The sequence below is a fragment of the Mesoplodon mirus genome, assembly GCF_964341445.2.
Source record: "Mesoplodon mirus genome assembly, chromosome: 18".
Classification (NCBI taxonomy): Eukaryota; Metazoa; Chordata; class Mammalia; order Artiodactyla; family Ziphiidae; genus Mesoplodon; species Mesoplodon mirus.
In genome coordinates, this window is record NC_138994.1 from 17,180,920 (window position 1) to 17,462,160 (window position 281,241).

The 281,241-nt window shown below is 50.6% G+C and overlaps 9 protein-coding genes across 22 annotated transcripts in view; 5 read left to right on the forward strand and 4 right to left on the reverse strand.

The window, feature by feature from the left end:
• Nucleotides 1–18,229: 18,229 nt before the first annotated feature.
• On the forward strand, nt 18,230–45,631 carry RHBDF2 (rhomboid 5 homolog 2). 7 transcript variants are annotated; one of them, XM_082602923.1, is made up of 19 exons: nt 18,731–18,790; nt 30,546–30,721; nt 34,169–34,333; nt 35,123–35,250; nt 36,323–36,518; nt 36,603–36,806; nt 38,640–38,768; nt 39,141–39,259; nt 39,419–39,613; nt 40,664–40,775; nt 40,997–41,071; nt 41,254–41,415; nt 41,774–41,883; nt 42,033–42,096; nt 42,191–42,285; nt 42,515–42,590; nt 42,742–42,842; nt 43,021–43,174; nt 44,087–45,631. In XM_082602923.1, the coding sequence occupies exons 3-19, from the start codon at nt 34,190–34,192 to the stop codon at nt 44,504–44,506; spliced, it is 2,484 nt and encodes an 827-aa protein (XP_082459049.1). In that variant the 5' UTR covers nt 18,731–18,790; nt 30,546–30,721; nt 34,169–34,189; the 3' UTR covers nt 44,507–45,631. The 7 variants fall into 7 exon arrangements, with proteins under 7 accessions (XP_082459048.1, XP_082459050.1, XP_082459047.1 ...); XM_082602922.1 differs by lacking the exons at nt 18,731–18,790; nt 30,546–30,721 and adding an exon at nt 18,230–18,318; XM_082602924.1 differs by lacking the exons at nt 18,731–18,790; nt 30,546–30,721 and adding an exon at nt 18,511–18,685.
• A 710-nt stretch (nt 45,632–46,341) lies between these two features.
• AANAT (aralkylamine N-acetyltransferase) lies at nt 46,342–47,665 on the reverse strand (the record flags this gene model as incomplete). Its single annotated transcript, XM_082603838.1, is given in 4 exon segments — nt 46,342–46,398; nt 46,404–46,640; nt 47,034–47,202; nt 47,511–47,665. Coding segments are annotated over 4 exon segments (618 nt in total).
• Nucleotides 47,666–58,114: 10,449 nt separating this feature from the next.
• On the forward strand, nt 58,115–117,243 carry UBE2O (ubiquitin conjugating enzyme E2 O). Its single transcript, XM_082604707.1, has 18 exons — nt 58,115–58,607; nt 103,957–104,016; nt 104,144–104,254; nt 106,234–106,331; nt 106,851–106,914; nt 107,586–107,729; nt 108,061–108,170; nt 108,307–108,457; nt 108,663–109,135; nt 109,511–109,665; nt 109,907–110,019; nt 110,113–110,241; nt 110,858–110,947; nt 111,738–112,434; nt 112,673–112,809; nt 114,490–114,693; nt 114,791–114,848; nt 114,994–117,243. Exons 1-18 carry the CDS (start codon nt 58,191–58,193, stop codon nt 115,662–115,664), a joined length of 3,882 nt encoding a protein of 1,293 aa, XP_082460833.1. The 5' UTR covers nt 58,115–58,190; the 3' UTR covers nt 115,665–117,243.
• Nucleotides 117,244–118,158: 915 nt separating this feature from the next.
• SPHK1 (sphingosine kinase 1) lies at nt 118,159–122,322 on the reverse strand. 4 transcript variants are annotated; one of them, XM_082604724.1, is made up of 6 exons: nt 122,209–122,322; nt 120,400–120,603; nt 119,917–120,069; nt 119,716–119,810; nt 119,520–119,635; nt 118,159–119,220 (listed from the first exon to the last, which is right to left on the reverse strand). In XM_082604724.1, exons 2-6 carry the CDS (start codon nt 120,407–120,409, stop codon nt 118,419–118,421), a joined length of 1,176 nt encoding a protein of 391 aa, XP_082460850.1. In that variant the 5' UTR covers nt 120,410–120,603; nt 122,209–122,322; the 3' UTR covers nt 118,159–118,418. The 4 variants fall into 4 exon arrangements, with proteins under 4 accessions (XP_082460850.1, XP_082460849.1, XP_082460848.1 ...); XM_082604723.1 differs by having other exon boundaries at nt 122,164–122,301; XM_082604722.1 differs by lacking the exon at nt 122,209–122,322 and adding an exon at nt 121,275–122,030.
• Nucleotides 122,323–142,895: 20,573 nt separating this feature from the next.
• On the forward strand, nt 142,896–173,871 carry PRPSAP1 (phosphoribosyl pyrophosphate synthetase associated protein 1). Its single transcript, XM_082605518.1, has 10 exons — nt 142,896–143,578; nt 146,013–146,065; nt 148,593–148,659; nt 161,253–161,425; nt 162,768–162,883; nt 163,350–163,405; nt 164,124–164,269; nt 171,146–171,216; nt 172,005–172,151; nt 173,124–173,871. The coding sequence occupies exons 1-10, from the start codon at nt 143,409–143,411 to the stop codon at nt 173,280–173,282; spliced, it is 1,158 nt and encodes a 385-aa protein (XP_082461644.1). The 5' UTR covers nt 142,896–143,408; the 3' UTR covers nt 173,283–173,871.
• A 2,816-nt stretch (nt 173,872–176,687) lies between these two features.
• On the forward strand, nt 176,688–196,077 carry QRICH2 (glutamine rich 2; the record flags this gene model as incomplete). Its single annotated transcript, XM_082603839.1, has 22 exons — nt 176,688–177,155; nt 177,329–177,421; nt 179,123–179,233; nt 181,348–181,966; nt 182,219–182,302; nt 182,576–182,882; nt 183,096–183,241; nt 183,841–183,926; nt 184,598–184,695; nt 185,201–185,315; nt 188,837–189,097; nt 189,793–189,915; nt 190,004–190,078; nt 190,264–190,428; nt 190,543–190,664; nt 191,253–191,318; nt 191,588–191,689; nt 192,115–192,318; nt 192,895–193,042; nt 193,385–193,472; nt 194,244–194,369; nt 195,893–196,077. The coding sequence occupies 22 exons, from the start codon at nt 176,688–176,690 to the stop codon at nt 196,075–196,077; spliced, it is 3,792 nt and encodes a 1,263-aa protein (XP_082459965.1).
• Nucleotides 196,078–198,647: 2,570 nt separating this feature from the next.
• UBALD2 (UBA like domain containing 2) lies at nt 198,648–204,310 on the reverse strand. Of its 4 annotated transcripts, none has more exons than XM_082604884.1 (3): nt 203,931–204,310; nt 203,463–203,525; nt 198,648–199,804 (listed from the first exon to the last, which is right to left on the reverse strand). In XM_082604884.1, exons 1-3 carry the CDS (start codon nt 204,048–204,050, stop codon nt 199,484–199,486), a joined length of 504 nt encoding a protein of 167 aa, XP_082461010.1. In that variant the 5' UTR covers nt 204,051–204,310; the 3' UTR covers nt 198,648–199,483. The 4 variants fall into 4 exon arrangements, with proteins under 4 accessions (XP_082461010.1, XP_082461011.1, XP_082461008.1 ...); XM_082604885.1 differs by having other exon boundaries at nt 198,648–199,801; nt 203,931–204,303; XM_082604882.1 differs by lacking the exons at nt 203,463–203,525; nt 203,931–204,310 and adding an exon at nt 201,054–203,120.
• Nucleotides 204,311–218,992: 14,682 nt separating this feature from the next.
• The window catches only part of RNF157 (ring finger protein 157), an 84,742-nt gene continuing 22,493 nt past the window's right edge, over nt 218,993–281,241 (forward strand). The window contains exons 1-5 of one of the 2 annotated variants that reach the window (XM_082604712.1): nt 218,993–219,351; nt 241,729–241,847; nt 273,996–274,084; nt 279,841–279,987; nt 280,879–280,996. In XM_082604712.1, coding sequence (XP_082460838.1) covers nt 219,264–219,351; nt 241,729–241,847; nt 273,996–274,084; nt 279,841–279,987; nt 280,879–280,996 — 561 coding nt within the window. In that variant the 5' untranslated portion in view covers nt 218,993–219,263. The remainder of the gene's footprint in view (nt 219,352–241,728; nt 241,848–273,995; nt 274,085–279,840; nt 279,988–280,878; nt 280,997–281,241) is intronic. The other variant, XM_082604713.1, reaches the window with a different exon arrangement.
• On the reverse strand, nt 229,083–235,418 carry LOC309794211 (NHP2-like protein 1; the record flags this gene model as incomplete). Its single annotated transcript, XM_082605421.1, has 2 exons — nt 229,083–229,527; nt 235,412–235,418. 2 exons carry the CDS (start codon nt 235,416–235,418, stop codon nt 229,139–229,141), a joined length of 396 nt encoding a protein of 131 aa, XP_082461547.1. The 3' UTR covers nt 229,083–229,138.

The window sequence follows — 281,241 nt, forward strand, 5'->3', positions numbered from 1 at the left end:
GGGGAGAGAAGAGAGGGAGGCCTCAAGGGAGAGATGTTCAGAAAGAAGGGCCCTGCTGGTTTAGTGAGCCAAGCAAGCCAAGGATAGGACCTTGACCTGGACCTGAGCTGAGCATCCCACACCAAGAGCTGAGGCCCGGCCTGATGCTCAAGGTACGAGTGGTGGGGCAGCCCCTGGGCATTTGAGAAAGAGGAAGTCTGCCCTTACTAGCCTTAGGCCCCCAATACCTTCCCTGAGCTCTCTGCTTCCAGCCCCTTCTATCTCCCACCCCACAGCCTCGGGCCGGGCCTGCCCAGCCCTCACTCATGATGGAGGCAACGGTCAGCAGCATCCACTCCCCTCCCCGAGGAGGGACCAGGAGGTCACCACCCCCGGTGGGCTGCAGGAGAAGCAGGAAGCAGCCTCTGTCCCTTGGGAGGGCTCCCGGCTGCCTGGGAAGATTCAGCTGACACACAAGAAAGGTCTTGTCTCCCAGGCCGTGAACTTGTTGAATCCAGGCCTTCATCGCCTGGGCCTGGCACAGCAGAGGTGCTGGATAGCAATCCAGAGACTAAATATATACCACTCGTAGAAAGCCAAACCAGTACCTGGGGCCAAGAGTGAGCTGTGTGCAGTGACACGGGCGTGCAGAGTGGAGAGAACAGAGCGACGCAAGGCCTTTCCAGGGAGGCGGCGCTGCAAGAGGGAGCCCCGGGCTCTGGGCTGTCTCCCTATGCTGTGTGACCTTGGGCAAGTCACTCACACTTTCTGAGCCCGGTCACCTCTAATTTAAAACAGGAGTGAACGTGAGGCCTGTCTTGCGAGGCAGGTACCAGGAACAGGAAGGAGGATGCATGCCACCATGCTGGGGACATGGGAATGCTCAGGACAGAGTGACGGTCAGCCCACCGGAAGCAGCAAATGGAGGGCGGGGGGTGGGTTGCTGGCCAAGATGAGTGATGACTCTTGAAAGAGACTTCCAGTTCATGGCCCCTGGTGGGCTCAGGCTGAGCCGGAGCCAGAGGGGTGTGGGGACAGTGGGGCTGAGGGGACTAAGAGGAAAAGGGGCATCTGTGGTTGAAGGTGGGGGGTAGTCTTTAGGAAGAAAACCCCCTCCCCAGTTCACTTCGGTTTGCTTGAAATTGGTGAAGGGGCCTCAGAGCTGGAATCATTCTGGAATGTGGCCCTTGAGAATGGTTCTCTCCACTGCCCAACCCCCCAAAGAGAGGACACTGGCCATTAGTGATTCATCCTACACTTGAGCAAGGGATGCTGCTTGAGTAGGGGGGCAGGTAAGGTCCAAACAGAGGTGATGCTGGGCAGGGCCCCTGTGTCCTGGTGGGCTGCAGGCTGTGGGCAGGGGGCTACAGGGTACAAGAGCAGCGACTGGAGTTTTGTTTTGTGCTCTATGCTCAGGGATAACCTTGTCGCCGAAGAGCTGAGCAACTGGGTCAGTTCCCCTTGGCGTGCTCGGGAGGTGAGCGATGGGGTGTCAGGAACGGGGGTGCAGAGGCTGTGAGGCACCTTCCCGGCCAAGCCGTCCTGGCTGCGCAGCCCCACAGCGACCCCTGCTGGCCACGGCAGGAACATCACCCGGGAAGCCGCTGCCCGAGCGGCTGGCGAAGTTACCTTCCTAGTTTTCTTCCTCTGGGGCCCAACTTCCTCTCTCGCTTTAAAGGAGGTAGTGCCCTAACGGGGCCTGAGGCAAAAAGAAAAATATGTGCACCCCATGTATACTTATGAAAATATCCTCCCGTGTTTTGACTCAAGTGGAACAAGTTAACAAATGCTTCATTTTTAAAGACTTTACATAAAACCCCACATCTCCCAAGCCATTAGCTCACCTATGTCAACACTTATAAACCTAGCTGGGGACGCAAGAGCCACGTGGGGTCATTAAAACGAACAACGGCCTGTCTTTGTTTAAAAGTTTGAATTTTTTGTTCATCATGGATCTTTTTGTTTTAATAAAGATCTTTTTTTTTTTTTTTTAACAGTCAGGCTTTCTTTTGTTTTTTGGGCTTACAGGATTATTAGTTTCCCGACCAGGGATTGAACTCGTGTCCTGGGCAGTGCAAGCGCAGAGTCCTAACCACTGGACCACTAGGGAATTCCCAGTAAAGATTTTTTTTTTTTTTTTCCGCAGTATGCGGGCCTCTCACTGTGTGGCCTCTCCCGTTGGGGAGCACAGACTCCGGACGCGCAGGTACAGCGGCTATGGCTCACGGGCCCAGCCGCTCTGCGGCATGTGGGATCCTCCCAGACCGGGGCACGAACCCGTGTCCCCTGCATCAGCAGGCGGACTCTCAACCACTGCGACACCAGGGAAGCCCCCCAGTAAAGATTTTTTTTAATATTGTATTTAAATATTATTTCCTTTGTTTACTGCCCCCCCCCTTAAATTTTGTGCCCCAGGCAAGTGCCTCATTCATCTCACCCTATTCCCAGAGCTTTCCTAGAATATCCTTCCAAGGTAGCACAGCTGAAAAACACGTATCCTTGACCTCAAAAAGTCCCCCCTCCACACTTCCCAGGGAAGTAGGTTTCAGAGTGGCTCAGCTGATACCTTTGATTAAAGAACTGCCACACCAGGGTAAGAGTTTGGACTTTGGCAGTCCCTTAGGGTTGGAGACACTGGGTCAGAAGGTTTTTGTGGCAGGAAACAGAGGTCCACTCAGGCTCCCAATGTGAGAGGGGGCTGGGGAATTCCCGGGTGGTCTAGTGGTTAGGATTCCATGCTTTCACTGCCAAGGGCCTGGGTTCGATCCTTGGTTGGGGAACTAAGATCCCACAAGCTGTGCAGTGCCAGCCAAAAAAGAAAAAAAGGGAAATCAAAGTGAGGGGTGCTGTATGGTGAAGGACAGACATGCTGAAGGAAGGGAGTCAGGCCTCCGGGAGTCAGGAAAAAACACATGGCCCGGCCTCGCTAGAAGGAGGGACCCCAGCACAGCTGCCCAGGGGCCTGGGAACTGGGCGGTCGCCTGGGAGAGGACAGCTCCAGGCCCCATAATCTCCTGGCCCTCAGTGTGGGCCTGAGCATCCCCACCGCAGCGTGCACAGTCCCTGGGGCTCCAATCCTCTGGACCCAGCCTCTCAGACTTCCGTGGCTTCCCACTGAGGAACCAGCTCTCAGACTCCCCAGCAGAGAGATGCTGTTTGATCCTACTTTTCTGGGTGAGTGTTTGTGGACAAAGCTCTCATTTGAGGCCACTGTAGAAGTCACTGGCTGCCCTGGATGAGGTGTCCACCTGTGGTCCAATCGGCTATGGCCATGTGGTAGCTAAGTACTACTGCTACAGTACGAGCACCAAGGGCCAATTGCAGTTTCCTGGCAAAGGACAGAGAGCCTCCACCCCCAGATGACTCCCTGTCAGCTTCAGTTTCTCGGTCTTAGATTCTCTCTGTCGCACATGAAACCCCCAACCCAGAGCAATCAGCCGCCACCTCTGACTGTTGTGCTTTTCTTTTGTTGCCCTCTTGTTTCAGGCCGAACCCCCACTGTAGCCTCCCCGCCTTCTCCTGTCCATCCTCACACGGCCACTGCCTCAGTCTGCTGGGGACAAAAGGGGCCCTATTCCTCCTCAAGAGTGTCCAGTGGCTCCGACGACCTCACAAAGACGGTCCGAGCTCCTCAGCCATGACTTTCTCCTTTGCTCCCTTGGCCCCAGTCAGGAGCAGCCCTCTCTACCGCCAGCATCTCCCCCTATTGAAATGGCACCCTTCCTCAAGGCTGCTCCGTGCCTCTCCTTGCCAGCACCTGCCTGGATGAGCCCCCTCTGTGTGCTGAGACCACCTCCCACGTGAGCCCTGGGATGCCCACACAGTATATAACCTCGCTCTCCCCCCCACTAGAGGGTTGAGAGGTGACAGAACTTTTTTTTTTTTCTTTCTTTCTTTTAATTTGGCTGTGCCGGGTCTTCACTGCGGCATGTGTGCAGGATCTAGCTCCCCGACTAGGGATCGAACCTGGACACCCTGCATTGGGAGCGCAGAGCCTTACCCACTGGACCGCCAGGGAAGTCCCCAGAACATCTTTAAAGCCATGGCTTGGTGGCTGAGGGAAAAAGGGAGGGGGCGGAGGCTTAGACCAGGGGTTGCAGGGGAGGTGATGCCAGGAGGTACAGTCAGGGTTTATTTTTGTTTTGTTTTGTTTTAAATTTATTTATTTATTTTTGGCTGTGTTGGGTCCTCATTGCTGCACGCAGGCTTTCTCTAGTTGCGGCGAGCGGGGGCTACTCTTCGCTGCGGTGCGGTGGCTTCTCTTGTTGCGGAGCACGGGCTCTAGGCGTGCAGGCTTCAGTAGTTGTGGCTCGCAGGCTCAGTAGTTGTGGCTCGCGGGCTTCAGTAGTTGTGGCTCACCACTTCTAGAGCTCAGGCTCAGTAGTTGTGGTGCATGGGCTTAGTTGCTCCGTGGCATGTGGGATCTTCCCGGACCAGGGCTCGAACCTGTGTCGCCTGTATTGGCAGGCAGATTCTTAACCACTGCGCCACCAGGGAAACCCCAGGGTTTATTTTTGGAGTTGGTCCAACATGATTTATGGGTGGATTGGGTGTGAGGGGTGAAGAGAGGACAGTGAGGATGATTCCTAGGTTTCTGGTCTGCTTACCTTGGCAAGTGGAGTGGCCATTTTCTAAGGGGAAATGGCCAGGGAAGGACAGCATTTGGCCGGAGGAAAATCAACAGTTCTGTCTCCAGACTTCCCTGGTGGTCCAGTGGTTAAGACTCCATGCTTCCAATGCAGGGGCTGCGGGTTCGATTCCTGGTCGGGCAACCAAGATCCCACATGCTGCATGGCGCGGCCAAATTAAACAAACAAAAAACCAGTTCTGCCTCTTCCACATGTGGGGCGTCCAGGGGGCAGCTGGATGCTACAGCCTGAAGCACAGTGGTGTTGCCAGAGCTGGGACTTAAATTTGGGACTGGGTGAGCTCACTGGGGAGAGAGTGTGGGAAGAGAAGAGGGACCAGGCCAGAGCCTCCGGAGGCCAGGGGTAAAGGGAGGAGCCAGGAAGCAGAGGGCCGGGAGTGGGGGTGGTAGTCAGGGGGTGGGACAAAACCTAGAAGCTGCCCACAGAGTATTCCCAGGAGGCCTGGCCAGCTGGGTCAGTGCCCCTGCAGGGCCCAGAGCAGTGAGGACAGATGCAAGGTGGACACAGGGGAGCCTGATGGGGGGCGGGGTGGAGGAATGGAAGTGGGAGACAGGGGCCAGAGGTGGCAGGGGACCGGAGTCAGGAGAGAGAGGGGCAGGGCAGGGGCCAGGATGGCCGGAGGGAAGTGCTCCCGAGGGAGGGGATGGCTTTCAGAGGACCTGCCTCGGACGAGGGAGAGGCGGGCTGTGCTGCTGGCCAGAGAAAAGGTGAGGGAGACAAGACAAGGCATCCTGAGCTGACCGCTTCTCCATGAAGCATGTGTCAAGGTCGTTACCTAAGAAGCCAGTGTGTGTGAGGTGCTGAGGGGGGTTGAGGCGAGAAGGCAGGATGCGAAGAGCCTCAGAGCGGGGGGGAAAAGCGAATCTACTCCGGGTAGAACTAGGGGCTGGCATGTGATTACTGAGATGCGTGCTGCGGACTTGAAGGCAGAGCAGCGAGCGCCCTCCTGGGGTGACTTTTGCCAAAGAAACACCGAAGTCGAACTGTAGTTAGAATAGTCAAAACAGATTTTATTCACGACTATTGCAATCGAGCGAAAGAGAGCTCAGTTTAGAATCAGCTCAGCTCTGAACACCAGGTGGGGGAGTGGAAGTTTACAGCCAAGGAGCCGGGCTGGAGGGCGGTGGATGGAAAATTACTATGAGGCAACATCAGGGGTGGGGGCGGAGGGGAACATCTGGCTTGAGTGACCTAACAGGATTCCTGCTGAAGGCAGGCCAGGGGGCTCAGGCATCACCTGGGGGGAGCGGGTTGTGGAGGATGAGGATGTGGGGAATTCTAGTTAAACCAAACTGAGCAGGATGCTCGCTGAAATTGGACAATGCAGATGAACACAGAAGTCCAAAGGTCAGGCCTAGTGGGAAGATCAGGGAAGTCTGAGTAGAATTAGAGAGTCTTTGTCACTTTCTCCCTCGGGCCACAGGGGAATAGAAAGTTCCCTGAGAGCCAGGGGAGAGTCCTGAGTTCATACAGGGCAGAGGGCCAGGCCTAGCCCTGGGTCCTCCAAGTGGACGGGTCACATGGAAGGGGCAACACCCTCACTGCCCAGAGCATCCTCAGAGCCCACGCAGTCACATAGGGGCCTGAGGAGCCCATCCCTCAGTCCTGCCTCCTTCAGCCCTTTTCTGCAGCTGGGGCTGGGCCGTGTGCACGTGGGGAGAAGGCGGGGGGTGGGGGGGTCCTCCAGGGGCAGGTGGGGAAGCGAGCCCTTGACCTTGTCTAAGTCCAAAGACAGAACATGCAATACTGTTCGCTGTTAAAAACAACAAATTGTTATGCAAAAACAAAAAAATTTAAGGGCGCTTCCAAAAATTTAGAGCTCACCCGGAATCCATCACCCTCACCCAATCTTCCAGTTGTCTTTTGTATGCATTAAAAATTTATATATGCTGGCATACATCACACCTGGCATATACGTACTGCGTTTTTTATTAAGTTGGGATCATATGGCATGTGTTTGTTTCAGCAAGATCTCTTTGCTTACATGGAGCCTCCTGGAGCTTACCCAAGTAATGGTTTATGTCGGGGTCACACAGTGACAACAATGACAGCTGACTCCATGGTGGCACGCGTGCTAGACATGTTCCCAGGGCTTCTGGCTGGTCCCCTGTTGGAAATGACCCAGGGAAGGAGCCCACCATCTCCTCCCAGGCAAACGCAAGGCCTTCTCTTCAGCCTGCAGCTTCCACTCCTGCCCCCTGCATCCTCTTCTCCACTCAGCACCCAGAGGATGCTTTTACATGTGAATAAGATTGTGTCAGCCCTCTCCCGGCCCCATCAAAACCCTCCACAGTTTCCCACAGTCACACTCAAACAGAATGCAGAGTCCTGGCCTGGCCCACTGGGTGGCACGATTTAGCCCAGGGCCCATCTCTCCAGCCTCAGTTTCCTCTCTGTGCTCCAGCCGCACTTGCCTCCCTGCTGTTCCTGAGAGGCAAGTGCACATTCTTGCCCCAGGGCCTTTGCATCTGCTGTTCCCTGTGCCAGAATGCTTTTCCCCTGCATCATCCCATGGCTCTGTTCCTCCCTTCACTCAGGTCTGTGCTCAAACATCACCTCCTCAGAGGAGCCCTTCCCTGACCACCTCTCCAACACAACAGCCCTGTCTCATCCCTCTCTCTTTGTTCTGGTCTAGGTTTCCTATGGCTCTGACCATGACCTGATATTGCACTTTTGGATTGTCCACTTCCCTCATTAGCACAGCCTGCCATGAAGGCGTGGACCTCACCTGCCAGAGCTGGCCTAGGATGAGATGAGTGAGGCACTCACCTCAGGGGCAAAACTTACAGGGGCTCCCCAAACCCCCAAGAATCAAGAGAAATCATATTTTAATGCAATTTTTTTGTTTGTTTTTGGCCTCGCCCCCTCGGCTTGTGGGATCTTAGTTCCACGACTGGGGATTGAACCAGCGCCCTCAGCAGTGAAAGCACGAAGTTCACTGGACCGCCAGGGAAGTCCCCCCTTTTTTTCTTTTAATTTTTGGCTGCATCAGGTCTTCATTGTGGCTTGTGAGCTTAGTTGCTCCACGGCATGTGGGATCTTCCTGGACCAGGGATCGAACCCGTGTCCCCTGCATTGGCAGGCGGATTCTTAACCACTGCGCCACCAGGGAAGTCCCAATATTTTTTAAAATAGAAATTAATGCCCACAAAATCCATGATGAAACAATATCAACATTTTTAATGACGACAGGATCTGTTTTCCTTGCCCTTCTATCCTGTTTAGAGTTGTCCAGCCACAGCTGATGCTGGGAAACAGTCCCTGGATGAATTAGGAACAGCAGGGGAGAAAACAGAGCTGGGTGAAAGCAAAAGACCAGAAGCAGGTGGGCAGAGGGAGGAGGGACAGAGAGGAGGGGTCTCCCCCGAGAGGGGCCAGGCTGGGAGTCCTGAGGAGCCCCCTGCCTGGGGAAGCAGTGGGGGGAAGAGGTCAGGTGGGTCCCTGAGAACAGGGCAGGGATCAGAGACAGTGACTTTGTTACCTGAAAACTGGGTTCACCTCTTGGTGGGTGTTGAGTCAAAAGATACAACCAAGCCAAACAGCAGGAGAAGGAAGGATTTATTACTTTCAGCAAGTAAGGAGAACACCGGAGATCTTTCCTAAAACAGCAAAATTGGGGAAGTTTTATGCTAAGGGAACATGTATATTCATGAAGGGGGTTGGGTGGTGTATGCATATTCATGAAGGGGCTTGAGCGGAGAAGAATTAAAGCATCGAAAGGGGGCAAAGGTCAACAGAGTCCAAGCTTTAGTTGATTGAAGTCACCAGGGTCAGAAAAAGACACCAGCATCATTCTTTAGGTTCTGGTTGATGGGGTGGTTGAGCCCTCCAGGAGGTTTAAATTCTGCAAAACAGCTCAAGAAAGTGCTGCAGGCTAAACTTTACCATTGAAACAGAACCGGGAGTCTTTACAACTGATTTATTTTCTTTGTTATTGTTACTTCTCTTGCCTGATAATGTTTTCCTGCATTCTTTCGTTCCCTTAAAATCATTACTTACTGAGACCTGTTGAAGCGCAAGCATCGTGGCCGGGCTTAGATCACAAAATGGCTTAGGCCAAAAATGGCTTCTCTTCTGTCAAGAAAGCCATGCCTGGTTCTCTTTCTCCGGGGACCCCCTACCCTATCTGCTTATAAGTTGGGGTTCTTACAGGAGGGCATGGAGCTCTGGTGAGGAAGGTCAGAGCTAGAGTCGGGGGTGGTTGGGAAACTTGAATTACTCATCATGTTGGTCTCCTGTAGCAGCTGGAACAAATTACCACAAACTGGGTGGCTTAAAACAGCAGAAATGTCTTCTCTTGCAGTTCTGGAGGCCAGAAGTCCGAAAAAAAAGGTGTGGGCAGGGCCGCACTCCCTCTGATGGCTCTGGAGGAGAATCTGGATGTGGGGTTCCCCCCACCAAATCAGTATGTTGAAACCTAATCCCCAGGGTGGGGGGACTTGGAGGTGGGGCTTTTGGGAGGTGATTAGTCATGAGAGTGGAGCCCTCATGATGGGACTAGTGTCCTCATCAAAGGGACTCCAGGAGCTTGCTTGTGCCTTCTGCCCTGTCACCCGCTGCAGTCTGTCTCCGCCCAGCAGCCCAGCAACGATTTCTTAATCATGTGGCCGCAGCTCAGAACTGTCAATGGCCTCCGACAGTCCTAGATGGGTCCTGGGACCCCACAAAAGAAGGACCCCACTTGGGACTTCCCTGGCGGTTCAGTGGTTAAGACTCCGCATTTTTACGGCAGGGGGCGTGGGTTCGATCCCTGGTGGGGGAACTAAGAGCCCGCAAGCCACGGGGCGGGGCCAAAAAGGAAAAAGAAGGACCCCACAAAAGAAGCAGCTGATGGGGGAGGTTAAGGAAGTCGATTAGGGACCTGGGATCTGAGAGCGAGGGGAGCTGGAGGGAGAGCGCGAGTGTTTCTAGACTTCACGTGCGCAGCTTCTTAGTCCCGAACTGAGATCTGGGCCACGGTGGGGGGCCCAGGTGTTCACACATAGGAGAAGCAGTGGGTCCCACCTCGGCTTCACTTCTACAGGAGGAGAGGCCCAAGGCCACCCATTTCTGGGACCTGGAAAGGCCACTGGGAGCCTTGAGACAGTAAAGCTCTTAGGAACAGTCTGTTTCTCAGGGCCAGACGGTGGGTAGCACCATTTCAGACCAGCGTCAGGGGACGCAGGCTATTCCCATCTCCCCTGTGCAACCGCGAGCAGGTCTCACCCTCAGTTAAGCCTCAGTTACCACAGTCTAAAGTGAAGGGCCAGATGACCAATGGGGCCCTGCTGGCTCTTGAGTTGTTCCTTCTGCTGAACCCAGAGTCTGCTCTGGGAGTTACTTCAAGAGGCCCCAGGGGGGCGCAGTGGTTGAGAATCCGCCTGCCAATGCAGGGGACACGGGTTCAAGCCCTGGCCCAGGAAGATGCCACATGCCGCAGAGCAACTAAGCCCGTGCGCCACAACTACTGAGCCTGCGCTCTAGAGCCCGCAAGCCACAACTACTGAGCCCACGTGCTACAACTACTGAAGCCTGCGCACCTAGAGCCTGTGCTCTGCAATGAGAGAAGCCACCACAATGAGAAGCCCGTGCACCACAACGAAGAGTAGCCCCCGCTCGCCGCAACTAGAGAAAGCCCGCACGCAGCAATGAAGATCCAACGCAGCCAAAAATAACTTTATTTAAAAAAAAAAAAGAGGCCTCAGGGAGCTGAATGCCAGGTGGTGACCAGCCACCACCACCAGTTCCCTGCCCCCTATGCCCAGGTGCATAGGGGTCAGGGCTCTAGGCCATGGTAGAGGGTGAGGGAGGGGGTAGGGAGGACCAGGCCCAGGAGGAAGACACAGACCAGGGATTTCTCTTTTTTTTTTTTTCTCTCTCTCTCTCTCTTTTTTTTTTTTAAATATATATACTTATTTATTTGGTTGCACCGGGTCTTAGTTGTGGCATGCGAACTTTTAGTTGCAGCATGCGTGTGGGATCTAGTTCCCTGACCAGGGATCAAACCTGGGCTCTCTGCATTGGGAGCATGGAGTCTTAACCTCTGCACCTCGAGGGAAGTCCCTTTTCTCTTTCTTTACTGTTTTTTTTCCCCCCAATTACATATATTCTCATTGTAAAAGATCACAGAAAATCTGACATCTCTCTCCAGGGACTGCATAAGGCAGTGCCCAAGAGCACAGGCTCCACTTACCAGCTGCAAGGCCTTGAGCAGGTGACCTGAATTTTCTGTGCCTCAGTTACTCACTGTACAATGCGCTATTGGGAGGATTAAAAGAATGCGTCCATACAAAGAAGGCATCAGGGCAGTGTCTGGCACCAGGCATGTCCTTAACAGGGTTAGCTGTTCCTGCTCCTCACCAGCTCCCACTTTCTCTCCTTTCCCCAGAGGCAACCCCACAAATACAGACATGCCTGCCTTCCTAATCCTTTTCCTACGCAGTTGTGTTTATGTGTGTATATACACACACATGCACACACAAACACATACCTTAGGTAAATGGAATCATACTTGAGGCATTATTCTGCAGCTTGCTTTTTCACTTCAAATATGTTAATATGTATTGGAGATTGTCTTAGTCCATTCCAGCTGCTATAACAAAATGCCATAGACTGGGTGGCTTAAAAAGAGCAGAATAGGGCTTCTCTGGTGGCACAGTGGTTGAGAGTCCGCCTGCCGATGCAGGGGACACGAGTTCTTGCCCCTGTCCGGGAAGATCCCAATGCCGCGGAGTGGCTGGGCCCGTGAGCCATGGCCGCTGAGCCTGCACGTCCGGAGCCTGTGCTCCGCAACGGGAGAGGCCACAACAGTGAGAGGCCCACGTACCGCAAAAAAAAAAAAAAAAAAGCAGAATATATTGCTCACAGTTCTAGAGGCTAGAGGTCCAAGATCAGGTGTCAGCATGGTCACGTTCTGGAAAGAGCCCTCTTCTGGGTTGAGAAGTTGGCAAACTTCTCATTGTATCCTCATGTGACAGAAGGGGCAAGGGAGCTCCCGGGGGCCTCTTAATACAAGAGCCCTAATCCCACGCAGGAGGGCTGTGCCCTCATAACCTAATCACCTTTAAAAAACCTCACCTCCAAATATTGTCACCTTAGGAGTTAGGTTTCAACATACAAAGAGGGGGGCGGCGCAAACATTGCCTATAGCAGAGATCTTTCCACCTCAGTGGGTGGAGTTCTACCACATTCTTTATAACTGCTACTTGGTACTTTACTTCATTGTGTGGATGTGTTTTAGGAAAAACTCACTGTTTCCTTCTAACTCACACTTGCCGCACTTCTGACACCAGATATGTGGGTTTTCACACCAAGCAATTCGGACACTAACTGCCTGGGTGAGCACAGACCCCACGGGTCAAGGGCTCAGTCCCACAAGACTGCCTTCACATCAGACACCAGTTTCAAGCCACGGGTCCTTAGGTCACCTACAATTTCTGTCTGACTTGGCTACAAATCGGAGGTTCCTAGGACCCCTTCTTTGGGTTTGAAAATTTGCTGGAGGCTCATAGAAAACAGGAAAACAGTTTACTTACTGTTGCCGATGTATTACAAAAGATTTTTTTTTTTTTTTTTGGTGGTACGCGGGCCTCTCACTGTTGTGGCCTCTCCCGTTGTGGAGCACAGGCTCCAGACGCACAGGCTCAGCGGCCATGGCTCACGGGCCCAGCCGCTCCGCGGCATGTGGGATCTTCCTGGACGGGAGCACGAACCCGTGTCCCCTGCATCGGCAGGCGGACTCTCAACCACTGCGCCACCAGGGAAGCCCTGTACTGCCAGTTTTTAAATGTTACTGGAAGAGCACGAAACTCATGCAGAATCATCAAACTTACACAATTGGTAGCTCATGGTTTGTACATGCATATGACTGTGTGTCATTCTTACTAGAATGAATGGTGAAACACTGCACAGAACTATTTTATTTCACGTTATTTTGTTTTTTGTTTTGTTTGACCACTCGGCATGTGGGATCTTAGTTTCCCCATCAGGGATCGAACCCGTGCCCCCTGCATTGGAAGAGCAGAGTCTTAACCCACTGGACTGCCAGGGAAGTCCCTATTTCGCATCTTGATTCTACCAAGACTCCGTATGGAAGCCGCCGGCTCCCTCAACACACCTTGTACTCATCAAGACATTGGTTTAGTAAATGCCTCAATGGGGTCCCAAGACTTTCTCTGGATTTCTACTGTTGGAGTTCCTTAGGAGCACATGGCTTTTCATCAGCCTGATGTATTTCGATTGCCAACAATCATTTTTCTTTTTGAGCCTCAAATTGTTACAATTTGGCCAGTGGGACTCCCTTCCAGCTGGTTCCCATGTCCTTCTGACATGACCCCATTAATCCTTGAAAGCTGCCTTGCTTTCTGCCCCAAACAAGATGTCCCAGGCTCCCCATGCACTTTCCCTGCCCCAGGCCTGGAGCAGCCATTTCTCCAGGGAGCCCTGGTTCCAACAGTGGTGCCTTCCTTCTAGACTCTGAGAGCTGGATGCTAGGACTCATCGTAGTTTTAATTGGTGTTTCCCTAATTACCGGTAAGGTTGAGCCTCTTCTACATTCACTGACCATTTTTACTGATTCTTCTATGAATTATCTGTTCCTAGGCTTTATGCACATTTCTCTTAGATTATTTTGAAATTTTAAGATTGACTTGCTGACCCATTTTTTTCATTTCTAGATATTGGTCCCTTATCAGTTCCATTCAGTGGAAATATTTTCTCCCATATGCTTGGCTTTTAACTTTGTCTAGGGCGCCTTTTATGGCACAGAAGTTTGCAGTTTTTATGTCACCAGATCTGTCCATCTTTTCATTTATGGCTCCTGGGTGGAGCTTCTGGGCAGGGTGTCTTCCTAGGGAGGCCTCGTTGCCTCAAGTTTAGGTAAACTGCCTAATGGCACAAGTCAAACAGCTAGTTAGTGGTGAGTTGGGTATACCTGACTATTTCCACCAAAGCCAGTGTCCTTTCATCAGCCCACAGGGCCCTCCCAGGGGGGAGGGGGAGGGAAGATGCAGTAGCGATCCAAGGTCTGCAGATTGAGCCCCGCTGGGATGTGGGATGTAACATGGGCTCTGGGGTAACATTCAAAGTCCATTCCCAAAGGTCAGTTGGAATGACCAAATCCTGGCTGAAACAAGGATGACCCAGAGGGTGACCCTGATAAGAGGTGAGAACAGCATGTGCGTGGAGCAGGCTGCTGGGAGGGAGGTGGGGATTTCAAGGCTGCCATGGGGGAGGAGACAGCTGAAAAGTATCCCTGGGGCCCCAAGGTCTGACCACATTAGACCCTGGGACACTGGATGCCCCGGCGCTTCTTTTGGGTGGCAGGCAGCTCTCAGGGTGCCTGGGGTCTTGCAGCACATGAGCGCCCCTATAGAGGGTCACATGATGACCTGAAAGGCAGGCAGGATGGCGGGGAGAAGAGTTACAGAGGCTGGAGCATCTTACTAAGATTCACAAGCCCTCTCAAGAGTGAGCCCGAGGACTTCTGCCTGTAACCTTTAGACGGGACTGCCAAGTTTTCTGCGGAGAAGTCAGGTAGAGGGATGAAGAGGAAAAGTGGCTCCTCTGAGCTCTGCGATCACAGGTGGCGTTCCTTGGTGCAGTACCCCTTATCGACACTAGGTGGCGACTCTGCACCATCAACGCCAGCTGCAGGTGAGCGGGAGATACCGGTTCCCTCCTCAGGAAAACCCCTCAGCTTCACCCCACCCAAGTCCATTCTTTCCTGACTTTGTCCCGTGGAGCCCGTGGGTGAGAGGAGGTAAACCTAGAGCATAAATGGAAAGGAAATCTGGGGTCTTGTGTCCACCAAATTCTGGAGAGAGGGGATGCCTTTCTCAACAGTCCCCACCATTTGGCTCTCCTGGCCCCCTCCTCCTGGCTGGGTCTCTGAACCCTTAGTAGCCTCTTCACTGGCCTCCCCATCTTCGTCCAAACCAGTCTGATATTGTGTATGGTCCATGATGGCTGGAAAGAGGGTTGGCCTCGGGTCCAGCACCCGCCTCTGGGCTCCACCAGCTGTGAGGCCTCAGGCATAGCCCTAAACCTCTCTAAACCTTGACAAGAAAGTCAGCACCCCTTCATTCAATAGAACTTCACTGTGTTCTAAAAATTTTTTAATCTCAGCTAACAAAGAGACCCCTAATATTTTACTCCCCAGGACAAAAACAGGGACATCCTTAAAAGGTATGTCATCAGAGCCTTTTTGAGTTTGTGAACGTATGATTTCAGGGTCCTTTGCCCTTTTCTCTTGAGGGTCATGATATCTCATCTTCTTGATCTGAATGTCACGAGGGGTCCTCGAGATTGCTCAGATATGAAAGGAAGCCTGTCATTCTGCTGAGTTGGGGAACTGGCCGGTGGCTGCTCCTCTCTGCTGCCTTCCTGCAAAGCAGTGCATACAAAGGACAAAGCTTCTCATTTTAAAGCTGAGTGTGTGGCCTTTAGTCACAAAGCCTGTTTCCTCATTGTAAAACTCTCCCTACCTACCTAGCAGGATTGCTGTCAAGATTAAAAAATGCAATCATGTCTGACAAAGCACTTTTCACAGAGGGCTACGTGAGTGTAAAATACTAGGATGCAATGTCCCAGTTTTAAAAAACCCTCCATTGGGACTTCCCTGGCAGTCCAGTGGTTAGGACTCCACACTTCCAATACATGGGGTGTGGGTTTGATCCCTGGTTGGAGAACAAAGATCCCACATGCCACGCAGCCAAAAAACAAAAACAAAAAACAAACAAAAAACCTTCCATTACTTACAAGATAAAATAAAAACACCTTCCCCTGATCCATCAGAGCCTCCAGCACGTGCCCACCTGCCTTCCAAGGCTTGTCGCCACCCGTCATCCTCCCAACACATCCTGTGATGCAGCCAAACCGAGGGACCAGAAGTTTCCCTGCCATAACCAGGGATTCCTCACTCCTGTGCCTTCCTTCTCGTTCTTTCCACCTGAAACTCCCTTTCCTCTTTCCTATCTGTCAAGATCCTCCCTACAACTTCAGGCCTATTAAAAGAAAATTTTAGACTGTGTTTTTCAGTCCGTTATAAAAGTAACATGTGCACACGGTATGAAATAAAAAGCAAGTCTCTGTTTTTGTCTTCATCCCCCTCCTCCAAATGCGAGGTCATTCCACATACATACTTCCAGAAAGTTTTTGTGGCTCTACCAGCATATACACGTCTATTCTCTTTAAATGTAGGTCAATGGAATTATACAGCACATGCACCTTGCTCTTTCCCACTTAACGTATCTTGGACGTATTCCAAATGAGCACAGAGAGAGTGGGCTCCCTGCTTTTAACAGCTGGGTGACATTAGTACAAATTATCCCCCTGCTCTATTTAACACCCTTCCCTCGGGCTGGACAGGTGCTGTTGCAGCCAAGGCTGTGATAAGCATCCCTGCACCCATGTGGCAGGGCTGTGTGCCATGTTCCTATGGGAAAAATCCATGACATCACCCCCCACAGGAACCCCTCCCCTCCTGGGGTTCCTACAGAGCTTTCCTTGGAGTTCCAGGGGTGAGCACAGAGCTCAGGTGTGTGGGACATTTGCCAGAGTCTACAATCAGATGGCGACTAGGTTTAAATCCCAGCTGCTCTACCTACATCTCTCTTTGTCTCAGTTTTCTCAGCCCTACAGTGGAGATGATCATATTGGTATCACTTCTGGAGTTGTCTCAAGGATAACATGCAATAACCTATCACAGCACCTGGATCACGGAAAGGACTCGGGATGGCTAGCTGCCTTAATCTTCCTGTCATAGCGCCTCCTGTAGTCCATCTACCCTACAGAGGGCCAGCTCTTTGCATGTGGGCCCTGGCCTTGTCCTCTCTGCACCCCACAGCTTCCCGGGATGCGGATGCGGTGGGTGCACAATAAATGGTCCTTGCACGTGCTACGGAGGAGCAATCCTCCAGCTTTGCCCCCCACTCGGCAAGGCCTTGGGAAGGGGGAGGAGGAGAGATGCCTTTCTCTGGATGATCCACAGCACTCCGGAGGCCCTCCCCCTCTTTCCGTTTCCTTACCTCCCACCCCCATCCAGCTCAGTGATAAACACCCCGAGGGTGGGGTGGGGGGGGTCTGGAGCCCGGTAAAGGGCCAGGGTCTTGACGCACCCTGAGACCAACACCACTTCCTGATTCTGGTCCCAACAGGTCCAGACCCTGTCCCCCTCCTGCCAGGTCTGAGTCTCACTTCAAACTCTGCTTCTCCGGGCCAGCCAGGCCTCCCCAAGGCTAGGGCGGCGGGGCAGGGTTGGGGGGGGGAGATAAGAGCCTGCCCAGGGCTAAGAAAGGGGCATCTGGACCTTGGAGCTCATCCCAGGTCTCACCCCCCCTGGCCCCCGCAATGGTTTTGTTCATCTAATCTGAAGCAGGAGGCTAGGCCGGGTCTTCAGCATCTGGAGGAGGGAGAAGGGGCCACCTGGGCAACCAGACCCCAACCGAGTGGTGGGAAGGACAGAAGGACGGAGTGATTGGGCACCGGCAGGGGTCAGCCAGGGCCCCACCCACCCAGCAGGTCCCAGTTAGGTGGGTCCTGTGGATAATGCCTCTGGGAGCAGGAAGGTGCAGGAATTTTGGCCCTGGCTGCTGGGCAGATGCTTGAGGGACACTACAGTGGGGGGGGGGCGCCTGGGGCCGAGGGGACTATACCTCTTCCCACCCCAGGGGAGCAGCAGGGCTAGGGGAGAGGCTGCAGCAGAGGAGGGAGATCAGGAATCAAAGCTGAGCTTCTCTGGGCTGAGAGCAAGTAGAGAGACTGGCTCAAAGTTGAGGAGACATCAGGGTCCTCCTGTGATAATAGTAATTACAGAAGTAGTTAACAATAGCAGCTGCTAACAGTTATGAGCCCGTGCCACGTGCCCTTCAAGGGGCTTCTTACAAGAGACAGGGCCTATTTCCCCCCCACCCCATTTTATTTATTTATTTGGTTTTGGCCGCTCTGTGCGGCATGCAGGATCTTAGTTCCCCGACCAGGGATCGAACCCAGGCCCCCAGCAGTGGGAGCGCGGAGTCCTAACCACTGGACCGCCAGGGAATTCCCTTTACCCCCATTTTAAAGAGGAGGAAGGCTGAGGCCCAGGGAGGTTGAAGGATTTGTCCAAGGCCACACAGGTATTGATAGTAAGTGTCAGAGTCAGGACCTGAACTCGGCTCCTCTGGCTGTAGAGACCCCACCGCCCGTGATTTCACAGGTGAGAAGGCCGGATCTGGGTCAGTACGTTGTTGAGAACTGCCTCAGACGGGCTAGGGCCCGAGCCAGGCGACCCCGTCCTGGAGGCTGACCCCGCATCTCCAGATCTTGAGCTCTTTCCTCTGCGTCCGCTGCAGGCACCCGTGTGAACCAAGGTTCCGCCCCATCAGGAAGGTCTGTGTCGTGGGGACAGAGGCATCGCGGGTTTTTACCGGGTCTGCCCTAAAGGAGACTCCTGTAACTCCTCCAGAGTCCCCGCCGCCCACACAGGCACTCAGTGGGGCTTCTCCTAGTAGCAAAGCCTAGGCACCTTTTTGTCATCTGCGCCAGCTCTGGATTTAGTGCCGAGGGCGGGTGGGGGCGGGGGAAGTTGAGCAAGATCTGGTCTCAGCTTCGGAAGGAGCCTCCGCCTCGGGAGGATGCGGAGGAGGGCACGTTCGCTGTATAGGAGAAGCGAGGGCAGTGGGGGAGATCAGAGAAGGCGTCCCGGAGGCGGGAGCTGCAGCAGGACTTGTAGGTGAGACCCTCCAAACGTGTTTCAGGGAAAGGATGAGGGCTAAAAGTTTCCAGGGAACAGGCCCGATTGGCCTAAGGATGAAGGCTCTGGAGGGAGGGGTATGGAAGGTGGCTGTTATTTATTGGAGTGGTTTTTCTTGGGGGTTGACCTGATGATAGCACTTCAGACCTAGATTATACGCTTTGTCGGGGAAGGAGAGGACGGCGCCCGGAAGAGACCAGCTCCGGCGGAAAATAGGGCTCTGCCCAGGCGGGGACACCACTAGGCCGACCGCGGAAGGGCAGCGCGAGCCGGGAGCAGCAGAGCAAGACCCTTGCGTCTGGGACCGAGCGTGGCCCCGGGGGCCCCGCCCCCCGCCCGCGCGCAGGTAGGGAAGAGGCGGAGCGCTGGGGCCCCGCCTCCAGGAGCCACCGCCCAGGCTCTGGCCGGCGCCGCTAGGAGCTGAGTCCCGGGAACTTGGGGCCGCAGGGAGGTGAGCGCGGGGCGACGGGCGGGGCCGGGTTCGCGGCAGCCGGGCTCCGGGCCCCGGAGGGGCCGTGGGGTCGCGCCCGAGCATGCTCTGGGGCGGCGGTGCGCGGCCGGCGAAGGGGCCGGCGCTGCGGAGCACTCGGGCCCCACGTGGGCCGAGCCCGAGGCCAGAGGCCGGGGCTCGACTCGAACGGGACCGCTGGACCGGGTCTGCCGGCCCCTGGGATTCAGCTCGGACAAGACGCCTAAGGGGTCCCTGGGCCACGGGTCACCAGAGGTGGGGGCATGCTGATTGGGCAGAAGTTTAAAGTCCCGGGAGGAAGAGAGGGGACAGCCCCAGGGCAGGACCGCCCAGTCCTGCCTTCCTCCCAGAAGCGCCTGGAATTCATACCTTCCCCTCCCCTCCCCTTTCTCCTGGGTGAGCTGCCGCGGTCGGGGCGGAGTTTGTCCATTCAGTCTAGCAGAGGTGGAAACAGGTGCGGGAGGGTGGGCTCACAGCCAGGCTGGACCAGAGCTCAGAAATTGGACCCAGGACTCCTGACTTCTGGACAGAGGGGCTTGGAAAGGCTGCCCCTTCTCCGTTCCCCCAGGGCACTGTGTTGGGTTAGAGAGGAGTATGTCCCTAGGGTATAAACCCACCACCCCAGGGCAGAGGGGAGCCCAGGTCTCAGCCTAACTGGGTGAAAGGCCAAGGGGGAAGGCCTAGAATTGGAGCCCCCGAGAGGGAGTGTCTAAGGAGGGGAGGGCTTGCGGGTTTGACCCCACACGTGGACTGGCTTCTTCTTCCCAATGGCTATAGATTTAGGACCCTGTGTGGGTGGCGTAATGAGTCTGTGTTATGTTACTGTCACTTGCTGTAGGTAAAGCAGAGCACAGAGTGGAAAGTGAAGCTTCTTTTAAAGCAGTGGTCCTCAGCAGTGGGTGATTTTTACCTGCCAGGGGACATTTGGCAGAGTGTCTGGAGACATTTTGGTTGTCACAACTCCGGGGCGGGGGACTAGGGTGTAGAGGCCAGGGATGCTGCTAAACATCCTGCAGTGCACGGGGAAGCTCCCACCACAAAGAATTACTCAGCCCAGAGAGTCAGTAGTGCTGTGCCGAGGTTGAGCAACCCTGGCGCAGTACCCCGTCCACCAAGTTACTTCTCTTTGACTGCCCCTCCCTGCCTTAGTTTCCCCAGGGGTTAGAGGAGGAACTTGGAATAAGCCTAAATGAGATAAGCAGTAAGGAGGTGTGAGGGCAGTTATGCCCTAGCAGCAGGCCTCCCTTGGTGCCACAAGCCTGCCTCTTCCCTGCTTAAACCATGAGCCCTGCAGGAAGCAGTTCTGGGTGCTCCGGGGGAGGCGCTGGGAACAGGGGCCCTCTCACAGCTCTGTCCTGGAGTGTTTCACCCCTAGGGCACCTCCCACGCAGGGTGAGCCAGGGCCACCCTGGAGGTCAAATACCCCTATGGGGGGGCGGGGCGCGAGCTCTGTTCTCATAGATTTTCCCAACGCTGGACTGCTAGGTGGGCCTGGACGCCTGACGCCACGTGACCAGCTGTAATTTTCCCTTCTGAACCCACACCTAACTCCTCAGTCACTTACACCAGGAAAATAACATCCGAGGATTAACAGGGTGCCTAATTCCTTGCGGCTCCCCAGTCTGCTTCCCTCCTGCAGTAGAAAGTTCCACCGTGGCTGTGGGAACCCTGGGTGAGACAAGAGGCCAAGGGTGGGCCCAGCTGCTGGTGGAGTGATGTGCCCCCTGCTCGTGGTGTTAGCTGAGCACCAGTGAGAGATGGAGGACAGCAGAGCCACAGGCCTGGGGTTCCCCCGGTAGGCATGACTTTGAATTATTTCGGTTGGACTCAAGGAGTATGCTCCCGCTTTGCAGGGCATTGGGGCAGGGGGCTGTCACAGAGGGGCAGGATGGGATGAAGCAACCATTCATGCCCAGGAGCCCAGGCCACCTCACTGCCCTCCCTTCCCACTTCCTGACAATATCCATCCCTCCCTCCCCCCACCATCCTGTTCACTTCTGGACCCTGGCCTCCTGACCTGGGAACCCTGGTGGGGTCAGAGGGCAGGTGGCAGTTTCTGGTTTGACTTTTGCTTTGGGGGGCTTCTTTTGGCCTTTTAAATTTAAAAGGCTGGAGTGAGACTTTCATCTGTTCAGCTGAAAAACAAACAAACAAACCCATAATAGTGACCCCCATCTGTTGTGTGCCTCTCAAGGCACAAAGCAGCATTCAGACTTGGACAAAGCTGTTCAGGAAGTAATTGTCAGGGCCTGACATTGAACCTGGGCTGTCTGTTCCCAGGCCCAGCCCTAGAACCTTCTGCCACCTGCCAGCAAAAGAGTACCAGGTGACACCTACCTGATTTGCTCATTTCTGAGCTGCAGCCATACCTGGTGTAACACACACGCACATATGCACACAGGCACACGCTCATTGCCTAGGAGGGGACTCCTGGCCCTCGAAGAGGAGGAATACATCACACCAGAAATGCACTGTGGGAGCCACTGGGGTCCGAGCCCAGCTCTGGGTCAGTGGTGGTGTTTTCACTGTGGCCAGAGCTCTTCACAGGGTTCCTGTTGATTTGCTGTGTACACTTGTCCCCGGGTGAGACCCCAGATGAGAGCAGGGAGTCAGGGGTGTATGTTTGTGCATGTGACTTGGATGAGCCACCTGGCGCTTCCCTTTGGGTCGCGATGAGCGGTTGTGGGGTTGGGGTGGCTCCGGCCCCCTGCCTGCCACCTGGTGCAGCATCAGCGGAGATGTACTCTCCAGGTTGCAGTTCCCCTTGGGTCTCTGAGACACCCACTTTGGAGCAGGCCTCAGTTTTGCCCTGGCCACTGTGGGGATTTCCAGAGTGAGCTCATGCCTCTGCTCCCAGTTTCCCATCCGGCTGGGCCAGGCGGGGGGAGGAGTGGCAGGGACGTCAGTGCGGGCTGACCTAGCACGTGGTGACCCCGGCAGGGAGGCTGCCAGGCAAGGGCAGCTCTCAGGACTGGCATAAAGGAAACAGTTTCTTCTCAACTTCAGGGAAGTACAGACAGCCACTGTGTCCACATTCCCTCATGCAGTAAGTTTATCCAGGGACCCAGATGCAAGACTTGAGGTTTCAAAGCTACAGGAAGGCACATTCCAAGCCCCTCTAGGAAAGGGGTTGGAGCTAAATGGGCAGGGCAGACGAGGTGGGCCATCAGGGACGCTGGTCTGGAGGGTGAGGGGTAGCAGTGGGAGGGGGTGATTCCCAGCTTGGGGAGCCAAGAAGCCAGGCCCAAAGGCTGGCAGGCACCTGGGCTATGAGAGTGTGGTCAGAGGGGGGGTCACTTAAGTAGTCCGTGCCTCAGTTTCCCCAGTGGGCTCACAGTAGTCTGCTTGGGAGGGCTGCTGTGAGGATTCCAGTGGCGATTCATGTAAAGCCTGGGCGGGTGCCCGGCTGCACTAGGAGTGTGGTGAGGGAGCTGTCACGGTAACAGGCACGTGTCTGCGTGCCCTTGGCACAGAGTCATGGTGATGCCAGAGGTCTTACCCCATCTTATGGGCTGCTGGGGGGATGAGGTGAGAACATGGTGCAGAATGGCAGCACTGCTGTTATCCTGCAGAAGTGGCTGTGTCTGGGGGGCAGGGGAGCCTCAGCACCATGGAGGCCATGGGAACAGTGGGTGGCTTTCCATCTGGGAGTGGAGGATCAGGCTGTGAACTGCTGGCCCCCGCCCTCCAGCATGTGCGTCATGATGGGGGGGGGGGGTTGGTCGTTGAGGCCGTGTCCTTCAGCCCTTGCTCCCTCTGGCCGAGCTCCTTGGAGCTGGGAGCGGGGTAAGCTTGGTTTCCTCTGCCTCCCACGTGTGGCCCCGGAGCTTGTGGCGAGAGGGTCCTCAGGTGGTCCTGCCCGGCTGCCAGCAAGAAGCACCTTTTCCCTCTCCTGGTGGCTCTCCCCAGGTCATGCCTCTAGTGTGGGCCCCAAAGGCCTGGAAGAGAAGGTGGGAGAGCTGCCGTGGGACCGGGCAGAGGCAGGACTTGGAACTGCAGTCTGGCCTGAGCCCTGGCTGTTAAGCTCATGGCTTTATCAGCCGATGATAATCGTGAGATAAGGACATGGGTGAGGGAATGTTTGTGAAAGCCCTTAGATAAGCTGGGAAGTGCCATCAAACCTTAGGTGATGTCATTTCTGCTTGGCGGGCTGGGAGGGACTCATGAGTCAAAGGCCTGTGCACCTAAAACTCAGCAGCACCTGAGTCACCACCTCCCTGCCCGTTCTTTTGCCACTTTGCTTGACCAGTTCCAAGGTGGCAGGAGGCCACAGCCCCACCACATAACTATGTAACCTTGGGCAGGTGACTTCACCTCTTTGAGCCTCAGTCTCCCCACCTGTCAAACAGAGATCTGTCACCTCTGGAACTCTTGGCTCAGATGTAGAAACCAAGTGAGCGATGGTGGCAGAGGTCAGCTGGGAATAATAGAAGCTACCAGTTACCAGCCACCAGTTGTGTCCCAGGCACTGTGCACTCATGATCTCGTGTCATCCCTGGGGATGGGGGCTGCATCATATCATTTTGCAGCAGAGGAAACTGAGGCTCAGAAGTGATACTTGCCCACTCTCCCAGCGGGTAGGTGGCCAAGCCAGGGTTTAAGCCCTGTCTCCAGCTCCCCAGCCCTCATTTCTCAACAAGAGAACCCATACAGCTCCAAAGCAAGATGGGGGGATGGGGTTGGTGATGTGTGTGGAGAGCTCCCCTGGTCTGAGTGGCCTGGATGGCCCATGTCCATGTGCCCCGAAGCCCTCGCAGCAGCCTTTGGGGCTGGAGCCAGCCTCTTCCAGGGAAGGAGCAATCCCCAGGGCAGGATTCTGGGAAGTCTGGTTTATTAGCTCCTTAATGACTGTTTACAAGCTGAAAAGTGTTTGCTTGGCATGTTCCCTCCCTGCTGACAGCGGACCTGGGCCTCTAGAAGTGAGGGGCACCCAGCGCCCTGTCCTGAGTGTGTTGAGGTGAGGGACCCAGGGCAGCCCAGGGCCTGACTTCCGGCTGAGTGACGTTGGGTGAGGTGCTTACCTCTCTGTGAGATATGGTCAGACTTTGTCCCTCAGCTGCCTGTGCTCCCAGGGCGACCCCTAGCTAATGGTGACAAAGCCACCTAGATTTTAGACCCCCGGGAGGCTCCTTAGCATCTTATGCATAAACATACTAAGGCTCAGAGATGCCAAGTGGCTTGCCCAAGATCACACCGTGGTTAGGGCTGGGACTCTGACCCTGTGTCCCCCAGTTGGACAGTGTTTTCATTGTCTGGAGTCAGGCCACGAGGAGTGGGTGGAAGTTGGGTGGACTCCACCCTCGCAAGCACGAGGCAGAGGCCTGCTCTGTGTGCCGAGGTTAGTCGTGTCTGGAAACAGCCTGGTCACACCTCAGGGTGTGGGAGCCCCAGCAGGAGTGAAGTGGGCCTCTCCTGCTCCCCCACCCATGCTGCACCCCATTCTCCCCCACCACTGAGCATGTGCTAAGCCTCTGCCTGTTCCAAGGTCCAGTGGAAACCCAACTCCCACGACCTCAAGATCCCAAGAGAGGCAAATCCTCACGAGTGTTTGGAGCAAAGCCTGGTTCACATCAAACCTGGGACAGCGTGGTGCCCAGAGGTTCCTGATCCCTCTCCAGGATCCCTGCTGTGCCCTGGTGTCTGGCCTGGAAGGACCAGAGCCTTCTGGACCCCCTAGGGGCCACTTCTGACTCCTCTCCTTCACAGCAATGCTCAGGGAACAGCAGGGTTGGGACAGAACAGGCCACCTTCCCAAAGGAGGCCAGGCTGCTGGGTGGAGCATCCTAGGACCCGGCCACTCTGCACCCTTCCCGCTGTTGTCCTTAAGCTGCCGTCGGCCCCCAGGCTCTGGAAGCCGCTACTGCCTGGGGTCTGGAAGGTCCCTGCTCAACTGCTCTCCCCTGATCTGCTTCCATCAGCAGCTTCTGGAGTCCAGAGATTCCCAGAGGGGCCTCTGGGAGGGCACCACGGTGGGCAGGGCCCAGCATTGTGGTCAGTTGGGGAGATCTGGTGGCACTTCCACTTCCAGTAATGCCTGTCCCTGTATGTTGCCAGCAGCTGCCACACCTTAGGACGTGGGGACATGGGGCTCGGGCACTCCCAGCTGGCTTTCTGGAATTGGGGTCCCCACAGAAGATGGGGGTATTCACATCTCTGCCAGCCCTGCTGGCGTGTGGTCCTGAGAAAGCCTCCGGGCGGGACCGAGTGGGGTTGGGAACATGGCAACCCGTCCTCGCACTCACACGCCCTTGGCGGGCACTGGGTTCCAGGCTGCCACCAAGAGCATGTGCCCAGCGCCCACTTCCCGTGTCTGTGGTCAGCCGTGATGCCCAAGCCACTCTGACTGGGTCACGGAGAGCCCAGAGCCTGGGGTCTGATGGGGAAGGTCATCGGGTCCCTGAACCTGTCCCCAGGTTCTTTATCTTCTAGAGTTTGAGCAAAGCCGTTAAAGGTGGAGGAGAGGGCCTCCGTGGTGGCGCAGTGGTTGAGAGTCCGCCTGCCGATGCAGGGGATACGGGTTCGTGCCCCGGTCTGGGAGGATCCCATATGCCGCGGAGCGGCTGGGCCCGTGAGCCATGGCCGCTGGGCCTGCGCATCCGGAGCCTGTGCTCCGCAACGGGAGAGGCCACAACAGTGAGAGGCCCGCATACCGCAAAAAGGAAAAAAAAAAAAAAAAAAAAAAAAGGTGGAGGAGAAATCGGGGCCTCCCCAGGCTGGGGCCCTCTGTGAGTGGCGCCTCTCCCTGTGGCCGGAGCACAAACCCACAGGTGGTTTCATTTTTCCTCTCCATCGGGGGCAGCTGGGCTGAAGGGTGAGCGTGCGCTGGGGCCGCCTGTGAAGTGTGTCTGCCGACTGGCACCTCTAGAGAAGTGGCTGCTTGCCAGGAGGGAGGGGGGCCACAGGGAGGGCTCCTGCTGGCTTCTGGAGATAGATCGCCGTCCCCTCCCCCCCTGCCTTCTCTAGCTCTGATGATTGGGTCTTCAGCCTCCAACCGGGACACTTTGCTTCCCTCCCTCTTGGTGTGTCCATCTTTTGTCTTCCTAATCCCGTGTGACTCCCAGCTGGCTGCCTTTGCTTCCTCCTGCCCGGAGCTCCTGTCCCCACTGGCTCTTGCCAGGGCAGGGAGGCATCCGGGGTGAGTCACCGGCCGTGCGGGCCAGTGGGTAGGGAGCCCGGGCGAGGTTGCAGTCTTTACATAAACTGCTCCTGCCGGGCCTGTGGCAGCCGGAATGGCTCCGAGATCGGCAGAACCAGGGGTTTCACTGGGGATTGCACCCTGGGCGAGGGCCAGCTTCCTCCTTGCTGCTTTCTAAAAATGACCCAGTTCCCAGAAGGGCTGTGGCGAGGGAAACATCGGGTTTCGGTTTCTGTGACAGGGAAGTCGGGGAGAGAGGCCACTTCCTTGCCCCCCGCCCTCACCCCGACATCCTGTGATTCAGCAGGGGACAGGCAGGTCCCAGCGGCCCTGGCCGCCTCCCTTCCCTGCAGACCTCCTGCCCACCGCCAGCTGGGAGGAACTTCTGGGCCAGGTGGTGGTTTCTTCCCTTCCTCTGTTCAGGGAGCCTGAGGCCCTCCCCGTGGGGGTCCCGTAAACTTCCTGACCATGTCTCGTGGTTCAGAAAGCGGGGCTGCTCGCCCCTCCTCCAAGGGCCCCTCCCTTCTCTCTGTCCCCATTTCTGACCACACGCAGGCTGAGTCCTCATGTCAGTCGCCTGCTTCCGGCTCATGAGGTCCTCCCAGCCGGGGGTATGGAGAATGCATCCACCGTTAGCAAGACCAAGGGAGCCTTCAGAAACCTGCTAGTGTGTCCGTGGCGGGCAGGTGGAGAGGGGAGGCAGGCGCCAGAGCCAGACTCCTCAGGACAGTGGAAGCACACGTGGGGGCAGGTGGGGAGGGGACGGTGGGCCCATGCAGCCTGGGGAGGGGGCACCCTGCCTGCATGTGCCCTGGTAGTGCTCTGGCGGGGGACCCACCGGGCAGGCCCAGCTCACCCTGGCTGTGGCTGCCAGGACCGGACTCAGCTGGCTGTGCCCAGCTCCACCCTTTGTGGGGAAACCGGCTTCCCCGGCGGCACCAGCTTGTAGTTTCTGAGTCTGTGTTTCTGCCATATGTGCCTGATCTGGCTGCTGCTAAAGGGGTTATGCTACTGGGTGTGGGCATAGTGGTGGTTCAGACCCTGGGTTGGTCAACCCATGGGTGCCTCTGGGTGATGTGAACTCGGTACTGCACTGCTTCTTTGGATATGCACCCCTGCTACCCCATTCTGGACCCCCTCTCCCTACCCAGGGCCCTTTGGGATCTCCTAGGTATCCTGGGGCTGAAGGCTCTTTTCTGGGGAAGGCCCCACCGAAGCCAAAATTGTTGCGGGCAAGTGACAGTGGCCCAGCCGGGTGGGCCAGGCCTTCAGACCTCCCCCCGCCCCCCGCTCACGGTCTGGGCACTGCCGCAAGCCTGGGGGTCTCAGAGAGCAGCGGATGCGACTGGGCCAGGAGGAAGCCTGGTCCCAGGATGTCACAGCTTCCTCTGCAGTGAGCAAGCACTTTCAGGGCGCGGGAGGTAAGGGTTGGGCGGGGCGGGTGCTCCCAGTGTTCCAGCACTTTTTCTGTCTGGTCTCTGCCATCTGGGCTGCTCCACGCCCTGGACTTGGGTTACGCAGGTGCCCAGAGTGGGTCCGACGACCCCTGCATCTGCCCCGAACACCTGCCGCCCCCTCCCCCTCCCTCCCTGAGCCCCGAGGCAGGGGCTGGGCTTCTGGTGCACCTGCCTACCATCTCTGCACAAGTTGGGGGCACAGGGTCTTAGGAGCAGGCCCTCCCATCTGCGGTGGAGAGCGGCTGGGGCAAAGTGGTGTGTTTTTGTGTTTTTGTTTTTCGGCCGCGCCCTGCAGCATGCGGGATCTTAGTTCTCCAACCAGGGATGGAACTCTTCCCCCCTGCAATGGAAGCGTGGAGGCTTAACCACTGGACCACCAGGGAAGTCCCCAAAGTGGTGTTTTTATGCCAAATGTGTGGGCCTCACGTGTGTCAAAGCTGGGCCATCACCTTGTCCAATCCCTTCGCTTAACAGAGAAGGAAACTGAGGCTGTGCCGGTCAAGCTGCTTACAGGCCAGGGCTCTCAGCACCACCCTGTGAAGATGGTTAAATGGCTCCCCGGGAAAATGTGCCCCAGCCCTGCCTCTGCTCTCCAGAGCCGCGCCACTTCTCTTTGGGACCCCTGGGATTTCCCTGGGGTTGGTCCGGTCTCCCCAGTCCTTTGGCCTTGGATTGAGTCTGCTCTTCTTCCTGTCAGAAGATTGGGACAGTTGCCAGCAGCACAGCAAGTCCTGGGCTAGGGGTCCCAGCCAGGGGTGGTACGGCCTTGGGATGGGAGGGGTAGTTGGGGAATCTGGGCTGTGCTGGAGAAAGGGGAAAACAGGAGGTCCTCTGGGGACTCATCCTGGGACAGCATCCTCCATCCTTGGCCGGGCAGTGGTCACAGAGCAGGGGTGGGGCAAGCAGCACTCGGTAGAGCCTTCCAGAATGAGCCACTTCCTGGGCTGGCTGCAGGACTGTGGAAGACAGTTTCTGTTCAGGGTCCGTGCGGACTGACCATCTGCAGCTGTGCGTGCGCCCACCCTCTCCCCCGCCTTCCATCCAGTTAGCCATTAACGGGGCTAACTGGGTTGTGGACCCTGTGCTGCCCAGGGGTGGGTGGGAGATACCTACATGTAAGCAAATCTCTGTAGGATGCTATGAGAAAGTGGTTGATTTTGGCTGGTGGTAACGCGACAGGCTTCCTGGAGGAGATGACACTTTACCCTCCTTAAAGCAGCTGGTAGGTGTTGGCCAGCCAGATGGGGTGGAGCCTGGTGGGCCAGGTGCAGGGCCTCAGATGAGAGGAAGTAGGAGCTTGGGGAGCTGCGGGGGACGTGGTGTGTCCAGGGGGGTGTGGGGCAGGTTTTGAAGGGCGCTGGTGTTGACTGTGGGGAGATGTAATCAGCTGTGAGTTCCAGAAGGATCCTACCTGCTTGTGACCTTACCCAAGCTCAAACCTGGCAGCCTCACGCTTACCACCAGCCTTCCTCCACTGCATCCCTCCCTCCTTGGTGCCAGTTTCCAAGGGCAGTGCCCGCCTGGTGCCCTCTCACTATACCCTGGTCCCAGAGGAGGCCAAGCTGGAGAACTTTCTGTGCAGGCGTCCCGGGTGAGGCTGTTGTCTTGGAGCTGTCCCCAGAGTGGTGCAGAGTGGCGTCCGAGGCGCCAGCCAGGCCAGCACCACGTGCCGTCTGTCTGTGATCTCCGAGTGGCCTCATCATCCTGGCCTGTCTGCCCTGGGATGCAGGGTCAGAACTCCCTGCACTTAGGGGTAGAAGGGTGATGTCCAAGTCTTGCTCAGGCCTTAAGCAGGGAGCGTCCTGGGCCTCCAGCTCAGCCTCAGATCCCTCTCTGGCACCCCCTCCGCACCCAGAGTTCCTCTCACCTGTAGTTGGACGACTTCAGCAACCAAGTGAAAGACCCCTCTCTAATATGTAAAGCCAGAGGGGTGCTGCCCCATGGAATCAGAGGGGAGCCCAGACCCTCCCCCGGCCTCCAGTTCACCCCATGGCAGCCCCTTGGGCACCTGTGGGTAACCCCAGCCCTCTGAGAAACACAGTTTGCAAAGTGCTGAGATGCTCGACCAAGTTCCCCTCCAGGCTGGACTCTCTACTCTGTCTCCCTGATAGGAGGCTGTCCAGCCCGGAGTGCACCCCAGCTTTAAGGAGAAGGGGCGCCTGTTTCCCGAGGAGACTTCAGGCCCTATAGCCAGAGCAGTTTGAGTCCCAGCTGCTCCCCTTCCTGGCTGTGTGAGCTTGGGCAAGTTACTCAACCCCTCTGAGCCTCCATTCTTATCCACAAAATGGAAGCGATGATAATGTCTGCCTCGAAGGGTGTTCTGAGGACAAAGTGGGATAATGCACGCGAAGGGCCGAGCAAGGCCTGGCCCACTTGGGGCCCTGACCCTGTCCTGCCCCCGACAGCCCTCGGGGTTCTATCAAGCCGGGCCTGCCGCATGCTCTGCTACATGGCAATGTCCCCTATGTGGGACTTCTCAAAAACAAAGGCTTGCCCTGGAGTTGTTCCCTTTTTTTGCACCAAGCTGCATATGTGGCATCTTAGTTCCCCGCCTAGGGATAGAACCCGTGCCCCCTGCCGTGGAAGCACAGTCTCTTAATCCCTGGACCATGAGGGAAGTCCACAAGTTGTTCACTTTTTAATCCTTACTTTTATGTTGTGTGGATTTTACCTTAAAAAAATATTAATTTAAAGAACCAAAACAACAGCAAAACACTTCCGAATCATTTGAACACTGCCTTGAATACCTGGCTTATTTTAACTGAAAACAGCTCTTAATCAGAAGATAGCCAATAATGCCTGCGTTTTTTAAAGTTAAATGTTTCTAGTAAAGTTCTGTAGAAACAGGAAAAGAAAGTAGGGACCATCTTGATTATGGTTCCCAGCCCAGAGCCCAGGTCTTCAGGTGGTTTTATTAGGTAAATGCCCAGAGGCTGCTGGCCTCCAGGCACTCTGAAGCATCCAGCTCATCACCACAAGGGCCTTTACTCCAGGGGGAGGAGGAGGAGAATATATCTCTTAATCCCTCACCTATGAAGCTGGTGGAATTATTCCCATTTTATAGATGAGGAGACTGAGGTCAAGAAAATTAAAAGGTTCAGTAGTCCTGACATGCACCCTTGAGCCTGCCCTCCCTTCCTTATAGGCTGTGAGCACCAAGGGAGCTGCCCTGCTTGACCTGGAGCCATCTGTCCATCTTTCCTTCTGTCTCTGCATCCATCCACCTCTCCGCAGAGCTGAGGCTTCACCCCAGAGCATCTGTGCAGAGTGAGGAAAGGACTAGAACATGCTCTAAAGTCCTTTGCAACAAGACCCAGGAAGGTGTGAGCTCAACCCAAACCCTGAGGGTAGGAAGCTGGGTAGCGAGTGGGCTGGACCCCAGGTACCAGCTGCTTTGCTTGCTTGTTTATCTGATTTTCAACAAATACTTACTAATGCTGCATGTGGACCAGCACACTTCTGGCAGTGGAGATGCAGCTGCGAATAAGAAAGAGGGCAGAGAGGGAGGTGAGCAGGGTGAAGTGATGGAGAGACACGTTGGGTAGAGGGGGAGCTGCCTCAGGCAGCCAGGGAGGGCTCCTTGGAGGAGGTGGCGCTCAAGCTGGGACCAGAATGATGAGAAGGAGCTACCTGCTCTGCTGTGTGAGGATCTTATCTGGGGAGGAAGGGACCAGTAGGGGCAGAGGCCCAACATTTACGGAGCACCTGCTGGAGACTTTTTTTTGTTTTTTTAGGCACACGGGCCTCTCACTGCTGTGGCCTCTCCCGTTGCGGAGCACAGGCTCCGGACGCACAGGCCCAGCGGCCATGGCTCACGGGCCCAGCCGCTCCGTGGCACGTGGGATCCTCCCAGACTGGAGCACGAACCCGTGTCCCCTGCACCAGCAGGCAGACCCCCACCCACTGCGCCACCAGGGAAGCCCTGGAGACTTTTTTTTAACCAGCTTTACTGAGATATAGTTCACATTTAATTTATGTAATTCACATAAAACACATCCATTTAAAGTGTACAGTTGAGTGGTTTTTAGTATATTCACAGGTGTATGTAACCATCACCACTGTCAACTGTAGAGCATTTTCATCATCTCAGAGTGAAACCCACGCCCCTTAGCTGTCATCCTCCAGCGCCCTCCCCAGCCCTAAGCCACGACTCATCCTTCTGTCTCTATAGATTTGCCTCTTCTGGACTTGTATTTGGACCCCTGGAGTAAGTGGTCTCTTTGTGTCTGGCTTCTTTCACCTAGCATAACGTCCCCCAGGTTCATCCATATTATAGCCTGTCTCAGCATAGCATTCCTGTTCGTGGCTGAGTAATAGTCCAGTGTGTGGTTTTAGCACATTTTCTTTATCCATTTGTATGTTTTTTTCCCACAGATTATAGTACACTTTTAAAAAAAAATCTTTATTTTATATTATAGTTGATTTACAATGTGTTAGTGTCAGGTGTACCGCAAAATGATTCATTTATACGTGTACATTTATCTCTTCTTTTTAAGATTCTTTTCCTATATAGGTTATTACAGAATATTGAATAGAGTTCCCTGTGCTATACAGGAGGTCCTTGTTGATTATTTTATGTATAGTGGTGTGTGTATGTTAATCCCAACCTCCTAATTTATCCCTCCCCCCGTCCATTTGTATGTCGGTGAGCATTTGGGTTGTTTCCACCTTTGGGCCACAATGAACATGCCGCTGTGAACATTCCTGAACAAGTTTCTGTGGCCATGCTGCCTGAGTGTGTGTCATGCGTGCAATTGTTTGATGCCCAGGACACCTCTCTGGCGGAGTGGGTTATTCCTCCCTTGTAAGGTGAGGACTTGGGTGACCCATGGTCAAGTGCAGGTCAAGCCCAGGCCACCCGGCTCCAGTCTGTGCTTTTGACCACAACCCCTCAGCACCTCCTCACAGAGGCTTGGCAGGTGCGGGGCGGTGAGGGGCCCAGGGTGGCCTGATGGGGTGGGGAAGGAGCAAGGAGGAGACAGAGCCACAAGGGGTCCAGAGGCCCCAGTGAGAAGTTTGGACTTTGCTTTAAGTGAGAGCTGGAGATCCTGGCCTAGCGTTGAGGTGGATTCTGCCGCCGTGTGGAAACTGGTCCCAGGGTGGGAGCTCGGGGGGCAGCAGGTAGAGGAGTCTGGAGGCTGTGGTCCTTCAGATGAGAGGCAACGGTGGCTCTTCTAGGAGCTGGACAGGGAGTGGGGAGCAGACAGACTCGCAACAGAGGTGGCTGCTGCGTTGCCCTGCCGTCCCGCACCTCGGCCGCCCGTCCCATGGCTGGAGGGCTCCTGTGTGACTCTCCCCTGAGTCGGCAGATGGATGTGAGGTCCCTGACCTTGTGTGAGGGGAGAAGAAATCAAACCTGCCCTAGCAGCCTTGGGACGTGGGGAGAGGAAATAGAGAAGGATTTTAGCAAGAAAAAGGTCACAGGCAGAGTGAGAGATGAAACGGAGAGAATAGATGAGGTGGAGGTGTTAGTTCTGGTGGGTCAAAGCGCGTGTGGGTGTCAGTGGCACCATCGATCGCTATGGAAAAGCCCCAGGTGGAGGTAAACTACTACTTCCTCCTGGCTGGGTCATTTGGCAAGATCCGTTGAAATTCAAGATGCAATTACTCTTCAATCCAGCAACGCCACTTCTAGAAGTTCGTCTTGCGATAATACTGGGACAAGTACACACGGTATAGGCAAGGGTGTCCGTTAACACTGGACGTGAATGTAAACAACCATCAGTCTGGAATTAAGTAAATCTTGGTACATTCCACTCAGTGAAACCTTCCCAGTCATCAAGAAAGATCAGGTAAAGCTAACTGTCTGCATTGACAGGGAAGGATGTCCATGCTATAGAAGAAAAGGTAGGAGTGCATGTAAAATGTTAAGTACACGTGTCCTTTTCCAAGTGCAGAGAGGCACCTGGAGTGGTGTGCGCACCGAGCTCTGTCCTGGAACGTGGGGTGACAGATGGGCCGGGAGTTCACTTTTCTGCTTTACAGTCTTCTGAGTCTTTTTTTTTTTTTGCAAGGTTCATATATCATCTTTATCATTAAGATATAATATTCTTCCTTTGTGAAAAGAAAAAAGTACCAGACAGGTGGCAGTTTCACTTAACCTTTGAAAGAGGAACCTGCCAACCCTGGGGGACAGGGACCAGTACGGTGGCTTTCTCATCTACCTGGGGATTAGGCTGAGCTGCTACTTCCTTGCTCAAAACCCAGGGATCTCTCCTCTGAGAACCACCTGCTCCCTGCACAGCTGTGGGCCCCTTGTCTGTGGGTTGCCTGGAGCCTTTCCCCTTGTCCTCCCCCAAGCCCTGCCCCCAGGACGAAGGCAGGGTTCTTTGTCCAAGGAAGCTGCCTCTGGCCCCCTGGCCTGCTCTGGCCCCCTGGCCTGCTCTGGCCAGGCTGATGAGGTGGCCAAGATCACGGCAGCTCTGCATCCCTGGCCCTCAACGTTCCTTTCTGGGTGAGGTCCTTGCCTGAAGCAGAGAGACTGGAAGTGGAACGAGGTGGTAAGCTGGGGACCTCCCTGACCCCTGCTGCCCTGGAATGCAAATGAAGAATGAAAATACACCTTCTCACCATACCCCACCCAGCCCAGAGTCGGTCTCTGCTTCATGGTTTAGTGCCTAGAGTTAGGTTTGAGCCAACTTTCTACAGGTTGTTCTCAGTCTGGGCTGCCTGCCCAGGTACCACCCTGACACCCTGGACTGTCCCCGTGTCCCCTCCTGTCCTGCTGCCTCTTGACACACCTGTGCTCCCTCCCTGCTTCCATTCCAGCTGCCCCATCCCTCGCCCACCATGGCCTCCGCTGACAAGAATGGCGAGAGTGTCTCCTCGGTGTCCAGTAGCCGCCTGCAGAGCCGGAAGCCACCCAACCTATCCATCACCATCCCTCCGCCCGAGGCCCCGGCCCCCAGCGAGCAGGCCAGCATGCTGCCCCAGGTAAGGGAGCAGCTGGGCGCTCGGCGCCCTGCCACCAGCCACCGCTGTGCCCCCATGACACCTTTCGGGCAGTTTCACTTCCCGGAGGAGGGCCTTCTGGAGCCACAGCTGCCCTGTGGCCCTGCTGTAGGCTGCACCCCGTCCTTCCTGGCCCCAGACTTCACAGGGGGTGGGCCCTGAACTCAGTCTCCGTCTCACGGTGGCCAGGGAACATAAGAAACGCTTGCCAGTTCCGCCTGGGAATTGGCTGTTTCCATTCCCTTGCCCGAGCCCTGGCCCTTCTGTGGGCAGTGGGCTGTCTGTGACTTGGGGGAAGGGGCACAACACGCCTGCAGCACCAGCAGCTTGATCCCAGCTCCCGGCTCCTGCGGGGGGATGGGGATGAATCAACGTTACCGGCAGTCCGGACCAGCGCTCCATAAAGAGCTCATTGAGAACTAGCTGCGAAGAGCATGGGCTCCCCGCACAGCCTGGGCCACCGGGGAGGCTGTCTCATGCCGCCCACTCATGCCAAGGGCTCTTTCAAACATGTAAAGCCAGGCGAGGCCAAGGCTTAGCCACGGCTAAGGCCTAAGGCAGGAGCGCTGGATAGGGAGCTAGGGAAGCATGTGCTGGGATCGCCGAAGACACTAGAAAATGGCGGTTTGACCTTTGGAATGAAAGCAGCTTGGGGTAGACTGGGGTCGAGGTTTGTTCTGTCTGGGTCTTCACATTGGGAGCCAGAGCAGAGCCAGCCTGGGATCTGGACTGCATGCAGTCACAGCCCATGCTTCTGCCTGCTGTCCACAGAGGCCCAGGAACCCAGCCTTCCTGAAGAGCATCAGCCTCCAGGAGCCGAGGGTACGATGGCAGGAGGGCGGCTCGGAGAAGCGCCCCGGCTTCCGCCGACAGGCCTCCCTGTCCCAGAGCATCCGCAAGTGAGCACGCCCGCTGCATCCCCACCTCCTCCCCACCCCACCCTCGGCCAGTCAACTCTTGGGACCTGGGTCTTGGGCCCTTCCCGGGAGGCACGGGCAGGCAGCCCATGTTCCAGGCGGGGAAACTGAGGCCCAGGCTGCTCTGTGCCTGGTAGGAAGCCACAGTGAGGAGGCTGAGGGGAGTCAAGGAGCTGGGGGTGGACCACTGCCCTTCAGAGCAGCTCCTGGGGCCTTCCCAGCTCAGCCCTCAGGCTCTTGACTTGATTCCCCCTCTGCCTATCTGGTTCCTGGGCACCGAACCAGGGGTCAAGGGGAAGCTGATCTGCCCCTCCCACTGCATACACACACACACGTGCCCTGTCACCTCCCCTGCACACACACAGTGCCTTTGTCATCTCCCACTGCACACACACACGTGCCCCGTCACCTCCCACTGCACACACGCACGTGCCCCGTCACCTCTCTGCACACGCACACATGCCCCGTCACCTCCCACGGCACACACACACATGCCCCGTCACCTCCCCTGCACACACACACGTGCCCCGTCACCTCCCACGGCACACACGCACGTGCCCCGTCACCTCCCCTGCACACACGCGCGTGCCCCGTCACCTCCCACGGCACACACACACGTGCCCCGTCACCTCCCCTGCACACACACGCGTGCCCCGTCACCTCCCCTGCACACACACGCGTGCCCCGTCACCTCCCCTGCACACACGCGCGTGCCCCGTCACCTCCCACGGCACACACACACGTGCCCCGTCACCTCCCCTGCACACACGCGCGTGCCCCGTCACCTCCCCTGCACACACACACACGTGCCCCGTCACCTCCCCTGCACACACGCGTGCCCCGTCACCTCCCCTGCACACACGCGTGCCCCGTCACCTCCCCTGCACACACACACGCGTGCCCCGTCACCTCCCCTGCACACACACACACGTGCCCCGTCACCTCCCCTGCACACACGCGTGCCCCGTCACCCCCCCTGCACACATGGCCTTTCTCTCATTGCGGTTGCTGCCGTGTCACGCCCACCTGCTCCCCATCCCACGTGCTCCCGCAGGGGCGCAGCCCACTGGTTTGGGGTCCGCGGCGACTGGGAGCTGAAGCAGCAGCACTGGCAGCGCAGGAGCCGGCACCACTGCAGCGTCCGCTACGGCCGGCTCAAGGCCTCGTGCCAGAGGGACCTGGAGCTCAGCAGCCAGGAGGTGCCCTCCTTCCAGGGCACCGAGTCTCCAAGACCCCGCAAGATGCCCAAGGTGGTCTCCAGCTGGGCGTGCGGGGCGGCAGTTGACTTGGCCCAGGGCCCAGTTGACTCTGCTCACCACCTCTTTCCCGTCCAGATTGTGGATCCCCTGGCCCGAGGACGGGCGTTCCGCCACCCGGACGAGGTGGACCGGCCCCACGCCCCGCACCCACCCCTGACTCCTGGGGTCCTGTCCCTCAGCTCCTTCACCAGCGTCCGCTCCGGCTATTCCCACCTGCCCTACCGCAAGAGGATCTCTGTGGCCCACATGAGCTTTCAAGCTGCCACAGCCTTACTCAAGGTAAAGACACCTCTGCCCAGCCTGCTCCCTCTCTCTCCCCAGAGCATCTCTCTCCCCAGGCATCTCTCTCCCCAGAGCATCTCTCTCCCCAGGCATCTCTCTCCCCAGAGAATCTCTCTCCCCAGAGCATCTCTCTCCCCAGGCATCTCTCTCCCCAGAGCATCTCTCTCCCCAGGCATCTCTCTCCCCAGAGAATCTCTCTCCCCAGAGCATCTCTCTCCCCAGAGCATCTCTCTCCCCAGAGCATCTCTCTCCCCAGGCATCTCTCTCCCCAGGCATCTCTCTCCCCAGAGCATCTCTCTCCCCAGGCATCTCTCTCCCCAGAGAATCTCTCTCCCCAGAGCATCTCTCTCCCCAGGCATCTCTCTCCTCAGAGCATCTCTCTCCCCAGGCATCTCTCTCCTCAGAGCATCTCTCTCCCCAGGCATCTCTCTCCTCAGAGCATCTCTCTCCCCAGGCATCTCTCTCCCCAGAGCATCTCTCTCCCCAGAGCATCTCTCTCCCCAGGCATCTCTCTCCCCAGGCATCTCTCTCCCCAGGCATCTCTCTCCCCAGAGCATCTCTCTCCCCAGGCATCTCTCTCCCCAGAGAATCTCTCTCCCCAGAGCATCTCTCTCCCCAGGCATCTCTCTCCCCAGGCATCTCTCTCCCCAGGCATCTCTCTCCCCAGAGAATCTCTCTCCCCAGAGCATCTCTCTCCCCAGGCATCTCTCTCCTCAGAGCATCTCTCTCCCCAGGCATCTCTCTCCTCAGAGCATCTCTCTCCCCAGGCATCTCTCTCCTCAGAGCATCTCTCTCCCCAGGCGTCTCTCTCCTCAGAGCATCTCTCTCCCCAGGCGTCTCTCTCCTCAGAGCATCTCTCTCCCCAGGCGTCTCTCTCCCCAGAGCATCTCTCTCCCCAGAGCCATCTCTCTCCCCAGGCATCTCTCTCCCCAGGCATCTCTCTCCTCAGAGCATCTCTCTCCCCAGAGCATCTCTCTCTCCAGAGCATCTCTGTCCCCAGGCATCTTCCTCTGTGCCAAGGGTAGTGGTTGCTCCGGGATCCCTGGGCGGGGTGGGGAGTGGGGCGGTGGCAGCTCAAGCAGCCAGACCCACATCCTTCTATTGGTCCCACTCCACTTCTAGTTGTCCCTAGTGTGGACAGCTGGTTTCTGCACTGACATATAAGGTGGAAAGTAGGAAGTGAAACGTGCAGGCACCACTCACTGACCTGTGTTTACTGAACCCCCTTATGTGCTGGGCACGGGCTACAGAGTGAGTTGAGCCAGTGTCACTGCCCTAGAGGAGCCCTCAGCTCGGGTGAGGGCAGGTGTCACCATTCAGTGTGATAAGTGCTGGGGCCCACCCAGAGGAGGGGCTGGTGTCAGGGAAGGCACTTGAGAAATACAAGGAAAGGTTTGCCAGGAAGGGAACAGCATTGTCAGCAGAGGGAACAGCCTATGCAAAGGCCTGGAGGTAGGAGGGAGTAGCAGGTGGTCTTAGTGAAGGGTGGTTACAAGAGGAATGGCAGGAGATGGGATCAAAAGGTCAGCAGGGGCCTGGTGTGCCATGCCAAGAAGCCCGTGGGAATAAGGGCGCAGGATGAGTGGTAGGGTGTCAGGTGCCCAAGCCAGAGGGCCGGAGGTCACCAGGGAGAAGTTAAGAGCCAACCATGTAGAGATTGCTGCAATCAGGCTACGCAGGAGCTGGAGCCCAGTCCTGGCCTCTCTCGCAGATGCTCATGCTCTGGACAGGGTCGCACATCCCCAGACAGATGGGCTTGACAGACTCCTTTGGTGTCAGGGGCAGGGGTACCTGACCTGGGATTGATGCCCATGCTTCTGTCTGGCACAGGGGCGCTCGGTACTGGATGCCACAGGACAGCGGTGCCGGGTGGTCAAGCGCAGCTTTGCCTACCCCAGCTTCCTGGAGGAGGATGTGGTCGATGGAGCAGAGACATTCTACTACTCATTTTTTAGTAAGGCAAGCATGGGGTGTGTGGGCCCTCGGGGTCGGGGGGCCGGGGTGGGCGGGAGCCAGGAGACGTCACCCGGCCTCAGTCATGCTCTGCTGGGAGCCCCTGAGATGTCCAAAGGCCCGTCGGTGGGATGGGGGTGCGCCTCTCGGAGCTCCTGGGCCTCCGTCTTTCTGTCGGCAGGGCAAGGACCTGAGGTGAGGAAGGGTGCCAGCCGGGAAAGTCACCATCAGGGCCCACAGACACCTGCCTTCTACCTCCCTTCCAAAGAACCTGTCTGGCTTTGTCCTGCCCTTTAATTGAGCTACTGGGGGCAGTGCTGGAGACAGTGACTCCTCACACTGTCTCTTTTTGTGTCCCCGACTCCACACCCACTCCAGGAAGAAATGAGCTCCGTGCCTGATGATGTGTTTGAGTCGCCTCCACTCTCTGCCAGCTACTTCCGGGGCATCCCACGCTCGGCCTCCCCGGTATACCCCGAAGAGGTGCAGATCCCTCCGTGAGTTCTGGGCAGTCCTCCAGGTGGAGGGAGGCGGCACCGTGGAGAAAGAGCCCAACGACCCTCCCAGGGGGCTTCCCTAGACCACAGGTCCCTCCTGACCCCCCTCATGGGATGTGGGAGGGGAGGACACGAGGCTGAGACCACCGTCCTCACCAGGAAGGAGTCTGACCGAGCCCTGGTGCCCACGGCCAAACGTGGCAAGCGTATCGCATCCAAGGTGAAGCACTTTGCCTTCGACCGGAAGAAGCGGCACTACGGCCTGGGCGTTGTGGGCAACTGGCTGAACCGCAGCTACCGCCGCAGCATCAGCAGCACCGTGCAGCGCCAGCTGGAGAGCTTCGACAGCCACCGGTGAGCCACGCCAGCCCGGGGCCCCACCCACTCCGTGACAGTGGTGGGTGGTCACCGCTCTGGAGAGCCACTCTCAGGCGTAGGCCCAGGGGAGAAGGGCTGAGAGCCATCCAGGAGGGCCTGGGAGCTTCCAGGTTCCCCTGGGGCCCCTCCCGAAGCTCCCCTTATTGTTCATCGAGCCTTTGGTGAGCACCTCCTGTGGGTCGGGAGCAGGGACAGTCCCTAGGGTCACCCTACAAGCATGCACGTCACCTGGGAAGGGTTGTCGGGTGTTGCTGCCTCTTCACCCTCCCCGCTTTCCAGGGCTGCTTCCTCTGCTGGGCTCCCAGACGGTAGCCCAGGAACAAGTGTTCACTGAGCACCGCCACACAGGCCCTGGAACAGCGGAGCAGGGTGGGTGGGGTAGGTCAGAGGGGCAGTTAGAAGCTGTGACCACAAGTGAAGGGACTGTGAAGAGGCCTGCACAGAGACCTTGGGGGAAGCCAGAGGATTGGGAAGAGGCCATTCTCAAAAAATGTACAATGAGCAGCAACCTGATAGACATTGGACCCTAAGTTAAAAAAAATTAAGTGATAGCAGGTGTGGTGAGTGTCCTGGAGAAGGAGGACAGAGAGTGGGAGTGAGCAGCTGGTGGGGAGGAGTGTAGTCAGGAGGAGCAGCAGTTAGCTGGGTGAAGAGAGATGGCAAGAGCATCCCAGGCAAAGGAAGCATCATGTGCAAAGGCCCTGGGGCTGCAGGGATTGGGGTTTGTTCCAGGAACTGCAGGAGAAGGAGAGGAAGGAGGCCAGGGAGATGGGCAGACGTAGCAAGACCTTGCAACCAGTGGGGAAGGAGCTATGTTAGACTTTATCCCCAGGGCAGCGAGAAGCCATGGAAAGGATTTAAGCTGGGAGAGACGCATGGAGGTGCATTTTAAGGGTTGCTGTGGAGAAGGATGAGTTGGAGTAGTGGAGGGTAGGGAGCAGGTGCGAGTTGTTGGCGGCTGGGTGCCGCAGGGCTGAGGGTCGGGATGTGAGTTTGGCTCCGCTGACCCGAGGCCTCTGCCCGCAGGCCCTACTTCACCTACTGGCTGACCTTCGTCCACATCATCATCACACTGCTGGTGATTTGCACGTACGGCATCGCACCTGTGGGCTTCGCCCAGCACGTCACCACCCAGCTGGTGAGTGGGGCTAGGGAAGGGGGGCTCCGCCCTGGGGATCCTAGCCTCCCTCAAGAGGCGCCAGCATCTTGGGCCACCCAGTCCTTCCCACGGCAACAACCTGGCCCAAGCAGGAGGGTGCTCTGGGCTCACCACTGCTTTGCTTCTCAGCCCCTTCCCTGGAGGCCCTTCCCTGGGACAGAGAAACCCCTGACCCCCCCATCCTTCCACCTCTGCACCAGGTACTCAGGAACAGAGGTGTGTATGAGAGCATGAAGTACATCCAGCAGGAGAACTTCTGGATTGGCCCCAGCTCGGTAAGGGGCCCAGGCAGGGACAGCATCTCAGCAGGGAGCCTCTGGCCTCTGCCACCCCCAGCTGGGCAGGAAAGGGGTTGGCTTGCCTGGAAGCCCCCCCATCAGGGGCCCCTGGGGCGAGACTCTCAACAGAGCAGCCAGGTCTGGACCCGAGCTCACTCCCCCCCGCCCTCCGCCCCCAGATTGACTTGATCCACTTGGGAGCCAAGTTCTCGCCCTGCATCCGGAAGGACCAACAGATCGAGCAGCTAGTGCTGCGGGAGCGAGACCTGGAGCGGGACTCGGGCTGCTGTGTCCAGAATGACCACTCGGGCTGCATCCAGACGCTGCAGCAGGACTGCTCGGTGGGGGCGGAGGCCCTCCAACCCCTGCGAGCCCCACCCTGGTCCCCTGCACCATCTCCACTTGCCCCAGCCTGGGGGAGGGGCCCTTCAAGGGCAGTGTCTACATTGCCTCTGTCCTTCCTCTGCCCTCCCTGGCATCACACACCCCTGCACGCAGCTCAGCACAGGGAGGGTGCCAACCTCCCCAGCCCCAGAGCAGTGAAAGCTGGGTCTTGGGAGTGTCAGTGGGGGTGGGGGTCTGGGAGATGAGCCTGAGCCCTGGACAGCAGGGCAAGAGCCCCTGCCCTGGAGGGGCCCTTGCCCACTCTGATGGTGGTGACCTTGTTCTAGCCATGACCAGCCTGCCTCCATCCTCCAGGAGACTTTGGCCACTTTTGTCAAGTGGCAGGACGATACGGGGCCCCCCATGGACAAGTCTGCGCTGGGCCAAAAGCGGACATCGGGGGCTGTGTGCAACCAGGACCCCAGGTACAGTCCTGGGAGACCCACAGCGGAGCTGAGGACATGGGGCTGAGTATCATGTGGTCTGTGCCACCCATGGGGATGTTGGCCAGTGGGCGTGGCAGGCTGGGGATGCCGTGGCCCCTCATTTTGCCCCCTCCGACCTCTGCTTCCAGAACCTGCGAGGAGCCAGCCTCCAGTGGTGCCCACATCTGGCCCGATGACATCACCAAGTGGCCGGTGAGTGTCCAGGGAGGACAGTGGTCTGGGAAGGGTGGGGAGGGCCTGCGTGCCGCTGCACAGCCCCAGCCGCTGTCTGTGCCCCTCCTGACAGATCTGCACAGACCAGGCCAGGAGTAACCGCTCGGGCTTCCCGCACATGGACTGCCAGATCCGGGGCCGCCCCTGCTGCATCGGCACCAAGGGCAGGTGAGCCGGCCTGGGCCCACTGCCCGGAGCCCCTGTGCTCCCCCTCTGTCAACCACCACCCAGCTGGCGTCCTCCCTCCCCACTCGGGGGCCGTCTGTGGTGTGGGCAGGTTCCTGCAGAGGGGCACCGCGTCCTGCCAGTGATGCCTGCTGCGGCCGGGCACTGGGCACGAGGCGGGGGCGGGCAGGACTCAGGCCCCTGATGTTCGCCTTGCCTCTCTGTCCCCCAGCTGTGAGATCACCACTCGGGAGTACTGTGAGTTCATGCACGGCTATTTCCATGAAGAAGCCACACTCTGCTCCCAGGTAAGGTGGGGTCTGGAGGGGCCCTGGGCACGAGCAGCCAGGTGCAGCAGCCCGCACGCTCTCCTGCAGCGGGTATCTGGTCCTGCCCCCTCCATCAGGGCCTCGGACCCAGCCGGATCCTAGGCACTGACTGCCGTGCTCTCACCCCCAGGTGCACTGCTTGGACAAGGTGTGTGGGCTGCTGCCCTTCCTCAACCCTGAGGTCCCAGATCAGTTCTACAGGCTCTGGCTGTCTCTGTTCCTCCACGCTGGGTAAGAGGTGCCTCGCTGCCCACCCCTCAGACCCCTGTGGTGCCCACCCACCTGGACTCCCGGAGGAGGGGTCCCTGGGCCAGGGCGCAGCCGGCACAACCTGCCAGACCCCGCTGCTCCCGAAGTAGCTGGCTGGCAGACGGGGCAGGGGGCTGATGCCCGGTGTGTCCCCGCCCAGCGTGGTGCACTGCCTCGTGTCTGTGATCTTCCAAATGACCATCCTACGGGACCTGGAGAAGCTGGCCGGCTGGCACCGCATTGCCGTCATCTTCATTCTCAGCGGCATCACCGGCAACCTCGCCAGTGCCATCTTCCTCCCATACCGCGCGGAGGTAGGGACTCAGGATGTGGCAGGGAGGGCTAGCTCTACTGCTTCCACGCCTCCCGCCTGGCTTGGCCTGAGGGACACACAGCCCCTGCCATGTCAGGCTCAACAGCGGATGGACAGCTAAGCTGGGGCCTTCCCGGCCAATTCCTTAGTCCATTCCAAGGCGCGAGGGAGCAGTGATGCCCCTGGGTCACGTGTACAGGTCACCTCCAGAAAGACCTTCTGGACCCCCTCCCTCACTCTGCCTCTTCTCTGCTTCATTTCTCTCCTTTTTTTTTTTTTTTTTTTTTTTGCGGTACGTGGGCCTCTCACTGTTGTGGCCTCTCCCCTTGCGGAGCACAGGCTCTGGACGCACAGGCTCAGCAGCCATGGCTCACGGGCCCAGCTGCTCCGTGGCATGTGGGATCTTCCCGGACCGGGGCATGAACCCGTGTCCCCTGCATCGGCAGGCGGGCTCTCAACCACTGCGCCACCAGGGAAGCCCTCATTTCTCTCCTTGACCATGACCACCGCCTGCCAGCGCGTCCCACAGCTATGAGTTGGGCTATGTGAAGTTGCCCTCGTGCAACCGTTCTTGACCCAAAGAAACGGCAGTTTTTTGATCAGTTCAGCCTCACGCTGTGGGCTTGTTCAGTGTCCGTCCCTCCCCACGTGCGCTGCCTCGAGCAGTCTGTCCTGCTTATTGCACTGGGCGTGCGCGTAGTAGGTGCTCAGTGTTGCAGAAAGGGTGGGTGGAACGACTTCAGCTTTGTTCCAGCAGCTCCAGCTGCACCTCTCCTGCCCCCTGGCCGTCATGTTCGGGGTCCCCACCCTGGGAGGGGCTCACGGAGAGGATGACCCAGGTCCTGGGGCTCCCCACAGGCTCCCCCCTGGCACCTGGAAGTGACCCTGTCCCCTCCCCATCCACCCACCCCAGGTGGGCCCAGCAGGGTCGCAGTTCGGCCTCCTGGCCTGCCTCTTCGTGGAGCTCTTCCAGAGCTGGCAGCTGCTGGAGCGGCCCTGGAAGGCCTTCCTGAACCTGTCGGCCATCGTGCTCTTCCTGTTCATCTGCGGCCTCCTGCCCTGGATCGACAACATTGCCCACATCTTTGGCTTCCTCAGCGGCCTGCTGCTGGCCTTCGCCTTCCTGCCCTACATCACCTTTGGCACGAGTGACAAGTACCGCAAGCGCGCCCTCATCCTCGTGTCGCTGCTGGTCTTTGCCGGCCTCTTCGCCTCGCTGGTCATCTGGCTCTATGTCTACCCCATCCACTGGCCCTGGATCGAGTACCTCACCTGCTTCCCCTTCACCAGCCACTTCTGCGAGAAGTACGAGCTGGACCAGGTGCTGCACTGACCACCTGCCTGGCGGGGCCGGCGCGGCTGCTCCCACGCAGCGCTGAGGACACGGGGACTGTGCCCGGGCCAGGCTGCCTGCCTGCACAGCGCCCACCCCGGCTCCAGAGACCCTGTGGGGCCGGCCCTGCTCCCAGGAGCTCTGCCCCCGGGAGAGGCTGAGTCTGTAGGAGATGGTCATCAAGGGCGGCTCCTTGGGGGACTGAGGCCCCCCTTCCCCAGGTCCGGGCTGGGCGACACTCCGAACATGTGTTTCTCTGCAGCTCAGGGCCCAGGCCCTGACGTCACCCTGCTCCCCTGCTGTCAGGACCACTTCCTGGGGAGTGGGCTCCTTTCTTCCCAAGGTCCTGGGCTGCTGCCCATCTCCACCTCTGGCTCTGCTGGTACGTTCCCCCTCCCCGTTGCTGTGAGCCTGCCCTTCCTGGGGACCTGGCTGGGGCTCCCACCAGCTTCCCAGCCCTGCCTGGCCACGGCCCCTTCCTGTTTCACCTCCCATCTCTGCCCTGTGAATCCACGCCCTGCCTGGTGAGCCTGCCCATAACGCCCCGGGTCCAAACCTTCTGGGACAGGGCTTGGCAGTGGTCTGGGGCAGAGAAGGAGCAAAGAGACACAGCTAGACTGGGAATCCGAGAGCCTCCGCTGTTCTCAGCAAACAGAGGCCGAACCCGCTCCGCACCCAGGCCCCCCAGCCCCTCCCAGCCCAGTCCCTTCCTCCAAGTCAGTGTTCTGCCTCCTGGGGCTGGACTGACACCAGCCAGCCCGCCATCCTCTGCCTCACTCCTGCCCAGGCGAGGGCAGGGCCACCCCAAGGACCTGTGTCCAGGGGTTGCCCAAGGTCAATCAGGCCTTTTTTTTTTTTTTTTTTTACCAGTTTATATTATGGTCCTAATTTTTTTTAAGTAACGCTAACTTTGTATGGACGATGTCTGAAATGTATTAAATGATATTCTTTAAGAAAGTATCGTCTTTTGACCTCCAGCCTCGCATAGAATAAAAGCTGGAACTTTATTTTGGGAGTGGGGGGTGGCAGGGTCAGCCCTGAGGAGCTAGGGGGCAGGGGCCCAAAGGGACAGTGGATGCCTGTGGGACTTGTGGGAGATTTGGTTGGAGAAGAAGCCAGGTTGGGGTCGCATGGAGGGGCTCAAGGGGGCCCTTGAGAAGGTGGTGTCAAATCTTCAGATCCCTGAGTTCCCCAAGCCCCAGTCAGGGGTCTGGCTGGGTGGAGGGGAGGGCCGTCCTGGCAGAAGCAGTGCGGAGGGAGGAGTGCAGCACTGGTCCATTCCCTGTGCCCCCCAGCCCTTCACCCCACACCCCATGGGACAGAAGACCCACAGTAACCGTGGGTGCCCAGGGTGATGGGGGGAGCTGGGAAGTGGCCCCTGTGAAGGGCACCCTGCCTCCATTCCAGGGATGAGGATGGGAAGGCGCAGCCCTGGGCCTGGGGGAATAAGGGCCCGCTGGGCACCCGGCTCCTTTGGTGAAGACGCTGAAGCAGGGCTGCAGGCTGCCTCCCACTGTCCCCAATTCACCCACCCAGCCACGTGTGGGCACAGTTTGGATGCAGGGGGTCCAGAGGGCCTTGTGTGGACAGACTGGAGGATACAGCACTCGTGCCCCAGCAGGGCAGCCTGGGCTGGGAGCAGCCGCCCCGCCCTCTCTTTATTTCACCCCCCATCCCCCACCCCAGGACCCTCTGGGAATCACTGTCTCCCTTCAGGCTGAGCTGAGCTGAGTGACAGCAGGGCAGAGAAGGGGACAGCGGGACAGGGTAGGAGCCCCCAGCCTGCCTCCCCACACCCCTGGCACCTGGCCGTGGGCTCCCCGGGGGCGGCCAGTTCAGCAGTCAGTGCTCCTGCGCGGGGAGGCGTGGCCCCGCAGGAAGCACTGCATCTCCTGAAGGCGAGTGAGCCCACGGCACACGGGCCCACAGGGTGGAAGCCAAACCTCTGGTAGAAGGGCACCAGCCTGTCCTCGTGCATGAGCACGGCCAGGTGCACGCCCGGATGGCCGCCCAGGTGGTGCAGGTAGCGCCAGAGCAGGATGGAGCCCTTGCCCTGCTGCCGGAAGGGGTGGTGCATGGTCAGCACGTGCAGGTGGGCCGCGCGGCCCCCGGGCCTGTGCAGCGTCAGCGACTCCTGGGGGCGAGAGACGGACACGAATCCAGGTCACCTCTGTGGACACCTGCACCCGCAAACCACCCCCACCTGGGCCAAGGGCAGGTGCCCCTGAGTGCCTCTAATCAGGGCCCCCCTCCTATCCAAGGAGACCCCAAATTGGGACCTACATTCCCAGCCCTATGGCAGTCCCTTCTTGAGGGCCTTGAGACCGCAAAGGACTGGTCTTGCCCTGGAGAGGACCCACGTCTGTGCTCATCTCTTGGCTCGGAGGAAGAAATCCCAGCCTCCAGGCTCCTCCCCCCACCTGGCTGGCCTCTGTGAGCGCAGGAGGAGCTGGGGCCATCGGGCAGCGGCCTCTCCCCCAGACGCCTTCCTGGGTCTGGTCATCTCTGCCCCCAGCCCCTTCCTCACCTGAGTGAGGCTCTCCTCAGCCCACAGGGAGCCGACGATGAACGCCATGAGGCGGCCCTCCACGAACCAGTCCAGGGACAGCTCAGGACACAGGGCCAGGAAGTGCCGGACCTGGTCCAGGTTCAGGGGGCAGATGCCCAAGACAGAGATAAAGGCTGTGGAGCAGGCCCTGGTGGTGACTCCATGGTCACCGTGCCACATACCCACTGTCCACTGAGCATCTGCTCGGATGCTGGGGGTGGGCTCCCTCAGCCCCCAGCCCTCCCCCACAGGAAAGCAGAGGATTCAGGGCTGCTCTTCCCCCCCACTTTGCTGCACACGCATGTGCTCTTGCACACACACGGAAACACCCAGAGTCAGATACTCTGTGGTCCCAACTGCCAAGGGCAGGAGACTCGAGGGTCTTCTCCCCAAGGGCAACAGTGGCAGAGTTCAGCAGCGTCCTGGACCCTGTCGGCGGGCTACCCACCCTCTCACTCAACCTCAGACACACCAGGAGCATCCTCTGGGGTGAGGCAATGAAACTCGTTGGTGGGGAGTGTGTGGCGCCGCTGGTGGCTTGGGGACTCTGGGATCCCAGGTGGCAGGTGCAGAGCCACAGGCTTCAGGTAGTGGATGCTCTGAGTGGACATCCTGGCCACCGCTGCTACCTTGGGGGGCCCCAGCTTCAGAAGTGGCCTCTGTGATGAGGAGGACCCCTCTGCACCTGTTGCAGAGAAGTGATGGTCAGGGGTCTGTTCCTCATCTCCCAGGGGGCCATCCGGGGTGATGGTGCATCTTGCCTCTTTTGTAGGGGACCTGGAGTGGGGAGTCTGGGGGCCGGGGTGGAGCGGGCAAGCAGGGCGTAGACACTTCCTGCCCTGTCCCTGCTCACTGGGTCCCCAGGTCACTGTTTGTCTCTTTCCCTGACCGTCTGCAGATGTGCACTTCTTAGAGGTGGCCGTCCCTCCCTTACAAAGCCCCACGTCCTGCACATTGCCCTGCCCTCCCTCCTCCACCTTCTCTCCCCACATCTCCAAGCCCCAAGCAGGGGACTCCTGTTCTTGAATTCTGGGAGCCCGGGGGCAGGGGTCCCACTTATCAGGACTGTGGGGCAGGGGCTCCAATGTTCCCCCCACAGAGCCAATCACCCCAGGGGCCGTCCACAGGCTCAGGACCAGAAAAATCCAGACTCCTGGGTACACGGCTGTTGTAGCAAGTGTGGCCGGGCAGCATGTGATGTTGATCGCAGAGATTTCTAATCCCCCACCCTCCCCACCTCCATTTTACAGGAAGGACAAAGTCAGCAGGGCTCTGGCCACCCTGTGCCCTGTCCCTGCGTGCTGAGGGTGAAACCTCAGATGGCACACAGATGCAGAGGATTACAGTGGCTGGCTGAGGCCCCAGAGTTTTGGGGGAAGAGCACGGGGCTAAGCCTCATGGGTCCACTCTAATCCCTGCGTTGGCGCCAACTGGCTGGCACAGGCATTCACCCTCTGTCCCCTGGAAGCCTGGGCAAGCCTACCTCTGAGGGTCCTTCCAGCTCTGGCAGCCTGAGTGTGCCATCATTTAGAGCACTTGCCTGGTGGCCAATTAGAACTGCAGAACCAGAGGTGAGGGGACAGTCTGGGTACTGGATGTAAAGTCAACGTCATCAAATGTCCCGGTGTGGGGACACTGGCTCAGGGGCTTCTCTTCAGACCCCTGTTTTTTTTGTTTGTTTGTTTTTTTGGGGTTTTTTGCGGTACGCGGGCCTCTCACTGCTGTGGCCTCTCCCGTTGCAGAGCACAGGCTCCGGACGCTCAGGCCCTGCGGCCATGGCTCACGGGCCCAGCCACTCCGCAGCATGTGGGATCCTCCCGGACCGGGGCATGAACCCGTGTCCCCTGCATTGGCAGGCGGACTCTCGACCACTGCGCCACCAGGGAAGCCCAAGACCCCTGTTGATAGGGTTTTGCTCTTTGTACCACAGTCTCCCTCCAGCACCAGCTCCCTTGAGAGGGTCCTGCGACCACGGCTCCCCCAGCTCTGACTCTGCTCACCCTGCCCCCACTCTGCACTTCTTCTCCTATGATGGCTCCCCTTTAGGGGTCCCACCATCACCCCCTCCAGCCTGGTCTCCTGTGGGGCCTCCTAGCCCGCCAGACAGAGATACACACATCTGGGCATCAGCTGTGGCTGGCTGCCAGGTCTCTCCTACAGGCTCTGTGGTCCCAGGCAAATTCTGGGCTATGGCTGGGCTCCTGCTCCAGGGCTCCAGAACTTTCTATGACAATTGGAGGCAGGTTGTCCAGGGCACATGGTGAACCCCAGAGGGTCATGGGACCTGACTGCCCACCTGCCCCAGCAGAGCCTGGCCTCTGATCTGGCTGAGACCCCATCCCACTAATGCTCCATAGCGGTGGGATGATGGGTACAGACTTGGCTGTCCTCACGACGGAGTGGACATTTGAGTCACAGTATGGGAAGAACATTCTGAGGGGCCGCGTGTCCCCACAGGGAAGCTGCGGCCCAAGCTTGGGGATGTTCTCTCTGGGTTGGAGGGGGGAACCATTTACAGGAAGAAAGATGAGGAGATGAGCAGACCCAGGATCAGGACACATCCCAAAACCCAAGGAGGGGGTGGCCAGCAGCATCTCAGGCAGCCCAGAGTGGAGAAAAGATCTCAGATTCCCCTAACAAGGAGGCCCCTGATAGCTGTTAAGAGTCCTTCCAGGAGAGAGCGGTGGGGTGGGTGGGGACCAGATGCAGTGTTTTGGGGGTCCCGAAACACTCTGATGATGCCTCTGAGACCCCAGTTTTCCCAGCAGAGCAACTAAAAGGCCTGGACAGGCAGGGAAGGCAGCCCTCAGTTCAGGCACTTGGGCAACTAGGTGCGTTTTCTGGTGGTTTTGAGGGTGGCCTCCTTTTCTCATTCCTCCCCTGCACTTAAGATAGGCTCTGTACACCTGGCACGGAGCACATTTTGCCTAATCATATTTACCTTTCCAACCATAATCTGTCACTAGCAGGTTCCCCAGGGGACAGAGGCTGAGATGGAGAATTGTGTGCAGGAGTTTCACCGGGCGAGCTCCCGGGAGCTTATAAACTTCTGGAAAACAGAAATTGTATTGAACGTGTGACAATGTGCTAGATACAGAGACTAGGAGTCTATCAACTAGGTGGCGATTCTGTTGAGGAGGATGACTCTTAGCTCATTGATTTGCTGTGGATTTATTTTGAAGCCTCCTTTGCATAGGTAGGCTGACATCACTGCAGGGCTGAATGTGGCCCCGTCCTTATTTAGGGTTCAAAATCTGCCATATTACACAGGCAGTTTCCTCAGGAACTTTCCAGACCTTTCTGCAACGGAGGTGTCAAAAGCAGGAAGAGATCGCCACCTCCTGGAGAAAGAAGGGACCTATGGCTTCCTGAGCATCTGGAGCCTGGCTCTCCAACAGAAAGATCCCGTGAGCCGCATATGTGATTTTCAATTTTCTAGTAGCCACACGAGAAAAAGCCAAAAGAAACAGGTTAGCTTGGTTTTAATAAAATATTGTATTTAACCCAATATATATAAAGTTATTGTCATTTCAACAAGTAATCAATATAAAAATTATTAGACATATTTCATAGGTTTTTTTTTTCTTTTATACACTGAGTCTTCAAAATCCAGTGTCAATTCAGACCAGCCACATCTCAAGTGCTCAAGACCCACAGGTGGTTAAGGGCCACTGCACTGGGCAGTCCAGATCTAGAAACTGAAGCTTAAGGAGAGAGCAATGGTGGGGGGAGGCACATGTGTATATGTGTGCACGCGTGTGTATACATGTGTATATGTACGCATGTGCACGTGGGGTGAATGTGCCTGTGTGGGGTGTGTGTCTAGGGCAAATGGAGAACTTGGGACTTGAGCAAAGACAGAGGTGTCCCAGGGACCTGTTGGCACCATCGGGACCTTTGAGAGAAGTTGGTTTGTTTTGTTCAATCATTTAACAAAAATTTTTTTTAATTGACATATAGTTGATTTACAATGTTGTGTTAACTTCTGCTGTATAGCAAAGTGATTCAGTTATACATATATATACAGTCTTTTTCATATTTTTTCCGTTATGGTTTATCACAGGATATTGAATATAGTTCCCTGGGCTATGCAGTAGGACCTTGTTGTTTATCCATTCTATATATAATAGTTTGCATCTGCTAACCCCAAACTCCTAATCCATCCCTCCCCCACCCCCTTCCCCTCTGACAACCACAAGTCTGTTCTCTATGTCTGTGAGTCTTTTTCTCAACAAAAATCTTTTGAGTACCTACTATGAATCAGAGCTATGCTGGATGCTGGAATACAAAGGTACAAAGAAGATACGGTCCCACAGGAGAGATAGGCATGCAAACAAATGGTTGTAATAGAGGGAAATAAATGCAATCAGGCAGGTATGACCAGGTGAGTGGGGGATTAAGTGGGGAAAATGGGGCTCTTGGAAGACTTCATAGATAAGAAGCCCCAAGCTGGGGATTCCCTGGTGGCGCAGTGGTTAAGAATACGCCTGCCAATGCAGGGGACACGGGTTCAAGCCCTGGTCCGGGAAGATCCCACATGCTGCGGAGCAACAAAGCCCATGCGCCACAACTGCTGAGCCTGCGCTTTAGAGCCCGCAAGCCACAAGTACTGGAGCCCATGCTCTGCATCAAGAGAAGCCACTGCAATGAGAAGGCTGCACACCGCAACGAAGAGTACCCCCTGCTCTCCGCAACTAGAGAAGGCCCGCGCGCAGCAACAAAGACCCAACTCAGCCATAAATAAATAAATAGATAGATAGATAGACAGGATAAAAAGAAGCCCCAAGCTGAGTATTGTAAGATGAAAAGGAGTTCTTTAGGTAAAACCATGGGTTGAAGTAGAGGAATAAAAAATTACAAGCAGATGGTGAAGCAAGTGCAAAGGCATGGCGGCACCAAAAAGTCGGGATCCTGGCGTGAGCAACTGAGGCCAGAGCGTGGACTGTGTGCACTGGGTGCAGAGGTGGAAGGCGGGGTGGGAGGTAGGTGGAAGGAACCAATTCATGAAGGGGCCCTTGTGCCATTCTCTGGTGGACCATGGAAAGCCACGGAAAGACGCTAAGCTAAGAAGTCGGATGATCATGTTTATATTTTCAATCTCCCGGGAACAAGGTGGTGAGGTGACTACAGCAATGGCGTAGGCAAGAGATGGAGATGAACTAATAGCAGCAGGTAACGTTGATCAAGCTCCTACATTGTGCAGGCAGGTGCAAAGCACCTCCCATTCATCATGTCAGTTAAATTCTCAGTAGCCCTATCTAGTAGGTACTGTTATTATTCCCATTTTACAGAAAGGAAACCAAGGCTCAGAGAAGTAAAATAAGTTGCCCAAGGTCACATAGTGAGTCAGCGGCAGCACAAGCTTCAAACCCACGTTCATCTAACGGCAGAACCTCAGCCTTAGCCACTGTACCATCCCATCACCACTCCTGCACCAGCCCCCGTGGAGCTGCCCTCCTCGGAGCAGCTCTGGATTTGGGGTTGTGAAAAGCGGGTAGAGGGACCATGACCTGGGCTTTGATGACTTACAGAGCTCAATATCGAGGGCTGACCCTCAGGTGGCCAACTTGGTAGCCAGGTAAGTGACCCTGCCATCAACCTGGATGAGGACTCTGGGAAAAGGAAGGGGTTTGGGAAGATGCCACTTGGCACCCGTGGCTGGTCATCCAGGAAACACCCATGTGTTGGTGCTGGGGTGGTGAAGAGCATGGCATGATTAAGCCACTGCAGCCCTGTTGTTCTGCAGGCTGGTCTGGTGGGTTTGCTGTCTTTGGCCCCTGTATCCTCAAGAAGGAGGGAAGCAGGATGAGCCTGCCAAGCCTGGGCTCTCACTAGGGCTCAGCCTTCCCGCTGTTGCCCTCAGCACAAAGTGTTTCACCCAGTGGATTGCAACCCATCCTCAGAGTCAGGAGTGAGAATGGCCAAAGGCCAGCTGGCCTGGGTCCTGATTCTGACTGTACTGCAGGGTGACCTTGGGCAGACCCCACACTTGGTTCTCCCAGGGCATCATTGCAAGGAGAGGTGAGGCTCCAGGGACAAGAAGAGCCCTTTTAACTCCCAGAGCCCGTGATTCTAGAGCAACACACAGCTGGATCTCAGAGGCATTTCTCCAGCCAGCCACTGAGGTGTGGGAGGACTCTCCAGGGCAGCTCCCCTCCTGCCCCACTTTCTGAACTAAAGCTCCCAGTGCTGAAGCCAGCCTAGAGCCTCCAAACACTCACTGCAGGGTAGAAGGACCTCTCTGCGCCCGTCTGAATTTGCTCCTACACGGAGGTTTGGAGAGGCCGGGCAGGGTAAGGCTCCCCCAGGGGGCGGTGTGGGGCCCATGCACACTTCATGCATGGGTCTGGAGAGGCAGCCAGTGGCCGGTTACGATAGGGACAAGACACGGCCTGCTTCCCCGAGATCAGCTCATTTTGCTGACAGCTCTGCTGCCTCCTGCACCTGGCCAGCTCCTTAGCAAGGGGAGTGGCCAGGCTAGCTCAGTTTCTGGCAGGCACATTTGTAAATAAGCAAAATTCTCCCAAGAAGCATCTCTATTCGCCAAGAAGGGCTAGGTGTTGGGGCCATGAGAGAAGGGGGTTTCTCCATTGGGGAATAAAGGTTTTTTTTCATTCATCAATTATGAAAATAAAAATCAGGCAGTCGCTTCCATCCAGGCTCACCCCACTCGCCACCCTGGATGTGAAGAGACACTGTCTGGGGGTTTGGGGTTTGAGAAGGAGTCAAGCCTCAAACCTTGTCCAGGGCATCTCAGGTCTGAGTGAGGACACTGAAGGTCACCACGAGGTGGGGAGGAATGTACTGAGCCTCTCTCTGTAAAAGGGCTCAGATGAAGCTCAAACTGGGGGTGATAGAAAGGGCTTTGAGGGACTTCCCTGGTGGTCCAGTGGCTAAGACTCTGCCCTCCCAATGCAGGGGGCCCGGGTTTGATCCTTGGTTGGGGAACTAGATCCCACATGCTGCAACTAAGAGTTCGCATGCCACAACTAAAAGATCCTGCATGCCGCAACAAAGATCGCGCACGTGGCAACAAAGATCCTGCATGTCACAACACAGACCCGGCGCAGCCAAATAAATAAATAAATAAATAAAATATGAAAAAACGAGAAGAAAGGGCTTTGAGATAGCATGGGCAGGAGAGGGCTAGAGAGCGCCACTCTCCCCCACCCCAGCTTCAACTCCTCAGGTATACAGAGGAGAGGATGGGAAACTGGTCAAATGGAAGTACAGAAACCTCAGACAGTACCCACCAAGATGGTACATTATTGCGTGCCAATGCTGTGCCAGGCACTTACTAGGCACCAGGGTTACACATATAAATACAAGAGGATCCACGTGCTCAAAACAGGTTTAGCAAGGGAGGGGTCAGCATTTGAAATCAAGGTCTCTTGCCTACAACCTAGAACGTTCTTGGTAGTGGTGCGGCAGTGGGGCACAGCACAGTCTGGCACAGTGCTTCACAAAGTAGGGGCTCATACTTCCTCCCTCACAGGCGGATAATCTATGTAAAGGTGGGTAATCTATGTAAAGCACTTATCATAGTACCTGGCATTAAGTTACAGCTCAATAAATGGTTGCTATTATTAGCTGTTATTATAAGAAGCCGCAGAATAAACACAGCACATCTTCCTGGAGTGCTAATTTTACTCAACGATTAGGGAAAAAAGGACATTCTTTTTATATTAAAACAAACACTGGCATAAGCTGGAGTAGAACGCAAAGCTCACTTGGATTTTTGACATCAAACAAAGATTTTGGGTCTGCATTGCCCTGCCCCTCCTAACGACTTGCTCACCCCCCATCCCTTGATGGACACAGGACTAGAAAAGCCCCTGCAGGGACTTCCCTGGCGGTCCAGTGGTTAGGACTCCGTGCTCTCACTGCCGAGGGCCCGGGGTTGGGTTCAATCCCTGGTTGGGGAACTAACATCCCACAAGCCACGCGGCATGGCCAAAAAAAAAAAAAAAGACCCTGCACTTGAGTCAGGAAACTTGGGTTCCAACCTGGCTCTGCCAGTTACTACCTTGTGACCTTAGGCGCTGAATTCCTTGGGTTCTGTTTCCTCACTGGTACAAGAGGGTTAATTATAGCTATATTCCAGATTGTGATAACAAACAAGATAATGTATGTGAATGTGCCTGGCAAAGTGCCTGGTCAATAATAGGTGATCAATAAATGTTAGGTGGATGATCAATAAATGTTAGGTGATTGGGGCCAAGGAGACAGAGCTAAAGGGACATGGTAGATGGAATAGAAGTTACTATGTCACTGCTACTAAGCCTCCCAGGTCTTTATGGGGAAGGGAGTGGGGAACTGTGTCCTTACAGCAATGATTCCAGATGGCCATTCTGCACTGTGGTCTGTGATGCGAAGCCGATGATTTGGGAACCCAGCAGTGGCCCTGAATCATATACTAATTCCTCTTAAGCTCTTTTTCTTTTTTTTTTTTTTTTTTTTTTTTTTCTTTTTGCGGTATGCGGGCCTCTCACTGTTGTGGCCTCTCCCGTTGCGGAGCACAGGCTCCGGATGCGCAGGCCCAGCGGCCATGGCTCACGGGCCCAGCCGCTCCGCGGCATATGGGATCCTCCCAGACCGGGGCACGAACCCGTATCCCCTGCATCGGCAGGCGGACTCTCAACCACTGCGCCACCAGGGAGGCCCTTAAGCTCTTTTTCTATATCTTAGTATGTGAGTTTTCTAAGATACAGGTCCATTGACGGCCCCCCACCCCAAGCCCAATATTACATCAATACTCAATAAGTACTTGGCTCAGGGCATCTCATGTACTCAGGTTGCCATCTGTGCTTCATGCATGTTCTTTTTTTTTCTATTTTTTTAAAATGTTTTTTCTTTCATGAGTGTTCTTATAATTTTTCCATGAGTGTAGTCTGTATCCTCGGCAGCCTATAAACTACCCAATGACTTTTTTGAAGAACCTAAATACTGTAATATTGAATCATCTTACTAATCTGCCATTGATGGTCTTGCAGAAAATTGTGGAAAAAGAAAAAAAGATTTTAACTGAGAAAGGTGAGGGCTATATCTTGATTATTCCTAATTTCCTTTCAACAACCCATTATGAATCTGTCCACTGAGAATACATCTAAATCTTTTGGAACTTACTTAGGAGACACATTAGTATAATTACTTTATATATATATATATATATATATATTTTTTTTTTTTTTTTTTTTTTTTTTGAGGTACGTGGGCCTCTCACTGTTGTGGCCTCTCCCGTTGCGGAGCACAGGCTCCGGACGCGCAGGCTCAGCGGCCATGGCTCACGGGCCCAGCCACTCCGCGACATGTGGGATCTTCCCCAGACCGGGGCACGAACCCGGTCCCCTGCATCGGCAGGCAGACTCTCAACCACTGCGCCACCAGGGAAGCCCCTATATTTTAAAATGGCAATTTGGAACAGATCATAGGTCTAAGAGCTCTGCCAATCTAGAATTTTAGTCTAGGCAGGGGGCTTGAAATATTATAATAATGTAGTATTATAAAAAAGTTCCTTTATTGAGGGAACTATATGTCAGACACTGGTCTATTTCACTTAATCCTCTCAAATGCCAGATGAGACAGGTACTGCTATCACCTCCCCAATTTTACAGATGAGAAAATTAAGGTGAAAACAAGTTTATCAGCTTGCCAACTTTATAAGACTAGTAAGTGGCAGTGTCGAAAATTGGAATCAAACTCTTATTGTTCGTTATGCGGGTTTTCTCTAGTTGCGGTGAGCAGGGGCTAGTCTTCCTTGTGGCGCGCAGGCTTCTCATTGCGGTAGTTTCTCTTGTTGCGGAGCACGGGTTCTAGGTGCGCGGGCTCAGTACCTCCACAGCATGTGGGATCTTCCCGGGCCTGGGATTGGACCCATGTACCCTGCATTGGCAGGCGGATTCTCACACTGCGCCACCGGGGAATCCCCTATGGCTTCTACTCTTAACTACCTCACTATCCTACCTCTTGCCATGCATAAGCCTCAAGGAGCTTTGAACTCATTTAGATGTATTTAAAGCCAAACCACAGGGGCCACTAACACTTGCTTACCTTTCTTATTTATTTATTTATTTATTTATATTTTTGGCTGCGTTGGGTCTTCGTTGTTGCGCGCGGGCTTTCTCTAGTTGCGGCGAGCGGGGGCTACTCTTCGTTGTGGTGCACGGGCTTCTCATTGCGGTGGCTTCTCTTATTGTGGAGCACGGCCTCTAGGCACTCAAGCTTCAGTAGATTCGGTGCGCGGGCTCAGTAGTTGTGGCTCTCGGGCTCTAGAGCGCAGTCTCAACAGTTGTGGTGCACGGGCTTAGTTGCTCTGCGGCATGTGGGATCTTCCTGGACCAGGGCTCGAACCCATGTCCCCTGCATTGGCAGGCGGATTCTAAACCACTGTGCCACCAGGGAAGCCCAACTTGCTTACCTTTCTGATCTTTCTCTGGGACTCCTTCACCAACCCCTTGACCAATCCCTGAGGGGTCATAACCTTCCAGGCTGTACACGGAATTCCCTAACGCAATACACTCTAGATACACTCTCTATGTGGCCTTGCTTACAAGCTGCCTTGGAGCTGCTTTTAAGCTGTTTAATGTGTACAGTACGTGTTTTGCCTCCCCAACTAGATTGTAAACACCTAGAGGACAGAAACTGTATCTTGTTCTTTCTGTATCCCTCTCAGTGCCTATGACTAGACTGGAGACGCCAGGGGAGCTCATTAAGTGTTGTTGACACTCTTCGGACCATCCTCCGTCCCACCTCGGCCACTCCCCTTTTCCTCGCTGACCACTCTACTTCCTCCTTCTGGGTCCCCACCCCTGCCCGCTCCCTCTACTTTTATCCCCTCCGGCCCCGCCCGCCCTCGTGGAGTTCATCTTTTCCCACCTCGCCCCCCGCCCCAGGCAGAATCTCCAGCGTCCCCTAGCGACAAGGCGGTAGCCCCTAGCAACCGCATCTTGGTTTTCTGACGACGACGGCACGTAAGGTCACGTCAGCGCGCCGTGGTTCCGCCCCCGGCGCCGGCTGGCCCCGCCTGCCCGCGCCTCTTTCGCCGCCACCGCCGCCGCCGCTGCTGCCGCTTCTGCTGCCGCCGCCGCCGCCGCCGCCGCCGCCGCAGCCGCCGCCCGAGACTCGTACAGAGCAGTTATGGCGGATCGCGCAGCACCCGCGCCCGCAGTCCCGGCTCCCGCCCAGGTCCCGGACACGGCCCCGGACGAGACCTTGGCCCCGGACGCAGCCCCCGCCCCGGCGCCGGCGCCCGCCCCGGACTCGGCCTCCGGGCCGTCCTCGGACTCCGGTCCCGAAGCCGGCTCGCAGCGGCTGCTGTTCTCTCACGACCTGGTGTCGGGCCGTTACCGCGGCTCGGTGCACTTCGGGCTGGTGCGCCTCATCCACGGCGAGGACTCGGACTCGGAGGGCGAGGAGGAGGGCCGCGGGAGCTCGGGCTGCTCCGAGGCGGGGGGCGCGGGCCACGAGGAGGGCCGGGCCAGCCCGCTGCGCCGCGGCTACGTGCGCGTCCAGTGGTACCCGGAGGGCGTCAAGCAGCACGTGAAGGAGACCAAGGTGCGGCTGGGCGGCGGGCCGGCGGGCGGGGGCCGGGGCCGGGGGCCGATGGAGGACCGAGTTGGCTGCTAGAGCCCTAGGGTAGGAGGGGAGACCTGCGGGTCGCTGCCCGGAATGGTGCAACTGCAGTGGGCCGAGGTGGGAAGACAAGCCTCAGCGGAGGGGACGCTCCGGTGCAAAGTCATTGCACCAGCCCCTGGGCCACCGGGCCCTGGGCTTCCGCACACGGAGGACTTCCAAGCCGTACTAGGCTGCGGTGTCGGCCTCAAGATTGTGTATGTGGACCCACTCTAGTGGGGGGAGCTCCTGGGGCTCTCGGGCACGCTCGGCTTTACACCGGTGCGGCGTTTTGCTGACCCCCAAGGAGCTGCATGCTGCATTGTGCATCCAGAAAGGAAGGCCGTGCCGGTCTGGTCCGTGCAGGGAGGGGTTGTGGCATTCCAAAATAAAGATAGAGGTGAAAATCGCGGCCGACATAAAACCCCAAGAAGTTCACTAGATTACAGAATGCGTTATTATGGGTGAAGAAAACCAACTCCTTTGTGTTTTACCTTGTTGCCTCGTTTTAATTGCTGCAGGGAACTTTGAGTAAATCATTAACAATCAGAGCTGTGATATTAATAGTACTGGGGGAGCAGGGAGGGATGTGACAGCTGCTGACTGGGATTGATGACTCTTAAGTACAGTTGGACTTCTTGAAAAAAAAATACTATTTTTTTACCTGAGGCCATTAAGGAAACGTCAGACTCCATTATGATGTTGGTGAATATTGCAGTTTTACAAAACTGCAAACAGCATTCATCATCATAAACCTGAACCAAGGTTGGTTTGGTGGTTTTCATGACTTGTTTTCTTGAGTGTGAATTCTTATCAGTGATTCAGACAGACACACACGCCCCCTGTATTTTTCACCCCTTCTTTATCTCCTCCTCCTTCTCTCCTTCAAGAAAACATTTCGAATGCTTCTTAAAAATTACCACCAGTATTGCCATGTTGGGAAGCAGGAATCAGGCCTGGGCTGGTTTAGCTGCCTGGGATGTTGAGTGGTGTGATTGATTTCAGGGGAGGGCACTTTAGAAGTTAATCTGGGTTTCTCACACCCTGGGAGACAAAGGTGACCTGCACAAGGGGTCTGAGATGACAGCTCAGGCGGGGAAAAAGGCCCCACTCCCAGGAAGAGCCTATGATCCATTTCCTAGTGGTAGCAGTGACTGCTGATACCAGCAAGATCTTTTTCCTGGCCAGTGAGTGCATGGGCATCCACAGACATAGAAATCTGCGCACAGGACCCCTGGCTTCCCCTCAGAGAAATACAAATCAGGCGGTAGCTTCTCTGACTCAGAGAGAAAATGATAAGTTCATGCAAAAGTATGTGGAAAGGATTACTTTTTGCAGCAGAATGCTTCTTAAAAATTACCACCAGTATTGCCGTGTTGGGAAGAGAAGATTTTTGCTCTTTACACTGTGTTTGTGCATTGTCACACTAGCAAATGGTTGCTAGCGTTTTCCCATGGGTTCTTAAAAAATGTTTTTCCCTAACCATCTTCTCGAAAGGTTTGTGACTTTGGAACGGAACTCGTTTTACTCTGTCATGGCCTCCTGCCCTGGGACTCAGGGAGGCAGGCCTAGCTCACTGCCGGGAGCTGCCATGTTTATCAGTTGTTGTTCCTGTTCATCTTGACACTGGTGGTTAACTTTGTTTACAGTTATGTTCAGTCTGTCTCCCCCCACCATGTGTAATTATACGAAGTTTGGCTTAAAATACCTATTTTGGAATTTAGTAGAAAATAGCTTTAAGGCACCAGCTCGGATAGATTTTGAAGCTGCCCTCTTGACTTGCTTTGAATTTGTTGAAATCCATCGTGGCTCCAGTGGTGATGTTTTCTTTGCCATTGTAGTTTCTGCAGCTTCTGAGCTTGGCAGAGGCTAAGGGATATAAGAATTCTAGGAAGTGGTGACATGTAGTGTCTATTCATGGATGGCAGGACCCACTGCTGCTTTTAGGATTTGAGAGTAGGCTTATTGGGGAGGGAGAGGCGAGTTTATACCTGATAGGTACCTCTCCGCTACCCTGAGCCGTAGGCACAGATGACCCTGGTCAGCTGAATGTCTCTCTTGCTTTGCTCCTGACTGCCCACTAGGGTGATGGGGTGGGTCCTGGGACCTTGAAGCATTGTGGTTTAGGAAGATTTTCCTTCTCACCTCCCACTCTTTATAAATCCATTGAGGTGACGGTGTGCTGTAAAGGAAAGACCATTAGACCGAGACTGAGCATTTAGGTTCTGATTCCTAGTCCACTACTAATCTGGTTATGAGATTTGAGAACACGATTATTGATAGAATAAAATAGTGACAGTCTTGGGAAACATTTCTTTTTAAAGCTGCCAACTATTGGCATTTTTTAAATTGTGTCCTGTTTGTGTGGATTGTTTAGTAGGCTGTGGAGTGTTTTTGTAGTTTTCATGTTAGTATGGTGGACAATGAGTAACCTTAGTCTCTTAATTTCTTTTAAGTTTTTAATGAACAAATTCAGGAAATTCAGAGAGAGAGATGAAGAGGCTGGCCAACAAGTCCTACCCCCTCCTGGCCACTACCATGAACGTTATCAACAGAAATAAAATAAGTAGTTCTTCCTAGAAACTGGAATTTATGGTCCAGCTCCTGAGGCTTCAAGCAGCCAAAGTTAAGCTTCTTTAGGACTTAAAAGAAGCACGCAGTTTGTGCTCCTTCCTTTCCTTGAGCTCCTGACCCCTTCAGTATGGTAGCTGATTTATCTACTTGAAACTTTTCCCATTTGGCCATGGATCTCCTATGCGGAGATTTGCCCCATCCTCATCAGTGGTCATCCTTTGAGTAAATTTTTGGAATAAAGCCAAATGCCGATAGCCTCCTCCCCTTCTTGAGCATTGGCTAGACATGGTGGGTCTTTCTGGTCTCCACATGACATGGTTGGACAGAGTGGCCCCTATAAGGAAGAGAGCTAACTGCTGTCTGTCTGTCCAGGTTTAGGGCCTTCCTGTTTACACTGCTTTAGCTTTCCTTTGCTTGCCCATCTCTTGTGCATTGTCTTTTGCTCTCAGTTGCCACAACTTTCAGGGTCTTACCTGGTTTGAAATTTCATGTCTAAATTAAAGCTGTCTGTTCATGATCATCCTGCTTTTGTGAGATGTTTTGTGTGTGTGTGTGTGTGTGTGTGTAGCATCCCTGATGTCAGGAATTGGCTTTTCAGTCTATTTTTGGCTCCTACTCAGGCCATCATTTCCATGGGGAAAGCTATTTAAGTGTAGCGTCACAGCATGAGAAGTTTGCTTCCTTTGCTTGTCCAGGTGCTGGGCCCATTAAAGACAGTTGTTCTTAGTGATGTAAGGTTAACCAAGATGCACGACTAAGTGCATCTAATTGCATTTTATTCAGGTAGGATCACAGCGCTTGTGGCATCTCACTGTTCTGTGATTTTAGTCTTCGCCCCTTGGCTTCTGGTTTCTAACTCCTAGGCCTCAGTGCCTTCGTGGTGCCTCTGTCTGGCTCGCCACCTGACTCAAGGGCACTTTCACCAGATGAAGGGCGTGTGTTTGTGTCCTGTGATTGGAAGTCAAAACCCTTGGGTGCTCTTCCTGTCTGTCACGTACTCTGAATGACCTTGGCCTTGTCACTGCCTCATTTTGTCTCTCTGCAATAAAATACGAGGTCTGTCTTTCTAGCCCCTGAAATGAGCCTGCACAGGTGGAATAACCAGAAGTGTAGCCAGGTGGTGCCCGTAGCAGCCACTTGGCTATTAGCAGACACCATCCTGATGTCCATCAGACAGAGCCAGCCCTGTCCCTTCAGGAGATCACATCCATGTGTCATAGGGTGATGCCACTCGAAAGAGAAGCAAAAGGTGCACCACAGGGGTTTGTTTCAGGGGTGTAGGAATTCCTATTTGATGATGTTGTTGCTTGTGACCTGGTGGATTATAGATTTGATTTCTTTACTAAGCCTCTTCTATAAACACTCATGATCTTCACTCCTCTATTACTTTATAAGAAATTCAGTAGTGCACGTTTAAAGTAACGTCTGCCAAAGTTCACCAACCTCCAGGAGGGGGAGGGAATGAATATGTATGTATGTATGTATGTATGTATGCATGTATGTATGTTATATATATCTTCCAGAATCCAGGAGGCATCTTTTGAAATTCCCAAAAGTCAGGTAATGAGATTACGAATTATAGGGATGACAGAGTATTGCTTTTGTACTTAAAGATTACATAATGTTTGTCCTTCTCGTTATTGGGGTACTGTGTGCTGGGCACTCCATAAGTGCTTTATGTGTGTTGCTCACTTAATGCTTACAGTACCCCTTGTGAATTAGGTACTATCACTATCCCTGTATTTCAGAGGAGGAAACTGAGGAACAAGGAGTTGAGTAACTTGTCCAATGCCACACTGCTAATAAGTGGAGGAACCCAAATACAAATGGAAGTGACTACAGTTTGCTGTCACCTGAGGAGTCACAGATCGTTACTGTATCGAGCTCCCTCATCAAACATGGGTCACAAACCCTGTGATTGGCATTAATCATCCAGTCTTTGCACACTTAGAAGTCATAGTGGAGCAGGAGGGAAGCGCAGGTGAGGAGAAAGGGCAGGGCATTGGGATGGGTGGGAGGTGGACCAGTGGCCGCGAGGGAGGCGATCGTGGCTGGGAACAGGAGTGTGGGGGAAACACCACGTTGGCGCTGCAGGGCGCTTCTCTTCTAGAGTTGTCATTCCCTGGCCCCTCGGTCGTTATCAAAGTAATGATCAGAAGACACATTTTATTTCCGGAGAACTTGTGAACACCCCTAGATGTTGAGTGTAAGGAACCTTTGTAAGTCTGATTCCCCGCCTGCATCTCCTGCAGCAGAGCAAGTCTGAGTAACTGGTCTTTCTGTGTTGTCTTAGAAAAGGTTGGTGTTAGGAAATCCAGCTTGACCTCGTGCCCCCTCTCCTGCTGCTGTTGGCACCCTCTGGCTGGGAATGCTGAGTCACGAGTCAGGTCCAGGTTCGGAAGGACTCCTCAGAGAGAGGCTGAGTTCCGCTCAGTTCCAGTCCCTTCTCCTGTCAGTTTCCCGGCGGACCCTGCTCCCCACCTGCTTTTGCTTTAGGACGTTGAAGGTCTTTTAGTGCTTTCCCCATCCCCACATCACTGGTATTCCTACTTTTTTCTTTGTCATTTTCCTGTTCCATTGAAAGGAACTTTTTCTCTTTTTTACTCTTTTCCCCGGGGGCCTCATGGACTCCAGTGGAACATCTATGGGGCCAGTACTTTGCAAGAGGGGTGTAGGTATAGTGTGTGACGTGAATTGCCATCACAACAATGCTGGACCCATGATCAGTGTTAGCTGACCCTGCGGTCCCCTCAGAGTTGAATTTAGGGCGATTTCGGTGATGAGTGGGTTCTCTTTTAAAGAGCCTTAACCCTTGGAAGACATAATCTGTGCTTCTATTCTGATTGAAAGAACTTTCGGAGTTTGCTCCCCAGAGCTTAGGCTGCTTCTGGATCAGGGTGGGAGGGTGCTCAAAAGGGGGAAATGGCCCTCAGGACCGTTTACAAAGTGCTTTTTCAGTTTACAAGGTGCTGTCACTTGTATTAACTAGCAGTTTGGTGTTTTTAACTGTAGCTCCTCCCTGAGGCTTCACTGGCCTGGCGGCTCAATGCTAAGCCCTGAGAAAGTCGAGGTTTTCATGCTGCTGCATCCACGGTGGCAGCTCTTACTGAGCAAGGACACACGTTCAGAATTTCTTCTCTTGCTGACATTTCCGCCAGCCTCGGGGGGCTTTATTAGGAACCACCTGACGTGTGGTTACAGACAGGGAAGACCAAAACGCTTACTGGAATTTTTTGTAGTTCAGAATGGAACTGAATCATGTTAATGGGGAACCCTCTGCATTTATCTACTCCAAGCTTATTTGCCCTTGTTTTGCTCTTCAGCTGCACTCTGCGGTTGAGGATTTCGTGTCCTTCAGTGCAGGCTGACTGTGTTGAATGGATCTTTTGGTCAGTTTTGTCCACAGGTATACTGTGTTCTTCTGAAGCAGGATTGTGAAAAAGTTTTTATGATTTAAACATTGAGGCAAATGATACACTGTTCAGAAGTATTCAGCTAGGCGGTAAGTGCTGGAATGCATGTCCTTTTTGGGTTAAATCCAGTTGACTGGTTGAGGGGTTTTTGGTTTGCATATTTTGAGAGACGGAAACATTTTATTTTCTGCAGCGAGGTCAAAGGAATAAGACACTTACCAGGTCACTTCTGGTTTAAATTGATAGCATAACTATATCTGGTAAAAATTCATTCTAGCTATGTCTAACTATGACAGTCTGAGCAGTTAAAAAAAATTAACTGAGTACTGCTTTAAAAAAAAAAAAAAGAAAAGAAAAAGCAGTCAATCCTATTCAACAATAAAATGAAACCCCCCAGCTCCTGGAGAGATTTCCTGCAGTCTTAAGAGTGTTCTTCATTTGCATCCTGCAAGCGAGAGCTGGTCTTTCACACTCCGCAGCTCTGATGAGGTTCTTCCTCCTTGTTTTAATTTTGATCCTTTTTGTGGGAGATGCTGCTGTGATGAGGGCTAGTGAAGCTGTCTTGACAGGCATATCTACAGGACTGTCCTTGCTGGCCCCCCGTAAGTACAGGTGGGAAGGAATACAGACACACACATATCTGTGTCTCTTGTGTGGCTTCTGGCAGCATCAGGACGTGACATACTCCGTGTTGAAAGCATCCTCATATTTGTCTGCTCTGTTTAATTACTTAAAAGAGTTCGAGGCCCCTGAAGGCTGATGATATCACCTTCAAGATGAGGAAGAAAGAGCATCTCGCCCACCCCAGTGTGCTTTGGGGGGCACCCCAGCACCCCGTGGTGAGAAAGGGTGTGTGCCTCCATTTCCTTGTGACTGGCACACCCCAAGCCTTTCTCCTTCTGGCTTCACACCACTGGGTGTGAACAGCTCTTCTGAAGGTCACAAAGGACTAGTGAATTCCTGGTCACTGCACTCACTGATTTTTTCTCAGTTCCTGTCCTTTTGACCTGCCAGCCTTGTTAATATGGTCCATCACCCTCCTAGTGGAACCTTTCTTCCATTGGGTTCCACTATACTGGCTGTAGTGAATTTTTCTCTCTTTTACCTTTTTCCTCTTACCTCTCTCAGAGATTCTCCTCTCCTCCTATCTTTTCTTCAGTGCTGTCATCTGCTCCGACAGTGCAGCTGGTACCTGCATTTACACACGACTTCCACGTCCATAGCGCGTTCCCAACTGCTTACTTGCTAGCCCTGTCCTGTCATCTAGAGCCTCAGACTTATCACGTGTAACTGCCCTCCCCACCCCAAATCTATGGAATTTTAAAAATTCCTTTTCCCAACTTTTTATTATGAAAAAATTTCAGACATACAGAAGAGTTGGATGACTAGTCCAGTGATTACTAATTACCAACCATCATGAGTCAGCAGTTAACCTTCTGCCAAGTTTGCTTTATCTGTGTGTGTGAGTATGCAAATATGTTTCCTGCTGAGCCATTGGTAAGTTAGTAGCAGACATGGTGACAGTCACCTCTAAATACTCAAGTGTACATCTTCTAAAAATCAGAACATTTGGGATCGTTTTAAATTTACCTTTCTGGGCTCCCATCCTAACTTTTTTTTCCCTATTATGAATAATGCTGCTATGAAAATGGGTGTACAAATATTTCTTTGAGATCCTGTTTTCAGTTCTTTTGGGATATACCCAGAAGTGGAATTGCTGGATCATATAGTAATTCCATTTTTACTTTTTTGAGCAACTGCCAAACTGTTTTTCCATAGCAGTAATACCATTTTACATTCCCACCAACAGGGCACAAGGGTCCTAATTTCTCCATATCCTAGTTTGTTATTTTTATTTATTTTTTGATAATAGCCATCCTGCTGGGTGTGAGGTGATATCTCATTGTAGTTTTGATTTGCATTTCCCAAATGATTAGTGATGTTGGGCATCTTTTCATGTGCTTATTGGTCACTTGTATATCTTCTTTGAAGAAACATTTATTCCAAGTCATTTGCCCACATTTGAATTGGGTTGTTTGTTTTTTGTTGTTGTTGAGTTTTAGGAGTTCTCTCTGTATTCGGGATATTAATCCTTTATCAGATATGTGATTTGCAAATATTTTCTCCCATTCTCTGGGTTGCCTTTTTACTCTGTTGGTAATGTCTTGATGCATACAGTTTTAAAATTTTCATGAGGCCCAAATTTGTCTGTTTTTTCTTTTGTTGTCTGTACCTTTGGTGTCAGGCCCCCATTCTAACTTGTCATTAAATCTTTGCTCGAAATGCCTCTTGGATCCTCTGCATGTCCCTTCTCCTGCACTGGTTCGCTCTCTGGTTGCCTCGTGACCAGACTCCTCTCCTGGTCTCCCTGCCTCTAGACCCAGGACCCCAGGCTGACACCCCGCCCCCCACCCCCGTGATCCCCCAGCCGCTTGTCATGCCTTAGCTTGTCTTCAAGCCTCCTCACCTATGTTTCACATAGCCTCCAGCCTCTTCAGGTGACTCCAGCTAATCTGTTTCCCCAAATCAGTTGCGCTGTTCCCTGCGTCTCAAGCCCCGTGGCACTTAGACGACACACTCGGTTCTCTCCCTGGGTTGGACGCTTCTTGAGAAAGAGAGCTTTCTGTGAAAGCTTATATTCTGAGTGACTCACGTGTAGGAGTGAGTAACTCCTTCAATTAAAAATGGATCTAACCATCCCTGTTTATCAGTGGTGGGCGAGTGGGGAAAGCGTGGGTAAATGATACCTGATCGGCACTTGTAAAGGCTGATTGCATGGAATCACCTGGCTCTTGTTAATGCAGATTCTTCTGAAACAGTCAGACTGGGGTGGGTGGGCCTGAGGACCTGCACGTCTAATATGCTCCCTGTGGTGCAGATTCTGCTTGTTGGGACTAACTACCCTTTGAATTGGACTGATATGTAGGTCCTTAAAAACCCTGTTGATGTCAGTGGGTTCAGTTTTTAATCCACCCCCCATCCCAAGTTTTAAGTATATACAACTGGTTTGAGGTTTTTGTCTCCCTTCTGCTTAGTCTTCTAGTAGCAGTGTTAATGCCAGAAATTGTCAAAAGATGGGGCGACAGGAGGGTAGGGAAATGACGTTGCCCTTAAAAACCAGGCAGTGCTTTCAGGTCATAGTGGGAGAAAGACCTGTTTTCTTCCCCACTACCCTTTTGCCTCCTGACCAATATTAATACACAGCTGTCGTTAAGACGTTTCATTGGACTTAATTTCTTTTTAGGGTGAAAATATATGACAGTTGTTATGAGTATAATGCAACCCTCTAACCCCTTAGAGTGCTTTATTTTCAGTCCAAGAGAAAAATGATTGAAATTGCTATCCTTTATCCAGCCAGTACCAGCGGGTCGCCTGCTGTGTGCCAGGCAGTGTAATGCTTGCTCTGCGTGTGTCATCTTTCTGTTTCCCTGAAGTGGCCAGTGTCCCCATTTTAGAGAGGAAGAGACTAAAACCAAGAGGATGCCTGTAACTCGCTCAAGGCCACACAATTAGTGAGGGGCGGGCCTGGGATGTTTGTGTTGCCAAAGCTCGGGCTCTGTTCTCTTCCTTCCTTCCTTTCTAACTTCCTTCCTTCCTTCCTTCCTTCCTTCCTTCCTCCCTCCCTCCCTTCCTCCCTCCCTCCCTTCCTGTATTTATTTATTTATTTATTTATTGTTGGCTGTGTCAGGTCTTGCTCGCGGCATGTGGGATCTTTCGTGGCTCTTTCCTCGTTGTGCGTGGGCTTAGTTGCCCCAAGGCATGTGGGATCTTTAGTTCCCCTTGAACTGAGTCCCCTGCATTGGAAGTGGATTCTTTTTTTTTTTTTTTTTTTTTTTTTTTTTGTGGTACGTGGACCTCTCACTGCTGTGGCCTCTCCCGTTGCAGAGCACAGGCTCCGGATGCGCAGGCTCAGCCGCCATGGCTCACAGGGGCACGAACCTGCGTCCCCTGCATCGGCAGGCGGACTCTCAACCACTGCGCCACCAGGGAAGCCCGGAAGTGGATTCTTAACCATTGGCCACCAGGGAAATCCCTTGGGCTCTTTGCACTGGGTACACAGCTGCCCCTGCAACTGCTGGGTGCTGTGGAAGGTGGAGACTGCCCCCCCCTCCCCCCGCGCCAGACCCTGCCCTCTAGATCAGGGGCCAGCAGACTTCCATAAAGGGCCAGGTAGAAATACTTTAGGCTTAGCAGGCTGTACTGTCTCCTTCACATCTACTCCCCTTTGCTGTGGCAGTGTGAAAACATTCAGAGACAATAAGCAAACAAATGGGCGTGGACTGTGTTCCAATAAGATTTTACTTTAAAAAAGAGGGAGCAGGCTGGATTTGGCCTGTAAGCCACAGTTGGCCAACCTGTGCTCTGGAAGGGTCCTGAGCAATGGACATAATGATGTAAGCCCCGTCTTGTAATTTTAACCTTTATAAGGAGCCACATTTGAAAAGAAAATAGAAAACAGGTGAAATTAACTGTAATGTATTTTAGTCCAGTGTATCAAAAATATCATGCCAATGTGTAATCAGTATAAAAATTATTATTGAAATATTTTACATTCTCCTTTCTCTAACGGCTACTGTATTGGATAGCACTGCTCAAGAAGCTTAGTCTGATAGGCGAGAACAACATCCCTCTAACCCCTTAGAGTGCTTTATTTTCTTCACAGCACCTAGCAGTCTCTGAGATTTTATGACTTCATTTCCTTCTTTGCTGTCTCCCCCACCAGAAAGTAAGGGGTCAGAAACGTCTCTGTTCTCAGTGCCTGGAACAGGACTGGCCCAAAGCAGCACTGATGTTTGTTTCATGAGTGAATGAAGGAGTGCACATAAGGTTCCATCTGAAGGTGCAGTGAACACTCGGGAGTTTGGTGGGAGAGCATTAGGAAAAGCTTTCGTGGAGGCAGGTTTGGGGCTAGCTCTTGAAAGGTAAGAATTTGGAATCACTGTGCTGGGAGGGAAGGGTGTCCTAAGTGGGAAGACCAATGTGAACAAAGACAAGAGAGGCCGGAAGTTTGGGCAACATTCCGGAGCGGTAGTTCACTTGGCCTTAGAGCTCCTTCAGACTTAAAAATTATTGAGGCCCCCAGTGAGCTTTCATTTATATGGGTTGTATCGATATTTACCATATAAGAAATTTAAACAAAATTTAAAACTCAGGAATACCCAGGCACACATTCTGTTAGCCATCAGAACAGTGACGTCATCACATCATGTCGCCTCTGGAAAATTCCACCATAGACTTGTGAGAGGACGAGAGTGAACAGAGCAAGTAACACCTTAATAGTATTTTGAGGAAGTTTTGACTTTGGACCTTAAAGGGCCTCAGGGATCCCTAGGCCACATTTTGAGAACTGCTGAGCTAGAGGTGGGGGTGAGGAGAAGGCAGGTGAGAGAGAGAGTGCCAGCAAATGTGCTTGGATCTGATTGCAAATAATAACGGTCAACGTTTATCGTGCACCTGCTAAGTTCTAGGCACTGTTGTAAGCACTTTACATGTGTTAGCTCATGTGGGAAAACCCTGTGAAACAGGTGTTATTATTTAACAGATGAGGGCAGGTCTGAGGCTGCCCAAGGTCATGTAGTAAGTGGAAGAGCTTGGGTTAAACCAGGCAGTTGCCCCTCAAAGACTGCATCACACTTGCTCTGTGTTTATAAAGGTCTTTGAATGACAGACTCAGGAGTTTGGTTTTTTTGTTTCCGGTTTTGTTTTGTGTGGTTTTTTTTTTTTTTTTTTTTTTACATAATGAGGAGCCACTTCAAAGTTTGCAGTGAATGAGTGAATGATCTGGCAGCAGCTCACAAGATGGATTAGGTAGGGGAGCTGGGGATCCTGGAGACCAGTTAGGAGGCTTTGACACACAGGGCAAGTGAGTTGTGTCTTCTGTACGTTTAATTTGCGCATCACGTATATATATGCATGGCTCACGCAGAGTGTTGAAAGTACTGATTTTTCAAACAAAATGGCCCCTAAGTGTAACCCAAGGACTTCAGAGGGAAAGCTGGTGCGCTGAACTTAGTGATGGCGTTAGGGATTTTTCAAGGATAATTTTGATGATGCTCCGTTTGACCTGGGGACCTAACTCCCAAGTGACATTAGGACTCGGTTGAATCTGAGACCGCAGTCGTAACGCTTTGAGTTAGGGTCACGGGGCTAGAGAGGGGGCTGGGTGTCGGGGAAGGTTTGCTCAGCGGGGCACAAAGGCAGGAAAGCCTTCTGGGGAGTCAGAAGCAAAGCACGTGTAGCACTGACAGGGCTGCAGCAGTGGGCGTCGGCAGCCCAGGTGCCGGGATGATCTGGAGGGAGTCGAGGAGCCGCTCCGTTCCTTGTTTTTTCTTGTGGCAAAATATGCATAACATACCATGTATCATTTTTAAGTGTACGGTTCAGTGGCTTTAAGTATAGTCACGTCTTTGTGCGACCTTCTCCACCATCCATCATCTCCAGGACTTTTTCATCTCCCCAAACTGAAGCTCTGTCCTCATTAAAGAGTAACCATTTGCAAGAGTAATAGCCATTCACTGCAGACATGTGGTCCCCCGGCGTTCAGGGAGTGAGGGGACATGTGGCAGAGACCCGGGCTTCCCAAGGGCACGACCAGGTGATGTCCCTCCAGTAATAGCAATGGGGACAGAGGATGAGGACTCTGTTTTGGATGTGCTGTGTCTTAGGTGCCCGGAAACATTAACATGAAGAGAGATACCTGCCTTGGAAATATGTATTTAGTCTGTCCCCCATCTTTCTTTTATTCTTATTGTTGTCCTATTTCATGCCCTCATAATTGCATTTTAAAAATAAACACTGGGCTTCCCTGGTGGCACAGGGGTTGAGAGTCCGCCTGCCGATGCAGGGGACGCGGGTTCGTGCCCCGGTCCGGGAAGATCCCACATGCCGTGGAGCGGCTGGGCCCGTGAGCCATGGCCGCTGAGCCTGTGCGTCCGGAGCCTGTGCTCCGCAACGGGAGAGGCCGCAACAGTGAGAGGCCCGCGTACCGCAAAAAAAAAAAAAAAAAAAGACACTATTTAGATTTACAGAAAAGTTGCAAAGATCCTGGTATACCCTTCACCCAGCTTCCCCCCAATGTTAACGTCTTATGTAACACGGTATATTTGTCAAAAGCAAGAAGCTAACATTGGTTCCACACAGTTAGCTAAACTACACACTTCTACTTGGGTTAGTTTTACACTAATGTCTTTTTTCTGTTCCAGGATCCAAATCTATGATACAACATTGCATTTAGCATAATTGCCTTTCGAATGTTGGAAAAACCATTCTAATTGATCTTTCTTTACCTAATCCACTCTTCCCTAAGAGTTATCTTACTGAAGAACTTTGTTCAACAGCTTTTGATGCCAGAGAGAAGGGGTCAAGCAAGATGCTCTCTGAGAGAAGGCAGTCGTAACCGTAGAGAGCACTTGTGGAGGGTAGAGGGCAGCGGCTGGCAGAAAGAGCGGCAGCAGGTAGACAGGTGAATGCGGAGGGTGTGGGAGTGTAGGCACCCGGGGTCAGGGACGTAGGGAAAGTGCAGACTTAATGTCCTGTTGTTCAGTCTCTGTGATCCAACACTGAAGAAAAATTGGTGGGATTATTCTCTTATTTGTCTTAGATTGATAGCTTTTTTTTTTTTCTGATTGCAAGTTACTTATTAAGTTACAAAATTGCAAGAACATACAAAAAATAGGTTAAAAAAAGTCTCTGGGCTTCCCTGGTGGCGCAGTGGTTGAGAGTCCGCCTGCAGATGCAGGAGACATGGGTTCGTGCCCCGGTCCGGGAAGATCCCACATGTCGTGGAGCAGCTGGGCCCCTGAGCCTGCGCGTCCGGAGTCTGTGCTCCGCAACGGGAGAGGCCACAGCAGTGAGAGGCCCGCGTACCGCAAAAAAAAAAAAAAAAGTCTCCTATGATTCCACCACTCAAGTATAACTGCTTTTTATCATTTCAGTGGATGGTTATTCTAGTCTTTTATGAACATATAAATATTTGTTTTCGCAAATACATGCTGTGCTTAATCCCTCCCCCTGTCCCACACCACTTAACAGACGTAACCTGGACCGTTTGCAAGTGTCCAGGAGGAGTTCAAGTTTGCAGTACCCATGTGTATTTCCACAGAATAATGGAAGCTTTAAACCCAGACAGTCTTCTTCCCTTTACTGGTCAGTGTTCTAAAATGCACCTTTCCCACAACAGTGTCATCTGCGTTGGACCTGTCAGATTTGTTGCTGTGCAGGCGACTCTTCATGCTTTGATGCACACTGATTCTCTTGGGCTCGAATCTAAAGACTTATTCCCAGATTGTCTTTCAGAAACAAAGAACACCAATAACAAAAACCTTTGCCACTTTTACCCTGCCTCGTCTTTAGGGTCTCAGGTCCAAGCCTTCTGCTGAACCCACAGCAGACATTGGCTGAGGAGATGCCCGGGTCTTGGGTCTTTGCACCCATCCGTCCCTCTTCCTCACAAAGGCCAGCACTGTGGGCACCTCACAGGGGTTTGCTCAGCCCTTCAGGATCATTTCCTCTGTTGATCAGCTCATCCCATAAACTACTCTTCAGGTACGATTCATCATGCTCCTTCTGCGTTCTCTTTACTGGAATTGTCATCTGTAACCTTGGGGGCCTGCGTATTCAAGTTCTTTTAACAGCAGCTGTGGTGCCCACTGCCTTTGCTCTTTTCAGATGCGATGGGATTAACGCTTGTGGAACACACGCAGACTCACTGCAGGCACAGTTGGAAAGGCCGAGTAGGACTGCCTTCTTTCTGGAATGTGGCTTTGGGCCTGTGTACAGTGTTCCGAAGTTGGGTGTTCAGAGGTGGAGGTGTTTCTGTTTCGTAACATTTTCTCCCCATTTCAAAAAAAATGTCTGATAGGAACTTCCCTGGTGGCGCAGTGGTTAAAACTCCGAGCTCCCAATGCAGGGGCCCGGAATCGATCCCTAGTCAGGGATCTAGAGCCCACACGCATGCCACAACTAAGACCCGGTGCAGCCAAATAAATAAATAAATAAATACTAAAACCAAAATTTTTTTGACAGTGTGATTTTTAATGAATGCCCGTAATTCCATCAGATGGATGAAACCATTTCTGTAACCTGTCTCTTTTGACAAGCTAGTTTGTTGCCTGTTTTTCACAGTTTTAAATGACGGGACTAATATCTTATACTACTTTTTTTTTCTATCTTTGTTAAGTTTCTTAGGATAAATTCCTAAATGAAATTACTGGTCAAGGGATAGGAGTACTTTTTAAAAATATTTATTTATCTATTTACTTATTTATATATTTATTTATTTAGGCTGCACCGGGTCTTCTTTGCAGCAACATGGGAACTTCGTTTCAGCACGCAGTGTTGCGGCATGCGGACTCTTAGTCGCGGCATGCATGTGGGATCTAGTTCCCTGATCAGGGGTCGATTCTGGGCCCACTGCATTGGGAGCACAGAGTCTTAACCACTGGACCACCAGGGAAGTCCCAGAATTTTTTTTTTTTATATTTTTTGCTGTACGTGGGCCTCTCACTGTTGTGGCCTCTCCCGTTGCAGAGCACAGGCTCCGGACGCGCAAGCCCAGCGGCCATGGCTCACGGGCCCAGCCACTCCACGGCATGTAGGATCTTCCCGGACCGGGGCACGAACCCGTGTCCCCTGCATCGGCAGGCAGACTCTCAACCGCTGCGCCACCAGGGAAGCCCCCCAGAATGTTTTTTTTTTTTTTTTTTTTTTTTTGGTGATACACGGGCCTCTCACTGTCGTGGCCCCTCCCATTGCAGAGCACAGGCTCCGGACGCGCAGGCCCAGTGGCCATGGCTCACGGGCCCAGCCGCTCCGTGGCATGTGGGACCCTCCTGGACCGGGGCACGAACCCGCGTCCCCTGCATCGGCAGGCGGACTCCCAACCACTGCGCCACCAGGGAAGCCCCAGGATGTATTTTTAAGACTTGATTCATTTTGCTAAAGTGTCACCCCCCAAAGTGGTACCCACTTCCACTTCCATCTTAGAACGCCTATTTCCTAGCACAATGGTGAGGCTTTTTGTGACTTATGCAGGAGTACCCAGCTAGTTGGCAGCATCTCGAGGACTAGAGCTCAGGTTAACTGACTGGGCCTTTTTGTGGCCGCGCCCCTGTTGCCAAGAAATAAGCCCTTCTTGTGCCAGGGGGTTTCCCTGAGCCCTGCAGGATGGGCAGGCCGGTCTGTTATGCCTTCAGCTCAGGGCGTGCATTCCCCAGGCAGAGGGCTGGACGAGGAGGCAGTGAGTAAGCTGGGGTGGGAAGGCGGAGGGACAGGAGGTGTTCAGACACAGGGCTTGGCGTCGGCATGTAGACCTGCAATTGCTGTGTCCACAGCCAGACCCGTAGACAGAATCTTGTACAGTTGCTGGTAATTGGATGAGATCACCCTGAGCACCGCTTAGCATAGCGCTGGCCAGCAGTTACTGCTAACGGGGGAATCATTTAGCTGTGCTTCAGTTTCTTCGTCATGTTTGGGAGCCCGCACAGTACGTATGACTGCAGGTTTAGGGGGAATATTGCTAATTAGCTTGTCTGCCCTGTAAGACTGACTTTAAATTGAAATCTTAATGCTTGTGTGTGTGTGTGTGTGTGCACGTATGTGTGTGTGTGTGTTTAAATAGATAATATATGCAGATGGAACAACATTCAAGAGGTTTTAAAGAGTATGTAATGAAATGTTTGTTTCCTTCCTACCGTTTCCACCACTCTGACCAGATACAGTCTATTCTGTGTGTGTGTATATATATATGTACATATATATAATTTTTTTTTTACGAGACTAGGCATATTTTAACACGCTGTTTAGAATTTCTCTGTGATGGTTCTGCAGTGAGACTGAATTAATTAGATTTTTTTAAACTATTAACATAGAAAAATGATATTGAAAATTTGCCTCTGCTTTCCCCCCCAGTTTTATTGAGATATAATTGACATACAGCGCTGTATAAATTAAAGGTGTGCAGCACAATGATTTGACTTAAATATATCATGAAATGATGACCACAGTAGGTTTAGTGAACATCCATAATCTCATAGATACAAAATAAAAGAAAAAAATATTTTTTCGTTGTGATGAGAACTCTTAGGATGCACTCTCAACTTTCATATATAACACACAGCAGTGTTAATTATATTCATCATGTTGTACGTTACATCCTTAGTGCTTGTTTACCTTATAACTGAAAGTTTATACCTTTGACCACCTTCCTCCAGTTCCCCCTCCCCCCCACCGGCTGCCTCTGGTAACCACAAATCTGACCTCTTTTTCTGTGAGTTTTTTTTTTGTGTGTGTGTGGTACGCGGGCCTCTCACTGTTGTGGCCTCTCCCGTTGCAGAGCACAGGCTCCGGACGCGCAGGCTCAGCGGCCATGGCTCACGGGCCTAGCCGCTCTGCGGCACGTGGGATCTTCCCGGACCGGGGCACGAACCCGTGTCCCCTGCATCGGCAGGTGGACTCTCAACCACTGTGCCACCAGGGAAGCCCTTTTTTTTTAAAATAAATTTATTTTATTTATTTATTTTTGGCTGCATTGGGTCTTTGTTGCTGCGCGCGGGCTTTCTCTAGTTGCGGCAAGTGGGGGCTACTCTTCGTTGCGGTGTGCAGGCTTCTCATCACAGTGGCTTCTCGTTGTGGAGCACGGACTCTAGGCTCGTGGGCTTCATTTGTGGCATGTGGGCTCAGTAGTTGTGGCTCACGGGTTTAGTTGCTCCGTGGCATGTGGGATCTTCCACAGGGCTCTAACCTGTATTCCCTGCCTTGACAGGGAGATGCTTAACCACTGCGCCACCAGGGAAGCCCTGTGAGTTTGTTTTTGAAGTATAATTGACCTACAATACTATGTCAGTTACTGGTGTACAGCATAGTGCTTCAATATTTCTATACATTTCAAAATGATCACAGCTATTCTATGTGTATTCTGACCTGCATGTACATATTCTCCTCCCCTTCCTCCCCCTTCTCCCTTAATTTAAACACGGTAGCTTTCTGGACAACTGTCTGCACTTGCCAGGTCACAGCTTTGGATGCAGGCCACAGGGCGGGGTTCACCCTTCCCCTTTATTAACTTCGTGGTGTTGAGTGGTGGACCTAGTGTGTCCTGTCCTTGGCCTGTTCTTCCCTCCTTTCTCCTCTTGGAAGTGTTGCCCTCTGCCGTGTAGAGTTGGGTTCATTGTGGTGCCACGTGGGGAGAGGCCCGCTCTGCTGCAGGGGGCAGCAGGGCCAGCATTTACTGTTCCTTGGTGTCTGCTTCCAGTCCCTCTGTTCCAGGGTCTTCTCAGTAGCCAGAGGTGCCACTGTTAGGGGTGGGCGCTCACGGAGGTATTTGAATCAAAAGACCCTTTGTGGTGGGGAGGGGGAATGACAGTTTTTTTTTTTTAAGTTTAAGTGAAAAAGCCCTCCCAGAAACATCCTTGTGCCTTTCATCTCCACTCCTGGCATTTTGCTCATGGGATGTGATGGTTTGGGCCGGGGCCGCCCCTGGAATTCCTTCCAGAAGCCGAGGCTGAACTGTGAAAGGACCCTGCACAACCCCAAAGCAGACCGTGGCCACGTGAGGCGGGCTCTGTTTCCTTTCTCCAGGGGGAGGCGTTATCCTAATCAGCGTTCCGCATCCTTGTCTCTTTCACATGGCTCCAGTGAGACATTTCTCAGATGGCACAGCTCCTAGTGGGACTGGGACTGTGTCTTTGGCGGTGGTTCCCAAGGTCAGCGTGTGTGTCCTACCTAGTGGGGCTTCCAGCTTCTCCGCCTCCCGTGGACCCTCACACCTTAAGTTCCCCCCTTCTGTGCTGGTATTGCTGGAGTACGAGGGCATGTTCGGTGCAGGTGACGTATTACGCCGAGGCCCTGAGATGATTGATATTTGCTACATACCAGGTTTTAGTGTGTCTGGGCCCGTATTGGCGGGGGTGGGGGGGGACTGGAAAGGGTGATTCGGTCTCACCCCCTTATTTTGTAGCCGAGGAACTAAGGCCCTGAGGGGCTGACTGGTTGAGATTAAGGTTGATGGAAGCCACAAATGGACAAAGACGCTAAGACTTAGGACAGTCCCCAGGACACCCATCCACGTTCTGAGCAGAAGTAGAGGTTGTTACTGGTGCTGAGTTTAGTTTTCTGGGATTTAGGTGTAGCAGAGACAGGTTTTGGTATTTGACTTGGAAGACAAAATCTAAAATGCAGAGGATTGAGGGGATTTACACCACGACTCAGGAGACATTTTCCAAGAAAACTTCCTACGCAAGACCGTAAAACCAGGCAGCTTAACCTGGCTTGCTTAAAAAAAAACAACCACCACGTTTATTGAGATATAACTTACATCCCATAAAATTCACTCTTTTAAAGAACACAATTCAAATGGTTTTTAGTATATTCAGAGCTTTGTGTTCCCATCATTACAGTCTAAATTTAGAACATTTTCATCATCCCAAAAAGGAACCCTATGCCCATCAGCAGTCACACCGCATTCCCCGCTCCTCTCAACCCCTGGTAACCACTTTGTGTCTCGGTGGGTTTGCTTATTCTGGATATTGCATATAAATGGTAACATATAACATGTGGCCTTTTGTGTCTGGCTTCTTTCATTTAGTGTGTTTTCAAGTTTCCTTCATGCTGTAGCACACGTCAATACTTCATTCCTATTTATGGCCAGGTAATAGTCCATTGTATAGATAGGCCACATTTTGTTTATCCATCAATCAGTTAATGGACGCTTGTTATTTCCACTTTTTGGCTATTTTGAATAGTGCGCCTATGAGCATTTGTGTGCTGTACAAGTTTTTCTGTGGACATATATATTTCAGTTCTCTTGGATACTATACCCAGGAGTAGGATTGCTGGGTTGTGTTTATTCTTTTGAGCACCTGCCAAACTGTTTTCCGGAGTGGCTGCAGCATTTTGCATTTCCACGAACAGTGTTTGAGGGTTCCAGGTTTTCCACATCCTCACCAACACTTGTTATTATCAGTCTTTTGATTATAGCCGTCCTAGTGCAGTGGTATCACATTTTGATGCGATGTGCATTATGACTAATGATGTTGAGTGTCTTTTCATGTGCTTGTTAGCCATGTGTATATTTTCTTTGGAGAAATGTCTATTCACATAAATCCTATGTCTATTTTTTTAATTGGGTTATGTGTCGGCTTGCCTCTGAGACCCTGCATTTGGGTGTTCTTTAGACTCTAGCAGGTCTGTGGTAGGTGCCCTGTCCGTATCATAGGGGTCTGTGCCCGGTGTCTTGCATTACACTGGGATTTAACCTCCTTTCCTACTTAAATATGCTCTAGAGGATTTGAGACCCTTATAAACTGAAAGGTCTTTAAGTTCTAAATCTTTCTAAGAACTGAGTTCTGATTGTTTTACATCTGTTGCTCCACAATCACTCTAGAATAAGAAAGGGGCTGTTGAATAGGGCTTCTTGGACAGTGGGGCAGCATTTCACATACGTACCAGTCACATGAACTATGCATAGTACGCCATTTACAGTTGAAGTTTTTCAAAGGCAGAGACTATGCCATCTTTTTTTTTTTTTCTTGGCTCGCCCTCGTAGTACGGATTATAATATTTCTTATTCAGTAGGTGATGAAATGCTTGTTGCTTGACATGAATGTACTTTGGTAACTGAGTCGTTTCTGTAGCCCTTCGGCAAGGTGAAGGCATGGTTGTGCTGAAACAGTGAGAGGATGCCTGTGTGTGACAAACGGCGCTTGGTTCACAGAGGCCCTTGGCTTTCCCAGTGTGTCTTGGCCGCCGCTGCTTCACAGATCCTCCCTCCTTAAGCAGCATGACTGTCTGCCGAGGGGCACATGTACTGCTATTTATGTCCTGTGACTTTCTCAGTGATTGTTTTTAGGTTAGCATTTAAGAGTCTAATTTCGTTTTGTAAGTGTGTAAAGTGTTGCTTACTCGTGCTTGTTGCTCTACACTGACCCTGAGTCTCTCCCACCTGGAGCCCAGCTTTGTCCTGGATCAGTTCTAACTGTCATGGTTGAATCACAGCGATCTATGGAATTTAAAGTTTCTCCAACATTTGAAACAGAAAGCTATTTGTAGGAGCAGACAGGTGGCCTCTTCAGATGATTGGGGCACTTTCTAATGGAGTTGTGCTTTCTTTTCCCTTCCCACCATTTCGAATCTTGGAGCAGCAGTACTGAAAGAGCCCTTCAAAGATACACTGGTGTCTAGTAGGTAGTGTGCAAATACTTGTAAGTGATTGTCGAAACTGAGGATTTCTAATTTTTGAATTTGTGATTTCTTGTTTTTGTTGACATATTACCGTCTCTCCGTCTTCAAATGTGTCCCATGGTTGTGTGTAAGTACTTTGGAAAATTAAGGTTAAAGAGCTCTGGTTGGCATGGTATATTTAGGTAAACAGGGACAATTGAACACATTTATTTCCACTTCCTCCAGAAGCCCTTCTAAAATGACAGTAAAAGGATTTTTTAGGGCTTCCCTGGTGGTGCAGTGGTTAAGAATCCGCCTGCCAATGCAAGGGACATGGGTTCGAGCCCTGGCCCAGGAAGACCCCACGTGCTGTGGAGCAACTAAGCCCGTGCGCCACAACTACTGAGCCTGCGCTCTAGAGCCTGCGAGCCACAACTACTGAGGCCGTGTGCCACAATTACTGAAGCCCGTGCGCCTTAGAGCCCGTGCTCCGCAATAAGAGAAGCCACCGCAATGAGAAGCCGGCGCACCGCAACGAAGAGTAGCCCCTGCTCACCGCAACCAGAGAAAGCCCACGCGCAGCAACGAAGACCCAATGCAGGGCCTCCCTGGTGGCGCAGTGGTTGAGAGTCCGCCTGCCGATGCAGGGGATACGGGTTCGTGCCCCGGTCTGGGAGGATCCCATATGCCGCGGAGCGGCTGGGCCCGTGAGCCATGGCCGCTGGGCCTGCGCATCCGGAGCCTGTGCTCCGCAACGGGAGAGGCCGCAACAGTGAGAGGCCCGCATACCGCAAAAAAAAAAAAAAAAGACCCAATGCAGCCAAAAATAAAAATAAATAAAATAAATAAATTTATTTTTTTTAAAAAAGAATTTTTAAAATGTCTAAACCCACGAGGAGAAAGAATGCGAGAGAAGACAATTGACAGTAGGTTTCAAGTTGTGGATGATGGAAGGTGACTGCAGTAGCAGAGCAGGAGCTGAAATGTTTGGTGCCTCAGAGACACGACCCAGGGAGGAGCAGTGTGGGAAGCCTGGTGTCCTCAAAGCGGGAGTGCGGTCTGGGCCTAAAGACAGAGGGATTAAGTGAGAGTCTGTATTGGGAGAAATTCAATTCTCCAAGTTACCTGTCCACTTGTACAAACCAGAGAGTACTTATCCCCTCTGCCCACGTGAGCGCAGAGGTTGATGCTCCGGAGAAATCAAACCGGAGACTCTAGATGAGGAACCTCAGGTGGAGCGAAGGGGGCAGTGTAACCCAGGCTGAAAGGGGGATTCATGGACGTCTGTATGCTCAAGGGGAAATCCCATAGCCTGAGATCAGGCCAGGCGCACGGTTGGAGGACTTCCCTCTGGGAGAAGGAACAGTGTTGGAGACAGGCCCGCAGTTGCTAGCGTTTGGCAGTCCCTCAAAGCAAAAGCTAGATGCTACCCCAGCTAATAAGATCAGTACTAGTCCAGAGGCTTGCTTGTGTCCACAAAGCTTCCATCATCTTTTTATTGCCTCAACTTTTATATTTTTTATTTTGAAATAATTATAGATTCATAAGAAGTTGCAAAAATGATACAGAGAGGTCCCCTGCACCTTTCATCCAGTTTCCCCCAATGGTTACATCGTACATAACCACAGACAATAGCAAAACCAGGAAATTGACATGTACACAATGTGTGTACAGTTCTATGCCATTTTATCACATGCAGCTTCATGTAACCACCTCAGCAGTCGAGGTACATGACTGTTCCATCACCACAAAGATTTCCCTGATGACTCATTTTAAAATAGGAATGGACAGCCAAGGATCACAGCATATTCAGAAAGCTCCCAACATGAAGGGTAGAGGCTAGAACAAGCAAGAGAAAGATGTGTCAGAGGAAGCAGTTGATACTGCGAACAGAAGAAACCCTCAGAACACATAGTGAATAGCCTGAAATAAGAGTCAGTATTTTGTCAAATAAAACAGGATGCTATAAAAATCAGAACAAGAAATAATTTTTGGAAATTAAAAACATATTAGAAGAAAAGAGTTGACAAAGACTCCCAGGAAATACAATAAAATATCTGACATCTAGGAGATCTATAAAGAGAGAAAGGGAAGATGAAGGGCAGAAATGTATCAAGGAAATCGGAAATGTTTCCAGAATTGAAGATCACAAGGTTCCAGGATGGTGAATGGAAAAAGTCCTAACTGGCACATCGTGTAATTCCAGAACACTGGGGATAAAGCTTCCAAAGAGAGAAAACAGTGGCATAAAAAAGATTGGGAATGAAGATGCATCGGATTTTCAACCTCCTGGGAAGCCGGAGCAATGGAGTAGGTTTCCAATCTGACATGGTAGATTGAGCTAACATAGAACCACTCTTACTACAGTCACTTAGAAGTGCTATGTAAAATACAACAAACATTTAAAATGTAGCTAAGCATATAAGAAAGAAAAGGGATAACAGGACACCAGAATCAAAGAGGGACCCTAAAACCAGAGCAGAATAGGCTGCTGATGTCGTAGCAGCCCTGGGGGGTGTTTATTGGGCCCTGAAACAGGCCCTAACAATAATAGAAGTCTGGATTTTAATGAAAATGTATAGAATTGAAATAGAAATCCCCTCAAAGGGCTATTCCCTGGTAAAAGGGGGAAAAAAAAAAAGATGTGACAAAATCTCCCCCATGAAGCCAGAGAAATGGCGAGGAAGTTTATCACTGCCCCACACCATGAGGTGTTAGGGGAAGTCTCCCATGAGCGATTGAAACATCTGAGTTTGAGATCTGTAATTATAATACCCACTTTCAGGAATCCCGAAGCCAGCACCAGGCTGGTGATACTCCTGGAGGTCCTTGCAGAAAGAAAAGCAAAACTTTTGTAGAATGACCCTTCCACAACGCAGGCCACTTAGAATCCTATGATTTCCACAAATGATGAGCTCGTGCTGAGAAATTACTAAACATACAGAAAAATCATAAGGAAGAGTCAGCTGTCACAACAACAGGAGGATTTCCAACATTTTAAAACTTCAGATAATGAGATTAAATATAACGTTTAAAGTGATTGAAGGGCTTAAAGAAAGAATAGAAATCAAGGAAAGAATAAGATACAGTACGTTTTAGAGACTTTTTTAGAAGAGCCAAATAAAATCTCTACAATGAAAACTCTAATGATTGCATAAAAATCCCAGTGGAAATGTTAAATAGCAGAATAGACACACCACAAGAGAGAATTATATGAACTGGAAAATAGATCTGAAGAAGTTAAGTAGAATTAGCACAGAGATCCAGAGAGATGGTATAGATGGTATTGAGGGAAGGGAAGTACCAAGCTCAGAGGATGGGAGGAGGGGCCCAGGCAGAGTCGGATGGAGTTCCCAGAGGGATCAAGAGCATCTTAAAAGCAGCTTGAGAGGAAAAGACAGATTACTTCCAAGGTTCAGCAGTGATACTCAGCAAATGTCTAAGTTGTAATAGTGAGGCCAGACCACGATGGGATAAAATCTTCAGTGTGCTGAGGAAAATAAGCTTAGTTTTCAGTGACCAGCTTATCATTCTATAGTGAGAACAAAATACAGGCATTTTTCACCAAAAGAAAAACTAAGTTCATTCACTCACAGACCTTCATTGTACTTCAGGAAGAAGGAAACTAAACCCAGGAGAGAGAGACAAAAAGAAATGGCGTACAGATACGGCAGAAATGTGTGGTAGAGCTAAATCATCATTAACTTATAAAACGGTGATCATTACTGACTTGAGGAGAGTTAAAAACTGAAATCCTGACAAACAAACAGTGGAAATGAGAGAGCGGATTATCTGAATTAACACATTCTAAGATCTTTGAACTGTTTGGGAAGAGTGGGAGGGATATTGATTTGCTTTAGATTTTCTGAGTCAAGTAGACATATTAAAATGTTAAGGATAGGGCTTCCCTGGTGGCGCAGTGGTTGAGAGTCCACCTGCCGATGCAGGGGACGCGGGTTCGGGCCCCGGTCCGGGAAGATCCCACATGCCTGCAGAGCAGGCTGGGCCTGTGAGCCATGGCCGCTGAGCCTGCGCGTCCGGAGCCTGTGCTCTGCAACGGGAGAGGCCACAACAGTGAGAGGTCCGCGTACTGCAAAAAAAAAGAAAAAAGTTAAGGATAGAGATAGGATTGGAAGCCTTCAAACCAATAGAGGGGAAATATCCAGAATTATAAAAACGAGGTCGTTTCACTAGAAAAAAGAACAGAGAAAAAATGTGGTAGGCAGAAAGCCCTAAAGGTAACAGAACTAAATCCACACGGATCACAATGAATATAAACAGAGCAAAAGTGCCAGTTAACGACAGGCCTCCGGTTGGAAGACAAGAGCGAAGCCCTCGATGTTCTGTGGGAGTTTCACATCCAGCCAATTACCTGACGAGTTCTTCTCAGGCCTGCAAGGACTGGAAAAACGTGCCTCCTGTGGACCTTTCTCCAGAAGCTGGTGGGAGGTGTGCTTCACCAAGACAAGGGAGTTTTCTGGGATCCAGGAAACGAGATTCCCCCACAGGCAGGCTGTGGGAGAGCCAGGCTGGAATTCCGCAGGAGAGAGATCTCCAAGGAAGAAAGACAGAGCCCAGAGTCACCCGATGGATTGTTTGAGCGTGTTTGGAAAAGTTAGGGATAGCTATGTGATAGAATTCTCAATCTGTACACGGGTTGTGTGTATCCACAGAGCACACTCGGTCCAGCTGCGGGCCACATTTACTCCATTCCAGCACATTAAGGTTGTTTCCGTCAAAGCTGCAGAACTGTCGGAAGGATGGACTCAAGGTAGGGGTTGTCAGGGGACGGGTAAGAAACAGGAGGTCAGTAGGTAATGTCCACAATTAATAACTTAGGAATTAGAGGTGCAAGCATATTGTTTATGTATATGGGTAAATACTCAAACTGCTAAGAAACTAGAAAGTGGTTTTCTCAAGGGAGTGCTGTTGGGACAGTAAGACAGGGCACTGCTGTTTTGTGTTGTTAAGCCCTTTGGAACGCTTCGATTTTTTTTTTTTTTTTAAAGAATTTACTGGTTTAAACCAACACTGTTCAATAGAAAGTGGCCTCACTTTCTATTGAAAGTTTTTTTTTTCTCATGGCCTCAGTTTTTTTAAATGTAAAAAGGAGCAGGTGAAATTAATTTTAATATATTTTATTTAAGCCAGTATAGAGCCAAGACATTGTTTGAACATATAACAGATGTAAAAGACATTAATGAGGTAGTTTGCATTCTTCGTAGTAAGGCTTTGTAATCCTCTCTGTGTTCCAGCACATCCTGATTCAGACGTCACATTTCAAGTGCTCAGTTGCCAGATGTGGCTGGTGGCTGCCCTGCTGGGCAGGGCGGGTCTGACCCAGGAAGGATGGAGGGTTTCTGCTCCGTGAGGGTCTTTAACGATATGCAGATCGACATTCAAGAAGCCCGTTCTGGAGAGTAATTTCTGACCCTGGTTTCTTCCTTTAGCCCAGACACCCCTACTTTAAATTCTCCACTGACATTTAGAACTGTTCCATATTCCCAGGAAAGTCATAGACTTGACGGCAGAAATTAGTCCTAAGCTTCTCTCCTGGAAGTTGTTTCCCTCTTTCCTCATAGATACTGTTTCTAGCACTGCTCTGAACCTTCTCAGATTTCTCCACATTCTCTTAGTGTAGTGATCAAAACTGGACTTAATATTGTCGAAAGGCTGACTGACTCAAAACAGAACAGCAGGACAGATGGCCTCACCTTTCCAGATAGCACTTGCTTGTTCTTGCTTGTTCTCCGAAATAGTGTCGTTTTCGCTTGTCAGGTCACTGTCCTCTGTGGAGCAGCTCTTTTTCTGAAATGCTTCTTTCTCTTGGCTTTGTGAGCATCAGGAACTTGGGGTGTTAAGATTGAAGGTTGAAGTATTACTGTTTTAAAGTCTGTTTCTTAAGTGGTTATTCTACCTGGATTTCTGGAACTCAACCCTCAGATTTCAGTCAGTGGAAAGCTGTGAAGGGTTTTTTTGTCATTGTTGTTTTTTATTTTTGACTGCGTTGGGTCTTCGTCCTGTGGGCGGGTTTTTTCTGGTTGTGGCTAGCAGGGGCTACTCTTCGTTGCGGTGCGCAGGCTTCTCACTGCAGTGGCTTTTCTTTTTTTTTTTTTTTAAGAAGATGTTGGGGGTAGGAGTTTATTAATTAATTTATTTATTGTTGCTGTGTTGGGTCTTCGTTTCTGTGCGAGGGCTTTCTCTAGTTGTGGCAAGCGGGGGCCCCTCTTCATCGCGGTGCGTGGGCCTTTCACTATCGCGGCCTCTCCCGCTGCAGAGCACAGGCTCCAGACGTGCAGGCTCAGTAGCCGTGGCTCACGGGCCCAGTTGCTCCACGGCATGTGGGATCCTCCCAGACTAGGGCCCAAACCCGTGTCCCCTGCATTAGCAGGCAGACTCTCAACCACTGCGCCACCAGGGAAGCCCACAGTGGCTTTTCTTGTTGTGGAGCATGGGCTCTAGGCGCACGGGCTTCAGTAGTTGTAGCACGTGGGCTCAGTAGTTGTGGCTTGCGGGCTCTAGAGTGCAGGCTCAGTAGTTGTGGCGCACGGGCTTAATTGCTCTGCGGCATGTGGGATCTTCCCGGACCAGGGCTCGAACCCGTGTCCCTGCCAATCCCCTGCATTGGCAGGCGATTCTTAACCACTACGCCACCAGGGAAGCCCGAAGGTTTTTTTTTAAGGGTGCTAGGATTGATTTGTGTTTTGAAGCTATTGATAATCCCCTCCCTCCCATTTCTTTCATTATCCTATTTTTTTATATAACTCTCCTGAGAATCAGGAAAGGTCTGTAGAATCAATGGGTTTTTCCACTCCACACACACACACACGCACGCGCGCGCCCCCTTGCCCTTTTCCTTGCTTCTCTTCCCACTTCCCACCCCTTCCAAAGAAGACTCAGTTTTCATAAAAGCCACCGTTGTGTAAGCCTAGTCTTAAAGCTCTGTTAAAGCTTGAAGTGAAGGAAGCACATCAGGGTGATAACAAGTAGGGCAGGGCAGGTGTCTCCCCATCCTCCAGCCTGCTGCTGGGTCTCCATCCCACTCCTCCAAGACCCTGGAAAAGGCACCGGCCTGCGGGCCCTGAGCTCCACCACTCGCGGTGTCTGCGCCTGTGGACCTCGGTCACCCCCGGAACTGTCATTTTAGACGGGGGGCCGCCGGGGGTGGGGAGGGGAGGGGAGCTGAGCCTCTGGGCCAGGCCGATGACTGCAGTCCGTGTGCGCAGACTTGTGTGTGATGGGACCCTGCCCTTGAGCCGTGGGTGGTCTGCTTGGGGGAGCAGCTCACATATGCAGAGGTGGCTGCCAGACGAGGGTCTCTTGCTGGGAACTGGCTGCTCATGACTTTTGGGGCTGAAGGGAAGCGGGCGCAGCGGGAGCGGAAGCCGGGCCCTGCGGCCTGCCTGCGCCCGGAGAGGGCGGCGGGGGTGGCCTGGCGGCCAGACTCCAGGGTGCCCGTGGGACACCAGCCTCGTGGAGCTGCCAGGCTCTGGCTCTCGCATGGCCGGGCTGGAGGCACCTCCCTGGGTACCTCGCAGCCTGGACTCTCCAGACTGCCCCTCAGCAGCTGCCGCCACACCTAACTTTAAAGTCTCAAAAAGAGGCCCTTGCCCATCCCGCGTCCCCTCCACCTGCCTCTTCCTTTCTACTCCCACCAGCCTCTCTGGTCCCTGCTTCCTGGGTGGCCAGTTGTCCTCCAGCGTGGGCGTTGCTGACCACTGCTTTCGGCCACCTGTCCCTGTTCCCGCGGGTCCCCCTGCAGCCTCCGCCCTGGGGGACGCGTTTGAGTGCTGTCTGTTTCCCGGGCGCTGTGCTGGGGCCGCCCCGTGCCAGGCAGGGCTGGTGAGCAGGGAGCAGCAGCGCTGGACAGGCGGTCAGAGAAGGGCTTCCTGAGGGGGTGACATCTGGACAGAGGCTTGAGTCAGCTGTCTGGGCAAACGTAAAGGCCGTGATTGTCGCCGTGGCAGCCCCTTGTGTGTAGCTGCTTGTTGCACTTCCGCCCCCCTCTTCTCTTGGCTCCTCATGGCCTGGTGTTTTGCTAGCACCAGGCACAGCGTTTGGCGTCCTGGTAGGTATGCAGATTGTTGAATGAGTGGGTGGATGGATGGATGATCCACTGTCGATGGAGTGAGCAGCACATGACAGGTGTCAAAGGAAGCAAACCCAGACTTCCTACAGGGCGGGCTCTGCCCCTGCCGAGCCCCTGAGAGAGGAGAGGCAGGTCTGAAGCCCAGGCCTGAGGAAAGCCAGGTTCACGTTAAACACCTTCTGTCATGCCCTCTCCCTGTGTGGTTCATTTCACAGCTTCGTATATTACCTGCCATTTCAGGGTAGTTCAAACTACTGATGGGTGAAGTGAACTCTGAAATTGCTGGGAGAGCATAAGCGGGGTGGGCATGGGAGGGCAAGAGAACTACCATTTCCATTACTTACCACATGCCACGTACGTCCTGGGGCCTAGATCTCAACCCATCTCCACAGGCCTGCTGTCCCCTTTGTGTGGCTTGGTTGGACCTTGAAGGATGGACCGTAGCAGAGTCCTTGAGGGCGTCTGGATACACCTGCGGGAGGTGGGAAGGATTCTTCAGATATGCCAGTCTGGGGTTGTCTTCTGGTTCTTCTTTAGATTTCTGGTCCAGCAGCCTGTTGGCCAGCTCTGAGGCCCCAGGGATTAGAGAAATAGGGACAGCCCAGGTAGGAGAGATAGGAAGGCTGAGATGTTTATAGTAAAAGGTGTACCGCGGGCTTCCCTGGTGAAGCAGTGGTTAAGAATCCGCCTGCCAATGCAGGGGACACGGGTTCAAGACCTGGTCTGGGAAGATCCCACATGGCGCGGAGCAACTAAGCCTGTGGGCCACAACTACTGAGCCTGTGCTCTAGAGCCCGCGAGCACAACTACTGAGCCCACGCACCTATAGCCTGTGTCTTGCAACAAGAGAAGCCACCGCAATGAGAAGCCTGTGCACCGCAACGAAGAGTAGCCCCCGCTCGCGGCAACAGGAGAAAGCCCATGCGCAGCAACGAAGACCCAACACAGCCAAAGATAAATTTTAAAAAGAAAAAAGAAAAGGTGTACTGCGTACCCCTGGCAAGTCTCCAGCCCTTCTCAAGCAGGTGTGCTGACACCCTAGTGCGTCCATTGTAATGCGTTAGTGTATCTCAGTGGTGCTGATCACTACCATCCTTAGGAGAGCAGAAAATGGTCACCTTCCACGCTCTGGTGGCTTAGATGACGATGACGCTGGCGTTTCAGTCTTTGGAGGGGTTGTGACCGTGCAGGCCCGAGCTGAGTCTACAGTGCCAGTAGGTGTTTCCTCCTCACCTCTCTCCAGTGGGTGGTGGTGAGTCCTTTCCACTTTCCCAGCCATGCCAGTTACCACAACTCAGCCCAGAAGCGGACTGCTAAGTATTTGTGCTTCATTTTGTTAGAAATCTTTGCTCAGAAAGCTGGCTACCTGATCCTTCCCTGACCTAATTCTAGTGACATGGGGTGACTGAGAAAAGGAAGGCGTGACTGTCAAGGTTGGCACTGGGGAGTGGCGGGGCCAGCCTGTCTGTGTGGCTCTCAGTGGCTGTGGCATCGACAGTGGGGACCAGGCAGATCCAGAAGGCTGTCAGCGATTTGGGACCAGCTGGCTGTTAAGACCGTCATTCAGTGATGCGAGACCCTGGCTCGCTTTCCATCCTAGGGGTCTCATGTCTCTTCCTCCTTGGCTTCCTGTGCCTTCATCAAGCTCCTGCTTCTGGGGTAGGGGGCGGGCAGGGGATGTTTGCAGCACCCACCCCAGTTTGTCTTGGAAAGATGTAGTTTTGGAATTGAGGAAAATAGAGGACCAGCATTGTTCTGACACAGTCATTCTGGGGAGGGTCATGAAAGCTCCTGCCCCTCTGCTGTGGATCCCCCTTACCTGCCTGGGCGTGGCTCAGGGAATGGGTGGGGTGGGGGCTCTGAGCCCACAGGTATGATGAAAACAAAACTGCATAGGGAGATGAGCCACCCTGCTCCCACACCCCACCTCAGTGAGAGCCTGACCCCTGAGGAAGGACTCGGCCTTGGACCAGGGGTCTGGTGTGTTATTTTTACTGTCTTTTCCTCCCATATTTGCATTTTTAAAAATAGCAGTGCTGAGTGAATCCCTTTCAGTCTGAGTCTGTTTCGGAAGGTAGGGTGTATTTTGCAGAGAGCGTGGCTATTGGTTAGCAGCTGATTCTCAGTTTGGGAGCATGGACCGCGGGAGCCGCAGACATTCTGGGTGGAGATGAGGCTCGGTGTCATGAGCCACTGCGGGGATGAGTCCCCAGCTCTGCTGACTAGAGGTGACATCGTTTTGAAGATGATGTCATTTTTCTGTGGGTTTGAAGAGGGGAAGGTGAAGAAAAGGGAGCGGGAGCGTCTGTGAGCCGAGGTCCTTGCAGTCATCTTGGAGGATTTGGATCAAGCAGTGACTCGCCTTCCTGCCAGGGCAGTTCTTTCTCAGACTCAGAGTTCTTACAGGAGAGAAGAGCCACATCTGATGCACCAGCTCCATCCCATCCAGTATCCCAGCTCTAAAAATCACGTTCTTGTGGCCGCAGCATGGGCCTAGGAGCTGCCTTCCTGCCTGGAAGTCTTTATGGTGGGAAAACCATGTCCCCCAGGTGTCCAGGATATGTACTGGCAGGTTCTGCTCTTTGCCACCTAGGCAGCAGCTGGCCTGGGTCAGGTCACAGGGCTCTTGGTCAGCAGGGTCTGGGGCTTTGTCCTTGGTGTCTGTCTGGAAGCTGATCTAGACCAGGGTCTGGACCACCTGAGCAGAGGTCAGAGTTGGGGCCACATCGTTTAGGGGACCTGGTGCCTGTGTGTGTGTTCAAGGGCTGAACCGCAGGAGGAGTGTGTCAGGGATACTGAGGGCCGGGTATGAGCTGAACCTCACTTTGTTCATTATTTTAATCCACCTTGCTTTTGCATCTTGATCCCCAGATTTTTTTTTTTTTTTTTTTTTTTCCGTACGCGGGCCTCTCACTGTTGTGGCCTCTCCCGTTGCGGAGCACAGGCTCCGGACGCGCAGGCTCAGCGGCCATGGCTCACGGGCCCAGCCGCTCCGCGGCACATGGGATCCTCCCAGACCGGGGCACGAACCCGTATCCCCTGCATCGGCAGGCGGACTCTCAACCACTGCGCCACCAGGGAGGCCCGATCCCCAGATTTTTATCTTTAAATTTTAAAAAAATTAAAAACCAATGTCCCGAGGCTTCCCTTGTGGCGCAGTGGTTAAGAATCTGCCTGCCAATGCAGGGGACACGGGTTTGAGCCCGGGTCCGGGAAGATCCCACATGCCACGGAGCAACTAAGCCCGTGCGCCACAACTACTGAGCCTGCACTCTAGAGCCCACATGCCACAACTACTGAAGCCCGCGCACCTAGAGCCTGTGCTCCGCAACAAGCGAGGCCACTGCAATGAGAAGCCCGCGCACCGCAACGAAGAGCAGCCCCCGCTCACCGCAACTAGAGAAAGCCCGCGCGCAGCAGTGAAGACCCAATGCAGCCAAAAATGAATAAATAAAATTAAAAAAACCCAAAAAACCACAAATGTCTCTAGTAGTCCTATTTTGTTTTAGAAGAAAGGGACGCATACTGGTTGAAGTAGAGCTGTTTTTACCAGGCTGGTTATCTGACTTGCCCAGCGAACGTTAAGAAATAGATTCCTGGCTTCACCCAGAGATTCATTCAGTAGGTTTGGGGTTAAAAAAAAATCAGCAATGTGTATTTTTGAAAGAGTTCTGAGGGTTCTGATAGTTGCCTTAAAACCTAGTCCTCCTCCCAAGGGGCCTGTCAAGGCTGCCTCCGTTCTTCTTCATAATCCTTTGCTATTTCAACACTGATGAGTTACATATCTGGACTTCTCCACTCTGGTTTTATGGGGCCGTGGGGTGGTTTCCATCAGTTTCCCTTCCAGACCAAACATAGCGGTGTGTGTCGGCCAGAACGCTACCTTGCAGTCGCTGATTTTAGGGCTTGATGTCTAGAGGTGGGCATCCAATAGTTCAAATACATTTTATCTTTCACCTTCAGGAAATGTGTCCTCCTTCAGATTTGTGATAATATGAATTCTGGCTGAGAAGTCCTTCTACGTCGGACCTAGAGGAGCTCGGAGGAAGGAAGGAAGGAAGGAATGAAGTTTCGTGCTTAATCATACAAAAAAGAGAATCAGGCCAGGGTCTTGCGTGCTGGTGTCTGTTCACTGGTCACCCCCTCTCCCCAGACGGCTCAGGGGCGCCGTGGGGCAGTGAGGCTGGCCTGGTGCCAGGAGGCGGACTGGGGAGAGGCTCACTTGGTGCGTGCCAGCCCTGTGCCCACCCCTGGCACATTGTTTCCAGGACCCTCCTCCTGAGGGGGCTGTGAGGCCTGGATGAGGTCTGTGAGGCACTTGGACGCTCCTTACCCTTCCCTCCCTCCCTCCCTCCCTCCACACTCACCCGGGCCTGAGAGCACCTCCTGCTGGCCCCCTGGCCCATGCGGTGCCACCTCCTCTGATCGCACCTCCTCCAGGCAGGCACCTTAGTGCCACCCCGCCATCCAGCTGAGCGCACCCTCTCCCACTCACTCTGGTTCTCTCTTAGCTGTATCTGCTCATCGCTGAGGTGGGTGTGTCTGCAGTCATTAAGAGGGGAGGAGGGCTTCCCTGGTGGCGCAGTGGTTGAGAGTCCGCCTGCCAATGCAGGGGATACGGGTTCGTGCCCCGGTCTGGGAAGATCCCACATGCCACGGAGCGGCTGGGCCCGTGAGCCATGGCTGCTGAGCCTGCGCATCCAGAGCCTGTGCTCCGCAACGGGAGAGGCCACAACAGTGAGAGGCCCGCGTACCGCGAGGAAAAAAAAAAAAAAAAAAAAAAAAAGGGAGGAGAATTTTGACCCTATAAACAAGAAGGTGGTAATTTGCATACTCTAAGATTTCCTGTGGGTTTTCTTGAAATAGCTCCCCGATTCTAAAATCCTTTCAATTTGTAAAAGACTTTTTTAGTAATGATATCTAACTCAAGAGACACCTGTACGTTAATTTTTTTAAAATAAATTTATTTATTTATTTGTTTTTATTTTTGGCTGCGTTGGGTCTTCGTTGCTGTGCGCAGGCTTTCTCTGGTTGCGGCGAGCAGGGCCTACTCTTCGTTGCGGTGTGCGGGCTTCTCATTGCAGTGGCTTCTCTTGTTGCAGAGCACGGGCTCTAGGCGCGCAGGCTTCAGTAGTTGTGGCACGTGGGCTCAGTAGTTGTGGCTCACTGGCTCTAGAGTGCAGGCTCAGTGGTTGTGGCACACGGGCTTAGTTGCTCCGCAGCATGTGGAATCTTCCTGGGCCAGGGCTCGAACCCATGTCCCTTGCATTGGCAGGCAGATTCTTAACCACTGCGCCACCAGGGAAGCCCTGTACATTAATTTTTGTATCTTGTTTCTGTCTTTGTAGATGTTATTTTGTGTACTTGTTTTCTCCAGCTGAGCTCTAAGTTCCTGGGGAGAGAAACTGTCAGGGGCCTGGTCCAGGCTTTGCCCTGGTGCTCCTGTCCCAGGGCCTTCTCAGGCCGTGTGCACCAGCGCCATCTTTTCCTTTCAGCCACCCCCCTTGGGGGTCTCTGGAGATTCACTTTGCAAATGGAATACCCATGTGGCCCCTCGGCAGGGACAGGTGCTGGGCAGGTAGATTCCAGGGCTTCTGGAGACGTTGCAGGGGATGAGCTCTGGAGCTGGAAGGGCCCAGAGCTTGTCCAGCCCAGGGCTGCCCATGCCAGGTGATGCCCAGGGAGGTGACAGGACTTAGCGCATGCAGCTGGGGAGTGGCAACACCGTGGCCTCTGCAGGACCTGGCTCTTGGGCCGTATGGCCAGCCGCAGCCTCGTCTCACTGTGCCTGCAGGGCTGGAGGGATGCTTCCTCCCAGCCTCAGGGATTCTGCTTTTTCATGGTCAGTCAGGTTTTTAGGACTTAACGGTCAAACCAAGAGGTAATAGCGGCCCCCAGGAGCCATTTGGTCTGTGCCAGAGTTGCCAGGCCAGTTGGTGCTTGAGTGATACCCTGTACCCAGGATGGGTATCCATTTCATGCCTTGAAATAGTAACCACAGGTGTTTGAGAAACAAGCAGAGGTTGGTGTGGGTTCAGGGAGGCTGTGTTTCTTCCTCATGGGGTCCCTTATAGTTGAGAGTGGGCTTGACCTGCCCCACTGGACTCAGATATAGTCCCTTTTAGCTATTTCTCCTCCCTTACTGCCTTTAAAATGCCAGTCAGAATAACCAGGATTTGGAGATAAGTATCAAAATCACTTTAGGAACTTTTTCAGAATGCCTGTTTTCAGAATACCATCCTGGGGACTGTGGGCAGTGAGCCTGGGATGGGGCCCTCCTTCCATCTTGATGCCCCTCTGTTAAGAGCCACTGTTACGTGAGGACAAGGTGATGTGCACGTGGGTCACCTGGAGACCTTGTTAACCTGTGGATTCTAAGGCAGCTGGGCTGGGGCCTGGGAGTCTGCATTTTCAACGAGATCCAGGACGATGCCCCGGGGTAGAAAGGGCTGTGCAGAGGGCCACGCACGCCAAATGAGGAAGGACACTAGCAGATCCAGGGCTCTGGAATCCTGGCGCCAGGTGGCCTCGGACAGGTCACTTACCTCTCTGAGCCTCCAGCCTCCTCTGTGGAATGAGAGCTACCACAGCAGTACCTCCACGTGGGGCTTTCCCCTGCACAGCATGGGCTCCATGAAGGTCTATTCGTGGGATTACCAGCCTGGGTCATCGTTCTGTGAACTCACCTGACATCAGACACGTGGGGGTTATGGTGGGGGTCTGGAAGGCAGTGTTGGGCTCTGTCTGCACCTGGACCATGGGCTTGCTCTCTGCTTACTCCTGGGGATGGATGCCCAGCAGCCCGGCCATGAGAACAGACAGGAAGTCATGCTGTTTACTCTTCTACCTTTTAGTCATACCTCTTGAGTAGGGAGGCCTTCTCAGTCTAACGCTGCCTGTCTGTACCCTCCTTTCTAATCCGGGAGTCCTAGGCTGTTTTGTCCTTTTTAGAGCCAGGTTGATAAGCCCGGGGCCAAGACACTGGGTGTAGTGCTGGGTTCTTTCTCCATGCCAGCTCTTGCTACTGGAACGCATATTGCTGCACCCCAAACACTGCAGCATCTGCAGAGACCCAGCTCTGCTGCCTGGGCTCCAGCTGGCCTGGTGCCAGGCACAGCTCCCCGGTCCTTCCCCCTCACTGAGCAGGCAGTTGGACTCAGTCCCCTTGGGCAGGCTGTGCCTCTGGACCATTTCAGCAAGCTGGCAAGCCGCAGCTGCAGTTTCCAAGCAGTGATGCAGTCATGCTGCATTGCTGGCCCTGATTACAGGCTTCAGGACTGTGGTGTGCCATCAGAGAGAGGGGTCCCTGGGGACAGGGCTACCCCTGGGGGTTGAGAGTACAGAGGCCTGGCCAGTTTTCATCTGCAGGGGTCAGGGGGTGGCATCCCTTGCCTGCATCTCTGATGCACATTTCCTTTGCAGCCTGGCCCTTCCCGCCTTCCCCCACCTGCCATTTGGAAACAGGAATCTTTGTCTCTCTACCCAGCTCGGCAGTGTATTTACTTGTGTAAATGTTTTGAGGTATTTTCATTTTGTCTCCCCCATCTAAATGTAAGTTCTGTAAAGCCAGGACACGTACCTATGTGTTTGTATTCTTGTCTCATTCTGAATCTATGGAAAACACTAAAAAACTATTGAATTGATTGACCCCAGTCTTTGGTTTTAGCAGAGCTTCTGTTGAATGGTTTCTGTAGCGCGTGATTGACAGAATTTTCCAGTTAGGGGCACCAGCGTTTGTCTTTTCTTCCACTGCCCAGGCATTTCCAGCTCTCCTCCTCCCCCTGGCATGTGAGGCCCTCTGGCCATTTGTGTTTGCTGGTAAAACCTTCGATCCTCAGGTGGGCAGCTTGCTGATGGCTGGATTTTTAGGGACTCAGTCACATGATGGTCAACTGCTCTGAGAAAGTCATTACACTGGCATTCGCTAGACTCACTGGCCAGTCATATCCCCAAATCCATTCAGAACTGGAAGTTGGAAGAGGAGCCCAGCTCCAACCCACAGTTAGTACCATTTCCTGCCACTCCCAGGTTCACTCTTCTGAAGGCCAACTTACTGACATTTTAAGTAATGTCAGAAAGAGTTAAAAGTTCCCCACTCCCACAGTATCTGTGTGTGAACGTTTAGATCCTAGGGTTTTTGATTGTTTGCTTGTTTGGGGCTCTAGACCAGCTTCTGACGAGAAGAGATGTCTCGCTTTGCTTGTAACTGGCTGAAGCCCTAGCTAGAGGGAGCCAGCAGAGCAGATAGGCAGGGGTGGGGCCCTCAAACTTCTTGAAAGTGACCCGCCATAGAACATACTATACATCGTGACCCAGGACACATGTATGTTATATATGCGCCTGGAAAAGTGTTCTCAGAACAGTACCTCAGGGCTTCACTGCTGGCGCAGTGGTTGGGAACCCGCCTGCCAATGCAGAGGACACGGGTTCGAGCCCTGGTCTCGAAGATCCCACATGCTGCAGAGCAACTAAGCCCGTGCACCACGACTACTGAATCTGCACTCTAGATCCTGCGAGCCACAACTACTGAAGTCCACGTGCCACAACTACTGAAGCCTGTGCACCTAGAGCCCGAGCTCTGCAACAAGAGAAGCCACCGCAATAAGAAGCCCACGCGCCGCAACGAAGAGTAGCCTGCCGCAACGGGAGAAAGCCTGCGTGCAGCAACGAAGACCCAACAATGAAGACCCAATGCAGCCAAAAGTAAAATAAATAAAACCAAACCAAACAAAACAAAACAGTACCTAGCCTTCCTGTATGTGATACACCCAGTGTTGGCCATGACCCACTAAATTGATCTCATAACCCACTAATGGGTCACAGCCCTCAGTTTGAAAAACACTGCTTGGGAATTCCGTGATGGTCCAGTGGTTAGGACTCTGCACTTTCACTGCCGAGGGCCTGGGTTCAATCCCTGGTCGGGGAACTGGGATCCCTCTGGCCAACTGGCACGGCAAAAAGAAAAAAAAAAGAAAGAAGGAAAAACTGCTCTAGGGAGCATTCCATTCTAGGATTTCCAAGGCTTTTTCAGAATTCTGCACTGTGGGATAAACTTCCCAATCTGGCATCTTAGCTTCTCTGGCCTCCAAATTGTATTTGCGTTGGAGGGAGGGAGTTAATATCCCTGGGCCTGCCCCTCCCCTTTCCCCACCCATCTCTATGCCAGATCCTTCTAAATTCCTTAAAGACTGTGTGCATTCCTTATTTTACATTTGTATTCTTCTCTAGCCTTGAATCTATAGGAAGCACTGAAAAAATTTTCGATGACCTCAGTCCAAGGATTAGCAAAGTTCTATTGAATAGCTTCCTCTATTCTCACCCCCTAGACTGAGCTGGGCTTCTCAGCCAGTGACTAGCATGTCCCCCATTCCATCTTGGCTTGGAGTGCAGCTGGGTGGCCACCGCAGTGAGCTGGGGTGCTTGCAGCCAAGTAGACCCAGGGGCAGCGGGACTGGGGCCTTCTTCAGCATCTGCGACCTCGGCTGAGGGAGTGAGAGGGGGTGGTTAGGAGGCCCTGAAGTTTCCCCACCCCACGCCCCATTGACCACTGTCCCAGCTCTAGCTGTATGAGAGGTGGGAGGGATGGTGTTTCTCAGATTCTTTTTACCCCTTGGGAAGTAGCAAGCCTTTAGAAATTTCCAGCACTGGTCTCACCTCATTATATTCCTTTCAGGAATCTGTTCTTTGAGTCCTGGCCTAGGTAAACAGCCTCATCTCCCGTGTGTCTGCTGGCCCTGCCACTCCTCTCTCCTCTCCCTCCCCAGGAAGGGCCTGGCTCAGGCCACTGAACACAGCCCAAACCGGGGGCCACAGCAAGCCGTCCCCCATCTCCCACTCACTTGCCAGGGGCACGGTGTGGGACTGGCAGACAGCTCGTCCTTGCGACCCGAGACTGTGGGTGCTGGTACTCCCATTGTCAGTTGAGGATCTGGTACAGCTCATGTCACTCACCCCCAGGGAAGACTGCGTGGCTTTCTTGCTGTGGGTCCAAAGGACACCCGCCTCTCCTCCCCTGTGTTTTGGCCTTGCCGGAGTTTGACAGGAGATGGCAGTGGTGGGCGGGTGGCTTCCAGCCTTGCCGCAGATGCTCAGGCCCCTTTAATGGCCCTCCTTTGCCCGTTGTTGGACTTCCTGCCTCTTCTCCTCTCACACTGGGAGCCCTGTTGGTGGACACTGATCTTAGTGACCAGGCATGAAGCCTGCTTTTTTTCCTAAGGTGGGTGCTCAGCCCCCACTGAGCAGGCCAGCCCTTAGGGCCACCCAATCCTACAGGATGTAATGTTCAAATCCACTTTAAAGTAACTTCTTGTTTCAGCTTCCTTGTATTTTCAACCAATTGATCAGCCTCAGTTTGCCTTTTTCTGTCCTTGGAACATTTTTATATGGTGCATTAGGTTCAGTCGAGAGCCGTGTTAGGAATGAGGGTCGGGACCAGCTCGTCGTTCCTGCTGTGCCGTCAGTGCCAGGAGTCAGAGCTGCAGCTCAGGGAAGCAGTGTGCGCCTCGGGCAGCCCGGGGGGCAAGGGGCAGAGAGTGGGCCTCCTGGCCAGGGCAGAGCTCCTTGGAGCTCAAATGGGGGTGGGACGGAAGTGCTCAGGCCCCCTGCCATGTTGCCTTCCCCCGGCGGTGTCCCCCCTCCTCCCTTTGCCCCTGAATTGCTTTCAGACTTGGAGCACCTCTTTAACTCACATTTCAGAAAGGATCTGGAGGGTGATCCTTTCACCCTCCTCTGGTCTCAGCACCACCAGACTCTCCTGGGAACAGCCTCAGGGCTCCTCAGCCTCAGCACTGCTGACGCTTTGGGCCGAATCAGTCTCTGCTGTGGGGGGCCGTCCTGAGCATTGTTGGATGTTTAACAGCGTCCCTGGCCTCTCACCACCAGGAGCCCCTCCCCCAGCTGTGACAGCCAAGCGTGTCTCCAGACATTACAGATGTCCTCTGTGGGGCAGAGTTGCCCCCAGTTGAGAACCCCTGGGCTACCTGGTCACCCTACCCTGCCCACAGCCAGATGACGCTTTTTTCTTTTTTTTTTTTTTTGCGGTACGCGGGCCTCTCACTGTTGTGGCCTCTCCCGTTGCGGAGCACAGGCTCCGGACGCGCAGGCTCAGCGGCCATGGCTCACGGGCCCAGCCGCTCCACGGCATGTGGGATCTTCCCGGACCGGGGCACGAACCCACATGCCCTGCATCGGCAGGCGGACCCTCAACCACTGCGCCACTAGGGAAGCCCCAGATGACGCTTTTAATGTGACCCCTGCTCAGAGACCTGCAAGCGCTCCCGTCACTCAGGACGGACTCTCAGGTCCTTCCCTGGTGCTTTTTCTCTGAGGCCCGAGATGCTTGGCCTCGCCTCCTGCTCCCTGCTGCTCTGTCGCAGCCCTGCTGGCCTCCGCTGGGCGTCATCCAGGCGCACTCTGCCAGGGTCGTCAGGACGGCTCTTCTGTCTGCTTGGAAAGCTCACTCCCTTAATACACTCAGACCTCTGGTCACATGTCACCTTGGAGCAGCCTTTCCTGGTCACCCTCTCAAAATAAATAACTTGCTCTTGCTCCCCTCCCGTTTCCAGCCTCTCCCCCACACACCCTGGGTAGTGCCTTGGTTTTCTGTATGGCACATAGCACCACCTGACCTGTGTGTGTGTGTGTGTGTGCGTGCGCACGCGCGTGTGCCTGTCTGTTTCTCTGCTGCACTAGAATGGAGGCTGAGTCAGAGCGGGGCTTATATCACCAGTGCTTGTCCTCCCTGAAGCCTGGCTCTCTTCCTCCAGAGCAGGTGCAGGAATCCTCGCCATGCGGGCAGGTGTGTTGTTTGCTACTCCTGTTTCCAGAGGAGGCAGTGGAAGCAAAGGATGTGGGTTCTCGGATTCCACCAGGCACGTCCCGCAGACATGTCACAAAAGTGTCCAAGCACAGGGAGTTATACCCAATCTCTTGTAATAACCTGTAACGGAATGTAATCTGCAAAGGACCCACAAAAACAAATCGCTGTGCTGTACACTTGAAACTAACACAGTATTGTAAATCAACTATATGTCAATTTAAAAACATTTTAAAAGTCTCCAAAGTAATGCATGTTCGTTTTTAAAACCACCTGTAGCCCCTCTTCACTCAGACACTTTAACATTTTGGTGTGTTATCTTTCTTGTCTTGCTTTTTTTTGTTATTCAGAAACCTCTGATAGCTACAGCTCTCCCTCAAGAAATGTTAAACAATAGTTCACCACCTCAGAGGTTGTTCAGAATTCTAGAGCCAATACTGACAGTTAAACTCTATCCACCTTCCACCTCAGATCCCACGCTGGTGACACTTTTTAAAAAACTGCGTCCAGGGTGCACCTAACCAAAAACGTGGCTCTGTTTCATGGCTTAGTTTCACTTTTCAATCTGGCGTTTTCTTAGAGCAGGCACAGCGCCCTCTGGTGTTAGCCTCCAGTGTCTGGTGCCTGTGATCTGGGTGCCTGATCTCTCAAGGGGGGAGGAGCAGAGGAAGGCAAACTGCTGAGACCCGGTGGTGTCTCCCACCTGGCGGCCTCGGCGGGCGCTCAGGGCCCTGATGACGTCCGCAGGCAGAGGCCACCACAGCCTCCTGCCATGTGCCCCAAAAATGAATAGAGCAGTTGTTGCTTTTATAACCAGGGGAAGAATTACTGTCTTTCAGAGGGTGTGGACCTGCCTGAAGTGTGTTTTGCTCTATCCCTAAATCTCTCCTTCGCTGGGGAGGGAGGAGGTTTTTCTGTGGTTAAGCGCATGGACTTGAGCTAGACTGCCTGAGTTGAAGTCCCAGCGGCACCACTTAGGAGCCGTGTGACCATGAACACGTGACTTCTTTTCTCTTTGTCTCAGTTTACTTATCTGTAAAGACAGTGACAGTCTGCTTATTTCGTGGAGTTGTGGAGGATTTCTCAGGTTAAAACACGTGAAGTGCTAGAAAACTGCATGGAGTGTAATACACACCAGCTGTGCTGTCGCTGTGAGGAGAGGCTTCCAGAGCAGAGGTTCCTTCCAGAGCAGGGGTTCTGAAAGCCTTCGAGATGCAGGGAGCACGTGCCCGGAACAGGGAGAGGTGAGGAGGACGTGGGTAAGCGCTGTTCCAGGGGAGATGCCCGGCTGGAGCGGCTGGCGGATGTGGAAAGAGCAGTGCCCGGTGTGGTGGGACGTGGGCACCTGGGAGGGAAACTGGTGAAAGAGCATGGAGAGGCTTGCAAGTCATCCTCGCCCTCCCAGGCGTCCTGTTCTCATTTTCTGGAATTCCCAAGGAAAAGAAATGTAGCCAGAGGGACTTCCCTGGTGGCGCAGTGGTTAAGAATCTGCCTGCCAATGAAGGGGACACGGGTTCTATCCCTATCCGGGAAAATCCCACATGCTGCGGAGCAACTAAGCCCCTGCGCCACAACTACTGAGCCTGCGCTCTAGAGCCCATGAGCCACAACTACCGAGCCCACGTGCTACAACTACTGAAGCCCGCGCGCCTGGAGCCCGTGCTCCGCAACGAGAGAAGCCACTGCAGTGAGAAACCCATGAACCGCAATGAAGAGTAGCCCCCGCTCGCTGTGAGTAGAGAAAGCCCGCGCGCAGCGACGAAGACCCAACGCAGCCAAAATAAATAAATCAATTAATTAAAAGAAGAAAAAGAAATGCGGCCAGAATAGTGGCCCCTGCACCCCTCTGTCCTGCCTGCCACTCCGCTCTACACTGTCATTGTCGTTGTCGTGCAAGATCAGAAGAGCCTGGAGACCCAGCTTCACGTGGAAGGAGTCAGACTCGGGCAAGAGGCCAAGCGCGGGTCAGGAGAGCCACATCCGGGGACACGCTGGCTCACCAGGCCCCCTCCTTGGAACTCGGGGACCTGCCTGCCCCACAGCCTCGCAGAGGTTCTACAGAGGGAGGAAGGAGAAAACCCATCCCTGTCCTTGCCGTGATGCCAGCTTTCACTGGCTGTGTAGTTCCTGCTTCGGCCTCAGAGCAGGAGCCTCAGTTTCCCGTACCCCCTCGGAGGTAGTGAGGCTGGGCCGTGTCCCATCAAAGACTGTGCTGATTTAGGGTCTGCGCTTGGGCCACTCCCTTCCTTTCCTGGCAGCTGTCTCGGGGACTGGCACAGACGCTGAGGTTGGGATGATGTGCAGACTCAACTTGGGTCTCTCCTCAAGGTCCCTGAGCCCGCGAGGCAGCCTGTGCCCGCAGCCACAGCTGCTCCAAGCATGGTGTCACCTCCTGCCCCATGCAGCACTGTCCCTCTCCCAGTGGATTTCCCCTCACTGCAACTTCTGGTTTCTGTGGCAACTTGGAAAGATCTGCAGTTGTGGCTTTTTGAAGTCTAAAATGGGAGCAGAGGTTTGAGACAGGGTGGGACAGCACTGAAAATACCATGTCCCACCCAGGGATTTGGGCCCAGAAGGTTACAGGATAGGAGGTTCTTTGAATTAGAAAAATGGCACTGTCATCCCAGCACACCGTTAGCAGAGTTCCACGTGGCCCCTTGCAGCCTCCTGGGATCTTGGATCCTGAGCTCAGGGTCTTCAGCCTGTGCCTAGGGGGCAACGGAGGCCGGTGGAGTAGTCATAGCACTTAGCGTTGGCTGAGCCCTTACTGTGGGCCTGGCGCCTGGTGGCTGTCTGTGCTTTCACTGCCTCGTTAATCCTCTGAGCCACTCACCCCACCTTTTACACGAGCGCTTCGCGAGGCTGCTTTGCAAGGCTGCAGCGCCAGCGCAGGTAAGTGTCCGGTGTGCTTAACACCGGGGCTCCCTCTCATCTGGAACACAGGCTTGTGTCCCTGTAGGAGCATCTCTGTCACCTGTTGATGGCGGGCCCATTGCTTCCCGTTTACTTTTTTTTAAAGTCACATCCCACTAATAGCAGGGTTTGCTTTAGTCGTTGCCAGGATTTCGGTGCCCTTAAGCGCTTGTCTCCCTTCTCAGTTAGTTCTCCTCTCATGAGGTCACCGTTCCAGGCCCCACGTTCTGCGGTGGAGTGATCTTGAGTGTTCAGTTGGGTGTTTGAGGGAACAGCTCTTCCATCCCCCTAGTTTGGGGTCTTGGAGGTGCCTGAGCCAGGGAGATGGGCAGTCACAGAGATGCACCGGTTCCCAGGACTCAGTGAAGAACCACAGAGGAGCAGCCCCAGGTTTGGGGAGCCAACAAGGAAGATGCACTGGCCCAGTGGAGAAACGTCTCCCGCCTGGGCTGCTGTGGGGCGTCCGGTGCCCGGCAGGGGGAGGGGCTTTGTCGTGGAGGGATGGCTCAATGCTTGCCGCGCAGTTGGCCAGGCTCCAGAAGCCGGCATCCTGAGAGTCGGTTACTCAGCAGCTCGCAGTCCTCTGCGGGGCAGTTGATAAGGAGCAGGCTGTGACTGGCCGGGCAGGGTGGCCCAGATTAGAAGGTGGTGAGGCTGATAGCGGCTTCAGGGTGACCCTCGGCCCAGTGTCACGCTCCTCCTCCAGCCCACCCTGCTCAGCACTCGGCAGCAGGGGTGCAGGGCAGGCAGAAGCTGGAAAAAGGATTCCACTCACAGCAAAATGTTTTGCTCTCTGCAGAATGGGCTGTTAAATCTTTATTTTATTTTATTCTATTTTTTCGGCACGCGGGCCTCTCACTGCTGTGGCCTCTCCCGTTGCGGAGCACAGGCTCCGGAAGCGCAGGCTCAGCGGCCATGGCTCATGGGCCCAGCCGCTCCGTGGCATGTGGGATCTTCCCGGACCGGGGCACGAACCCGTGTCCCCTGCATCGGCAGGCGGACTCTCAACCACTGCGCCACCAGGGAAGCCCCTAAATCTTTAATTTAAATGAGGCCTTACGTGATCTGTCACGTAGCCACACTTTTCAGCGTGATCAGTTACCGCTGGTGAGCACGGTGTTTGCCTTTGGTGCGGGAGGTCGCACCTGGCGTGCTGTCTCCTGATCTGGGTGCTGTTGGAGGGGCGTGTGGGATTTGGCAAAGCCGAGCTCTGGGCTTATGGTTTGTGTGCTTAGCTATACGTATGCTACGCTTCACTAAGAGGTAGGGAGAAGACTGTATCCTGTAGTGATCTGGGGGGCCGTGCTCTGACACCTGTGCTCTCTGTTCCAGTTGAAACTAGAGGACCGCTCCGTGGTGCCCCGGGATGTGGTCCGGCACATGCGCTCCACTGTGAGTCCCGCGTCCCACTCGGTGGGGCAGGGTTGGGGGCGGGGGTGGCCTGGGGCAGGTCCTGGCCGGGTCTGCTGGGTGGCCCCACGGGGCGCCTGCCGGGACCTGGATGCCTTCTCCCCCGCAGGACAGCCAGTGTGGCACGGTGATAGACGTGAACATCGACTGCGCCGTGAAGCTCATTGGCACCAACTGCATCGTCTACCCCGTCAACAGCAAGGACCTGCAGCACATCTGGGTGAGCCCACCCCGCCTGCCACCCCCGCTGACCCCCCCTCTCGGGGCTCTGGTTCTCTCCGCGGCTCCTTCCCAGGCCGGGTGGCCAAGCCCAGCAGTCAGCTCGCTCTCTGCAGCCTCACCATGCTTCTTGTGAGTCAGCCATGCAGACGCGAGGTCAGGACACGGCTTTACGTCTCCAGCAGAGACTGCTGGTTTCCCTTCTCCTCTAATGCTTTTTTTGGAACAAATTTCTTTTCAGTTTACTTTCTTAATGATTTCAAACTTACTGAAAAGTTGTAGGTACCTTTATCCCCTGCAACATCCAGGTTCCTCAGCTGGTGACATTTCGCTGCATCAGCTCCAGCGCCTTTCCTCCCTCCTTCCCCACCTCTCTGTACTCCTCTGTCGCTCTCTCTTTCTCACTCCCCCTGCCGCCTTCTCTCCCTCTCTCTTTCTCCCCTCCCCTTTTCTGAAACATTTGAAAGCAAACTACAGGTATGATGCTATATGACCCCTAAATACTACAATGTGTATTTCCCCAAAACAGGAACACTCTGCTGTTTAACCACCATTCAAAGCCCAAAACGAGGACTTTGACCCATTACTGTCCAATCCACAGACCTCATTCAGTTGTCCCAGCGATCTCCTTTTTCCCCTCTGACCCAGGATTCCATCAGGAACACACACAAGAATTGTCAGCTCTTTGATCTCCCCAAGTCTGGAGAGGTTCCCCAGTCTTGCTTTGTCTTCCTTATCCCGGTGACCCTGAGCGTGGGGCCATCTGACGGTGCCCATGACCAGCCTGGGGCCCTGCGTTCTTGGCAGAACTGCCCCAGAAGTGCTGCTGAGCTCTTCACTGGCCCGGAACGTCCCATGGCCGCAGGGTGGGGGCATTCCGTTTGCTCCCCAGTCGTCTGGGGCTCTGCCATGTCTCCCCACCGTAAAGTCAGCATTCACCCTGTTGGAAGCGATTCTATCAGTTTTGTGGGGAGATATTCCGGGATTGTGTCAATAACCCGGTACTTCTCAAACCCCCATACATCAGCCTTAGCTTCCATTAACAATTCCCACCTGAACCAGCCAGCACTCTGGTGGCTGCTAAATGGGGATTTTATGACTCCATCGTTGCCTACTTCTTTTTATTAGTTTGGCATTCTACTGTATGGAAGAGCTGTACTTTCTGTCCCATTTATTTATTCACTTTATATCAGTATGGATGCAGAGATTCCTGTTTTATTCAGTTGGTTATAACCCATTACTGTCATTATTTGTTTTGTTGCTTGAATGATCCCACATTTGGCCAGTAGGATCCCCTTCAAGCTGACATCTGTGTCCTTTTGACATATCCCCACCATTTTTTTTTAAACACTTTCTTTCCATCTTATATTTTTTCTCATCCAGCCTAGAATCAGCTGTTTTTTCAAGGAGCCCTGGTTCCTTTCAGAAAATGGAATTTCAAAAGCCAAGATCTGGATGCACACTGGGTGTGCTAATTGCTGCTTGGCCCTATTCAGGGCAACACTGGGGAATACATGTATGTCTACATACGTAGACACACACACACGTCTAGATATGTCCGTGCCTGTTCTGTGTGTATAAGATGTATGGGTTCGTCTTGATCCTTCCAGCCCCAGTCCAGCTCCGCAGGCTCCTCCTCTCTTCCCCTTCCTGTTCCTGTATTAGTGAGTGCCGTCCCCAATAGTGAGAGACATGGCTCTTGATATCCTCAGTTTAGTTATTTATTTGCTTAAATCACTTTACTTATTCATCTGTATAACCACCCTCCCCAGCCCGCTCCCACTTATGTGTCCTGTGTCCTTGGGACGCCGTGGGAGGGGAGCTGGGGTGCAGCTGGACTCTCGGGGGAAAGCCTGCTGCAGCAGCTATTAGGTCGGACCTATCTAGAGCCTTCCTCCCGTCTGTACGGCCAAGAGGAATTGGTGCCCTGGACACCAGTGTCATCGGCCACCTCTCACACCCCTCTCGCCTGATCTGCAGCCCTTCATGTATGGAGACTACATTGCCTATGACTGCTGGCTGGGGAAGGTCTACGACTTGAAGAACCAGATCATCCTCAAGCTGTCTAACGGTGCCAGGTGCGGATTTCACCATGGAGGAGCCATCGTTTGGCAGGGGCAGCCCGTGAAGGAGGGCAGGGGGTGTTTTCTCGGTTCCTCGAGGGCTGTACTAGGGGCTGCAGGCTTTCGGGGCTTCAAGTCTCAGGACCTGACCCTGGGCTGGTCTCCTTGTCAGCCTGGCCTGATCCTCTGGCTCAGTTTCTGGTCTAGGCTCTACCCTGGTTTCGGGAGAGCTGCATTATCATTTAGGACACGTGAGAGGGGCTGATGCTTTATTTTAGGCACTTTAATGGTGGTGAACACTCAGATCCGGGTGTAGAGTCTTGTTTGTTTTAGGAGAGTTCCTTGTACCAGTGCAGGGGCTGAGGTGTGGGCGGAGGATGAACTGCCTATTTAGGGGGGGGGGTGGACGTATTGACACCTCTGCACAAGTCCTTTAGATCCTGACCAGCACCACAAGGGGTCCTGGCTGCCTCGCCTCCCCTAAGACCCAGGCAGTGTGTCAGGTGCCAACCAAGCCCCTGTGCCCTGTTGCAGGTGCTCCATGAACACAGAGGATGGTGCCAAGCTCTACGATGTCTGCCCACATGTCAGCGACTCTGTACGTTGGCTCCACCCAAGGAGACTGGGGGCGGGGCGGGGGGCCTCTCATCTCATGTTCCTCAGCCCTTGGGCTGTGCAGGAGGGACTTCTCAGCAGAGAGCTTGGAGCTGACCCAGGCTAACCACTGCTTCTACGCCATTGCTTTCCTAGAAAAGGGGCGGTGTGTATCCAAAGGTATAAAAGTTTGGGTGTGGGCAGAAAGCAGTAGAACCTTTCTTTGCATTTTGTTGACTTTGTATCTCATTCTTTTTAAATCTCCTGTTTTCTTAGAGCGTATGCAGTATTTTACTACAATTGACATTTTAGAACAGTAGTACATGACACAGTTTGTAAATAAGAATACTAGGGGAGTGTGTGTGATTAAGCAGGTTTGGGGACCCCTGTCCTCTGGAGCTTTAGTCCTTCAAGTGCCTCCCCTGGACCAGCAGCATTGTTGTGGCCTGAGAGCTTGGAAGCAGAATGGGCCAGACGTGCATTTCAGTAAGATCCCTGGTGATTTGTATGCACCTGAGGTCTGGGAGGTGCTACTCTGGAGCCTTAGGGGCTGTGGAGCGTGGAGGTTGGGGCCAGCAGGAGCCAGGCACAGAGCAGGGGGTGCGGGTGTGGAGAGCGCCCTCCCCTGAGGAGGCAGTGCTCACGGGGACTTTTCTCTGGCCCCAAATCCTGCAGGGTCTCTTCTTTGATGATTCCTACGGCTTCTACCCAGGCCAGGTGCTCATTGGCCCTGCCAAGATCTTCTCCAGTGTCCAGTGGCTGTCAGGGGTCAAGCCCGTGCTCAGCACCAAGAGCAAGTTCCGCGTGTTGGTCGAAGAGGTAGGGGTGGGGGCAGGACAGGGGGGTGAGGCCCTGGATCTCCCGCCCACCCTGCCTCACCTGGGGTGGGGTTGCTCTTAGAACCAAGGGAACCCGGGCCGAGCAAGGTGGGAGGGTGGTGAGTGGCAGGTCCTCTGGGCCCTGACTGGAGGTGAGGAGGCCGCAGTGAGTGGCCCCTGGGGTGGGCCTGTTCTGGGGGTGTCCAAACTTGGTGCTACACTGTGATGAGGACCTGCTTCCTGCTCTGGGGGCAGGTGGGCTCCGGACAGCTGCTTAAAGAGAGGGCGTTAGAGCCTGCTGACTGTGGCCCTGTCCTGCCCGCCACCCCCAGGTGCAGGTTGTGGAGCTGAAGGTCACGTGGATTACCAAGAGCTTCTGTCCAGGGGGCACAGACAGCGTCAGCCCCCCGCCCTCTGTCATCACCCAGGAAAACCTAGGCAGGTGAGCGGCTCCAGCGCGCCACCCGCTCCAGCGCCCCCAGGGGCGGTCCCCAAGCAAGTCTCTGGGCCGCGGGCACAGGTGCGTGGGGCTGAGAACCCCCTGGCCCAGCCCCTGCCTCTCCTCCCTCCCCTCCCAGGGTGAAGCGTCTCGGATGCTTTGACCATGCTCAGCGGCAGCTCGGGGAGCGCTGTCTGTATGTCTTCCCAGCCAAGGTAGAGCCGGCCAAGATTGCCTGTGAATGTCCAGAAAAACACTGCGCCCAGGGGGAGGGCTCTATGGCCAAGAAGGTATGTCCTCGGGGCTGGGGCTTGGCGGGCGTTTGAGGAACTGGCCTTGAGCCATTTCCACAGCAGGAAGGTCTGTGCTTTAGGCCTTGGGGGGCAGCCCTGATGACCCTTGCAGGCCAGCTAGGTGTGTACAGCTGTCACCCCTCAGACCGAGCTGCCTGGGGCCCGGCCGCGTCAGCCGGCTCTCCCTATTCTGTCCCTGCAGGTGAAGCGCCTCCTCAGGAACCAGGTTGTGAGGATCATGTCCTGGTCCCCCGACTCCCAGTGCTCCAGGGACCACTCCGTGGAGGACACAGGCAAGAAGGGGGCGGCCAAAGCCAAGGGCGCAGCAGGGTCCGCCAGCCCCGAGGAGACGCCTGATGGGTCTGCCAGCCCCGTGGAGATGCAGGACGAGGGCCCCGAGGAGGCCCACGAGGGGGGCGAGCAGCTGCCCCCCTTCCTGCTGAAGGAGGGCGGGGATGACCGGCTGCACTCGGCCGAGCAGGACGCCGATGACGAGGCCGCCGACGACACGGACGACAGCAGCTCGGTGACCTCCTCCGCCAGCTCCACCACCTCCTCCCAGAGCGGCAGCGGCGCAGGTCGCAAGAAGAGCATCCCCTTGTCCATCAAGAACTTAAAGCGGAAACACAAGAGGAAGAAGAATAAGATCACTCGTGACTTCAAGCCGGGGGACAGGTAAACTCAGGGGCACCCTCCCTTTCCCGGCCGGGTGCCCAGCCTGAGACCCTCCCCTCCTGCCCCCGCCCCGCTCCCACACGCATGCACACCCAGGCTCACGTGCACATGGGCGCGCTCGCGGTCTGCAGGCCCCGTGAAGGCTCAGAGGTGCCCAGCCAAGATGACGTAGGTGCCTGGGGTTGGCCGGGTGGGAAGGAGGGATCTGGGAGTGGGAGAGGGCGGGACAGGGGCCCCTTCCCGGAGGAGATGCCTAGCGGGGAGACTGTTTCTTCCCTGCTGCCTGATGCTCAGGGTTTCAGTTTACAAAGCCCGTGGGGTGGGGCGGTGGGTAGAGAGCGTAGCTGCCCTTTCCTCACTGGTCCTGCCCTGCAGGGTGGCGGTGGAGGTGGTGACCACGATGACCTCAGCAGACGTGATGTGGCAGGACGGCTCCGTGGAGTGCAACGTCCGCTCCAACGACCTCTTCCCTGTGCACCACCTGGACAACAACGAGTTCTGCCCTGGAGACTTCGTGGTGGACAAGCGAGGTAGCGCCGGGTGGGGCTTGGGAAGAAGGGGCGAGGGGTCTGGGCATCAAGGACACTCCCCTTGGTGGTCACTCTTCTGAAGACTCGGGGAGCCTTTCTGGCCTGCACTGACCGAGCCAGGGAAGCAGTGGGTTCTGGGCCCCGTTGTGGTTGACGTGCAGTGGGTGGGTGGGTGGCAGGTGGCACCACCAGGGCGCCTTAGCTAGTCATGCCCCCCTCCCCCCCACCGCTGGGTCCCTAGTCCAGAGCTGTCCGGACCCCGCTGTCTACGGCGTGGTGCAGTCTGGGGACCACGTGGGCCGCACCTGCATGGTGAAGTGGTTCAAGCTGCGGCCGAGTGGGGACGACGTGGAGGTGAGCGGGTGCTGCCCCCACGTCTCCTTCAGGGTGGGCTCTGGTGGGCTGGATGTAGGGCCCCTGGGCTCACGACCACCCATCCCTCCCCAGCTGATTGGAGAGGAGGAAGATGTGAGCGTCTACGACATTGCCGATCACCCTGACTTTCGGTTCCGCACGACCGATATCGTTATCCGAATCGGCAACACTGAGGATGGAGGGCCTCACAGGGAGGATGAGGTACGTGCACCCTGGCCTGTGTGGCAGCTGCAGTACCTGATGGTGCCACCAGGTGGCACCAGGAGCCGAGACCTGCAAGTCCTTTGGGCTGCGTGTCCGCCCCAAGCGCCTTCCCCAGGAGAGCAGCTGCCGGCAGCGGGGCCGCTCAGTCCGAGCACCTGCACGAGGACTCACCTACCTGCCGGGCTCAGGCCTCGTTCACACAGCTGCTCCCTGGGCCTATTAGAGAAGCCCATTCGTGTCCTCCGCGCCACGAGCGTGGTGTCAGGTGCTACAGGAGCACAGGAGAGGCCTGGGGAGGTGGCGTCTGAGCTGGGCCCTGGAGCACAAGTGGGGACACAGGGTGGGGTTGGGCAGATTCCAGGCAGAGGAAGAGTGGGGACGAGAGTCCCGAGGCTGGAAGCCCGGAGAGACCAGGATGCTGCGAGCAGGAAGGGAGTGAGTGGGGGGCTCAGTGGATGGCGAGCATTGGGGGTGTTTCAACCAAAGGGTCCCGTGCTCGAGTTACTCACGGTGGTCTCTGGCTGGTGCCCACATCCCTTCTGTTCTCATGGCCTTGCCCCTGCCCTCACCCTTGGGGAGCTGCACCTTTGACCCTGTCCCATTTGCCCTGCAGCCGTCGGTCGGCCAGGTGGCCCGCGTGGACATCAGCAGCAAGGTGGAGGTGGTGTGGGCTGATAACTCCAAGACCATCATCCTGCCCCAGGTGAGCCCCTGCAGAGTCCACCTCGCAGCTCCAGACCGTGGCAGCCAGGCCGGGAGCTCAGATCTTCCTGGCCAGGGAGTCTGCTTTGGGGGAGTAAGGTCTCAGGGAAAGGAAAGGCAGTATTACACCCAGAGCCCCGGGGCGAGAGAGTCGGGAAAGCAGAGAGGCAGCCTACAGCTGGATTGCCAGTCTACAGCTGGATTGCCAGTCATGTGTAGATTTTCACAGACCTCCCAGATCTGCCTGGATCCCCATTCACTGTGCTAAGAAAACACAGGTTGCTTCCTTTAAGAAATTAGAGCCTTCGCACCAACACTTCTAGGACAACTTTCACAGATCAGGGAGAGAAAGCAGATGGGTTCTGAGTGGCAGGGCTGTTTTTGATGCTGTTTCTTTGCTCCCTTGTTTGAGCTGATGCTCACACCCCAGCTCCCCTCTCCTGGCACCAACATGGGGTGGGGGAGGGGCTCACCTCTCGTCCAGGAGGCCATTCCGGCGGGGGAACAGGGTGTGACACGGCCTTGCTGACCAAGTGCACTCAGCGGCAAGGAGGCTGGAACAGGCCTTGGCTGGGCCTTGGGCCCATGGGTGGGGCTGGGGCAGCGGAGGTGCCTCTCAGGGGCCTAGGAACCAAGAAGCACAGAGGCCCAACTGCGGAGGCCAGAGCAGGAAAGGGGGGAAGGGTGGCGTGGCTGCCGAGGCCTCAGGGCGCCCAGTCACTATCAGCTCTGAGGGTTGGGGTCCTGGCAGAGCGCCCCTGAATGGCCCGCGCCCCGTCTCCCCCCACCAGCACCTGTACAACATCGAGTCTGAGATCGAGGAGTCAGACTATGACTCGGTAGAAGGCAGCACCAGTGGGGCGTCCTCGGATGAGTGGGAGGACGACAGTGACAGCTGGGAGACGGACAATGGGCTGGTGGAGGACGAGCACCCCAAGATAGAGGAGCCCCCCATCGCAGCCACCGAGCAGCCAGTGGCCCCCGAGGAGGACAAGGGAGTGGTGATCAGCGAGGAGGCCGCCACGGCCGCCATCCAGGGAGCCGTGGCCATGGCCACCCCTGTGGCTGGGCTGATGGAGAAGGCTGGCAAGGATGGGCCCCCGAAGAGCTTCCGGGAGTTGAAAGAGGCCATCAAGATCCTGGAGAGCCTCAAGAACATGACCGTGGAGCAGCTTCTGACGGGCTCGCCCACCTCCCCCACGGCGGAGCCGGAGAAGCCGACGCGGGAGAAGAAGTTTCTGGACGACATCAAGAAGCTGCAGGAAAACCTCAAGAAGACCCTGGACAACGTGGCCATCGCAGAGGAGGAGAAGATGGAGGCTGTGCCAGACACGGAGCGCAAGGAGGACAAGCCCGAGGGGCAGTCACCTGTGAAGGCCGAGTGGCCCAGCGAGACCCCGGTGCTCTGCCAGCAGTGCGGCGGCAAGCCCGGGGTCACCTTCACCAGCGCCAAGGGCGAGGTCTTCTCGGTGCTGGAGTTCGCGCCCTGTGAGTTGGCCCCGTGTGTGTTCCAGATCTGGAGGCCAGGTGGCTGGCCCCTGGCTGCCGCCCAGGGCTGGGGAGCCATTTCCCTGGCCTGGGCACCAGTCCCCATGCCAGGAGAGGAGGGCAGGGAGCATGTGGGTTCATCCACCTGTCGGGGGAGCGCTCCCAGCGGCCGCCGCACCTCCAGGTGGAGTTCCCAGGCCTCGCCCTGAGGAACTGACCACTCTCTTTCCCCCTCTAGCAAATCACTCTTTTAAGAAAATTGAGTTCCAGCCTCCAGAAGCCAAGAAGTTCTTCAGCACGGTGCGGAAGGAGATGGCCCTGCTGGCTACCTCGCTGCCCGACGGCATCATGGTCAAGACCTTCGAGGACAGAATGGCAAGTAGCCTGGTGCGGGCCAGGCCTGGGGACTACCGGGTGCGGCTGTGCTGTGTGGGCGCCTGGTGCCCGAGAGGCTGCAGCCTCGGCCCCTGGGCCTGCAGGCCTGAGGGACTCCTTACCAGGCAGGACAGGCTCCACCAGGGGAGCCACACGGCTGGCAGGAGTCCCACGCATGTGTCTAGACCAGGTGGTCATCCTTTTAAAAGTTAGTTTAAGATTGTAATGATCACCTGACTCTTCTCTCGTTTTTTGAAAAATTAGAACATTTTAGAAAAAGTCATAGTTGTCTTTGACCAATCCTCACCCTGCCCCCAGGGGCCATGACTTCAGCAGTTTCATGGGTCTCCTTCCAGGTGATCTTCTTCTGTGTTTACATGTTCGTGCATCGCCATAAACCAGACTATCTTGTAGGATTTGTTCTACACGATTAGCACATCATCATACACATCATCTATAACTTGTTTTTTTTCAGCCAACGGTAATTTTTCAGACGTACCCACGTTGATTCACACTGATGTAGTCATTGCTTTTTAGCTACAGGACAGTATAGCCTCCCGTGGCCACGTCACACTCCATTTGCCACTTCTCTGTTTGTGACCTGGGCCCCGTGTTTTGAGTCATGCTGGTGGAGGCGTGTGAGCGCCTCCTTGTTTGTTCCAGGAATGAGCGAGCGTGGTCCATATGCCACCTTATTTGTTCAGCAGACCTTCACTGGGCCTTGCTGTGTGCCAGGCACCATGCAAGACACTGAATTTGGGTCCAAGTGAGGCCTCAGCTCCAGCCCAGGCCTGGAGGAAGGGGCCAGAGGAAAGGGACCACAAAGAGAGGCACTGTTGAGATGGGCCTGCAGGCGGCCAGAAACCCCAGGGCAGGGCCAGGAGCGCGTGCGTGGTCAGGGCTGCTCGAGGTTCTTGATGATGCTTTTAGTTTTCCTTGGGTTTTAGTGAAATTCCTTTTGAAAATTCCAGCCCATCTCAGCTCTGCTGACGGAAGAACTCTTTTGTTTGCTTTCTACCCAAATCTTACTCAGAGGGAAAGGGAAATCGTGTGTTATCTTGAGGCCCACAGAGTGGCTCCAGTCCCAAGTACACGAGAGGATTCCGTCACTCCAGCTAGTCCTTGGCCCTAGCCGGCTCTCAGCTCATTGCTCACCCGGCACGTTGCCCTGGCGATGGTCCCCCCCAACCCCGACAGTGTGGATCTCTGGTGTCTGTGGAGAGTCTCCTTGGTGACTTATAGCCTGAGTTTCTAGTGGTCTCCCAGCGTTTTCCCCGACTTCAGTTCCTCTCATCCTTCTAGTTCCCTAAAAGCAAGTGCAGCCTTGCCATCCTGGAATGTTCTTTCATCTTCTGATGGGTTGTAATTGTTGCTTGCTTCACTGGGGGTGGGGGGCTGTTTTGAGGAATGCAACTTACAAGTAATGATTTATAAGGAAAAAACCTGGTAGGATACAAACCGGCTTCGAAAATTCTTTTTGTGTCAGGAGTTAAAAGATGCCAGGCAGGTCTGCACAGAGGTGTTTGCGTTTAGCTTCTCTGTTGCTGGCAGTGTCTGGAGTCCCAGGGGGCTGCTCCTGCTGGAGCCGCACAGAGCCCTGGAAGAGATCACATCCAGGTGCCCCGTGTGGAAGCCCGCCGCCAACCTCAGCCTTCCCTCCCTCCCTCCCTCCTCCTCTAGGACCTCTTCTCGGCCCTAATCAAGGGCCCCACTCGCACCCCCTACGAGGACGGCCTCTACCTGTTTGACATCCAGCTCCCCAACATCTACCCAGCCGTGCCCCCCCACTTCTGCTACCTCTCCCAGTGCAGTGGCCGTCTGAACCCCAACCTGTATGACAATGGGAAGGTGTGCGTCAGCCTACTGGGCACCTGGATTGGAAAGGTGGGTACGGTGCCGGCACCTGGTCAGGACTGGGGGAGGCCAGTCTGGACAGGTGTCTGGGACAGAGTTAATCGATCGCACTGTGTGTGTGTTTTAGGGGACAGAGAGGTGGACAAGCAAATCCAGCCTTCTCCAGGTGCTCATCTCCATCCAAGGTACGGTGGGTGGGGCCGGGGGGGTGACAGGGCTGCCGGAGGGCACAGTGACTCTGGCTTTTGCATCCCCCACCTCCTGTCTGTAGCTCTGGCCTCCTCTCGGGGGTTGAGATCGGGCGGGCCTGATGGGCTTCTCCTCCGGCAGGTCTAATCCTGGTGAATGAACCGTACTACAATGAAGCCGGCTTTGACAGCGACCGCGGCCTACAGGAGGGCTATGAGAACAGTCGCTGCTACAACGAGATGGCGCTCATCCGCGTGGTGCAGTCCATGACCCAGCTGGTGCGGCGGCCGCCCGAGGTCTTCGAGCAGGAGATCCGGCAGCACTTCAGTACTGGCGGCTGGCGGCTGGTGAACCGCATTGAGTCCTGGCTGGAAACCCACGCCCTGCTGGAGAGGGCCCAAGCGCTGCCCAACGGGCTTCCCAAGGACAGTAGCTCGCCAGAGCCGCCAGCTGTGGCCGAGCTCTCAGACTACAGCCGAGAAGAACCTGAGGACGGAGGGCTGGCCCCTGGAGAGGCCTCCCAGGGCTCAGACTCGGAGGGCGGCGCGCAGGGCCCGGCCTCAGCCAGCAGGGACCGCACAGACCAGACTTCGGAGGCAGCGCCTGACGCCTCAGTGCCACCCAGTGTCAAACCAAAGAAGCGGAGAAAGAGCTACCGGAGCTTCTTGCCTGAGAAGAGTGGCTACCCTGACATCGGCTTCCCCCTCTTCCCGCTTTCTAAGGGTTTCATCAAGAGCATCCGGGGGGTCCTGACTCAGTTCCGGGCCGCTCTGATGGAGGCGGGCATGCCCGAGAGCGTGGAGGACAAGTAGTCAGCCAGCCCTGGAGGAAGGAGTGTCGCTGCGGGGAGAGGCCAGCTGCTGCCTGCTCACTCCCTCCCCTGGAACCTCCCCTCTTCCCTTTCCTCCTCTGTCCCCAGTGCAAGCCCCGCCCATTGCCCTCTTCTCCCCAATATGAGTGATGCTGAAGTGCAGGAAGTTTCTTGAGATGCTGCCATTTCTATTCCCAAGCAATCTTCCAGCAAGCGGGGTCCCTGTGGCAAAGAAAATCTGAACCCTGTTGCTGATTTTCCACTTGTCACCCCAGGCAGGGTGTCCCAGCACTTCCTCCCTCGCCATCTCCGCCTCAGGTCGGAGGTGGGCCTTTCGTGGGGGCTGACGCGGGAGAACTCGGGGCCCAGGTGTGTGCGGACCCGCGGGACCGGACCCGTGGGATGAGTGGACGTGCCTTGCATGAAGTGTGGGTTGCTCCAGCGGTTCCCCGGTCCCCTTTGTCCTCTTCATCCCACTGTAGCTTCCTAGTGTCCCAGGCCCTCCTGCTGCCACCACCAACCGCCTCCTCCCTCGTCTCCCAGCACCAACACTCTCCCTTGGGAGTTGTAGCTGCCGTCACAGACTCCTGGCTCTGCTCTGGCCCATTTACACAGGAGAGCCTTCGGGCCTGTTGAAGTCGCTCTCTAAGAGAGGTTGGGACCAGGCTGGGTTCAGGGTGACCCCCAGGAGAGGTGGTGGCCTCACACGCTGCCATGGAGTGAGGACCAGGGGGCTGCTGGGAAAGAAACAGCTGTAGGTGCCTTGCTCTTCCTGTGCCAGGGGGCCGGGGGGATGGCAGCTCTGGCCTCAAGGCCTTGCGCTCAGCCCCGTCCCGGGGCCCCGGGAGGCCGCAGCACGGACAAGGCCGGGGCAAGTGCGAGGGCCTCTGCTGTGGACTGTGCCCCTCCCACTGTCAAACGCTAACGCTGGGGGGCGGCATGTAGCTCCCTGAACACAGCGAGCCAGCCCTCTCTCCCGGAGGATGAGAGCGAGGCCTGTCAGCCCTTCACTTATGAGCTGCAGGCTCAATGCGGGAGAGAGGCGGCCGGCAGGCTTCTCCCTCGCAGAGACGGGCCCAGAGGTTTACAGATTTTTCTAAGCGTTTGATAATGTGAAGCTCCAGTTGAATAGGATGCTGTTGAGCACATTGCAGCTATGTAATTTTGGTGTATGTATGTACTATTTAAGATTGAAAGAAAATAAATCTCAAAAGCAAAGATATTAACTCTTACTAGAAAAAAAAAAAAGACAAAATAAGAAGCCAAAGCATGATGCGTCTTGTCCGCCTTACGCTGGCTCCACACCTGAGCTGCCGCAACCGTGTGGGCGTCGGCAGCAGCGCGGGGAAGGGCGGGGCCGGAGCCGGTGTCTTGTTTGAGGATCACCCAGAGTGACTGCCCGGGCTGCGCTTCCTGGGGCGTCGTTCATGTGGAGATGTGAATGCCTACTGCTTAAGATACCTGTATAAAGTGCTGTGTGATTAAACTTTTTTTTTACTTGCATTTTTTTTTTTTTGTTTGGCTCATTACAATGTACAAAAAAGACAAGGTGGCACCATTAAACCTGCCTCTGCCATCCATCTGGCTCTGTCGCCTTTCTTCCCCTCGGGGGCACCTCACACACCCTCCCCAGGGGAAGGAAAGATCCCTATTGCTGGGGAGGCTCGAGGCAGCGGCACTTTCCCCTCCCAGCCTGCTTCTGCGCCTCCGTGTTTCCTGTCAGGGGACTCACGGGGGCCGGGAGATGAGGGTCTAGAAGTTCAGTGGGTCGGTGCTCTCGCCTCCGAGCAGGGCCCGTGTCCTTTTCCTCAAGAGCCACCTTTCAGCAGTGCGTCAGCAGTAGCCGTGGTCCCCAGGGGCCCGTGACTGACCAGTTGCACCGGTTCAGCTCCTTCCAGATGCTGGGGGAGCTGACTTGGCAGCACCTGGCCTGGGCTTGAAGCCAAAAGGGTTCCCCACTTTGAGCGGGTAGCATCTGCCCCTCCCTGCTGCTTCCTTTTAACCCCTGCCCACCACTCCCCAAAAAGGATGGGCTGGAGGAGGGCAGGGGAGGCTGAGGGAGCCCTGGATTCCTCCCTGGAGGGGTGACGGACTCCTTGTAAAAAGGGGACAGCTGCCTGCCGTTTTGACTTGTGTTGCTCCTTGCCAGTTTTCCCCAGTGCGCCTAACTCGGAGACATTTTCTCTTTTCGCTGAGACTCGCTGGCCGTGTGGCCCTAGGTAAGACATACTCGCTCTGAGCCTCAGTCTTCCGCTTGTGAGAAGAGGCAGTTGGCTCCAGGCCAGATGTGGCATAATCATCACTGGGGCAGGGCCCCACCCCTACAAAAGCAGCTGGGACCAGCTCTGATCCAGTGCCCACCACCAAAATGACTTCCCAGGGGCCAGTACCATGCATTGCCCCATCCAGGAGGGACCATTGGGCATCATGTTAAATTCTAGAGCCCTGGAAGAAGCAAGACCCCACTCTCCCCAACCCCTAGGATAAGACCAGTAGGCTGGGAATGTCGCTTTATTTGGATTTGATTCAGGGGGTGGGGCTCCCTAAACAAAACACGGTGGCCTCCACGCTCCTAGCCCAGCACCTCATCCTGGCCTTTGGTGGGCAGAGCCACCCTTCCCAGCCTTCTCCAGGAGTTTTCCTCCTCCTCCCGACCCGCCAAGTGAGCTGTGGACAGTCCCTCCAGTCCCTGGGGAGGGGCCTAAGCTCAGAGTAAACCAAGTAGACAGACTAAGGCACGGCAAGGCCTGCGGAGTCATAGGTGCTCCTCTGGAGGTGGCCTCCGGCTGGGTGAGGCCTGTGGCTCCAGAGAGGGTGGGGACTCCCTGCAGCCACTGACCATCCAGAAGTAGTTTGGGTGCACCTGGCCCTGCACAGCCTCGCTGATCATCAGTTCCCCGTCCACAGCAAACACACCCTTCCTGTCCTTGGGTTCCAGGCGGAAAGCAACCACGGGCACATACACCAAGTGGGGACAGTCACACTCCATGTGCCTGCCTTTCTCCATGGCCAGGAAGAGGCGCAGCAGTGTGGCTCGAGACACACCTGCCCGCACATAGAACAAATGCATAGCGCCGGCCGCACAGCGGCCCATGGGTGCGGCAAACATCTCACTGCCCAGGTGTGAGTGCAGCAGTGCCAGCACCAGCACGAAGTCCTGCTCCGGCACCACTGTCCAGTGAGAGGGCACTGCCTCCTGCAGGGGCACCAGGTGGGCGTCCACAGGGCCCTGCTGGGCCTGCTGGGCCCGAGCGGGGCAGGGGGGCATCTTGGAGACCACCGTTTCTACAGGGAGGTAGGCCAGGGAGCCCTGGTAGGTGCGCAGGGCCGCCAGGCGCAGGAAGGTGCCCAGAGTGAAGCGCATCTCACCCAGGCGCCGAAACTTCTCACTCTCCAGATCCACGTCAGCGATGAAACCCCAAGCCAGGCTGAGCACGGAGAAGAGGCGCTGCCCGGAGGCTGTCTGCAGGGACAGCAGATCCATGGGCGCCAGCAGCCGGCGGCACAGCAGCCGTGTGCAGTTGGTCAGGAGGTCTTCATTAGTCACCTGCTCGTAGCTGCAGAGGGAGAAGTCAGATGGGGAGGGCAGGAGCCCTCACATGTCCTCCCCTTCCTCCTCCTGGGGAGTTGGGGCGGGCGAAGTGACACTGAGTCCCTAGGGAGTTGGCAGGAGTGACAGATGGAGCAGGTGGAGGCAGCAGCTGGAGTCACGGAGAGGGCCCCAGAACGGAGGGGCCGAGGCTCCAGAGAAGAGGGCATGGAAGTTACCCCTGCGCATGGTAACTTACAAAAGAAAGCCTGGCAGTAGGGCGGCACTGAGGGGAAACTGAGCCCCACTCTGGCCCTGGGCTCTCACCCGGCATAATGGTTCACAGAAGCGGCCAGTGCATTGCCAGAGCCGGCTGGGAGGCTACACAGGGGCTTCTGGATGGCGGTCTCCCAGTCAGGCCGCTCCATGAGCCCGTTCACCACCTGTTGGAGCACAGGTGGCCTCAGCCTGGGAAGCACCCCACCCCCACGACCCAGGCCCAGCCTCCCGGTGCGGGCCTCACCTCATGCATCAACCCGTCTCCAGACATGACCACCAGTGCGTCCCAACGTCTCAGGTCCTCCGCCCGCACCAGCTCCCGGGCGTGGTTCCGCCGCTCTGCGGAGAGACCAGCGCGGTTATCACGGCGGGGGCTGGGGTGGGTGGTGGGTGGGGGGGTCCCTGGCTGGGGATGCTCCCTGCACCCCCGCGGGGAGACACTCACCAGTGAGCGTCAGCGTGAAGGAGACATCGGCCTGGGCCAGCAGGGGCTGCACGTGGCTCCGGAAGAGCTGCAGGGCTTTGCCCTTGCCCCCGCGCGGATTTAACAGCACCAGCACTCGGCAGGGCCTTGGGAGCGGGTTCCGGGAGCCGCCCGCTGTAAAGACAAACCCGAACCGGCCACTAGGGGGCTGACGATCACAGCAGGGGCACTGGGGTGGAAACGCTGTGCCTGAAACCCACGGGTAACTGATCCAACAGTCTGACCAGAGGCAGCGGCCTCCAGTGGGGAGCTCCAGCGGCAGCCCCGCGCTCCTCACCCGGCCAGCTTGGCTTGGCTCAGGCTCGGCCCGCTTCTGGTCTCGTCGGGAAAAGTGCTTCTCTCGGGCGTCCCCAGCCTCTTTTGTTCAGCTGACTCGGGCCAACCTTCCTCTCGAGGGAGAGAATGGATCCCCCTACAGGCCTTCCCCGCCAGGACCCCACAAACCTGCATCCATAACCTCGACCCGTGGCCCCCGCTGCCAGGGGGTCCCCGGCGCTGTCGGGGCGCTGTCCGCGGCGGCGGCTCCTGCCTTCAGCTCCTTATCGGTGCTGCCCAGGCGGGCGTCTTGGTGCCGGCTGTGGGGCTCGCCCTCCCCGCCCGGAGCCGGGGCTGTAGGGGCACCCGCGTCATTCCCTGCGGTTGCCGGATCTGAGGGAGAGGAGACAGCGCTGGTGGAGTCCGCAGCGACCCCCTGAGGTGGGGGGCGCCCTGCTAGGTCCTGGGACCACGCGCGGGGAGCCGCGCCTCCGGCATCGCCTAGTTTTCCGAGAGGTCCAGATAGCCGAGGTCCAGTGCCACCAAGGGCGCTCCCGTCCTAGAACTGAGCTCCCACCCCCAGAGGCAAAGGGTCTCTTCCTGAGGGGCTTTCTTTCATGGGGCCTCGGGTTCCGGCCCGAACGATGGGTCAGAGCCCCGTGGCTCTCTCCGGGGGATCAGGTCCTCACCCCCTGGGCGCTGCCAGGGGGAGGGGAGTCCAGTTGCGTGAAAATCCCAGAACGTGAGTGGACATCGCAGGGCGCGAAGTTCGGGGAGAGCGATCCCCGCCCCGAAACAGCCGGGTCGCCTTGTCCTCTACCCTGAGCTCCGGAGCGGCCGGAGTCGCCGCGCGCGCCTCTAAGGACCAGGCTCTGCGGCGCCGCGCGCAGCGCTCGTGGGAGCAGCGCCGGAGTCGCGCAAGAGCTGAGCCGGAGCCCGGCCGCCAGCCGCCGCCTCCCTCGGCCGGAGCCGAGTGGGCGCGGAGGCCATGCGGTGCACGGCAGTTCCCCCGACCGCCCAGGAGCCACGCACGGCGAGAGGACAGGGCGGGCGGCCAGCCCTACCCAGTCGGTCCGCTTTGCTGGGGAAGCGCCACCTCCGTTCCCCACAGTGGCCTAGGGCTGAACGCAGCTCGTCCCGGGCTCAGCCTCGCATCTGAGGGGCAACTGGAGCGCCGGGCAAATGCTGACTGCACGGCCTCGCTGTCTCCAGCCTCAAACTTTTGTCTCAACTTCGGGGAGGGACCTGTGCCTCGCCCCCGGGCCTGGCCACGCCCCGCGCTCCCGGCGTTTGCGGGGGAGGACCCCGCGCCCGGCACAGCTGGAGCCCTCCTGTCCCCGGCCTCACCGCGCCGCCCCCCGCACGGTCAGCGCCCAGGGCTCGGCCACACGCAGCCCTTTGGCTGGGTCCCGGGACGCTGGTAGTAGGCGACCGGCGGAAGGCGGCGCCGCGGCCCGGCAGGAGAGGTGGAGGCCGTTGGCGAGGCGCGGAGCCCCAGGCCCGGCCACGAGCGGCGCGCCGCGAGCGCAGCGTCCCGGGCGCGCGAGGGTGAACGCGCAGCGCAGGCCGCGGCGCGGGCCCCACGCGATCTCGCCTCGGCGCCCAAAGTCGGAGCGGCCCCCGGGTGGGACTCTGGGCACGCGTGGCTCAGGGCTCCGGGCAGACCTCGGCTGTCCCTGGACGCTGCGACCTTCCGCCCCGGAGTCTCCTGGCAGAACTGGCCCCGCTGCCGGCTCCGGACAAGCAGCGCCCGCTTCGCGCGCCCCGCCCCATCCCACCCGGATTTCGAGGCCCAGGCCCCACCGGGTGCCCCCCGCTCCGTGCCGGGGCGTCTCTCCAGCCGCTCCAGTTCTCCCCCAGAGAGTTATTTTTAGCCTCCCGACCAAGCAGCTCTGCAGCGCAGCCACCGAGCCTGAGGCAGCCAGGCGAGCGGTCCCGGGGAGGGCGGGCGACCTGCGCGGGGAGATGCGGTCCAGAGGAGGGATCCTTGTCAAGAACCTCAAAAGTTGGATCCTTTTCGCAGAGGACAACATCGAGGCTCGCCTGGGCCAGAGAAGCTGCTCCGCGGCGGGCGATCCAGGCCCACGCACCCGAGAGGAGCTTGGCGGTGTAAACAGGCCTAGGGGTCCCCATCCGCACTGGGCAGCCAAGCATCGGGGGCGTGTCCTCCGCCGCCCCCACTGGCTCAGTGGGAAGAGGCAAACGGGCCCGGGACTCGTGTATCGGTGCTTGTGTGATAAACATATCACCGGCAAGTAAGTGTCTGAGCTGAACTTGTCCGCAACCAACTCGAGTAAACTCCCTGGGGGGTTGTTGACGGCGACCCAGAGGAGGAAGTTACCAAGGCGGACTTGGCGACCTGACCAGGTAGGGCCAAAGTTAGGAAAAACCAAACCGCTGTAGGAGGCTGAGGTGGTACAGGCCCAGGCTGCAAAGTGCTCACGCGCCCACACCTGCCCCCACCGACACTCGCTCACAACTCTCTTCCCATCGCCTCAAGTCGAGAAGAGGCAGGTCTCTGCGGCCCCGGTAACTCGGGCGCGCCTCCGCCGCATCTCCTCTTACAGAGGACCCAGGCGGCCCGGCCCCGTTTCCCAACACCTGGGGGTGGGGGGAGGAGGGCGGGGCCCAAGCGTCCCCACGTAGAGGGGAGGCACGGGCTGGTGGGACGCGTTGGCCTGGCACGCGTCCGGGTGGTGGCCACCTCCGTCCTGCGTGGCCCCCGGGCAGCCCTGGCTGGGTCCTGAGCGTCCCGAGCGTGTTCCGGGAAGGTGACTCAGCGACGCTTTCACGGGTCGAGACTCTATGCGAAACTAGGAACCGGGAGAGGAAGCGGGGGCGGGGTGGCATCGCCCTCTCGCAGGGCCGCGGCGGGTGTCCGCCGAGGTCTGATGTTGAACCTACAGGCCCCCACCCGCAGCCCCCAGGAATCCGACGCCAGGAGGGGAGCGCGGCGCTGCAGCCGCAGTGCCGCGGTCACGCGACGCGGGGACTCAAGCGCCTGCGGGAGGAGGGGGCTCCTTGCGGGAGCCGGGGCTCGATCCCTCTCCTCCCCCTTCGCCTGCCTTCTCCTCCTGCCAGGACTCCGGTCAAAGTCGGGGCTTTGGCGCCTGGAAGACGCGGGACGCGGGACGCGGGCGGGGTGCTCCCCGAGATCTCAGTCTTGGAGGGAGGGTGCTGCGGAGATCGCCAGGGCAGCCTCCCCTTTCTCCCCCGCTCGGGAGGGCGCTTCCATCAGTCCTGAAAAGCCGCTGCCTTAAACCTTGGAGTCTGGTGGGAAACTGAGGCCCTCGGGAAAGGAAGACCTGGCTGTGCACGAGTCCGCAGGGAGAAAGCCCACCTGCCACTGGGTCCCTCCGCCTCCCAGCGCCCCGGGCTGGAGCCCCTGGGGTCGTGGGGCCGGACGGGGGCGGGGTTGACTGGAAACCGAGCGACGAGGGAGGCGGAGCAGCCTGCTGGGTTCATTATCCGGCCTCCGGGGGCCCAGTGGGAGGGAGGTGAAGGGCCGAGCCCTCTGGCCCCGGTTCCAGTCTGCACAATGGCTCCTCTATCCTCCCAGCGGCCTCGCCCCCGCCCCCACCCTCACGGTCCCTGCTCTGCCCTCCTCATTCTTGTCCGTCACCTCCCCCCTCCAGGCTGCCTCCCTCCGGGCCCACACCGCCCTCCAGCCCCCCTCTAAAGAGCTTTATTTCATCTCCAGAAACACTCATCAGCATCCCTGGCCCAAGAGACAAGATTGAGCAAGAGTAAGATGCTGTGCCCCTTTTGATAACGGGGAACTGAAACCCTGAGAGTTGAAGGGTCTAGCCTAAGCCACTGAACCAGTTCCCGGCAGAGCTGAGAAGCAAACACAGGTCCCAACCCCCAGGCTGAGAGGCCCAGCTGACCCCAGGCTTCTAGCTGATATCTGAGTACCTGTCGGCCGGGTGGGTTGCTTGCCACAGCTGCCCCAGTAACCCAGCTGCTCGGTCTCCCTGGGAAAGAGGAAGCAACCCGAAGCCCTCTCCAGGCTTCATCATCCAGGTTCTGATTAAGCAACTAGCTGCTGTGGCCAAGGGCCTCTGGAGTCAGGCTTGATCTGTGCTGATCGCCAACCTGCAGGTAACACCTGTCTCCCAGGTGAAAGAGACTGCCTTTCCATCTCCCCCAGCCACCCTCCTTCCTCCTTGAGGGCAGCCTTCCCAGGTGGACACACCTGAGAACCCCCCCTTTTTTTTTCTTCTTCAAAGAAAGAAAGCAGGCATTCACTGGGCCTGGCCCGGCTCTCTGGAAACTTGGAGCCAAGGCCTCCAGATGGCAAATGACTTGCTTTTATTAGGAGAGGCTTCCTGCCATCTCACCCATTCCTGAGGTTTTCAGCTCCCAAGTTGAACTGGAGGACCTCGAGGCCTCCCTTGACCTCAAGTCCTTTCTGCCTGGGAGGCTGCAAGGGCAGGGGAAGGGAGGTATCCAGCCCTGCAAACTGTGTTGTTGTTGGTTTTTTAATGTATTTTTTTTGTTTGGTTGGTTTTGGTGGTTGTTTTAGCTGCGCCGCGCGGCATGTGGGATCTTAGTCCCCCCCACCAGGGATCGAACCCCTGTCCCCTGCATTGGAAGCGTGGAGTCTTAACCACCGGACCGCAGTTTGCAGGGATGTCCTGCAAACTGTTTTTAAGACTTGTGTTCTGGGACAGCCCCAGATGTGGTTTTCCATTCTGAGATCCTGGTGACCGTGCCAGGCATTGAGGGTGGCTGGCTGGGCGTGGAGGAGTGTGCCACACATGGACATCCAGGAGAGCAGACTGGTCACACAAGATTCTTGGCTGCTTGCAGGGAATGTTCCGAGTTTCTGTCTCTGCAGCGGTTCAGCCACTCTGGGTGTGGTGGAGTGAGCTTAACTCTACCTCTTGCGTGGCCTACTTCTCCTCACGGGTGTCCTCGCCAGCGCTGGGAACCAAAGTCTCTTCTGGGCCTCTGGGCTCTGCCTGCCACCCCCCTTCACCTGCAGGCCTGCTGAGAGGGACACATCCCTTTCAGGGAAATTCGCGGGCACAGCCCTCCCCGTGGAAGCCTGCGAGCCTCACCCACTTCACTCATTTCAGCTGCTTGCCCGGCATCTGAAGGCATTTGTATTAGTTTCCTGGGATCATTGCAACAAAGGTACCGCAAACTGGGTGGCTTAACAGAAGTTTACTGCGTCACTGTTCTCAAGAAATCCAAGATTAAGATGTTGGTAGGGTCGGTTCCTTTTGAGGGCTGTGAGGGGGAGCCTGTTCCAGACTGCTCTCCTAGCTTCTGGTGGTTGGCTGGCAAACTTTGGTGTTCCTTGACCTGTACATGCATCACCCAGATTCTGCCTCCATCGTCACATGGCCCTCCTCCCTTGTGAAAGATCTGGCTGAGATTTGTTCTCTTAGGGTCTGCATTCTCTTCTGTTGGGCATGTTCTTTTTCGAAAGCAAATTACTCTGGGAGGGAAAACCAGTAAGTTATTAGGACTCTCGTGTGAATGGAGGTATCCATTTTAAACTAAAAAATCTAACAATACTAGGTGTCCCCAAAGAGGACAACAGTGCACGCTTGTGTGGATGTCTCAGGAAAGGTGTCTGGGAGCTGGACCTGCCCGTCTCCGCTGTTGGGAGGAATTGTTTATATCTGCGCTGGCTGCCGGGTGGCTTTGCCCAGGCTTGCACACTGCCCCGGCTACCTTGACTTTCAGATCTTACCTCACACCTTGGCTTATGGCATCTCTGGCATCCTGAGCAGATGCGTTTATTCCCCAGTCCTCGGAAGAACAAAGCTAAGTTTTGTGTGAGTGTACTGGATTCCTATGGCTGCACCAATTTATTATCCTGCAGTATGAAGGTCAGAAGTTTAAAATGGATTGACAGGGCTGTGCTGTCTTCCTGTTCTAGCTTCTAGAGACCTGCATTCCTTGGTTCAGGACCCCTTCCTTCACCTCCAAAGGTGGCAGTATAGCATCTTCAGGTCTCTGTCTGACTTTTGCTTCTGTTGTCACATCTCTGACTTTGACCTGTCTCCCTCCCTCTTACAGGGTCTCCTGTCTGTGATGACATTGGCCCCACCTGACTAACCCAGGATAATCTCCCCATTCAAGAGCCGTAACTTAATAGCATCTGCAAAATCCCTTTTGCCATATAAGGTAACATACTCATGGCTCCCAAGGATTATGACGCAGCCGTCTTTGGGGGGCTGTTATTTTGCTAACCACAGTTGGGTAGGAAAAGACTGGGAACCGTGTCCTTACTTGGCTACAGAACCTTCGTTCTAGCATTCCTCACCTCCCCAGTGCTACCAACTGAACACATACCAGGAACTTAGTTTCCCCCAAATAAGCATTTGTCGTGGTGGGACCGAAAACACTCTTGCTGAGGTCATCGACACCTGATTCTGTAGACTTTTTGGTCTTTGACTCATCCGGCAGAGGCCCCTGCAAAGAAAGCGGGTTTCCATTTTTTAAAATTACCCAAAAGAGAGAAATTGACATCTTCACTAAATACAGTAATTATAGGTTTGCAAACGACTTTTCACCTGAGGAAGGGGTGGGGAGGAGAGCAGCCCATCCATTTCCAGCCTGGCAGGAAGGGCTGACCCCAGGGTGTGCGGTCCGCTCAGCTCCTGTCACGTGACCCGACAGTCCAGCTACTTCTGTCCTCTGTGGTAAGGCTGGACCAGGCCAGCCACATGGAGAACCGTGGCTTAGGAACCTTCCACAGGCTCCCGCTGACATCAGCTCTGGTTTGGGCCCAGCATGGGCTCTGACCTGGTCTCTAGCGCCCAATCCCCCATCCTGGATACTTGTGAGGGGAGAGATGATCCCCTTCTGAGGCTGCAGCCAGTCCCCACCCCACCCAACTGTGCTTTGTAATCACTTACTCATTTATACTGGCTTATACTGGTTCGGAGACACTGTGTAACTGGTGAAAGTTCTCATGCAAGGGAAGAGAAGCCATCAGCCATGTGTCAAACTGCTTTGGGTGCTTTGGGTGATTCCCAAAAGGAGAACTTCTGGGAAGCAGGAAGAGGGGCCTGGCCCCTCTACTGGGTCGGTCGAGCAGCAGGAGAGCTGAGCCGATTTTATCTGGTAGTAGCCTGGCGTCCAGGCCGAGGGGATGGGTGTGTCACAGTTTTCCGGGGGCTTTTTGTTGTGCAATGTTTTCCACTTTCACATCTCTCTGAAGCTAAGCGATGTCCTTGGGTTGTTCCCAAAGCAAACAGACAGCGGGCTGGACACAGTGCATTTGCGCTAATGGTCTAGGGTGGTTTCCTGGTACCTGCGATGGATCCCTTCCTCCGAGCAAAGGTGAAGTCCTAGCTCACCCCCTCCGGAGATGCTCACTCTGCCTTGGGAACGCCCTTTCAAGGCGCCCTGCTGGCCCCTGCTGGCCACCTGGGGATGCGTCCCTCTCTCGTCTTTTATCCAAACGGTGCAGCCACTCAGGCCTCCTCCGCAGAAGCCAATTTGCTGGAGGCAGAAGAAGGGCCCGTGCGCTTCTTTGCCGAACTGCAAAGAGAGGGAGCCTGGAGTGGGCTTGCCTGCCCAATGCTCATTAACCACATCCTGAGGATAGAAATTCCCCTTTCCTGGAGGCTGACCTCCTGAAGGTCAAAGGCTTCGCTTCTTTTCAGACACAGCCTTGGTAGTTTAAGTAATGAGTATACAGGATGGGTTGGACAGGGGTCGAGGAGAGGGGCCCGGGGCAAGGGACACCGTAACCTCATTCCACACGTGTGCCCCCAAGGCTTTGTGCAGCCAAGGGAGTGATGCTGTGCTGATCCGACAGGAGAACCATTTCCAAAAGCGGCTCGTTGTTCTTTTTGCTCATTGCCCGAAAGCACTGACCACAGCAACGTGACCGGCACCTTGAAAATGAGTTGAGATGTCATTTCTCCTTCAAGGCACCATCAGATGATCCTAGCAGCCTCCTCTGAAACTCCCCGTTTCAAAACAGAATGGGGAACCTAGTGATTACCTGTCAAAGCTTACAGACTAAGGAGTGAAATTATTTTTAAAAAACAAACAAAAGATGCAATGGGCTTGGAGAACGCTCCTGAGCGGTGAGGAGCTTATAGGCAGGGACTGAAGAGCATATCCTTTCTTTGCTCTTGCTCTCTCCTTCCTAGAGCTGCAGTCGGTGCGGTTCTGTACACAGAAGTCCTCGAGAGAAATGCTTGTGGGCTGCTCTTCCAACCACATCCCTCTGGCGGATCCAGGGGAGGGAGCCCCATCGGGGTGCCAGGTGGCTGCTGCAGTGATGCAGAGCCCAGGAAGGGCACAGTCCAACAGTCCACCTCCTCCTGGCTCCACGCAGCAGGCTGATGGGTCCCGGGAGGGAGGGACAGACAGACGGCTCTGATGCAGAGTTAGAAGGACACATCCATCTTCTTGACTCGGCATGACCTAGAAAAAGCCATAGCATCAGAACTTGGTATTTGCAAACAAGCACAAGGATCCTGCCATTTTAAGCTGAGGTTCCAGTTGCCATGTGACAAGTATCTGTGACCCCTTGGTCCTCAGACTGAGAACTTTGAGCACTTAAGGAGGGAAGACAGTCTAACTGCAAAATATGATTAGCATGGAATCGAATCTGCCGCCTTCATCTCTTGGCAGGGGTAAGTGTTATCCTAAGGGGAGAGGTGTGTTGAGTCCTCGGGGGGTGGATCTGTTACCCCGATTTGCAGCCATTAGTGGTGCAGGAGCCACACAGGCTGGGGAGAGGCTGAGTGGCAGCCCGGAGACAAGCAAACCCCAGGACACTGAAGGCCAGGTCTCTGAGGTCTCAGGCATTTCTGAAATGCTGAGCACCCTGAGTGGAATAGCAGAAGCCTAATTCTAATTCTAAACCAAGACTTGGATATTGTGTGTACTTAACAAAGACTAGCAGGTCGCCCATGAAGAAATGGTCCTAAGAGATGTGGAAAACAAATCTGGAGTACCCACCAGCCCTTGAGAAAAATATCTTAAAACATTTTTTTTATTGAAGTATAGTTGATTTACAATGTTGTATTAGTTTCAGGTGTATAGCAAAGTGATTCCGTTATACATATACCTATATTCTTTTTCAGATTCTTTTCCATTATAGGTTATTACAAGATATTGAATATAGTTCCCTGTGCTATACAGTAGGTCTTTGTTTTTCTATTTTATATATAGTGGTGTGTATCTGTTAATTCCAAATTCCTAACTGAACCTCCTCCCTACCCCCAAGAAAAATATCTTGTTTTTTTCTCCTTGGCTGAGCCACACGGCCTGTGGGATCCCGAGCCCTCGGCAGTGAAAGCATGGAGTCCTAAGCACTGAGTCGTCAGGGAATTCCTGAAAAATATCTTTTAGAAAGGAGAGCCTTGCGACTTCCCTGGCAATCCAGTGGTTAAGACTCGGAGCTTCCACTGCAGGGGGTGCGGGGTCTATCCCTGGTTGGGGAACTAAGATCCCGCATGCCACGTGGCAGGGCCCCCCCACCAAAAAAAGGAGAGACACAAGGTTCCTCAAAAAGTTAAACATAGAGTTACCGCATGACCCAGCAATTTCACTCCTGGGTACTTACCCAAGAGAACTGAGAACACGTGTCCACACAAAAACTTGTACACGGATGTTCATAGCAGCTCTATCCACAATAACCGAAAGGTAGAGACAACCCAAGTGTCCATCAACAGAGGAATGGGTAAAAGAAATGTGGCCTATCCATACTCAGGAATACTATCTGGCCGTAAAAAGGAATGAAGTCCTGACCTATGCTACTGTGTGGATGAACCACACGAACATTATGTGAAAGAAGTGACAGAGCCATATACAAAAGGCCACATATTGTGTGATTCCGTTTAAATGAAACATCCAAAATAGGTAAATCCATAAAGACAGAAAGCAGACTGGTGGTTGCCCGGGGTATGGGGAGACACTGCTTAATGGATATGGGTTGTACTTTGGGTGATTTTATTTTACGGTGATAGTTTTATTATGGGTTTTGTTTTGGAACTAGTTAGAAGTCATGGTTGCACAACACTGTGAATGTGCTAAATGCTACTGACTTGTTTATTTTATGTTATGTGCATTCATCTGAATTTTTTTTTAATGTTCGTTTACTTTATTTATTTATTCCTTTTTTTTTTTTTTTTTTTTTGGCCACGCCTTGGCTTGTGGGATCTTAATTCCCTGACCAGGAATTGAACCTGCGCCCTTGGCAATAAAAGTGCAGAGTCCTAACCATTGGACCTCCAGGGAATTCCCAAATTTTATTTTATTTTTTTTTAAATGAGGGACTTGAACCAGCCATGACCCTTTCAGGATCATTCTTTTGTGATGCACAAAACGTCCATTTCTAAGGATGCAGTTGAAATTCTGATTTGGGTGGTGTTAGATATTTATTCCAGGCATTTGTTAAAGAAGGGTAAGGATAGGCTTTCTTCAGGACCATCTTGATGGGGGCAGGGACCACTACCTGGGGGTCTTGCAGTGGTGGGGGAGGGAGTAGAGATTGGGCTCAACTGTGAATATAAGGAAAGGTGGGAATGTATAGCCAGGGAGCAGATTGGGGTCAGTGGATGGAAGATTCCTAAGAGGAAACATCAGGGGAAGGGGGAGATTTTTGCTAAACCGACCTACCTGAACTTACTGAAGGCAGGCCAGGGGGCTCAGACATCACCCCAGGGTGGTGGAGGATGGGGAACCTCAACAGGTATTGAAGGTGACCAGATATGGAGGATGGGGGATTCTGGCTAAACTGACTTAGCAGGATTCTTGCTAGAACTGGACTCTGCAAAGCAGGACACAGAAGCCCAGGGTTTGAGACCTAGTCAGAAGAGGGCTCAGATGAGCCCGATTAGATCAAAGAGAGAATCTTTCTCCTTGTCACTAAATTATTCGGAGTCCAGTAAGGTCAGCCTCATGGAACCATTCAGAGGCTCCTTCCCTCTTCTTTCAGGGGTGAGGGGTGGTCTCCAGTGCTTTGGTGGCATTATTTGGAGGACTTATCTTGTCTCAAAAGTAGTGTCACCTTGTGAGGGCCCTAAATGCCGATCTTTGGTCACTGTTATTTTCTTTTCATTTCTCTGTATTTCCCCCCATAGTTATGCAATATGTGTGAGGTTTGTTTATTTTTAAGAATGTATATGTGTGTGTGTGTGTGTGTGTGTGTGTGTGTGTGTATAACTGAAGCACTTTGCTGAGTGGAGTTTTTATTGAAGTATAAATATATACAGGAAAGCACACAGATCATAAACTATGAATTTATGCACCAACACACCTGCATTAATAAAAGAGCACATCCTAGAAACCCCTGGTGCTCCCTCCCAGCCACTCGCTGCCCCGCACAAGATAACCACTCATGCAGTGTATTTTTATATTTGGGAAAAAATACTTAAAATTTAAACAAAGTGAAAATACATTAGAGATGGAAAAATTTTAAATCCAGCCTTTTTTATTTGTGAAGGCTCTTCCAAATGGCTCAGACGTGATAAGGGCTGAGGGCTGTAAGTGGGTTTGGCCTCGGGATATTCCTAAAGGAAAGCAGGAGGCAGCTGGCCATAGCCATGGGATCAGCTGATGGACCCATCTCCCTTCTGGGTCATTTGGCACCTCGGCTCCCAAACTAGCCAGCACATTGGAACCCCCTGGTGGAACTTCAGTACTACAGATACCTGGGTCCCACCCCCAGAGATTGTGATTTAACTGGTCTGGAGTGTGGCCCAAGTGTCAGAGTTTTTCAAAGCTCTGAAGTGATTCTAGTATGCAGACAGGGCTTCCCTGGCAGTCCAGCAGTTAAGACTCTGTGCTTCCAATGCAGGGAACGCAGGTTTGATCCCTGGTCGGGGAACTAGGATCCCACATGCTGTGCAGGGAGGCCAAAAAATTTAAAACTTAAAAATAGATAAATAAATAAATATGCAGACAAATGTGGGAACTACTGACTTAGCATAACAGGAAGATCTGAAGCCTGTTTTCCAAGCAGGCAGGCAAACTCAGAGGCCTCCCAGAGATTCTGTAACTGCCACAAAAATCTTTCCTATTCAGGAGCATCATGAATTGTCATGGTCCCACTGACTATTTCACATCTGGAAATGAGTCAGGCATAGTACAGAAATGACACATACTATTACAGCCTCTCCCCACATCCTCCCAGACACTGGCTTGGGAATGTGGGAATAGTGACAAAGCTGGCTACCACCCAGGCTCCAGGAAAATGGGGGGAGGGGAGGCTCTGCAGTTATTACAGTCACTCCCACTAGGTGTGTCAAAGCAGATGCTCTTATGAATTAAAAAAAACTCAATTAAATCTTATTTCCCTGTTGAACAGTAATACAATTTTGAAAATGCTCTTTCTTAATATCGAATTGGTATTTAATTACCAGGGGGATTCTACTTTCCCTGAAAGGAAGATGAAGATACCTTCCCACCATGAGGACTCTCGCTCTGGGGGTCAGCCTTGGAAGTTCCTGCCCCCTCCACCTTATCACACTGTACCTTCATGATATAGGTCAGATTTCTAAGACCTGACTGTGTTTCTATGGTGGTTGTTTGGAATAGTGGTTTAAAATTTATGGAAGAATGGGAAAGGAGTGACAGGAGGAAGAAATGGGCAGGTGGGGGAGGACGGGGGTGGGTGCGGGGGCGGAGCTGGAATGCTTTCATGTCAAGGGTTACCCAGCTTGTGAGTTGGTACTGTGCCTAGGCTAGAACTTGGGCTTGGAATGGCATTTGACCTGTATCTTTCCACCAGCCCAGATAACCCACTTGTGCAAACCGTTCTTGGACAATCACTAGAAAGACAATTAATTTTTCATCCAAGAAAGCACCATATGTTTCTTCAGAAACCTTTCAAGTACTTGACTCCCTAGGGAAGTGTTCCAATTATCTGTTTCCGAGTGAGAAATCACCCTAAGATGTAGTGGCTTGAAGCAATAATTTATTGGGTCCATTGTGGGTTGATTGGGCTCAGCCGGGTGGTTCTCACTTGGGGACTCATGTGATTACAATGTCAATGGGCTGAACATCTGAGATGGGTGCCTCCCGTGGGACCACTGAGGCAGGCTGTCAGCTGGTTCAGCTGGGGCTGTCAGCCAGAGCGCCTGTGTGGACTCTCCATGTGACATGGCAGCTAGGTTCCCAGAGGGAATGTCTCAAGAGCATCATTCCAAGACACCCAGCGGAAGCTGTGTGACTTCTCATGCCCTGGTTTTGGAAGTCCCAGGCCATCACTTGTGCCACATTCTACAGCTCAAGCAAGTCACTGAGGCCAGCCCAGATTCCAGGGAATGGAACCAGGGTCCTTTCCCCTTGGTTGGGAAGGAGAGATTGATGGAGGCCATATTTAGGGGCTCTCAGTTACTTACCTTAGGAATTGAGAATTGCGATAAATTTAGGGAACTGCTTCACCCTTAAGGAAACTAGCATGTAGCTTAAGAACAAGATTCCCGGGCTTCCCTGGTGGCGCAGTGGTTGGGAGTCCGCCTGCCGATGCAGGGGACGCGGGTTTGTGCCCCGGTCCGGGAGGATCCCGTGTGCCGCGGAGCGGCTGGGCCCGTGAGCCATGGCCGCTGAGCCTGCACGTCCGGAGCCTGTGCTCCGCGGCGGGAGAGGCCACAGCAGTGAGAGGCCCGCGTACAGCAAAAAAAAAAAAGAACAAGATTCCTTCAAATATATTTTCAGGAACCCCAGCGCCGTGTTGATCAACGCCCCAGCTTCCTTGGGTGTCCTTGCTTTAACTGAAACCAGCTACCCTGCCTGACAGGCGTTCATCCTTAAGCCTTCTCTCTACCCCCGGAAGCTGCTGATTTTCCACTTCCTTCTTAATACAAGTGCTAACATTCATCACGCTCTTATTTTGTGCCAGACACTGTGCTGAGCAATGCATGTACTTAGCCCGTTTCATTAGGAAGACTTGTCTTGTTGAAGTGCCCATTAAGAAAAGGTTGATTGTTCATTTGTTTCCAGTAACTACCGCCAGCTGTGCTCTGTCCAAACTCCCTTTGTTACTGGGTGAAAGACTCCCCATTAAGGCACCTCAATCTGATTCCACTGTTCCAGTCACTTTTTTTTTTGTTATTAAGGCAGCCCCACTTAAGACTTATCCATTTAGGAACTCAAACTTGGGAATTCCCTGGTGGTCCAGGGGTTAGCACCCAGCACTTTCACTACAGGGGCCCCGGGTTTGATTACCTGGTCCCGCAAGCCGTGGGCATGGCCAAAAAAAAAAAGAAAAGAAAGAAAGAAAGTCAAACTTATCTCAAGCACAGACTCCAGCACTGAAGCAGGGACGAGGCCTATCTCTCACAAGCTGCCCACTCCTCTGTGCTTACTTTGTGAGGTTGAGGCAGAGGGGAGAGAAATAGAAAACAGATGTGTTTCCTGTGGGCTGCCAATTCTCTAGTTGGGGGCTGCGATGTGGCTGTCCTGTGCCCTGGGTCTTTACTGCTGACCCGACTCATTCTCTAGAGCAGGGTTTCTCATCCTCAGCACTATTGACATTGGGGACTGGATTATCCTCTGTTGTGGTGACCTGTCCTGGGCATTGTGTAGCAATAGCCCTGGCCTCCCCCCACTAGATGCCAGTAGTACTTCCCAAGTTGTGCAACCAAAAATGTCTCCAGTCATTGCCAGTGTCCCCTGGGAGCAACCTTGCCCTGGTCGAGAACCAGTGCTCCCTAGACTTGGTGTGGACAAGTGGGCACCCCCCAGGCCTGCCAGCAGAGACTCTCCCCCAAGGGGCTCCCCTGGTTACACATTCTTGCTGACCTTTGGAGGTGGCCTCATGCCATATTTATTGCTCTGAGGAGGTTCCCCAATCCCCAATCCCAGAATCTGCAATTCCATCCACACTCTGGATCCGACTCTGGGGCCGTGGGGTTACATCCATCTTCTGAGGGGATGGGTGGATCCAGTCCTTTGCCTCCTGGCTGACTGCCCACCATGCCAGCTCCTCTGGGCACTGTCCAAACTTCAGGAGCCCCAGGGCAGATCCACCAGCCCATGGCCAAGTGGACAGCCAAGTGGGAGACAAGATGTTCCTCTCTACTGTCCCACACACTTTACAGTGACTCCACTGTGTCCCCAACCCCCCTCACCCCCACCTGGTTTCAAGAAAAGCCAGTCAAGGCTTCATGAAGAAGCAGCCTCTCACCCTTCCTCTCTCCCTTTTTCTTGAGGCAGGATGCCATGACACCAACTACCCATAGTTGGACCAAACTTCACAGGTTAAGACCACCATCCTCCACAAGACTGTCCTCCCTCAGACACCAGCAGCAAGTTTGGGGGTCCCCTGGCCACACTCACTTTTGACCAGCTGGCTACAAATTCGGTAGGGTTCCCACTACCCCCTCAGGTTCAGTAATTTACTAGAATGACTCACAGAACTCAGGAAAGCGCTGTACTTGCTATTACAGTTTAATGATAACAAAAGGATGCAAATCTGAACCAGCCACAGGGAGAGACACCTAGGGTGAGGTGTGTGTGTGGGGGGGGCGGTACCAAACTTGAAGCTTCTGGCGTCCTCAGGGACACGTTACCCTGTTGGCAGAGCACTGCCAACCAAGGAATCTCACCGAGCTGGGTGTCTAGAGTTTTTATTGGGGTTTCATTATGTAGGCACAATTGATTAAGTCATTGACCATTGATTGAGCTCAACCTCTAGCTCTCCTTCCTTCCCCAGAGGTTGAGCTAATATCACGTGGTTTATCCTAAACTATCAGATAGAATTGGAGGGGCCCACCATGAATAACTGACATTCCTGTCACTCAGGAAATTCCAAGGATTTAGAGGTGACCTCCCAGGAACCAGACAAAGGCCAGCCAATGCTGGATTACACACAGGATTTAAAGAGTCAGTGCTGCATGGCATCTCCCAGCCAGTTCCCGGCTGGTCGTTCTCTGAACATAGAATGTGGGGTGCATTTTAATTCTTGGCAGTAGGCTCTGGCAATTCTTGGAAAGCAGGAAAGATCCTGCCAGGCACCTCCCTCCACCTTGTCACACATGCATCATCTCATTTAGTCCTCACCATCACCCCCAGGCGGGTATTATTGTGATCACCGTTCTGCAGATGAAGAAACGCAGGTACAGGTTGACGGACTACCCCAGGTGAACCAGCAGAACAGGACTGAGTCCAGGGCTGTCTGACTCCAGAGCTGCCCCCTCATAGGCGACGGAGCCCTGCCTCCTGCCCCCGCACCTGGTGTAGTCCTACCAGCTCTTCAGGCGGCCTCCAGAACACCTCTCTTCCTCCTGCAAAGCCCTCCCTGCTCTGACCCTCTGCTACCGGGCTCACCACCCGGAACACCCCCTCTGCTGTTGCCCACTCCTGATGTCTCTGTTCCCCGCTCACCATCTTCTTGGCTCCAAATTCTAAGAACGCGTAAACATTAGGTTCTGGGAGTTGGACGCCTGCCATAATCTCTCTCCGACCTCGAATGATTTTCATCCGCGTCTGACCTCAGCCCTGGCTCTCGTGGTCGCGGCCGGACCACCACCCCTTCTCCAATGCTAAAACCCACATGCCAGCCTGCCCTGCTTTCTCCCTCTTGCGGCCACACTGTCATTCAAGCTTGCCTCTAAACCTCTTGCCTTGAGCACCCCACCCTCTTCCTCCTCCAATCCGCTGTCCTGGGGAAGGAGAGGAGGGGCAGTGCTTCGAGTGGGGACCACACGCACCTCCGTGATGCTGCTGGGACTGCGAACCCCGTTTCTCCTCTGCGGCCGCTCCCTTCCAGCCTCTGCCGCCAGGGGCGCTAGTGGGGCCCGCACGGCTGGAAGGGGAGAAAGGGCCGCTGCCTCCTGTCTGCTCTCCTTGGTCACCCGAGCATCACCCTGGCAATGGTGACATCTGGTTCCAGGCTCCAGTGTCCCTGCGCTCCCAGAACCAGCCTCTGTGCCTCTCAGAGGTACCGCACCAGCTGGGCAGTGCCTCCTCGCCCGAGATCCGAGTCCCAGCTCCGTGGGACCCTCCTCCAGGCTTCTAGAATCCCATAATCCCAACCTGTCCTCTTGGTCCCCCATTCATGGGGGTGGGGTAGCTGCTTCCTGTGGTCTCCCAGTGTCGGCTTTCTGCCGCTTCTATCTTGCAATACCCATTTAACCAATTCTCTATATTAAATTCTTTGTTAAAATAATGAATGTGTTAGGAATTCCCTGGCAGTCCATTGGTTAGGCCTCTGCACTTTCGCTGCCGAGGGCGAGGGTTCAATACCTGGTCAGGGAACTAAGATCCCACAAGCTGCTAGGCGCGGCCAAAAAAAAAAAAAAAAAAAGAAAGAAAGAACGTGGTTTGTTTTCCTGGTTGCCTCTGACCTAATAAACATGTATACACATTTCCCATCTCCCTTCACCTAATAGCTCATACGTGCCAGACCTTGTTCTGTTTGACATGTATTAACTCACTAATTATTATTATCCCCACTTTACAGGGGAGAAAACTGAGGCAAAGGGAGACATAATTGTTTGCTCAGGATCACACAGCTGTTAAGAGTGGGCTCCAAGATCCTGGCTCCCAAGATAACACTCGTCTACACACGCTGCAGCGTCTCACTGCTGACAGTGAGCTGGTGTAGCTGGGGCATTAAGTGACCACATAATGTCCCCGTTTATGGATGGATGAGAGCTATTTTTGGATATTTGTATCATGTGGGGGTTTTAGCTATTAGAGAGCCTGGAGCCCCTTGAACCTGACACACTTAGGTCACTTGAGCCAGGAACCTTACAACTTTCTGAATTATTTTGGTCCATGATTTGTTGTAACCTGTCTCCTTAATGTTTAACCTTCTATCTTCTCAGCCCCGACTCCCCATGGCCTTTTTCCTCCTTCCATGTCTTTCCCTATGAGCCCACCTTGCCAGTGCTGCTGTAAATCTGGAGATACGGGCGAGGAGACGTCTCCTGTTTGGCAGACTCTAGAAGGTACCAGGAGGCACTGTGGTCTCACCTTGAATCAGAGTCTTCAACGAGGTATGGGTATTGGTGATACCCTGAAATGCCTCCAAAGGCCTCCACCAAGAGTTCCTGAAAACCCCATGACAGAAGAGGTTCTGTCCTACTGAGACTCTATGCTGGATTCCATTTCAGAATTTCCAGCGGCCGGCAGGGCAGCTGCTCTCTACCACTGCCCTTGCTGAAGCTGGGAAGGGTCACTCCCAGCGCGCTCAGCTCTGTCTGCCCAGTATTTTGCCCTCGCCCCCAGCATGGTTTCTGGTGTCCTATGGAGAGAATCAGCTTAGAGATCCAAGTCGGTATTATTTTTAGAACTAAAGATCATTCAGTCTCAGCTTGCTTGGGCCCGTTCAGGCAACGAGAACAAGGAAAAGTCTCATATTTTTCCAAAGTTCCTGTCGGAGTAGTGCAACATGGAAGCAACACTTCTGAATCATGGCCTCAAACGTTCTCCTTTGTTGCAAAGACTGACCTTGTCTTCCAAGTAATTCATTCCCTGGGGATAAGGCTGAGCCATTCTAAACACACGCCTCTTTGTCTTCTCTGCTCATTCTCCGACAATTCTTCGTGCCAAATCTGAACCTGGGCTTTCTCTTCTGGTTTTTAGAAGACAGGAGATTATATTTCCGTAATTCATGCTGAACCTGCAGCCCAGTTAGCAACAGGATTTTTTTTTTTTATAACTTGAAAACTGAAATTGGGTTGAATATGGAAATGTCAACTTGCACTGAGCAGAGCTGTCTTTGTTTTTGCAGGAAATGTCCAGCAGGTTTGGAGCCTCAAGGATCAGCCTGTTTTATAGAGAAACATTAAAACAAAACAAAAAAAACTGGAACTGAGCAAGAGAAGTTTCACTTCAAACTGTTCAAACTGCAAAAAACACATTCTTTGCAAAATGAGCAGAAGTGTTTTTCTGCTCAGTCCAGACCCTGTACTGGTCAGAGTTCTCCAGAGAAGAAACAGAACCAACATGATATCTATCTATTTAGAAAGCAAATGTTGAAGAGCTAAAAGGAAAAATAAAAAACTCCACAATCAGAGAACAAGCAGATGAAAAATAATTAAGGTAATAGAGAATCTGACTACAACTAACAAACGATCTAACCAACAGATGTAAAACACGCACCCCCAAACTGTAGGACACATATTCTTTTCAGGTGCATATAGGGCATTTACCTACATAGATCACATGCCGGGCCACCAAGTGTGTCTCAACACATAGCAGAGGATTGAATTCACTTAGGGTGTGTTCTCTCACAAAGTGGAATTAAATCAGAAATCAATAATAGATCTCTAGAAATTTCCCAAAGTTTAGAAACCATGCAGCACACTTCTAACAATTCACAGGACGAAGAAGAAATCAGTGAAAATTACAAAGATTCTCAGACATAAAAAACCATGTCGGGACTTCCCTGGTGGTTGGGTGGTTAAGACTCTGCACTTCCACTACAGGGGCATGGTTTTAATCCCTGGTGGAGGAACTAAGATGCCGCATGGCGCGGCCAAAAAAACAAAACAAAACAAAACAAAGCCATGTCATTTTCAGCAAATGGCAAACAGCTCAGAAAGCCACAGACCTAGGGCGTGGCCTGGAGAAAGCAGGGAGATGGAGAGGGAGACTCAGGCCATATCAGGCTAAGGAGTTTGGGCTTATAAACCGTGGAAAGCCCTGGAGGCATTTAACCAGGGGATCTGCTGTGTGGATGTAGAGGGTGGACTAGAGATACTGGAGGGAAGGAAAGACGGAATGTGAAAGAATGAGGTCAGTTGGGAGGCCTCTGCTTGAGATACGAGATCAATAGCTGTTCTCTGGGTCTTCCCTGGTGGCGCAGTGGTTAAGAATCTGCTTGCCAATGCAGGGGACACGGGTTCGAGCCCTTGTCGGGAAGATCCCACATGCCGCGGAGCCACTAAGCTCGTGCACCGCAACGACTGAGCCTGCGCTCTAGAGCCCGTGAGCCACAGCTACTGAACCCACAAGCCGCAACTACTGAAGCCTGTGTGCCTAGAGCCCGTGCTCCGCAACAAGAGAAGCCACTGCAATGAGAAGCCCACGCACCACAACGAAGAGTAGCCCCCGCTCTCTGCAACTAGAGAAAGCCCGCACTCAGCAACAAAGACCCAACGCAGGCAAAAATAAATAAATAAATAAAATAATAAATTATTTTAAAAAATAGCTGTTCTCTGTATCACTCATTGGGTCCACAGATACAAGTAGAGCCCCTACCACGTGCCAGGCAGCAGGAGGTCACTGGGGGTTCCTTTTCCCAGATACATTTTGTGAGCCATCCCAGTGCCACACAGATTGTTATACATAGGTCCTAAAGTGGGAAAACTTCCAACAGTGTAATCTAAATGTTCATTTTTTATGAAGCTTCATGTTAAAACAGAGCCTGGTTCTGTAGTTCTTGATGCCAGGCTGAGACTAAATGCCTAGCCTGAGGGTGCTTCCCATGATGTTCTGTGCCTAAATCCCAGCCTCTTCCCTCCAGGCCTGAGCCAATCTGTGAGGGCAGCTGTTTCTCATAAGTAGCTCCCAAATGGTTAGCCCAAATTCATCTTTTATGACCCTTCTTCCTTATCTTATCAGTGGAGAAATAAGGTAAGTTTGTAGGAACTTAGACATTGAGGCTTGGTGAAGGTGAGTACTTCCGATCTTAAATTTTGTGATTTTTCATCAGAGTAATTGATTATTAATCCTAGTGAGAGACCCACAGCAGGGTGAAGAAGGTGGGAGGACTTATTATTAAAAACCACAAAAGTTTTTTTTTAAATAAATTTATTTATTTAATTTTGGCTGTGTTGGGTCTTCGTTTCTGTGCGAGGGCTTTCCCTAGTTGCGGCGAACGGGGTCCACTCTTCATGGCGGTGCGCAGGCCTCTCACCGTCGTGGCCTCTCGTTGCGGAGCACAGGCTCCAGATGCGCAGGCTCAGTAGCTGTGGCTCATGGGCCCAGTTGCTCCACGGCATGTGGGATACTCCCAGACCAGGGCTCGAACCCGTGTCCCCTGCATTGGCAGGCAGATTCTCAACCACTGTGCCACCAGGGAAGCCCCCACAAAAGTTTTGAATAGGAGGGAGGCAAGGGTGTCAGAGTGGGTAAAGATATGTGAATGGAAGCAAAGATCAGAGAGAGAGAGATTTGAGGACGCTAGGCTGCTGGTTTTGAAGATGGAGGATGGGGACCACTAGCCAAGGAGAGCAGTGGCCTCTAGAGAGTGGAAAAGGCAAGGAAATGGATTCTCTTCCAGAACATTCAGAGGGAAATCAGCCTGCCAACACCTTGATTTTAGGACTTTTGACCTCCAGAACTAAGATTGTGTAAGTTTGTGTTGTTTTAAGCCACTTGGTGGTAATTTGTTACCACAGCAATAGGAAACAAATACAACTTCTAACACATTACATAATTTACTCAATTATTATGTTTATTTAAAAATTACTCTCCCCCTGCTAGGTGTACCTCTCCAGGGTAGGAATTTTTGTCTTTTTTTTTTTCCTCTAAAGTATCCCAAACAACTAAAACAGGCCTGGCAAACCGTAGGTGCTCAGTAAATGTTAATAGATGGATAAATGGATAGATGTAGAAAGCGAGAGAAAGGAAAGAGTCAAGGATTCTCCTGAGACTTACTGACTGGGAACCTCACGTTATGTTTACTCACAGAGGGAATAGAGGAGCCGGTGCAGTTTGGAGAGACCTGAGAAAATGAAGATGGATTTAGTTTGGGGTATATTAAGGTTTGATGGGTTCTGTGGGATATATCTATGGAAAAAATATACCTCTATGGAAAATGTGAAGGGAAGTGGTTTCCTTTAGTTTTAGAAGGTAAGATGGCTTATGGCTGGGTCCATCGGCTGAACTTGTGTACAGGTAAACAATTTGGTCTAAGCTATTTACCCCATAGCCCATTTGCTTTTTTCCTTTCCTTCTTTCTTTTCTTTCTTTCTTTTTCTTTTTCACCTGCTCTAGGAGAGAGGGGGTGGGTGCATCAGTAATTCTGGAGAGCCAGCTGGAATGTGGGTCAGGCTGCTACAGGCCCTGGGGCAGTTCAATTTCCAAATCCTGAAGCTTCAGGCTTGTGAGGCTTCACGACACAAGAATCACAATCAGTTGCTCCCTCAGGCCCAATGTCACAACAGGCAGAGTCCTCAGAAGATGGAGAAGCAGGAGATCAGCTTCCCTCCCCAATCCTGAGGCAACTGATAACTAGTGACTCAAATGCTTCCCTGCCCTTTACTTTCTTCTTGGACCTCATTCAACAGGTATTGATTGCGTGCCTCTGGAACCCATAACACTGCCCTGGACACTGGGAAATACAAAGAACTAAGTGACATACGATCTTGCCCTAGGAGGACTTACATCCTAGTCGGGAAGACAGATGTTCACAAAGCTAAGAAAAATAGAAGCAACTATACATGGTGTCATGCACGGTACCGCCCAGCGGGCGAGGGCGGCTTACTGTGGTTGAAGTATCTAGAAAGACTCAGTGGAGCAGATGTCACGTGAGTGGGTCTTTAGGGGACTGGAGCACATGGAAGGGGAGGAATAAAGGCTTTTCTGATTGAGAGCAAAGACTGGCAGGAGTGCCTTGACTCGTTCAGAGAGACTTGCCTTACGTGCAGTTGCAAGTTTGGAGTTTGGGGAATAAAGATCAGGCTCAGGAGTACACCACCTTTTGGGCATTTTAGTATCCCAGGCAACCACCCGGAAATAACCCCGCCCTCCACTTTTCAAAGCAAGCCCAGCCTAGCGCGGCGCATGCGCCTCGCAGGGCTCTCGCGCTCTGTTATCATGGAGGCGCAGAGCTAGATCGTCAGCCACCTCGGAGGCTGACATTTTGGATCCTGGCGGAAAAGTTGGAAAGGCTGGCACCACTACCAAGTCAGGCTGCACCATCCAAGAAGATGAGAGCAAAAGAACTCCCGTGGAGCGACAAGATCAGGCGGCGGAGTGAATCCGTGATGCTTCCCTCGGAAAAAAAGCTTGTAGATAGTTGCGCACAGCCCTGCCCTCATCTGAGATGGTGACTGTGTGGGCGCTCTAGCCGCGCCTTTTCGATTCCCGGAGGGGGCGGTGCCGTCGTCACTGGCTTTGAGGTGGCTGCGGCACAGGTCGCAGCGAGCTCTGGTTGCGCCAGAGCCCTTAGTACCCTTTTGTACGAGGAGGGTGGGGGTCTCTGACCTCTTCCCTCCTGTGCCGGGTTTCTCGGTTCCTTCCCTACGCGGGCCTACTGCTCCCCCGTGCAGCCCCGCCGCGGGCCGGCTATAACTGCGCCCCCGGGCCGGACGATGCCCAAGAAGCTGCTGCTGCTGCCTCCGCTCTCCGTGTCCTCCGCTTTCCGCGCCCCGCGAGCCTGCCCCGCCGCCCGCCCGGCCATGAACGCCGCCCGTACCGGCTACCGAGTCTTCTCGGCCAACTCCACGGCTGCCTGCACCGAGCTGGCCAAGCGCATCACCGAGTAAGGGGCGGGAGCCGGGGATGTCCCAAGGGGCCCCTCCCTTGCTCCTCTTCGTCTCCACGTCCCCCGACCCGGGCGAGGGGTAATTTGGCCCCATCGTCCTGCCCCTGGGGGAGGGAGTCCCAGAATCCTGCCGTTTCAGGTCTGGACAAACCCTTGGAGGTGACAGAGGATCCCCCCACCCCACCCCAGTTCTGCAGCTGAAAAGCGTTCGTCTGACTCTTGCTGGCTTCTCCCCACCTCCGGGTCCTTGGACCCCTCGCCCTGCTTTCGGCTCCCCACTCCCACCTCCCAGGCGGTGGTGAGGATTCTGTAACCGCTGGATTAGCGCCTTGGAGAGAGGGGCTCTGGGTTTGGCTCCCTTTCCCACGGTTGGGGTTGACCTCTGAAGCTGGTCATTGCCATTCCCAAGTCCCCCCGAGGAGACGGAGGCCCGCACGTAGTTACAACACTGGGGACGGACGGGGCGGGTGCAGTAGGTGGGGGCGGCCGGAGGGCCTTGCAGGTGGAAGACCCGCGAGGCGCAAGGTGCACCGACAGAAGTAGAGGTGTAGGGGAGGGCAGGGAGAACAGGGCAACCCTAGGGGAGCCGATTTGTCGGAGTTGGTGATAGAAACCATGGTCTAACCGTATTTTGTAAGTCCGTTAGATTCGATCAGTCTAAGTCTTTGCCTTTCCTTGTCTTTTTCACCTAAGGAAGCCTCTGGCCTCAAGTGGCCTTTGGGGTCTGAAGGCCTTGTCAGTCTTACCCTGGGCAAGAGACTTGATTTTCCTGAACTTCATTGGTAAAATAGGGATAATTCCATCTGTTGGACCCAGAACATTGTGAGCACGAACAAAATAAAGTAGATCAAGCATCTAGCAGAGCAGAGGCTCATAGTGGCCCTCTGAATAATACATGTTTACTAAATGGCCTCTTTTCTAGTTGGCTCTTGTGAAGAATCCCAGAACCCTAGTGTAAAGGAGGAGCCTTTTGAGCCCTTTGCAAATAAACTTGTTATAAAATAAATAAGCTTGTCTTTTAACTTTTAAAGTCATTTTCACATTTTAAACAACTTACACTAGAGTTCTGTGGGTTTTTCAGAGTTGATAATTAATGGCATGAAGATATTTTAAAATTCTAGATGAAAATGTAGAAGAAAGGGGAAACTTTAGTCACGTTTTCTCAGTAATGCCTATGTTCTTTTCAGTTAGAGTTTTGAATGAGATTAGAAGAGTGTAAAAAAAAAACCAAACAATCCTTTTGCAATCTACTACCTAGTTTCTATTTCTAGCCTCTGATTATTTGTCTTTCTTTTTGAGGCCAACTAAAATACTAATTTTAAATATAAAGCTTGTGTTTGTTTACCTTGGGTCAGATTTACCACAGTGACCTTGCTAAGAGAAAGCAGAGGGAGGAGGGCAGATTTAAATAGTCAATGGTTTCGCTTTTTTGTTTTTATATTTGGTTCTTGAAAAGTTCCAGAAAAGTTTTAAGTTTTAACCACTTTTAAGTGTGCAATTCACTGACATTAAGTACATTCACAGTGTTGTGTGATTATCACCACTATTCATTTCCGGATCTTTTAATCGTTTCAAACAGAAACTCTGTACCCTTTAAGCACTAACTCTCCATTCCCCCTACTCCCAAGACCCTGGTAACCTCTGTTCTACTTTGTGTGACTGTGAATGTGCCTATTCTAGGTACTTCCTATAAATGGAATCATGCAGTATTTGTATTTTTGTGCCTGACTTATTTTACTTAGAATCATTTTTTCAAGGTTCATCCGTATTGTAGCATGTACCAGAATTTCATTCCTTTTTAAGGCTGAATAATATTCTGTTGTACACTTGGTTGGAGTGTTTTTAAACAGATTCCACCCTTATATCATTTCACTCATAAAAATGGTAATGCTAACTGATAAGAACTGAAAACAAACAAAAACCTACCATTAATTCCTTAATATCTAGTATCTAGTCCTTGTTCATATTTCCTAGGTTGTCCCCAAAATGGGTTTTTACACTTGGTTTGTTCTAATCAGGATCCAGACAAGATTCACACTGCAATGGCACTGAAGTCTGTAATGCTTTTGACAATTGAGGCATTTACCTTGGGCTTGTGTGTTTTGGAATTATTGCTAGCAACCACATATTTGTTGGGTATTGATGTTCCAAGACAATTATTATTCAAAAAAACAATGGAACTAGACACTAAACTTTGATTGTGGGCTCTTCCCAGTAAAGCAGTGTGTTACAGATTGGTGAGCGCTGGAAGCTGCTTGTGGAGTGACAGCAGGTTTTAACTCTTAATGAATTAAATTTTCTAAATTTTTTTTTTTTTTTTGGTAAAAGAATGCTGGTGTAGTTATTGTAGTCTTTTTGTTAAACACATGCCTGTGAACTGGAGTTTTTAAAAAAGAGCGTTCTTAATTGCCTCCCCCTCCCCCTCCTTTAGGCGTCTTGGTGCTGAATTGGGGAAGTCTGTGGTTTATCAAGAGACCAATGGAGGTAAGTTAAACTTATTTCTTAAACATCCTTTGTTCTCTAAACTCTGTTTAATCGGCTGGCATGTTTTTAAAAGGCGAATGTTAATCATGTTTAACACAGAAATGAGGTTTTTTTTTTGTTTTTTTTTTTTGTTTTTTTGCGGTACGCGGGCCTCTCACTGCTGTGGCCTCTCCCGCTGCGGGGCTCAGGCTCCGGACACGCAGGCTCAGCGGCCATGGCTCTTGGGCCCAGCCGCTCCGCGGCATGTGGGATCTTCCCGGACCGGGGCACGAGCCCACGTCCCCTGCATCGGCAGGTGGACCCTCAACCAGTGTGCCGCCAGGGAAGCCCCGTGTTTCTGTTTTAACAGTTGGGGCAGAGGGCATTCCGTTCGTCCCTCTAAATCTTGACTTCTTTGCTCCTCCTTAAAAGTCTCCTTTCCTCCTGTTCCAAGATAATGCAAACATCCTATCGTTTTAGAATGAGATAAAGGAGCGATGTAGAGAGTAAGTTTTTTCTTCCATATTGTGCTGTATTTGATAAGTACTTTTTACATTTATCTGTTTCATTAGGCCATCAAATGACATTAAGTACAATCGGTACTAGATAGTAATGACTTATTTTAAAAACTTCCTTGAGTTAGTTTTATGTCTCATTTTTTTCTCTCAAGTCTTGTTGACCCTCACTGTGGGTTGGTCACCCATTTTTGCCGACGCCTGGGTTTCTGGGGAGAGCTGGAACATTAAATGATATTGCTTGAAGGCACTTGTTGATAGCCAATGTCCCAGGAATGCAGCAGCATCATAACCCCACCCCCCACCACAGTGGGTTCCAGAGTATAATGTCATCACTCATTGCGAAGACAAGTTCGTATAAAAACAATTTGGAATTATTTTTGCAGAGTTGAAGGCCTTGGATTCATGTTTTTGTACTTGCTTTTCTCTTTGCAAGGTGTAACTGTCTATGGTATCACTAGCTTAACAGGAGATAATTAAAACAAAATTGATGTTTGGGGAGCTAATAAAGCAAAGTATTGGAAGAGGGAAAGATAGTTTAATGGGTAGTAATGGAAAGCACACGTTCCCGGGGTGTGTGTAAGTTACACGTGTGTTGTAATTAACCCCCAGAAACCCTTCATCCAGCTTCCACACTCACAACTTTTAACTTGGTGACTTGAGAAATTTTCCTGCCAGGACAAGTCAGGAGATGCTGGTATTTAAAAACCTGAAGATGAGTGCAGATAGGTGAGATAGCCTATTTAACAGTAATGAATTTCCTTCATTGTGATGGCATTTGGGTTTCTCATAAATGAAGTGCTGGAGGAAAAGAGGGTGGTTTAGGGAAGACTTTTTTCTCCATCCTCCCATCCCTGTTCCAGGCCTCCTAGCTCTCTCTCATGCTGTCAAAGTAGCTTCTTAACGGGTCTTCTTACCTCCATTTTCAGCCTCTCTAGTCTGTTCTACCCACTTCCATCAGGATATTTCCAAAATGCAAACATTTTTACTTACTACTGTTTAAAACTGTATAGGCCATGGTCCAGTCTCCTTAGCAATCACGTGGGGCCCTTTGGGTTCTGAGTTCTGCCCATCTCACCTGCTTCGTCCTTCATCACGTTCATCAGCACGTCTTGTGTGCTCTGATTCAAGAATCCATCTGAAGCCTGCCTGCCTCTCACTACCTCCACTGCAGCTGCTCTGGTCCAGCCCGCCATCTGTCGCTTGCCTGGACTCCTTCAGAAGCACCTGGAGTGGCTCCCCCAAGCAGCCCTTCTTGCTTTGCCACCGTTGTCCTCACACAGTAGCCAGTGATCACACGAGTCCTCCAGTGGCTCTGCTGTCACCCCTTGGAATAAAATCCAGACTCCTGCGTGGTGTGGTCCTGGTCAGCTCCCTGACCTCCTCTCTGTCTCTCTCTCTCCTCTCTCGCTGTGTTTCCGTGCACACAGTGGCAGCCCCACTCTGCCCCACGTCTTTGCATGTTGCGTGCTCCTTGCCTCACTGTATGTTCCAGTCTACAGCGAGGCCGTCGTTTCCAGGCCTCTTTCTCTTTTATCATGGCTGGTCTTTCTCCTGCACATCGGCCTGGAGAGTTTGCCAGCCTTTGGCATTGCATTGTCTCTCCTGAGTCAGTCTTTGTCCCCTTGGTCCAGGTCCCCCACTTTGGGACCCCAACTCGGGGCCTGGAACAGAGGAGGCATTGGCCTTTGTTGAAAGAATAATAAGGATATTAACTTTTGGCCTCTTTATTCGCTGTATACTTTTCCCTAAGCATCTTGTGTTTATTTAGTGACGGATATTCTTTTCTGGACCCTGAGATTTTACGTACACTTGTTTGTTGCTTTTGCCTTCTAGTCTATTTTTGGCTTTTTCTCCCCTTAGCTTGACTGTTGTTTACATAAGTACAGGCCATTCCGAGATCTCTTAAGAATTTATTTTGGTGCGCTAAGCAAAGCATTGGTTTAGACTCACCTTTACTTCCTCCAACTGCTGCCTAATTATTGTACCGTGAAGAGCTTTTCTTCAAACTGCAGAACGTTTTTATTTTTCAGAAACAAGAGTTGAAATAAAAGAATCTGTTCGTGGCCAAGATATTTTCATTATACAGACAATACCCAGGTAAGAGCACTACTTTATTTATCTCTCTTCCTCAAAAAATCTTAGTGATGTAACTTATTATCTTTTTATATGAACAACAATTCCATTTTCTTTAAATTATAAATGTGTTTGCACATTAAATGCTTTCCAGAATACTATATGTGTACACATATATGTGTGTGGGTCTATATATGTGTGTGTGTGTGTCTCTCTCTCTATAAATGTATGTATATATATAGTCTTTTGGAATTCCTGCCATGCTTGTCACACTATACTTAACTGTTATTGTTTACTTTAAAATTTTTTTAAAATTTTATTTATTTATTTATTGGCTGTGTTGCTGCATGCGGGCTTTCTGTACTTATGGTCAGTGGGGGCTACTCTTTGTTGCGGTGTGCGGGCTTCTCATTGTGGTGGCTTCTCTTGTGGAGCACAGGCTCTAGGTGCGTGGGCTTCAGTAGTTGTGGCATGTGGGCTCAGTAGTTGTGGCTCATGGGCTCTAGAGCGCAGGCTCAGTAGTTGTGGCGCACGGGCTTAGTTGCTCCACGGCATGTGGGATCTTCCTGGACCAGGGCTCGAACCCGTGTCCCCTGCATTGGCAGGCAGATTCTTAACCACTGCGCCAGCAGGGAAGCCCCCGTTATTGTTTACTTGATCATCTTCTCCAAGCTTTAAACTCCTCAAGGACAAAAATATTCTACCTCCATTTACAGGAACCTAGGCCAGTGTCTGTCCGCTCAGCTCTCCTGGAAAGCCTTTGTTGTTGTTAAATGGTGGGTTTTATTTTGCACAGTGACCTGTCTCTAGCCTGTCTGTCACAGATACTATCTACCACTCCTTCCCTCAGGGTGGGAGGACTGGCCCTGGGGGAATCCTGGCATACCTGAGCATGAACTTCCCTGTGGGGTTATCTCCTCTCAGCCCCTCACTGGGAATGGGGTCGATAGATCACGAGTGTCTTTGAAAAATCCAGACCTTCACATCTTGATCGGTTTAGATTCCTGAGGCTGTGTTAGTAATAAACACGGCACTGGTTGCCAGCAGGGTGCGGATGCTTTACACGGATCATTTTTAATCCTTATGTGTCAGTCCTACATGGCAGCTCTTGTTGGCCTCTGTGATACTGTGATTTATGATAAGAAATATGTATCTGGTCTTCCTTTCCTGGCACAGAGCTCCTAAAACCCTTGGAATATCCTAAGTGATAAGAGCAGTAAAGGTATCTTTCGTTATTCAGAACAAGCCCCTTTCAGTTACACCTGAGTTATGTGAGTGAGGTGATTTTTGGAAAGCCCCTGGATAAACACAGGATGGGGGCTGGTTGCCAGGGTAACCAACCTTGTGGTTAGAGGGTTGGTACTTTCAGCCCAGCCCCCCTGACCTCCGGAGAGGGGAGAAGGGCTGGAAGTTGAATCAGTCGCCAGTGGCCAATGATTTGATCATTTGTGCCTGTATAATGAAGCCTCCATAAAAAACTGAAAGGACTGGGTTCGGAGAGCTTCTGGGTTGGTGAAGATGTGGAGGTGCTAGGGTGTGGTACACCCAGAAAGGGCGTGGAAGCTCTGCACCCCTTGCCCTATACCTCGCCCTGTGCACCTCCCCCATCTGGCTGTTCCTGAGTTACATCCTTGATAGTAACCTGGTAATCTAGTGAGAAAACTGTTTTTCTGAGTTTTATTTATTTATTTATTGGCTATGCCACGAGGCATGCGGGATCTTAGTTCCCCACCTGGGGATAGAACCTGTGCCCTCTGCAGTGGAAGCACGGAGTCTTAACCACTGGACTGCCAGGGAAGTCCCTGAGGTATTTTTTGCCTTTTTCTTTTTTTTTTTTTTTTACTTTGCTCTAGCAAATTAATCGGAGCTGAGGAGGGGGTCATGGGAACCTCTGATTTACAGCGGGTTGGTCAGAAGCATAGGTGACAGCCTGGGCTTGCCCATGTCTGAAGTGAGGAAGGGGGCAGTCTTACTGGGCCCTTACCCTGTGGGATCTGATGCTTTGTCCAGGCAGAGAGTGTCAGAATTGAGTTGAATTGTAGGATACCCAGCTGGTGTCCCGAGATTCCGAGAATTACCTACGTGTGGGAAAATCCCCACACATTTGGTGACCAGAAGTATTCAGTGTTGTAAATGTACAGAGAAGGGAAAAAATTTTTCCTTACAGCCTCCTGTGAAGGGATTGAGAAAACGGGGTCTGAAGGAAACTGAGGACCACGGGGTCATGGAGTGAGTAATCTGAACCCTGGTATAACAGAGTTCCCTGTACACTGGTAACTGCTAGATACTAAGTATTTTAATACTTTTTTCTGATCATGAAGAATAATGTTCATCTCTGCAAACACAGGCAGTATAGAAATGTGTATCAGAAAATAAAAATTCCCCAGCCCTCTGAGATAACTAAATACCTGGTTGTTCCTCTTTATTTGATAATGTGCATACAAATTTAGGCTCCATAATTCAGGTGAGCCTCAAAACCAAAATAAAAGTAATTTTAATTTATCTGCATGGTTCAAGTTTCAAAAGGGTGTATGATGAGCCCTGCCTCTGCCATCAGCCACCCTGCTTCCCTCCCTGGATATGGCAAGTGTTATCAGGTTCTTAAGCATTCTTTTCAGAGACTCTGTGTGCTCAAGCAGTTGCTTATATGTTTTTCTTCATTTTTACATAGAAAGAGTCTAATAGGGAATTCCCTGGCGGCCCAGTGATGAGGACTCTGTGCCTCCAGTGCAGGGTTCTGTCCCTGGTCAGGGAACTGAGATCCCACAGGCCCAGCGGTGCTGCCAAAAAAAAAAAAAAGGAACCTAGAAAAATGGTACAGATGAACCGGTTTGCAGGGCAGAAACTGAGACACAGATGTAGAGAACAAATGTATGGACACCAAGCGGGGAAAGTGGCGGGCGGGGGGGTGGGTGGGATGACTTGGGAGATTGGGATTGACACGTATACACTAATACGTATAAAATGCATACTTAATAACCTACTGTATAAAAAAAAATAAAACTCAGAAATTCAAAAACAAAAAAAAGCATGTAAGTTACCTCTAAATTGATAAGTTAGCAATGATTCTAATATCTACCTAAAGTTTACTCAGAAATTATTCTTCTTCCCAAAAGAAAAAGACAGTTATAAAATAACCATACCTGTAGCCACATCAATTATGTTAACGTTTTATAAATACGAATTTTGTAGATTTGACTACATCATAATCACTGAAAAAATATAATTATTTAAAAATATTTCACTTAGTCAAAAAATTTTCCTACATTGAGGTCTTCTTTGCCTAGATGTACTTAATTCTGAAATGCTTCATCCACTTGTAAATATTTTCTTTTAGATCAGTTAATCAATATACTTAACATGCAGTAAAAAAAAAATGTCTAATACGCTTTGCTGAACTTAAAGCATTGTACTCTATCAATACAGAAAGAGCTACCTTATCTTTAAAAGATTCTAATTTTGAAACAATCACAAACTTCCAGAAAACTAGCCTGTGCTGTGCAGCCACTTTAGACAGAGTTGCTAGCCTGGTGCCTCACCACCCCAAACACTTCAGCGTGTAGTTCCTACAAACAAGGGCTTTCTCTTATACAGCCACAGTGCCACCGTCAGAATCAGGATACTGAGACCTCTGTGTTGTCACCACCTAAGCCTCAGACCCCATCCCCGTGTCATCTGCTGTCCCCCAGGCCTCTTCCTGGCACAATGAGCCAGTTGAGGCTCAGGTAGCACTTAGTTGTCTGTGTCGTGTCTTCTGGACAGTCTGGAACCATCCCTCCGTCTTTCCTTGACTTTCAAAACTTTGTCACTTTTGAAGACGACACTTTGGCCAGTTTCTTTTGTCGAATGACCCTCAGTTTAGGTTTGCCATATTTCATTATGGTGGGATTCAGTGGAGCTGTGTTCCCATCTTGTCTTCTGCGGCTTCATACTGTGTTCTGTGGACCCACCGAAGCTTATTCCTCCTGTCGCATATGCTGTGTCTCTAGTCTTGTGCTTGCCAACTGCGGGACATCCTGTATGTGCGTCACATTGCCCGTGTTTAAGGTGTGTCTCTACGAAGATTCCAAGAAATGCGATTGCTGGGTGTGAGGATCCATGCATTTGTAGTATTGATAGATGTGGCTGCATCGATAGACACTTGAAATATTTGTGGTATCGATAGATAATTGCATATTGCCCTCCATGGAGGATCTACTAATTTATGTTTCCTCCAGCAATTTTGGTTTTGTTCTGTTTGTCTCCTGGTGACGGGAATCTTTTTGCCCCACGCTTTTGTTTGACACCTGCACCTTAGGAATGAGGGGAAAGCCTGAGGGGCTTGCGTAGCCCTAGAACATGTGTAGTCAGAGAGCTTTGACACTCCCCTTGGCTGCTCCCTGGACTTCTGTGCTTATCCTGGTTTTTGTTGGTGGTGAATGGTAAGGTTGCATTGTCACCACTTCTTTTTTTTTTTTAACCTCTGAATTCTTGAGTTCCTTAGGGTATAGGACAGAGCTGCAGGTGACCCTAGATCCTTGGCTTGGCCTCCTTAGACTACTGAGAGCCTTTTACTAGTTTATTGAGGGAGAGAGAACAGAACCTCGACCTTTGTAGCCATAGACGGGCCACCTTTGTCACTCATCCTCCAGGAAATTTGGGGGTCTGACTCCAAAGGCAGTGGTGGTCAGTGAAGTCTCTTTACTCTACCCTAACTGAATTTATGGCAGCAAAAGGACATGTGTCCTGTCAGGAACTGTTTATCTTTAAGGAATCTTAGCCATAATTCACAGGTCTGCACCTCAGCCTGGAATTTGAGCTCTGACTTTGAACTCATCTCTAGGACAAGAGTTAACTTGGTCGTGGTCAGTTGTGTGCCAGCACATGAACAGCTGTGCTCTTGGTAGCTTTGTTCTGTTCCGTGCAATCAGGAATCATCCCTGAGTTAGGGGAGGAACTAAGAGGTTATGACCTTGTCATGTCAGAGACCCCATTGTGTCAGATAGTCCTGGATGCCGTTAGTGACCGGGGACTTGATGAGCTGCCTTCCTGCTGTGTGTGTAGACAGCTGACGTCCAGCTGTTGGAGAGCCAGGGTGTTGACCAGTCTTCATTTTCATGATGAGCTGGGATGGTCGAGGCTTTGATGCCTTTGTGAAAGTATAATCTTTTCCAATCAATTTCTTAATCATAGGATTGACTTAGCAAGACCGAATTTAAAAAATTTTTTTATATTGGAGGGTAGTTGATTTACAATGTTGTGTTAGTTTTTGCTGTATAGCAAAGTGAGTCAGTTTTACATACACATATATCCACTTTTTTTTAGATTCTATTCCCATATAGGTCATTATAGAGTATTGAGTAGGTCCCTGTGCTATTCAGTAGGTTCTTATTAATTATCTATTCTATACGTAGTAGTGTGTATATGTCAAGGACCAAATGTTTTTATAGTACCTCTCTGAGGCTATCGAGTATTCTAATTTCTTTACTTTTATTATGAATTCAGGAAGTAGGGAAGAGATATAATAATAATAGTAATAGCAGACTTTGCCCTGGCTGGTGTGTGAAGTTGGTGACATGTGTGAGGCTGAAGGGCTTCAGGTGGATCATCCCCTCCACCAGTCACCACCCTCTGAGGCAGGTGTCATCATCACCCCCTTTTATGTCCTCTAACCACAGATTTCCACACTGGGGTATCATTGTGCACTTGCTAATGCATGTAGGGTAGAGGGACAGCTATATCCATAATTTCCTTTTTGTTACAATACATCTCCCTCCCTAGTTTTAGTTCAGACTTCTTTAACACGTCATAAACAGTATAAGTTCACAGTCTATTGGCACAACAAAATAACGCTCACTATTTTTTTTTTTTTTTTAAACGCTCACTATTAACAGCCCTGTCCTGGGATCTTGAGACAGCTTGTGGTTAGTCTTCTTTGTGACAAGAAGTTGTGCTTTATCTAATTCTTGGTTTCCATATCTCATGGTAACCAAGAATGCAGTAGAAATATTTAGTACATGCAGTTTAGAGTGATCCTGGGGCAGTAACACATACGGAACTTTACACTGTGCAGGTGTTTTCCAGGGAAAGGACAAATTAATGTGGAAAAATGAGTTGGTTAATGGCTAATTGGGAAACATTTGTAGTTTTTTCTTCCCATTTGTGCTTAGGATACTCGAAAATTTGAACAAAGGAAGAGGTAGGGAGCAGTCCATGGAGTTGCAGCAGAGAAAGTGAATCTTGTAGAATAACCTTGACAGCAATTTTACACACTTACTGGAAAGGTTTCCTTTTGAAGGAGCAGCACAGATATACATGGTGCTTTTGGAAACCAGAGCCCTGTCCTGAAGATGGTGCAATTCCCTTGTGTGTACTTGTTTTGAGATTATTGAGAAGCTATAATTGTCTTCCTTGTGAAACCATGCACCTCAGATTGGGACTTGAACCCACGTGCCGGGACTCGAACCCAGCCAAAACCCATGGTCTTCCAACTGAGATCACACATCTGGTTTTAGGACTTAATGAAGTTCAGGTTCCTTCCTTCCTTCCTTCCTTCCTTCCTTCCTTCCTTCGGTCTTCGTTTCTGTGCGAGGGCTTTCTCTAGTTGCGGCAAGTGGGGGCCACTCTTCATCACGGTGCGCGGGCCTCTCACTATCGCGGCCTCTCTTGTTGCAGAGCACAGGCTCCAGGTGCACAGGCTCAGTTATTGTGGCTCACAGGCCCAGTTGCTCCGCAGCATGTGGGATCTTCCCAGACCAGGGCTTGAACCCATGTCCCCTGCACTGGCAGGCAGACTCTCAACCACTGCGCCACCAGGGAAGCCCCCGAAGTTCAGGTTCTTGATGTCTCGTTGCAGAAAGAATTCAGTGAGAGACAAAGTGATAGGTAAGATGTAGATTTATTTAGAGAGAAACACACTCCACAGACAGAGTGTGGACCATCTCAGAAGGTGAGAAAGGCACCAGGGTCTGGGCTTGTCAGTTTTTATAGGGGTGGGTAATTTCATAGGCTAATGAGTGGGAGGAGTATTCCAGCTATTTCAGGAAGGGGCGGGGACTTCCAGGAATAGGGCCACTGCCCACTTTTTGATCCTTTTGGTCAGTCTTGGAATTGTCATGGCGCCTGTGGGTGTGTCATTTAGCTTGCTGATGTGTTACAGTGAGCGTATACTGAGGCTCAAGGTCTAGTGGAAGTTGACTTGCCCGCCATCTTGGACCCATTTGGTTCTAATCAGTTTCTGTCATATCCTCAGGCTATGTCATGCTTTCAACGGTTATGCCCTGCCCCCTTCCCTCCTGTTTCACCTGTGGTTCAGTTTGGTGGTATCAAAGCAAAAACATCCTCACCTTGTGGTTCCTGTATCTCTTAGGATGACGGGGATTGGAGAGGAAAAATTTGGAGAAAGGACAAAGAATGTCTGTGTGTGTGTATCCCATAAAAAGGATTATTGGGTTTGTCACAATAAACTATTTTATTGCTGACTACAGAATATTTTAGTGACAACTAAATTTCGTTAATTTAGCAGGGAATTTAGTTTTTTAGTACTCTCTGCTATAAATGGTTATATAGATTATTAGTAAAGCAAAGCACACAACCTAAAAGTTGCAGGTTAAGTTTTATTTGGGGACCTTACTGAGGACTGTAGCCCGGAGCCAGTCACTCAGATGGCTCTGAGAAACTGCTCCAAAGAGGTAAGGGAGGAGCCAGGATGTATATGAGGTTTTTGCTGGAAAAAAACCATGTACTGGAACATCACAAGATTACCGCTGATCACAAAGAACAGACATCTCAAGTTAATGATTTTAGATGCAAGGATCTGGGGTCACTGAAATTATTCCTTAGATAGGCATCTTTCTATCTAGGGCAGGTATCCAAAGCACACAATGCTGCTTATTCTCCTCCATCCCGAATTCCCCTCGGGGCTTGCCTTCAGTGGACAACTGCAGTGGCAAGTGGCTTGATCCTGGTTGAATTGGGATGGCAGGCAGCATCCTTTGTTTACTGGAATGGCAGGGAACATCCCTGTGCACAAGGCGAAGGAGTGTATCTTACAGATTTTTCTATTGAGGAGGAGAGGATGTTACCTAAAGTACTAAGGCTGATTTTAGACAAACAGAACAAAGCTTAGACATTGAAATGAGTTCAGTCGCCTTTAGAGCCGATGTCCTGAGATATAATATAGACCTTTTTCTGGTGCTGCCGTTGTTCAGAATTTCTTCGGCATTCACCTTCTGGTTGTATCTCAGGAAGGACCGAATGCAGGCGATGTGTAGGGCAAGGTATGCAGGAAGGGATGGAGCTCTCACGCCACTCTCCCCAGTCTCTACACGGTCTCCAACCTGGAAGCTCTCTGAACCCCCCCCCACCCCCATTTGGCTTTTTACTGAGGCTTCATTACATAGGTATGATTGATGATATCGTTAGCCTTAGGCGATTGTTTCAACCTCCAGAGGTCATGGGGATGGGACTGAAAGTTCAACCCCTCTAATCACGTGGTTTGTCTCCCTGGCAACCAGTCCCCTCCTTTAGGTGCAGTCCCAAAGTCTCCCCCTTCACATAACTAAAGACACCTTTATTCCTCTCGAGGCTTAGGAAATTCCAAAGGTTTTAGAAGGGAGCTTGGTGCCCGAAATGGGAACCAAATACATATTTCTTATTATAAATCACAATATCACAGGGTGGTACTCAAGGAGTTTCAAAATGTACTGAGCATTGGAACTAAGTAAAATAGATATGAAGCTTACAAAGTGTTTTTTTGGAGGACAATTTTCATGTTTATGTTACAAGTTCTAGTATGGTGATGTAACATAAGAAGAGGCATTAAAAGAACATTACAGCTTATTTGCTGCAGGGGATTCATTGTTGGAGGTGGGGACGGGGTAAATCGTACTCCATGACCTGTTCTCAGTACTTGCATCTGTGGTGTTGGTCTGTCTTTGCAATTTTAATTGATAGGTATAGACCATGTCTGTTTCTTTAACTCTCATTTTTGTCTATCGAAAATGAGAGAGCAGTCAGGGCTGAGTTTAATATAAGATGTGATAGTCTTAGGGCAGAGAAAAATAGTTGGTAAACAGTTAAGATTGTCCTACTTAGATACAAAGACTACAGGCACTAGCCAGGATGTACTTGGAACAGTCTTAGGGAACAGATAAACAAAGCAGAGGCCGCCAGCCAATTTCTCTTCGCCCTGCTAGCCCACAAAATAACTGCTTGGTATCCAATTTGTCCAGTGTCCCTCAGTGAATGGGTAAAGCCGTTGTGACAAAGGCCCTTTTGTTGCCTTCCCTTCCTGACCAATAAGGGGTGGGGCGGGGGAGGCTTTCCTTAGCCTCGGGCTAGAGAATGTTGACTCCCTTGGCACAGGGCATTAGGAAGAGGAAAAAGTAAAAAATAAAAACCTCAGGAGAAAAATTAGTAATTAGCGGAAAGAAAGTTACTCTGAAATCAAGGCTCCTCCAAAACTGTTCCTGTTGTTACATTAATGTCTTACCATCTGGCCTTCCCTTGTGTGCTATCCAAACCTCGTGTTGTGTGGTTGTGTCTTATAAATGCTATCACAAAGCCAGCTAGAAACCCATGACCCAGATAGATACTCTTCCAGGATCTGTTTAATTAACTTCAACAGTTATTGTTGGCATTGGGATCTGGTGTAAGAAACCACCAGGTCCAGTGGAGCTTTTATAATGCCACACATTGCATCACACAAGTGGAAGGTTAAGAAAGCTCTAATTTTATTTCTAACGTTGACAAGCAGTCTATATATGGAAGAGGCCTTTGCTACGGTGTATATGATGCCTGTTGTTTAGATATGGACTCCTGAGTTACCTATATTCTGTCCTCTGAGTACTGTGCAGGCTTCCAGCTCAACCAGCAGAGCCCACAAGGCATCAGTGTAGATGATCCGTGTGGGAAGGGAAGCTCTCCCCTCTGGAATGAAGGATAAGTGTTTGGGAAGGGGAACATTCTTAGGTGAGTTAGCTGTGCTCCTTGGGACAGATGATTACAAGGGTGATCCCGGGGCGGGTTTCTGGCCTTCCCCCACATGAGGTCAGCCTTGCTTACCCTGTTATCTCCCCACCTGACACACCTAACACAGTGCCTGGTGCAAGGTGCTCAATAAATATTTGTTGAATTGATGACCCAGGATGAAAACTGTTGAAAAGTGCTGAAAATCGACCAAATATTATGAATTCCTAAGTACCTTGGAGGTGTTTGATAAGTGTTTTATTTATTTATTTTTTAAAATTTATTTTATTTATTTTTATTTTTGGCTGTGTTGGGTTTTCGTCACTGCGCACACGCTTTCTCTAGATACAGCAAGCAGGGGCTACTCTAGGTTGTGGTGCGTGGGCTTCTCATTGCAGTGGCTTCTCTTGTTGCAGGGCACGGGCTCTAGGCTCGCGGACTCAGTAGCTGTGGCTCGCGGGCTCTAGAGTACAGGCTCAGTAGTTGTGGCTCACTGGCTTAGTTGCTCCGCGGCATGTGGGATCTTCCTGGACCAGGGCTCGAACCCGTGTCCCCTGCAATGGCAGGTGGATTCTTAACCACTGTGCCACCAGGGAAGCCCTTGATAAGTGTTTTGTCCTGATTATACCAAAAGGTCGTGTGTCCTCTGACCTTTTGATGGCAGACTTGGGGCATTATTAATTTGGGAGCACGAGGGAGAAGAATGTACCACTTTATTTCAGAGGAAGGAAATGGCAGCTGGAAAGTAACGTCACCTGTCAGCAATGCAAAAGGCATGTCTAGGTTGACAACTGCATCTTGAAGTTGAGCCCAGAATCAACTCTGCCTACCCCGTGGGAGAAACAAACATAGAAACTTTTGACAGAATCTTGAAATAGTTGTGAAAAATCGAAACTACAAAGGAGAGGTTGGAAGTTCCACCAGTTGAACGTGGGTGTGGAAAACATTGTCAGAGTGAAAGGATGTCTTTGCATCGCTCACTCCAGGGGCACAGGTGTAAACATAAACTGGAAGAGACTGGGAGAAAATGGCCTGACTGTCCTTCGAGCTAAAAAGCATTTCATGATGAGTATTTCATTCCACCACTTATTCAACAAGCATTTATTAAGTCTCTGCTATGTTGATGGCAGGCTTTCCATTTTGCTGCAGATCAGATAATTCAGAAACTGTATAATCTGAAGAGCCTATTCCTCACTTGGGTGGGGACTAGGACGTGACAAATGATCTTCTTTATCTGGGGAAGGCAAGGGAGATACACTCCTGATGCAAAAGAGAGGCTGTTTGAAGACACTTGGATAATCCAAAGAGGAGTAGGAGGAGGCTAGAGAGAGAGGGTAGAGCTTTGGAAGGTCATCCGGAAGGATTTCAAGGCCCTTAACTTTAAGGGCAGAGGCCACCTTATGCTTTTTTTTTTTTTTTTTTAGTAAATTTATTTATTTTATTTTTGGCTGCATTGGGTCTTCATTGCTGCGCGCGGGCTTTCTCTAGTTGCGGTGAGCGGGGGCTACTCTTCATTGCAGTGCACGGGCTTCTCATTGCAGTGGCTTCTCTGTTGCGGAGCATGGGATCTAGGCGCACGGGCTTCAGTAGTTGTGGCACTCAGGCTTCATAGTTGTGGCTCACGGGCTGTAGAGCACAGGCTCAGTAGTGGTAGCACATGGGCTTAGTTGTTCCACGGCATGTGGGATCTTCACGGACCAGGGCTCGAACCCGTGCCCCCTGCATTGGCAGGCGGATTCTCAACCACTGCACCACCAAGCAAGTCCCCACCTTTTGCTTGATCAGCCTTGGCAAAGGGTTAGCAGTCAGCATTCGTTAAAATTTGGAAATAGCCTTACCTTTGAATACCTTTCAGATTCATATTTTCTTGTCTATCTGGGTAATCTTTGTTAGGAATCTGTGTATCTCAAGGAAAGAAGGGATGGGGGAGGTATTTGGAAATTAAGTTCCAAAATCTCCCCACCCCTCCCCCTTCTCCCCACTCCCAAAAGAAAAAAAAAGAGACCAAATTCTTTATGGTTACTGCAGCTAAATACAAGGGCGGGTGGGTTTCCCTTGGTGTTCCCAGGAAAACAAGGTGCTAGCACTCTGGCCCGAGTTCAGGTCCCGGGGATGGTGCCAGCAGGTGTGGGTTCACTCTGGTCGTCAGCAGTCACTGCCTGCTTCACCTGCCGCTCTGGTGACCGTGTCACTGACAGAAGATCCAGGCAAAGGTGAAAGTGGATGACCTTGTGTGAATTTAAATAACCTCACATGAAAACTGGAACTCAGACAGCTATAAAGAGGAGTTAATAAGCTTTCTCCTCTATTCAGGAAGTGCCGTCATAAGCTAGCGTGATGATCCACGTAACGTCATTCTTGGCAGCCCAGGTCAGATTGCTGAGGTTGAGATCTTTTTTTTTTTTTTGCGGTACGCGAGCCTCTCACTGTTGTGGCCTCTCCCGTTGCGGAGCACAGGCTCCGGATGCGCAGGCTCAGAGGCCATGGCTCACGGGCCCAGCCGCTCCGCGGCATGTGGGATCCTCCCGGACCGGGGCACAAACCCGTGTCCCCTGCATCGGCAGGCGGACTCTCAACCACTGCGCCACCAGGGAAGCCCTGAGGTTGAGATCTTTGCCAGGAGTTAATAAATGAAATTAATCCAAAAGTGCAAATCTCTTCTGTTTCAGAGACGTGAATACAGCCGTGATGGAGTTACTGATCATGGCTTATGCACTGAAGACCGCGTGTGCCAGGAATATTATCGGCGTCATCCCCTACTTCCCCTACAGCAAGCAGAGCAAGATGAGGAAGAGGGGCTCCATCGTATGCAAGCTCCTGGCGTCCATGCTGGCGAAAGCCGGTGAGTGTGGCCATCACCCCGGGACCCCGTGCCGTTGCTTGGGACTGTCCCCTGTGCCAGATTAGTCCATACCGCAGGTAGCTGGTTGGGGACCTGTTTTCTCTGAGTGTTGTTCAGTAGCTACTTAGGCTTGCTTCCGTTTGCAGAGTTCTGCTTAGGGATAAGTGAGCTTAGGTGTCAATTCTTTTTCTGTTCTCTTTGTCCTCCTTCAGAGTGACCTTGTCTGCTTCAGGGCTTACTTCTCTCATCTTGGACTTTTTCCGCATTCCACCTTCTTTTCCATTTCATCTTATCATCGAAACTTCAGCTGGCGGTCTTGGCATTCGGATGTGATCTTTTGAGTTTCAAGTCTAGATTTATTTAAACCTTAGCTAAATTCTATTGATGTACATAATAGTAAAACTGGATTTTTCCTTTACTACTTCTTCAGCTTATATACTCTTTTTTTTCCCCCTCCCCGATTGTCTCTGTACAGCAGATCATTTTCATTGTGTGTTTGTGTAGTGGTGACGTACTTTATGGCCTCTAAATCAAATGTAATAGCCCTTTACAATTAATGGGATTTTATTTGCCGCATGTTTATTTAAAAACTCAAATATATATCTGAGTCCTGAGAAACACATTTGAATTCCATTCTCTATAAAAATGTGTAATGTTTTTGGAAAGAACAAATAATTCTGCTTCTTCGCCCTGGAAATTTTTCAGTGACTTTGGCCATTTGCCATGTATTTATATGTGTACCTTTTTTTTGCTTAGCACTGTTGATTATAAGAGTATGTTTTCATTGTTTTTCTGTACTTGACCCATTCTCTTCGGACATATACACATGTTTCCAAACTCTTCAGTGTCTTATCATTGTGTTTGTGGATTTCTTTCCTTCTAGTATATATATAACTTGGCTTTTGCTTTCCTATTTCTTCTGCCTTAATCCACAGTCCTTTAACATTTCTTCCTAAATTCTTTAATCAGGGCCTATTTTTTACATCTATTTTTGCTCCAGTATTTAATTCCATGTTTATATTTTTGCTTCTACCTGATTTTTCTTTTCCCAGTGTTCAGGCCTAAGCCGATGATTATAGTAGAGGAGAGTGCTGTTTTTTAGTTTTAGTGTTTTAGTCCATGTGGTAGGTCATAGGCTCCTTTACTTTAGGCTTAACATTGTCTTTAGCTCATTACGTTTTGTTAAGATTGCAAATAAGGTCTATAACAAACATGCTTGTTCCCAGCACCCCCCTGCCTTCAGTCTTCCATTAGGAAAGAGGCATTGGGCTTCTAGTTTGTGTCCACTGTAGCCGTTAACTTGTAGGGGTGAACTTTGTAATTTTTTGTTTTAAAATTTCAGGTTTAACTCACATTATCACTATGGATCTTCATCAAAAGGAAATACAAGGCTTTTTCAGCTTTCCTGTGGACAACCTTAGAGCCTCACCTTTCCTGCTTCAGTATATCCAGGAAGAAGTGAGGAGCATCAGCAAATACCCCATTGTCCTCAAAAGAGACCCTATGTAGTTCTTCTCTGGTACCAGATTTCAATATTGAAAGGCACATCCAATGATCAAATGATCTTTCCCTTAAGTCTTAATGCCTGAGGCAGTCAGATAAGGTCAGCATTTAGGCACAGAGGATAGTATTTTTTAAAGAAATTAAAAATGGATTTCCTTCTAAGTATCTTTAGCAATTTGCTTATATTTTCTAAAATGAAGGTTTTAGGAATTAATTATTTTTATCTTCTTGATGTAGCAGACTTTGGCAATGGTGCTAATTGATAAGGGTTAAAAAATGTTAAAATGAGTGAATGAAATTCTAGCTTGTTTGTTTGCTAGTATGGATCATTGTTATAAGAGGAAAAAAATGTATTGCCAGCACCCAGGTGTTATTTTTTTGATACCTTTTCAGTATTTTCTTATTTTTCCTCCAAATCTAGATTCCAAATTATAGAAATGCAGTCATCGTAGCTAAGTCTCCTGATGCTGCAAAAAGGTAAATAAGCCAGACATTTATACACATCCCTTTTGGGTGTTTCAGAATCCGAGGTCTGTCTTAATACGGCTTGTGAAAACTCATCAGCTCCAGCTCTCCCCCAAATCATTGTCATGCCCCAAACCACAGCCTTACCTCTAGTTTCCAAACAACACGAGCATTTCTCGGAGTTACTCATTTTTCCCCTGGGAGAAAATGAAGCTCTTCCTTCAAGTTCTCAGGAAAAGGAAAACAGGAAGACTGTGAGCGCCTTTGAGACAGTGGTTTTTGAGACCTTTTTGAACAGAGTTCTTCTGAAGATGAGGGACTTCCATGGCGGTCCAGTGGTTTTAAGACACCGTGCTTCCACTGCAGGGGGCACGGGTTCGATTCCTGGTTGGGGAACTAAGATCCAGCATGCCTTGAGGTGCAGCCAAAAAATAGGGGAAAAAAACAAAACAAACAAAAAAACCCTGAAGATGAGTGTGACACTGTTGGACAAAGGGTAGAACCAAAATGATCTAGAATCAGATACCAGCCCACATCCCATTTCGAGTGGCCTCTTGAGGTATTTACATTCCGGCCTGGGCCGCACTTCCTGATTTGTAGAAGTAATTCCTTTGCATATCCATAAAAGGTTGAATGATATTTTCATTCCGTGGTTAACAAAATGATGAAAAAGCAGCGTTTGGGTTTTCCTTCCCATGAACCTCACCCTTTCCCGTTATCTTCCTCTTAGGGCCCAGTCGTACGCAGAGAGGCTGCGCCTGGGTTTAGCTGTGATCCACGGGGAGGCTCAGTGTGCAGAGCTGGACATGGATGACGGCCGTCATTCTCCCCCGATGGTCAAGAACGCGACTGTCCACCCTGGGCTGGAATTGCCATGTAAGATCAGCTCTGTGGTTTTATTCTATTTGTAAATGGAAGAAAGTTTTGAATAGTATGAATGCCTAGGAGTTAATTCCTATGTAGATGCTGTTGTGGTATTTTTAAATAATTGAATGGTATTATGTTGATTTTGCCTTTTGTCAAAGATTTGGTTACACACTTTTGTAGACTAGGTAAGGACAATTGAGCTAATCTGGGCAGCACTTGGCGTTCAGAGAGTGAAATAATTTTAGCTTTAGTAAAAATGTTGTATGTGTAGTGGTGTGAAATCTTAAGCTTTTATATTTTGGTAAGATGGATGATAGCAACCATTGATCACATATCAGGCTTTGGTGATCAGATAACTTTAGCACTTAATTTAGTGATGTAGCCCTTTGACCTGATGCCTGACTAATTTATTTTAATCCAATAGAGTGGAAGCTATTTACTTCAGTGGACTTTTGAGTGACAATAACAAGCATTCTATGCTGGAAGATATATCATGGGTTTTAGAGGAAGAAGAGTATTTCTTTTTAAAATCTGTATCTACTTGCCATGCCTCAGAAAGATACAGACTAATATGCTGGGAAAATATTAGCATGGTTACACCGCAGACAGTTTATTTCAGACAGGCTCCTGTCTAAGGTATAAACATTACAATTTTTTTTTCCCCATTCTATAAAATTTCCACTGCTCTGTTTTCAACTTTGGAGGTTTTTATTATAAGAGAAACAAGTAATATACTCTTTAAATTTTTAGTGTCACAGCATTTTTTTTTGAGATTTTCATAATTAAAGTTCTTGAGTAGGGAATACATTCACATATTTCAAAATTCAAAAAGTATAAAATCCTTTATGGTGAAAAACCTTTCCACCCACCCACCTCCCCCCTCTCCTGCAGCTACTCTGATCTCCAGTGTGGTTGGTTTCTTGTGTATCCATTTAGAGCTTTTATGCAAATACAAGCAAATTCCCTCATTTTCACGCAAACAGTTAGTTGTATGTTATACATCGTTCTGCCCCTTGCTTTTTTCATTCAGTAGCTCGTTCTCAGTCCATACAGATTTCTGTCTTTACAGTTTCATAGTATACTGTTTTATGGATATGCCATAATTTATTTAACCAGTCCCCTGTTGATGCACTTATTTTTTTTTCCCAACCTTTGGGTATAAAAAACAAGGCTCCAATAGTAATAAACGTCTGTTGGGAATTCCCTGGCGGTCCAGTGGTTAGGACTCGGTGCTCTCACTTCTGTGGACCTAGGTCTGATCCCTCGTCGGGGAACTAAGATCCCACAAGCCAAAAATAAAAATAAAAAAATAATAATAAATTTTAAAATAAAATAAAATAAATAAACATCTGTTGAGTCCTTATTATATGCCAAGAGCCGTTCTAAGCCCCTTAGTAGATCTTCGAATTTGGTCCTTGCACAATAGTACGCATAGGTGCTCTTGTGATCCCTCATTCTGCCAGTGAGGAAACCGAGACACACGGCCGGGGCTGGTGGCGCCAGGGTTTGGAATGTAGCTGCTGATGGCAGAATCCACACTACTTTGGTTTTTTTTAGCTTTTTATTTTGAACTAACTGCAGACTTAGAGAAAAGGTGAAAGAATAATACAAAATTCCTGTCTACTCTTCACTCAGAGCCCCCAAATTGAACATTTATATATGCCTTTTTTTTTTTCTGAACCATTGAGAGTGAGTTGCAGACATAATGCCCCTTTATTGCTAAATACTTGTGTATATTTCCTAAAAACAGAGACTGTCTAATATAACCACGTATGATTATCAGACTCAGGAAAATCACCTTGTTACGATACTGTTATCTAATCTGCAGACCTTATCCACATTTTACCAGCTGTCCCACCAATGTCCTTCAGAGGAAAAGAAAACAGTTTTTTGGGGCCCAGGGCCCAGTGTAAGATCACACGTCGCACCAGTTGTCATTTCTCTTTGGTCTCAGTTAATCAGGAGTGACTCCTCTGTTCTTTGTCTCCAGTGACCTTGATACTTCTGAAGAGTGCAGGCCAGTTATCTGTAGAATACCCTTTCGTTGGGGCTTGTTTCTTTCCTCATATTGGGTTGAATCACTTATTACTATGATTTTTGTCAAATGGAGGTTTTTCTAATTCCCCTTCTTCCCTGTCCGTTCAGTCATTTATATCAGTGTGGATTCGTGGAATCTTGGTTTATTCAGCACGTTATAGTCCATTGCTACTACTTGTGTTAATGCTCAAACTGTCTCATACTTGGCCAGAGAGGACTCCTTCAGGCTGCCTCCCATGTTCTTTGGACGTGTCCCTATTGTGTGTTGACTCTTCCTTGTTACTTCCTGGTACAACTAGATGTTCCATGTTCATCTCGTACTTTCTTAGCCCTGGGATCAGCCATTTCTCCACGGAGCCCCAGTTCCTTCAGTGGGAAGTAGTATTTAGAAACCAAGATTTGGGCTCCAGAGTGGACACACTCAGTCACTGTATGTCATTGCCTGTGATTAACCTCGACTTACATTCTTTCATAAGTGACCAAATGTATTTACAGGATAAAGACCAAGAAATCAGATTATTGGGTCAGAAGTTAAGTTGACAGATATTGCCAAATTGCCACAATATTTTATATGGTGAGATTCTCTTCTGAGAATGTTGCCTTATTACTTATTGTAACTGTGTTGTCATTCCTTCATAGATGGTTGGTATGTTTACATTACAACTTTTATAATTGCCATAGGATTGTTTTCTTTTTCTTTAATTTTAATTTTTTTTTAATTTTTTTTTTTTTTTTGGCTGAGGCATTTGGGATCTTAGTTCCCCGACCAGTGATTGAACCTGTGCCCCCTGCAGTGGAAGTGCTGAGTCCTAACCACTGGACCACCAGGGAAGTCTCCATAGGATCATTTTCTGTGATCCCCTTTTATAGATTTAGCCAAGGGAATTCTGAAAAAAAATGTTATTTCTTGTATGTGTAATTGTATTCAGTACCTTCCAAATTAAATATGCTTTATGTTTATATATCAGTTTTGCTTCTAGTATGTCGTAATAGTTTATTCAATAGTAATGAAGATGAAGACATTAGAACAAGGACAAAAAGGAAAGCAGACTCTCGGAGTCTGTGTATTTTTAAGAAAGAAGAACTATGTTATCTTCCTGGAACCCATTTTTAAATTTAATTTAATTTTTTAAAGTATTTTTGATGTGGACCATTTTTAAAGTCTTTATTGAATTTGTTACAATATTGCTTCTGTTTTCTGTTTTGGTTTTTTGGCCAGGAGGCATGTGGGATCTTAGCTCCCTGACCAGGGGTTGAACCCACACCCCCTGCATTGGCACGTGAAGTCCTAACCACTGGACCTCCAGGGAAGTCCCTGGAACCCATCGTTTTAGAGCAGTAGCTCTCCGTGAGGGGGCTTTTGCTCCCCAGAGCATATTTGGCAGTGTCTGGAGACATTTCTTGGTTGTCTCAGCCGGGGGGCATGGGGTGCTATAGGCATCTAGTGAGTAGAGGTCACAGATGCTACTGAACAATTATCCAGCCCAGAATGTCAATAGTGCCAAGGTTGAGAAGCCCTTTTTTAAAGTAATTTATTAAAAGTGAGGTTGTATAAATGTTTCTCTTTTATAAGATAGAATTGATACCTCCCTGATGGCAAGGAATCTAATGAACTTGAAAGGATTGTGTGTCAGTGGTTCCACTGAACAGTGCTCTGTGTTTGCCACAGTGGTGACATTAAGAGCTTGGAATGCAAAAATGAGAGGGAGTCACCTGCTCTGCCTTGATTTTCCTGGCTTGTTAATTTTATAAGTGAAGGTATGGCTTTCAGCACTAAAGTGAAAACCAACATCCGCTCCTCTTGAGCATTTGTTAAATGTAGGTTTTGACTTGTTTGCATGTAGATAGCATTATGAGCTTGGAAATCATTTCAGTTCTAGTTCTACTGGCGACCTTATTTTATTTCGTATATCTCTTTTTAATATCAGTCTGTTGATAAAGTTTGACATTCCATTGAATTAGAAATAGACCGAGATCAAAATGGATAAGGAATGAATACTTCCCCTTAGTCCCTTTTCACTCTTTATTTTAGGAGAGGAAGGTTTTTTAGATTCTGGCAAAACAGTAAAAGTGTGTGTGTGTGTGTGTGTGTGTGTGTGTGTGTGTGTGTGTGTGTGTGTAATCTAAAGGATGGTTGCAAAAGCAGCACTATTTTACCTGGAAAATGCTAATTTTAAATGCAAAAGACAATTTCCTACTTCCTTCATAAGAACATTGGAAATCATTTGCTAAATTGACATTTTTACTGCAGTAAGTCTATGTAGTTTTTTTTTTTTTTTTTTTTTTTTTTTTTTTTTGCGGTACGTGGGCCTCTTACTGTTGTGGCCTCTCCTGTTGTGGAGCACAGGCTCCGGACGCGCAGGCTCAGCGGCCATGGCTCACGGGCCCAGCCGCTCCGCAGCATGTGGGATCTTCCCCAACCAGGGCACAAACATGTGTCCCCTGCAGGCAGACTCTCAACCACTGCGCCACCAGGGAAGCCCAAGTCGATGTAGTTTTAACAGTGATTTCTGGCCACAAGTAATGGCGCACAGTTCATTTTATTCTTAAACATACTGGGTTTTGTTTGACAAAGTGGAGAAAGAGAGCAGACTCTTAAACATAGAATAATTTTAGCACCCTTTATTCTTGACCTTCAGTACATATATTTTACTGGAAAGTTTGAATCATTAGTATTTTATTTTCTGGGCAAGCTTTTAGAAATTTGGGGGCATTTTTTTAAGCCTGTGAGGTCCTATTCTCTTGATGCTATAATGAAGTCTGTCTCTTTTTTAGTAGCCACCAAATTATGTATCTAGTTTGTGCCGATCCCAAAGGCAGTTATGAGCGGGGACTGAGCCTTTTTTTTTAAGCCTTGATCCTTGCCATGCCTGTTTTTCATTTCAAACTGACAAAAGTTTTTGGGGGAGAGGTAGGCTTACAGAAAAGTCAACAGGAATACTGTGACATGCATCAAACTAGAGCTGAATTTCTGTTGATGTCTGATGGGGGTTACTGGCTTTCAGTCTTTTTTTATTTTTGTAAATGAGGAGTTATTATTATTATTATTATTATTTATTTTTAATTAATTTATTTATTTTTGGCTGTGTTGGGTCTTCGTTGCTGCACGTGGGCTTTCTCTAGTTGCAGTGAGCAGGGGCTACTCTTCGTTGCAGTGCGCAGCCTTCTCATTGCAGTGGCTTCTCTCATTGCGGAGCACGGGCTCTAGGCGCGTGGGCTTCAGTAGTTGTGACACGTGGGCTCAGTAGTTGTGATTCACGGGCTCTAGAGCGCAGGCTCAGTAGTTGTGGCACACGGGCTTAGTTGCTCCGCGGCATGTGGGATCTTTCCGGACCAGGGCTCGAACCCGTGTTCCCTGCATTGGCAGGCAGATTCTCAACCACTGCGCCACCAGGGAAGCCCAGTCTTTTTTTTTACAGAGAAAAGTGGTCAAGAAAGGGGCCACATCTCTTTAAGAAGCGGGTAGGTCAATGTAACCACCTACCCACATGGTTTAATTTAAAGACAGAATTTGAGGAAGGCTTTTCTGATGTTGGTGGTTTATTTCCTCCCCCTTCTAGGTGATACTTATACGCAGAGCCTTTTTGACTGCCCAAATTTAACAAATTGCCCTTGTTTCCAGGATGGGAAATCAGGAAATGTCTACTGAAATTTGCCAGTAAAATAGTGCTGAATTTCAACTCGGCTAATTTGCTAGTATACGCAAAGGGACATGCTCTTCCAGGTTTACAGCGCTTGTAGATAGGAGTCAGCTAAAATGGATTGCTTGCTGATAATTACTAAACTATATAATTACCCTGAATTTATTCTATTCCCACTCCCCCACTACTAGTTTAGTAACTATTTCAGAATTTAAAAAAGCTTTCCCAAAAAAGTAGAATGTTTTGCCTGTTCTTCTGAAATATTTCCCCCCCCCCCTCAGTTTACTAACCTCCTTTTCAGGGTGAATTCCTATGTCCCTTCTGCATCCTGTAGTTTGCTTTGTACACTGATGGGCCGTTTTCACATATAAATTTTGTAGTGAGATAAGAAGCCTCTACTTTAAGGACCAGTTAAATCAGGAAAAGATGATGGACTTGTGGTTATTGTCTTCAGCTTCCTAACTTTCAGGAAACCGATTATGTCAGTGGTGTAGTTGTCTGATAATAAGGTCACATTGTCCCAGCAAGGTCGCCTTGGAAGAAAATGAAGTAAAGCCAGCTATTTATCTGGCAGTCTGGCAGCCTTTCCCTGTTTACTTCTGCGGAGCGGCATTTATTTACATTTCTTTACAAGTGGAATATTTCTGTTTTGAGTGGCATCGCGGTGCTGCTTCTTTGTGCCTGTGAGATCTCTCTTGCCCTGCTCCCCCCTGACTTGAGGCCTGCGCCGCCCAGCGTGGCCTGGCTCTTAGGCACACGGGGCTGCTGAGCCCTTGAAACATGGCTGGTCCCAACTGAGAATCGCTGCGTGTGGAGAATGCACACCAAATACGAAGACTTAGTATGAAAAAAAAAAAGTAAAACATCTCTAATAAATTTGCATATAGATTATGTATCAAAACAATAATATATTGGCTCTATTGGGTAAAATAAAAATCTATTAATTTCACCTATTTCTTTTTGCTCTCTAATGTGGGTACTAGAAAATGTAAACTTACTTTTATGGCTCACCTTCCCTGCTGTTGGACGGTGCTGCTCCGGATAACCTGCTTCTGAGAGAGCCCAGGTTGACTGAGGGGAACCTGCACATTTTTTTAATTGTCCGCCCTGGCTCTGCCACCGCTTCCAGGGAATGGCGTTGTGATGACTGCATTTACCTAGTGATACATGACTAACTGAGGTCTTGTGATTTGCTTTGCTTTGCTAGTGATGATGGCCAAGGAGAAGCCACCGATCACGGTAGTCGGAGATGTTGGAGGACGCATTGCGATCATTGTGGTAGGTCACAGTCTTCCTTCGTGTGCAGAGATGACATTACTGACTCTTAGTAGGTGTCCACCTTAGGATTGGTGTCCAGTGATGATGATGCATTTAAGTGGACCCATCTAGCCGTTCTCACCCAGGCTCCCCTAGGACAACTAGGAGAAACTTTTAAACAGATGAACCGGGACTATTATAACCTACAGGTGTAAAACGAGCACAATAGTAGTACCTGTAAGTAAATTCGATTCCATAAATAGCCTTTGTCTGAAGGGGTCTGTGTCCTGTCAAACCAGCTGACCTACTCAACCTTAAGCTCGTGGGCAGTGAAGTGAGCTGAAGGTGGGCTGTTCCATTCTCACTAACAAGAACGTGTGTCTTGTTCTTTGTTACTTTAACACGATACACGTGCTCCCAGCTCTAAACGCCTCTGCTGGGCCAGAGGATCGGCCCTTTACAATGGCTCACCTTATTTCTCTGTTCCCTTCTGTTAACTTTCTCTTGGAAAAAAGTAAATGAGACACTGGCTATGTGGGATTCATCAGAAATTTGAAACAGGGAAAGGAGTCTTGGCAGCCTCCTGAACTCAGGCCGAAATGTCACGTCTGCCTGTAAGGCTTTGCTGCTCTTTCCACTGACAGCCATGCACGTTACAAGGCTACGCAGTTCCAAATGGACGTTCAGTCTTTGACCCAGGCAGATAGCTCTGATTTTCCGTTAGACATCCTCTGAAGCGAAGTGCAGAGAGGTGTGTGTTTATAGATGGGGATGGAGGGAACTTAGCACTAACACTGGTCTCTTCTCAGGATGACATCATTGATGATGTGGAAAGTTTTGTTGCTGCTGCGGAGATCCTGAAAGAGAGAGGTGCTTATAAGATCTACGTCATGGCCACTCATGGCATCCTGTCTGCGGAGGCCCCCCGTCTGATTGAGGAGTCCTCCATCGACGAGGTCTGTCTGCTCTTTTTTTTCTTTTTTTTTTGAAGTCTTTAATTTTTTACTTTATATGCAGAGAGCCATTGTTTCTGTGTAAGGTAGATGTCCTGGACGACCCATTCAAGGAAGTTGAGTCACAATTTGCTGCTCTGTTTTCCGTGAATAGTTAAATGGCTCATTCAGTTTTTTATTTTTTTGAAATTTTCTTATTTTATTTTATTTTAATTAATTAATTTTTGGCTGCATTGGGTCTTCGTTGCTGCGCATGGGCTTTCTCTAGTTGCGGTGAGCGGGGGCTGCTCTTCCGTTGCTGCGCGCGGGCTTCTCATTGCCGTGGCTTCTCTTTGTTGTGGAGCATGGGCTCTAGGCACGCAGGCTTCAGTAGCTGTGGCTCGTGGGCTCATGATGCGTGGGCTGAGTTGCTCCGCGGCATGTGGCATCTTCCCAGACCAGGGCTCGAACCCATGTCCCCTGCATTGGCAGGCGGATTCTTAACCACTGCGCCACCAGGGAACCCCCTCAGTCAGTATTGCTTACTCCCTCTTGAGAGGACTGTGAGATTGTGCTTTGGGTGGCTAGTGGTCTGTTGGGGCAGATGTATAGTTAGGAATATATGTCTATTTTCATAAAGATTTGCTCTGTGTACTTAAGTATAATTTGTATTTCAATATGATTTGATACCATAGTAGCGTTTCTCTCAAGACTTGAATTCTTCCTTGATAATAGGAAGGTTTCCCGCAGTGCTGGGGCTCACCCTATCATTTCTGCATTCGTAGACATGACCTTCCTCAGCTTCTGTTTTGAATCATATAACCTTTGCCCTGTGTAAAGTCGGGTTAGTCTGTAAAAACTGTACTGAGTGGAATAAGGTTTTATAGTTTGGGCCTTGCTCTGTGGGTACCACACGTTAGGTAAACTTTTCTGAGTGACCACGTTGGGCCGCACACATCAGTAACAGCGTTTCTTTTCCATTACTGCAACGACCAGGTGGTGGTGACGAATACTGTCCCTCACGAGGTCCAGAAGCTGCAGTGTCCCAAGATTAAGACTGTGGACATCAGTCTGATTCTTTCTGAAGCAATTCGGAGAATCCACAACGGGGAGTCCATGGCGTACCTTTTCCGAAACATCACAGTGGACGACTAGCTTTCCCGGTTGCCTTGGCCCTGGAACTCCCAAGGAAAACATGTGAAAAGCAGTGCCATCAATTATGTACACAGCATTTCCTTTCAAGGGAGGCAGATGGTCTCTCTTGCCAAGTTTGGTGGGTAGGAGGCATTAAGATGGTCAAGGGGAAGACAGAGATCACGGGTCCATGGCCTCAGCTGTCTGTTGTCGGCATCCTGTTCCTTAAAAAAAAGTTAGACACCTTCCTGAAGAGAATCTGAAAATCTTGTTGATATTGAAAGGGAGTGAAAGGGAGATAAAGTCCTAACTCTCTAACGTTCATTCAGTTGTTTCCACTGCAGGGAAACGCCCGTGTTAATGTTGAACTTGGTTAGGGAAGCTGAGCACCCGGCACTGTACCTATTCCAATTGTCCTCTCGCCAGTCAACTTAATGCACATCTTTTACAAAGAATCATATTTTTCTTTGAGAAACTCCTTGCCAGCCGCCAGTGAACAATGAAGAATTTGTGGTGTAACTCCTAGCGAGGACATCAGATTAAAGAATCACATCCTAACTCTGGATCTCCGAGTTGCTCTTAAATTGCAAATAAAAGAATTTTCTGTCTTGCTAGTGTCTCCACTACATTGCAGAGCTGCCCACTCTCCTGCCTTCTGTCCAGACTCTGCAGAAGCTGGTGCCTTGAATGCGGGGTGGTCCAGGTCCATGGCTCCTGGACATAAGTCTCCCTCTGCGGGTTCCATTCCCTTCCCTTCACATTCCGTGACGTTAAATTCTTGTTGAGTAATATATTTTCAACCTAAATTAAAAAAAAAAAACAAAGACATAACTGTACTTTTCCCTGTGTGACAGGTGACACTTAGGTTGGTTGCATTACTTAGGACTGCACTTGATCTTTCTGCCACCATTTTAAATTACATAATCACGATTCTAGTTGACACCTTATTTGTCCGGCAGGCCTTGCCGCAAATGCAGTGTAGACTTTTTATACCTTTTAGTCTGATCCAAGTCAGGACTGAATGAAACAGGCAGGAGGAGTGTCTGCCCAGAAATGAACTGTAGTCTCTCATTGGTTCTCATAGCTCCTAAGAGATAATAAAGGGCAATTCGCTTATTTGTACAATTGTATTTCTCTGCAGGGAAGTTTCCTGGACATTTTTCCCCCTTTCCCAATGACTAGGAAAGGTCCCAGCCCGCCATCAAGACTTGAGCACATTTGCTTTTTCAAGCACACAAAGCCTTTTGTTAATAATCCAAGTAGGGGAATTCTGAGAAAAGAATTTAATTATCAAATAATTAGCATGGTTGTAGAGGAAGAACTGTGGACTGTTACTCAGGAGACTGGTTCTGTCCTGGAAGTCAGTCAGATGACCAGTCCTTTCTGGCCCTCTGTCATCGGTTGTGGAAGGGGAGGTTAGGAATTGAAAGCTAAGGTCCTTTTCAACCCCAAATTTCATTTATACCTGCGGTTAATGTTTTCTTTCCTGTGTCTCTAGAAGAGATTTTAAATGTACTTATTTAGCAAAAGCGTTTAAGAGAATATATCTCCTGGGATTAATAAGTCCTTTGCATTGGCATTTAGTGAGTCCTAGTGTGTGCCTGGCATGATAGCAAGTCTCAGGGACATGAAAATGGAAAACGTGAGGGCTTGGGAGCTGATGTTCTGGCCGTAGCTAGTGTAGTAGTAGCAGTCACATTCAGTAGAAAGTCACTGAACTTAGAACGGTTAAGCCCACACACCACACCACAGGCTCCAGTACAGGTGATGCTCAGTCCTAAGGCTTCAACTTCAACTTTGTGATCTGGCCTTACATTTTCTTTTTTTTTTTTTTTAAGATTTTTTTTGATGTGGACCATTTTTTTAAAAGTCTTTATTGAATTTGTTACAGTATAGATTCTGTTTTATGTTTTGGATTTTTGGCCTTGAGGTATGTGGGATCTTAGCTCCCTGACCAGGGATCGAACCCGCACCCCCTGCATTGGAAGGCGGAGTCTTAACCACTGGACTGCCAGGGAAACCCTCAGCCTTACGTTTTCTAATGTAAGAGTGTAAGTGCACAGAAGACTACAAAGAATTTCTTCTTTTGATGATCTCAGCCACCACTTGAAGGCCTACTGTGTGTCAGGCTCTGGGAATATAATAGTGAACAAAAATCCTTGGGTGTTACTCTCAGGGAGGTTTTAGACTCGTGTCTAAAACTCCATTTCCAGGAAACACTGCTTTTATTGGAGGGGGAGGGAGTGAACATGAAGGGTTTCAATTTTACCAGTTCAGACTAAACTAAAAATTTGAATTTGAAAAGGAGTTAAAATAATACATAGTATAGATGCAGTTACAAGTTTTCTTTAGCTTCCTGAATATAAACACTGAAAATTGTTACCTGTTTTCTGGGAGAATCTAGTATGGGGAAGTCAAGCCTCAATTGCTGAGAGCATCAGATTCCTCTGGTCCTGTCTAATCAGTCCTGCCTTGTAACCAGGGGAGATGCTGGCGCTTGACCAGATGTCTGTTTTGAGATAAATGAGGCCAGGGCGGTGTAGAAAAGGTCTGTCAGCTGGTGGCTGACTGGAACCGCCTGAGTAGTGAGTGGTCTTTTTCCAGGTTACCTTCCCTTCTGATTGAGCAGAATGATATGGGAACTGTTCCCAAGGGGCCAAGGTCTCAGGACTGCGTCTCTTAGATCTGTGCCACCGCCCTGCGAAGGGAACAACTAAAACACACAAAATATAGTGGCCATGAGGCCTCTTAAATCTCCCCACTATTGTGGCCCCTACAGGAGAGTAAATCAGCTGGAATCTAGGTGAACCTTAAGGGGTCTCCACCCCTCACCCCCCCCCAAAAAAAACGGATGTGTTTCCTGGTAGGAATGCCTCGGCACGGCCCTATGGTGCCGTTTGGCAGTGTTAACTGAGAACAAAAATTGGTGGCACCTTGGGTGTAGCCAGGGCTTCCTGACCCACTAGGACTGGCTGTCTTTGGGGGTAGGGGGTGGCTTCAAGGACGGGCAGGTCTCCGCGCTGAGGCCGGCTCTCTGCGGGGCGTGTTCTTGCGCGGAATCCCCGGGGCACGCAGGGGGCCCCCACAACCAGGCAACGAACGGGGCCGCGCACCAAGTTCCAAACGTCCTCCAGCCGCCAGGGCAGGGCACTCCAGGGCTGGAACTCGGAGACCGAAGATCGGATGGTGGCGGGCTGACGGCGGGGGCTCGGCGGTGCCCGGACCCCCGTTTCCCGGGAGCGAAGAGTGGGAAGCCCGAGGGCCAGGCGCTTCCTCTCCGTCTTCCAGGCGGGCTCCAGACTGCGACTGATGCCCGGCGTGGCCGGACCCAGGGGCGGGGGTGCCCCGGGGCCTCGCAGGGGCCCGGAAAGGCCCCAGAAGCGCGACAAGCCGTGAGGGGGGCAGGGCCGCCAGAGAAGGCACACGATGCCGCCCGCGACGGCGGTCCCCTCGGTCTCCCTCCGGGAGCTGGCCGACCTCGCCATCGGCACCCCGGAGGTGGGCGCCGTCAACTTCACGGCCCTGCACACGCTCATCGTGGCCATGCTTAAGAATCTCAACCTGCAGGATACTCGGATCGACTTCCCGTCCCCGATGCTCGAGCAGAGTCGCTTGTTCGAGTCCCCGCGGGTCTCAAGCAGCAGGGAGCAGCCGCAGGCGCTGGAGAGCCGGGTGAAGGACCTGGGCGGGCAGGTCCAGGACCTCAGCCTGCAGCTCAAGACCATGGGGAGCCAGGTGCAGGCCATCATGGCGCACGTGCAGCACTTCCCCTCCCAGGCCGACGGGCTGGACGCCCGGGACTGGCTGGAAGCGAAGGATCTGCCCTTGCTTACGCAGGGAAAGGCGCAAGTAGGGTCGACGAAAGTCCGGAAGGACGGCGAGTCGGTCCCCGAGGTGGGCGCGCGGGCTGTCCGCCCCTCCCCCCGCCCCGCCGCTCTGCAGCGCCCCCTGGAGCTGAGCCTCGGAGGCGCACCTGGGGGAGGAGGCGAGAGCCGGGAGACGCGGGCGTGGTGGGGCCCAGGCCTGCTTGCGGCCTGGGCCCACGCGGCCCGTGCTCTACCTTTCAGGGCACGGAGCTGCTCCAGGACATCGTGGAAGACGTGCAAATACTGAAGGAAGCCCAGCAAAAGGCGGAGGAGCAACCCGAGTTGCACCCAGAGGTGAGGGCGGCCGGGACCCCACCTTGGGGAGCTGAGTGGCCCCTTCCCGGGCAGCCTCCTTTGTCCCCTCTGTTACACGGGGGCTCACCCACCACTTGTCAGACACCCAGGCATCCTGAACCGACCCAGAGAGGGGCTGACAACGTCTCAATATTCTTTGAGCGAATTTCCTTTAAACTAGAATAAAGAAAGAAGGTGGTGGGTGTTGAGAGACAAAGCTTGGTCCAAGAAGAGGAGGACTGGAATGGAGGGGGTTATGGGTCACCACCACCATCCCCCTATCTGCAGCCCCCCAGGCAGCCCCACTCTCACTTGGATCTTTGCTCCCTGGGAGAGAGAAGCACAAATCCCTCAGTGTAAGCATTTTTCAGTGAACAGCAGAGACCGGAAGTATGCCAGTTCCAGGAGATACTAGGCAGTGCTTCTGTTTCAGGCCCATATGAGACTGGAGTAGGGGATTAGAGCTGGGAAAAAAAGGAGGAGCAATTAGGGGGAAGCCCAGGGAGAGGCTGAGAAGAGAGACTTGAGAGAGAAGAAAAGCTCAAAGGAGGAGGTGGCCGAGACCCTGGAGGAGACTCACCCATGGATGCCACGTGCCCACCTCATCCCAGGCCTCCAGCCCCCAGCAGGACTCATTTTTGCTCTGGGAAGCTCTTCTTTTTAAAGTGTGGTGTTTTTAGGTTTGGAGCTGTCTTCGGTTAGACTAAAGGCTTGTTTTACCTTCAGATTCGTAGATTCTGGAGGTTTGCAGAAGTTATAAGGAGCCACTTAAATGGTAGCAATTTGCTTTGGTTCTTTTGAGGTGCTTTTCTCTTTAAGCAACACAGTCGTTCAGATGCCCTTGAAGTACCCAGTCATCTCTGTCCTCGAGAGGCGAGGTCAGCCGCGTGGAGCGGTGCTGCAGTGCCTCACTAGCGGGTTGTGTGACATGCATCCCAGGACCAAAGGAAGGTTCCCATTGCTGCATCATTTTTGCTTGTGGCACGCTGTCCCCGGGTACCACCTACCACACTCCACTTCCCTTCCTCTTGTTGGCTGGGAAGAGCACGGGGAGCCTGGCGTACCAGCCTTCTCTTTACCCTCAGCTCTCTCAGACCCACAGTCCTCCTTTCCTCTTCTGCCTTGTGAGAGTGTGTGTGTGTGTGTGTGCGCATGTGTGCAGGGTCCACGGGAGGGGCTGCTTTGATCCTCAAACTCTGAACTCTTCTTCCAGAAACTCCTCCAACGGGTTGACGAACTGGAGAAGCTAATTAGAGAAAGGGACGAATTCCTGGTAATGTCAGCCAGTTCTGTGGGAAAGGGCCCTCAGGGGCCCCAGGGGGTAGGATGGTTGCCCGCAGCCCGGCCCCCTCTCTTGGGGCTCATCCAGACTCTCACCCCGGGTGTCTGCATCCTTCCAGGGTGGGGTGCTGTATGCCCTCTGCCTCTTGGGGTGCCCCCCTGGGATGAGGGAACATTCTTTCCCTCCTTGCTCAGTTGTCCATCCAGAGCCCACATGGGACAGGAAACCAGCCACTCAGGACTCACTGGTTACTTGGACAGTGACTTCTCCTCGGGGCTTTGGAAGGACCCACCCAATCCTGTTAGTTCTGTTCTGTTCCTAAAGCTTCCTGGGATTAAACTCGGGGTGTGTGTGTGGGTGTTGTATGTTTGTGTTTGGCGTGTGTGTGTGCACACATATGTGTTGTCTTTCACTGTCAGAAAATAATGAGCTGGAAGCTCAGAGTGATGCCTGGTGTGGAAGAAGCCACCATGGTCACCTGGGAAGAGCTGGAGCAGGCGATTACTGACGGCTGGAAGGCCTCACAAATGGTGAACAGAGACGGGGGGCGGGGTGCTTGGGCAGCGGTCTTGGGTGGGGACCCCGAACCTTTCCCTTTTTTACTGCTGTGCAGTATTCCATTATGTGGATGTTTATAATTTATTTCACAAGTTTTCTATTTTGGATATTTTTTATGTTTTTCCCCAATCCTATAACAAACCATGCTCTAATGTGACACACACAAGTGAAGGTACTCATAGGATAGATTCCTAGAAACAGAACGCACATTTGTGATTTGGCTAGCTTTTGCCAAATTACCTTTCGTGGGCGTGGTTCCAGTTTGGACCCCCACCAGCAATGTAGGAGAGAGCTTGTTTCTCAGTACCCCACCAACTCTGTCTGTTGGTACCCACTTTTTTTAGCTTGGCCGATCGGTTAGATAGAAAACAGTACCAGAGCATAGTTTTGATTTGCTTTCATAGCTTTTCAAAGTTCCTTCAGAGTCTGTCCTGAAATGCACGAGTCCCTTCACTATTAGTGGACAAAGGTGACTAACCCTGGAAATAAAACCTCTTCAGGAAGCCTTTTGCTGATGGTGACTTGTACCCACGGGTGCGGGCATCTGTGCCAAGGCAGTGCACAGGGTAACCAGGCTAAGTTTTCTTTGTCTGAATAAAGTGGGTATTTTCAAACGGCCCTCAAGGACAAGGATCAGGTGCCCTTTGGCCTTGACATTCCTATTCCCCTGGCTTTGTGTATCTGGGTCACTCAAAAAGGGTCACATGGACGTACAGACTCATGGGGAAGAGAGCAAAGAACACTTTGGCACCACCAAGTGGCCATCTGGGGTTCGCCAAATATTCTCTGGGTACAAAAGACACCCTCCTGGTCTCCCAGACTGCTTTCTGAGTTTGGGGCCCTTCTTCAGAGGAAAGCAGCATCAGAGAGAGTTGGAAGAAGAGCCTGCAAACGAAGAGAGTGGCCTAGAAAAAGGCGGCCTCTGCTTTCACTGTCATGTTTTTAAGCCAAAGCTTTTTTACACTTACCCACATGTCACTGTCCTATGTTTTGAGTGAGCAACACATTTCCTCGGGGTGCCACCAGAAGACACCTGCAAGACCTAAAAATAAGCCTCAACAGAAGCAACTCTAGACATTTTTACTTCTCCAGAGGTAAGAAAGTGTCAGGGGTCTGACAGTTGCTCATAATCATGAACGACCCCAGAAGCAGATGAGAATTAATATAAATATTATTATTTATTTAGTTAGTTATTTATTTATTTTTTGCGATACGCGGGCCTCTCACTGTTGTGGCCTCTCCTGTTGCGGAGCACAGGCTCCAGATGCGCAGGCTCAGCGGCCATGGCTCACGGGCCCAGCCGCTCCGCGGCATGTGGGATCTCCCGGACCGGGGCACGAACCCACGTCCCCTGCATCGGCAGGCGGACTCTCAACCACTGCGCCACCAGGGAAGCCCCCCTCCAACTCTTATAATGAGTACTTTTTACTTAGAGTCACTGATTTCTTTCTTCCTCTTCCACCAGGTCTCAGAGTCATCAACAGGGCTTCCTAGGCGCAAAGGGCAGGGTTCCATAACATCAAGTGATAAAATTCCAAGTGGATCCTCCACCAAGCATCCAAGTATTGATGAGGCTATAGAGCCTGCCAGTGATTTTAGCACAGATAAGACCTTCTTGGGAACCAGTGGCATAGGATACTCCTCTGAAGGGGTTACTGGCAGGGAACAAAGCAAAGGTGAGTCTGCTACTGGGTTTCCTGGTAGAGAACAGCACTCAAGGGCCCGTGAAGAAGCTGGCCTAACCAAACACCATCCCCAGTTGAGAGCAGAGTCAGATCTTCACCGGGCTAGAGAGCAGCACGGCTTAGCACATCTACGCAGAGATGAACGAGATGCACACCTTGGCCCAGTTTATCAGGACGTATCCTCCACCGCCTTGCCTAGAGATCTGCATGGTCATGTGTCCCCAGATCAGCATGGGGGAGTGCACATTAGCCAGGGTCAAATCTATGCACGGCCAGATCAACCTGGATTAGGACCACTTGGCGTGGATCAGCCTGCATCGCTACAACCTAGCACTTATGTACATGGTGTGGTACCCCTCACTGTGGGTCATGGAGTGATGCCACCTGGAATGGATGAGCAGGAATTGGTGCTAGCTGGCATGGCTCAGAGTGATGCAGTGCCACCATTGGTATCTGGCAGAGATCAGCAAGGATTGGGACTACCTAGTACAGACCAGCCTGGTATGGTTCCACTTAGCGCATATCAGCATGATGTGATACTTCCTGGCATAGACCAACATGGTATAAAACAGGCTGGCATGGACGAGAGTGGTATGGGACCACTTGGCACTGATGAGCATGGACTGGTACCTCTTGGTGTAGATCATCACGGATTTGTAATATTTCGCATGGATCAGCAGGGCTTGCTGTCACCTGGCTTGATGCAAGTCGCTGCAGATCAGCAAGGTTTTGTACAGCCCACTTTGGGAATATCTGGCTTCATACAACCTGGCACAGAGCAGCATGATATGATCCAGCCCAGTGCAGGTCAGCCTGCTTTGGTCCAACCCAGTATAGGTCAGCCTGGTTTGGTGCAGCCTGGTGCAGGTCAGCCTGGTTTGGTGCAGCCTGGTACGGGTCAGCCTGGCTTGGTGCAGCCTGGTGCCGGTCAGCCTGGTTTGGTGCAGCCTGACGCTGCAGATCAGCCTGGTTTGGTGCAACCTGGTGCAGGTCAGCATGGTTTGGTGCAGCCTGGTACAGGTCAGCCTGGTTTGATGCAGCCTGGTGGCGGTCAGCCTGGTTTCGTGCAGCCTGGCGCTGCAGGTCAGCCTGGTTTGGTGCAGCCTGGCGCTGCAGATCAGCCTGGTTTGGTGCAACCTGGTGCTGCAGGTCAGCCTGGTTTGGTGCAACCTGGTGCTGCAGGTCAGCCTGGTTTGGTGCAGCCTGGTGCTGGTCAGCCTGGTTTGGTGCAACCTGGTGCTGGTCAGCCTGCCTCAGTCCAGCCTGGTGCAGGTCACCCTGGTTTGGTCCAGCCTGGAATGTATCAGCGAGGTTTGGTGCAACCCAGTGCAGGTCAGCCTGGTTTGGTGCAGCCTGGTACAGGTCCACATGGCTTTTTTCAACCTGGTGTATCTATGCCTAGCTTGGTTCCACCTGGTACATATCCACCTGGTCTGGTACAGCCTAGTGGCTATCCACGTGGTTTGGTCCAATCCGGTGCCTATCCACGTGGTTTCATGCAGCCTCGTGCCGATCAGCGTGGTTTGGTTCAACCTGTAATAGATCAGCATTGGTTGAGGCAGTCTGGTACAGATCGAGGCTTGATACCACCAGGCACAGAGCTTCATGGCTTTCCAACATACCATGCAGATCCTCGAAGTTTTCTATCACCACGCCCATACCAGCATGGTGTGGCACCTCCTGGCAGAGATCAATATGGTCGGGTGTCACCACTCGTAGCCAGTCAAGTTTTGGCATCACCAGGTATAGACCGAGAAGGTTTGGTACCACGAGAGACTTATCAACAAGGTTTGATGCGTCCTGGCCCAGACCAGCATGGCCCCAAACCATTACGCATGGGTGTGGAATCTGCACGCCAGGATCAACAGCATTTGGAAACACCTGAACCAGAGCAGCATGACCGGGCACATTCTGTCCCAGACTCCCATGGTCCAGGGTACCAAGGTGTAGATCAGTATGTCGAGGTAGGTTTGGATCCAAATGAAATACGTGACTCAGTCCGACCTGGAGTTTCTGTTCAGACTTCCCCAAGCCAAGATGCCCCCTTTCTCAGGAGCACACACTCCCTTGACTGTTTATACCGAGGCTCATCAGAAAGGAGTGATGTTCAGAGTGAGAAACATGATTCACTGGATAAATTGGCTCCTAGCTTCCCCATGGCAGTGGAAACATTTCGTCTGCTGGGGGAGCTTATCAGCCTCTACGTGGAGCTTAAGGAGAACATAAAGGATCTGGATGATGAACAAGCTGGCCAGACAGACTTGGAGAAGATCCAGTACCTGCTGGCACTGATGGGTGGGTGCTGTGTGCCCAGAGGCTGCTGTCCTCCTCCTCGCTTGGCTTCATCCTTCTCTCTCCCTGGGCCTCTGCCTGAGGCCCTGAAAACAGCATTTCCATTCTTAGCCATTCTGGGTTCTCCCATAGCCTTCAGGGTCCAAGAGGTGGGATTAAACTGCTAGAAGTAAAGGAGCCTCAGGAGAGGAGTGAGGCAGGTTCTTATGCCTTTGCCAGACTCTCTGGAAAGCAGCTGGGAAGATGTTGGGATGAAGGGAAAATGATTTCACGGGGTTGGGCAGGGAGAGAGAATGTTGAAAAATTAAATTTAACCGTCGCACATTCACAATTCTAGCCCCAGAGAATAATTAAAATTTTAGAGTTGGGTGGAAATTGTGGGTAAGTGGTCCCACAGCCCTTTAGGATATTAAGCGTTAGATGGACTCTTCAGAGCTAAGGACGCTTATCCCCTAAAAGGACACTCCTTTCTTCCCATCCCCTCTCTCCAGCCCCCAGGAAAAGCAGATAAATGATATGTGTTGTTCTTGATTGTGAGGGCTGGGATTGGGAGCCCACGGGGAATCTGACGCTTCTGACTCTAAGGCCTCGATTCTCCATAGTCAAGAAGTCCATACCCGATGACCTGCAGGAACAGCTGAAGACCTTAAAGGCCTTGACCAAAGAAGTTGAGGAGGAAAAAGCAAAAGTAAGTAAGGGAGGGTCCGCCTACTTGGCCTTCAGGTGCCAATAATCCCTTTCATTTGCATTTGGATAGATTACATAGTCCTTTCACTTTCATTATTATCTCACTGGATCTGTACAGTCCCCTCAGATGGGAAACACACCTCAGGTATCCACGTGTTTATTTCCTGGATCTAAAACCTGACATTCAAAGCTATTATGATTCAGTTGGGCCAAAAAGGAGGCCTGAGCTCCTTTCATTACATGTGGCCATTTCCAATAAAAGCCACTGTCACTGGAGCAGCCTTGGAGCCAAGTTCGTGGGACTGTCTGGGACCAGCGGTCATGGCAAGGGGCTGCTAGGTCTTCAGTCATTCTTTTAATGCTAGCTACCTGCATCCATGGGATGGATGGATGGGTGGATGTTAGGAAGGGACCTTAGGCTTTGCCAGAGGGTTGGATAGGGTTAGGGAATGGGGGGGACTCCCTGGTGGTCCAGTGGTTAGGCGCTTTCACTGCTAGAGGTCAGGGTTCAATCCCTGGTCCGGGAACTAAGATTCCCACAAGCTGCGTGGTGGGAATTTTTTTTTTTTAAGGATTAGGGAATGGGGGAGGGGCTTGCTGGGGCTGCAGAGGTACGTTCAGAAAGCAGAGATCTCAAGCCTGCCTGACCCTCCTCTTCTATCGGATTTGTAGCTGGAGAAGATGAACAGGATCCTGGAGTGGGAGGGAGAGCAAGAAACAGGAAAGGAGGTGAAAGCTGGCCAGCTGAGCCTGCAGCTGGGTACCCTCAGGTAAAATCCCCCTGCCAAATGCAACTTCTGTCCTGGCATCACATGTTCTCAGCCAAGGAGGTGATAGAGCCTTTGGTTCACTCATCCCTGAACTGACCACTATCTTTGACCCGCATTGTGTCTGCTCTTCAGGTTGTCTGTATCTAGTTCAAGTTGCTAGTGGAAGTTTCCCAGGTTCTTAAAACAGCTCAGCACCAGGGCTTAGAAGAACCAAAAAAAAAAAGCCTCTTAGATTCTGTCCCCAGCTGGGGCTTCGGAGCATTTGCTGGAGCCCCTCAGAGCCGTCTCTGTGCAGTGCCAGGCCTCACCCCCTAGAAGCCTCTCAGGCCAGCACACTGGGCACCCACCTCCACCACAGGTGGAGCCTTGGACCCCTTAGACAGAGCTGGAGGGGAACGTGAAAGAGCCCTGTCTGCCTCCTCCATCCCTGACGGCCGGGGCTCAGCACTGCTGGGCCCAGGCCCCTGGGCCGGTGGTGGGGCCGGACCATCTCTTGTGCATGCAGAGTCACCGTGGCTGACATCGAGAAGGAGCTGGCAGAGCTGAGGGAGAGTCAAGAACGGGGCAAGGTCAACATGGAACATTCGGTCTCCGAAGCCTCCCTTTACCTGCAGGATCAGGTGAGGATTCCACACTCTCCAGCCACAGGGACTAGGGCCCTTCGCAGAGTTGGCTGTGGACATTGGGGATAGTAGACTCTTATCTGATATATAATTTGCAGATATTTTCTCCTGTTCTGTGGGTTGTCTTTTCACTCTCTTGAAAGTGTCTGGCTTTACATCTTTGTTTTTTGTTTTTTAATTAATGTTTTTTTAAAGTCTTAATTAATTAATTTTAATTTTTGGCTGCGTTGGGTCTTCCTTCCTGCACATGGGCTTTCCCTAGTTATGGCGAGCTGGGGCTATTCTTCGTTGCAGTATGCACACTTTTCATTGCGGTGGCTTCTCTTGTTGCAGAGCATGGGCTCTAGGCCCGCGGGCTTCAGTAGTTGTGGTGCACGGGCTTAGTTGCTCCGCAGCATGTGGGGTCTTCCCGGACCAGGGATCAAACCCGTGTCCCTGCATTGGGAGGCGGATTCTTAATCACTGCGCCAACAGGGAAGTCCCCTCTTTGTTTTTTTTTTAAATTGGAGTATAGTTGATTTACGATGTTGTGTTAGTTCCAGGTGTACATGCCTTTACATCTTGGGTGTTACGATCCTTGGTCACCCCAGAATGTTCCCAGTGAGGAGCATTGGACTAGGACCAGCCCTCTGAGTGCTCACAGAAGGATCAGATGGGCAAAGCCGCTGGGCCCAGGGGTCCCACGTCAGGAGCCCCTTTGTGCTAGAGGCCCCATTCTGGGCCCCCTCCAAGTTTGTCAGGACAGTGGTGTACACCATTTCATGACCCAGAGCTGCTTGTCAGGACAGCAGTAGGACAGCAGTAGATAGTGCGTTTAAGAGTCATCTGTCATCCCAAAGCTCACACCTGAGCTTAGCAACCTCCGGGGCTCCCTGGGGCCACACCTGGGAGGGCATCCACTCCCTGCTGGGCAGGCTCGGCCTCTTGACTCTTCAGAAGCGTGTCGGCTCTTCTGGTGGCAAGAGTCTTGCTGAGCTCGGGCAAAAGGGAGCCTGGCTGAAAATACATACGTGTAGAGGAAATTGGGAAAAGCAGTATTTCCAGGCCAAGCGGGCAGTCTGGCCCGGGCCACCACCTGTCTGTCTTTCTGTGTGTCTGTCTTTGCCTCTGTGTCCCCTTCCTTATCCATCTCTCTCAAATACCCTCACATTTCTTTTCCCTTCTGCTCTCAGCCAGCTTTTTTATCTCTCACACACAGTCCAAAAGGGCTGCCCCAGGCCTTGCAGTGTTGCGCACTTCCAAGAAAGGGGGCCTTAGGTTGGTGCAGTCCCTCTCTCTAAGCCAGGACAAGATGTCACAGGCCTTTGGCCAGTCGGGTGTCTAGCTTTGTGGGGACAAACTGGGACCATGGGATCCAGAAGAGAGCAGGAGGGCCAGCAGAAGGAGTTTGTTCCCAGCCAGGCCATGAGAGACCCCTGTAGTGGTAGCACTTATCACATTCTCTCTTTTTTTTTTTTATTGAAGTGTAGTTGATTTACACTCATATCAGTTTCAAATGCACACCATAGTGATTCACTGTTTTTATAGATTATATTCCACTTAAAGTTATTATAAAATAATGGCTCTGTTTCCCTGTGCTGTACAATATATCCTGGTGGCTTTTTTGTTTTACACATGGTGGTTTGTACCTCTTAATCTTCCACCCCATCTTGTCCCTCCCCCTTCCCTCCCCTGACTGGTAACCACTAGTTTGTTCTCTAGATCTGTTGAGTCTGTTTCTGTTTTGTTATATTTACTAGTTTGTTTTATCTTTTAGATTCTATATATAAGTGACAACACACAGTATTTGTCTTTCTCTGTCTGGCTTATTTCACTAAGGATAACGCTCTCTAGGTCAATCCATGTGGTTGCAAATGGCAAAATTTCATTCTTTTTTATGGCTGAGTAGTATTCCATTTTACATATAAACCACATCTTCTTTATCCGTTCATCTGTTGATGGAAACTTAGGTCGCTTCCATATCTTAGCTGTTGTAAATAGTGCTCTCATGGACATTGGGGTGCATGCATCTTTTAGAATTAGTGTTTTCATTTTCTTCGGATAATATATACCCAGGAATGGAATAGCCGGATCATATGGTAGTTCTATTTTTAGTTTTTTGAGGAACCTCCATACTGTTCTCCATAGTGGCTGCACCAATTTACACTCCCACCAACAGTGTAGGAGGGTTCCCTTTTCTCCACACCCTCTCCAGCATTTATTGTTTCTAGATTTCTTGATGATGGCCATTCTGACTGGTGTGAGGTGATATCTCATTGTGGTTTTGATTTGCATCTCTAATAATTAGCAATGTTGAGCATCTTTTCATGTGCCTGTTGGCCACCTGTATGTCTTCTTTGGAACAATGTCTGTTCAGGTCTTCTACCCATTTTTTAATCAGTTCTTTGTTTTTTTGATATTGAGTTTATGAGCTGTTTATATATTTTGGATATTAACCCCTTATGGGTCATATCGTTTGCAGATATTTTCTCCGATTCCATAGGTTGTGTTTGTTTTTTTTGTGTTGATGGTTTCCTTTGCCGTGCAAAAGCTTTTATTTATTTATTTAAAAGAATCCATTTTATTTATTATTTATTTATTTTTGGTTGCGTTGGGTCTTCGTTGATGTGCGCGGGCTTTCTCTAGTTGTGTCGAGCAGGGGCTACTCTTTGTCGCGGTGTGCGGGCTTCTCATTGCAGTGGCTTCTCTTTGTTGTGGAACATGGGCTCTAGGCGTGTAGGCTTCAGTAGTTGTGGCGTGCAGGCTCAGTAGTTGTGGTGCACAGGCTTAGTTGCTCCGGGCGTGTGGGATCTTCCCGGACCAGGGATCAAACCCATGTCCCCTGCATTGGCACGCGGATTCTTAACCACTGCGCCACCAGGGAAGTCCCCCAAAACTTTTAAGTTTAATTAGGTCTCATTTGTTTATTTTTGCTTTTGTCTCCTTTGCCTTAGGAGACAGATCCAAAAAATACTGCTACGATTTATGTCAAAGAGTGTTCTGCCTATGTTTTCCTCTAGGAGTTTTATGGTTTCCAGTCTTACATTGAGGTCTTCAATCCATTTTTAGTTTATTTTTGTATATGGTGTGAGAAAACCACATTCTCTTATTGTTATTTACATTCTAGATGGGGACAGAGCATGTGTGAGCCCACCCCTCGTGTCCCCAGGGCCTGGAGCAGGGCCTGTGTGTCAGCAGGGTGTCTGTGGACTAATGGGCATCAGCTCTGTAGGATTTAGCTAGAGGAGATGTGTTCTCACACTGCACCAATGGGCTGGCTGGAGAAAGGTCCAGAAGCCTCGTTCCTGCAAGGGCTTTATCAGCATCTGTGCTACCCTCCCTGGGAACTCTGGTCACTATTTAATGGACGGAGGTCGAGCGCCTCCCATGTGCTGCACACCCTGGGAGGCACCGAGGCTGTGGGATGGCCCGGGTCACAGCAGGCCAGGGCAGAAAGCACTCGCTGGTGGCGACCGCATGGATGCGGCGTAGCTGGGCCTCGCTCACTGCCCTGCACCCGCCCTCTCGCCCATGCCCAGTTAGACAAGCTCAGGACGATCATTGAGAACATGCTGGCCTCATCCTCCACGCTGCTGTCCATGAGCATGAGCGTGGCCCCGGACAAGCTCCTGACCACCCTGGCACCCAGCCAGATCGACCCTGCGGCCACCTGCCCAGCCTGCAGCCTGGACCTGAGTCACCAGGTCAGCACGCTGGTGCAGCGCTACGAGCAGCTCCAGGACATGGTCAGCAACCTGGCTGCCTCCCGGCCCTCCAAGAAGGCCAAGCTGCAGAGCCAGGTGATGCCGCCTGCTTTCCTCTGGTGCGGCCGCTCATGGCCGGCCTGCAGGGAGCCCCTCGGGGAGTCCCCAGGGGAGGGATGTTTGGGCCACTTTTCCATGATGGAGCCCTTTAGCGACCGCACGGAAGTCCCTGGTCTTTCCCTAGGGTCACAGCGAGGGCAGCCGTAGAGCTGGCTCTGGGGATGGGGGACCATGGGGAAGAGCTGGTTCCATGGGTGGGTCCAGCACGGCTGGCTGAGGGGTGGAGCAGTGCCATTCACATGCCTCGGGACGCTGGCATAGCTTTAGGATTCATCGCCCCTCCTTCATGCCGGTCTTCTGGACTCCTTCCCACTTCCCCTCCAAAGGGCAGGCCTGCTGGTGGAGCAGGGAGTAGCACAAGTCCCTGAGGCCTGCCTCTTAGACTCCAGAATTTAGATTCAGCTCAGGGTGGGTGGCGAGGCTGTAGCCCACACCCAACTCTCAGGACTCCTGGGCCTTGAGGCCACCTCTACTGACCACCCACCCCGGTGGACCAGGTCCCTCAAGGCTAGTCCATGGGGAGGTGGGGAATTGTGGCGGCAACTGAGGAGATCCAGAATGGGGTCTGAGGTCGGCCTGTCTGCCGGGTGATGTTTTAAGGGCTGACTTACCAGGGGTGGCAGTACCCCTGGGGGTGCCCCAGGGAGGCTGCCTTTGTCCTTCTGCTGCAGGATGAAGAGCTACTGGGCCGCGTCCAGAGCGCCATCCTGCAGGTACAGGGCGACTGTGAGAAACTCAGCATCACCACCGGCAACCTCATCGAGGACCATCGGCAGAAGCAGAAGGACATTGAAGTGAGGGCGGGCAGGGTGGCAGGGGCAGGGCCGACGCACGACCTCAGTTCCGCCTTGTTCCTTATTCTCTGCTCCCTCGGCCTCCCAGGTGTTGTACCAGGGTCTGGAGAAGCTGGAGAAGGAAAAGGCCAACAGGGAACACCTGGAGATGGAGATCAATGTGGTAAGGCTAGGCCGAGGGGCCACCCTGCATCCCAGGGAGGTCCCACCGCTCGTTCTTCAAAAGGCTGAGAGAGGAGGCGAGTCCGACGGGGGATGTGGGCTCAGTGCTGGCGCTCTCACTGCAGGGAGTGGGGCCCCCGCCATGGCTCTCTCCCATCTGGGGGGCCTCTTCCTCTCTCCGGGCAGAAAGCCGACAAGAGTGCCCTGGCGGCCAAAGTGAGCCGTGTCCAGTTTGACGCCACCACGGAGCAGCTGAACCACATGATGCAGGAGCTGGTGGCCAAGATGAGCGGGCAGGAGGAGGACTGGCAGAAGATGCTGGACAGGCTCCTGATGGAGATGGACAGCAAGGTGAGGGGTGGGAGGCTCCAGGGCCCCCTGGACGGGGACAACGCCCTCCTCTCTGGGCGCCGCAGACCCCACCTGCTTCCTCAGAGCTCACCAGGGCCCCGCCCTCACCCACAGCTGGACCGCCTGGAGCTGGACCCAGTGAAGCAGTCACTGGAGGATCGCTGGAAATCCTTGCGACTACAGCTCAAAGAGCGTTCTCCGCTCTACCAGGCAGACGAGGCAGCCGCCATGCGGAGGTGAGGCCTGGAAGGGGTGAGGGCAGGCGGGCTGGAGGTGTGCTCAGGGGAATGGCTGATCTTGCCTGGGACCATCCTGCAGTAGGAGTGACAGAGTTTTAGAGCTTGAAAAGCTCTTCTGGCTCAGGCCAGTTCACATTACAGCTGAGAGAGGGAGGGGAGGGAGGCGTAAGGCTCTCTGGGCACAGGTGGGAGGGGGTCCACAGCCCCCAGAGCTGAGAGCACTCCTGGGGGGCCTGGCCCATGGCAGCCTGAGTCCCAGGATTTCCATTCCTGACCGCCAGAGGGCTCCCGAGGCTTACGCAGGGCAGTCCTGGGCCCCTTGGGAACCCTGCCGGCTTTGGGTTAGGGTAGGTGGGTGCTGGGTGTGTGCCCAGAAGCAGACATGTCTAGGAGCTGGTGAGTTTGGTGAGTTCCCGGGGAGCTGGGCCCGGAACTTTCTCTGGTGGCCTGGGGCCTGTCACCCCGGGCACTGAGCGTCCAGCCTGCCTGGCCCACAGAGCGCCGAGCCCACTGGGTTCTCCGTCCCTCACGTTCGGGACCCTCTGGGCAGGGCGCTCACCCTGTGTGTGTTCCACCTCCTCACAGGCAGCTCCTGGCACATTTCCACTGCCTCTCATGTGACCGTCCCCTGGAGATGCCTGTGACTGGACAGTGAGTGGCCCCAGCTGGTGGCCACGATGGGGGTGGGCACGGCGGGGCTGCGTCTCCTGTATTCCCGGCCTGTCTCCACCTCCTGTCGGCTCCTGCTCTCTCACCGTTCACTCCGTACACCTCGGCTGCTCCTACCCCGGCCTTCAGCCCCCAACCCCTGCCCGGGCAGGGAGGCTCCTCGGGCAGGTGGAGTGTGGGGAGTGGGGGGGGGGGCTTGGACGATGGGGTTTCTCACACTCCGACCTTCCCTTCTTTCTGTCCCTGCCCAGAGTCATCCCCCTGACTCCTGTGGGCCCAGGCCTTCCCTGGCACCGGTCCATCCGCCCCTACACGGTCTTTGAACTGGAGCACGTCCGGCAGCAGAGCCGCAAGTACGGGCAGCGGAGGGAGTCCTGTGCAGGGCTTGCAGGGGGGTCTGGAGGGCGAGAGTGGAGGCTCCTCCTCACGCCTGGGATGGGGAGTAGGGGCGGCGCTGCTAGGGTGCTGACGGAGCTCCCAGCTCCTCCCAGGGTGAGAGCCTCGGAGGAGGAGAGCACCGACCTAGTAACCACCTGCCTTTGGGTCCCTGCTGGGCACCCTTGGGGGACATTGCCTCTGAGACCCCCCTCTCCCTGCTCATACCGGGCATGTGAGGGAGAGAGGCGGTGGCTCCACGAGTGGGTGGGATGAGTGGGTGGGGGGCGTGTTTCACGCCCTCTGGGGCTCCTGCCCTCCTCCCTGCAGCCTGTCCACCTCCTCCTTGAGGGGAGGATGCTGGGGGCGTGGCTCACCCCTCCGCTGGGCCCGCCCCCCGCAGCCTGAAGCTGGACAGCGCTGCCTTCCCCCGGGGCAACCTGGGGCAGACAGAGCGGAGCGTGGGGCGCCTGCGCAGCATGCACTCCAAGATGCTGATGGACATTGAGAAGGTGCGGATCCACTTCGGGGGCTCCGTCAAGGCCGGCAGCCAGATGATCCGCGAGCTGCTGCACTCCCAGTGCCCCGGCGACCCCTGCTACAGACGGTAGGTGGCCGGGCCGGGTCCCCGGGGCAGGCGGTGAGCTTCGGCCCACTCACAGCCCTCCCACCACCGAGAGCCTGGCACAGAGTGGGGGAGCGTGCGTGCGTGTGTGTGTAAGAGAGAGAATGTGTGTGTGAATGTGTGTGTGAGAGAGCATTGTTCATGTGTATTGTACGAGTGTGTGTGTGAGAGAGAGATTATGTGTGTGCATGAGGGGTGGGGCCTGTGTGTGGGAGGATGTGTGTGAACATGTGTATAAAGTTGTATGAGAATGTATGATTGTGTGTGAACGTGTACGTGTATGAATGTGTGAGAGTGTGTGAATGTGTGTGAATGTGTGTGTGAACATACGTGTGAATGTTTGAGAATGTGTGTGAATGTATGTGTGTGAACACGTACGCGTGAGAATGTGCGTGCGTGTGTGTGTGTGTGTGTGTGTGTGGCCTTCAGGGTGGCTGGGCCGGTCCGCCCTGCTCACTCACCCCCTGCCCTGTCCTAGCTTGAGCGCTGCCCCCCGCCCCACCCTAGGCGTGTCCCCGGCCACACCTGCTCCCCGTGACTCCACCGTCTTCACCGCAGGCTGCCAGATGCGGCTGATCACACCTACCCGAGGGCGCCCCGGCTCTGCGGGGGCAGCCACACCCTCACCTACCCCTACCGCCGCAACCGCCTAAAGCACCTGGCACAGGGCCTGTACCCCACCGAGGAGAACCGGATCGCCAGGAAGGTGGGGGGCACTGCCGTAACGCCAGACTCTCAGGTCCCTCTGGAAAAGCCACCAGAAGTCCCCTCCTGGGCCCTCGACCTCGGGGCAGTTTCTTAGTCAGACCCAGTCCAAGCGTCAGGTTCTTATCCTTTCCTGGGAAGAGGAATGCCAACCCGGCCACCCGCCCACCTGGCACTACCGCCTCCACCACGGGCCCCCCCTTCCCCTGTCGCTTGGCCCTGGCACCGCCCAGAGCCCCCTCAAGGGCTCTGAGCACCGTTTGGTGCCCGCCTCAGGAGAGGACCACCCTCTGGGAGGCAGGACAGGAGGGCAGCTCTGAGCGGCACTCGCCCATCTCCACAGCACGATGAGGTGGATATCCTGGGCCTGGACGGACATATTTACAAGGGACGGATGGATACAAGGCTGCCGGACAGCCTGAACAAAGACAGTGAGTGTCCAGGTGGCCCAGAGGCCCCTCAGCCTCCTTGCTTGGGTCCCACAGGGCCCGCCCAGCTCCTTAAGGCCCTTCTTGTGGCCACCGGGCCCTGACTGCCTTCTTCCTCCACCTCCCTGACTCCAAACGTTCAGGTCTCCAAAAGCCTCCGGGTCAGTGTTTGCAGAAGGGGGATGGCTGTCCAGTCTCAGCCAACTAGCTGGGATGTCGTGGCCCCATCTTTTCTTGCCAGCCTTTATCCTCAGACCGCCACCCCAGTCTTCCTGCCTAAGCCTCTGTTCCCAACATCACCGAGGCCAAGTCCTACCCCTTCTTCATAACTCAAAATACCCTCTCCTGAGCCCCCACCACTTTGTGAATCACCCGTGTCCTGGAATGTCCCCTTCCAGTTAGCCATCCTGAGGTGTGCCATTTGTCACTTCCCACCGGGTCTCACTGCCATGTATGCACCTTTCTAGTTGCCTCCCCTCCCGAACTATAAACCTGGAGTCAGAACTCACCCAGCACCTGGCACGGGGCTGATGTCTGGGGGTGGATATCCGAGTGAGTGGGTGGATGGATGGATGGACAGACAGATGGCCGGGCAGACATTTCGGTGAATGAAGTGCTTACAAGGGGCATATCCACGAATAAAGATGGAGAGGGACGCCAGCTGAGGCTGGCTGTGACCAGCAGCCCTGCAGCCCTCTCCCCATCCCCGTGGGTCCCCACAGGGCTCCTACCCGGTGTCTCAGAACTGCCTTTCCCCTCCACTGTCTCCATCAGATTCAGGGATAAAGCACAAGGCCAAGCAGTCCCAGCCCCACGTGCATCAGCAGCGGTCACTCAGCGACAGCGGTCAGCTGCCCTCACGACCCAAGAGCGCTCAGATGCTGGCCGGCAACGACTCAGGTAGCTCCTCTCTGGGTGGAGGGTCCTTCTGGGTGGCCTAGGCACTGCCGCTTGCCTCTCCTCCTTGCCCCGCCAGGCCCCTTTCCTGCCCATGACTGGTATATACCTTTATTTCCCTGGAGAGAGGAAGGGCCTGGGAGCTGAGGGATGGGATGCAAGGGAGGAGAGAGAAAACTCTTCATTGCTGAGTGCTTGATAATGCGCCAGGTCTGTGGTCAGATACTGTTACTGCCCCCATTTCACAGAAGAGCAAATAGGGACAGAGTTGCAGCCCAAGCTCTGGCTCCAGGCCCGAGTCCTTCCCCTGCTCACATGTGCCGACTCTCCTGGAGCTAAGCCCCCTGGCCTGGAAGGTCCCCCAGAGTCCCTGCTCTCCCCAGAGGGGCTAAATCCTGCCTGAAAGCCAGAGGGCTAAGGGTTCCCCTGGGGTTTGGCTACACATGGGGCCAGAGAGGGACAGTGGCCTGGAGCTAGGAGGCTGGATGACTTCCAGGTGACTCTGAGCACCTCTCCCCCTTCTCTTGACCAGTTTCTTCATCTGTCGATAAAAGGGTGCCGGATTAGGGCTGCTTAGTTAGGCTCCCCTTTGAGAGTCTAAGAAAGGTGCTGACTTTCTTCCCATAAAAAGCTACGCACCCACAATGCTTTACAGCTACTTCCGGAGGTTCAAGGGCCACCCCCACCCCCTGCCCAGGTTAAGAGCCCCAGCTAGGTACTTTTTACACCCCCCTTCCAGTTCCAGCATTCAGTGAGTGCCTGGAGGAAGCAGAAACAAAATAAGCGGCAGTGGTGGCTATGTTGCCTCACCTCTGTTGAGGGTTCCTCACCGGCCAGGCACTGCTGAGGAGCTTTCCACTTACAAACCAGTCTTCATCCTCATGCATTAAGAGGCAGGGACCACTGTTGGTCCCACCTACAGCTGAGAAAGCCGAGGCACAGAGAGGTTAAAGTATTTGCACAAGGTCACACAGCTAGGAAGCAGCAGAGCTGGAGTTCAAAGCCAAGCCATCTGGCTCCAGAGCCAGCACTGGTGACAAAGGGTAAGAGCCTGGGATGGAGGACTCAGCAGTGGACAGACAGCACAGCTCTTGGTTCCGAGTTGATTTCTTGGGGATACTTAGCTTTTTTCTCCCCAGCACTCCACCGTCTACTCCAAGGGCACTTAAAACGTGTGGAAGCAGCAGCAAGAGGGAGGGTAGTGTTAGGGAAAATTCCTGCACCTACTTGTTTCAATATTGCCTAAACAGTCCCTGTATTAAGAGGGAACGTTACCAAAGAGGCAGGCTCTCAGCCCCTGGTGAAGGCTTGTTTATTTTTAACTCAGAGAGATTATAAAGGAGTGTGACTTAGGGGCTCGTATGAGGGCTTGCCACCGCCCCCCCCCCAACCGGCAGCATGATGCCTTAGCTCGGCCTGGCTACTGGGGCTGCTCCCGACTTCCTTGGGCTTTGCGCAAGCTGGGGTGGGCCGCTGGCGGGCATGGGAGCGAGACAGAGCCAGGTCTGCTCCCTCCTGTTTCGCAGGTTCGTCTCTTCAACAGAAAGACAGACCCATCTCCACTGAGGGGCACCTCTCCCAGCCGGATACAGCTCACCTGCCCAGTGAGATGGCATACCTGCCAGCGGGGCTGGAGATGCACATGGACGTGCCTCCTGGGGAGGGGCTCGAGGAGCCCACCCGGGGGCCGCAGTCCACCACTGCTCACTGAGCAGAGCTATAAATAAATGTTGAGGAAAAAGCTTGGGGCCATGCAGCTTCTCTGGTCCTGGCTCAGGAAGGTGGAGTGAGAGGGAGGGGCCGCTGCAGGTCGGATGGCAGACCTCTTGCAGCCTGACCATTAGGCCATGGCCCCCAAACAGGTTGAGCTGTTCTCTGAGGGTGCCAGGGCTTCGAGAGGGCTGAGTGTTGGACCCAGGGCTAGGAAGAGGCAGCACAGGCCAGACCCCAGGCTCCGGGGACTGGCGGGCCTGCAAGCGGTCTGCCCTCTCCTGACCCCGCTGGACCCGGTGCTATGGCCTTCTCTGGCACCGGCACTGCCTTCCATCTGGGGAGGCTGGCCAGGGCACTCTGGTGAGGTTGGGATGCTTCATGTCTGTGCTTGAGCTGTACCTTGTGTATCTTGGAGCAAAGGTAAGGGTGGCAGCCCTCCTGCTGCTGGCAGGGAGGCTCCTGGCACATCCTGGGGGGGAGCGGTGCCACCAGCACCTGGGAAGGTTCCTGTTTGCTGTCCTCTGTTGCTTACCCTTGAGTAGCTGCTGCAGACGTGGGAGGGGCGCAGACCCAGGGGCCGCCAGGGCTAGGTCGTGTCCCTATTCCCCTCCCTGCCCCGCCCCTCCCCTCCCCAGGAAGATAGAGCAGAAGTGTGCCTGGCATTTGCCAGGGGGTCTTGAGGCCTGGCCCTTGTCCTGCTTCAGTGTCACCCCAAACAGGCCAGAGGGCTCACTGCTGTCCCCCAAGTCAACTGTAAGGGACAAGCCCGTCCCCAATCAAAGCCCCAGGGACCAGGGAGAGCTGCCCCACACCCGGGAGGAGGCCTCTGCAGTCATGGAAGCAGTTTTCTGCCTTCAGATCTGTTCTCAGCAGCTCCCTCCTCCAAAGTGGGGTTCCCTCCCTCCCACCCCCACCCCCAGTCCCCTCTGACATGGGAAAGGGATGTCTGGGGTAAGAGGGCTGCTTCAGGGTGTGAGGTGAGGGATGACAGAGTCACACAGGAAAGTGTAGCAGGAAGTAACCGAGAAAAGGGTTTCTCCCTCATCCCCCTGTGGGCACAGGAGGGTGGGGTTGGCTGGGGGTGTCAAGGGTGGGGCAGGCGCTCCCTGCGGGAAGGGGCATCCCCCATCTCTCCCCATCTGCTGAGATCCGGTTCACTGTTGAACCCTGGGGTCCCAGTCGGCACCGCCCACACCCCCGCACCCTTTTCTCTGCAAGGGGGCGGCAGCGCCAGGCCCAGGCCTCCTCTGCTGCTGCCTGAGAAATGTCAGGCCACTGGCTCAGTGTCCCTGGCCTAGAATCCAAACTCAACCAGCTTGGCAGGGAGGAGCGGCAGCCAGGCCTCCCCGATGCCCCCGAAAGGATGAGGGGTGACATTCCCCAAGCAGCCCAGGCCACCCCTGCCTCCCCGCACCTGGGCCCGCCTGCCTACCCTCACCCAGGCCGCCCAGCACTGACCGCCCACGTGCCCACGAGGGGCCTTCCCCTTCCAGCCCGGGAAAGCACAGGTGGGCAGAGTGCGGGGTGTGGGTAGGAGGAGTCTCACGAGTTTCCAAGCAGGAAACAAAACTGAAACGACAAACCCAGCTTCAAAGTACATGATCCCATGCAGAGGGGCCAAGGACAGCTGCGTCCCTGGTTCTGCTCCACTCCTGCAGGGGCTGCCCCACAGGTGACCTTGGGAAGACACACGAGGCCCAGGAGCAGCACGGGCTGGCTTGCCAGGTGGGGCCCTTCCCAAATGTCACTGCACGTTGGGCCTGAACCTCCAGGCCCCGCAGTCCTGATCGACAGCAGTGCCTGGGCTGCTGAGAGAGGGAGGGAACAAGCCCACTCACACATGTTAAAGGGGTTTGTTTGGGGGGGGGCAGGGGGCTCAGGAGGAATCCCAACCCTGGGGCCAGCCACCCACTCCTCCATTCGGGTGGACAAGCTCCTCACACACCTGGCCACCTGCGCTGGAGAGTCTGAGAAGAGCCCAACTGCCATCACCGCTGCTTCCATTCCAGCCCTGGAAGGCCGAGCAAAGGTGGGAAGGGAAAGGAAGCCAGTCCTCTTGGGGACCCACCCAGTCTCTGTGGCTCCCTGATAGCCTTGGTTGACCTTTGGGACAGGGCCACACAACATGCACATGGGGACAGGTTATCCCCAAAGGAGGCTGAGGGCAGGGACAGCAGAGACAGGCTCAGTGGGAAGTGCCTGGGGGAGCAGGCAGAAGCGTGGGGCTGCCATTGGGCCCCCAGGCGGGGAGGCAGCTCCCCCACTGCAGGCAAAGACAGGGGCTCCGGGGCTGAGGCCTAGCCTGCGGCGGGCTGCACGGTGGCGAGACAAGGGGAGAGGGTTACCGTAACCAAGCCAGGACCCGTCCTTCCTCTCCTCCCCACGCCCAACCAGATCCAGCCTGTCGCGTCGGCCCTCTGGCCGGGATGCCCCTTGTCAGAGCATCCAGACCCGCCACATGGCAATGGAGCTGGTCCCCCAACCGCAGCACAGCCGAGAGCCTCACCACCCCTCTGCCCAAGGAGCACGCTCTCCACACCAAGGTAAAGAAAGGCACCGCAAGCCAGGCAAGTTAGAAAAGTCTCTTTTAAATTAAAATTTCACCCTGGTGAGATGATTGATTTGGGAACTAAATCCAAAGGCAAGCTCTCCACCCTGTTGTCCGCAGCCAGGCTGCACGGTGGAAGAGGCAGGGCGGCGACGGGGTCGAGCCCACCGGCAGAGCCTGGGCCTCTGACCCCAGCTGGCTCTTAAAGTCCCGCACAAGCCCCGCACGCCTAGATGGAGACAGGGGTGACACCGGGAGAGGCGACAAGAGCCAGAGAACCACTGACTGGGGGTGGGGGGAGCCTCACGACGGCAAAGAGGGCCCACACCTTCAGCCACCCGGCGCACCCCTCCTGCCGCCATCACGCGGAGTGGAGAGGTGGTGGTCCTTCTCCTGATTCCAGAAGGTGTGACCTTTGAGAGGAGGCAGCCGGCAGACACCTCGTGACTGCAGGATCACGCCACCTGGCTTCCAAGCACCTGCGCCCGGGACCGGGGTGGAGGACGGGGTGCTGGCCCAAGGGGAGGCTTCACTGGCCCTTCCCCGCTGACCCAACACCCGTCAGCCAGCCCCATTCTCACATACATTAGTTACTTTTATATATTCATATATATATTATAGTTATATATTAAAAAGAGAAAAAAAACTTGCCTGAAGAGAAAACTCCTGAAGGACCCAAGTGGCTCAGGAAGTTTACTGTCCCCTCCACCCACAAAAATTCTCTTATAAAATCTTCCAGTGCGATCTTCAGGAAACCCCGTCCGCCCCAGTTCCCCCCACCCGCCCTGGCCCTCCTGTGTCCCCACGACCCTGGACTGCCCCCCAGCTCCAGCCCAGCGCCCGGCGGCATCCAGTCTCATCTCTGGCCATCCATCGCAGCCACGGCTTTCTGCTGGGTGCCCCCCTGCTGTGCTCCGGGCGGCCACGTGGGCTGCGGGTGGTGGAGATGGTGGAAGCTGTGGGCCGTGGGGGAGGAGGGTGGGATCCAGGCGGCCTGGTGGCTGGGTGGGGACGAGGCCCAGAAGGGGCTGAAGCTTGCCGGGGGGGAGCAGGCCACCGCGGTCATGGGGCTGTTGCTGTTCTGCAGGCCCTCGGAGGTGCGAAGCTTGGAGAACATGGCCAGCGCGTCGGGGAAGTTGGGCGGTGTGGCAGGTGTGTTGCTCGGGGTGCACATCTGCTGGGAGAGAACACTGGGGTTGCGAGGGCTGCCTGCACCGCGCCCCCCACCCCCCGCCCCGATCCCAGGCCACTATCCGTGAGTCTCTAGAGCCTTCCCATGGTGCTCACCCACACTGGGCCCTCCTTCCTCCCCGTTTTTCAGTCCATAAGTGGTTTCAGCAGGACAAAAGCACCCCTTGCACCCTGAGCCAATAAAAACAGAAAACCGGGGGCGGACTCCTACAATTTTTGTCAAAACCAAAGAGTGTTTCCTGATGCTTGGGAATGACGCTCTGAGTGTCAGAAGTAGATGGTTAATTCTGGCAGAAGCTAGGGTGTCAGATTGAAGCCAGGACAAGGGAGGCAGCCCAGGACACTGCTGCTGAGCGCCTCACCCTGGGTGAGAAACCAGCTGGCTCCTGAATAATCCGCCCTCAGACGTTCCGAGGTTGTTAGCCAAGGGAAGGAGGCCAGATCCAGGATCTCCCTCCTATGCCAACCCCGGAGAGGCTGCACTTGCTTGGTGCTTGGGTCCGTTCCACGTCCACAGCACCAGCCAGCGGGCCTCGGGGCCTCAGCCTGCATTCTCTCACTTCTCACGAGGGTGCTAGGTCATTCTGATGATCCTCTCGGTTACAGATGAGGAAACTGAGGCCCAGAGCTCAAGTCACTGGGCCAAAAACACACCGCTGCAGGGCACAAGTTGAGAAGCCGGAATCCCGGGGCTCCCAGGTCTGCAGGCCCAAGCTCTTAACCTCTACCCAGCCCCACTCTGCACTTAAGAGTCAAGTGCAACTTCATGCCTGGGCTCCCCGAGGACAAAAATCAGCGTCTCCCAGCAGGCTGCCCTTGGCCAGATGCTGCCAGTGTTCAGCTCAGCCCCTCTCAGCCCGCTTTGTGAGGGCAGCTGCAAACATCCCAGCGTCTGCGGTCTTCTGCCACTACCCTGAGCAGGGACCCCAGCCAGGAAGGGCAGCGGCTGGGCTGGTGGGCGGTAACTGGCAGCCTCCCTGCAAACAGCGGGGACTGCAGGCCTCCCAGCCCTGTGGCGTGGGGGCATGGGGGTGCCACCCCCTGAGCACTTCACTAGGGTGCAGGGAAGAGGCGGCAGAGAACAAGGCCAGCCCAAAGCCGGTTCTGACCCGGCAGCAGCTTCTCCCTTTCCCAGGAAACCACAGGAGCCCTTCTTTGAATTTCTCCTAATTTTAGCAACACCGGCCCCTCCCCCAGGCACAGGGCTCAGGGAGCAAGATTCTAGGGCTCCTCACCTTGCTCCCAGGGCTCTTTCCCGGGAGCTTCCACAGCTCTGCAATTAAACCCCAGCCCAGAAGGAGGACAGGCCCACGGGAGGGGGGCAAACCCCCTCTGATGAACTGGGCCGGCTCCACATCACCAGCTGGGGAGCTCCAACCAGCGTCCTCTCCAGGGAGGCCACAGGACCCGGGGCAGTCCTGGCCCCACCCAGACCATTTCCCTCCTCCCTTCACTCTTCCCCCCCCACCCCGCCCCCAGGGCTGACTTCTCGGCAGCAGGAAACAATGAATGGGGGGTGGGGGGGACAGGCCAATTGCATCACAGCATCGTGACCGACTTCCCCAGTTCACCGAGCCAGTGGAGCCTGTCTCCTCAGCAGCCATCCTGCCCCCCCCCCCCGCCCCCGTGACAGCAACAGCGGCCTGGATCAGGAGCAGGCCTGTGCCCACCTGCCTGTGTGAGCTCGGGCAAGTCCCTTAACCTCTCTGGGGTTTCTCTCTACTTCTGTAAAACCAGGGGTTTGGACCAGGTCCTGTAAAAGTCCCTCCAGCTCTGCTTCTAATAGCTATGGATGGAGCTTTCCAGCTCTCAAGCATACCCAGCGTCCACTGCACCCTGCTAATGTCCTACTGCTTCGCATCCACAGTGTCTTTCTCCTCGGCCCTTCCCAGTCTAACCCAGGAGCCCTCCCTTATCTAGGAAGATGCCTCCGACTGTGTATGTACAGTCATCTATGGGACAACCATTTATCAGCAACTCTTGGCCTGGGTCACTTCTGGTATTTTTATCTAACATTTTCCTTTGATTTATTATCTCTAAAAAAAATTACCAACTCCTCGAGGGCAGGGATGGCGTTCTCTGTGGTGCTGGTTAGGAGCACTCATGGATACACTGATCATAATGTCTGTTAGAAAACCAGCCACAGCCCTTGAGGGAAGCTTCAAAAAGATTACAGTCCCTCAGGATTTGCAGGGAAGGAGCAACAGAACCTAAAAGGACCATCAGTCCCAGCTCTCTGGGGTGAGCCCCTCTGTTCAGGGCAGCACAGAGTAGCTGTGCTGGAAGCCTGGGCCTTTTGAAACGACCACAGTTGGTGGAGCAAACCTCAAGGCCCCCTTTAGGAGGAGACAGAGGCAAGATGGAGGCAAGCTCCAGGCTCACACTGGAGCTTCCCATGGTCCGGTACAGGGGAGGGTCCCCTGGAGATGAACCCCTCTTGGGTTTACCAAGAGTCCAGCCTCAACTGCCACAGCCCTGCAGCCAGCATAATTCTCATCATATTCCGATGCAGTTCCGTTTTTTGATTTATACAAACAGCATGGGCTATTCCAAGAGAAAAAAGCTGGTTAAAAGGGTCAAAACAGACCCCTCTGTACTTGTCCTTTGCAACTAGATGAATACAGAGCGCCAAAGACAAGACACAGCAGAGGAACCATTTGCAGCTTCTTCAGGCAAGGCAGCGGCTCTGAGAAGGGAGCCACGGGCAAGGACACCAAAATGCCAAAAATGTACTCCAGAAGCCATAACAGATCTCCTGGGGAATCATGTTTTACAATCCCTATCTTGGGGCCCTCCCCCCACCAGCAGGGCTAATAGGTAACTAGAGAGGTAGAGAAGGCATTCAATCCTCTAAAGTGAAAGGGATGTCCTATGCCTGTGGAAAGCAGGGCAGGAGGGCAAAGGCCCAGGCCTGGGGCCAGCTTGGAAAAGAGAAGAAAGCAAATCCAGGCCTGAACCACTTCTGTTTCCTGTGTTTTATGTATCTTCACCTACTGAGATTAAACGCATTCTTGGCTTATCTTGTCAAAAATCTGTAAGTCTTCCACGCTCAGGGTAGGTCTTTTTCCATGAACAGGAAAGAGTGAACATAACTCTCTGGGGTAGAGCCCAGCTCCCAGGCCAGGGTGGATTTATCCCTTTCCTGTTCTCTGCAGAGCTGGGTTGTCTGGATGGGGGGCTGCCACTCCAACAGCAAGACGGGTGCTCCGTATAGACAGACATTCCAGGTCTCAGTCCCCTCGGGGCCCTTCGCTCGGCCCGCGTTCCCCCGACGTCTAGTTGTCGTCCGAGCCCCCCTCCCCACTACCTGCCAGCCGGCTACTCCGCCGGCCACCCTCGCCGCCCTCCTAGCCCCTGGCCCACGGGGAGCGCCGAGCACAAGTCCTCAGGTCGAGCTACAGCAGCCCAGGAGGCCTGACCGCAAAGTTGGGCGAGCCAGACGGCCCTGGGAGCCGCTCTTCCCTGGAAGACATTTTGGCTCTTTGTTTACATCGCGGCTCGGCGCTCCCCGGCAACATGGCTGTCACCGTCGGCGCCTGACAGCGGCCCCCGGCCCGCGCCTTCGGCCGCCCGTTGGGCTGCGGCCGCGGCGAAGCCGGCCCTCCAGCCCGCCGGCCCTCCCGCCGGAGCCCGGCCACACTTACCATCTGGTGGTGGTGGTGGCTGTTGGGAATGTTGGTTTCTTGGAAAAACGTGCTCAGGGCGGTCTGCGGACAAACATAGCGGCAGGGCGGCGGTTAACGGGGACGGGGCAGGAAGCCCACCGGCCGGCCCTGCCCCACCGGCCGGCCCTGCCCCACCGGCCGGGCTCATCCGCAGTGTCCGCGGCGCCGCGCTCGGGCCGCCGGGCCCGACCCCTCGGCCGGCCGGCCCGCGTCGCTCGAGGGGGCGTCCCCGGGCCGTGCGCGGAGGTACAGGGCGGCAGGGCCCCGCGCCCCACGCAAGACCACGAGGTCGCTGAGCGCCTGACGGGGCGATATAAATAGAGCTTCCCTCCCCCCACCCCCTTTCGTGGCGCGCGGCCGGGCGCCCTGGCCTGCGCCCCTGCCCCAGTGCCGGCGGCCGGGGAGCGGGGCCGGCCGGGAGCACTCCCTAGCTCGGCCCGCACGCACCTCGAACTGCCAGTGGGCCGCCTGCAGTAGCTGCTTCGCCTGGTCGGCCGCGCAGCCTGCGGCCAGCACGAACTGGTTGATCATGACCTGGTGCCGCAACTCATCCATGTTCACCGACATGGCTCCGGCCGGCGCCCCCTCCCGGGATCGGCGGCCGCGGGAGGCCGGCTGCCCTCAGCTCGCGCTCGCCGCCGCCCGCGGCCTCCGGACCCTCGCCCGCCCCGCCACCCGCCGGGCGAGTGTTGTGGTCCGGCTCGCGCGGCCGGCCGACACCACAAACAACAGTGCGGGGCGGGGCCGGGTGTCCCAACGTTCGGGGGCCGCGAGCCGCCGCCGCTGATTGGCCCGCGCCGCTCGGCCGGCGCCCGGCTCCCTGGCAGACGTTCGATTCGAATCCTGCGGCCTGCGGGCCCGCACTGTTTCTCTTTCTGCCTGGCCGCGCCCATTGGCGGACGTCGGCGCCGTGGGGCTCCCCGGCATTGGCCGGACGCTGTGTTTTGGCTCGTCCTGGCTCATGATTGGCCACGACCCGGCGTCTGGGGCGGAGCCGCGCGCGCTGATTGGTCTCCCTTGGACCTGTTTGAACTCAACTTGAAAACCTTGAGTGCCTGCTGATTGGCCGAGGCCCCTCTGTTTGCTGTTGTAGGCTTGGGGGTGGTGCAGCCAAGTTCATTCATTACTTCATTGAAACTGAACATGCTCAGCTGGAAAAGCAAGACAGAGTGGCTTTGACTCACTTCCTCTGAAAGATGTGGTCATCTCGAGAAACAGAATGATCAAAATAGAAAACAGACAGAGCCTTTGCAGCTGCTCCACTCTCAAAATTGTTTATTTTTTTAAAAACTTTCAAGCTGCTCTTTTTTTTTTTTAGCTTTTTATTGAAATGTAACGTACCCCTTTCATGCCTCCTTCCAGCCACTACCCACCCCGAGCCCAACAGTCTTTCCCTACGTTTTTAGGACAAAAACTTTGCTCTCTGAAGAAGAAAACTACTGTTAATGTACACTATAAATACAATTGCAAGGGGGAAATGAGACTTTCTCAGACACTAATATTCCAAGCTAAAAAACTGTTTTTCCTTAAATTGATTGGCCTAACTGAAACTTTAATTTGTTTCTACACAGGTACCGGCTCTCAACCCTTGACATTTAAAAACAAAGTTTATTTATATGCACTGAGCTTCCATCCTCTGGATTAGGATTTTAACCTTCAAGGTTTGTGCTTGGGATTTGTGCAGATGGGGAAAGAACCAGGAGTTTAAGCATACTGAAGAAAGGCCAGAGAGTTTAGGAAGGTAAACATCGCTAGGAATTCACTGTTAGAATTTCTGTTTCTAAAAAACTTAGTAAGTTCTGGATCTGAGATACCAGTCAAAGAGTATATAATAATTAGTTAAGAGTCTTCAGAACGGGAGGCTAAGAAGAAAGCAAGCCATGGTTCTATTTTGACTTTGCCTAAAGTGGATTTAACTCTCCATCTAAGAAAACTTAACCATCTAAAAAAACAGAATATAAATAAGGAAAAAGTTACACCCAGTGTTTATGTTCTGATGAAAAACAGCCTCGGGCACTATAATGAGTTTGTCCCATTTTGTTAGTCTTTTTGTTTGTTTATTTGTTGTTTGTTTTGAACGGGCAGGAGTCAGCTTTTTGCCACGGCCAAAAGACCCATTTCTCTTCCCGTAATTGCACTTGGCCACCCCCAAGTACTCATGGGCTGAGACCTGGAGTGTGACTAGTCAAGTACAGCTTGCAGCCCTTCCCTTCCAGTAATTGCAAGGTGAAAACAAAAGTGAGTATCCAGGACTTCCCTGGTGGCACAGTGGTTGAGAGTCCGCCTGCCGATGCAGGGGACGTGGGTTCGTGCCCCAGTCCGGGAAGATCCCACATGCTGCGGGGCGGCTGGGCCCGTGAGCCATGGCCGCTGGGCCTGCGCGTCCAGAGACTGTGCTCCACAACGGGAGAGGCCACAACAGTGAGAGGCCCGCATACCGGAAAAAACCAAAAAAACAAAAGTGAGTATCCAGCAGCTGCCATTGCCAAGGGGCCTGGCCCATGAGCAGCCCAGAACAAGGAAGTACTGTCATTGTGGGGCTCCAGTTTTCACAAGTACATACAGCTGTCAAGCATGCCAGGGCCATGTGTAGTAGGATCTAACTGGGCAGAGGCATTTCAGGCTGCAGGAGCCCTTAGGTCTTATTTAAGTTCTCAAGGAAGACAAAGGTCCTGAAAACACCAAAATTGCCAAACCTATTTTTTTTCATGGATATCAGTGTGGTTTATTCCAAAGCTTTCTTTAGTTTACCATTTACAGGGCACAGCTGTAGGCACCTGGCATAGGCATGGAAGACAAAGCCCCCAAGCCATTCTGGTTATCTGCTGGGGGCCATAATCACCCTGGGCAGAGAGAGCAACAGAGTTCTGCCTCTGATTTGTGGCCGTGAGTAGTGGAAATGCTTAATCAGTACTTTGGCTTCTGAGACTCTCTTCAACGATGTATGAGGGTAGGGCTTCCCCTTCTCGGTCTGGGAAACAGGAGTGCCCCCGTCCTGGGAGCGCAGGGAGAATGAATGAGGTCATGTCTGTAGAGGCCTTTGAGCTGCTGGGATGAAAGCAGCTCCCCAAGTGTAAGGTATTGTTAACTGAAGGTATTATTATTTTAATCTGAGAGGACAGTGTGCATCAGGTAACACAGAACAATAAAAACATGCCCCTTAATAATGAATAAAACACAGAAGTAGCCTTGGAAGGAACAAAATCCTTGTTACATCAATGATCTAGGCTACAGAACGGGCCATGTTACAACCACTAAGAGAAACAACCTCAGCCAGTATTTCCTCCGGGCCTGGATAACAAGGATGTTGTGAATGCAAGTCACTGAGTTGGTACAGAGACAGGCAACAATAAGTAGCTGGACCATCACAGACAGCTGCCATTTACCAAGCACTTCGTGTGAACCAGGCACCTTTTGAAGAGTTTACTGTCTGTTAACTCATTTCAATCCTCACAACAATCCAGAATTCCATTTCACAAACAAGGCAGTTATGGCACAGAAGAGGGGAGGAGCTTACCCAAGGTCACAGTAATAAGTGCTGGAGTGAAGCATTGGCCCAGTGTAGTTCCAGAACTTTGTGGTTAACCATTACACCATACTACCTTCCTTAATGCTGCAGTGTCACCTCAGTGGGGCTCACAAACAAGAGCTATCAAGGGCACTGGGACTTGCACAGCAGACGCTTGAAAAGTAGTGAGCCCCAGATGGGGAAGAGGAGGCACCAGCTGTTTTGGGCAATCATGGGGGAGGGGTGGAGAACTGACATTCCCAACCTCCATCTCTACAGTGCATTCCATTCCTATTCCTTCTTTCTTCCTTTCTACCTCTTACTCCCCAACCCAAACAGATCCAACAAAACTGAGAGAAGGAGGGACTTCCCTGGCGGTCCAGTGGTTAGGACTCCGTGCTTCCAAAGCAGGGGTCATGGGTTCCATCCCTGGTTGGGGAACTGAGATCCCACATGCTTTGCAGCACAGCCAAAAAATTAAAACAAAAACAAAAAACAGAGAGGGAACTTGGGGACTCTTGGTACCCAAGGCCCACCACATGCAGGCTCCCCGTGAAACTTTGTACATACACCGCTGCACATCTTCTCTGATTTGAAACTTCTAATAGTCTTGAGGCTCAGAGAGGGTGAGGAACCTACTCAAAGCCACACAGCCCCTGCTTGATTTATGGTAGCAATGGGATTAGATCTCTCATTTTCTTCCATCCCTTCCTTCCCTCCCTCCTTTTCTCCCTCTTCAAATTCTTATTTCTTGTTTCGCTGCTGTTGCTTCAAGATGCCAAGACAAAAGGACGAGGTAGCCAGGAGAAGCAGAAAGATGTTGAGAGAAGGAGAGGGAGAATGGGAGAGGATGAAGTGCCAGGTAAAGAGACCAAATGCAGACAAGCAGCACCAAGGTCTGCAGGGCAGACCACCCAGTGCCTGGGTGGACCCAGGCACTCCTGGAGGTGGGATGGCTCCCTTCTCCTTTCGTGGACTTCGAATGCTATTGCCAGCCCTTGTTTGTTTAACACAACCTATTTTTTTTTACAACTACTTGCCAGAGCAAATTTATGCTATTTCTACTATATGATGGGCAAGGTAAACGTTGCCACTTTTTTTTTTTTTTTGGACACTTTTGAAGCATTCTTTTTTTTTCCTAGTCTTTTTCCTTAAAGAAGATGGGGGCTTAGTGCAGGAGTACTTCTACTCCAGGCAAATCCCAGTCCTCCTCCATGATCATTGAGATTTTGTCTCAATGACAAAACATTATGTCTGTTGGGAATGTACTCTGAACCCAGCTCTGTGCCATTCTTTATTTGGATTACCTTGTTTAATACAACAACCCAGGGTGATGGGGACTGTGCATATCCCCAACTAACAAAGAAAAGCAGGGTCAGAGAGCGTAAGTGACTTGCCCCAAGTCACTCAGCTAGCTCAGGGTGGAGCTGAGATCTGAACGCAGGTACATGTGTTTGCTCCCAGAGCTGGTGCTCTTAACTACCACAATCTATTTTCCAGCCCTGTCTACCCCCTGGAATGCACCTTATCTTCTCTCTCAGTGGTACTGAAAAGACACAAAAGCTTGTCTGTATTATTGGAAGTAGTGGGAAGGTCAAAGCCAGTCCTCAGGTGATGAGTTTATACTTTATATGGTATATGCTTTATACCAGATTTCACCAAATGTCACACGTCCACAAGGGACAAAGGCCATACCAATCCCAGAACAGTTAATGGCAGTTCCCAGAAGGAGCACTGGAGGCCTGTACTCTCTGTCCTGTACCTGCCAGCCCCCTGATAAGGCAGCCCCACCTCCCGTTGCCAGGTGTGTCTTATGGTAGGTAAGTCTCTGGCAACACTTTCGAAGGGACGTCAGAGGTGGGTCTTTGCCGAGGGGGACAGGAAGGGAGGGCAGGAGACAGCCTTCTTAGGAGGGTCTCCCTTCTCTGGGGGTCTCAATTGTCTGCTTGGACTCAGGCATCGGCCACTTTCTCTCTATGGGACAGGAATTGATCAGCCTGGAACTGGGCCTCTCTAGCCCCATCCATGAGTCCAAAACACAGGAGGCCCGTTGCTGTGGCAACCACTGACTTCAAGGTTTGAGACAGCCTTCCAACCTGACACACCTTTTCTTTTCTTTTTCTTTTTTTTTTCTTTTTGAGAACTATATCATACACCAAGTTTGTGTATAACCTATGCACAGTTTGAAGAATAATAAACAATCACTCACATACCCAACATAGAACTGAAGTCCAAGACTAGTACCTTTGAAAACCCTTGCATGACTCTCCCCAAATGCATATTCCTTTCCTCCCCAGACACGTAATCCTCAAATCTGCATTAAGCATCCCCTCCCTCACTTTTTCTTTTTTATAAATTTATTAATTATTTATTTATTTATTTATTTATTTTTGGCTGCACTGGGTCTTCATTGCTGTGCACGGGCTTTCTCTAGTTGCGGGGAGCAGGGGCTACTCTTTGTTGCGGTGCGCGGGCTTCTCATCGCGGTGGCTTCTCTTGTTGTGGAGCTTAGGCTCTAGGCGCGCGGGCTTCAGTAGTTGCGGCACACAGGCTTAGTAGTTGTGGCTCGTGGGCTCTAGAGTGCAGGCTCAGTAGTTGTGGAGCACGGGCTTAGTTGCTCTGCGGCATGTGGGATCTTCCCGGACCAGGGCTCGAACCCGTGTCCCCTGCATTGGCAGACAGATTCTTAACCACTGCACCACCAGGGAAGCCCCTCCCTTGCTTTTCTTGGTCATTTAATCCTATGTGTAGGTATCTTCAGCCAAAGGCGATTGTGGGTCTGAGACATTGATCCCATTGATTAAGTGACTCACCTTTCCCTGGGCCCAGTCCCTCTCTCCTCCAACTCTGTTGGGTGAGCTCAGCGAAGCCCCCTGAGCAATATGGATCACTCGCAACAAGGGCTGGCTTTCTTTTTCTCTTTTTCTCATTTTCATGACCTCAGACAGTGACTCTGATCATAGGATCAATCATAGAAGATTGTCCAAGAAGGCTCCTTGGAGGAGGGAGATCTGAGTTGGGAAGGATTTGGGTAGATAGAAAGGAGACGGAAGGGAATTTTTGGAAGTGGAAACAGTGCAAACTATAGCACAGAGTTACCTTGAAAGCAAGTTTATAGCAAGACCCATCGGGGCTTCTGTTGGGAAGTGGGGTGGGGGAGACACTAAGCTTGGAGAGGCATGGGTTGGAGTGGACCTGCCCTGGGCAGCGGGGGAGGAGGGGGCTGAGTATCACTTCCTTTGTCCACAAAAAATGGTACATGCTTCCTCAAGTTGGTGCAGAAACTCCGAAAATTGGTCAGGTAAGGCTAAGCTATGCTGAGGTAACTACAATCCTACAGTCTTACTTCTCACCCATGCAAAGTTCGCTGCAGTTTGGTGACTCTCAAGAAAAACTGCCCTCTGGGCAGTGATATAACTGCCCTCTGGGCAGCCTGTAGGAGAGGAGCTTCCACTGCCTTGTAGCTCCGAATTGGCAAACTACAGCTCTCGGGCTGCCTCCTGTTTTTGTAAATAAAGTTTTATTGGAACACAGCTATATTTATTTGTTTATGTATCATCTATGAGTGCTTTCATGCTACAGCAGAGCTGAGTAGTTGCAGTATGAACCACAAAGCCTAAAACGTTTCCTATCTGTTCCTGTGCACCAGCTAGAACTTGGCAATGAGAGGCTTGGAGGGTTGAGTGTCGGCAAGTAAATGCTTTAGCCCAGAAGTAATACACCTCTGCTCACGGTTCATTGTCCAGAAGAATCACATAGCCTCTCCTGACTTCCAGGGAAAAGCAAAGTCGATCTTCCGCACACCCAGAAGTAGAGATCCAGGGACTGGTGAACATTAGCAGTGTCTAAACCACCTACATGCGGCGCTTCCACAGGTACCAGCCTGTTGGGCAGTGAAGATGAGTCTATTTTCACTTACTTATCTCTAAATCCCAGAGTCATAGAGGGAATATAAATGGACCAGGACTTAGCAGAACGGAGAGAAATATTGGAGAGGTCTGTAGTTTCCAGTGAGATGCTGCTTGAGGTTTTGGAAATTTTCAGAAACACAGGAAGCCAGGGTACATTGGGGGGGAAAAAAAGGGAAGGCAAGTTCTGGAGGAGAAGCATTTGTTTAAAATAAAATCCCTGGTCATTTTTTTTTTTTTTTGCAAGTTTGGCAGTGACAGGTGCCCTCCTGTCAGGAACACAGGGCACCTCGGGTCAAATGATGGATGTGCGCTATTTCCTGACCCCAAGAGCCCACACCACTCTTTGGAGCAAGCAGGGTGCTGTTAATAAACACAGGGCAGTGCTCCACATAAAGAGGAAGGAAGTCTCTACTGAGAACGAGAGCACTGGGTTGTACACAACAGAATTGGGAAACCACCAGAACGCGCCTTGTCACCCACAAAATCCATGCCCATCACGCCTTGGACCCTGAAAGCAGGCAGAGAAAATCCTGTGACCTGCCCTTGGGGAGCTGCCAGACCAGAGCTGTTCTACTGCCTGGGGTGTGTACAGAGCCCAGTCATCAGATGGGATTGTGCAAGGACACAGGATGTCTGTCCAGACCTGAAGGCAGTTACAAAGCACAGGGTTCTCCAAAGTGTCTGTAGGAGAGAAGTTTAAGGCCAAGAAAGACTTCCATAGAGGAGAGGAGACGGGGGTCAAAGGCCTTGTTGAAAAATGGTCCTAATTCAGATGCGGAGATGAGGTAGAAGGAAGTGGGATAAAGAAGGCAGATTAAAGTTAGAGAGACAAAGTGAAGGTGGGGTGGAGAGAAGTCCCCATGCGTTGCCCTTTTTCACTGGTGCCGCTACAGAGAGAACTACTCTGCCGGCTCAGTGACCAGCAGGCCTGGCACAGGGACGGGTTTTCCCCACGGAGGCTGGTAGGACAGGCCATCTGTGGGGAAGACCTGGGGCTTTAGGCTCAGGCAGATTCCTTCTCCCTGCACCTGGTGGAGTGACCTTCAGTTTCCTCATCTGGGAAATGGGAACAATAATCCTACTTACCCCTAGGGGCTGTTTTGAAGATTAAATGAGCTAATGCGTTCAAAGGTGCTTGGATGGAGTCATTGTTCAAAATCGATTATTCTTTGTAACTATTTAACTAGTCATTTATCTAATGACTCTTACCCATATGGGAAACGATGTGGCCAGTCCTTCTGGGGGATTTGAAGAAACCTAAGGCCAGGGGTGTGCTGGCAAACTGGCTCTGGGGAGTGGGGGAAGCCCTGATTGGCAGCACTTGATGTTTCCTGTGGTTTAAATAGTCCCATTATGACCCGTTTCAAGCTACTGGCCATTTAACAACTGGGCTGGCAAAATTCCGAACAATCAGCTCTGGAGAGCAGGCCCCAACCCAATGGGCTTTCTCTCTAGTTAGCAGATGACATATAAATGAAAAGTTAACAATGGTGGCTCACAGATACACAGCCCAGTCCACAGATGGCCTATCTAGAGGGCCTTTGAGGGTGACATTCGCTTCCAGTGCAGACACTGGGGCTGCCGTGCGTTGGGAAGAAGGGAGGGGTGCAGGCTGGCTTTTTATCTGGCCATTCGGGAGCCCACAGGCGTGATGGGGGAGATGTGTTCCTGGCAGTTTGGGTTCCAATGGCACAGAAAGGGGGTGTCTCAGGGGATCCAAGCCCTGGGTTCTGCCTCCCTCTATTGTAGTTCTATCATTTGCACCATGAAGGCACGGGGTTCTTTTATGTTTTGGCCGTGCGGTGTGCGGGATCTTAATTCCCTGTCTAGGGACTGAAACTGGGCCCCCCACAGTGGAAGTGTGGCGTCTTAACCACTGGACTGCCAGGGAATTCCCAAAGGCAGGGTCTTGAATGCACATCCAGGCTCAGAAATCCTGGGCCCCTGACTTTAAAAAGTTATCTTCTGGGGGCTTCCCCGGTGGCTCAGTGATTAGGAATCCGCCTGCCAATGCAGGGGACACGGGTTCGAGCCCTGGTCCGGGAAGATCCCACATGCCACGGAGCAACAAAGCCCGTGTGCCACAACTACTGAGCCTGCACTCTAGAGCCCGCAAGCCACAACTACTGAGCCCATGTGCCACAGCTACTGAAGCCCTCACGCTTAGGGCCCGTGTTCCGCAACAAGAGAAGCCACCACAATGAGAAGCCCGCGCGCTGCAACAAAGAGTAGCCCACGCTTGCCACAACTTGAGAAAGCCCACGTGCAGCAACAAAGACCCAATGCAGCCAAAAATAAAGAAAAAACAATTATCTTCTGGAATCCAGTTGCTTCATAACAATATTTTTATTATTGAAGTTTAGTTGATTTACAGTGTTGTGTTAGTTCCAGGTGTACAGCACAGTGATTCCGTTATATATATCTATTCTTTTTCAGATTCTTTTCTCTTATAGGTACTAACGATTTTTTTAATAAAAAAAGCGTTAGCATTTATTGAGCCCCTGCTGTGTGCCAGGAACTGTGCTAGGGCTTTACATAGCTTGTCCAACTGAATGTTCAGACAGCTCTTTGCTGTTCTCATGTTCATTTATAGAGGAGGAAACTGAGGCTCAGAGAGAATGAGGAAATTTCCCAAGATGCACAGACAGTAATATAAGAACTGGGCTTTGGACCTTGTTCTGATTGGCTCCAGAGCCTGATATGCCTTTTGCCTTTGGAAGCTGGGGACATCCTGCATATAAGTACATATCAAGTGATGTATACAGAAAATTATTCACACAATAAGACTTCTGAGAAAAGAAGAGCCAACTGTGGGCCACGGTTCTCAGAGGCGGCTTCATGGAAAAGGTCAGATTTCAGCTAAGTGGGATTGACCTCAGCACACAGGTGTGGCACAAGCCAGGTTTTTTATGAGCCAACACATGAGCTGGAATGACAGCTGTTTTCAGGGTATGAGCGGGGTTTATGGGGACACAGAGGGAGAAAAGGGCTCGGGGATAAAATATCTGTCTTGTGTAGGGTAATAGGCAGCCACTAAAGGTATATGGGCAGTAACATGATGACAGGCGTGTATTAGGAAAGTTAAGCAAAGAGTGATTTTTAGAATGTATGAGAGGAAAGAGGGCCAAGATGCAGGAAAACCAGAGAGGAAGCTAATGGAATTGCTAGGCCTCTTTTCATACACAGATAGCATCTTGGACTATAAAAGGTAACAGTACACGACGAAGCAATATAATAAATATACACCTCATGGTCCATAAAAGAGATCTGAGGCTTCCAGCAGAACCACAACAGTAAGTGGTATCTCCGTTTATTACTCTGACAGGCTCAACACACGATCTTTGAAGTGTCCCTGATGAAGATAGTAGGTGTCACCTAAATGAACAAGCAATTAGCTCAGGAATAAATGTGTCTTTGTAAACAAAGTCACGGAATTGGCCAATCCTCAGACTTTAGCAGGGATGCACCGTGAGTGTGTATGTGACACTTTTAACCCGCTTGCTAAGAATCTGATCTAACCCTCGGTGGTGGGTCTCACTCCCTTTCCTCATCTGCCCTTTGGTTCCCGTGCTTGGGAGGAGATGGATGACTGATCTGACCTCAGCTCCAATTTCAGGGGAGTAGAGGGAGTGTGTAGGGAGACTCCAGCTGAGAGAAGTTCCCTGGCTTCCTTATGCCAGCTTGAGAACAGGATTGGATAACTTCCATGGCAGGGTGGTTTATCGTGTGTGGGCACTGGTATCACAACAGGTGAACATGTGTTTGTGTTGGATTTCTGAACTTATTCCTTGAGATGATTTGTCCTCTTATACCAGCTCTAGAAGTCAATCTACCTTGCAAAAAAAGAAACCAAACCAGCAATACGGGTTTCCCACAGTGAGGCCCAGTGCACGAAGCCTGGGATCCCTGGGTTCTGAGCCAGGCTGCCACTGGCCTGACCTTGAGCAAGTCCCTTCCCCTCCCCAGGCTGTAGCTGCCTCATCAGTCAGGTGAGGGGGCCTGGACTAGACAGTCTTCCGACTGCTTTCATATCTGATGCTCCAGCCAGGACTCGTGTTGTCAAGAAACCCTGGGAGAAGGAAGAGAATTTGTTCTCAGTTTCTCCCTTTGATTTTCTAAGTAACCGCAGTTGAGCATAGAGGTGTGGAGGCTGTCACCACGCTGCCTCTTCCACATTCTGGTTTCTCTGGGTAGCAGGAGACAGATGCTGGGCTCTTTGCCTGCCTGAGTGTTTCCCCAGGAAGAGCAGAGGGGGCATCGGATCCAAACTGGGCTGAAATGGTTGTGGCGCCTTCTTTCACACTGATTTTATCACACAGCATGTGCAGCCCCAGATGGGGCTGAGCTCAAAACCAGAAGAAGGGCAGGGAAGTGAAGGCAGAAGCGAATGTACAGAAACGAGCTCACGGGCTCTAGTGTTTGATAGAAACAATCTGGGACTAAAGTAAAGCAAAATGGAACGAACTCTCCTAATTTCTTTAAAGGAGTCCTTGAATGGGCTTAATGTCCCAGGTCTTTCATTTCTCCACATGCCAGATGCCTGAGCAGCAGGGCTGGAGCCAGGGTGAGGCACCTGCATGACACTAACAGTGAGTGCCAACTTCAAGGTCCCACCCCAGGCACCTCACTCTCCCCGCCCAAGCCACACCAGTGTAAACATTGTCTTTCATTTCAATCTTAAATTGAAAAGTAGATTAAGAAGCTACAAACCCAACTGTAGTCTGAACAGTTCTCCTTTGTTAGAGGCACACAGCTGAGCAGGAAATTAACAATGAAGAATTCACACTTGGCAAGAAGCAAAATGTGAAAGGCCGATTGCTGATTGCCTAATGGGCAAGGTTATTTTCCTCAACAGAGAGCCTTAGGTTGTCAGAGGAACCGTTTGCTGGGTCTCAAAACACTTAGGATCAGCCCCCTCTGTCAGCGTCAGCCTAGCACACTGATCTGAAGCAGGATGTGAAATTCTCTGCTTGTGCTTTTAGCTTTAATCCACTTAAGCCACGGGCCAAGGACTGAGAAGAGAGATCAGGGGCTGTGTGTTGTGACTGGGCCCATCTTTTGGATACTCAGAACAGCCAGGGCTCTAACCTTCCTGTCCCCCTAGCCCAGGCAGAAGGGCCAAGCAAACAGCCAAGAAGGGGCCTGTCTTATCTCCTTCAGGTCCCCAAGGTATTCCCTGCCTTAGGAGTGCTGTGCTACATACAGGGCAGCGTCCATCAGCTCTTCACCTACAGGCTCTCTCTCCCTCCTGCTACAGGAATCTGTACAAATCTTCGAAATGAGTGGATGTGTTACAAAGGTGGAAAATGCACATCTGAGCTGAAACCAGGACAGCCAAAATGAACAAAATTAAAAGCTCAAGGGGACTAGCTGACCTAGAAATTACTCATCCCTCTGTTCCCCTCCCCACAGCCTTCTCCTTTCTCCCTTGGACCCAAGGTTGAGAAGAAGGGCGAAGACCTGATAAAATACGTAGCTTTTACCTCCCTGCCTTCCTCGGATGCTTACAGGAAACCCCTGAGACCTTTAAACACCGGGCTCTCCGCTGGGATTCTCCCGAGGGCTGCATCCACAGCTTGGAAATGGATAGGATGCCTTGAGGCTATTTACCCAAAGGATGCATGGTATTTGCATGTAATTTCCCTATGCACTCTGCACCACCCCTCCCCAGACCATTTGTTCAAGTTAAAAGTATTTTTATGGCTCTCTTGATGGGAGTCATTTCTGGATTTTTCCTCTTGTCTGTGCCATCTTCTCCCTCAGGGCCTCTCCTAGGCCCAGATCTCTGGCAAGGGAGTCAAGAGGCACCAAGGAAGGACCTGGGAGGAATGCAGTGGCGGCTCTTCCAAGGGTTTGCTTATCTCGCTTGCACCCTGAGCACTGGTAGAGGTTTTCTTTTCCAAAACTGTAACATTATGTGATTCCGTTGTAGATTGTAGACGGTGGGACTCTAATTCAATTCACAGAAAGTCTCTTTGAGCTAGAATTTTCCCTCCTTTTCTCTTCTGTCTCATGACCCTAGGCAGCCCATTATCATTATCGCTTCTTTTTTTTTTAGACTGAGTCTTGATTCACTAATGACTTCTTTGCAACAGCCAGTGAGGATTGGGCTATTTCACAGACAAGGAAACTGAGGCTTGCTATGAAGGGCTTAGTCCAAAGTTACACAACTGCTTAGGGTCTTCATTTGTCCAACTCAAAGTCCAGTGCTCTTTCTCTGCCTCAGTTTCTCCAACTGTGAAGTGGGATGTTAATAGCACGTACTTCATAGGGTCGCTGTAAGGGATGGATGCTTTACTATGTGTAATAGTGTTTAAAATAGGGCCTGGCACATGGAGAGTGTTTAATAAATGCCCACTAATGTTACTGCTCTAGGCCTTGTGTTTTACTATTCCGAGCACTGGATTCATGACTCATTTGTGGGAGGAGGAGCCAACTGATATGCTTGGGGATTGTTACCCAAGATGGGGAACGAACCCATTTCCCAAGCTCAGAGCAGGCTAAGATGGGACAAGAACAGATCCTTGCAAGCAACGGGATGGAGCTGCCTGATTGAGCCGCATCCTGCCTGGCTCTGGCTGGGACAAAGAAACCTGAAGACGTGGGTAAACCCATTAAGGGGATGGTGCCCCCTTTACCAAATGCTGAGGGCAGTAAGGACAAAGGCTTCTGAACAGAGTCTAAGATTATAAGACATTTTACTCTGGGTTGTGCTGAAGGTCTTCTGCTTTGAGGCGGTTATAGATGACTTGTATTTTCCCTTTACCCAGTAGTTACAACGTGGGCCTATGTGTGGAGAAAGGAGTATCCAGGAGGTCCCTTCCAAAGGTATGTCCAAAAGCCTTCTAGTGATGAGGGTCGAGGGCTCGGGGGGTGGGGGGGAAGGCTCTGAACTCCTCTAGGGAGACCTGGTACTGGGAGAGGCTGCCCATCCGCTCGGCTGGGCCAGGGACTTGCCCTGTCGCTCAGGCCCTCCTCGGCATCAATTGAAAAAAATGACAGGGATGTGTTCCTGCCGTCCTGGGGACCTTGGAGAAAACCAAGGCAATTGGGCGTCAGTATCTTTGTCACCAGGTCTGAAGCTGAAGAGAGGGCGATGAAAACTACAAAAGACGATCAGGAAAGAGACTCTATGGTATGGCTTTGCAAACCTAATCAAGGGAACTCGAGGCCCCAAACTGTACTGTGTGTAGAGACGCTCTTGAAATCATGTTCTAGCAGTTGAAGTTCTTGCTGATCAGTCCACCCTCTCAGAAAAACACACCAGACACACACACACACACACACACACACACACAAAATAAAAGGTTTAAAACACAAATGTCTGTAATTAAGCTCTGGAGTGACGTCTTCTGCCGGTCCAAGCATCCCACTGTTGTTGGGTGTGTGCTCTCATCCAGAGGAGCCCCTGCTCTGCCTGGCCTACTCGCGTCCCACTGCGTTGACTCTCCTCGCTCGCAGGCCTTTCCAAAGTTTCTGAAAGGTGCAGTCCGGGGTTGAATGTCTTGATCTTACTTTGGCTTGATGGTCCCCTAACTTCAGGACTACATGAGCTGCCCAAGGGACCCATAAACAGAACATGTATAGCTTTCTGTGCTTTGAAAGGAGCTAAGTGACAGGGATGGCGACCTCGTCCTAGCGGGTCCCCAGCACTCACCAATCTCCCCGCCCCCTGGGAGCCCCTTTGGGGCTGAGGCTCTGGGGGCGGGAACCCACCCGAACTGCCCCGGCTGGGGTACTGGGGGCGCCCCTCTTTGGGGTTTCTGACCACTGGCTTTGGCAGATGCTGAGGGGTGGGGCTGGAGAAGGCTTCCCCCGGGCCGGGAAGCCGCGTGCGCCTTTCGGATGTTGGGAGACAATGGTGACCGAACTCCCGGCCTCGGCCTGGCGCGCGGCGAGGAGGCGGCTCCCGCGCGGTCACCTGACGGGGTCAGCAGGCTCCACGGGGCGACACGTCCTCGGCCCCTTCAGCCCGCGGAGGGCCGCGAGCCCCGGGTCGGCCCCGCGCGCCCGGCCGCCGCTCCGCCGCGTCCCGCTGCCCATTGGCTGGCGCGGCGCGGCGCGGCCGCTCCCGCCCCGCCCCGCCATTGGCCTTGGCCGCCGCGGTCCCCGCGCGCGAGCCGCCGCTGACATCACCAGGCCTGAGGCGGCGGCGGCGCCCCCGGCCCAGCCCGCAGCCCCCCTCGGCACAGGCGCCGCCGCGGGGCCCGGCGGAGGATGGTGCGCGGCGCGCCGGGGGCTCCCCGCCGCCAGAGCCGCAGCACCGAGGTGGAGCCGTCCGCGGCGGGCAGCCGACCCCCGCATCGGGCGCGGGGCGAGCGGCCGCGGTGAGGCGCCGAGGGCGGCGCGGGCGCAGCCGCCATGGGGGCCCTGACCAGCCGGCAGCACGCGGGCGTGGAGGAGGTGGACATCCCGTCCAACTCCGTGTACCGCTACCCGCCCAAGTCCGGTGAGCACGACCCGGGGCCGGGAGGAGGTCGCGGTGCTCCCGCGCGAGGGCTCCGGGGATCCCGGGGACGCAGAGGCCGACATCGCTGCAGAGCGATCTCGGAGGGTGGGAGGTGTTGGAGGAGGTCTAGAGGGGTGCTTTAGGGCCCTTGGCCGGGTCGCCGGAGTGGGCAGCCCTTCCGCCGGGGGACGGGAGTGGCCCCCACGCAGTCGGTCCTGTGACAGAGACGTGCGCTCGGGGCACTGCGGCTCCCGAGGGGCGGGGTGTCCGCGGCGCAGGCCGGGTCCCCGCTGGCCGCAGCGCTGCGTCCCTTCCTTCCCGCCCGGTGGCCTGTTCCCCTCGGGAGCTGAGGGTTAGGTCAGGCGGGCTTGGCATCCGAAGCAGGCGCCTGTGCCAGGTGCTGGCCCTGGTGGCCTCCGGAGAGGGAGGGACAGACACAGGTTTGAATTAGGTTTCTCAGGGGAAAGCTCCCGTCGCCTGCTGGAGGATGGAGGCCGAAAATGCGTTGTCTGTACTGGTGCTTTTTAAGAGGCTGTCAGAAGAAAGAAGGTGTTTAACAGAAATGTTCGGGAATCTAGTAGCAGAGTCACTCGGGTTGCCGCTTTGCCAAAGTAGTGGCAAGCCTGGTTTTTGGAATGAGGATAGCTCTGGGACAGGGCACAGGTATTTAAAATGTAGAGAAGTATTATGTTTGTTTTCAGAATCATTAAAAAGATAAATGTCTCCAGCCTCTGGTTTGTAGCATAAATATTGGAAGTGGAGGAGAATTTTGACAGCACAAAGAGGATGACTAGTGGATTGAGTGAGCACCAGCCAATTCTGAACTGCTGGCGCATGACCTAACTCTCTGCTCTTTATTTTTCCTTGCTTTTCTCAAGACTTCTGGGGACCCATGGCTATCATCTTCTCTTTGGCTTAGGACCTGATGAGGATTTTCGTGATCTTGGAGAGATGTCAGAATTGCAGCAGGAGAATAAAGACATAGTAATGAGATGAGCTGGTTTCTCAGCAGTCTGTCCAGTTTGTGCCAGCCCAAAGTAGGGACCAGGCAATGAACCTGCACCCTGCAGAGTGTCTGCCAGAGCTGTGTTGCTCACTGATTTGTGCCAAAGAGTGAATCCTTGCAGAGATGAATATGCTTAAGAGCTGCTTTAGAACAGTCTAAGATAAAGCCGTGCATCATTAGTGTTTTAATAAAGCTCTAGCTGATTATGACCATATGAAACCAGTGCTAAAGGAAGCATGCATTTTGCTTTTTAGTAGACAAAAATATGCACAAGTATTGTGGATTTTTCTTTTCTGAAATCACTTAGCTTTTATTGCTCAGAATATGGAGCAGGTTTTGCTGGCTTGGAGTTTGCAGTAGAATTTGTTGCCTCAGAAGAGTATTCACCCCTCCTTCACTTATGGGAATAAGCAAAGGTAAATAAATCACTGGAGGGCTAGTCCTCAAAGGATATTAATACAAGTATGAATCTTGGATGATGATAATCAAAGGATAATGGACCAAACTAAAGATTTTCTTAACCAGCACTCTCCATACCTACAGTCTTAAATCATCCTCTCCACTCTATCAGTCTTTTAAAAGTTTTACCTAATGGTAACTCTTTTTTTAAAATAAATTTATTTATTTATTTATTTATTTATTTATTTATTTCTGGCTGTGTTGGGTCTTTGTTGCTGCGCGTGGGCTTTCTCTAGTTGAGGCAAGCGGGGGCTACTCTTTGTTGCGGTGCGCGGGCTTCTCATTGCGGTGGCTTCTCTTGTTGTGGAGCATGGGCTCTAGGCACACAGGCTTCAGTAGTTGTGGCCCACGGGCTCAGTAGTTATGGCTCACGGTCTCTAGAGCGCAGGCTCAGTAGTTGTGGTGCATGGGCTTAGTTGCTGCGCGGCACGTGGGATCTTCCCAGACAAGGGCTCGAACCTGTGTCCCCTGCAGGTGGATTCTTAACCACTGTGCCACCAGGGAGGTCTCTGGTAACTCATTTTTAGTCAGAGCTTTTTGTGTGTGTGTGTGTGATACGCGGGCCTCTCACTGTCGCGGCCTCTCCCGTTGAGGAGCACAGGCTCTGGACGCGCAGGCCCAGCGGCCATGGCTCACGGGCCCAGCTGCTCCCCGGCATGTGGGATCTTCCCGGACCGGGGCACGAACCCGCGTCCCCTGCATCGGCAGGCGGACTCCCAACCACTGCGCCACCAGGGAAGCCCTAGTCAGAGCTTTTGCATGGGAGAAATCTTTGTAGCAAGTGGACCAAATTATGTATGTTGAAGATAAAACACAGAAAATAGGAATCAGAACATTCATGTCCCAGTCAGCAAATCTTTGTGTACGTGTGAAAATATGCTGTAGTCTAGAGGCATCTCCTATCCTTCATCTGATCTTTAGATTTACCTGACTCTTTATTGGATTATAGTATTTTATTTTATTTTTTAAAATTAATTAATTAATTAATCAATTTGGCTGTGCCAGCTCTTATTTGCCCTGTGTGGGATCTTTGTTGCCGCGTGTGGGATCTTTAGTTGCGGCATGCAGACTCTTAGTTGGGGCATGTGGGATCTAGTTCCCTGACCAGGGATCGAACCCAGGCCCCCTGCACTGGGTGTGTAGAGTCTTAGCCACTGGACCACCAAGGAAGTCCCTGGATTATAGTATTTTAGACCCAAAGGAACCTTGCAGAGAATTTGGCCCCAGACTCATTCATTTCACCGGTAAGAAAATGGAGGCCCAGAGAAATGAATTGGCAAGGCCAGGGTTACCCAGTAAGTTAGTGCTCTTCTTACGAAAGCCTCTGCCTTTTTCAAGGAATTGAATTTTGAACTTGTCCTTGATAGTTTGTGGATTGGAGGCTATTCTGCATCAGAATTGAGACAAAACTCAGAGGCCTGTCTCCCTGTCAAAGAATCAGACTGGGTTGATTTTGAGGTCTCCTTATCTTGAGTACGGAAAGTAGAACAAAACAAATAGCAGAGTCAGTTTTCTCCAGGTGACTAAACTGGCTGAGCTGAGACCGCCCTCTGGCTCACTGGAAAGTCTCTGTTACTCGATGGCCTTGGAGTAGTTGTTTCAGCAAGCGCATGGTCATCTGTCCCTGTAATGATGGTCACAGTGCCCAGAAGAAATTGCTTTTTCTTTCTTTCTTTTTTTTTTTTTGGCTGCGTTGGGTCTTCGTTGCTGCGCATGGGCTTTCTCTAGTTGCGGCAAGTGGGGCTACTCTTCATCGCGGTGCACGGGCTTCTAATTGCGGTGGCTCCTCTTGTTGTGGAGCATGGGCTCTAGGCAGGTGGGCTTCAGTATTTGTGGCACGCAGGCTCAATAGTTGTGGCTCACAGGCTTAGTTGCTCCGCAGCATGTGGGAACTTCCCGGACCAGGGCTTGAACCCTTGTCCCCTGAACTGGCAGGCGGATTCTTAACCACTGTGCCACCAGGGAAGTCCCTCTTTTTTGTGTTTTTAAAGGAACCCCTTAGTTTTGTATGCACATTGAACTAGAAACATTTTAAAAGTATTGAGAACAGCTGATTTCATGTTGGAACTTGGGTTTACAGCTTTTTTTTTTCTTTAACAGAGATAAGTGAAAATAAAATAGCCTAAAATTATTTAGAATTATTTATTTTTTTGAATAAGTAATATAGTCACATGGTTCAAAGTTTAAAAGAATGAAAAGGCCTACAGTGAAAGTCTAGCTCTCACTGTAGCTGTTCATCCACCCAGGTCCTCCCCATACACCTCTCATACATACGTAACCACTTTCTGGAATTCTTCCAGAGTTTCTTGTGTAAATACAAGCATAGCATGCTACTTAGACTGCTCTGCACCTTGTTTTGTATTTGTTTTGTTTACTTTCAAACATATTGGAGATCTTTCTATATTATCTCCATATTAGAGAGGGTTTTTTTGTTGTTGTTGTTGTTCTTTTTTAAAAAAAAACAACTGTATAACATTCCTTTGTGTGCACATGCTATCAGTTTTTAACATAGTCTATCGGTGAACATTTGGGAGTGGCTTTTTTTTTTCAGTCTTTTACTATTGCAAACAATGCAGCAATGATTAATGTTATACATATGTTCTTAGGTGATTTTTAGCTTTGTTAATAAATACATAAATATTAATCATTTAAATAGCAGAAGGTATGATGGGAGTTTGTTTCTGTAGAGTATTTCTACATTATCGTAGAAAGCTATTTATAGCACTGTTCTGCATTTGGTCGTGCCTTTGTAATTTTTGACTTAGAAACCATATGTGCTTTTAAATCCTTCTCTGAGATCTTTGCCTCTTTCAAAGCCCACTATCGTTGGTTCAGCAAAGTTAGGGCTTTGCTGAGATGGTTGTTTTTATGCGTGTAGGCCCGACTTTTGAAAGGGGTCCCCATGTTGATAAGAGTCATTATTTCTGTCTTCTCTGGGCAGGAAGAAATAGGTATACTATAAAGACAATTTAATCCATTTTAATTCAGTACCTGATAAATCTAGTTCATTTTTCTCTTACATATTTGAGCAAATTGGAAAATAGGAGTAATTCATTTTGCTCAGGTGTTAAGAGGGAAACCTATTATAAAAATTCAGAATGGTAATCAGAGTCCTGAGCAGCTAACATCATCATTTTCCAAATTTTTGTTATATTGGAGTACACGTATGCTTGTCAAGTGGGTCTGTCCTAGGGCAGACCACATTTCTAAAGCGTGGGTACTAAGTCTTTGCTTATCAAATAGTTATAAAAGTTTCTCTTAGCTTTTAGGAGCATCAATTAAATATGTTTCGAAACCAGGGACTTTCAAAGATGAAACTTACTGCAGAATAAAGAATTATTTGGTTCTGGAACATTTTGATTGGTACGTTAACTAAAATTAAGTAGGTTTCTGAAATTCATAGTAAATACATTTAATACCATAAAAAATGTAAAGGTTCTTCCATTTAATGATGGAATCATCCGGATCAGGAGTTCAAACGCTAGTATTATTATTATTATTTTAAATAAATTTATTTAATTTATTTATTTTTGGCTGCGTTGGGTCTTCGCTGCTGCACGAAGGCTTTCTCTAGTTGCGGCAAGCGGGGTCTACTCTTCGTTGCAGTGCGTGGGCTTCTCATTGTGGTGGCTTCTCTCGTTGCGGAGCACCGGCTCTAGGCACGTGGGCTTCAGTAGTTGTGGCACGCGGGCTCAGTAGTTGTGACTCACGGGCTCTAGAGCACAGGATCAGTAGTTGTGGCGCATGGGCTTTATTGCTCTGCGGCAATGTGGGATCTTCCCGGACCAGGGATCGAACCCGTGTCTCCTGCATTGGCAGGCGGATTCTCAACCACTGAGCCACCAGGGATGCCCCAGTATTATTTTTGAACACTTAAAACGTGGTAATGCTTCCACTTTCGAAACCTCCAGTATTTTTGCTTTATTTGTACTTTACTTCATTAAGAGCAGACTGATTTCTTTCACTTCTTGATTTTGTCTTATGATTTGGGGACTTTCATTTACTTATATGATGTTGGTTGTGCTCTTTTGTTCTTTAGCATCTCTTTTCTCTTTCTGTTTATTACCATCAGTGCACATTCTTGGGCACCTGCTATGTATATATCATGCATCATGCTGTGCACCAGTGTATAGATTCTGATCCTGTGATTTTGATGCCTATGGCAATCAGCAGGATAGAAGCCCTCAGAATCAACTTTGTAATTCATGATGTGGGTCACAGAAGGGAGGATTAACAATATAAGCTATTTGATGGCTGTATCATCCAGGGTTCTCCAGAGAAAGAGAACCAATGGGAGATATATACATATAATTGGCCTCCATTATTGTGGGGGCTGGCAAGTCTAAAGTTTGTAGGGCAGGCCAGCAAGCTGGAAACTCAGACAGGAGTTGATGTTGTATTCTTCAGTCCGAAATCTGTAGGACAGTCTGCCGGATGAGAAACTCAGGCAGGATTTCTATGTTAGTCTTAAAGCAGAATTCCTTTTTCTCCAGGAAACCTCAGTTTCTGCTCTTAAAGCCTTCAACTGACTGGATGAAGCCCACCCACATTATCAAGGGTAATCTATTTTACTTAAAGTCAACTAATTATAAATGTTAATCACATCTACAAAATATCCTCACAGCAACATCTAGATTAGTGTCTGGACGAACAACTGACCACCATAGCCTAGCCAAGGTGACATAAAAATTAACAGTCATAGCGGCTTCTTTTTTTTTTTTGGCCATACCCCACAGCCTTATGGGATCTTAGTTCCCCAACCAGGGTTTGAACCCACACTCTCAGCAGTGAAAGCACAGAGTCCCAACCACTGAACTGCCAGGGAATTCCCAGTGGCTTCTTATATTTTTATTTTTATAAATTTATTTATTTATTTATTGGCTGCGTTGGGTCTTCGTTGCTGTGCGCAGGCTTTCTCTAGTTGTGGCGAGCGGGGGGCTACTCTTCGTTTTGGTGCGCGGGCTGCTCATTGTGGTGGCTTCTCTTATTGTGGAGCATGGGCTCTAGGCGTGCGGGCTTCAGTAGGTGTGGCACGAGAGCTCAGTAGTTGTGGCTCACGGGCTGTAGAGCGCAGGCTCAGTAGTTGTGGTGCACAGGCTTAGTTGCTCCGCAGCATGTGGGATCTTCCCGGACCAGGGCTCGAACCCGTGTCCCCTGCATTGACAGGCAGATTCTTAACCACTGTGCCACTAGGGAAGTCCCCCCTCAGTAGCTTCTTATTTTAACAAGTTATTCTTGCTAAATAGGTGCTGAGCTCAAGTTTTTAGTTTCTGAAAGAGTGCTTGTGCTGGGAAAACATATTTTTAAAAGTCTAAAAATTGCAGTCTTTAAAAATCATTATTTAAAAATTACACTCCTGGGCTTCCCTGGTGGCGCAGTGGTTGAGAGTCCACCTGCCGATGCAGGGGACGCGGGTTCGTGCCCCAGTCTGGGAAGATCCCACATGCCGCAGAGCGGCTGGGCCCTGGCCGCTGAGCCTGCACGTCCAGAGCCTGTGCTCCGCAATGGGAGAAGCCACAACAATGAGAGGCCCGCGTACCGCAAAAAAAAAAAAAAAAAAAAAAATTACGCTCCTTCCTGGGCTTCCCTGGTGGTCCAGTGGTTAAGAATCCGCCTTCCAATGCAGGGAACACGGGTTCGATCCCTGGTCGGGGAGCTAGGATCCCACATGCCACGGGGCAAGTAAGCCTGAGAGGCACAACAAAGAGCCCACATGCCACATGAAAGATCTCGTGTGCCACAACTAAGACCTGATGCAGCCAAAAATAAATAAATAAAAAAATAAAAATTACACTCCTTCCAAAATTTCAGTGCTTATCATCTAGTATCAAAGGTAGAATTCATGCATACAGAGATAAATAAGAATACAGAATATACCATGACCAGGGATCTATCTCAGGAATGCAAGGTTGGTTTAATATCTGAAAAATCAATCAGTGTTAATACACCATATTGGTAGAATAAAGAATAAAAACTACATGATCATCTCAATAGATGCAGACAAAACATTTAACAAATCCAACACCTTTTCAAGATGAAAAACACTCAGCAAACTTGTAATAGAAGGGTACTTCCTCAATCTGATACAGGGCATCTACGAAAAGCTCATAACTACCACTATACTTAAAGGTGAGATACAGATGCTTTCCTGCTAAGATCAAGAAGAAGACAAGGATGTCTGCTTTTGCCATTCAGTATTAACTGGAGATTCTAGCTAGAACAATAAGGCAAAACAAACAAACACATTTTTAAAAAAATTTAAGGCAACCAGATTGTAAAGAAAAAAGTAAAACTGTCTTTATTCATAGATGACATGATCCTATGTATAGAAAATACCAAAGATTCCACAAAAAAAACCTACTAGAACTAAAAACTGAGTGAGGAACATTGCAGATACAAGATCAGATCAACACACAAAAATCAACTGTGCTTTTTCTTTCTCCATTTTTTTTTTTTTTTTTTTTTTTGCGGTACGAGGGCCTCTCACTGCTGTGACCTCTCCCGTTGCGGAGCACAGGCTCCCGACGCGGAGGCCCAGCGTCCGTGGCTCACAGGCCCAGCCGCTCCGCGGCATGTGGGATCTTCCCGGACCGGGGCACGAACCCGTGTCCCCTGCATCGGCAGGCGGACCTTCAACCACTGCGCCACCAGGGAAGCCCCCAACTGTGCTTTTATATACAAGCAATAATCTGAAAATAAAATTAAGGAAACTATTGCCATTCCCAGTAGCATCAAAAAGAATGCAGTTCTCAGGAATAAATTTCACATAATAAGTATATGATTTGTGCAATGAAAATTCTAAAATGTTGCTGAGATTGATGCTTTAACTAAAAAAGTTTAAAGAGATCTAAATAAATAGACGTTTCATGTTCATGGAATGGAAAACTCAATATTGTTGAGATGCCAGTGCTCTCCAAATTGATCTGAAAATTGAGTACATTCTCTGGTAAAATCCCAACAGACTTTTTTGAAGAAATTGGCCAGCCAATTCTAAAATGTATGTGGACATTCAAAGGACCTAGAATATCCAAAACAATTTTGAACAGGAAGAACAAACTTGGAGGATTTTCACTACCCAATTTCAAAAATTACTATCAAGCCACAGTGTGGTATTGGTACAACAAGAAGCGTATAGATCAGGGACTTCCTTGGTGGTCCAGTGGTTAAGACTTCACCTTCCAATGCAGGGCGTGCGGGCTGGATTCCTGGTCTGGGAGCTAAGATCCCACTGGCTTGCTGCCAAAAAAACAAAACATAAAAGAGAAGCAATATTGTAACAAATTCAACAAAGACTTTAAAAATGGTCCATATCAAAAAAAAAAAAAAAACTTAAAAAAAACAGTATGTAGATCAATGGAGCAGAATTGAAAGCCAGAAATAAATCCTTATATTTATGCTCAGTTGATTTTGACAGAAGTACCAAGACAATTCAACAGGGAAAGGAAAGGTTTTTCAACAAATGGTGCTAGCACAATTGGATGTTGACAAGCAAAAAAATGAACTTAGACCCTTTCTTCACATGACCAAAAATTAACTCACAATGGATCACAGAATGAAACTACTACCCACAGAATGGGAGAAAATACTTGCAAATCTTATGTATGGTAAGGGATTTATATCTAGAATATATAAAGAACTTGTACAATTCAAAAAACAAAAAGACAACCCGATTAAAAAAGGAGTAAAGATCTTGAGTAGACATTTGTCCAACAGAGATATACAAATGGACAATAAGCATGTCAACAATGAAAAGATGCTTAACATCATTGGCTATTAGGGAAATGCAAATCAAAACTACGGTTAGGGGCCTCCCTGGTGGCGCAGTGGTTGAGAGTCTGCCTGCCGATGCAGGGGATACGGGTTCGTGCCCCGGTCTGGGAGGATCCCATATGCCGCGGAGCGGCTGGGCCCGTGAGCCATGGCCGCTGGGCCTGCGCATCCGGAGCCTGTGCTCCGCAACGGGAGAGGCCACAACAGTGAGAGGCCCGCATACCGCAAAAAGAAAAACAAACAAACAAACAAACAAACAAACAAAAAAAAACTACGGTTAGATAATACTTCACATCCATTAGGATAGTGATAATTTAAAAAACAAATAGTAAGTGTTGGTGAGGATGTGGAGAAGTTGGAATCCTGGTCCCCCGCTGGTGGGAATGTAAAAGGGTACAGTTGCTATGGAAAAGAGTTTGGTTTTTTTCCAGATTTAGCGCTACAATCTTTTATAACCATAGAAGGTAGCTGGAAATACTAGATGCTAACAGACAATATGATACATAACCCCTGGGGTAGGAGTCAGCAGGGACTTTGACAGAGGCCACCTGTTTAGACTAAGAGCCTTTCAATGGACTGCTGGGTGGATTGGGTCTGCTGCTTCAGTTGTGAGCGTTCTTTGATGGTGACAGAACAGGTGATGACAGGCCTGGAGACCCCACCGGCTCGCCCCAGGGCCTGCTTGGAGCACACAAACACACAGGGCACGTTCTTGTCCTCACATAGCAGTGGGAGGTGCAGGATGATCTCCAGGGGCTCGGCGTCTGCAGCCATCACAATGAACTCAGAGATGCCTCTGTTGAGGGTTTTGACGGCCTCACTGGCTCCTTTTCGAAGCTGCTTGTAGTTACCTGATTGCTGAACGAGGTCCAATAGCTTCTTGGTGAGGTGGTCATCTGCAAGAGGGTAGGCCTTCAGATTTACATCAGCCTCAGTCTTGGCTCCAGTTCCATGGTATTGTCATTGGTCAAGGAGCACAGGCGATGTCAGAGTTGGAGCCCTCACCGCTGCAGAAAGCTCTATGGGAAACAGTTTGACAGTGCCTCAAATGTTCATTACTTTATAACTCAGCAATTACAGTCGTATGTTACACACACACACATAATATATATATGCCCAAGAAAAAAAAAATCCACACCAAAACATGTACATGAATGTTCATAGCAGCACTGATCATAATAGCTAAAAGGTGGAAACAACCCAAATGTTCATCAACTGGTGAACGGAACAACTGAGAAAATGTGGTAAATCCATGCAATGGAGTGTTACTTGGCAACAAAAAGGAATGAAGTATTGATATTTGCTACAGCTTGGATGAAACTTGAAAAACACTGATGTTAAGTGAAAGAAGCCAGAGGCAAAAGGCCATATATTGTATAATTCCATGTATATGACATGCCCAGAAGAGGCAAATCCATAGACAGAAAGTAGATTAGTGGCTGCCAGTGGCCGGGGGAGGGGGAAATGAGAAGTGATTGCTAATGGGTTTCTTTCTGGGATAATGAAAATGTTCTAAAATTAGATAGTAGTGAATAGTTGCATAACTCTGTGAATATACTAAAAAACCATTGAATGGTACACTTTAAATAGGTGAATTATATGGTATGTGAATTATAGCTCAATAAAACTTTTTTATGGTTACTTTTAAAAATATTTATTTATTTATTTGGCTGCTCTGGGTCTTAGTTGTGGCATGTGAGATTTTCGTTGTGGCATGCAGGATCTTTTAGTTGTGGCATGCGGGATCTAGTTCCCTGACCGGGGATTGAACCCGGGCCCCCTGCATTGGGAGAGTGGAATCTTAACCACTAGAGCACCAGGGAAGTCCCAAAGCTGTTTTAAAAGTAGACCTAAATTCAAGAGCTAAAACTATAAAACCCCTAAAAGAAGACATAGGAGAAACTATTTATTTGTTTCAGATTGGGCAGAGTTCTTTGATACAGTGCCAAAAGCAAAATCCGTAAGAGAAAAAACTGATAAATTGGATTTCTTCCAAATTAAAAATGTTTCTACTTCAAAAGACAACATTAAGGAAATGAAAGGACAAGCCACCTTCTGAATGAAAATATTTGCAAAATACATAAAGGATTTACTTCCAGAATATATCGAGAACTTTTTACAGCTCAGTATTAAGAAGACAACCCAATTTACAAATGGACAAAAGAGTTGAATAGACATTTCACCAAAGAAGCTATAGGAATGGCCAATAAATACATGGAAAGGTGCTCAGCATCAGTAGTTATTAGGGAAACACAATTAAAACCACAATGAGATAGCACTTCAAAACCACTAGGAGAGCAACAATAAAAAAGAATATCAAGTGTTGGTGAGAATGCAGAGAAATTGGAATCCTTGTGCATTGTAAATGGGAATGTAAAATGGTAACAGCCAGTTTGGAAAAGAGTTTGGGAGTGTCTTAAAAAGTTAGGGACTTCCCTGGTGGCACAGTGGTTAAGAATCCATCTGCCAATTCTGGGGACATGGGTTAAAGCCCTGGTCTGGAAAGATCCCACATGCCGCGGAGCAACTAAGCCCGTGCACCACAACTACTGAGCCTGCGCTCTAGAACCCGCGAGCCACAACTACTGAACCTGTGTGCCACGACTACTGAGCCCTCACGCCTAGAGCCCAGGCTCCACAACAAGAGAAGCCACTGCAATGAGAAGTTCATGCACCACAACAAAGAGTAGCCCCCGCTCGCTGCAACTAGAGAAAGCCTGCACGCAGCAACGAAGACCCAACACAGCCAAAAATAAATAAATAAATAGAAAAAGTTAAACATAAATTTACCTTATGATCTAGCAATTGCACCCCTATGAATCTATCCAAAAGAAATGACATAGATACACACAAAGATATGTATGCAAATGTTCATAACAGCATTGCTCATAATAGCCAAAAAACTGGAAATAATCCAAATGTCCATCCACTGGTGAATGGATTAACAAAATGAGGTATATTCATACATTGCAATACTATTCAGCAATTTAAAGGAATGAACTATTGATATATGCTACACAATGCAGATTAACCTCAAAAACATTGTGGTAAGTGAAAGAAGCCAGATACAAGACGATGTATTATTGTATGAGTCCATTTATATGAAATGGCTAGAAAAGGCAAATATGTAGAGATAGAAAGCAGAGCAGTGTTTACCTAAGGCTGGGGATGGGAGTGGGAATTAGTTGTAAATTGGCATGAGGGAGCATTTCGGGGTGGTGTTTTCAACTGGATTGTGGTGATAGTTGATTTTAGGATGGATGAATTTTATGCTGTGTATATTATACCTCAATAAAGCTGTTTTTAAAAATAACAGTACAGGGCTTCCATGGTGGCACAGTGGTTGAGAGTCTGCCTGCCGATGCAGGGGACGCGGGTTTGTGCCCCGGTCCGGGAAGATCCCACATGCCGCAGAGTGGCTGGGCCCGTGAGCCATGGCCGCTGAGCCTGTGCGTCCAGAGCCTGTGCTCTGCAACGGAGAGGCCACAATAGTAAGAGGCCCACGTACTGCAAAAAATAAATAAATAAAAAATAAAAATAACAGTATAGAGTGCCAATGCCAATTGAATAAAATAAAGAGAAGAGCTTCATCATTAAGGGTGGGGCTCTTGAGAGCTAATGGCCTTGAAGGACTTTGAAGGCGGGTAGAACTCTCCAATAGTCCAATGTGGAGAATAGTATTAGTAGTGGGTAAAGGTCGCCGATGGTATTGATAGATTACAGAATAACAGGTAGGAGCCATGAGAGGAAGCAAATGGTGTTTTAAGGAAGATTTATCTCTTAGAGGGATAGGTTGTGGGGAGAAAACACTGGAAGCATAGAGACTTGCTAGGAAAGTTACCTGGTAACTCACTGTAATCAAACTTGGAAAGGGCTGAGGTCTTGACAGGGTGCTTTGCACAAAGCACATGTTCAGTGTTTTTGTAGCTTTGATGCCTATACTGTTTTTAGCTTGGGAGCCAGAGAAGTGAGGCCCCGTTGACAGAAATTGGGAATATGGAGCAGAAACTGCTTTTGACTTGATTCCCAAACGTCGGCCAGGGCTTTACCGCTCCTCAAAATCTAGGTAGATTCGGTACTTCCCTGGCGGTCCAGTGGTTAAGACTCCACGCTTCCACTGCAGGGGGCGTGGGTTTGATCCCTGGTTAGAGAGCTAAGATCCCGCATGCAGCACTGCGTGGCCTAAGTAAATAAATAAATAATCTAGGTAGATTAGACAGAAACCCACCTATTCCCCCAAATCAGAGTACAGACTTCTGATGCCCCCTCAGAGATTTCTGTGAATTCCCAGGTGACATGTTATGACCATGTTGGCCCCTGAGCTCCAGCTTGCTGTCTTGGCCTCATAACAAATGTAACATCGGTCCATTATTCAGTTTCTCCAAAAAATTCCATTCACATAAAGTATTCAAAGTGTGGATTCTAGTAAAGATTTGTAGGTGGATGATGAAGTTTGGGCTTACATTGGAGAAATACAAACTCCCTAATTGTATGTCAACTAGGGAGTTTTACTGGCTCTTCAGCTCACCAATTCTGGCCTTCCTCTGTCTTAATGTCTCTTTTCCTCTTACCTCTCCTTTTTTGGACTCTTCTCTTTATTATTTCCCCTGAGAATAAAAACAACTTACTGGGACTTCCCTGGTGGTCCAGTGGCTAAGACTCTGTGCTCCCAACGCAGGGGGCCCGGGTTCAATCCCTGGTCAGGGAACTAGATCCTGCACGCCGCAACTAAAATCCTGCATGCCACAACAAAGATCCTGCATGCCACAACAAAGGTCCCACATGCCACAACTAAGACCCGGTGCAGCCAAGTAAATAAATAAATGAATAAATAAATAAAACAAATTACAAAGTAGTTTGAGTGCAATTAACAAGCAACAGAAGCACGCATACTTTTGGTGTGCCATTCTCCATTCTAAGTAGCTCATGAATGTATATTCCAAAAAAAGATCAAGCCTTCCCTAAGAGGAGTTCTGGTGCCAACTCTTAAGATAAAATGCCTTTCATTCCACCTCCTTCCAGAAGAAAAGGTTATTCACTGAGTTTGAGTCAAAGAAGGGATACCCAGGTAAAAAGATACGGCAGGTAGTTAAAGATTTGGACTGAAACTCCAAAGAAAGATCAGAGACAAAGGTTTGGGAGTTGAGGATGGCAAAGGAGGGCCAAGGTGTATTAATTGCCCACTGGGCCTAGCCAGCTGCATAAATGTTATCTTATTAGATCCCAAAAGCAATCCTTGGAAAGAGGTAATATTATCTCCATTTTACAAATAAAGAAGCCAATGCGGGACTTCTCTGGTGGTCCAGTGGGTAAGAATCCATGCAGGGGGCCTGGGTTCGATCCCTGGTTGGGGAACTAGATCCCACATGCATGCCGCAGAGAAGATCCCGTGTGCCGCCAACTAAGACTCGGCACAACCAAAATAATAAATAACTAAATAAAGCCAATGCTCAAAAAAGTTAAATGATTTGTCCTAGGTCACACAGCTGGTAGACGGTGGCATCAGGATCAAATCCAGCTCTGTCTTAAGTCAAAGCCTTTTCTTTGATTCTGTGAGGAAGAGAGAGAGAGGAAGAATGAAAGAAAAGCAGAGGATGGGGCTCTTGAGACATATTCATGTTTGGGGCTGGGTGGAAAAGTGGGGCAAGAAGAGGAAGACTCAGAAATTAGTGTTGAAGTCTTCTGACCATTCGTAAGGTGAATGAATTGTGGGAAAAGACAGTTGGCCTGGTTGGTATTCCAGAGAAGAGTTTCAGTGCAGTGGTGGAAACTGTTGTAAAGATTTGAGGGGAAAAAAAAAAAGATTTAGGCTTCCCTGGTGGCGCAGTGGTTGAGAGTCCACCTGCCGATGCAGGGGACACGGGTTCGTGCCCTGGTCCGGGAAGATCCCACATGCCGCGGAGCGGCTGGGCCCGTGAGCCATGGCCGCTGAGCCTGCGCGTCCAGAGCCTGTGCTCCACAACAGGAGAGGCCACAGCAGTGAGAGGCCCGCGTACCGCAAAAAAAAAAAAAAAAAAAAGTAGCATTTCAAATTAATGGGGGATATGGAATAGTCAGTAAATGGAAAAATTCTTATCCCATACAGTCCGTGAGGACAAATTCCAGATGTAAAAACAAATAGAAAGAAAGAAAAAAAAAGCAGGCAAGCAACATAAACTAGAAAGAATAGGAAGTGTTTATCAGTAGGGAAACAGTTAATTCAATCTGGGCACTCATTGGGATTATAGTGTAATGGTTAAGAATACACACAGGCTCTGGAATAAAAATAGCTGGATTTGGGGCCTGACACTGCCTCTTACTAGCTGTGTGACCTTGGACAAAGTACTTAAACTGTCTGTGCATTCAATTCCTCTTTGGTAAAAAAAAAAAAAAAATTAGTAACACCCACTTTGTAGGGTTTTGAGGGATAACCTATATAATACTTGTTAGTACAGCACTGGTATAGAGTAAGCCCTCAATAAGAGGTGGTTATTATGTAGTCATTAAGAACAATGAGGTCGGGAATTCCCTGGCGGTCCAGTGGTTAGAACTCTGGTGCTTTCACTGCTGAGGCCCGGGTTCAGCCCCTGGTTGGGGAACTAAGATCCCGCAAGCTGCTCGCAGCGGGCCAAAAAAAACCCAATGAGGCAATGAGGTCAATCCGTAAGTACAGACATGGAAAGATGCCTACAGTACATTAGGAAAAAAAGCAACATGCAGATCAATACGAGTAATATCCTAATTAGGTTAAATATCAAAATAAAGCAAAACAGAAAACCTGAATGTGTTTATATATGTATAGGAAAATCTGGAAGGCTGCAAACTGATTGTTAATAACGGAGTTACCTTTCATAATGTTGGATTATCACTTTTTGTTTTGTTTTGTTTTTCTCGTGGTACGCGGGCCTCTCACTGTTGTGGCCTCTCCCGTTGCGGAGCACAGGCTCCGGACGCACAGGCTCAGCGGCCATGGCTCACGGGCCCAGCTGCTCTGCGGCACGTGGGATCTTCCCACACCGGGGCATGAACCCGTGTCCCCTGCATTGGCAGGCAGACTCTCAACCACTGCGCCACCAGGGGAGCCCAGATTATCACTTTTTAAATTATGTACTTCTTTGTATTTTTTTTTTTTTTTGCCAAAGACATGTATTACTTATATAATTTTTAAATTTTGTTTATTTAATTTATTTTTCGCTGTGTTGGGTCTTCGCTGCTGGGCGCGGGCTTTCTCTAGTTGCAGCAAGTGGGAGCTACTCTTCGTTGCGGTGCGTGAACTTATTGTGGTGGCTTCTCTTGTTGCGGAGCACGGGCTCTAGGCACGTAGGCTTCAGTCGTTGTGGCACGTGGGCTCAGTCGTTGTGGCGCACGGGCTTAGTTGCTCCGCGGCATGCGGGATCTTCCCGGACTAGAGCTCGAACACGTGTCCCCTGCATTGGCAGGTGGATTCTTAACCATTGCGCCACCAGGGAAGTCCATATAATTTTTTTAAATAGGTAAAAAACATGAATAACAAAAGCAGCACTGTAGCATTAGAATTGACTTGAACAGTTAGAGGTGCTTAAATACAATTTTGTTACTTTCCTTTTATTTTTGTGAACTTAAGCTTAAAGTATGTTATTGAAATGCCATGTAGATGAAGATTTTTCAAATATATGAAAACATAATAGGATTTCCATAGCCAGTTTTTCCGTATTTTAATTTTTTCTTTTTATTTCCTTTTCTTTTTATTTATTTTTAAATTTTTCCCCATATTTTAATTTTATATGAAGTTATTTTTAAGTACAATTCCATTTTCTACAATAATCAAGGATATAACTCCATTGGTCCAAAAGTAAATAGGTGAAGATTAGTATTTTTCACTTATAGGCAGGATATCTAATTTATTTTACTGTGACCTCAATTTTTAAAAAAATACCAAAAGAAGGGAAGATTGATTAGAGATCTTGCAATAAAAACTCCCAATTAGGGCTTCCCTGGTGGCGCAGTGGTTGAGAGTCTGCCTGCCGATGCAGGGGACACGGGTTCGTGCCCCGGTCCAGGAAGATCCCACATGCCGCGGAGCGGCTGGGCCCGTGAGCCATGGCCGCTGAGCCTGCGCGTCCAGAGCCTGTGCTCAGCAACGGGAGAGGCCACAACAGTGAGAGGCCCGTGTACGGCAAAAGAAAACAAAAAAACCTCCCAATTAGCATGAGATAGTGACTCAAATCCAAAATATATTTTGCTTCATCTTTTACTCTATACAAATTATCACAATTTTATTGCTTACTCAGCGTCTTTGAATTTTGTTAGTTTTATAAAATATAAAGTTTCAAAAACCTTAAAATCTTTTATTTGGAATCATGCCATGACAATAAATAAATTGCTATTCCCTAGAGGCCTAAACAGTTGAGTTTTTTCCCCTAACCCTTTTTCTGTAGACCAACATATTTCAGTAATATCATAGATTTGGAAAGAAAAGTTATTTTAAATTAGAATAAAATTAGAGTTTCTGTTTGTTAACATTTAGGGTACCCTTTAAATACAGAGTTGTAGAAAGACGGGAAGGATGTTTAACTGCCCTTTATTGCGTGATGTGATAATACATAGTGGTTTGGTGGCAAATGTCAGAATATCTCACTGGGACAGACATAAATTCTGGAATTCACTGAGCAACACTGAATTTCATTGTGATGTTAGGAATATGCCCTAATATCTTAATTCACTGGGTAAATTATTTAAGTTAGTGAATTCTAAGATTTTTCTCTTTGTTCTCTTGCTGAGTAACAAATAGTTGTATTTTTCTTCATGGATAGTTGAAAAAAGAATGTGAATAGCTCCTTAAAAGTTTTTATATTGATTACCTATTGAAATAATATTTTGGATATATTGGGATATTGGAATATCCAACATTGGGATAAATAAAATATATTCAAATTAATTTTGCTTATTTTTACTTTTTAAAAATGTGGCTATTAGATAATTTAAAATTACATATGTGGCTTGCATTTATGGCTCATGGTATACATATATATTTTTTTGGCCACGCAACGCGGCATATGGGATCTTAGTTCTGGGACCAGGGATTGAACCCATTCCCCCTACAGTGGAAGCATGGAGTCTTAACTACTGGACCTCCAGGGAAGTCCCGTGTTAGCGTATTTTTGTTCAGTGCTGATCTGGAGAACAGTACTAGTGTAATTTTCTTCCCTTGTAAGTAATTTGATTTTTGTTTGTCTGGATACCTTTTTTTCTTTAATACTTTTTAAAAAATACTGAAAAAATATTGTATTAGCACTGGTCATTCTGGGCCACACGTTGTGGTTGTTGTTTTTTTTCTTGATATTTATTTTTATTGTGGTTTAAAATACATAACATTAAACTTACCATCTTAACCATTTTCAAGTGTACAGTTCATTAGTGTTAAAATCTCTAGAACTTTTTCTTCTTGCAAAACAAACTCTGTACCCATTAAACACGAATTCCCCTTTTCCCCTCCCACTCATACCTTATGTTTTAAATATAATTTGGTTAAGAAATTATAGCCAACTAATAATGGAAAGCTTGCAGGTTATCTACTAGTCATATGTTTTTTCCCGTTAGCAAACAGGCAAAGAAGTGTTTTAGTGCAGTTCTTTTTCCCCTGCCGTTTCTGATTTTAGAGCGCAGTTCACACTAAGAAGCAAAAATGTGTGCAAATTGTCCAGAAGGCATTTTTTTTCAAGGATTGTTAGTGTGTTTGGTGTTCCCATCTGCTGATGTGGCCGCTCTAGGTCACTGTGCCCTGATCCACACCTCTGGGCAGCCTGGGCACACAGGCAGGATGCTTTAGCTAGGCTGCAGATAGCAAGTTTGCTCTCCCTCTAGTCTAACTGGGGTTATTAGCGAGGTGCATTTCAAAGAGAGGAAAAAACAAAATTTCAGTTGTCTTAAGTTTAATTTTCCTTTTACCTGATGAGGCATTTCTATTTTAAGTGCACCAAGGAAGATCAGCTTTTCCCAGGAACGTGGCATTGACGCCTCTCCTGAAATGAAAACTCCCCTTTTCATTTGCGGATTATTGACCTTAAGTTTAGGTCTTTGTATATGTGTGCTCTTGATTTCTAATGCTACAGTTAGCTCTGCACTGCTTTCTGGATGATTCCTTTTAACGTCACAGCTCCCCCCAGAATGGCATTTCCAATAGAACACTGTCATCTTTAACACTTTAACCCTGAGGCCATTAGTGCTCTTCTCTTGCTAGGATCAAATCTCCGTGGATTTCATTGTCCCCACATCCCCCACCTGACTGCTCCCAGGTACTGGAAACTCAGCGTGTCCCACATTGAGCTCAACCTGTACCACTCCAGACACCAAACCTGCTTCTCCCGGTTCTTTATTCATGATTTGGGTAAGCCATCCATCCATCAATGTGAACATCTTTCCCTTTTCTAATTTCACCTAATGTATAATAAATGTATAATGTCTAGTGTATAAAAAATATACTTTACTAAGGTTCAACAGTAAATGACAAATTCTTTGAGATGGCTGCATCTGCTTATGGCAACTAGGCACCTCCCCTCTCTATAAATTATGCACGTGGAAAATAGGGCTAGTAAGTGCTAGACATAAATAATTGATAATTAAGCTTTCCTAAAGGATGAATCGCACTGTTGTATCACTGCAGATGGCTGCCGTGTGTGTTTTCGTTTTGATGGGTAACTTTCAAGGGTTCCTCAGTGATTGCTTTGGATTTGGCTGCTGTTACTCTCAAATAATGTTTTCCTGCTTGTTATTTAATTAAAGAATTGCCTCACTTTGTGGCGAGTGATTTTATCCACGTTGTTTTGTTTAATAAATGTTTCTAGACTAAAGCAGCTCCATGTGTAGAAAATCCAAAAAATGAACATTTGGTTCCATTTTTCTGTTAGAACTTTCTTCTCTGTCTTCCTTGCTGTGGCTTCTTCACAGGCTGAAATTGCTGAATCTCATTTTTTTTTAGAGTTTGCTGTATACCTAAAACATTGAAACATTTACCTGAGCCGTATAACACATAAAGAAGACTTTTGCCGATTCATAAGTTCTTTGTATTAATCTAAGAACTGGGGTATATGAGAGCATCGATAAAGTATGTTATGGTAGGAGTTGTTCACTTTGAACAGCTTGCCTTTGTGGGAGAATTAGATTATAAAAATGTGGCTTAAGAAGCATTTTTTTTGCTGGAAGGGGTGTGGTGAAAAGGGAACCCTCCTGCACTGTTGGTAGGAATGTAAATTGGTACAGCCACTATGGAGAACAGTATGGAGGTTCCTTATAAAACTAAAAATAGAACTATCATATGACCCATCAACCCCACTACTGGGCATATACCCAGAGAAAACCGTAATTCAAAAAGAGACACGTACCCCGGTGTTCATTGCAGCACTATTTACAATAGCCAGGACATGGAACCAACCTAAATGTCCATCGACAGATGAATGCATAAAGAAAATGTAGCACATATATACAATGGAATATTACTCAGCCATAAAAAGAAATGAAATTGAGTTATTTGTAGTGAGGTGGATGGACCTAGAGTATGTCATACAGAGTGAAGTAAGTCAGAAAGAGAAAAAAAATACTGTAGGCTAACGCATATATATGGAATCTAAAAAAAAAATGGTACTGATGAACCTAGTTGCAGGGCAGGAATAAAGAGGTAGGCATAGAGAATGGACTTGAGGACTTGGGGTGAGAGTAGCATTGACGTATATACACTACTGAATGTAAAATAGTTGGCTGGTGGGAAGCAGCAGCATAGCACAGGGAGATCAGCTCGGTGCTTTGGGATGACCTAGAGGGGTGGGATAGGGAGGGTGGGAGGGAGGCTCAAGAGGGAGGGGATATGGGGACATGTATGCGTATGGCTGATTCGCGTTGTTGTGCAACAGAAACTAACAGCATTGTGAAGCAATTATACTCCAATAAAGATCTTTTTTTTTTTTAAAAAGCATTTTTTTAATTGAAGTATAGTTGATTTACAAAGTGTTCATTTCTGCTGTACAGCAAAGTGACTCAGTTATACATATACATACATTCTTTTTTCTATTCTTTTCCACTATGGTTTATCACAGGATATTGAATATAGTCCCCTTTGCTATGCAGTAGGCCCTTGTTGTTTATCCATTCTATGAGAAGCATTCGTTTAATCATCAGATTTGGAAAGTGTTCCCAGATGGAATGTGCAGTGTTACCCAAGCCTCCCTTGGTGACTTAGTGCCATCACGTCCTGGCACGGTTCTTCCTTCTATCTGGATAACGCAGATGGGGATTCTGACCCTGACTGTTGATTGCATCTGGTTAGTGTAGAGTTGAAAATATCCCTGCCTCCTGGCTGGTCAAGGTGGGGCAAAGAGAGCCTGTGTGACTGATGTCCCTGTAACCTTGGCCATTAGCACTGCTAATGAATTTGAGACTAGGGTTTGTGTATGTGTCTGTATCTTTCATAGCACTAAACCTGTCCAATTAAACTACATAATCTATGTGGTAGTTGGTAGGTAAAGCCTGGGGCAGTATTATTTAAATTTGTATTTTCCTATTAAACAGTCATTTTGAAACAAATATGAAAAACAAAGAGCCTTCCTTGTGGAGGGTTATGGAGGTATACACGTAGGTAGGTAGGTGCTGAGACTTCTGTGTATAGGTATGAGCTGGCTTATGAAAAATCTAGGCAAAGAAACGTATGTGTGTATGCACGCTGATACCTGCAGTTAAGATTCCTGAATAGGTGGAGAACAAAGAACAACCGCTTCCAGTGTAAGGAAAAAAATCAGGAACAAAACACATATATATGTTCATTAACATATATATATATATATATATATATATATAAAACATAGATATGTTCATACATTATATGTTCAGGTGCATTGTGGGGCCTTCTGGTCTTTTGCTTCATGGTATCATAGGCAGATCATGGTAAAGATTCAATTAAGAATGTCACAAGGAATACGGTGATCTATTTTATATTTGGTATCTTGGGTTCTTACTGCTATGATTTTGCTTATTTTGTGCCATTATCCCCAATCAAGAGAAGAAAATTTTCCTAGGGTTAGAAATTGCTCTAATTGTTTGTTGAAGGGTTAACCATTTTTTTTTTCTGCATCAGCTTTTTCGCTTGGCTTAGTTTGACTGGTTTCTGTTTGATTTTTCTGTCTCTCGCCCTCTAGGAAGCTATTTTGCCAGCCACTTCATTATGGGAGGAGAGAAGTTTGATTCAACTCATCCCGAAGGCTACCTGTTTGGAGAGAACAGCGATCTGAACTTTCTGGGGAACAGACCAGTTGCGGTATGATTGTAATCCATTTACATCCACGCGGGGCTAAGTGGCCCAAGTCAAATGGTCTTGTCAAAATAAGTTTGTAATTGCTGGCTCAGCAGTGTTTGTAGCTTGGTCTGAGTTGAGAGGGGCCCTGGGAGCCAGACCGCAGCCTCTTTGATGGATCAGGGTCTCCTGGCAGTAGAGGCCACCCCGTGGAAAAGTACAGAGTCTGCCTGAGGGCGAGGACAGCTCACAAAACCCAGCTCTCCTAGGGATCTGAAGCTCTGCCTAAATGCCACCTCTGCAGACTGCCCTTGCCCAGCCCCTAGCTTGCCCTCACCTTGCTTTTCGTTCCTCTTCATGGCACTTAATACCATATAAGCGTTTATTTCTGTCTCCTCCTGTTTATTATCTGCCTTCCCCATCAGAAGGTACATCTCACAGGGCAAGGGCTGTCCTACTGCTGCATCCCTGCACCCAGGACAAAACCTGGGACATTATGATAAGCCCTTAATAAAGATCTGTTGAATGAATGACTCAAAAAGTTCCCCTTGATATCTGATCTGCTATCAGACTGTCTCTCTCTCCATTCATTCAACTCATTCCATAAATGTTTATGGAGCATTTTCTCTGCACCCAGCCTGAGGCTTTGTAATAATAGCTTCCATATGGCAATTGAGTGGCTGCTGTGTGCTAAGGAAGGCCCTAGAGACTTCTCAGGCATTATTCCTAATCTTCACAAAGACCCACCTGACAGAGGATTTATTATCAATCCCATTTTGTAAGGGAGAGAAGTGAGGTTGCGAGAAAACTGAGTTTCCGAGAGGTGAACAGCGGTAATAGCCTTATATGAAGTGCATACTATGTTCTGGGCCCTGTTCGAAGTGCTTTACAGAAAGTTTTCCCAAAGTCACATAACTAGATGTGCCTAGCCAGAGATCCATAACCTTTCCACTGCTTCTCATGCTTCAAAATATCCTGCCTTTCTCCAGAAACTCCTGGTTTAGTGGGGCAGACAAAACATAGGAACAGGAAATGTTTCAGTAGCACGCAAGGCCCGAAGGGATGGGATTCTGTAGGAATAGGGAGTGGGGGAGGGGAGTGGCAAGGGCAGATGCTTCGGTGCTGGTGTGGAGAACAAGGCCTTGGAGGATGGCTGGGTGTTCACGAGGCGGGTGGCAAAGGGGCTTCCCGGGAGTGAGGTGCAGAGCCCAGGCCTGAAAGCATTCACGTTTCTGTTGAATCAGCTACCATTTACTGAGAAACTACCGTGGACCAGGTACTGTGATAGGCGCTGGGGATACAAAGCTGAAATGAGCATGGTTTGTTCCTCCCCTGGAACAAATGAGGAAGCCAGTCTGGCGGGAGTGGACCTTTCCTGATGGCGAAACAAGATTGGAAAGGTAGGTGGGGAATCCATTACCTCGAGACGTTTTCCACTCTCTCCTGTAGGCTCTGGGGAATACTGAAAGTTTTTAGGCAGATAAGTGCCCTGGAGAAATTATCTGTTTGTTTGTTTGTTTGTTTTTTAGGAAGGTTAATCTGGTGACTCTTCCATCTGGAGCTTTAATTTAAAAAGTTGTTGTTGGTGGTGGTGGCTTTCATTGTTTTCTTCCTTTCTATCTGGGGTGACAATCCTCCCCTTCAACACCTTCTAATTCTGAGTCCAATAGTACTTTAGAAAATACCAAGTCCTTTCTGCTTCAGATTCACTTATGACAGCTCACACTTATCAAATGTCTGTTCTCTGATTTTGCTGCTACTACCTTAGCCATTAGAGTGGAAAGATCTTTTTTTTTCTGATTGAGCCAGATAAGTACTCTTCCTCATTCACCGAGAGTCAGCTTATGCCTGGAAAATGCCCTTTCTTCTCACATGGACTTGCTGTTTGCGTCCATTTCTTCCTCCCTTTTTTCTTTCCTCTGGTGTCAGAATAGTTTATGTACTTTAAAAAAGTGTAGGGCCTCCCTGGTGGCGCAGTGGTTGAGAGTCCGCCTGCCGATGCAGGGGATACGGGTTCGTGCCCCAGTCTGGGAGGATCCCATATGCCGCGGAGCAGCTGGGCCCGTGAGCCATGGCCGCTGGGCCTGCGCGTCCGGAGCCTGTGCTCCGCAACGGGGGAGGCCACAACAGTGAGAGGCCCGCATACCGCAAAAAAAAAAAAAAAAAAAAAAAAAGTGTAGTTGTTTTTTTTTTTTTTTTTTTTACCTTTTCAGGCCATAAAGATTATTTTATTTATTTATTTTTGGCTGCTTTGGGTCTTTGTTGCTGTGCGTGGCTTTCTCTAGTCGTGGTGAGCGGGGGCTGCTCTTCGTTGTGGTGCGTGGGCTTCTCATTGCGGTGGCTTCTCTTGTTGCAGAGCATGGTCTCTAGGCACGTGGGCTTCAGTAGTTGTGGCTTGTGGGCTCTAGAGCGCAGGCTCAGTAGTTGTGGTGCACGGGCTTAGCTGCTCTGCGGCATGTGGGATCTTCCCGGACCAGGGCTCAAACCCGTGTCCCCTGCACTGGCAGGCGGATTCTTAACCACTGTGCCACCAGAGATGTCCCAAAGATGATTTTAAAACAAGGGAACACTCATTTAGGTTCATTTTGAGGTTTATGCCAGCTAACAAACCTTCGCAAAGTTTAACTGCCTTGTTTACACTTCTCTGTGAGCCTGTGAATGGCTGAGCTCTTTCAGGAGCACAGGAGAGCAGACTTGACCTTCACTTGCAGTCTGTCTCCCAAAGGAGCATCAACACTGGCCGTTTTGTTGTTGTTTTTATGAAGTAATCATTAACTGTGCTTCATGTTGCACAGAGCAAATGTTTTCAAAAGGCATCATGATTTCATGTTAAGAAAGCAAATCAGGGTCACTTCAAAGAGGGAGGTAGAAGCAGAGAAAACAGAAGAAATGTAGCACATTTCCCTTTGCTTTCCCCCTTTCTTAGTTAATAATAATAATAGCTAACATTTATTGAACACTTACTGTTTGCCAGGCCCGGTTGTTCTAAGTTCTCCATACATGTTCTCTCGTTGTGTTCTCACCCTAACAAGTCGGGTCCTGATTTGACAGATGAAGAACAAAGAGACACAAAGAATTGAAACAAAGATCGCAAAGCCTGGAAGTGACTAAATTGGGATTTGATCCCAGCAGTCCAGCTCCAGAGCCTGGGGTCCTCTGCCCTTTCCTGCTGGTCAGGTCAGGTGCACTCAGGACCCCTGCGCATGTCCTGTCTGTGAGTCTGTCTAAGTAGATCATCAAGTGAGGTTTGTGAGATATGGAGAGACAACCATCAGAAAGTAGCCAGCATGGCCATGACATGTTCTCCTGAGTGTCTCTTGACAGAGTCCATATCTGGTGTGTAATTCCACCTGCCGACCTGACCTGGGGAGTCCGCCGTTACCGCACGTCAGCTTGTTTAGGGGAAGGCCCATCGATTGAAGGTTGACTGGTCGCTTGAGTTCTGCAGAGCTGACCTCTACTCTCTAGTAACGTATCTCGGTGTCGGTAAATGGGCGTCAGGTTGCAGAGGAAAGAGAACAGCCTTATAAAGCCATCCAGCAGCTCCAGGCAGGAACAGCACCTCTTTCCGGAGAGATGGGGACAAAATATGTTGAAATAAATTATTAGATTAAATTATAAATGCCATAGACTTCCTGGCTTCTGGGTCTTGTTTTTCCTGTCATTTCTGAATGATCAGACTAAGATGAGTACCATTCAGTTATCGCTCAGCCTGTAGTTTTTACTGGAGCTGATCTCCCACTTAGGATAATCCATCAAAGTCAAATGTATTATCAAGTCTTCAGGTCAGATTTAAAGAACCAGATATATATAGAAGGATGTATATATAGAAGGATGGTTGAAGAGAGGTTGGAATCAAGATTGGAAGTTTTACGTACCTTAAACTCTTTGCAACCTTGGCAAGTCCATCACTCAGGCTCTCAAATTACCCACTTGTAAAGTGGAGGCAGTTCTGACTTTATAGGAATGTCATGCTTGAAAAATGCATTTCAACTGCTGGATGCAAAGAAGTATGGAGCAAGGTTAGCTGCACTCACTAGGCTTTCAGGTTGGTTATTTCTGCAGTTACTGATAGTTCTGGGTGGAGAGAATACCCACTGTTTTTTAAGCAACTGTCTTAAGTAGTGAACAGGGCTTCTGAAGGCCTTTCTGCCCTGGTCCCTATATAGAGGAGATAAGATGGTTGTGTTTGTACATCACAGTTGAGTAAAGGCCATTCCTCCCCTTCTTAGGTGGCAGAAGAGCTGGTGCTGATTTTTTTGGTCCTTTATTGCATTAGATCTTATTTTGTTGAGGTAAATTACTGCTAAAACTCTAAATTATTTGGAGGCTTAGTGACCTTAGGATTGTCAGATATCAAGTGTTCTCTTGACTCTCCCGGAGTTCAGATCTCTCCTGTCATCTGAGAGGAAGCAGCTGAGTTTTCGTTGGGCCCCTAATACTCCACATCCTCTTGTGTGTTTTGTCGCTTCTTCCTCACTCTCCCTACAGCCAGGCTGCACAGCTGGTGTTGAGAACCAAGGCGCACACAGGTGGGCTTTCCTTCTTCCTCTCATAGAGATGGACCCCCAAGTTGTGCTTAAATCCAGTTGCCATAAACTGAACGCTTTTATTCACATATGGGCAGGGAGAGCAAGTTAGTTAAAGGAACTTGGCGATATATCCATTTATGAAGCAAGATTTTACACATATAGAGCTTTGTGTTAGCCATGGTGCCGTTTATTCATTCAGTAAATACCTGTGAGTCATATATTGTGCTCGCAACTGGGAATGCAAAGGTGAGAAGGACTTGGCTCCTGCCCCGAGGAGCTCTGACAGAGTGGGGTGGGCAGATTGCCCCTGACTGTGATGGATCGTGGTAAGTTCTCCGAGAGAGACAGGGCCAGAGTAATCTGAAAGCGCAGGGGAGTGGGGATGCCCTCCACCCAGGGAACTGGCTCTGAGAGAGGAGTCCTGGAACCTGGAGGGATGAGCAGGACTTCCCGGGTGGAGACTGGGAAGGTCATTAAGGCAGAATTCACAAGCACTGCGAGAAAGCACAAAGATGCAGAAGTGCACATCGGGCTTCCAGAATGGCAAGTAGTCTGTAAGGACTGGATCGTGAGGGATGTTGGTGGGAGATGAGGTTGGAAAGACAAACTGGGCCCGTGTTTGAAGGGCTGTGAATATTGAACTGAGAAGCTTATAGTTTTCTATGGCAGTAGAGAAGGTCATAGTCATGAGTGGCTTTGCCATTGAGTAGCTTTGTGGTGTAGGTTAAGGTATTGGCCATCACTGAGCCTCTGTTTCCCCATCTATAAAAATACCCATCTTGGGGCTTCCCTGGTGACGCAGTGGTTGAGAGTCCGCCTGCGGATGCAGGGGACACGGGTTCGTGCCCTGGTCCGGGAAGATCCCACATGCCGTGGAGCAGCTAGGCCCGTGAGCCATGGCCACTGAGCCTGCGTGTCCGGAGCCTGTGCTCCGCATCGGGAGAGGCCACAACAGTGAGAGGCCCGCGTACCGCAAAAAAAAAAAAAAAAAAAAAACCCATCTTGGGAATTCCCCAGTGGTCCAGTGGTTAGGACTCCATGCTCTCACTGCTGCAGGCCTGGGTTCAATCCCTGGTCAGGGAACTAAGATCCCACAAGCCACACGTGTAGCAGCCAAAAAATTAAAAATTAAAAAAAAAAGAAAGTTAAAAAAACTATCCATCTTGCTGGAATATTTTCAGAATTCAAATAATGACAACTATTGTGATTTGATTTCCATTTTAGAAAGTTAGCTCTTTAAATCAACTCACAGTGTAGAGTGAATCAGAAAGGGAGGAGATTACGGAGACCAGTTAAGGGGTCGTAGTTTTAGTTAAGAATGAAAACTACCTGAACTAGGATAGCGGCATTAAAAAATAAGGATGGTGCAGATTCAAAAGTTGTGGGCAGTGTGAGTTGAGGGAAGGGGAGAAGTTAGGGCAGAGGACACGGAGGAGCAGCCCCTGGGGGCAGCTACCTCTTAAATGGGATCCTCTGCACGGGTTTTGTCTGCAGGTTGGTTTGTGCCCAGGCCCCAGTGTAACCAGACCGGTTGGTCACAAGTACCCCAGTATCTACTGCCTTGGAGCCTGTATTCATCTGCCCAGGCTGCCATAACAAAATACCACAGGCTGGGTGGCTTAAACAACACATACTCACTTCTCACAGTTCTGGAGGCTGAGAACTCCAAGATCAAGGTGCCGGCAGACTGGGTTGCTGGTGAAGGCCCTCTTCCTGGCTTGCAATGACTGCCTTCTTACTGTGTCCTCACATGGCAGAAAGAGACTGGGAGTTCCCTGGTTGCCTAGTGGTTAGGATTCCCGGCTTTCACTACTGTGGCCCGGATTCAGTCCCTGGTTGGGGAACTGAGATCCTGCAAGCCTCACGGTGTGGCCAAAAAGAAAAAAGAGAGAGAGAGACTGATATCTCTATTTCTGTTCTTATAAAGCCACTAATCCCATCTGGAGGGGCCCACCCTTATGACCTTATCTAACCCTAATTACCTCTCAAAAGCCCCATCTCCAAATATAGTCACATTGGAAGTTGGGCTTCAAGGTATGAATGGGGGAGGGGGACATGAGTCCATAGCACAATGTAAAGTCCATGGAAGGAGTGGGCCTCTTTTCCGAGTGAGTGTGTGTGTGTGTGTGTGTGTATTAGATTGGATTTTTTGCCTTTTGTCTGCTATCTTCTTTCCTTCTTCCTTCCTTTATAATTGTACTACAACTGTTTTTGTTTTGGGCATTCAGTTTGGCAATATTTAGTAAATTTTCAGCTGTGGCCCAGCTATTTCACTTCTCTGAGTGTCCATGTAAAGGAAAAACATACTCGGGTGTGTTTCCTCTGCTCTCAGTATCCTACTACAATGCTGATTCACTTTTTAAAAAATAATTAATTAATTAATTAATTTTTATTTATTTTATTTTTGGCTGCATTGGGTCTTCGTTAGCTATGTGCCGGCTTTCTCTAGTTGTGGCGAGCAGGGGATACTCTTCATTGTGGTGCACAGACTTCTCCTTGCAGTGGCTTCACTTGTGGAGCATGGGCTCTAGGTGCGCAGGCTTCAGTAATTGTGGCACACGGGCTCAGTAGTTGTGGTGCACTGGCTTAGTTGCTCCATGGCATGTGGGATCTTCCCAGACCAGGGCTCAAACCCGTGTCCCCTACATTGGCAGGCAGTTTTTTATTTTTATTTTATTTATTTATTTTTATTTATTTATGTTTTGCGGTATGTGGGCCTCTCACTGTTGTGGCCTCTCCCGTCGCGGAGCACAGGCTCTGGACGTGCAGGCTCAGCGGCCATGGCTCACGAGCCCAGCCGCTCCGCGGCATGTGGGATCTTCCCAGACCGGGGCAGGAACCCGTGTCCCCTGCATCGGCAGGTGGACTCCCAACCACTGCGCCACCAGGGAAGCCCTGGCAGGCGGTTTTTAACCACTGTGCCAGCAGCGAAGTCCCCTGATTCACTTTTTTTTTTCCCAGTTCACTTTTAATTAATTAATTAATATATTTATTTACTTTGGGCTGCATTGGGTCTTTGTTGCTGCATGCGGCTTTCTCTAGTTGTGGTGAGCAGGGGCTACTCTTCGTTGCAGTGCGCAGGCTTCTCACTGCGGTGGCTTCTCTTGTTGCAGAGCACGGGCTCTAGGCACGTGGGCTTCAGTAGTTGTGGCACATGGGCTCGGTAGTTGCGGCTTACGGGCTCTAGAGCACAGGCTCAGTAGTTGTGGCACATGGGCTTAGTTGCTCCACGGCATGTGGGATCTTCCCAGACCAGGTTTCAAACTCATGTCCCCTGCATTGGCAGGCAGATTCTTAACCACTGGGCCACCAGGGAAGTCCCTCCTGATTCACTTTTGACACTAGATATGTGTGGGTTTTCCACACATCAGGCAGGAATTGTTAAATAAATTATAGTGTATCTATACTATGAACTGGTATTCAGCCAAAAATAAAGTAGAGCTGTATCCACTGAGGTGCAAATATATCTATGACCACATCGTTTACCAAAAAAAAAAAGCAAGTTCCTATATATAATGTAGAGTCTGGTTTCATTTCTTTATTTTATTTTTTTTAATATTTATTTATTTATTTGATTGCACTGGGTCTTAGTTTCTGCCAGCAGGCTCCTTAGTTGTGGCATGTGAACTCTTAGTTGCGGCATGCATGTGGGAGATAATTCCCTGGCCAGGGATCGAACCCGGGCCCCTTGCATTAGGAGCTCGAAATTTTAACCACCGCGCCACCAGGGAAGTCCCTGGTTTCATTTCTGATAAAAATAACAGTGTATAAAAATATATGCATACATTTATGTTGATATTTACAGGTGCATAAAACTACATGAGCACAATACATTTTAACCTGTGATGGGGTAACTCTTGGGGGTGCATCGGTGAGGGGAGGTACTTCCCTTCATATTCTTCTATGTTGTTTGAATTTTCCCCAGTGAACATGTTTTCACTTTTTAATTAAAAGCATTTAAATTTTTTCTAAAAATAGAGAAGGGATTACTGCTGAGCACAGGAAGGAAATAAAATATATAGAGGAGAATATATAGAGGTAGGAAAATTAAGGAAATTCATAGAATAATGGTTTTAATTTTTTTTTTTAATGAACTGCAAGAAGGGTGTGGTCTGCTGAGTGGTTACAGGCTTGTGGAAAATGAGAAAAACATCAGAATAAGCATGGAGAGGGATGGAGTGTCAGCCTTAGGGTGTCAGGCTGTGATGGTTCAGCTTTAGAAACGTCAGATTAGGTGTGGATGTGGCCTACTTTTAACAACCTGAGAGTAAAAGAAAACCCAGATTATAAAAGAGCTAAACTAGGGAATAAATATTCATACTTTAAAATTTTTTTAATTTATTTAATTTATTTATTTTTGGCTGCGTTGGGTCTTCATTGCTGTGCGCAGGCTTTCCCTAGTTGAGACGAGCAGGGGCTATTCTTCGTTGCGATGCACGTGCTTCTCCTTGCGGTGGCTTCTCTTGTTGAGGAGCACGTGCTCTAGGCACACGGGCTTCAATAGTTGTGGCACACGAGGTCCAGAGTACAGGCTCAGTAGTTGTGGTGCACGGGCTTAGTTGCTCTGCCGCATGTGGGATCTCCCTGGACCAGGGCTCGAACCTGTGTCCCCTGCATTGGCAGGCAGATTCTTAACCACTGCGCCACCAGGGAAGCCTGCATATTCATACTTTTTAAATGCTTTAAGGCTTTACAGACAGCTTTACGTAAGGATTTTTTAAAAACAGCATTTTTATAATACATGTCTTCCTACTTCTGGGCTCTCCCCAGAGGTGACCACGCTGCTCAGTTCAATAAGTGATCTTCTCGATCTTTTACTTTCAGTTTTTTAAAAAATTGTGACAAAAATACACATAGCATAAATGGTATCATCTTAACCATTTTAAGTATATAGTTCAGTACATTGACATTGTTTTACACGCAGTCTCCAGAACTCTTTTCATCTTGCAAAACTGAAACTCTGTCCCCATTAAATACTAACTCCTCCTTTTCCTCTCCCCCTAGCCCCTGGCAACCACCATTCTACTTTCTGTCTCTAGGAATTTGACTACTCCAGTACCGCATCTAAGTGGGTTCTTACAGTATTTGTCTTTTTGTGACTGGTTTATTTCACTGAGCATAATGACTTCAGGGTTCATCCATGTTGTAGCCTGTGTCAGAATTTCCTTCCTTTTGAAGGCTGAATAATATTCCATTGTATGGATAGAGCACATTTTGTTTTTCCATTTATCTGTCAGTGGACACTTGGGTTGCTTCCACTTCTTGGCTGTTATGAATAATGCTGCTATGAACATGAGTGTTACATTCAGTTTTTAAGGCACACGTGCACACCAGTATTGGCCTAGGGAAGAAATGACCATTCCGTTTTAGGAACTTATTTTAATGAAGTTATTGTAGGTCTTCTATTTTGAAATTTAACTTGTTTTTATATCCTTCCCCCCCCAAAAATCCTTCTATTTATGTTACCTTTTAGTTCTTAATAAAGATGAAGAAATCATTTCAAATACCTTCTTCTAGGGAAAGTTGCTTCCTGACACTTAGTGAGTAAATATCAAATACATAAACAAAGAGTATTTTGCAGTGTACAGATAACGTCCTAGTCATTTTCCCAAATACCGAGAGAATATAACCAAATTGTAGATTTTATTCAAGAGTTAGTTTCAACTGTCTCTTGACTCCAGAGATAACATGAGAAACATGAGAAAGCTAGTTACTTTTACATGCAGAGTAGGATAGATTATTTTTTAGGTAAATGAAAGCATAAAATATGAGACTTAACAGTATGTGTAACGTTAGCTCCACCTTTGGATAGTAAGTAATAACATAAAAAAGACAACTTTGGAAGCTAGTTGGTTGGGTCCAAGCGTTTGCTACTTGGCACTAAGAAAAGGACTTTTAGTGGCTTCTGTCTTAGTTTTCCACCCTGAGAATTCTGTTTTATGGAGATGGGTTTCTGTAGTAGATGGATCATGGGATGGACAGGGGTCCCATTGGTATGACAGAGACCAGCGAGTCACACTATCCAGGGCAGCTACACTTCCTGCTGAGGCCCCAGTGATGAGAGGGTGTGCCCCCAAAGAAGTCAAATCAGCTGATAGGACTGCTCCTGCCATATGTTCCTTTTTTTTTTTTTTTTTTTGCGGTACGCGGGCCTCTCACTGTCTTGGCCTCTCCCGTTGCGGAGCACAGGCTACGGACGCGCAGGCTCAGCGGCCATGGCTCACGGGCCCAGCCGCTCCGCATGTGGGATCCTCCCGGACTGGGGCACGAACCCGCATCCCCTGCATCGGCAGGCGGACTCTCAACCACTGCGCCACCAGGGAAGCCCCCTTTTTTTTTAAATTATCTTTTCTGGAAACAAAACCCAACTGCTTTTAATTTACTTTCTATTGTTTTTTTTTTTCTTTTCACTTTCGTCTTCTGGAAACAAAACCCAACTGCTTTTAATTTACTTTCTATTGTTGTTTTTTTTCTTTTCACTTTTGTCTTGTGAATTGTGAAATATTTATATGGAAGTATAGAAAGCACATATCTACAGGTAAAGAAACTGCAAACAAACACCCTTGGACTCGCCACCCAGATCAAGAAATGGAATATCGCCAGCACCTTAGAAGTCCACCCTATACCTGACCCTGGTCACATCTGCATTACTTTGTTAAATAACAGCTTTATTGAGATATAATTCACCATGGGTTTCTCCATGGTAGAGTTACCATCTTTCCCTTTGTAGTTGATAAGTACCTTTGGGAGGATAGTTTGAAACTGCTGCCTAGATTTCTTTTTCTTTTTTAATGCTCACTGTATTCTTTTTTTGTTTGTTTTAATATTTATTTATTTTATTTATTTATTCGGCTGTGTTGGGTCCCAGTTGTGACATGCGAACTCTTAGCTGTGGCATGCATGTGGGATCTAGTTCCTGGACCAGGGATCGAACCTGGGCCCCCTACATTGGGAGCATGGAGTCTTAACCACTGCGCCACCAGGGAAGTCCCAGATTTCTTTTTTTTTTTTTAATTGCTCCTTTCTTAACTAATAGGACGCTGCATATTAGATCTACTGCATTGCTTAGGGATATAAGACAGGGATCATTGTTCTGTCTGTCTGGTGTGTAGGCTTCAAGGTATAGTTTTATGGATTAGAGCTATAGAAAGGGGTCGTAATGTAGCCTGAAATTATGAGAGTAAGCAAAAAAAATTCTCTGGAGAAGAAACTTTGCTGGAGATGATGAGGAATAAGAACAGTGTTTAGTAGCTGTTGACCTAGTGGGTTACCTTCCCGATATAAGAATTTCGAAATCAATTTGGATTATAAAATTATGCACTGGGAGAAGAAAGGAGAGAAGGAGAAGGAAACAGTTTCTTCTCCGTTCTTATCATAATTTGGTTACTGTCCTAGTTGAGAAGATAGTTTTCTTCGATAATCATGAGGCCATGCCCACGTTGATCCCCCCCCCATTACACAAATTGTTGATTGATTGACTCATTCAGTCATTCCTTCATAGGGGTTCATTTGACTGAACCCCTATCATCCTCCAGGCTCATGTTCAACACTAGAGATACAAAGATAAAATGAAACCCCTGCCTGAAGGAACTTACTTTATAACCAGGACATACACACGAGTTGGAGGAGGGGCCGAAGAGCAAAGGCACAGAAGCATCTAACCAAGGTGACAGCTCTGCACTACAGATGATTCAATAAAATTAAAGTGTAGGGTCCAGAGGGTGCAGGGGAGACACAGCAAGAGATAAGGCTGTGGATCCCGGCCTAGACCAAGGGGCCTTGTGTGCCTTCCTGCAAACTTTGGACGTTTATCCTATAGGCATGGGGAACCATTCATGTGGTATAAACTGGGAGTCATTTAATATACATTTTGAAAGATCACTCTGATGACAATGTAGAAAATCAATTAAGAGATGATTATTTTTACTGTGGGAACATAAAGCAGAGCCCGTTGTCCAGATGAGATCTGATGAGGTGTGATCTCAGGTTGCAGTCAGAATAAAGAAGAGGGCCCTGATCCGTGAGGCAGAATCAGTGTTGTTGACCAACCTAAGAGGCAGAGTCTAGGCTTTGGTACTCAGACTGTATCTCCCGGGCCCTCCCAAAGGATACGGCCAGCTCATGGGTTTCCCTGCTTTATGTGGCAGACCCATTCTAGCGTGCCGGCTCCTCTAAACCTTTTGGTCTTTGCTTCCAAAGACTTCTGTGCCAGTTCTGGAATCGCTTAGTGTGGGCCATTGCTCGTCCAAGCTCCTAAGAGACCCCCTCCCCCAGCACCTGTGAGATCCAGGCCTTCGCCAGCGCGTTAATTTTGAGTCATGAGAGGATGTCCTCGTATCAGCAGCTCCTCCTCATTCTGCTTTATAGGCCACACCCATGACCAGCACCCTCAGGACCCACACATCCTTCCAGCTCCTGCCAACGCGTGTGTCAGCCCGGTCCCCTGGGATGTTTGCAATAATACCCCCTCCTCTCTTAGCCGGCCCAGCTGGCCCCGAGTGAGTGATGCAGCCAGGAGGAAGATGGGGGCAGTCCATTGTAGGGCAAGCGGTGTCCTGTAAGAGGCTTGTCTTGTTTGAGACTGCTGCCGTGGTCTTCAAGCAAGGGGGATTCCTCTATTTTCCAAGGAGAGGGAGTTGGCCACTTTGCGGGCCCAGAGAATCTGGGGTTCACAGTTCTCAAGTAAATAGATACAGACATCCCATCTCAGGCCTTAGAGTTCACCCTTTCCATCAGGGCCCTGACTTTGACGTAGGAGACTTGCCTGGGCTGAGTTCAGCCTTCTTAGAGCTGCCACCCCTAAACATCAGGTCCTGAGCCTGAGGGAGGTAAGTGTCTTTAGGCTGGCTGACTGTCATACTCGGCTTCAAGTTGCTGGTTGTTGTATCCGAGACTGTCTTTTTCTGTTTTCACTGGGCAGACGGCTCTTAACAACAGCCACCCGGTTCCACAGTCCTTCTCGTGACCGTTTCTTCTGCACCTCCTGTACCAGAGACGTTAAACCAGTCAGCGCGTCCCCAGCCACAGGTCGTACTACTACAGCACCCCAGGGGCCGTCACCCCACTGAGGGGTCCATGTTGCCATCTGGCTGGTAAGCGACCCACCCTCAGAATTCCACCTGCTGAGTCCACTTCCGTAGGCAACTTCTGATGCCACCTGGTCTAAGGCAGACTCTGGAAGCAAACCTGTGCTAGAGACTTTTGTGAAAACTCTTTACTGAAGAAGTGCTCTTTGGAGAAGGGGCATAACGGAAGCCAGATGGGGCAGGGGAGCAAAACTAAGCAGCAGTGTGGTCTTGGCACAGACTTGCTCCAGCCTGACCCTTTGGGAAAGCTCTGGAGTACAGCTTGCACCAGAGAATCCCCCCATCTCGAGGACAGGGAGCTGGCCTTTTGTACCCCTCACTGTGCTGTCGTGAATATTCCATTGGGCTGGCCAAAAAGCTCGTTCGGTTTTAAGTGAAACTGAGACAGTTTTCATTTCACGAAGGACTTTATTGAACAACGAACGTACTCACTACCCGAGCGAACGCACTATTCTGTGTATTTTGTTCAGCATGTGTACGCATATTCGTAGGAGTACGCCCGCAGCTGGCATTGCTGGGCACACAGTATACTGGAGAAGATACTGCCAAATGGTTTTCCAAAGCAACTATACCAATTTTACTCCTATCAGGAGTGTTTGGAGTCCCCAGCACCTAGTATTTTCCATCTTTTTCATCATAGCCATTCTGGTGGGAGTGCAGAATTAACTTCCATTTTCCTGATGACCCATGAGGTTGAGCACCTTGACATATATTTACTGGCCGTTTGGATCCCTCCTTTGCGAAGGGTCACTTCAAAGCTCTTCTCTTAGCTGAGCTGCTTTTTCTTTCTTAGTAAGGAAATAATAAGAAAAACATGAGCCCTTTCTCAGATAAATATATTGCAAATATCTTCTCCTAGTCTCTGCTTGCTTTTCACTCTCTCTTTTTATTTTGTTTTAATTTTTGTGTTCAGTATGTCGGTTTGCTTGTTTTTGCTTAAAACAAACTTTTGGTAAATCTTGGCCAGAGGTAAAAGTGTGAGAAGTTCTATTTAACAACCGTAATTTATTAGTTTTCAAATGCTGCTCTAACAAATTGTTATAAACTTAGTAGCTTAAAAGAACATGAATTTATTTTCTTATAGTTCTAGAGGTCTAAAATTAAGGTGTTGGCAGGACCTTCTGGAGGCTTTAGAAGAGAATCCATTTCCTTTAATTTTCCTATCCTAGAGGTTCCCTGCGTTCCTTGACTCATGGTCCCTTCCTCTGTCTTCAAAGTACATCACTCTAGCCTCAGTTACCATCTTCACAACTCCTTTTTACTCTCTCTTTTTAAAAATAATTTATTTATGGAGTTCCCTGGCGGACCAGTGGTTAGGACTCAGTGCTTTCACTGCCGTGGCCCGGGTTCAGTCCCTGGTTGGGGAGCTGAGATCCCACAAGCCACACAGCGTAGCCAAAAATAAAAAATAAATAATAATTAATTTATTTTTATTGAGATATAATTGACATAGAACATTGTGTTAGTGTGAGGTGTACAATGTGTTGATTTGATAGATTTATATATTGCAATATGATTACCACCAATGTGTTAGCTAACACCAGCATCAGGGCCCGTAATTATTATTTCTTTTTGTGGTGAGAACATTTAAGATCTAGTCTCTTAGCAGCTTTGAAGCTTATGCCTTTTCACTCTCTTCCCAGTATCTTTAGTTGAACAGAAGTTCTAAATGTTAATATAGTCCAATTTATCTGTTTTTTGCTTATATAGTAGCACTTTTTGTATCCTATTTAAGAAATCTTTCAAATACCAAAATCATGAAGATGCTCTGGTTTTCCTCTAATAGCTTTGTTTAACCTTTCACACTTAGGCTTGTCATCCATCTGGAATTGATTTTGGGGTGTGCTGTGAAGTAGGGGCCAAGGTTCTTTTCCTCCTTTTTCTTTTGTTTAAATTGACCCAGTACCGACCGTGGAAAAGACCATCCATCCTTTCTCACGGCACTGCAGGATCGCCTTTGTCATAAATCAAGTGACGGTAACTAGTTTCTCCAGTGAAGAATCCACTCATGTCCAGCCTGGGGGTGGGGGACAGAGGGGAAGGGGTTGAAAGTCTGACGGCCAGGTTCCAGGAGATGAACGGGGAAGGGGCTGTGTGGTCTCAGCAAGCCTCCGTGTGGAGACCTTGATTTAGCCCTGTGTTTTCAAAGAGCTCCCTTGCCCTTGTCTGTGCCCCGTGTCCCTGGGACTGTCAAATCCTCTGACTGGTAAACGTCTTCTCTTAGAGAGGGGACAGGTGGCCTCCTGGCCACGTGGCATCTGGGAAAAGATCTCAGAGTCGAAATGCTCTTCGTTCAGACCTTCCCAGTCTCCTCTTTCAAACCTCAGTGTACCCCGCTTTTAGGACGACCTGTTGCCTCCAATTCCTAAGCCTTTCTGGGATTCTGGGCATAAATATGTTTCTGCCATTTCGAATTTCAGCCTTTTCTGTTCTCCTAAATCAGTTTCCACTTGTCTGTGTGTGATACAGCTTCCAGTTGTTTATTTCCTCTCCCATTCTCTCTGTTCTTGTGGTTTTACACTTTTTTTCTTCTTTTTCAATCCCTTTGCTGTCATTTCAGTGGGAATTCAGAAGGGAACAGAAGTCAGTACAAGTATTGAATCTGTTGTGGGCACTGGGAGGCCTATCCTAAACTTTTGCCTTCATTTCTTCAAATTTTCAAATCTGTGCTGATGGGAGCTGGGAAGCACTGTTTGACTTTAAATTCCCTATCATTTCTTCAAACTACATCTCAAAATTTTTTATAAATTTATTTATTTTTTATTTTTGTTTTTGGCTGCATTGGGTCTTTATTGCTGCGTGCGGGCTTTCTCTAGTTGCAGCGAGTGGGAGCTACTCTTCGTTGCAGTGCGTGGGCTTCTCATTGCGGTGGCTTCTCTTGTTGCAGAGCAAGGGCTCTAGGCACACGGGCTTCAGTAGTTGTGGCATGCGGGCTCAGTAGTTGTGGCGCTCGAGCTCTAGAGCACAGGCTCAGTAGTTGTGGCGCACGGGCTTAGTTGCTCCACGGCATGTGGGATCTTGCCGGGCCAGGGCTCGAACCTGCGTCCCCTGCATTGGCAGGCGATTCTTAACCACTGCGCCACCAGGGAAGCCCCATACATCTCAAAATTTGATAGCTAACCCCTTATATGTCTAATATGAAATATAAGATATAATATAAAATAATTTATTACATAGAGTAGAAAGGGAATGAGTAAGCAATATAATTGGGGCTTTGAAATTACAGGGCAAGGATTTTCTATGTAAAAATTTTAAATTAAAAAAAAAAGCTGTAATGTGACCTTGTATTGTGCTAGAAGGTAATTTGCAATTTCCCTCAGTCTCGATTTGCCAGGGAGCTCGTCATTGTCCCTTTTTTTGCATTTATACGTTCTTTGTACTCTGCTTCATGTTAGCCTGAAGTTGTGTAGGAAGCTCTTGAGTGATTCTTAAAGAATTCAGTAAAAGTTCAGTATTTTGCTAGGCACAAAATAACTCACTGTGCGGTCAAGCCAAATCTGATAGGCTGGAAGAACATTCTACTGGAACTCAAGCTTTTTAGCTTAACAGCATTTTCTTATTAATCTATATTCTATTTTAGCTACAGTAATTTATGTTTTCTTTTAATACCAAAAGCTCAACCAAACCAGAAGGAAATCTGGTTGTGTCTTGTACCATATGACCATGGAAGAAGGAACCCGGATATTTCATAGAGAGGCAGTTTAAAATAAGAGGTCTTTGTCTTTGGATGTAGAAGAGCTGCTTCCCAGCTCACGAAGACGCGTCCTGCTCTCTGTAGAGCTTGTGACGTCATCCACGCCACAGTGAATGGTGCTGCCCTTCGCACCCATCAGCCCCTGGGTTCTCCCTTCCAGACATACACGAGAGGCTCACAGGGCAGCTGAATATATGGTGATCTGTGCAGAGTTCACTGAGGCCTTTGGCTATTTTATTTAAGCATGGAAAGAATGTGTCTTGTCATTCTGGAAAGGACAAAACTGTGGGGATGGGAAACAGATGAATGGTTGCTAGGCACTGGGGGTGCAGGGAGGGGTTTGCTGCAGAAGGGAATGAAGGAACATTGTGGGGGGATGGGAGTGTGCTGTACCTTGATTACAATGGTGGTTACAGAGCTGTATGCATTTGTCAAAATTCATAGAACTGTACACTAAAATGGGTGAATTTTACTGGATGTAAAATACACCTCGATAAACCTGACTTAAAAAAAAAAAAAAGGAATGTCTTGGAAAGAAGGAGTGGTTCACAGACATGCCAGTGCTCTCTGTGGCCTGGTGTCCATGTGGCCCAGGGAGCCCCTGCTTATAGCCATGTACCAACAAGAGGCGGTGGACGTGTGCCCCAGACGCCGTGTGTGCACGTGGCAGTGGGGGGGGGCAGGGGAGGGTCAGCATTGCTTCTGCATCAGCAGCCCTCAGCCAGAGGGGTCAATCCTAGTACCCCAGCAGCAGGGCAAAACTATAATGGAAAAGAATATTAAAAAACGATTGTCTATTTGCGTAAAACGGAGTCACTTTGCTGTACAGAGATTGACACAGCATTGTAAATCAACTACACTTCAATAAAAAGGTAATAAAATAAAAAACAAAAAACACATAGCGATCTGTTTTTTAGTTATTTTGTGAGTATTAATTGTGCCAACCTGCCATTTAGGGCAAATATCCACAATCCAGATGGTCACCATGGGCACATGCTGTGCCCTTCTGAAGACCTTATTCATATATTCATTCTACACATACCTATTTTTATCTTTTATGTGTGCTGGTCTAATCACTCTGGGTGATACGAAGATATCTCTAACCTAGACTTTGCCCTCAAGTTTATAATCTCGCAGGAAGCTCAGACACTATATACACACAAAGAGGGAAGTGATAAATGAAGTGTAGACAGAGCTTCCAGAAGCTCTGAGAAAGGAACTTTGCTTTGTGACATAAGTTTTGCTGACTTGGAAAGTGCCACCAAACGCTTGAACTTTTGGTTTGTTGTTTAAGGCTGTGTTTCTTAACAAACCAGGGCACAAAGAACTGCTGCGGTTTTCAACAGTGAAACTAAAGCATCTGTGTTGTAGGAAGTTCCTCGACATTTCTTTGAAACCTACTGAAACTAAGTGTGCACACTCTCACCTCTGTTTCCTGTTGTCAGGGTCCGCCCCAGCTTACGGGAAACTATATGTATTGGAGTTGCATTTCAAAGAAAAATTTGGTTAACTTTTTTCAGCTTTTAAAGAGATGCATAATGGCCTTAAATTGTAATGAAAGTGTTTTTACAAAAGTCTATAAAAGTCAAAGACTTCTGGGTCAAATAGCCTGGTTACATGTAAATAGCATCCCTGAGCAACACACTTATTTCACTCAACTAAAGTAGTAGCCCTGACTATTACAGAAATGAATCAGACATATGCTTTATCTTTAGAAGACAGCTCTGACAAAGCGAGCTTTGCGGTAAAGGTTGCTATAATTATAGAATAGAATGTAGTCCCATATTTTCCATTTATTAAAAATTTAAATGCTTTTAACACCAAAGGTGCATATCCTCTGTTAATCCATACTGTTAAATATTTTTCAAAGAAAGAAGGGGAGAGGACTTCCCTGGGGGTCCAGTGGTTAAGACTCCGTGCTTCCACTGCAGGGGGCACGGGTTCGACCCCCTGGTTGGGGAACTAAGATCCCCGCAAGATGCGTGGCGTGGCAAAAAAAAAAAAAAAAAAAAAAGAGGGAGAGTTATCTCAGGCACTTAATAGAAATAATGAAAATAATAAGTACTAGTGGGTAACATTTACAGTCTACAAAGTTGTTTCACAGTTAACAGTTCAGCTGTTGTCTCCCAGCCCCAAACCACCCTCTAACCTGGGCTGAGTAATTCTGGGGCAGGGACTCTTCGGCCAGGTTTCTCCACTTCCAGGCTCTACCAATGGAGGACGCCAGAGGGTCTGCAGGGCTGGAGGAAGAGAAAGGGTGGTACCCAGAGACCAGAGTCCCACCCCCAGGGGGCCTCTAGACTGAATAGCCCCCACCTCTCCCCTTGATTCCCTCAGCCCCAGGGCTTGTAGCCGCTTCCTGAGGTGACTCTGTGTCAGCTCAGTGTCTCCTTTTTGTGTTTTGGTTCTCCGGTGCCTGTTTAACCAGTTCGATTAAATTCTCTGTTAAAATACCTGGTGTGGTTTGTTTTCCTGACTGGACTAATACAACCTTTATTTTTATTTATTTATTGGCTGTATTGGGTCTTCGTTGCAGTGCGGGCTTTCTCTAGTTGTGGCGAGAGGGGGCTACTCTTCATTGCGGTGTGTGGGCTTCTCACTGCAGTGGCTTCTCTTTGTTGCGGAGCATGGGCTCTAGGCACGCGGGCTTCAGTAGTTGTGGCGGGAGGGCTCAGTGGTTGTGGCTTGCGGGCTTAGTTGCTCCGCGGCATGTGGGATCTTCCCGGACCAGGGCTTGAACCCGTGTCCCCGTGCAGGCAGATTCTTAACCACCGTGCCACCAGGGAAGTCCCTAATACAACCTTTAATCTCACAAATTATAAGGTAGCTATTATCAAGCACATTTTACTGGTGAGGAAATAGAGACTTAGTAGGGTACAGCAATTTGTGTAAAATTGCGCAACCACTAATACAAGGGCCAAGACCTACACCTTCCACTTTGGAATCCTTTGCTCTCCATTTCCTCTCAGCACTTCTCTTGCTGAACTTTTTTTTTTTTTTTTTTAATACTTAACAGAAGAATTGCAAAGGTAGTAGGGAATTCCCATATTCCCTCCACCCAGCTATCTCTGATGTTAACGTCTTACACAACCATGGAGCATTTATCCAAACTAAAAATTAGCATAGGTACATTACTATTTTTCAAAACTACAGATTTTATTAGGACTACACCGGTGTTTCCACTAATGTTTTTTTCGTCCCGGTTACCTTTGGTTGTCATGTCTCCTTCATTTCTTCCAATCTTTAACAGTTTCTCAGTTTTTCCTTGTTTTTCATGACCGTGACAGTTTTGAGATGTACTAGTTAGATATTTTGTAGAACTCCCATCAATTTGGGTTTTCTGATGTTTTCTTGTGATTAGACTAGGGTTATGGATTTGCGGAAAGAATACCACAGAGGTTAAGTGCCCTTATTACATCATATCAGAGGCACATAACAGTTCATGACATATTCCCAGTGATGGCAACCTTGATCACTTAGTGAAGGTGGTGTCTGTCAGGTTTACCCACTACGAATCTTTCCTTTTCCGTAATTTATTTGTTTAGAAGCCAGTCACTAAATCCTCTTGCTGAACTTTTGACTTCCCACTTAATCCTGGGGCTGTGCTTTCTTGGTGGATTATTAAGTAGTGCTTAAAGAATCTTTGAATTGGCCAGGCTGAGAATTATAAACCCAGGAGCCAGACTAACTGAGTTAGGAGATATGACCATGTATTGCTCCTTGGGAACTTATTATCTGTTGTGCCGTCTTTGTTTTGCACTACGTTTAAACTTGGAACTTGGCTCTTTTTAGTCTCAGAAAGCTTATGGTTAAGGCTAGGACACCTGTTTTTTTCTTGATGAACTGGAATCATTTCTGACAAGCCTGGAAAGATGATCAGAAGCCCAGGGTCTTAATAGCACGCAGGAAATCAGTAAAAAGAGGAAGAGCCATAGAGAAGTGTTTGCTGAGAATAGGAGAATTGGAGGTGTTGAAGGATGTGGTTAAAGGAGTGAAGATTTATGAGGATGGACTGAGAGGTGATAGGTGACTGGTGGAGGGACACAGAGATGTCAGGTAGGAGGTCAAGGAAGGGATGAGGATGGAACACAGGATGAGAGAGAAGCCAGTGACGTGAATCAACCTTGGGATTGGACTCTGTGCATGATATATTGTAAATATTTGTATTTTGTCTCTGAGATTCACCATCTAGAACATCAGAGTTATACTTCTAGCTCTAGATTTCATTACAGACAGACTTTAAGTGAGCTTAGACTTTAATATATTTAATATATATTTAATATGTGAGCCTAAGAAGTTAGTTCAGTTGGTTTATATAACCTTGGCTACTCACTGCTATTTTTTAAATTTATTTTTGGCTGTGTTGGGTCTTTGTTGCTGCACGTGGACTTCCTCTAGTTGCGGCGAGCGGGGCCTACTCTTCATTGCGGTGCGCGGGCTTCTCATTGCGGTGGCTTCTCTTGTTGCAGAGCACAGGCTCTAGGCACGCAGGCTTCAGCAGTTGTGGCGTGCGGGCTCAGTAGTTGTGGCTCGCGGGCTCTAGAGTGCAGGCTCAGTAGTTGTGGCGCACAGGCTTAGCTGCTCCCTGACATGTGGGATCTTCCCGGACCAGGACTCAAACCTGTGTCCCTCATACAGGCAGGCGGATTCTTAACCAGTCCTACGCACTGCTATTAAGGAGTGAGTGAAGAATAATCAGAGCTCTCAAGACTTTTGGAAGCTTAGCAGGGCAAAGTGAAACAGATTGGTACCCTGTTAAATTAGCTGCAAATTACAGATTTTTTTTTTTTTTTTTTTTTTTTTTTTTTGTGGTACGCGGGCCTCTCACTGTTGTGGCCTCTCCCGTTGCGAAGCACAGGCTCCAGACGCGCAGGCTCAGCGGCCATGGCCCACGGGCCCAGCCGCTCCGCGGCATGTGGGATCTTCCCACACTGGGGCATGAACGCGTGTCCCCTGCATCGGCAGGCGGACTCCCAACCACTGCGCCACCAGGGAAGCCCAGATCTTTTTTTTTAAATTAAATATTTATTTATTTATTTTTGGCTGCGTTGGGTCTTAGTTGTGGCACGCAGGATCTTTCATTGAGGCGTGTGGGCTTCTCTCTAGTTGTGGCGCGTTGGCTCTGGAGTTGTGGTGTGCTGGCTTAGTTGCCCCGCAGCATGTGGAATCCTAATTCCCTGACCAGGGATCTAACCCCCGTCCCCTGCATTGGAAGGCGGATTCTTAACCACTGGACCACCAGGGAAGTCCCTACAGAGCTTAATATTAACAATTTAGAAATTAAAACTATCATACATATGCTATAGGTTTTTTTTTTTGGTTTATAAACAGCAGTAATTTTTTAATTTTTATTTTCTTTTTATATATTTATTTTTTGACTGTGTTGGGTCTTTTTTTTTTTTTTTACATCTTTATTGGAGTATAATTGCTTTACAATGGTGTGTTAGGGCTTCCCTGGTGGTGCAGTGGTTGAGAGTCCGCCTGCCGATGCAGGGGACACGGGTTCGTGCCCCGGTCTGGGAAGATCCCACATGCCGTGGAGCAGCTGGGCCCGTGATCCATGGCCACTGAGCCTGCGCGTCCAGAGCCTGTGCTCCACAAAGGGAGAGGCCACAACAGTGAGAGGCCCGCATACCGCAAAAAAAAAAAAAAAAAAAAAAAAAAAAAATGGTGTGTTAGTTTCTGCTGTATAACATATAGGTTTTTATTTTATGCTATTTTGTTCCAATTATATGAGGTTTCCATATCTCATGATGAGCTAACCAAAATAAAATCTCATTAGGGTTTTTGAATTACTAATGGCCTTCTTCCTGGGCCTAGGGCTGTATCTGCAAATAGGTAGCTTAGCCAAAGAAACTGACCTTACCTGGGCTTAGAATTCTGTATTTGATTGGCTTATAAACTTAACTGTTTCTGTATTTCATACTATTCTTTTTCTGAAGCTGAGATTCCTAACATAGCAGACTTCAGAGCATTTTTTTTAAAGATTTATTTATTATTTATTTGTTTTATTTATTTTTGGCTGCATTGGGTCTCAGCTGCGGCACACGGGATCTTCGTTGAGGTGTGCGGGCTCTTCATTCTGGTGCGTGGGCTTCTCTCTAGTTGTGGCGTGCGGGTTTTTCCCTTCACTAGTTGTGGTGCATGGGTTCCAGAGCGCGTGGGCTCTGTAGTTTGCGGCACGTGGGCTCTAGTTGAGGCGCGTGAGCTCAGTAGTTGTGACGCACGGGCTTAGTTGCCCCGTGGCATGTGGGATCTTAGTTCCCTGACCAGGGATCGAACCCCCGTCCCCTGCATTGTAATGTGGATTCTTTACCGCTGGACCACCAAGGAAGTCCCTCAGAGCATATTTCCTTCCAGAAATATGAGAGATGGAGACTTGAAACTCTTGTAATTGATCTTGGCTCTTACAGAGATAGTTTTAGGGTCAGTATATTTCAGGACGGGCACAGGTGGGCAGCTTGGAGTTTTTCAACTTGAAGACCAGCTTACAGTTTTTAGTTTTTAAAATATAGACTGGGGAAGACTTCGGTCCACTTGCTCTTCTTAATAACTGGCCTACTAAAAACACCTCTGTTAAATAAAATGACTGGAAAGCTAATACTTGGTAGCATTAGAACATTCATATGCTTCTTTGGAAAAAATATATATGTTGTGTATTTTATTTTTTTAATTATTTTTTAATTTTTTAACATGTTTATTGGAGTATAATTGCTTTACAATGGTGTGTTAGTTTCTGCTTTTTTTTTTTTTTTTTTTTTTTAATAAACTTCTTTCTTTCTTTATTTATTTTTGGCTGTGTTGGTTCTCCGCTGCTGCGCGCGGGCCCTCTCCAGCTGCGGCGAGCTGGGGCTAATCTTTTTTTCTTTTTTTTTTTTTTTTGGTACGCGGGCCTCTCACTGCCGCGGCCTCTCCCGCTGCGGAGCACAGGCTCCGGACGCGCAGACTCAACGGCCATGGCTTACGGGCCCAGCCGCATGTGGGATCCTCCCAGACCGGGGCACGAACCCGCGTCCCCTGCATCGGCAGGCGGACTCTCAACCACTGCGCCACCAGGGAAGCCCCTCTGCTTTATTGTTGTGTATTTTAAAATACCTGTTTTGGCTGATACTGGTGCTTTAGGCATATTCTTTACCTACGGTATTAAGCATCTCAAAATCTCTTACTTAAAACTGGATTCTTATTTGTGAGCTGGGTTACCAGTCTCCTGACCAGATGAAATCTGGAAGTCAGGCGTCTAGAATGGGGTGCTGGTCTGAAAGGAGTCGTCTCTCTGACCCTTAGTCATTATTTACCAACTTGCTGGAGGGAAAAGATGACAGTGTCTGCTTTACTAAAAGCACTTTTTTCCCTTTTAACTCTCCTTAAAATTAGCTGGTGTTAGGCAGAACCCTCTGTATCTAAAAGCAGCTCATCTTCAGAAAGATACTTTTATTGTAGAAGCACAGGATGATTGGGTAGTGTTTTATCCCAATGGGAGGGGCTTTCAATCAGGGGAACCGAAAGTTGAGTAGGTTTCACTTGTCATCAAAGCAGCGCACACAGCCCTGGAGGTGCATTTGATGTCAGAGTGTACGCAACCTGTTGCCCGGTCTGAGTACTCCTGAACAATATGAGTCAAGACCCAAACCATAAGTAGAGGGAGAAAATGGGTCTGTGATGGTTGTTAATAGAGACCAGGGCGATTTTGTGATGGGTGCTTTTCTCTGCAGTGGATCTTTCATGCTCTTGTTATCAAAGAGAACTGGTTAAGTGGGCACACTCGTAGTAGGGTTTAAACATTTTGGAAAGATCAACCTTAGAGGTGATGTCATATAGCCAGGACATTGGTCCCATGTGCACCCTGCCAGGGGACCCAGCGGAGGAGTTAACAGACTATAAATAGACTGCCATCTTGGATGGATTCCTTTGGTAACCAAACCTGGACACAGAGCATCTTTGAGTTAAGGTCATCATGTGACGCCCCCGTGGTATCTCCCTCACGTCTTTGATTTGAGTGAAAAAAAGTCTTTTCACATCTTGTCAGCTTTGTGGTCACCAGTCTTTCTACATGGGTGATTGACTCCCCACGAGGATTGGATGGAAAATTCGTGAAAAGGGGTTTTACTGCTGTAAATATAGCTCATTGATGTTTTGGTGGACAGCAGGCACAATACAGTCTGTCCCAGGGCTACAGCTGGTTAAATAGGCAAATTTGTATTCATTTCACATCATTCAACCAGAGTAAACTGTTCTCCCTGATGTGGATCTAAGAAAACGTTATAAAGTATCACAAGTCTAAATATATCCACTGGTAAGTCTTGGACACACTACATAGCTGAGAAGAGGGGAAGTAGAGAAAGCTGAGAAAATAACCAGGCATCAAATAAAAAAGGAACTGAATTTTAAATATAAAACCCCTAAAATCTATAAAAGCAAGAGCTTATGTAAATGAGTGCTGTAAATGAGCTATTCATATGATCCCAGATGTTGATTTCCATATTAACTATTATTTATTTCTCTGACACAAATATTACATGTCTATGTGTAAAATGAGTACTTTTCTCTTTTAGTCATAAATTGCCTAAAAATAATTTCCTTTCTCTTCAGAGGCAGATTTTTGGCATTTGGGGCTTTTTTCTTCTTAAGTAAAGACTGCATTAGGTCATATTCATTTGTTTTTCTTTTACATCACCCCCCCTCCTTTTTCCTATTAAGTTTCCTTTCAGGGACTGTTTATTGCATCATTGTTTGTAATATTGAAAACTGGAAGCGGAACAAGTGTTCATTGGTAAAAGATTAGTGAATACATGATGGTCTGAGGTAGACGTCTCTAAAAAGGAACCAGGGATCCTTGGAGACATGATCAGTTCCAGGGAGGGGACAGAAAAACACAGCATGAACTTGGAATATCTTGTGGTGCCAGAAAGTAAGGAGGAAGTGCTCAAAAAAGTGATGGGGCAAGTCAAAAGGACACAGGAGCCAACTGAGGGAGTTCCCAGTGGCCAAATCCAGGATGCGATGTGTGTATATGATCAGGCCTGAATTTAATAGCAAATGTTAGCAAATTATGTACCTTAAAAAAACTTTTTGTTGAAATTAATTATTTATTTTTATGAATGGATTATAGTCCCTTTTACAGACTACTGGGAATTACCCAATAATTTACAATTGAAGTAAGATCCTTTAATCTCGTATGCACTGGGGCCATATTTTCTACAGCAAAAATGTGAGTGCAGATATGGGGGTAGTTTAACAAAATACTTGAAATTAGAATGGTTAGAAAATCTAGGATACATAGTTGATATATACATACATATATATGTGTGTATATGAATATATACGTATGTGTACCCCGACACACACACACACACACACACACACACACACACACACACACACACACACACACACCCATATCCGGTCTATCTAAACCGGCAGTTCCACATTTGGCCGCCAAGTGGCGCTTTGCTGGTGTAAGGAAAACGAGCAAGGAACCTGATGAGCACCAGGATAAACGGTCAAAGAGGCGCTTGCTCTGTATTCATATGAGCCTTGATCGCCAACCCCCTGGGGCCCATTGAAAGAGTTCCTCTGGCCGAGTGGGTACTATACTCCCATCCTGGGCTTGAGGTGTTTGGGATTTAAATTATTCTGAGATTTAGGCTTATTTTGGCGCGGACACAAGCAGGCCGGTCCTGGGCGGGGGCGCGGCGGTGGGCGGGGGGAGTGCGCTGCTGGTACCTGAGTGCAGGGCGCCAGATGCACGCTCTGTTGTGGGCCCCTTACAGGTGGAACTAAGAGAGGCGTGCCTGGTCCATCCCCGAATCCAGGCTAGCATAGCGCTCAGGGCTTAGTGAACGTGTTGAATGAATTGGTAGATGTCTTTGTTCTTTGAAAATAATTTAGAGGAGAAACCACCGTGCTTTAGGAATATCTATCAGTAACACATATTGGAGCATCTTGGGCAGAAGGTAAACAGCGATGAACATCTCCCCTGCTTCTGCTGGCAGTGTTCTCTGACGTCACACCCTGAATATACCTTTGTGTCTTCTACAGGTGCTGTTTAGCTCTTACAGACAAAAGGAATTTGTCATGCAGTGCTCCAAGAAAGCTCTCCTCTGAGAAGACCTTAGATACTCCTGTTAAAATTTAAAAGGAGTGTGGCATTAGGTATGCTTTTGCATGTACTGCTGCCTAAGCATAAGGGTGTAATCCAGAGAGTTTCGACCAGCCTCTAGAACCTGAACAGGATTCGGTACCTTTTGCAGTGATCATTTAACGTTCAGACTCTCTCCACACTCAACTCAGGTACCTGGAACACTCCTGGCATCAGAACATGTAGCCTTGCCCTGCTGTAGCCAAGGCAGCTGCAGGACAAACAGTGTGGCTTTTGGATTCAAATCCTGGTTCTGCTACTCATTAGCCCTGAGACCTTGAATAATTACATGAATCTTTTGAGTCTCAGTTTCTTTATCTGCAAAATGGGGGTGTTAATACTGATATTCTTCATTTATCCAGTCAACCAACATATTTCTCTTCAGACACTCCTCCAAGAGCTTACAGTCTGGTGGGCATGGCTCACATGTCTATTAGTGTTTAGAATATTAAGTAAGAATGTATCTAAACCAGAACTCCATGGGAGTGATGATGGCACAGGACATGTGAATGCATTTGCTGCCACTGGACTGTGTGCTTAAAAATGGTTAAGGTGATACATTTCATGTTATGTATATTTTATAAATTAAATAAAGTAGAATGAAAAAAAATTCTAAAGAACCCAGCATGATGCCCGGCCCATAGTAAGTACTCAGTAAACGTTTCCCTATGTTCTCTTTTTTCATGGATGGGCGTTGGCAAGCTGTCGTTGAAACAGTTACCCAAATTTTACCCCATTAAGAGGGCTTTCTTCTGGCAGCATTTCTGCTTAGATTAATAGAGTAGAGGGACCTGAGCCTTAATTCTCTGTCAACACATTACTGACCCGGCAGGTTTGGGCCACAAGTCCCTGAGCAGACCCGATTTCATTCTTTGCACACTAGTCTTTATAAGCCTGTCTTCATTATGAAAAGTGAAAGAGAATCCTGGAAGCTGTTTTTAAGGTCCTTCATAAGGTGGTGAGAGTTTATTTACTCCAGGATGTTGTCTGAGAAACGGGAAGACGTCTCCTAAGCCCATACTGAGCTTGAGGCAAGAAGTGAGGATACGGCTTGCAGAAGGCCTGTGGGTCCCCCTCCATCTGTGCGCCTGGTGGCATGTTGTGTGCAAGACAGAAAAGGCCACTTCTTCCCGTTTACTGACCTAGTTGTGCCAGGGCGCTTGCATCTGATAAAAATAAATTCTGTCTGATCTTTCTTTTCATCACTCACTCCCTAATGAGGTACAACTGGGGCTGAGAAAATTACGGTTCCAAGGTCATAAGAAAGCAAGTGGAAACTGTGGATGTGAACTGAGAAACGGTTATTGATGCTGTTCTGAGCACAGTGAATGACCAGTGAGCGGCTCCTTCAGGGCAGTGCTTGGACCTGAGTCCATCCTGACCTTCATCTCCTTCGGTCCCAAGAAGATGTTACTTTGCTTTCATGTCACACGTATCTGTTAGCATAGGAGTGAAATCTCTGGTCTTGAATTGAACCAAGATACTTTTTTTTGCTCTAAATATAATACAGTAATGGTGCGTGTGTTAAAGAGGTACTGTAGGCAAACAAAAAAGTTCATCAGTGCCTTGCTAAGAAAAAAGAATGAACAAAGACATAGGTTAGTGTTTTCAGATCTTTTAATAACTGGTACTTCAATCCCTTCGTCATCTCTAGGTTAAGCAGCTGTATCCAGGAGCATCTTAGAGAAAGGTGGAGGTAGAATGTGTTAAAACTCCAACTCTTCTCCTTAAAACTTGTGGAACTTTGGAAGGTGTTACTGAACCTGTTGCTATGTCAACGTCCTTATCTGCAAAAGGGAACAACCATCTCTCCCTCACAGGATTGTTCCAAGGATAACTAAGATAATGTATGTAAAGAGCTTAGCATAGTGCCTGGCACCTAGTAAGTGCTCAATAAATGATCGTTTTAAAAGCGAAGATCACAAAGAAGCTTAGAGTCACGGTGGGCTAACCTGGCCTAGAGAGGTAGGGGAGGCGACTCTAAGAGCAGAGTATTTTCTTTAGTTTGCCTCTGTTCCTGCTGTTTCCTCTGTCTTCCCTGTCATCTCTGAATTTACAAATTATGTTTATCCTTCAAGATCCCAGATCAAATACCACCTCCTCCATGAAGCCTTCCGGATTACCTCAGCCAGAAGCGATCACTTCCTGTATCATTGCCCTTTCTGTGGCATTTCTGTTTAGTGTTACAGTTATTTGTGTAGCTGTATCATCTTCTTTATAATGCTGCTTCCTGAAAGGGCAGGACCTTATCTTTTCCACTTTAAGTCTCTCTTTACACCCAGCACTGAGTGTTGCCGGTAGACTCTGGTTGGGTACATGAACGGCCACTAAGGCTGAAGCTTTGGTAGGTAAGAGCCTACAAACAGGATTAGTTTCTCCTAAACGGATTTTCATCATTTTCTTTTGGCGGGGCAGAGGGTAAAGAGCTAAAAATGTAAGTGTGGATTTATTATGCTATAAGGATAGTTTATATATGTAAACAATCGATCCCACGATGCCTTTCCCTGAGCAGTGAATAACTTGTGTACCATTCCAGTTATCATCAAATGTAATATTCTAAATGGAAGGTGAAGAACACTAACTCCCCCCACCGTCCTTTTGTTTTTCTTTTTTTTTGCGGGGGAGGGGAGGATATAGATGGGAAAGGGCAAAGAGTGAAGGGAAAACCTCTATTTTTTTTTGGACTCAGGTAGGAGTTAAGGATAACTCCCAAGTACCCGTGCAAATGAATATGATTAACTTCACTACTCCAGAAAAAAATTTTAATCCCAAAGTCATTTATTTTGGCTTTAGAATAGACAAGCATTTGTGTTGGGTTTTCCTGCCTAATTACTTTTTACTTAAGCTTATTTAAAAATTGTTTAAAATTCCTTTAGTGTGACAGCCCAGCAAAGGGGGTGGGGGGGGTGTGGAGAAATGGGCCACAGATGGGATCTGAACTAGGATTTCAGCTTTCCTGTATAAAAGCCTCCTGATACGCTGCAAGCAGGAGAGCAAAGTTGGAATCAGCTTTCCGGAGAACAATTTGGCAAAATAGTTTTAAAAGTCTTAAAAATATGCTCACTCTTTGATCCAGTAATTCCACTTCTAGGAATGTCTTAAGGAAGTAATCAAAGAGGCACGCAGAAATGTAGGGACAAAGCATTCACCACGACATTTATATCAGGAAAAAAAAAAGTAAAACCAACTGAAAACACTGAATAATGTGGAATTGATTAAAGTAGGCCCCTGTCTCTAATGTGTGTAGTTATATTGTCAAATTATAGGCTTTAAAACATTTGCCACATCTTTCTAAGTGAAAGAGAGACAATAAAATAGAAGGTACAGTTTGAAACAGTGCAGAGAAATAGAGGCGGGGGAGGGAGGGAGGAGGTGGGTGGGTAGATGGATGCCTATCCAAAAAGACACATTCTGCAAATGTTAACTTTGGTATCACTGAGTGGTGAAATTATGGCTGATTCTGTACTTTTTTGTGTTTTTCAAGTTTTCTGCTTGAACGTGTATTGCTTTGTAATCAGAAAAACCACCTATCATATATTTTAAAAGAATATATGTTTAAGGTGAGAATTCCCTGGCAGTCCAGTGGTTAGGACTCCACACTTCCACTGCAGAGGGCCCGGGTTTGATCCCTGGTCGGGGAACTAAGATCCTGCAAGATGCTCCACATGGCCAAAAAAAAAAAAAAAAGAATATATGTTTAAGGTATCAATGAAAAAATAAAATGTTGCTACACAATACCCACAAAGCAATCATCTGAATGCACAGCTGACAGTTTGGATTAAATGTATTTTCTTAAGGGTCACATTCATACACATGAAGTATCAGGGATCACACTGAATACACAAAATCAGACGTACCATAGGTTCAATTATGTTTCCCAAGTAAAACAGCAAACATCTGTGAAGACACAGAGTTTCATGTGGACGTCCTGTTTTCTGAGACCAGCATGAGGGGGTAGACTCTTCAGAGCTAGGAGGACCACGGTTTTGCAAAGCTCCAAATACTACTGGGTCTTCTGGGAATCACATGTCAAAAATGTTTACTGCCCAAATGACATTAGAAGACTAGCGGGAACATTTTAAATCACTCTTAATCTTCTCAAAGCAGTTCCCAATGAAATGTTTTACTGCGTCCCCTTTCTTATCTCCTCGTTGTCATCAACTCACTACTCCAAACCCACATGTTTAAACAGGGAAAGAGAGTGAAAGCATAAGGTAAATGATGGACAACCACAAACCTTTGACGACCCCAAAAGAGCTCTTTGGCTCACTTTTTTTTTAAAAAAAAACTCTGCTTTATATGATCAGCTGCGGAGGAAATTTGTTCTTCACTGTTTGCAGGCCTCCACTCTGTACACATGATGGGGTTCTCTTGTGTTTGCAGTTCCTAAATTCTTCAGACACCATGTGGCTTCACTGAAGGAAAATCCTTGCAGGTCCGGCTCCCCGTTGTGTAAGGTCAGGTGGAAAAGCCTTTTGTGATTAACTCGGCCACCGTGTGTCCCTTGGTATTTGGAACTTCAGTGGGAGTTTTTATTAGGTGTCCGCATTTTGAATGCTGACTCACGTAAGCTTCATCTAATGGGAAAAGCAGATAAATGTAGCGCTTTGGACACCAAGTCGGATCCCAGCTCCCCCACTAGCTGTGACCTCGAGCAGGTCCACTTACTATGGTTATCCGTCTTTCTAAACACAGTCTTCTCCCACTTTGTTTCCGACACAGTTTCCTTACGCTGCCCCTCCTCCCCAAGAACCAGTGAAGACTCTGAGAAGCCTGATCAACATCCGAAAGGATACACTAAGACTCGTCAAGTAAGTTCAAGTTCCCAGCCGGCGGGGGCCAGGTTCCAGGGGCCCTTCTTCGTGAAGGGGCAGTCAACTCCCCAGGGGACCCACAGAACAGTTTCTGCCAGACCCGGAGCCCAGCCTCTAGGCCTCTGGGCCGTGGGCTGCTTGCATGAGGGGTCTCCGCACCTAGATTATTCAGAACTTTCTCTGATAGTCAGTGTTTGGGAAGAACTTTCACTCTCCTGGAAGCTGTCATGATTACCCCGGTATGGTGAACCTTCCAGAAAAAGAACAGTTGGAGGAGAAAGTGAATTCTGCAGATACCTAGACAAGCCTGTGTGAAGATGGGATGTTTGAACTTGGTGCAGGAAATCCTTATTTTATTGCCTATATTTCCTTTTTAATTTATTCTTAATCTCATGTGCCCTTCCTCTGGTGCACTGGGTTTGTTGTTTAATCACCAATGTCAGTACTAATTATCATCAACATCTGCCTTCTTTGTGCTGTCCCTGAGATAGCACGATTTTTTTTTTTCTTTTTTCTTTTTTTTGGCTGCATGGCGAGGCTTGTGAGATCTTAGTTCCCTGACTGGGGATTGAACCCGGGCCCCCTGCAGTGGAAGCACAGAGTTCTAACCCTGGACCACCAGGGAAGTCCCAGAGATAATGTGATTTTTAAACAGATGCTGCTCTCCAGATAGCAAGTCTGTCTACTAAGACTCACTGGTTCCCTGGGGAGACAGATTTGGTTAGGGCAAACCAGAGGTCCCACATTTTTCTCAATTGACAAAGGAAGATGACTCGGAGACCATTTTATGCTTGTATAGATCAGGGAGTTTATTTCTCTCTGATCATCTTTTTAAAATATAACCACTTCAGGGACTTCCCTGGCGGTCCAGTGGTTGAGACTTCACCTTCCAATGCAGGGGGTGTGGGTTCGATCTCTGCTCGGGGAGCTAAGATCCCACATGCCTCGAGGCCAAAAAACCAAAACATAAAACAGAAGCAATATGGTAACAAATTCAATAAAGACTTTAAAAATGGTCCACATCAAAAAAAAATCTTAAAAAATAAATTTTTAGGAATAAAATATAACCACTTCATTGAGATATAGTTCATATACCATGCAGTTCATTCATTTAAAGAGTACAATTCAGTGATTTTTTTTTTTAGTATTTATTTTTTTATTTGGCTGCACTGGGTCTTAGTTGCGGCAGGCAGGCTCCTTAGTTGTGGCATGCAAACTCTTAATTGCGGCATGTGAAGTCTTAGTTGCGGCATGCATGTGGAATCTACTTCCCTGAGCGGGGATCAAACCCGGGTCCCCTGCACTGGGATCGCGGACTCTTATACGCTGCACCACCAGGGAGGTCCCCCGATTCAGTGATTTTTAGTTATTCACAGAGTTGTGCAACCATCACTACTATCTAATTTTAGAACATTTTCATCACCTCAAAAAGAAACCCGATACTCATTATTAATCATCCCCCATTTCCCCCCGAAACCCCTCTTCCCGGCCTAAGCAGCCACTAATCTGTTTTGTCTCAGTTTTTTAATATTTTATTTGTCCCTGAGGTTTTCAACTGCCTCCCCAGCCACTCGCACCCCCGGGGTCAACCCTGGGGACGGCGCAGCCAAGGGGAAACTCTTTTGCTACAGAAGAATCTGCAGCCGGGCGTCCCCCCTCCACCGGGGAGTTCCTGCCGCAGCAGGATAGATGGGGGCTACTGAGGCCTCGGGAGCCTGCCAGCTGTCAGCTGCTCCGGCCACTTGTTTCTCTCATCACATATGGTCTGCTCGCGTATTTGATGGAGATGGATTCAAGGGTCTGAGCCCCCTTGAGGTCCTGGCCTCGGACGTGGCAGCCTGGCTGCAGCTCTAGAATAAAATGAGGCAACTGCTCTGAGCTTCTGGTTCTCACCTGTAAAATAGTGAACCAACCTTACCTTTCATGGCTGTTGTCAAAATTAAAGGGGATAATGAAAGGGAAAGCACCTGGTGATCAATAAATGTTAAGGGCTTCCCTGGTGGTGCAGTGGTTGAGAGTCCGCCTGCCAGTGGAGGGGACACGGGTTCGTGCCCTGGTCTGGGAAGATCCCACATGCCGCGGAGCGTCTGGGCCCGTGAGCCATGGCCGCTGAGCCTGCGCGTCCGGAGCCTGTGCTCTGCAACGGGAGAGGCCGCAACAGTGAGAGGCCCGCGTACCGCCAAAAAAACCCAATAAATGTTAAGATGAAGGGTGAGTTTTGATTTTGTTTTTTCTGAGATGGGACTAAAGTAAATTCTGATTCTCAGATTTCCAGGTAAAGATGGAGGATTGAACATGTACCTTTGCTTCCTCTCCAAACCCCACTAAACAATAATGAGTATTTTTAAACAGCACAAATCCACAAAAATTGGGAGAGTGGGAAAGGAGCAACGGCAACAAAATTTTAGAAGCTGGGGATTCCCTGGTGGCGCAATGGTTAAGAATCCGCCTGCCAATGCAGGAGACACGGATTCGAGCCCTGGTCCGGGAGGATCCCACATGCCGCGGAACAGCTAAGCCCGTGCCCTACAACTACTGAGCCTGCGCTCTAGAGCCTTTGAGCCACAGCTACTGAAGTCCGCGTGCCTAGAGCCCATGCTCCGCAACAAGAGAAGCCACCGCAATGAGAAGCCCACGCACTGCGACGAAGAGTGCCCCCTCTCACCGCAACTAGAGAGCCCACACGCAGCAACGAAGACCCAATGCAGCCAAAAATAAATTAATTAATTAATTTAAAAAAAATTTTAGAGGCTAGAAAAAGGTGGTGAATGTTAAATAACTTACTAAACCTGAGAAATCAGGATCCTGAGCAAACAGAAGGAAAAGCTGAGAATCACTAGTTTGTACTGTGGTTTCCCCCAGAAGGCTCAGGAATTGGCAGTTCCAGGTACTTCTGGACATCTTGGGGGTGGGGGGGCTAAAAGGAGGGGGGTTAGTGGAAAGTCTGCTTGAGAGATATTCAGATCCCCCCTCCTTTAGACTACACAGCCAGAACTGCCCTCCCATACCCTGGCAAAAGGCTAGCAGACGATGCTCACTGGAAAAGTTCAAACAAAGAATCTCTGGACTTGGGGGACCGAGGCACAGCTAAGGGCTGGACTCAGTACTGAAATCAGGGGGTTAAGTGAATTCAGAAACGTTGGATGCTGAGCCCTCCAACCTGCCCCCCAACCCCAACTCTAAGCCCAGAATGCCAGCAGCCAGGCCATTGTTAGAAGAGAGGAAAACTGTTCATTGGACAATCAGACTCCCCCAGGTGGGAAGACCAAAGAGACTGGTTTTGGAGGTCCCTCGCCAGACCCAGGTGAGTCCCCAGGGAAGCCTAGCATCCCCAAGCCCCACCATGCACTCAGTTCCAATCAGGATTTTATTTTTTTTTGGCCACGTGCCATGAGGGATCTTAGTTCCTTGACCAGGGATCGAATCCATGCACCCTGTAGTGGAAGCGTGGAGTCCTAACCGCTGGACCGCCAGGTAAGTCCCCATGGACCACAATTAGGGGGTTTAAATGTCTTAGTATAAGCAGAAAACCAAAGGTTCTCAGATGTATAAGGAACGCCTATCATATGAAAGACAATTGTAAAACAAGCCAACGGGAAAAAAGTGGAAATAAAAACTATGCAGGAAGAGGAAACCTTGATTTGTAGCCTCAGAGACATAGAGAAGATACTACCTTCTTATTTCACGGACACAGTGACACAAATCTTTTAGCAAACAAGGCTCTCAGAGCTTAAAAACATAGAAATGAAAAAATCAATAGAATATCGGAAGAAAAGTTGAAATGTTCTAGGAAGTGGAGCATAAAGGCAAAGATATGGAAAACAGAAGAGGAAAGATACGAAGAATATAAGGTCCGTTTAGAATGTCCAACAGCCAACTAATGGTTCTAGAAAGAGAGAATGGAGAATATAGAAGGAAGGAACCACCAATGACGTACATAATTTAAGAGTTTCTACAAAGGTCCACCGAGTGCCCAGCCCAATCGATGATGAAAGCAACCCTGGGAGCTAAAAGATAATGCAGCAATGCTCTGAAATGACTTTTTAAAAGTATTTATAGGGCTTCCCTGGTGGCGCAGTGGTTGAGAGTCCGCCTGCTGATGCAGGGGACGCGGGTTTGTGCCCCGGTCCAGGAAGATCCTACATGCCGCGGAGCGTCTGGGCCCGTGAGCCATGGCCACTGAGCCTGCGCATCCGGAGTCTGTGCTCCACAGCGGGAGAGGCCACAACAGTGAGAGGCCCGTGTACCGCAAAAAAAAAAAAAAGTATTCATAATCCAGAATTCTTTACTCAGCCAGACTTTTTTTTTTTTTTTTTTTGGCCTCATGGCTTGCAGGATCTTAGTTCCCCAACCAGGGATTGAACCCGCATCCTCAGCAGTGAAAGCACGGAGCCCTAACCACTGGACCACCAGGGAATTCCCTCAGCCAGACTTTCAATGAAGTGTGATTGTATAATAAAATCTCTCAAAAAGTTTATCCCTCCAACACACCCCTTTTCAGGAAGCTACTGGAAGTTGTTCTCCAGCAAAATGAAAGCGTAACTCAAGAAAGAGGAAGCCAGGAGGTGCAGGAAGCATGCGATTCTCCGGGAGAGAGGCAAAAGGGACACACAGGGAGGTGGGGCAGGGAGATTTCAGGGTGGCAGCCATGTGCAGGTACGGAGGGATCAGGGACCGGATGGAGCAGGTCAGAAGGCTGCATAAGCGTCCTCAAAAAGGCAAGGTGCACAGAATACCTGTTACGTCTGAACATCGAGATGTAGACAGCCAAAGAGTTTGAATTTGAATTAGTGACTAGTGCATAAAAGACTAAGCAACTGAAAAAAAAGCAAAATGAGCACAAGCTCTAAGAAAAACTTATGCAGGAAAGGAAAAATAATTAGAGATTACTCTGTGGCTGAGCTGTGAATAATGTTGATGGACTCAGTCGTATAGACGAAGATTACTGAGCTAACAAAATCATGGTGTATCACATGGTGGAAGGGGTGTCCCTATATGGAGCGGAGTGAGGAAAGAGAAAGTCTCATTTCCATAGTAGGAAGTCAATAGATAATGCCTAAAACTGAAAAATTAACATGCAGATAAATGCCAAAATGGTCAGCTACAGAGGTAAAGGCGGTTTCCTCTAAAGAAGAGGAAAAGGGACAGAAAGAGACCTGCTGGTTTTTTGTCACAAGGCTTGTGGAAACTATTTAAACTATGTGATTAGTAACTTTGATTAAAATTAAAAACTTTTTTTAAAACCTGGCAAATGCACAAGGATGTTAACTGTGGCACCGTGAAATATCAGAAATCTCCTAAATGCCCCCTGATAGTGGTAACAAAGTGTTCTGCCATCGTTCAAAATGAGGATGGAAAGTGCATGATCACAGAGGGAAGCCCACAGTATAGTCAATTAAAAGAAGAAAACAAGGGACTTCCCTGATGGCGCAGTGGATAAGACTCCTCGCTCCCAATGCAGGGGGCATGGGTTCAATCCCTGGTCAGGGAACTAGATCCCACATGCTTGCCACAACTAAGGAGCCCTCGAGCCACAACTAAGACCTGGTGCAACCAAATAAATAAATGTTAACAAAAAAAAAAAAAAGAAAAGAAGGGAATTCCCTGGCAGTCCAGTGGTTAGGACTCTGCACTTCCACTGCAGGGGACATGGTTCCATCCCTGGTCAGGGAACTAAGATCCCACACAAAAAAAGATTACTTTTAAAATATTAATTTGCTACCCCCAAATGCTGAGTCTTTGTGGTTTTCTAGATGTGCCGAGGAAGTGAAGACCCCGGGGGAAGAGGCCAGCAGAGCGAAAGTCCACTACAGCGTGGAGTTCACCTTTGACACGGATGCTCGGGTGGCCATCACCATCTATTATCAGGCCACCGAAGAGTTCCAGAATGGGATTGCCAGGTAAGAACAAAGGACCAGGGGAGCCACGTCCTTCCTAGACAGGGTCTGTGCCTGACGTGCTCACCTGTGGAGGAAAACATTCTTTTTCTACACCCAGGTGAGAGCTGGTTCCTGAATTTGGATTTTCTTCTACACAGCCTTACTTTTTCACCTTTCCCCTTCAAACTATGTCATCTTGGTACAGTGACAGATAGCAGCATAGTCATTCAGGTCATCATGATGCTGTTAAAAATCTATTAAGCTGGGCTTCCCTGGTGGCGCAGTGGTTGAGAGTCCGCCCGCCGATGCAGGAGACACGGGTTCGTGCCCCGGTCCGGGAAGATCCCATATGCCGTGGAGCGGCTGGGCCCGTGAGGCATGGCCGCTGAGCCTGCGCGTCCGGAGCCTGTGCTCCACAATGGGAGAGGCCACAACAGTGAGAGGCCCACGTACCGCAAAAAAAAAGAAAAAAAAAGTTATCTATTCAGCCCACATATCCACAGAAAGGTAGCTTAATAGATTTTTTTTTTTTTTTTTTTTTTTAGCATTACGCGGGCCTCTCACTGTTGTGGCCTCTCCCATTGCGGAGCACAGGCTCCGGACGCGCAGGCTCAGCGGCCATGCCTCACGGGCCCAGCCGCTCCGCAGGCATGTGGGATCTTCCTGGACCGGGGCACGAACCCGTGTCCCCTGCATCGGCGGGCGGACTCTCAACCACTGCGCCACCAGGGAAGCCCTGAATAGATAACTTTAATAGCATTACCAAGCAAGGGCAAAGGAAAGAGATTATAAAGAAGATCTTTTCTTCTCTTTTCTCTTCCAGTCTATACTGAGAACCTGTTGAGAACAGGCATGAGACAGAGGAAACTGTCAGATGGTAACTTTTGCTTTGCTTCCCACTTTGACCAACAGCTACATCCCCAAAGACAACAGCCTGCAGTCAGAGACGGTGCACTACAAGCGTGGGGTGTGCCAGCAGTTCTGCCTGCCCTCCCACACCGTGGACCCCTCCGAGTGGGCTGAAGAGGAGGTGAGCTGCCGGCTGGCGGAGGGGACTGGCCGCTGGGAGGAAGTGCAGGGCAGGTTCTGCCCACAGACCCCCAGGGCGTGGGAGCTACTCAGGACCCTGGCCAGCAGCAAAGGATAGGCCCGGGTACTCGAACGCCTTGCTCCCCTTCAGCCTTGTAACGTCTTCATGCCCTGGGAAGGATACATCTAATTTTTCTGTCCCAAAGTAGCCCATTAACCCAGGATATTTTGAGAAAGCCGTGCCCA

Bases quoted from the DNA above. Each gene is read 5' to 3' on its own strand.
- RHBDF2 (XM_082602922.1), top strand. From the start codon at position 34,190: ATGGCCTCCGCTGACAAGAATGGCGAGAGTGTCTCCTCGGTGTCCAGT. The intron at 39,614-40,663 runs GTGAGCCACGCC...CTCTGCCCGCAG, and splicing joins GAGAGCTTCGACAGCCACCG to GCCCTACTTCACCTACTGGC. The intron at 41,072-41,253 runs GTAAGGGGCCCA...CTCCGCCCCCAG, and splicing joins TCTGGATTGGCCCCAGCTCG to ATTGACTTGATCCACTTGGG.
- UBE2O (XM_082604707.1), top strand. From the start codon at position 58,191: ATGGCGGATCGCGCAGCACCCGCGCCCGCAGTCCCGGCTCCCGCCCAG. The intron at 106,915-107,585 runs GTACGTTGGCTC...CAAATCCTGCAG, and splicing joins GCCCACATGTCAGCGACTCT to GGTCTCTTCTTTGATGATTC. The intron at 110,242-110,857 runs GTACGTGCACCC...TTTGCCCTGCAG, and splicing joins GGCCTCACAGGGAGGATGAG to CCGTCGGTCGGCCAGGTGGC.
- SPHK1 (XM_082604725.1), bottom strand. From the start codon at position 120,964: ATGTCCACTCACGTTCTGGGATTTTCACGCAACTGGACTCCCCTCCCC. The intron at 120,070-120,399 runs GTTTGTGGGGTC...TTGTCTTTACAG, and splicing joins GGTCGAGGTTATGGATGCAG to CGGGCGGCTCCCGGAACCCG. The intron at 119,811-119,916 runs GTGAGTGTCTCC...GTCTCTCCGCAG, and splicing joins CTTCACGCTGACGCTCACTG to AGCGGCGGAACCACGCCCGG.
- PRPSAP1 (XM_082605518.1), top strand. From the start codon at position 143,409: ATGCCCAAGAAGCTGCTGCTGCTGCCTCCGCTCTCCGTGTCCTCCGCT. The intron at 143,579-146,012 runs GTAAGGGGCGGG...CCCCTCCTTTAG, and splicing joins CTGGCCAAGCGCATCACCGA to GCGTCTTGGTGCTGAATTGG. The intron at 164,270-171,145 runs GTAAGATCAGCT...TTGCTTTGCTAG, and splicing joins CCCTGGGCTGGAATTGCCAT to TGATGATGGCCAAGGAGAAG.
- UBALD2 (XM_082604882.1), bottom strand. From the start codon at position 201,422: ATGGCTGCTGAGGAGACAGGCTCCACTGGCTCGGTGAACTGGGGAAGT. The intron at 199,805-201,053 runs GTGAGGAGCCCT...GTTCTCTCCCAG, and splicing joins GAAAGAGCCCTGGGAGCAAG to CAGATGTGCACCCCGAGCAA.